Source organism: Polypterus senegalus, chromosome 10 (genome assembly GCF_016835505.1).
Source record: "Polypterus senegalus isolate Bchr_013 chromosome 10, ASM1683550v1, whole genome shotgun sequence".
Lineage (NCBI taxonomy): Eukaryota > Metazoa > Chordata > Cladistia > Polypteriformes > Polypteridae > Polypterus > Polypterus senegalus.
Genome location: NC_053163.1, coordinates 29,176,593 through 29,446,327, shown reverse-complemented (window position 1 = coordinate 29,446,327; position 269,735 = coordinate 29,176,593). Strand labels below are relative to the sequence as shown.

Below are 269,735 nucleotides of genomic sequence, written 5' to 3'. Positions count from 1 at the left end.
AGAGATGAAATGCTTCTGTTCTTCTGTGGTATGGTATGCTATTCAAATAAATGTCCTGCCTCCATTATGTGAAATGTTCTAAAACTCACTTTGTGTGATAATGTGGATATTGTGAGCTACAGTGGCAGGTTATCATACCTCACACAAGAGACTATGTCTGCTATACTTTGAAATGCAGTCTCTCTCAAATGTAGTGGGATTTTCCTTATTGCTCACACTTATTATTATTATTATTATTAAACCTTGCCTATAAGCTTGTCAACAAGTGATATGAAAATCCAATAAAATAAAGAAACTGTTTTTGGTTGAAAAAGATAAACCAAAGCAACAGTCATTACTCAGTGAGGATGAAGCTAGATTGCCATATTCACAGTTTGGTTCTTCTCCTGGAAACATTTTAGATTGTTTAATCGGGATATATGAGCTCAATAGAAAACTGTAAGTAGAAAAACTCATTGTGTTGCACATATGGAACATGAGTGTATTCTGTACATGGCTGTCTTCCACTCCTTTTCTGAAATGTTAAGTGAAAGTGATGTATCTATCAGTCAGGGATGTCTTAATGCATGGGCATGCTGGGCAGTTTCCTGCAGAACCCACAAGCAAGGAGGCCCCATGCTAATCCATGTATGTTGTGACTTGCTGAGTGGTTGTGTATGTAGGGGTCCTAGTGCACTGCGTTGCCCGGGGGCCTGTAATTCTGTTAAGACAGCCCTGTTATCAGTATATTGCTAAAATACATGAGTTGGGCATTGTGAGCATATCAGTGAACAAATTAAATGGATTTTGCAAGTCAAGTGACATGAGATTTTCTCATTAATATTTCTGATATTTATTGTCACTCTCAACCTTAACCAAAATCTAGCAAATCATCTTCTTACAGTATAAAATACAATACCGTGCATGTCCTTTTGTCTGTGAGGGATTTTAAATCACTTGTAGCTGAAAAACCGTTTGACCCAGTGACCTGAAATTTGGTACAAATATACTATGTGACCTCTACTGTCTGCTTTTGGGTGATGATTGACCTCCAAAGTTATTCCTCTTTTTCATTTTATTTTATTTTGTTGTAGAATCAGCTTTTGGCAGTTGCCATTAGGGCGGCCGTGCGGCCCATGCGTACAGAAGCTGTTCTCATCTATACCACCATTGACGTCACTTCCCCTATCTCTTCATATTTTAATAATTCTTGAGGCAGATTTAAGACATAAGTGCCACCTTAAGTGAAAATTTTAAGAAAACGTACTAAGTAATTGCCACAGAAACTCTGACTTAATCAACATTACCGCGAAAAGATGCTAACTAAAGAAGAGAAGAAGTGGGCGGCTAGGGTGGAGAAAAGAAGTGCTGCTCAGGAAGCAGAAAGCGCATCAACATCTGAGCAAACGAATGCTAAACGTATAGAGAAAGAAGATGAAAACTATGTCGAGTGTACTGTATTTACTGTACGTTATCGTGCATTACGCCATTACTGGTCTTTCAATAATGCATTACGTTTATTATCGCTAAAACATGTGGTATTTGTGTACAGATTCGCTTAGAAAAAAAGCCGTGTTCTCTGTATTGATTATTTAGTGCCGACTCTGATGTAAGCAATTCGTCTACACCACCTATCCAAATAAGAGGAAAGTTTAAGTGCCAGTTATTATCCAGAATGTCATGAGATTTCAGATTAATTGTTTTAATTGCACCACAAGATGGCAGCAGTGTTTCAAATTTCTTAATAAAACTTAGCGCCTTCAAACGATATAACACTATGTAATAATCCTTATCATTTAATAAACGCATATAATTGCAAAGTTATTTTAATTTAAGGCGACGTTTTGAAGTTGATCGAATGATATCCACATCATGGGTAACATTTAATTTGTGCCAGAGCTACGGAAGCTCAACTCCTGTACTTCCACTGATTTTGTGCCCTTTGCGCTCCGCTGGTCCAAAGGCCCAACATGACCCCAAAATCTACATACAATGTTTGTTTCTAAATTCTAATATTGTATGAATAAAAAAAGTAGACTATACAAACTTCATAAAAAAAATATCTGCCAAGTTAACATTACGCGTGTGTATTTTTGATTGGCTGATGTGAAAAGGATCCAATTAAATTGCCCGACACGATAGTTCACGTATTTTTTAATGTATTTATTTATATAAACATTTAGATAAATATGAAATAGTATTTTGTGTGTGTTTTTTTAACTGGAGCGTTCCTTTTGCAGTTATGATTTTTTCAAGCATGTACAGACTAACCTACTACACAGTTATTGTTTTATGATGTCTACGTTAAATGTGTAAATAGAGCTGAGCCCATTATTAAGAAAGAAAGTGCTGTTTTTTATTTTAATTCCTCGTTGCAATGCTTTTTCATAGGCATTACGATCCGTTACAGCCGTAAAAGACGGCAGCATGAAGTTGAAGTGGGACGTACCCTGTCTGTGACGTCACACAGGAGGCTGTAGAAGGGCGTAGAAATGACAGGAATACTCGAGAAACAGGAGACTGAGGGTATAAAAGTGCAAAAGCGCTCACCTAAACAGACTACCAGGACAAGACGGTGCTGTCCGTTTACAATCCAAGTGAAGATCTAAGCGCTGCTGATTCGACATGTGGTCGTCTTCTCTCTTCCAGCCTTCGTTTAGCACACCGATGGCATTGAGAGTTCCCGTCAGTGCGCTGTGGCCTCAGTCGCAGCTCATTTGTGTTCAAATGGAGAATGAAATGGCGAGGCAGATGGACAACATGAGGAGAAGCGCTGACCTCATGAATCAGCTCCAGCATGTCTTACGCAGAGAGACCCTTGATGCAGAGTCAGCTGCCAGCTCGGCTGCACGTAGAGCACCGACGTGCAAGGTGGAGAAGGACGGACAGCACTTTTCTGCTACTCTGGAGGTGGAAGACTTCACTCCCGAGGAGCTGACAGTTAAACAGGTGGGAAGGGAAGTCCTGTTGAGCGGAAAGAAGGAAGAGAAAGAGGAAAGCGAGGAGGGATCCTACAGCTACAGGTACCAGGAGTTTAGACGAGAGCTCGAGCTGCCAGAAGACGTGAACACCGAGGAGCTGAGCTGCTCGCTAAACAACGGACAGCTGCGCATCGAAGCACCAAGGATGGCACTGCCCAGTGTGCCCGAGAGAGTGGTGCCCATTAAAAGTGACAAAAAGGGGTTCATTAAGAGTGGAGAGGAGCAAAAGAAGGAGTGTGAAATGGAAAGGGAATGAGCAAATGTTTCAAGTGGACGTTTCGTAAAAAGATGTAGAAAATTGTCTACCATTGCATTTCAGTTGTATTTTTGTTTTTCTGAGGCTGTGTTTCCTATTAGAAGTTTTGCCTCTCACCTTTGTAAATGGTATGGGCTTTGTGAGGAGGGAGAAAATGAAAACTTAAGTGTACTTTAAAAATAAATTCGTTTTGTAGATAGTTTGTAAAGCACATTGCAATAGAGAAAAGTTGATTTGCTGTTTGTGATTACATTTTTCAGAATAATTGCATTCTCCATTCTCCTGTTAATCTTAAAAGATTGTTTTCAGTTATCCATTTTTCAAGTTTATCACATGGGATACATGTGCGGGATACATGTGCGGGATACATGTGCAGTAAACCTTGCATTTATTTTTTTTATTTTTTTTCCGAGGCTGTGTTTCCAATTAAAAGTTTTGCATCTTGACTTTTGTAAATGGTTTGGGATATATAAGGGGGAAAATGTTTATGTTAAAAAAATAAAATAAAGACGTTATGTACAGAAGATAGTTTGAAAAGCTCATTGCAATTAACAAAAAGTTGATTTACTTTTTTCATGGTTGCAATTTTCAGAATAATTGTGTCCTCTATTCTCCTCTTAATCTTCAAAAACTGATTCTGTTCTGCTGTATATTTCTGAATTTCATCAGTTCATTGTTTGTAAAGTTTCACATTACCTGATCAATAAAAGTCAGAGCCAAACTGAAATTTGTGAACCACATACATGAGATGTGCTTGATGTGTTTTTTTAGTTGAAAAACATAGGAATGAGAAGTGATAGAATCCAATGTTAATTTATATTGTCTAATGTGTGTTGAGGTTATAATTTAACATTTGAACACAATGTTAAAATGAACAGCAGAAAAGGGCTCTCATGTTTGAGGACTTCAGGAAGAAAACTAATATTCAACCACACAGGGGTTTCAATTGTCTTTCCATGTGGGTGAATATGTGAACACCTTGTGAGAGGCTACTGATGAATGGAGAGTCAAAGTTTGATTCTGTGGTCATCATCTGAACATCACTCATTGTTTCGTAGTAAAGTAACACCCAAGGTGAATGCACTAGTGTCTGACACCATATCTGGTTGGTTGTAAACAACTAGGCAAATGTTATGAGTTTCAAAAGCAGTAATTATGCATATATACAAAAGTCCATTAATTGGTTTAATTGGTATATGCCTTGCTGAATGATATTTTCTTCCGGGGGGAGGGGGGTTTGGGGGTGAACAGTGCATCCAGCTTATCATTATGGCTGAGGAGACACTGTCAGCAGTACGTTGCATTCAGCACCTGGTCATCACATCATTGGTAGCGACCCTCCGCAGGGCCTTATGACATCTGCTCAAGATGTGTTTTAGTGTCCCTTTCCACATTCGACAGGAAGGAGTATCAGTCTTGCCCCACAGCTGTAGGTTTGCAGGGCTTGGTAAGATGTCATTTATAGCTTGGATCAGGAATGTAATGCACTGGGGTTCTACATGCCAGATGGCCTTCCAAGTGATTCTTCCATCAGTTGCACTTTTCCATCTAATCCAAGCTCCCTGATGCATCATGCTTGCCATTCTGCTGGTTCTTTCCTCATCCATTGCTACTCTCACCTCTCCCTGGACAAGCATTCACCACTCATTGCCATAAACCTTGTTGTACTGAGGAATTGCAAAGTCGGCCAATTCTGACTTTCCCGTTGCAACTGACCCACCACATCCTTGTTCCTCAGTCTTGCTTCAGCCATCTACAACTCCATAGTGGCACTCCATTTCCTGCTGTTCCAGATCTCGATGCCTGTCCTACACACATTGGAGTCCTAGGAGTCTCTGTAGTGCACTGTTTCTCTAGAACGGGAGAGGTTATTAGGTGGCAGGACTTTGTCCTGTGCAACGATCACTCTTAAAAGTTCTGTAAAGGGTTGTGTTTCTTTCTTGTCAATCCATTTGTTAACAAAGAGCCATTTCATTCTGCAAAACTTTATTTGCCTATGTAGTTGGTTGTTTGGGCTAAGAGAAGCTCTCTAATCTGAGGAGAAATCTGAAATCTTTAGTGTACATTAGGATGCCTATACTGACAAATCAAGAAAAATTAAACTTGGCCTATGTGATTGCATGCAGTAAGAGTCCTGTTAATATCCAGAACCTGTAGTTATTTTACAAGTCTATAATCATGTATTTACAGTTGTTAATGCAGCATGTTATGTTCACATCTATATTCAAGTGATTTCTTAACTATACACATGGATGTCATTTTAGGGAATCAACCTTGTCTGGTCCTATTTAGCCAATTAATTTTGAAGATTGATATCAAAACTTCATTGTTTTATTAAATTGTTTTAAATTCAGTGTTGAAAGTAAACCATCATCTTTTTTCAAAGATTAATTCAGTTCCATTTAATTATATCAAACTCTCTCTTTATCAATTTTGTTAGTGTAACTAGCAAGCTGCATTTAGCTGCAATACATAAATGACATGATGGCTGAGGTAGGGAGAGTGTGTGAGTGAGATTGTGAATGGGTGACCTCCTGACTGAAAGGGAGATGAAAAGAGGATATGAATATCCATATGTTTTGAAAGGTTGTATGTCAGTAGTTTTAGAACGTGTTATCCACCTGAAGCTAAACACTTTTGGCTCAAACATTATTTGGATGTAAATGGGTTTCTTCTGGAAGAGGTGCTGGTAACACAGGCCATCAGGGGGTGCTTAGCCTGTTGTCTGGGTGTGGATACAATAGATCCAGTGCAGTGACAGTGATATTGTGCTGTGAAAAACCGTGCTGGTCTCATATGGGATAGTCAACAGATTGTAGGATCACGTGATTGGACAGACAGGTGTACGCCCCTCTTTCTGTCTTCACAGCTTGTGGCTCCATTGCGATGTACAAGGGAAGGAGTGTGTGGCTGCCGTGTACTGTTAGTCCTAAAGGCCAGTACAGTGCATTTATAGGTAAAATAAGATACGGTACCAACAGCAACTCATTAATCCAGTTACATTTTGCTCTTTTCTTTAATCAAACTTGGGACCCTATACAGTAAGTTGGAGATCCCATGCTGTAGCCAAGGTTAACCTATTCGTTAATCCGCTCCTTGCTAAGTATTACTGGGAATGAGTTCGAAGTGACCCTGTCTTTGGAGGAGGGACAACAAGATAAACCGGTGAGCATTTAAAAGTGGACCTATTTTCCTAAATGTGCACAATTTCCAGGGTTTTTATTTTGCCCGTTAAACGATTTTACTGAATTACAGTCTTTATACAAACATACGACAGGGAAAGAAAAAGATTTCACACAGTAGAAACGCAAGACAATATTATTTCATCGTTTAGCCCGCCATGCGCACTCGGTCTCAGTGTTGTTAAACCTACATGTCTTTCTGGTGGCTGCATTCTGAAACACACACACACAGAAACGCACACAAACACACGCACACACACACACGAAAGCTTTTGAAAGCAACGAACGACAATGAATTTGAGACTTACTGTATTTGCTCCTATACTTCTTCACACGGAATATTAACAGAGGCTCATTGGCGTCTTTCGCTTTAGCATGACATGTTCAGCCCAGTCATATGTTATCAACGTTTGTAGGCTGCTGGTTAAAAGATTTGACGTCTGGTGTTCTACAACTCCGATTTGTTAATTTCACAGTGTACACGTAGACAGACCGTTGATGAGATTTTTGCCAAAGTATTTCACCAATTTACTGAAAGAACAGCGCGCAAGTCCGTCCTTGGCTCTTGTCTTTGCAGCGCTCGGGAAGTGAAGGGCGGGTAGTTTGTAAGTGAAGTGGACCGCCCATTCTCTGACGTAACACAGACGCCGCCAGAAGCGCGTGGAAAGTACAAGAACAGTCAAGAAAGATGCCACTGCGACTATATATAAGTGTCCAGCAGCAAATCCTAGGTAGACTGACAACCCAAGACGCTGTGATTCTCCAACAACCGTAAAGAAGATATCAGTACAGCCGATTCGACATGTGGACCTCTTCTCTCTTTCAGCCTTCATTCAGCTCGCCCTTGACTATCAGAGTTCCCGTCAGTGCGCTGTGGCCTCAATCGCAGAGCATCTGTACTCAGATGGAGAACGAAATGGCGAGGCAGATGGACAACATGAGGAGAAGTGGCGACCTGATGAATCAGCTCCAGCATGTCTTACGGAGAGAGATCGTTGATACAGAGGCAGCTCCCAGATCGGCTGCACGTAGAGCACCTTCGTGCAAGGTGGAGAAGGACGGACAGCACTTCTCTGCAACTCTGGAGGTGGAAGACTTCACTCCCGAGGAGCTGACAGTTAAACAGGTGGGAAGGAAAGTCCTGTTGAGCGGAAAAAAGGAAAAAAAAGAGGAAAGAGAAGAGGGATTCTACAGCTACAGATACCAGGAGTTTAGACGAGAGCTTGCGCTTCCAGAAGACGTGAACCCTGAGGAGCTGAGCTGCTCGCTAAACAACGGACAGCTGCGCATCGAAGTCCCAAGGATGGCACTGCCCAGTGTGCCCGAGAGAGTGGTGCCCATTAAAAGTGACGTCTCGGGGCGCCTTAAGAATGGAGAGGAGGAGAAGGAGGAGTGAGAAGTGGGATAAGAGAAATTATTGAATCTTGGAATGGACGAGTTTTTCCAGTGGACATTTCATGAAATGATGCAGAAAGGTTTCTGTCATTGCGTTTGTTTAAAATGCTGGCTACTTATGCAGTAAACTTTACATTTCATTTATATGTTTTTCCTAAAGCTGTTTTCTATCAAAAAGGTCTTCCTCTGACCGTCGTAAATGGTATTGGATATGTGATGGGTTGAAAATGAAAGCAAAAGTGAACGTTAAATAGATAAATAGATGTTATGTACATAGTTTGAGAAGCGCATTGCAATAAAATGTTGATTTACTTTTTTTTTGTGGTTGCATGTTTCAGAATAAATGTGTCCTCCATTCTCTCAATCTTTAAAAATAGATTGTTTTCGGTTATCAATTTCTTAATTTCCTCACTTCATTGCCTGTAAAGTTTCAAACTAATTAATAAAAGTCAGTGTCAAGGTGAATCTTGTGTACGATATTCATCAGATGTGCTTAATTTGTTATTTTTTTAAGGGAAAAGACAGTGGAATGACAAGTGAAGAAATGTAATCTAATTTACAGTGTATTGTCTAATGTGAGTCTAATGTATAATTTAATATTAGAACCCAGTGTTAACATGAACAGCAGAAGAAAATTCTTACCTCTGAGGAATTCAGGAATAAGACCAATACTCAACCAGACAGGGCTTTGATTTGTCTCTCCATGTGGGTTTGAACACCATGTGAGAGGCTGCTAATGAATGGCGAGTCAACAGTCGTTTCTGTCATCAACGTTTGACCTTCACTCTGTGTTTCATAGGAAAGTAATGTTGATGTGTAATGCGCTAGTGTCTATCAACATATTTATTGTTTGTAAAGAATTTTACAAATTGTTTGAAGTTTAAAAGTAGTAATTATGCATACAGTATATACAAAGGCTATTGATTAGTTTCAGATGTCAATGTATTTTTAAACATAATGTAACACATAAATCAAAACCCTATAGACACGGCAGTAGTTTTTGGAAGACCCAGCTCATACACACATCAACATGGAGACCAATTGGGAATTTCAATTTAACATAACCTGCAAGTCTCTGATCTAGAGATGCGGAGAATATTCAAAGTCCTGAAGACCTGTAGATCACAAAATCAGATTACAAGCAGGTCTCTGCATCTTATTAGGTGGCAGTACTACATCCTTTGACATTATCACTCTAAATTGTTTTTTTTATTGGTCACGTTTTTACTTTTAAATCCATTGCTTGGTAAAAAAATATTTTATCATGCTATGCATTGTTGTCAGCCTAGTACAATAATATTAACTGTGTAGAGATGAATAGCTCCAAAAAATAAAATATCAAAAGGCTGAAAGAACTGATGACATCCAACAAGAATACAATACAATTCACAGTGGCAACATAATGTAGTATCACCTTCTTTTTATTGTCTTGCTCAAAATGAAAAATATTTAGTACATATGACTAATAAGTAATACAACTCTGTATATTAGTAAACCCTACTTTTTCATCATAATCAGAAATTCTGTTGCTTTCCAATCCTACAGCTGTATTTTTGTTTTGCAGTTTCTCCTTGGATGCGAACATTTCAAGAGGAACCTTATTCGGTAGGTCATTTATTGTTTCATATTGCAACCTAAATCTATGTGCAAAATATAAAAATCATATGTCACAAAATCACAATGACTTACTAATTTGTGATTATGTTTTTTGCACACTGCAATAGAGAAATCAATACTGTACTATACACTTCACAAAGTAATTTTTTGAATGGTTCATTAAAACATAGTAGAAAAGAAGCAAATTAGCATTTTTAAAATGACATGTAGACAAAGCAACAGATTTCAGTACCTCCTTGAGGATTTTAATTTTTATTAACAAAACGTCAGTATATGATTATGCAAATCAAATCCTTTGATGCTTGATTAAAAATCAACTTTATTGTGATTATCTCATTAGCTTCAGTTTAATGAAAAGTTGCAAGTATTGCTATGGCTATGCTTATTTTCGATGTGGATAACAATCATAGATTTCATGCAACAGAATTTAAGGTCACCAGACTAAAACATTATTTACATTTTTTAAAGTGATACATACTTCAGACACCATCAGAGGGTACTCCAGTATAAATACCGTCCTACAAATAGCTGTGTTGTGTGTTACGGGGTTCGTAGGGTGATGATGAATACTGGTGTGCTACGTGTGTTTGGTTCTCTCCATGAAAAATAGGTGGTATGACACACTTGAATAATTGGCAAAAAAGTTTATTGTGTTCAGCCATGACAAAGATAAGTGTAAGATCTTCCAGCGGTGGTGTACATCACAGTTAACTGTTAATCAATCACCAGAAGTACGGTCAAAAGACAATGCTCACAGAAAGGGACTGTTGCTGTGTGTCATGCATTGTGACGCCATACATTTCCTATGGGTGTCCCAACTTTGTCAATTACTTAAAGACCCCCTGCTTGTGTAAAAGCAGTATTGGAACAACTCAAAGTGAACACAGAACACTCTTCCAACTTGAAAATTGTTGTGTGCCCAGGGGTGGAACTGTGTGTGACTGGCACAAAGAACATTCTGAAGCATTTTCAGAAAACCCTCATTTTAATCCCATAGAAAATCAGTGGGACTATTTGGAGCAACAACTGAAATGCCAGATGAGCCAGTCTAACCAAATCACATTGCCTACATCTGCAAATTGGTGGCGTCCATGTTAGACAGGATTTCTGTCAGTAATTCTCTGTCCGTTGAGCTTATATTACTGCATTTCATTGTTTAAAATGATGTTTAGGAAAGTCAATTGTTTTTTGTTTTAGCATCTTCGTATGTATCTTTTATACATATATACATATAGTCTCTCACATGTGCCTTAGGGACAACTTAAACGTTCAGGTGGTGGTAATTCCTTGCTAGCACCTTTTCTCTTCCCCCCTAAACAGACTGGATGACTGACAACCCAACCACCTCTGATGTCACTTCCAGCATCTGTCCCACCTCTTCCTGTCTGGCCTGTGCATAACTAGAAGTGTTGCCATCTTCAATAGTCACTTTAACACTTGTGTTTATAAAGACTTTTTTTTGGCCTTTTTCAACATGTTTATAACTCGCATAATTTCAGTTATACGGGGTGTGTCTGCAGGGGCCCCAAACATTTATGCTTTTCTGTTTTTCATTATTGTACATGTCATGGTGGGCTCACCTAACATATTTGGTACCACCCCTGGAAGACAAGCTAACAGTGTCTTTTCCCTCACAGCCTTGAGAAACCACACTTTGTGGGAAATGGAGTCAAAGAAGGACCCTCCCCCCCCCCAACCCCGTCTGGCTGGTAATAAAGAGGGATGCTCCAAGGAAGTGCATATCTTATTAAAAGATTTAGTTTATTTTTTGTGGGAAAAAATGAAAAAGAATTTTGAGTGGTTGTCACCCTAACTATATATACTTAGCAAAAAAAGAAACGTTCCTTTTTCCAGGACTGTGTATTTCAACAATAATGTTTTAAAAATCCAAATAACTTTACAGATCTTCATTGTAAAGGGTTTAAACAATGTTTTCCATGCATGTTCAGTTAACCATAATCAATTAATTAACATGCACCTGTGGAATGGTCGTTAAGACCTTAACAGCTTACAGAAAGTAGGCATTTAAGGTCACAGTTCTACAAACGCAGGACACTAAAGAGACTTGTCTACCGACTGTGAAAAACACCCAAAGAAAGATGCCCAGGGTCCCTGCTCATCTGCGTGAACGTGCATTAGGCATGCTGCAGGGAGGCATGAGGACTGCTGATGTGGCTAGGGCAATAAATTGCCATGTCCGCACTGTGAGACGCCTAAGACAGCGCTACAGGGAGACAGGAAGGACAGCTGATCATCCTCGCAGTGGAAGAGCCCGGATCTCAATCCCATTGAGCACGTCTGGGACCTGTTGGATCGCAGGGTGAGGGCTAGGGCCATTCCCCCCAGAAATGTCCAGGAACTTGCAGGTGCCTTGGTGGACGAGTGGGGTAACATCTCACAGCAAGAACTGACAAATCTGGTCCAGTCCATGAGGAGGAGATGCACTGCAGTACTTCAAGCAGCTGGTGGCCACACCAGATACTGACTGGTACTTTTGATTTTGAGCCTCCCTTCATTCAGGGACACATTGTGAAACATTTTTAGATTATGTCTTATGGTGTTGACTCTTTTACTGTTCATACAAATATTTACACATTAAGTTTACTGAAAGTAAAAACAGTTGAAAGTCAGAGGACGTTTCTTTTTTTGCTGAGTATATATAGTTTCACACACATGCACATGGGTGGCAGCTGAAGGGCTCACAAAGGCATAATTCCGTGCCAGACCAGGGGATGGCAGAGTGCACTAATCCTTTCTCTTTTTCATCAGCAGACCAACCGTAGGAAATTTCCAACCACGGACCCAATGACATCACTTCTGGTTCCAGCCCCAGTGACATCACTTCCCCTGTCCGGCTTTGAAACCACCATGTTTGCCTGTCATTTCTGTTCTATAGTTGGACTGAAGTCTGTTGAGATCTATTGTTTATGGGACCAAACCTTCATCTTTGGCTGCCCCCAAACATCTTCCTGTATCTGTCCAATCCTTTCACAATATATATATATATGTATGTGTGAAATTCATATTCATATTACTAGTCTGAACACATACTGTAAAGCAAAATTCTGGTATTGTACCATTATAGTTTTCATGCAGTTTTTTGGGTGTGGGACTGACTCAAGGGCACTTCCTCAGGTTAACAGTATTGCACACCTACTAACTCTTTTGAAATTAACAAGAATGTGCAAACTCAACGTACTGTATTTAGTGTTTGGAGAAAGATTTAAACATAGTACTCTGGAGCAGCTCTCACTGCATTATGATGCAACCCATAGAAAAATGAGCAGATAACTTTCAGAAACGTAGCAGAGATCAATGAATACACATAGAGCATTCCATATAAAACAGCATATACTACATAAATAGGAATATACTTGAAAATATGCTATGCATTATTATATCTTAATCCTACAGCAGTAACAGCTAAAAATGCAGTATCATACTCAAGGAAATGAACACAGCTAAGACTTGAGACATTAGTCTAATTGACTGATTTTAACACTTGATTCAGAATAAAGGAGATAAAATGCAGGATAAAGTGTTGCAGTTATGCTGGTTTTGAACATATGCAGGAGTCTCATGCTTTCTGAGACACCATAAAATGAAATTGTGCCAGATGGATAGTCAACATATACTCCAATTCTGGAGCTATATGGGGCACTTATTTCTGTCTCCTTATTATTATGGCAGGCATAAAAACAGGAATCTGAATAGCTGAGGCTCCAGGACTTTTCATTATGTCCGAGGCAACAGTCATCATTCTTTCCTTTCCTGTTGATAGTAAGATACGTAACTCCGATGCGAGCCCCACTGCTCCATTCCACTTCCCAGTAACAATGCGGTCCAGTTAAACCTTCCTTGCAGAGAATTTGGGAGTAATAATCAAACCTTTCTGAGTGATCAGGCTGTAACTGAGTTTTTTGTCTGTATGTTCCCTTTGTGTTGTCTTCAGATAGCCATATATGATTGTTTGCTGTGTTGGGGTCCAGTGTGAGTTGATGGGTGTCTAAATCATAAAGTAAGTGAAAAAAAGAAGAAATAAAATGCTGTAAAAGCTGGAGTCATATAATGTATGTACCATTGTAAACAACTCAAGACTTTCAATGAAAGGGAAAGTAAGGAAAGTGCACCTTTGTTAATTTAGTAAATCTGAAAAGATCTAAGAATAATAATTAGATTTGAAATCACTGAGCAATCCTTTAAAATAGTGTATATTTTAAAATTAATTGAAATAGTAGATGTTGGTGCTTCTGAATCACAGTTTCAGGAAAATTATGTATACTTGATCTCCGAGTGGATGCTGTTTATGTGGATTTTGCACTTGCTCCATGTATCTGTATGAGTTTCCTCCTGGCAATTTGGCTTTATCAAACATGCCTCATGCTCCCAACCTCTCCTCCCTCTCTATACATATTTTGCTGTGTTAGTCACAGTAGGTGTGTGTCTATGAGTGAGCCTTGTGGTGAGCTGCCAAATCCAGGTTCCATTCTTTTATGGTGGGATAGGCTGCCTACTTTAATAGACCAAGTAGGTTCAGAAAATACATGAATAGATTGGTGCATTTATTCATATTTCGACATTTTGTCTAACACAGCAAATACGTTGATAACATATTCCTTAGTATGTATGTAGTGTACATTTGACATGGTGACAAGTCACCTAATTCACAAACTCATTCAAAATTCATTTGTAGTTTGGTATTTTTACTTTTTTTTTGGAGGTTTCATATTTTTCCTAGTTCTGTGAAATTATTTTTGTTTCTGCTCTGCTCAGGTTATTAGATAACTTCAAATGATCTATTGTTAGAGTGTTATGTGACAGACTAGCACCCCATCCATTGGTGATCCCCTACCCTTTCTTGATTATGTGATACTGCAAGTAAAATCCAAGATCCTTATGGGTATAAAAAAGGGTAATTGGAAGAATGAACATCTGCACGCTAGAAGAAATCTGGTGGACAAGGCAGAACAGCGTTTATTGGATCAACTTCCTCACTGCACTAGCTTAGTTTGGTTAAACATTGGTTGTCCATATTATTTTCTATTCCTCTTGCACAATTTCATGTAAGATGACTAATACCGGATCAATATGAATAAAGTATAAAAAATTTGTTCAAAGCATGTTTATAAAATCTCTCATGTCTCTAGATAGATAGATAGATAGATAGATAGATAGATAGATAGATAGATAGATCTTTATTCGTCCCCAGGGTGAAATTTTACGTTTTACAGAAGATCTTTAACAAAGATATATAGATAAATTGATACCTCTAATAACAACATGCTTCATAACATTTTAGGCCTCAACTTCTAAGAACATCAAGAAATTATTTTCTGTTGAAAATTACGTACATTTCAAAAAGTCTTCTCTGCTTTTCGGTTCTTCAAACATTGTCATTAAAGCTAAAGCTTCACCTGTTAAGAAAAAATAAGCAAAAACAAAACTTAGTATAAAATGTCTGGTGCAGTTTAAAAATGACCTTTCTCACAATATGACATCTTTTATTTTGCATCCCAAAAAGTGTGAAAATTAGATAAATTAGTGACCTCAAATTGGATTAGTAAGAAGAATTGTGTATCCGGGTCAGGGTTTTGGGGGCAGCTATCTTATCAAAATGACCAGACGTCCCTTTTCCCAACCACTTCCTCCAACTGTGTGGAATTTAGAAGAATGAAATTAAAGAGAACTCTGTGGTGGATACGTTACAAAGGCAAAAACAGCTCTATAATGTACACAAGAGTGATAACTCCATCATTCGCTACAGGGTGTATGACAGCAACAGTTAAAAAGTCATAAGAAAGGCTAAAAGGCAGTTGGGGAAAACTACTTACTAGAACAGCGTTTCTCAACCTTTAAGTATTTGCGACCCGAGTTTTCATAACAGTTTTAATCGCACTCCCCCTAACATTTTTTTGAAATGTAGATGCATATTTTGTTATACCTACTTAACTTTTATCGACATTTATCTAAATCTATGTTTATTGTTCTAGTATCAGAATGTAATTTAATTTAATTTGTTTTGGTTTCAACAGATGTTTTTTTATATATTTTTGATTCTTGTTTTCTTTTTTTCACATCTTCGCGCCCCTCTTTGTTACTTCGCGCCCCCCTAGGCGGGCCCGTCCCACAGGCTGAGAACCACTGTACTAGAAGTAAAAGAGGAGATGAAGACTGTTAGGAAAGTTAAAGGCAAGTTACAATATATAGACATTAGAATTGGAAATGATTTGAGCTTGCGCTTTATTGATGTTGATATGTATGAAGAAGTCAATTACCTCCTAAAAATAAAGGAGACTACTAAGGAGACATTTAGTGATTTGAAAATTGTACAAAGATAAGTACTATTTAGAATAAACAGGCTGAAGTATTGAAAATCACCAGGACCAGATGACATTCATCCTCAAGTCCTTTAAAAGGTTGCTAAGTACATACAGTATATAAAAACACGACACACACCTTTTCAAAAATCTCTGTACACTAGAGAAGTTCCTAGATTGGAGGCTAACAGATACTATCTTATTATTTATTAAGGCTGATGATTTAAGTAAGTGTATTCTAATAAGCTTAACAGGCACCTCAAGCAAACTAATGAAAGACATTACAAGTGAATTAGCAAATAATGAACAGAGATTCAGACAGAAAAGGTTGTGATTCACTAATATGCAACAACATATAATAAGAGAGATGCATATGATATTATTAATCTTGATTTTCAGGCTTCAAGGTACTACTTGAAAAGTTAGGCAAACTAAAATAAATGGCAATTCAGGGCATAGTTTGTAGGAAGGTACAAGACTGGCTGAAACACAAGAAGCAAAGGGTTATGACGAGGGGAACTTTTTCAGCTGGTTCATTTTGTAGATCATACCAAACTGGGTGGAAGGGCATATAATGTAGAATCAGCCAAATTGACACAGAAAGACTTGGGCAGCATACCTAGTGAGCTGAATGACTTCCGGCCTGTTTCTCTGACGTCACATCTGATGAAGACCATGGAGCGGCTGCTGCTTCACCACCTGAGGCCACAGGTCCGCCACGCCCTCGACCCTCTGCAGTTCGCATACCAGGAGAAGGTGGGAGCGGAGGATGCCATCATCTATATGCTACACCGATCCCTCTCCCACCTGGACAGAGGCAGTGGTGCTGTAAGAATTATGTTTTTGGACTTCTCTAGCGCCTTCAACACCATCCAACCTCTGCTCCTTAGGGATAAGCTGACTGAGATGGGAGTAGATTCACACCTTGTGGCATGGATTGTGGACGATCTTACAGACAGACCTCAATATGTGCGTCTTGGGAACAGCAGGTCTGACATTGTGTGCAGCAATACAGGGGCACCGCAGGGGACTGTACTTTCTCCGGTCCTGTTCAATCTATATACATCAGACTTCCAATATGACTCGGAGTCCTGCCACGTGCAAAAGTTCGCTGATGACACTGCTATTGTGGGCTGCATCAGGAGTGGGCAGGAGGAGGAGTACAGAAAGTTAATCAAGGACTTTGTTAAATGGTGTGACTCAAACCACTTACACCTTAACACCAGCAAGACCAAGGAGCTGGTGGTGGATTTTAGGAGGCCCAGGCCCTCATGGACCCTGTGATCATCAGAGGTGACTGTGTGCAGAGGGTGCAGACCTATAAATATCTGGGAGTGCAGCTGGATGACAAATTGGACTGGACTGCCAATACTGATGCTCTATGTAAGAAAGCTCAGAGCAGACTTTACTTTCTGAGAAGGTTGGCATCCTAAAACATCTGCAGTAAGATGCTGCAGATGTTCTACCAGACGGTTGTGGCGAGTGCCCTCTTCTACGCGGTGGTGTGCTGGGGTGGCAGCATAAAGATGAAAGATGCCTCACGCTTGGACAAACTTGTTAAGAAGGCAGGCTCCATTGTAGGATTAAAGTTGGACAGTTTAACATCTGTGGCAGAGCGACGGGCACTAAGCAAACTCCTGTCAATCATGAAGAATCCATTGCATCCACTTAACAGGATCATCTCCAGGCAGAGGAGTAGCTTCAGTGACAGACTTTTGTCACTGTCCTGTTCCACTGACAGACTGAGGAGATCGTTCCTACCCTACACTATGCGACTCTTCAATTCCACCCGGGGGAGTAAATGCGAACATTAATTTTATTTTAATTCTTTTCATTTTTATTACTATTTAATTTAATATTGTTTCTTTGTATCAGTATACTGCTGCTGGATTATGTGAATTTCCCCTTGGGATTAATAAAGTATCTATCTATCTATCTATCTATCTATCTATCTATCTATCTATCTATCTATCTATCTATCTATCTATCTATCTATCTATCTATCTATCTACAAGCTTGGATAGATTTCTCAGTCAGTCAGTCAGTCATTTTCCAACCCGCTATATCCTAACACAAGGTCACAGCGGTATGCTGGAGCCAATCCCAGCCAACACAGGTAGCAAGGTTAGGGACAAACCCAGGCAGGGTGGCAGCCCACCGCAGTGGATAGATTTGTAAAAAGTGAAATTAGTTGAAATTATATGTAAGGAAATGTAAAGTATTACACATAGGAAGTAGAATTGTTAGATTTAAATACACAATGAGAGGTCTGAAACTTGAAGGTATGTCTTGTGAAAAGGATGTAGAAGTCATAGTGGACTCATTGCTATCTATAGTACATCATGACAGTGTACAGATATCATCAAGAAGGCTAATAGGATTTTAGTTTCTATATCACAATATATAGGAGTTAAAGTCAAGGGAGGTTAGGGGTAAGTTATATAATGCACTGGGGTACTGTGTTCAGTTTTGGTTTCCATATTATTAAAAAGACATAGCAGTGCTAGAGAAAGTCCAGAGAAGAATGCCTAGGCTGATTACAGGACTGAAATGCTATGAGATGAGACTGAAGAAGTTGAACTTTTTCAATTTAAGTAAATAGAGATTAACAGGTGACATAATCCAAATGATCAGAATTATGAAACAAATTAGTATAGAGGGTCCTATTTTAAAATTAATTTTATAAGAAGAATATACGAACATACAATAGTTAGAAAGTTGTTACAGATTAGAGATTGTTTGGCAGAGTTAGAGATTTGTTAGAGATTTCACACAAGTGTTAGAAAGCCTTTCTTTGTGCAAACAACCATAGATACAGTGCATAGAATAAATTACTAAGTACTGTGGTAGAGAGTAGGACTTTAGAGTCCTTTTGAACTCATCTTGATATCATTTTGAACAATCTACAGTAGATGAAAAGGATGAACAAGCTTGATGGGCTGAATGGCCTGTTTTTGTCCCAATTGTTCTAATGTTCTAATGCGTGTGAATGTGTCCCTCAACAGAGCAGTTTTTTCCCAGTATTTGCTTCTACTTTGCACACAGTGTTGCTCAGATAACCTGTAATGGTGGAGAAATTATAGTAAAACAAACAAATGAAATATTTAATCTCTAATAGAAGATAAAGTTAAAAAACTATAAAAAGCTACCTTTCGATATTCCATTATTCAACTCAGCTTGATAAAGCTCTTCTAGATACTCTTTCACACAAGAAAGTTCTCTCTTGACTTCTTCAGAAGAGAAATCTGCAATTGTTATCTTGTTAGTCAAGGTGTCATCTTCAGCAGGGACAGTAAGTAATGGGAAAATCTGAATTATGATGGCCAAATGAAAAAGAAAGACATCAGAAAATATAATTTCAGAGACAAACAAACACACATACTCACACAAGATGAATGCAACCAAAGACTGTCTGGTCATAAGGGGCTAAACAAACCTACAGCAGTGTGGCTCTGGGCACAGAATTAATAAAGAGGTATTATAAGAATCCATTTCAAACCAAAAGTAGGTATAACCCCATTTCAAACATGCAGGCTATGCATTTAATTTTAAATTCACAGATAAAGGAAATGTACAAAGAAAGGCATGTCAAGAATCCCAGGAAAGCTAACCTAATAATCTAGGCTGAGAAAACATAATTACCAAGAATTTTCTGGGTTTGCATATTTGTAAACAAAAGCTGGTTAATTGTTGTGTTAAGCACATGAGGTTCCATAGTCTCTTTATCATATGTTGATGTTGTTTATATAAGCGATCCAATCAAAAGCCTGGGCAATGACACGTGACATACAGTGATCATGAGTTATGGACATTTTCAGAATTTCCATTTGTGATGTTGTACTTTCCCATTTTCTTCTGTTCATGTGAATATAATGTGGGAGATTTATGAGAAACAAGAGGTCACTGTTGAGTTACATTTTGAGCCACAAAAAAATAAATTACAAGTTAGCTCATTTCTATAATAAAAATTGAGGTATTAAGTAAACTCACTCCCAGTGCAACAAAGCCACAAAAGACTATTTCTGGATGATCTGATTATTTTATTATTAATTTCTTTTCATGACATGGATAGTCATTTATCTCTGAATTTTTCTACTGGGATAAATCACTAGGAAGGTAGTTTGTGAAATGAATTTTAGTGTCAGTTTCTCAAAACTGTATGCCTGTAGTACTAGGGGCTTGTACCGTTATTAGCCATTATGAATGTAGTGAGAAGTTAAGCAAAATGACACCTTTGATTGGCTAACTAATAGGCAATAAAAGGTGTTCTTTTGCTTGACTTCTCACTCAAAACTGTATGTGAATAGAAACTTGCCTGTTTCACTTGCCATTAGTCGCTACATTCATCCTAGAATAAATACTACTTAAGAACCAATAGAGACAGGAGACTCTCATGAATGTTGTTTGATAGTTCAGTTTCCGTGAATACTTATTACTCATCCTATCCTAAGTTTTTTAGACAGTACAATAGGAACAATCATACACTTTTAGTATCACAAAGAAACAAATCATTGACAGGATGTGCATTAGGTTACTGTGTTTGGTTCAAGCAATATATTGTAATAGGAAGAAGAAAATCCGTACTGTGCAGCCTACCTTTATCTCTATGGTAAGATGGGCCAAATGTTTGGGGACACTTTTTCTATATTTTGACTTAAAATGCATGTTTTGTTTAAAAATATAAAGACCAAGTTAAACTAGGCAATGAAGCCAAAATCTTTGCCTATGTTGTCTTGCTGCAAATTTAAATCTTCTATGACTAGCTGTTTTAGAGTAACACAGTGGTGCCATAACTGACATTGCTAACTTACTTGTGTACCATTTTAAGTTTCTCACTGCTTACATAGAATTTACACAGTTTCATTTCTCTATGTGGGAACCAAACCCGCATAGGACTTTAGGACACAACAGGTCATGGTTACTCACTCACATGCCCATAATCACTAATACTCTGCCAGTTCAGAGCCGGGAATTAACCTACATTGCACATCTTCAGAAAGCAAAATGTATAGTAAAAAGCTGCATCTGTGAATGTTAAACATTTTAAGAAATGGTTTTTATTGTTGTCCATGGATGGGTTTCAGGGGGTCTGTGAGGGTCAGATAAAAACTAACATTTAAATTTACTATACAGCCCAGTACTGTTGATTTAGAGTAGATGCAGTAGTAGTAGTAGTAGTAATGGTAGTAGAAAATGTAGAAGCAGTAGATCTGTTTTAATTTGCACAAGAGGATTGAATTTCATAATTATAATGAGTGGCCATTACTTTTTGCATAAAAAGGAGTGTTTTTTAGATTGTTTACTTTAAAGTGTAATACTTTGTGAATGTCATATATGTTTTAGAAAATCAAATCTTAATAAATAAAGTACATTATAGTCTTTGCATGCAAAGTTGTGTTTATGTGAATACTAGCAGAATACCCACGCTTCGCAGAGGAGAAGTAGTGTGTTAAAGAAGTTATGAAAAAGAAAAGGAAACATTTTAAAAATAACGTAAGATGATTATTAATGTAATTGTTTTGTCATTGCTATGAGTGTTGTTGTCATATCTATCTATCTATCTATCTATATATATATATAGCAAAATACCCGTGCTTGGCAGCGGAGAAGTAAAAAGAAAAGGAAACATTTTAATAATAACGTAACATGATTGACAATGTAATTGTCATTGTCATGAGTGTTGCTGGCATATATATATATATATATATATATATATATATATATATATATATATATATATATATATATATACACTGTACAAAAGGTGCTATATAGGCGCCTGACCCAACACTGAAAGACACGGAGGCATGTATAAAAAGTACAATTTCTTTTATTTTTTTCTTCAGCCGTGTGACACATCTTCCCCGTGCCACACAGCCCAAACACAGTCCGAAAGCACAAAATAAACCAATATTCTCCACCTCGCTCCACCACTCCTCCCAGACAAGCTTTGTCTCCTTCCTCCCAACTCTGGCTTCCCGAGTGGTGGTGGCTGGGCCCTTTTATAGCCCACCCGGAAGCGTTCCAGGTGATTAACCACCTGGTTCTAATTGCACTTCCGGGTGGGGCTGAAAGCTCGTCCAGCCGGGCTGTGGGAAGCAGGCAGCTCCCCCTAGCGGCCACGACGGGCCACAACCAAGCTGTGGAGGACTCCATCTCCCATGGAGCCCTGCAGGCGGCTGCGGAGTCACTGTCACCCAGGAAGGCTGCCACCAAGCGTCCCGGCGGCTCCCCCGGAACATAAGTAGCAGGGGCGTCCCTGCCGGGCATGGGACCCGGCTCTCCTTCACAACACACACACACACACATATATAAACATATATATACACATATACAAATATAGACATATATATATATATATATATATACACACATACATATATATATACATATACATATAAATATACTTATACATATATATTACACATATATATACACACATACACATATATATACATATATATGCACATACACATATTTACATATATACTGTATATACACATATTTATACAAATCTACATATATATGTACATATATATATATATATTAGGGGTGGGACTCGATTAAAAAAATTAATCCAATTAATTAGAGGCTGTGTAAGAATTAATCTTGATTAATCGTATGTAATCGCGCACGTAAATTTGCCCCAAATCGCAAATGTTTTTTTTTAATTTAAAAGGGTTTTAGTGGGTGACAGAATCAAATAATAGACATGGACATGAATATTGTAAACTCAAGCTGTTTTAATTTCTGAAAAAAAAAATGCTTTTAAACTGCATTTCAATTCAAAACAGAAACAAAAATATCATCCCTGGTTAAAATTGGGCAGACTTAAAAATAAAGTGGAAGTTTAAGTACTTTAAGTACATTTTCAGAATGGTATTGTCTTTAAATAATAATAACAAAAATTTCAACATAAAGGGCAGTTTTTCTTCTTAAAAAAATAAGTCAGAAACATAAAAGGTAATTTGACCAGCTTACTCTACTCTGAGTAACATTAGCCAAAATTATTTTGTACATTAGGCTAAAACAGTGTGATCATTGAACATTTTGTAATTAGAATTACTAACGGTCACGGACGTCCAATGATCCCCAGTAACAGCCACAAAGTCCGCTTTCTGTAATTGCATCTAATTTTGCTTGCTTTTCAGTGTGCACAAAACCATGCTTTTATCAAGGGTTTGCTCGGGTAGTCTTTTGAAATGAAATTTTCCTCCGATCAGTCGTAGGAACGCGCTTTATTCCTACTCTAACATTTTTGTAGCTGTGATGTGTGCATCAGTGTAATGGATGTACCAGGAAATCATGCATTGACAAAAGTTCCCCTTTGCTTGGATTTGAAAGTGTGATTAAATGCGTTATTTTTTTTAACGCGTTATGGAGTACATGTATCGAAGCTTCTCAGCTGTGCTTGTGCTAAGAAAATGAAACATTTTAAAAATAACGTAACATGATTCTGCGTTAACCGCATATTTTTTCATACATCCCAAACCAAGGAGATGTGAGGGTAAAATGAATCAGGAAGCGCACACACATACTCAGTGCATACGGCGAGTGGCTTGTCTATTTGAGAGTATGTAGATCGGGGTATATATATATATATATTGACAGCGGAGAAGTAGTGTGTTAAAGAAGTTATGAAAAAGAAAAGGGAACAGTTTAAAAATAACGTAACATGATTGTCAATATACAGTAATTGTTTTGTGAGTTTTACTGAGTGTTGCTGTCATCAAGGATTTGATTATCATTATTTCTTTCAATCAGGGTCATATTTGTACGATGTGTTGTGTTCAAGTTACATTCCGTGTTTGTCAATCGTTGTAAAGATAACAGGTTTCATATATCGATTCGTTTCTTACTGCATCGATAAACAGCTCATCTTCCTCTTTATCTGAGATGTGACAAACTGCATGCACTGGTTTTTTTTTTACACTGTCTTCCTTTAGCGGGACATTCACTTTTTCCACCGTGTGCTTTGTTTCCGCAATAGCTGCACTTATGAATATGCTTGTATGTATCACACGCTTCATATTTTTTTGCTGCCTTCTCAATTGTGTAATCCGGTTTTTGTTCAGCACTCTTTGGAACTGTTGCTTTTTGTCTGCACTGTGTCATTTCACGTGAGCCGCTCATTGTACATGCATCGAAGGTTCCCAGCTGTGCTGGTGCCATCTCATGTGATGTCCACGGCTGTATTTAATGTTAGCTAAGACCCGGCACTTAAAAGTTTCTCTCACAGTTTCGCTGAGTTTGTGCCAAACACCACCCTGACCATCTCATCTTCCTCTGTATAAGCACAGTCCTTCACCCGTGAATATTTAACGGCAGTGTTTCTATTGGATTGCCGCTGACGGACGGCCTTATATGGGCAGGCACTAAATTACAAACGCCAGCGGTAGCCTGTCTATGAACTTAATTTAAACTTTAGGTTTACACCGTGCTTTGTTTACAAAGTAGCAGCACTCCTGAATATGGTTGTATATGTCAGTCGCTCGCTTCTTATTGTTTCGCTGCCTTCTCAATTATATAATGCATGTTTTCTTCAGCGCTTTTTTGAGCTCTTCCTGGTTTTCTACGTACTGCGTTGATAGTCAGTTCACGTGATTATGTGGGAGGCGTGATGATGTCACATGAAACTCCGCCCCCCCACGGCCATCCAGCTCAACTCCATTACAGTATATGGAGAAAAATAGCTTCCAGTTATGAACATTACGCGTAGAATTTCTAAACGAAACCTGCTTAACTTATGTAAGTAAGCTGTAAGGAATGAGCCTGCCAAATCAGCCTTCTACCTACACGGGAAGTTGGAGAATTAGTGATGAGTCAGTGAGTGAGTGAGTGAGGGCTTTGCCTTTTATTAGTACAGATTTCTGGGGAAGGGGGCCCATAGCTTTCATCAGTTTCTTAAAGGGATCCGTGACTCAAAAAAGGTTAAGAATCACTGCGGTAGAGGATCTGGATCCCCATGTTGATAAAACTGTACTAATAGGTTAAATGAATGGGCAGATCTTTTAAGCTTAGTGGATGATTAGAGGATTTTATGATTTTTAAGGAACAGTACATCTTGTTTCGCTATTACAAAAAAAAATTTCGGAAGGAGACGAGACAAGATTGTCTCAGAGACACTTTCACGTCCCGCGAGACAAGTCTTTGTGCCAAGTGATGTAACCACGTCCGGGGACAGAAGCCCCGCGAGACAAGATCTTATTGAAAGACATTTGGAAAAGTCCTGCGTGGTTATGTCAGACACATTGCTTGGAGAGACAAAGAAACACCATTCACTCACGGGCAGATACACGTTGCGTTGTCACAATGTAATTCCAAACATGGAATCAAAATTCAGTGCGATATTGATAAAAAGGTAAAAGCGAAAAGAGATTGAATACAAGTATATGGACATAGGCAATATGACAGCTGTGCGCTGTGTGAAATGCAGATCACACAGCATAGTAGCAGCAGCAAGCCAGCAGCTGATTGAGCAAAGAGGAGGAAAATAATGTATGTGTTTCCCGTTGTATCAGCTTTTAAGAGGGGGTGTCGGAGGAGCGATCATGTCTCCTAGGGGTGCATTCAGCCCCTCTTTTCACAACGCAATCAGCAGAGACACGAAGTGGTTGACGCTTATTGCAGGTGCGGTCTTGGGTGAGCTAAGCCCTCTAGTTTTACTAAAGTATTTGCCCTCAATGGGGTATAAATAGTGACAGGATAAATATCTTTTTTCTGCTTGTTGTTAAGCAATAGAAAACAAACAGTTTATGGATGAAAGTAGCAGGCACTTGAATTGAGGGGTTATATGCTAGTGAAAATAACAATACTTCTCCAATTTTTTGAAGTTAACATTTGCCCTTTACTTAGATCCACTAGAATCATGGTGGTGTTTAACTTCATTACACATCTTCATTGTCGAAATTGTGTTCTAATATACTATATATGTGTTGAAGGAAACCCACTAGCTCTAAATGATGATAACAAAAATGTTTCATTTTGGGGTGGCATGGTAATGAAGTTGTTAACACAGTTACCTCACAGATCGACTTTTTGGTTCCTGGACAACCTGGGATTACCCATGTGACAATACAAAACAATTGTTACCTTCTGACATGGCACTCTAACCTGAAGGAAATGGATGTGGTCATCTGTCTGTGAGAGCTCAGTAAACTCAGCATGTTTCTTCTTCAGCACTGTAATCTCCTTTTGCAGCCGGTCCAAGATTTTTTTCGCCTTTCCCACTTCTCGCTTCTCTTGCTCTTGAATTGTCTCCTTTTTTTTCTTGTGGGCTTTCTCAATAAGGAGTACAAGTTCAGCAAAGCTCTTCTCATATTTATCCATTTCTGTTACTGCAGATATCTAAGTAAAAGCACAATAAATAAATTCGTGGAGACTTTTCTTAGGTTTATATTATGAAATACATTTTATATATATATATATATATATATATATATATATATATATATATATATATATATATACACATATACATACAGTGCATCCGGAAAGTATTCACAGCGCACTTTTTCCACATTTTGTTATGTTACAGCCTTATTCCAAAATGGATAAAATTAATTTTTTTCCTCAGAATTCTACAAACAACACTCCATAATGACAATGTGAAAAAGTTTACTTGAAGTTTTTGCAAATTTATTAAAAATAAAAAAACTGAGAAATCATATGTACATAAGTATTCACAGCCTTTGCTCAATACTTTGTCGATGCACCTTTGGCAGCAATTACAGCCTCGTCTTTTTGAATATGATGCCACAAGCTTGGCACATCTATCCTTGGCCAGTTTTGCCCATTCCTCTTTGCAGCACCTCTCAAGCTCCATCATGTTGGATGGGAAGCGTCGGTGCACAGCCATTTTAAGATCTCTCCAGAGATGTTCAATTGGATTCAAGTCTGGGCTCTGGCTGGGCCACTCAAGGACATTCACAGAGTTGTCCTGAAGCCACTCCTTTGATATCTTGGCTGTGTGCTTAGGGTCGTTGTCCTGCTGAAAGATGAACTGTCGCCCCAGTCTGAGGCCAAGAGCGCTCTGGAGCAGGTTTTCGTCCAGTATGTCTCTGTACATTGCTGGAGTCATCTTTCCCTTTATCCTGACTAGTCTCCCAGTTCCTGCCGCTGAAAAACATCTCCACAGCATGATGCTGCCACCACCATGCTTCACTGTAGGGATGGTATTGGCCTGGTGATGAGCGGTGCCTGGTTTCCTCCAAACGTGATGCCTGGCATTCACATCAAAGAGTTCAATCTTTGTCTCATCAGACTGTCTGAGAGTCCTTCAGGTGCCTTTTAGCAAACTCCAAGTGGGCTGCTATGTGCCTTTTACTAAGAAGTGGCTTCTGTCTGGCCGTTCTACCATACAGGCCTGATTGCTGCAGAGATGGTTGTCCTGCTGGAAGGTTCTCCTCTCTCCACAGAGGACCTCTGGAGCTCTGACATAGTGACCATCAGGTTCTTGGTCACCTCCTTGACTAAGGCCCTTCTCCCCCGAATGCTCAGTTTAGATGGCTGTCCAGCTCTAGGAAGAGTCCTGGTGGTTTCGAACTTCTTCCACTTACGGATGATGAAGGCCACTGTGCTTATTGGAACCTTCAAAGCAGCACAAATTTTTCTGTAACCTTCCCCAGATTTGTGCCTCGAGACAATCCTGTCTCGGAGGTCTACAGACAATTCCTTTGACTTCATGCTTGGTTTGTGCTCTCACATGAACTGTCAACTGTGGGACCTTCTATAGACAGGTGTGTGCCTTTCCAAATCATGTCCAATAAACTGAATTTACCACAGGTGGACTCCAATTAAGCTGCAGAAACATCTCAAGGATGATCAGGGCAAAGGCTGTGAATACTTATGTACATGTGCTTTCTCAATTTTTTTATTTGTAATAAATTTGCAAAAATCTCAAGTAAACTTTTTTCACGTTGTCATTATGGGGCGTTGTGTGTAGAATTCTGAGAAAAAAAAATGAATTTAATCCATTTCGGAATAAGGCTGTAACATAACAAAATGTGGAAAAAGTGATGCGCCGTGAATACTTTCCGGATGCACTGTATGTATATATATATATATACCTGTATATATATATATATATATATATATATATATATATATATATATATATATATATATATATATATATATATACCTGTATATATATATATATATATATATATATATATATATATACAGTATATATCTTGTTCTCTTGTTTCCGCTACCATTTGTAAGAAAAAAATCATGGATAAGAGTACACCTACAATTTCACAAGAACAAAATCTCAAAATCTTACACATCAAGTTTCAAAATGAAAAGTTCTTTTGCTTTTCACACAAAGATGTATTGAAAAAGCCCACCACATTGGCACTTTAACAAATAAGAAAAACATTTTTTTTGAGTGGAAATAAATGTGGGTCCAGTCCCTCTGAGCAATGTGATTGGTCAGTTTGGCGAGTGTTAAATGCACAAGGAGAAGAAGTGGCATGGAAAGCATGAAGAGCCTCAACTCCAAAGACAGCAAGTTTAAAAGTGTACAGGATGCAAGAATGCTGCCTTGACAATATTGACTGAGAATATCTGAGTTATGGGCGGCACGGTGGCGCAGTGGTATCGCTGCTGGCTCACAGTTAGGAGACCCGGGTTCACTTCCCAGGTCCTCCCTGCGTGGAGTTTGCATGTTCTCCCTGTGTCTGCATGGGTTTCCTCCCAAAGACATGCAGTTTAGGTGGATTGGTGATTCTAAATTGGCCCTAGTGTCTGCTTGGTTGGTTTGTGTGTGTCCTGTGGTGGGTTGGCACCCTGCCCGGGATTGGTTCGTGCCCTGTGTTGGCTGGGATTGGCTCCAGCAGACCCCTGTGTTTGGATTCAGCGGGTTGGAAAATGGTTGGAATATCTGAGTTCGAGAAGCAGGCTTTATGGGAATGCAATCAAGAGATGGATCGTCAATGAAGAAATGTTCACACGTAGACATGGATACTGAGGAAAGCAGCTGAAATTGCACATTGAGGAAGAGATAGCAAATATTTGAAATTTATTTTACTGCTTGTCTTCAACAGGTAACAGGGCTAGTATTCCTTAAAGGATAACTGAAAGTGCATGAAAAATATGACAACAAACAAACATCCAATTTAACTTGATTTTGTCAAACTACAAGTATCCCCTCTCAAAATAATAATAAAAAAAAACATACCTCTTGAAATAATGGAAAATTCTTCTCCACAACCTTTATAGGAAGTAATATGTCATTACCAGTGATCATTAAGTCCAATAAGACATCAAAACATCAACATAAAGTATACAGCTTAGAATAAATGCTGTATATGAAATTTTAAGCTGTCCAAATGGATTATCTAAAAGTGTATGATAAAGCTTTTTTTCATTTAAATTCGCAAAATATTTTTCCCACATTTTATATTTTATGCATCCTGCTGCTAAAGGCCATGTAGTTCATTAGATTTAACTAATCAACCCTCTGGTGTCCAAATTACAGTGGATTCAGAAAGTATTCAGACACCTCCACCTTTTCACCTTTTGTTATGTTGGACCCATGTACTAAAATCTTTAAATTGATTTTTTTCCCAGAATCAAACAACTCAATACCCAAAATGGCAAAGCAAAAACAGGATTGTAGAAAGTTCTGTAAATTTAATCAAAACAAACAACAGAGCTATCACATTGACACAAGTATTTAGACCCTTCACTCAGAACTTGAATCCTTTTTAGTAGAGATTACAGTCAGGAGTTTTCTTGGGTGTGACACTACAAGCTTCACACACTTGCATTTGACAATTTTCTGCCATACTTTTCTGTTGAGGTCAGGTTGGATGGAGACCATTGGTGGATAACTATAATCAGGTCTTTTTGTGTTCAAGTCCAGGCTCTGGCTGGACAACTCAAGGACATTCCAAGTTTGAACCTAAGCCACTAATGTGTTGTCTTTGCTTTGTGCTTAAGGTCATTCTCCTTTTGTAAGCTAAACCTTTGGTCTAGTTTGAAGTCCAGATCACTCCAGAGCACTCTTTCTTAAGGATATCTGTGAACTTTGCTCTGTTCAGCTTTTCCTCAACCTTGTCTGGTCTTCAGACCAACACCATGCTTCATCTTTGGAATCGTATTGCAGAGGTGAAAAATGGTGCCTGGTTTCCTCCAGCCATGACACTAATCTTGGTTTCACCAAACCAGAGAATCTTGTTTCTCTCAATGTGGGAGTCTTTTAGGTGCCTTTTTACAAAGTCCCAGTACATCTCTTTATTATAATAAACATATCTTGGGTCGAGACATGATTTTCTTGGAGACACTTTTAATGTCCCGCGGGACAAGGCAGTGAGACAATAGGACAGCTGCTGTACAGGCTTTTAAATGTTCGATGCGCTGCACGACATACAGATCACGTAGCATGGCACAAACAGCAGCAGCAGCAAGCCAGCTGATCGAACATACAGGAGGTAAAAATAGTATTTGTTTCCCATTGTATCACTGTTTAAGAGGGAGTTTCAGAGGAGCGACTGCATCTCCTTAGCATGCATTCAGCCCCCTCTTCACAACGCGAGAGGCATAGATGCGAAGCGGCTGACACGTCTGGGGAGGAGGGGGAATAACTCATTCACTACAGCTTTATTACTGGAAAATATCAAGAAATAAAAATGAATGAAATGAAAATAACAATCTCTTTAAAGTTTATATCCGATTAACCAAACCCAAGGGTGGGAGAGTGAAGCGAGCAGGGGGCGCATCCCTCTAGTTCTTAGAAATAAAGATGCCAGAGGGGATCTTCAGAGCAATGTCATAAAGGAAACAGTTTTGGCTTCTTAAAAACTCTTACAAATGAATGCTCCAGAAAGAACCTTTATTTATTTAGATCTGTAACAGGCTTCTTACAGTAAATAACTATGAATAGATGATAACAGACTTATGAAATACCAATTGGTTACAATTTCAAAAGGACTCTTGTTCCATAGGTACAGTAACACAGGTTAAGTGCAGGTTTTCTTAATCTGTTAAGTAGCCCACCATAAAGATGTTTTTTTTTCTACATATTAGGAAGTCTTTCAAAGCACAAAGAACCAAATTCATATGCAAAGACCTCTTCTCAGAATGAAATAGTTCTTTAACAAGCAATAGTTCCATGGGGAACCACACACTACTTTAAAGAACCATATAGTGCTATTAAAGAAACTTTATTTTTAAGTGTGTAGGCTTTTACGTGTCTTTTATTAAGGAGAGGCTTCAGTCTGGCCACTCTGTTTTAAAGGCTAGATTGGCGGAGTGTTTCAGTGATAGTTGTCCTTCTGGAAATTCCTACTCTCTTCACACAGGTGCTCAGCCATATGGCGCTTTTCCACTGCATAGTACGGCACGACACGGTTCAGTTCAGCTCACTTTTGGGGGGTTTTCCACTGGGAACAGTACCTGGTACCTGGTCCTTTTTTTAGTACCACCTCAGCCGAGGTTCCAAGCGCCGAACCGTTACCAAAGCGTGGCGGTAAACTCTGCTGGTCACTGATTGGCCGGAGAAAATCGTCATTACTGCGTCACTGGCTATTCTTTTCTTTTAGGTACACACATGCGGAAGTTTGTGTCCCGTCTCTCCATCGCTGGACGCAGTTTGTTGCATAAGTGGATGAATGTTTCTTCAGACATTCGAAAGTTCTCCAGCCACTGAGTGTTTGTAAAACCGGGAACAATCACATCCCACCACTCTGAAGCACGGTTAAATGTCCAAACAGATGGTCTGTTGCGGCGACTTTTATGCAAAATGTGGAAGATCTGTAATATACAGAATCAGCATTTTAATGTTACACTGGCAGTTAAGTTCATTTTATGCTTTGCAACAGTGATAAAAGTTAGCTAGTGATGTGCTTTTTTTAGATACTTACCCTTGCGCGTCGAGCTAAAGTGTTGTCGTTGTCTGCGTGTTGTTGTAAAAGTTCCACGGTGTCACGGCAGTAGAGGCGGCGCAACTATAACGACACGTGAATAATCCGCCCACTCTAAAGCGGTACTAAACTGCAGTCGAAGCATAAACCGAGCCAAACTGAGCCGAACCAAGGTGAGCTGTACTGAACCGTGCTGTGCCGTACTATGCAGTGGAAAAGCACCTATAGTGACCATCAGTTTCTTAAGCACCTCTCTTACCATGGTCCTTCTCCCATGATGTTTAGTTTGGCAGGTTGGCCAGCTCTAGAAAGAGTTGAGTTTGCCCCAAACTTCTTCATATTTAGAATTATGAAGGTATTTGTGCTCCTTCAGTACTGCTGGAATTTTTATAGTCTTTCCTAGATCTTTGCCTTAACAAAATCCAATCTCTTAGCTCTGTAGGCAATTTCTTCAACCTTATGGTAGGGTTTTTGCTCTGACACACATTATAGAAATTAAGAAAATGATATGTACAGGTGTTTATCTATCCTACTCATCCACTCAATTGAATTGAGCACAGGTTGACCCTGAAAAAGGCGTAGAAATATTTCAATGACAATCAGTAAAATTTGATGCACCTCCAACAGGTTTCAAATATCATAGCAAAGAGTCTGAACACTTGATCTTTTATTTTTAAATGTGTCTTTATGAACATTTCAGAAAACCCAGGAAGTGTGCAATGGACTGTAGTGCCACAAAGGGTTAATTAACATTGTGTGGTGGTCTCAGAGGGTTCTATGGGAAAATCCTGCCTATTGCATACTGATCTTAGAATAAGGAGCTGGGCTGAAGCAAGAGCTCAATGAAAGAATAGAAAAGAGGCCAGTAATCTCTACTTCACAATTAGGTAGGTAGGTATTTTATTGTGTTAGTTTCTGATATGAATCTGGGTTTTGCTTCCTGATTTCTTGATCACCTTACCTTGGGACCTGTTTTTCTTGTTTACAATAAGGTTTACCATAATTCTGGTAATGCAACTTTATGCTTTATTTATGATTACTATGCTCGCTGTTGGTCACATATCAAAGAAGTCATTTGACATATTGTGTCATCATATTCCAGAAAAAGAAAATCGACGATAGAAGCTTTCTCTTACAATTATGCAGTGTTTTGAATTTTTCAACATTCATGTTATGTAACTAGGAATTTGGTAATATGTAAATTCTAATTTTGTGCTTATTTTCCATCCATCCATTATCCAACCCGTAATATCCTAACTACAGGGTCACAGGGGTTTGCTGCAGCTAATCCTTCCCAACACAGGGTGCAAGGCAGGAAACAAACCCCGGGTAGGGTGCCAGCCCACTGCAGGACACACACACACACACACACACACCAAGCACACACTAGGGACAATTTAGAATCACCACTCCACCTAACCTGCATGTCTTTGGACTGTGGGAGGAAACCGGAGTACCAGGAGGAAACCCATGCAGACACGGGGAGAACATGCAAACTCCACGCAGGGAGGACCCAGGAAGCAAACCCCAGGTCTCCTAACTGTGAGTCAGCAGCGCTACCCACTGAGCCACCGTGCCACCCTGTGCTTATTTTATACTTATAAATGGTTTAAAAATTATTCTTGTCTTATTTTTATTTCAATGCACTACCTTTTTTTTTCATGAGCGTCACCACTTTGTTTGTGGTTGCTAACTTATTTGTTACCCGTGACATCATCACTACAGCAGTACAAAAGTCAGCACCATTCAGTTCCAAGATGTTCAAGATTTAGATGCTGAAAGAACATTTCTGAGAGTAGGTGTTCGTAAGAGAATTTAGGGCTACTCTCTGGTGTTGATTTTTCACTGTATTTAACAACTAAAATATTTCTCTCTCCCATCTCCTGATCCTTTTCCATAAAAAAACTGCCTTGTGAACTTTTCCAGACCTTTTTGTTTTATAGACTAAATAAAATATTTAAATAACTTTCTAAAGTAAACATTAATGTGCTTAGAGAAAACAAAAAGCTGTTCAATCTCAACATAGACTGAAAAGCATATTTGAAAAAAAAAAAAAGCAAGGAAGATTAATGGATCAAAGCGCAAATGAGGGAAAACCCATAGAACAGAAAGCTCAAACTTAAATTGTCAAAGAATGTATATGTATCAAGTAAAAACAAAAAATAGAACCCCAGAATAAAAAGTACCCAAAACATCAAAACAGAATATTTTTCTTGATGAGAAAAAATATAATTATTACAAAATGTAACACAACAATTTATCTGAAAATAAGTAAAGAGGAGATGCAGACAACAAAGATCTGAAAACCCCTGCAATTACATTGGGGCTAAATGCATAAAATAGGAAAAGTTCAGATGAATGCCTTATTGTTAGGACATCTGCAGAATTAAGTGGTCCTGTCGTCTTGGATACAACTTCTAAAGGTGAAAGTGCCAACAATGAAGCAATACATGTTACAAAACAATTAATGAAATAAAAAAATAATGAAAAACTCTTAAAATTAAAAATAAAATAGTTAACATTAAAACTAAATATATAATGGCTAATTAGCAGAAGAAAAAAGATATTTAATTATATTAAAACAGAGAAAATACTACAGAAGCGTATTAGGGTTACAGTGAAGAAAAAAAAAATACGGACACAGTGAAGAAAAAAACTATATGTCGAGAATAAAGTCGACTTTATTCTCGACATTTCCACTTTATTCACGGAGGTAGCTCCATGGGGGACAAAAGATCTGTCTGAACCCCCCTCCCTCCAGAAGTGAGGGTGAATTCAAAGGGAAACTGTGAAGGGAGACGAGCGTTTATGCAATAAGGGAAGGAGAAGTTACCCATTATTTTGCTTCAGATTAAAAGCTGATACCGATATCTAAGTTAAAATTTTAGTACCAATGCAACACTAGCCATACACCTACCTTCTAATTTACACACTCACCTTAACCTGTTGTATAATCTGTGTAATCTCTTCTATTTGATTTTGCTTCTGTTCAACTTTGTGTCTGATTTCTGTAAGTGTTGCCCCCAACAGGATCTATATGGGAAAATACAAGGTTTTATTGTTTTTTAAGGTTTATTGTTAATTTAAAGTAGTATTTGTTAATCTTGAACCTGGAGATGAATGCTTAAAAATAAAAAAATGTAAAATATATTTATATTTAGTAAAAAAATAATACATCAATGATAAATGTGATACATTTTGCTGTATACTGCAGTGTATTGTAAAATATTTAAATTATTGCTGTTTTTATATATTGTAATATATTTTACAAAATCTAACAATATTTCTTAACCTATTTTAAAATACCGGGAATGATACACATTGTAAGATACAATAATACAGAATATTATTTCAATGTATTGTTAATATACTAAGTCTCATTGTTTGTTTTCTACTCCTGCTTATCCAGAGCAGAGTCAAAGGGGAGCTGGGACCAATCCAAGCAAGCAAAACAATTCCTAAACAGTATCTCAGCCCTTCGCAGGATTAACACACACACCAGAGACCAATTTAGCACCTCCAATCCACCTAACCTACATGTCTTTGGGCAGTGGGAGGAAACGGAAGCACCAGGAGGAAACCCATGTGTACACAAGGAGAACATGTGGACTTCCAAGCAAGGAGTACCCAGAATGCGAGCTCAGATCTCCTTGTTGTGAGGCAGCAACTCTACTATAATGCCATCTTTAAATTGAAAACTGTTGTTATAATATACTGTACAAACTATTTGTAGTTTATATTTTAAGATACCTGTCATTTTTGTACATCAAAATATATTTTTAAAATGCAGCATATTAATGTGGTGTTGAAAATATCCTCCAATAAAAATCTGATAGCTGTTTCTGATTCTGAGATATAATCTAGACCAGATCACACCATTACAAAGCACAAGTTATGAACTTATTATTAATAGAGTACAAGTAAGTAGTAAGGCTGTAAATTAAACCCTATACGTATACGAGCACCCTGCTTCCACTTCTACTTTTAGTGAGTCATGAGGAGTTCAGAATAAATTGAAGTCATTGAGAAGACTAAGTTTAGCCTTTTCTAGGTAAAAAGATAAGGCATGAGCAATCTTCCTTTGGTCTGGATACACAGTGTTTAGCATGTCCAATGTGCAATATATTTGAAAATGTTTTTGTTACAATATCCATCCATCCATTTTCTTCTGCTTATCTGGGTCCAGGTCGCTGGGGCAGCAGTTTAAGCAAATATTTCCAGATGTCCTTTTACCTCACTACCTCCTCCAACTTCTCCTGGGGGCTGCTGAGGCATTAACGGGCCAGCTGAGACATATAATCTTGTGGTCTTAGATGAGGGGAGGAACATAGATGAACTGGAAAATTCGAGAGATTTGAATTTTGGCTCAGCTCTCTTTTTACCATGACTGACTTGTACAATATCCACATAACTAACACCTGTTGATCTCAGGAAGAAGACCTGAGATACTTAATCTCCTCTGCATGAGGTAGCACTTCCTTCCCAACCTGGAGAGAGAGAGAGCACTATTCCCTTTCTGGACAAGGACTTGGAGGTGCTGATCCTCATCCCATCCACTTCACACTCAGCTGCAAACCACCCCAGTTCCACCTGAGGTCAACACCCAGTGGAATCAAGAGGAACACACCTCATGCTAAAAGCAAAGATGCAATCCTAAGGTCACCAAACTGGACCATCTTCACCCTGTAGCTCTGCCTAGAAATTCTGTCCATAAAAATGATAAACAGGAACAGTGAAAAATGGACAACCCTGGAGGAGTCCCACACATAAATGGGAACAAGTATGACTTATTACTGGCAATGTGAACCAAGCTCTCCTTCAGGTTGTACAAGGACCAAAGAGGATGTAACAGCAGGTCTAGTACCCCATATTCCTAAAGCACCCACCTCAGGACACTTCAAGAGATCAGGCTGCATGCCATTTCCAAGTGAATAAAACACATGTAGACTGGTTGGGCATACTCCCATGAACCCTCAAGAATTTTCATGAGGATAAAAAGCTGGTTCAGTGTTCCATGACAGAGATTAAATCTGCATTGGTCATCCTGAATGTGAGGCTCGACCACTGGATGGGCCCTTCTTTCTAGCACTTTGGCATAGACTTCCACAGGGAGGCTGACCATGTTATTCCCCCTAAAGTTGGAGAACATCCTCTGGTCCTCCTTATTAAAAATAGGGACCACAACCTCAATGCTGAGGCACTATCCCACACTTCCACATAACGTTAAAAAGGCATGTCAACCAAGACATTCCAATGACATTAAGAGCCTTCAGGAATTCCGGGCGAATATCATCCACCCCGAAGTCTTGCCATGACCTCAGAGATCTCACCTCCAGTGATGGGTCAATGCCCCTTTGAGTTCCGTGACTCAAAGGAAGACGTGTTAGTGGGATTCAGGAGCTCCTTAAAGTGCTCCTTCCACTGCCCGACTATACCACAAGCGAGGTCATTATCATCAAAGCCAATATATTAAAGGAAATATATATGTACTTATATTTCAGATACAGTCTTAAAAATAAATATTTGAACTACATAAATGTTAGATTATAGTGAAAGAGCTGTCCACATATTTTTGGGTATATTGCCATATATTTAATTTTCATAAGGGTAATTGATGTTCGTCTTCTTTTTGATAAACCAGTTTGACAATTTGTTTTACTTAAGCAATGTAGTTTTTTCCTGCTCTAATCCCTCTGTGTGAAACCTATGGTCAGTTTTCATTTATTTACTTTATGATAAACAAAATGTTACATAGACATATTATTCAGTTTTTTACATTGTTTACTTTGTTTTTTGGTTAACCGGTTAAAGAATAATGGCAATTAAGGGTTAATAATACTGACAAGCTAAAACATTGCAAATACAGTATATGTATAGTTTGTGACGGAACTGAATCGCTGCCTGTCTTCTGAGAGCTTTCAAGAAAAGTGCAAAAAAAGTACACCCTGAATTCTGGATAAGACAGAACATTTGAACAGTAAATTATTTCATAGTACATGGCTTCAGTTTAAGGCATGAGGTGAAAAAAAAACTAACAGCTACAATGGGTCCCCAGGATCATTGATAAGAACCACTAATTTAAATTCCACAAATTGTGACTATACCTAATTAGGATGACATCCACTTATTCTTACAATGAATAATCTTAGTAAAACCAGATTAGGTACAGCTTTAAGTTTTTAAGGATAATGTAGGACACCAAATTCTGTTTTAGATCTAAAAAAATCTAAGAAAACACCAAGGAGAAATGCCATAAAAGCAATAAATTACTGTATGAACAGTGAAACAATCAAGAGCTAGGGATTTTTCCAAAGTCAACATTAGCCATCTTACCTGTTTGGTGGCCCTCTCTGTCTCTGGTTGAGCTGTGTCATGATCCCTGTGCCCAGTAATAACACACAATGAGCAGATGCAGGTTTCATCAGATCGACAGTAGATTTCCAAAGCTTTCTGATGTTTTTTACAGAGTTCTCTTGTATATTTGCAGTTGGATTAACCAGTTTGTGATTTTTCCAGGCCACAATTTCATTGTGGTGCTTGATGTGTATCTCACAGAATGAGGTTAGGCATGTCATACACGACTTCACTGCTCTGAGCTTCTCTCCACTGCAGAAATCACACAGTATCATTGCTGATCCATCAAAGTGTTTTGCCACACGGGAATGTGGCTGTTTCATCTTTAGTTTTTCCATCAACTCATTCAGAAGGGTGCTTTTGCGCAGTTGAGGCCTTGGGTTGAATATCTCCCTGCACTGAGGGCAGTTGCACACTTCTGCCTGATCCCAATATTTGTTAATGCATGCTAAACAGAAACTGTGCCCGCATGGCGCAGAGACAGGCTCATTTAAGACTTCCAGGCATATTGAGCAAGTAAAATCATCCTCTAATGCAAACATGTTTGCTGTAGTGACTGGACTATAAAATGAGAGGCAGCAAGTAAAGAACCTCTTCATTAAAGAAAAACTGAAAGTGTATTATTGACACATTTATTGACACATTACTTCCTTGTAGTATTTAGGGATGGACTTGTGCTAGAGGCAAAAAAACCCAAAAAAAAAAACACTAGAGATATGATGATTATGTTTAAAAAGAAAGCTAAAAAAGTATGAAAATTCCTGTGACTCATTACAGGAAGCTAAAAAGTGTTAAAGAATCAAATGCAGGTGAAGTTCGTTGGTAAGAATTAATCTGTTGGGCAAAACATACTCTTCATTTTCAATTTCAATATGTGAAGATCATATTACAGTATGTATGATGTTTAACTGCCTGGTGATCCATTTGCTATAAATTAATTTGAAAAACATCCTTAAACAACAAAATAACAGAAACATATGATAAAGTATTTGTATATTGTGTTGCACATTTGACCAGGTGTATTGTTTTGTCATAAACCCAAGGAAATTTCTTCAACCAGAACAGATACCTAAACTGGATGTCAGATTACAAACCACAGTAGAAAACTGGGGCAGAATGAATGTCAGTACCTTCATTTTTGCAAATCTCATTTACTGTTGAAGGTTTTTAGAAATTTTTAACTTTGCTGCCACTTTCCATGATTAAAAGTAATACTTTTTAACTGTCACAATTACTGTATATACTATAATGCTCCTAAGAAAAGAAAAAAGAAGTCCAAGTCAAAATTTTCTTCTCTCTACCCATAAGCACCAACTACTTTTACATTCTTAGAAGTGCTTACAGCATTGTACTCAAAGCTCCACCTTGTATGTTTTAATCTTTTAAAGTTGAACCAGCCAAAGTTATTAATGGTATAGGCCACTCTGAAGGCATATGGTACCTAAAGTATATAATTGAATGTTCATTTGTAACTACTTTTAAAAATTAGCCCAATGCTTATGGTTAGACCTAATGACACACCAGAAAGTGAGGGGGATAGGTGGGATTTATTGGATGTTGTCAGAGCAAAAGGGTTAGATAAATACTATCAAAGCCCGAAGAAGGGGTCCCCTCTGGGATATTTCAAAGTGAAATGATGAGCATATGCCATCACTCAACTCAGGGGGTGGTCAGGGCCGTCTTAACAGCATTATAGGAAAAGCAGTTCACTGGGGCCCTTACCTACACAACCACTCAGGAAGTCACATCATACACAAATTAGTATGGAGCCCCAATGCTTGTGGGGCCCCTGGGCAATTGCCCAGCATGCCCATGTGTTAAGAAGGTCCTGGGGGTGGGCCCCCTCTCAGAGAATTCACAATGGTAAAGAACATATATAAGTGTGAATGGCAGAGAAACGGGTACCAGAAGGATGAAAAAGATGGTAAAAGATGTTGGTTGAAAAATAGCCCAAAATACCACATTATTAAAAAAAAAGTAGCCCAAAAATATAATCCACAGAAGGACATTTCTTCCCACTGATGATAATAAGAAATAGCCCATTTGAGCAAGAAAACCATGAACTTGGCAACACTAATAGGTAACACTTTAGTTTGGATGGATTGATGATTTTGAATTGGCCTTAGTATATGGTTTGCGTGTGTGTGTGTGTGTGTGTGTGTGTTTGCCCTGTGATGAACTGGTGCTCAGTCCAGGGCTGATTCCTGCCTTGTGCCCTATGCAAGCTTGAATAGGCTTCAGCATCCCTGTGACCCTGTACATGACTAAGTGTTTCAGAAATTGTTTATTGTTTGTATGTTTCTCCCGCAGTTCTCTGCATTATCATGTCTTTTTAAATCCCAGAATTCAATGCTGTGTTAAATTACATTTTGATCTCCTTCAATTTTTTTAGCTAATGGTTCTACAGAATAACAGATTTAATGGAACCCTTTTCTAAAGTTCTCTTATGCTTGGCACTGAAACCTTTATCTTTTTCACTATTATCTCAAATACTTGTTGTCATTCGCCCATATCTGCTCCTCCACTCCTGACAGTATGATGCCATCATTGAGCTAAATCGCCTGCTCGTCAGTACTTCTTGTTCTGTGCCTGTATTTAACATTTCTAAACTCTTGGTTAAAATGCATACAATTAAAAGCAATGCGAGTTTACAGTACATCCCATAGTAAAGTATTTCTATATTCTTGGTCATCCAGTTTATTCAATTAAAAGATACAGCTTATCTAATATAAAACATACAAATTAAATGTTATGAGTTTTATTTAATACACTAAAAAAACTCACATTTTTTCAAACACCATTACACTCTGAAACTTGCTGATCATGGTGCCAAAGAAAGGTAATGTGTGGCCTGTTGGTCAGGCTTGCAAGTCAGAATTTCACTGAACTCGGTATACTTGAACTCAGATTCTAAAAAGATTTCAATATTTCTCATTGGAAATTTTCAAATCCATTATTAACTAATAACACATTTGACTTTAAACAGAAAATACTATTAAGAACTTTATTCTAAGCTTACCAGATGATACAATTCTCATCAGGTAAGGCATCTAACTTGGAACTTGCATGTCTGACCAGTCCATACTGCTGTTCCTAGTGTGATGGAAACATGCGAGTAAACATTTCCTTGTAAGCTTGAAGATGAACTTGAACTTGTTCTTATGGAATGGATTATCTTATGGATGGTAGGTCACTTTCAAAAAGTCAATAATGTTGGAAGATCTCCAAAGACAATTATATAGTGGATAATTAAGCACTGAATCCTTCTATGATCTCCCTTAATTATAAAATGTAATTGCCATTTATTATTAAAGTGGTATTTTCATATTTTCCTTCCTTTTGATTTTCAGTGTGTGTCTTTTCAAGTTCCGTCTTGGGTATGACGTTAATCTGCATCCAACCCTGCAAGTAGGCCCTCCAACCTGCAGGGCAAAACCTTGGAGGTGGTGGCAGAATTGTCACTCCAGTCACCAGAAAAAACCTCACATTGGTTCCACTCCATCTGAACTAGTGGGGTGCTGAGGTGTCACCCATTGCATGGCTGCACTCGGGTCCTAATCTAGGATCCTGAGCTGGTTTGTCATGTGGTGGGTGCGACAATGCACTGGATCAGTGTGTGCTCCCAACCTCTCTCTCTCTCTCTCTCTTTTCAAGTTACTTTTGTATTATAAAACTGCTCTCTGTTTTATTTGACTTCATTTCATGCTGGCAAGTAATAATTACTGTATTTTTGCATGTTAACCTCTGTTTTTGTACAGTTTATTCTTGTAATGCTTGTGAAACATGTTCAAGCTTTACACAATTTTAAATCACAGAGGATTTAAATTTGGCTTTTACAGTGATCAACAGAAAAAGACTTTTTAAGGTCAAACATAAAACAAATTTCCTCAAAGTGGTGTACATTAATTACAAAAATAAAGCACAAACTAACTTCAATAATAAATTCAACCTCCCTCAAGCAGTATTGTTCCAATTATACGTGGCCACCATTGATTCCATTCTGACCTCATCTATATCTGTGTGGTTTGGTGCTGCCACTCTTCAGACTAAAGCCAATCGGAAATGCATCATCCAAGAATGTGAAAGGATTATAGGCTGTAACTTACCTCACATTCAAGTCTTATATGAGTCCTGGCTATAGAAGAGGGCAACAAAGATCACTGCTGATCCGACTCTCCCAGGGCATCACTTATTCCAAAGACTTCCCTCTGCAAATGTTTTTGTGCAATTAAAGCTAAAACAACATGTCACCTAAACAGTTTTTCTTCCTGTAACAGTTATTCTTACTAATCAGGTCTGAGCTTCTACTCAGTATCTACGTATACCTGCACACTAGACTGTCTGGACATTTTAATCCTACTATCTACATAATTTTTGTATTACCCTTGTGTGCTGCATCATCTTTTATCATTTTAAATTTTATCTTATACTGTATTTATCTTTTGTATTCTGCGTCGTCCTTGTATGTTGCACCAATACTATCAAGACAAATTCCTAGTACACATTAGTGTATCTGGCCGATAAAGTGAATTCTGATTCTGAATCTGATTCTATTTCCAAAAGAGCAAATTTCACTAAAAGACAAAACAACAAATATAAGCAGTAAGAAAGTAGCCTTTACTGCTCTCAGTAACCTTGTCCACCTTCAGAGCAAACCTTTTGCCTTTTATTTTGCATATGAGTTTCTCCTGCAGATTATGGAATAATTTTCTTAAATATACAGAACTGCAAGCTAGAGGAATAGTTTTTAGTTTAGTAATAGTTGTGTCATCAATTATAGTTGATATCATTTGGACTGCAGTAGAAAATATTAATTCTTCAGTATCATGTGTTTTGTACTTCATACCATATCTCAAGTGACTTGATATGAAGCCATTTGATCTTAGGTTTTCACATATATTTAGGTTATCCATGTGAGCATTACAAAGAAGTCTTTATCACTCACCTAATAAAGATAGAAAAAGGTGAAAAACAGTTTCTTGCTGTTGACACAATAGACAAAAAAAATCCCTGAAACCGCTAGCATAGAAGTCACTGCTAGAAATGAGTTTGAACTGCATGAAGAATACTCCATGATAGGTCCCTATACATTTCTTCTGCAAGGGAAGCTAGTAAAAAGTTCTTGATGCAGGAGTTCTATTTGTTCCAACATACCACTCTTGTCACCACCGTGTGCCTGGTAAGTATTTAAGGATATTGGTAGAAAGCCACTTTTACACATTAAATTGATTGTCTGCTAGGCTCCCAAATTTGAGAATACAGCCCAGCCAATTGGTTCAATCAGTAAAATTGGGCTTGACTTGCTTGATAAGAACTATGACATCTGAGGCAAACATTTTCTTTTCTGAAGAGATGTTCTTATATAGTGAACTTCTGCCTAAATTGATTAAGGCCTTTTTGAATTGGCAGAGAAACCGATGGATTAGCCATTCAGAGCTCACACCCAGAACTGTGGTAAGCTATGATGGAGTTTACCACGTGATAGTGGGGCTATTTATGGAGTGGTAAATCTTTGTGAGTCTTTGCTGCAACAAAATGATAAGCACATAAAAGAAGAAATCTCAGCAGAGACTCCTCCAAAAACCAAAAAAGATTATCAAAACTTGTTATGTAAGTTCTTATAAACATATTATGCCATGTAAACATTTTCAATGCCTGCAGAATCTGTCATTATAATGAAGTAAAATGGTGTAAGGGTATATTACTATGGAATATATATATATATATATATATATATATATATATATATATATATATATATATATATATATATATATATCATGTCATACACGTGCGCTTCCAGCAAGTCCTAAGGTGAGTGATATTTCACGAGATAGGGGGTTGATTATAGGTACTAATGTCTCTCTCTCTCTCCATTGACAGAAACAAAGAAGAAAAACAATAATTCACTGACCATACTTCCGGGTCCTCAAAATGGCCATGATCCCACAATCCATTGATGACATCACTTCCGGCTTCACCATAATGATGCCACTTCCAGCCATCCCCGATGACATCACTTCCGGCTCCAACGCAAAGACGTCACTTCCAACCATCCCTGATGATGTCACTTACAGCCATCTCTGATGATGTCACTTCTGTTTTGTCATTTCCTGTCATGACCATTTCCTGCCACCATTTTCTGCTATATAAACCACTGTACCCAACATGTGTTTGTGGAATGTCTCATATTTTGTTTCTTTGACCTCACTTTTTCATTTTGTCCATTGGACATTATACGGGGACATTCTCTTTTTGAGTATTCCAGCATTTTCTTTTCTTATTCCAATATTATATATATATATATAATTATATATATATATACTAGACATTAAGCCCGTTACAACAGGCGCTAGAACAGTAGTGCATAAACATTAGTAGGAACAGTGTATGTTAAATGGCAAGGGACCTTGACCTCATTCTGTTTCTTGTCTTAATTTTTTTTTTGTCAAAAATATTTTTGCAAGAAGCCTAAAGTATAATAATAATAAAAATAAAAAAGAAACGTATATGATAATACAGTAAGTATAATTAGTATTGTCTTAGTGTAAAACTTTGTAACAATCTGTAAGACACAATATCTGAAGAAGATATTTAGGTAAACTTTTCTATTTTTTTACCTCATGAAATTTTTCTACACAATTTAATTATAGACAACATTTCTTTTAAATATTCTGTCTGAGTTTGGCAACAGTTTGCCTTGTTCAGGAATCTGTACAACCTTGACAACAACATCTGGAAAACTTCTAACTCTTGATAATGCAACATATAACTGACCATGGCTGAATACCGGTTCTTGCAAGTAAATGCCAATTTTTTCTAAGGTTTGCTCTTCTGAGTCTTTCTCTTTTAGCGTTTTTCTTTTCTTCATCTTCTTTTTTACAATCAATCTATTTGCTCGTATTTTTCTTTGTCTTTCAGCCTTTCTTTTGTTGATGTTTAGTTGTTGAAGATGACCGTTCTTCCAGGAGATGTTGCATATATAGGATTTGATTGTCTGTGGCTTTTGTCCTACTTGATGTGTCCTTTTTTTTGGGTGGCATGTTGTTAGTAGATACGTCCATAATATTTTATCTTACAGAAATACTGGCTTGTATGTGGCTGTAATATGTCACTGTATTGTGTGTCTTTAATTTTCTCTCGTAGTAATACTGGTTTGTATTTCCGTAAAATGCTTGTAATTTTCTCTAGCAGTAATACTGGCTTTGATGTCCGCAATACAAGTTTAATTTTCTGTCACAACATTGGGCAATCAGCAGAGTGTCCCCAGCAACTGATTTGATGTATGGAGTGTAGCTGATAATTGTGCTCGTGGCGTCTCCCCAGCAAGTACTGTTTAGTTCACCAGCAAGTATTTTAATCTGTGCTGGCGTGCAGCTGATTATTGTATTTGTGGCGTCTCCCCAGCAACGGATTTTATGTGCGCGGCCGTGACTACCCAATCAACACTCTCTCCAGCAATAGTGTCCTTTATTTCTTATCATACTCGGCAGCGGCTCGGCTATTCACTGTGAGCCCAGCTTCCAGTGTGTGTGCGTCCAAGGTGGCGTGCGCATGGGCGGGGCACAGTGGCGATCTTGGCGCTGGCTGGCTGCGCGCCCATGCATGCGCACTTCACCAGCAGGCACACAAACACGGACACCTGGACGCACACAGGGGTTTTATTAAAGAGGACATATATATATATATATATATATATATATATATATATATATATATATATATATATATATATATATATATATATATATATATATATATATATATATATATACTTTTAACATATTTTTGTATGTTTATATTATTAGTAACATTGTTACCTTATCCTGTACCCTTTTGTTTAATCCAGTCATGTAGTTCACAGCTAAGACTGTAATATCCCTGTGTTCCATGGACCCCAGAATGATTCCACCCTTGGCATGTTGTACTTTATGACCAAAATAAATCAGGATGGTAAAGTGAGACAGAGACACAGAAGATGTAGAACTCTGTAAAAACTGTTTACTCCATTATATAAAAAAAAACTGTAGTCCCGTGTGAAGCAATTAATTATCTTTCAAAACAGTTCAAGTGCATTGTCACTGTCTAAACTAAAAATGTGCAAAAGAATTAAGAAAATATAACAGAGAAAAACCTAAAGCAATCAGATGCTTTTTTTATTTTCCTAGAAGACTGTGCACAGAAATAAAAATAATCCGCCAGTTTAGGTGACCACACAACCCTAGATCTTTTCCCCACTCTAAATATTTTTTGTCTGAGGACTTAACTATAGGTTTGGCATTATTTTATCTCCTCATGAATCAATCAGAATATTACTAGAGAGAAAGACAAAAAGATGACCTCTGGTAACTGTAGCATCATTTAATATGTCCATGGGATTTCTACAGCCAAATTCAGCCAACACCTGCCTCAAGCAGGAAGGGACTTCTTTATCATAGTGTTCGGTCTCCCATGCATGTGAGCACACATAATTACACGATTGACTCCACTGCTCAGGTAACTGTCCCGCGCAAGTAACTTTTCCTGCTCTCCACACAAGTAACTTTCGTACATTTGGCCAAGTCCTTCAACTCACTCATGGCTCTTCTCTTGCTTTGCCAGAAACTATCCTGAAGCTCTTTAGTCTCAGTACTAGAGCAACATTGAGATGTTGGCATTTCCAACTTCAAAAACATACAAAGTCCAATAGGTCTCATGAACAAGCACTACTGTCAATGTGCACTTCTTCTCAGGTGACAGTTGCTCAAACATTTCTTACTGGCGCCTCTCACTACACCATAATATATTATTGAGGTAAGTTCTTTAAAAACCATTTTTAAAAAGAAAGGTAAATCTATAAATACACTCTTAAACATACTGGTTCTTTAATGGCACTTTATGGTTCTTTCCTGGGTTGTGTGGTTATTTATTGGACCACTACTTGACAAAGCACAATTTAATTCTAGGAAGGATTCTTCACATATGAAGTTGGTCCTTGTACTTTAAAAAGCTTCCTAACATGAAGAAAAGGCTGAAATGTTTAATGTATGGTAGGCAACCTAGGAGCACACTAACAGATTAAGAAAACCTGAACTTAGCCTGTGTTATTATATGCAGCAGGAGTCCTTTTAAAATCAGGAACCAATTGGTATATCTTAAATCTGTTACTATCTATTCACGGTTATTTACTGTATGGAACCTGTTATGGATCTATATAAATAAAGGTTCTTTCTGGAACCTTCATATGTACGGGTCTTTTGGGAATGAAAATTGTTTCCCTGTGGCATCACTTTGAAGAACTGCTTTGACACCTTTATTACTAAGTATGTAGTTCTAACATCACTCTAAAAGATCTTCGACATGTCCTGTCATAAAGAGTCATTTTTTTACACCACAAGCACTAGATTTCTGCAATTCATATGTTTTAAAGGAAAGAGCAATGTGACATACTCCTTTTTTGCTATTCATGTTACTTATTAGTTATGTTTCCAAATTAACAATAATAATTTAACATAGATAAAAAAAGAAGTAATGTTATTCACTGCCTATATCATCTGCAGCCAATGTACTGTATATATTTATTTTCTCTCTTCCCTTGCTTGAGAGAAAGTCTGTATGGTGTTGTGTGTCCACTGGCATTGAGGATGTCTTCACATAACGCGCAAGCCAGAAGGCCTACAGACCCCAAGGAAATGCCCTTATCAGATCTACACAAAGTCAGCAACAAATATATATATATATATATTTCTGAAAACTGAACGAATATTTTGCCTATCATTTTTGGGCTAAACAAAAGCATGAGGAAAAGGTGTGTTATATTGCATGATATTATAAATTAGTCAGTGTCCATTGTTTGTGTGAAAATATTGTAATAAAGTGCTGGAAGCTCTTTATAAGCAGGGTTGAAAGATTACTTTATGTGAGTGCTTCACGGTCTGGATTGGGACAGATGTACGTCTGAGAGCAGGCTGGGCTGGGCTAGATATTTGAGTGGCTACAGGCCATATACTTCAAATTATGAGGGTTTGAGAAAGAAGGTGGAGAGTTTCTTAGGAAAATAAGGAGAAAAGCCAAGCGAAATTATACCTTTTATTGGCTTACTAAAAGGATTACAATATTCGAGGCAACTCAGACCCCTTCTTCAGGCAAGATGTAATTACAAGATGTGAGATATATATATATATTAAAATGTACTAAGCAGTTATGTTCTTTTTAACAATATTTTCATTCTATTTTTCCGGGTGTTCTAATTGTTTAATTAATCCATTATTTTCTAATTAGTGAGTCTAACGCTGAAGTAGTAGCAGCCTTTCATTATTCAGTGTTGTTTGCCTGGGTGTCTGTTCTGCTCGTTTTTAATTGTCATTACTAAGATACAATGAAGGGAGTTCAGGGCACAGAGAAAGGGCAAAACAGAATGAAAACAACAAAAGTGAGTTAAGCATTTAAATCTACAGGAAAATATTTCTAAATGTCTTATAAATGTAAAAATCATGCCTATGTGCTTTCTTAATGTAGAATAAGAAAAGAGAAAAAAAATACCAGCAAATTAATTGAGATCACGGTTTTAGTTGTCACTGATTATGAATCTGGTTGAAGCGAAAATCTGGAGGCACAGCGGGTCCCCAGGACCAACTTTGAGAACCGCTGCTCTAAGCCTCTCCCCTGCTGTAGTATCTGTTTAATTTTACTGAGGTTCATTGCTTTCAAGTCCTTCTGATGCTGTAAAGACATTTTCTTTTCCTGTTTGGGCTGTTGTACTGTGTCAGAGTTATGGGGGTGCACCTTTCTGCTCACATAATGATTTAAATACAATGATTCTGGCAGTTCCTGCTTCTGTCTAAAGTCATTCCATATATAATATAATGTTTCTTTAATTTCGAACAACAGCATTACAAAAATATGCATTATAATCACTAAAACAGACCAGCAGCTTTAACATTGAGTGCTTACTAATAAAGAACGTGCTCCCTATTTGCTTCTCAGCATCAATCCCTATTTTTCAAATGGATTAATCTACTTTCAGTTTCTATTCTTCCGAAATCTGTCATTTGACTTTTCTCAAAAACATAATGGCAGAAGGAGGTATTCGTGGCTCAAAAGATCTTTTTTCCTGTTCAGTATGTCTGGAAATCTTGAGCGACCCTGTCTCCATTCCATGTGGACACAATTTCTGTATGAAGTGTATTACCAGCTGCTGGGATTCTACCGATGTGTACAGCTGTCCTCAGTGCAGAGAGACCTTCACTTCAAAGCCGGACCTGCGCAGAAACACCCTGCTGGATGAAGTTGTGAAGTCAGTAAACTCAACTAAACTATTTTTACCTCAACGTTATGCTGGATCTGTTGATGTGGAATGTGATTTCTGTACTGAAAAGAAGCTCAGAGCTGTGAAGTCCTGCCTCACTTGTCTGGTTTCTTTCTGTGAGACACACATGCAGCCCCACTTCGAAATTGCTGCACTTAAAAAACATAAACTGATTAATGCAAGTAAAAACCTGCAGCAAAAGCTCTGTGCACAACATGAGAAAACAGTGGAAGTGTTTTGTAAATTGGATCAGACCTGCATTTGTTTGTTGTGCATGCTGGCTGAACATAAGGGTCATGAGAGTGTGGAGCTGGAAACCGAGCGAGCTGAGAAACAGGTGAGCTAATATTGATGTTTAAATACAGAAATGTCCTTCAAGAAAATACAGTATATACATTTTAATTTTGAGATAATAAGCACTTATAGGGAAATAGCATGGACTGGTGACTCGCCCAGTGATAGTCTTTGACTTGATGCTACTGGGTTTCTGCCTTAAGTTGCCTTGAACTGGAGTGATTGGCCTTTTATTTTTCAATTTTCTGCACCCATTTAATCTAATTTTATAATGGCCATGACTTAATTCCAGTCTCCTGGATGTGTCAGACATCAGTCACTATATATAGTAAGTGCAAGAGAGGAAGAACAGACATCCGGGCCTGAGATGGAGGATGATTTCTTGTCCAGATTGGATGCCATAGTGGAAGGAGAGCAGGAGTTGAGACTCGGCATGACTGAAATGCCTTAAATTCTTCATCCCAACACAGAGAAAAGGATGATAAATAGATTGGGAGAACGTGAGCACCAGGAGCAGTTCATTCCCCCACATGGCAGGTGGTAGTGTTTCTCCAGGCTAAACCCATATGAGACACCCACAGGATGGTATGGGATTTGGGGTCCAGAAGTACAACCATGTGGCGCTGCGAATGACCAATTCTGGGACAGTGGAAGCAATCACAGTCCAGTTTAAAAGAAACCTACAGCCTTACCTCGAAGACTCAGAGTTGGGAGGCAGTGGATGACACTCAACTGGAGACAGAAGGAGGAAGAGAACCTGTTTTGAGTAGTTTGGCTGGTGCTTATTTGAAAGTGTTGATAAGAAATAAAAACATTTTATTTAGACCCAGAATTTTGTTGAGTAGCATTGTGTCTGTGGTTTGGGGCTCGATGGTGCACCCTTGAGGTGGCAATAAATATATATATTTATCCATCCATCCATCCATTATCCAACCCGCTATAACCTAACTACAGGGTCATGGAGGTCTGCTGGAGCCAATCCCAGCCAATACAGGGTGCAAGGCAGGAAACAAACTCCGGGCTGGGCACCAGCCCACCGCAGTATATATTTATATATGTGTGTATATATACAAACAAACACAATATCTATCTACCTACCTACTTACCTTTGTTCCTACCTGATGTTGCTATGATTATCACCAGCTCCACATTTAATTTTGAGACCACCTTTGTGGAATTTACATGTACCCCTCTCCCCTCTGATTTTGTCTTTTTAAATATATGCAGGTTAAATAACAGTTAACTCTAAATTGGTTTTGTGTTTTTATGCGCTGCACTTAAGAAAATAGCAGAGTTACATTTTGCATACAATATTATGAAATTGCCCCCGAAATTTGTTTTGTGTGCAATTTGGCAATAACAAAATACTAAACTCAATAAATTTAGTTTTTTATGGGGTTTGATGATATCAGATACATAGTTACATGATGTTGTGATCTTGATTTTCCGTTTTGTTGTCACACAGACTCAGATGTCAACAACTCTGACAGAAATCCAGCAGAGAGTTGCAGAGAGAAATAAAAAGGTAGAGGAGATGCAGAAGGCTGTAAAACGAATTAAGGTAAGCATGATTGAATAAAAGTTTACTTTTAACCTGTAGTCTTTATCTTGTAAGCTCAGAATACGTTTGTTAAGGGACTGCTTAAGTGGCAACCTGATCATTGAGGGCACAGACCCCTATTAGGAATCCAATGTTGTTTTCAAAAATTACAGCTAGCAGCAAAAGCACCTCTACTTATGCCCAGTGAGATTCTACTAATTTACGTATTTTAACAACATTTGGAAAGATTTTTCTTAGCAGTGATTCAGCAGATCAGCATTATCTGTCCTGGCAGCACTGGGACTTTTATAATCCAACAGTATTTCCTGAAGTAGTCTCAATGTTACCAGAAGTTTAGGAGAAAATGTTCACATCACACCCAGTTTAACTGGTTTGAAGTTGAAAGGGTGCATTAAAGGAAGACTGAGAGAAAAGACCAAAAGGTGAGCAAGAGTTTGAAAAATATATAGTCATGGCCAAAAGTGGCACAAGTATTGGTTTTCACAAAGTTTGCTGCTTCAGTGTTTTCAAATCTTTTTGTCAGATGTTTCCATGGTATACTGAAGTATAATTATAAACATTTCATAAGTTTAAAAGGCGTTTAATGACAATTGCATTAAGTTTATGCAAAGAGTCAAGACCTCTGCAATTCGCCCTGGCATGCTGTTAATCAATTTCTGGGCCAAATTCTGACTGATGGCAGCCCATTCTTGCATAATCAATGCTTGGAATTTGTCAGAATTTGGGGTTTTTTGTTTGTCCACCTGCCTCTTGAGGATTGAGCACAAGTTCTCAATGGGTTTAAGGTCTGGGGAGTTTCCTGGCCATGGACCCAAAATTTCAATGTTAGTTATCACTTTTGCCTTATTACACGTTACTCCATCATGCTGGAAAAGGCATTGTTGGTGACCAAACTGTTCTTGGATGGTTAAGAGAAGTTGCTCTGAGGAGATGTTTTGGTATGTTTGGTATGTTTTGAATAAGCCACAGAGTAACGAAGGTCTTCAGAATTTTTATCTGTAGAAATTATTACAGTAACAAAAAAAAAAGGAAAAAGAGGCATATACACTCAAAGATAACATGAGGCAAAAAAAAACAAACAAATAAAAGCAAATGAAATGAAGCATAGTTCTGACCTTTAAAGCAATGCTATTACATATTAACACAGATGAAAGGCTAGTTTCACAATACAGAGATGGGATGAATGTTCAGAGATATTCAAATAGTCTAATTTTCCACAGTTAAATTTTATTTTAACTCCTAATATCATAAAAAAGTTGTAGCCCTATGGTGATGACGACCTCTCACTTGATTATAAGTGGGAAACCCTGTTTCTCTAGCAGTAACAAATACGGGGAAACACATTTAAGACTTTGTAATGTTCCTAACATTCAAATGGCGACACAGTGGCGATGTGGCTAATGTTTCACATCTCTGGGCCTGGTGTTGATTTCAGAACCAGTCACTGACCATGTGGAGTTTTCAAGCTCTCCCTGGGTCTATGTGGGCTTTCTATGGATGTTCAGTTTTTCCTTTGTGAGCGCTGAAGTCGAAAACAACGGAAGAACTTAAACCCAATTAAAGTAAAAATAATTTCTTTATTCTTAATTCTTGGTGAGTAGAAAAAATGTGAGACTGCCTCTTTCCAACTCAGTCGACTGATTTTGGTTTTAGCAGAATCCCTAATGTAAACCCGTTCTCTCTTTTATATCCTAGAAAAGAAAAGAAAAAACCCTAGCAGTTCATTCTGAGGTTATACATAGTTAAAAGTTAACTCTTAAGTTATGACATACTGAAATGTCCTAAACCATTAAACAAACAGCCATTTGCATTCCTAAGGAATACACCCTTCTATTTCTACACACTTAGAATCAATTTAAACATTCTTATAGTCTAAAAAGATCTTACAATCTTCACAGGGTCTTCTGATAGTATCAAAGGTCAGTCTTTCCTCATAAAGAAATGTAAGCTAATAATGTTGTAAGTCTTTTTTTCTTTCTCAGTTCCCCCCTTTTGCACAAAAAATGTGCACATGAGGATGAACAGACCCAATATCATCATATTCAGAAGAGGGAGAAAGTTCTGAAAGCAAAGGGTTGTAATCAGGGTTTTGGGAATTGTCAGCATGAAGAAAATAGGCTTTTGTGAGAGAGGTGTCAATAAGCCTCTGAAGAAGGCCACGAATACAAGGGATGAGGCAGCAACCAAAAATAACCATGATTGCAAGGGAAATGAGGACAGTGGTGAAAATAGTTTTACACCATCCAGCCAAAATTCCGAACCACAGTTCAAATAGTTCATCAAGGGGATTGGAGATACCAGAATTTTCTGCAAGTTCTACAGAAAGGGCAGTAAGACCAGCAAGTGCACAAGATACTGAGCCATCAGGAGCAGTGTTATTAGGGATGAAGGTACAGCAATTGTCCCCAAACATGGCACATACACCGCCTTTCTCAGCTAAAAGCATATCAAGTGCTATCCGATTTTGCCAGGTCATAAATACTGTACAGGGTGCGATGGAGAGTCATCAGGAAGGACAGTGGTAGGGAAGATTAAGGAGGTAGGGGTGACAGAATTGGGTGTTGGTGCTGTGACTCGAATAATGAATTTCCCAAGAGGATCTTTTCCAGAGACATCTACCCCTAATATGTAAATACCCCCATCATAGGGTGACGGATCTTTTAAAGTGATAATTAACGGTTTACAATTATTATGTGAACACGTTCTGCTAGTATGTCCTTTAATGATAGAGAACCTTGTCTTGAGATCATGTTGCTGAGCCTTCCAGGGCTGATAACCCCAGTCATAGGTACCTGTATTTGCAAATACCCACTGCCATTTTTGACAATTACTGCCATAATGAGTGGAGACAGTAATCACACACACATATTTTTCAGCCCTAGTTCATTGTTCATTGCTGCCGGTTCCACAAGGAGCAACAGTACAAAAGTCAATCTGGAGTGAGGTGGTCTTCCCTACTTGGAAAGTTAGTGTGGGAAGGTCCCCATAAGTTTGTTGTCCCATGTTCAAGGGGACAGAAAAGTTATTAATAATAGAACTAAGAATGCCATTCTTTGCAAGTTGAGACGATCCAGGCAGGAATTCCTTCGACTTTAACAGCTTGAGGTGTAGATAATAGCACCTGGAATGGTCCCCTCCAGCGAGGTTGATGCCAATGTTTCCTTCAGGTGTCTCTGACCAGTATCCGGGTTCCAAGGGGGATCTGGAACTTCATTGGTGGGGGACCGGTCCGCCAAGCCTTGTTAACTTGTTCGTGGACTTCCTTCAGGGAGGCTCGGAGACCTGCAAGACTAGAGAGAAGATCATTGTCCACAGTATGCAGAGTAACATTTCCGATAACCATGCCAACGGGCATGGGGCATCCAGTTGAAATTTCAAATGGGGATAGTCCCAACTGCCGATGTGTTCTTCCTCTCAACCCCATCAAGGCCAGGTTAAGTTTGTCTGCTCACAGATTTTTGCCAATTTTGATTTTAGGTTACCATTGCATCTTTCTACAATACCTCCACTTTGGGGATGGTATTTGCAGTAATGATGCACATTTATCTGGAGCCAAGTAGTCAGCTCATTTATTATAGAATTCACAAAAATGGGTTCCATTATCGGTATGCAGTTTCTGAGATATTCCCCATCTTGGAATGATTTCTTTTATTAAAGCTTTAGCCACAGTTTTTGCATCTGCATGTTTAGAGAGAAAACTTCCACCCATCGGGAGAACACATCGACAATTACCAAGTAATGACGGTAGCCTTTAGACGGTGTTAACTCAATGAAATCCATTTGGAGGTTTTCAAAGGGACCCATTGGGTTAGGAGTGACGGTGGGGCTTACCTGAGTACCTTTACCTACATTAAACCTTTGGCATATGTAGAGAACCCTGTGGTTTCCCAATGCCACTCGACATCCTGAGTCATAGTGTCTTTTCCTGCATGATCCAGGCCATCTGAGAATTTGCCATTCCTGGAAAAGAAGCTTTTTGGAGGAAAGGTTTGTTTAGTTAATGGATGGATCTAAATTCCTTTCAGAGCTTTATCTGATCCCTCTTTCTGCAACGTCTTTATCTCCTTTTCTGTTGCTACAGTTCGTAGAGATAATACTGCATCCTCGTGTGACTCTTGTTCCTCCTTCTGTTATAGAAATAAAGAAGTTAGTGGTGAAGTAGGATCCCAGGCGGCTTTCTTTGCCCACATGTCTGCTTGCATTTTCCCTCACTTACTGGATTCGTCTTCCCTGTGTGAGCTTGACACTTCACTACCGCAAGCGCACCTGTCAAATGAGATGTTTTTTCTGTACTAAGATGGAATGTACAGCATGTGGTACCTTAACAGTTAATAAACTCATGAGAACAACACCTGAGCATGCTAATATGGCCTCTGTTATTGCATCAGCTGCTTTCAAACAGGCCGGGATTGTAGCAGCCACTGGATCCAGTTTTATTTGTTAATTTTTTTTTTTTTAGAATAGTATGTGACCGGTCATTGTCTATTTCCTTGTTGTTGAGTTAATACTGCAGTCATACACCCCCCTTTCTCGTCCACAAACAGAGTGAAAGGACGAGACTACCGTAGTCCGGAACTCTTAACGCAGGCGCAGACATAAAAATTTAGTTTATATCAGTTAAAGCCTTCTCAGCCTGCTCCATTCATGAAATTTTATCAGTTAAAACTAAATTAGAAAAGGTCGCTAATTCTTGGAGTGGCTGTGCTTTCCAAAAAAAATCTTTTTTAACCCATTGCCGGCAATATCAATATCATAACTTCCAAGAACAGACATAACTTGCCGTCTTGCAGACTGTGCACATTCCCTGAAGTCAAATCATGACTCAGGTATTTCATTTTCTTTCAACCCGTTGCAACTTTTTCCGGAACACTTTGTGCCCGATTTCCGCTAGGAAGACCAACAAGCCTTTGTGTCTTCTTTGCATTATTCCTGAGCCTCAGAACATAAAAGCAACTCATCTACATATTACACCAGGACACCACCCCCCTTTGGCCAATAACCTTTCAACTTTTTATCTTTTCTAGTTCTTGTCCATACACACACGAACACGCGCACATACACACACGAACACGCGCACACAGACTCACGCACACAGAGCCTCAGTATATCCCTGCGGCATCACAGCTCAGGTCCAATGCTTCCCTTTAAAAGTGAATGCGAACCAGAACTGAGACTCAGGGTGTACAGTAACTGAAAAGAAAGCATTCACAAGATCAGTAACAGAAAACCACATAGCAGTGGCCGGGACAGTACAGAGAATAGTGGAAGGTTTGAGACTATAGGAGTCCTAGGGTGTATAGCAGCATTGACTCCACGGAGGTCCTGAATGAATCGTCATAAATCATATGCTTTCTAACTGGAAGAATAGGAGAATATTGGATCAGAATAATGGCACCCGCTTAACTAAATCAGCATAAACAATTGTAATACCGGTCTCAGCCTCAAACGAAATAAGATATTGTGCACAATGTAAACGGAAGGATGACTTTGGGAAAATGACCAAGGGTTCAGCATGAGCTATTCAGACAAAATATTATTTCCCTTGTACCCAGAGAGATGAGTGGAGCAAATCTAATTAAAAAAATTTAAGGGTAAACAGCATGGGTTTAGGTGGAGAAGTGAAAGATAAATGACAGAACGGATCGGGTTACAGGTACAACTAGTTCTACTGCTATTTTCTTAACAGATCTATCTAGGTGAACTAAATGTTAGGTCCCACATACTCCCAATCCTCCCCTTCTGGACATGCTATTACCAATTGTCTCACATTATGCCACTGAAAACGAGAGGATTTAGCAATGAGGATATGTGGTAAAACCACTTTAGAAGAAAAGCGATTGTTGTAAAAGGAGTAATACTGCTCCAGCCAGTTTTGCTGAGATATAACAGTTCGTTAGGCAGTCTCTTTTTCTGAAAACAGCAGCTGAAAAGTCCAAGAGTCAGACTTCATCATAATACAGTCCAAAAATCATGCAATACAGTAAAATGATTTTGAATACTGTAATCCAAGAGGAACCCAGGATAGCAGAGATTTTTTGCTGTTTTTGAGTCAAACATGAACAATCAAGGCAGCATACAAGCATGTAATGGTGGTGGTCAGTGCATGGCGGTGTGCTGTTCTGATGCAACCTTCACTCTCTTATTTGTGACTGAAATGCAAAGGCACAGGCGGACCATCAAGTCTTGTCAAAGTTCACTGGGCATTAGAGGGCTGATATATTTTGCTTTTATTTGTGCTCGAAACTGTCCACTGAACACTGAACTGGCCACTATCAACCCGCTGTCGTCCCAGAGTCTCTGTCCATTGCACTCTCACATCATTTCTGCCTGAAATGAGCTTTCCTTCTAAGGACCTGAATCCATTCTGCAGTATTTGGCTTATATATGTCATCTAATTGTTTCTTCATTGTCATGAACTGGTTCAGCAATTCCTGCACCACCTCTTTTAATTCTTGCAGGTCCCAGTTTCTTTGCACCATGAAGGTGGGACAGTTTTAATCTGAGTCAGGCTGTTGTACATTATATTGCGGAAAGGGCACTTGTATTAATGGTGCTTGAAATTCCATCCTTTCATATTCATGTTTTTTTATCCTGAGGAGTCAGAATCGGGTCATATTAGGCATCCCTTTTCACGATTCTTCATCCCTCTCTGGCTGAAACTGTTCATTTTAAAAAAATCATCGAGACCATCTTCTTCCTCTCCCTCATTAATTCCTCCAGCTGCCCCAAGGGGTGGTGATGGACTATTGTCCTCAAAGGGAGTTTAAACACATGCTGTCACTAAATCAAGGTATAATCTGTTCTTCTTCTTTTTCATATATTTTTATTTATTTATTCTTCCATTTTTTATCCGGACTTTTGGGACAGTTCTTGCATTATCAAGGACAACTTTTCTCTTTCTGCAATAAGTTTTTTTTGGCTTTGCAGTCCCTCATTGCACTTCTGCATCGCTTTCAGGGCTCTATCTTTAATTATCAATTCCCATCTATTAAAACATTTCCATTTTCTCGACTAGAGCACCCTCGTGCTTTTCTATATACAATCTTCCTAACTTCCTGTAGTTCACTCATACCACCAGAGCCTTCTACTGGCCACCTGCCCCTGCTCTGTTTATTCCACCGTTTACATTATTTTTTTAAATCTAAGCCTGTTTTCCGTTCTATGTAGCATCTCGGAAAGCCGTTTTTTTCCCTTGGTACGTTTTCCGAGAACAATCCTCCGAACAGAGGCTCCTCATTCACACCCTGTTTTTTCAATCTCTTTCTTTAGCGAATTCCCGACCGGGAGGTACTTTCCCTTTTTTTTAAATTTCCACCTCTCCCTTCTAATTATAAGTCTCCTTAAGACTCCGTCTCGTTCAAGAGGCGCTCTAATCGTTACGTCCCAGTACCTCTCCCGGACGGTAAAGCAATTGTACTCAGCGGTCACCGATCTTATTCCTGTCTGCAATTCGCACCTTCACTCGGGTTCTCCAACACGAGTGGAACTGTTCGGGTGCCAAATAAACAGTGGAAGTAACACCCGAGGAAGACAAGAATAGTTCAAGCAATTAGTCTTTATTCAGTCACAGATGAGTACGTTGATTCATGCTTTCTGTTTCCCAAAGGAGTTTTAACCGGTTTGCTATTAGTTTTCCCCATGGTCAGTGAGTTTTCCGCACTCTTTTTGCTAAACCAGCCTCAATTGTCACTTCACTCCCGGTCCCTCCTGTTCTCCGGTCCACCGGGATGATCAACCTGATTAGCGGACTGACAGTTTCACCCGAAGGCCGCTGGTTACTGCTGTTTAGGTGATCATTTCCCTGAGTGACCCGTTGAGTTCAGAATATAACCAGACCGTTAGAGCAAAGAGTCCCGCCCTCCCGCAACAGTGCTTTTTTCCCAATCACGAAATGTTCAGTTATTTATCTATTCTTCCCACTCCCTTCCTTTATTTTACTTTTAAGCCTCTAAGAGACTTCTTCTTCATTTCCTAGGGAGTGTACTAACTCATGTCCTTAACATTCATAATCTTTACACTGTTTTATTTCCGAGAGCTTATCTATACATTCCGGTCCACTCACTGCCTGGTTTCTTTTCCCCGGTCGGCCTCCTTCGGTCTACTCACCAAGAATTTTTCCTCCCGCCTGGAAGTTCCCAGTTTACTCGACTTTCAGGAAGAATCAGAGGAGGTCAAGGATTCCCCATGCAGGAGTCGCCCGAGGCAGGCCAGTCCTAACTTTTTCCGGATCTGGTCCTCCCGACCCGGCCGGTGTCGGTCCTTTACCGTCCTCTGGGCGATCCCGCTCAAGGAGTCGCTTGGCCGTCTCTGCCCCACGTTGGGCGCCAAAACTGTGAGCGCTGAAGTCGAAAACAACGGAAGAACTTAAACCCAATTAAAGTAAAAATAATTTCTTTATTCTTAATTCTTGGTGAGTAGAAAAAATGTGAGACTGCCTCTTTCCAACTCAGTCGACTGATTTTGGTTTTAGCAGAATCCCTAAAGTAAACCCGTTCTCTCTTTTATATCCTAGAAAAGAAAAGAAAAAACCCTAGCAGTTCATTCTGAGGTTATACATAGTTAAAAGTTAACTCTTAAGTTATGACATACTGAAATGTCCTAAACCATTAAACAAACAGCCATTTGCATTCCTAAGGAATACACCCTTCTATTTCTACACACTTAGAATCAATTTAAACATTCTTATAGTCTAAAAAGATCTTACAATCTTCACAGGGTCTTCTGATAGTATCAAAGGTCAGTCTTTCCTCATAAAGAAATGTAAGCTAATAATGTTGTAAGTCTTTTTTTCTTTCTCACCTTCTACATCTTAAAAACTTATAAATTAGGTGTATTAATGAATCTAAACTGGCCAATTGTGATTGGGCATAGATGCAAGGTTACTTCAGAACTAGCTGTCTGCCTTCTGTTTATTCAGATTATACTTTGACACACTTGAGAGAATCCAGCACTGGCCACCTTCTAATTGGATTATAGAGATTAGGAAGACAGACTTTCAAATATTATAATAAACAAAGAATAAAAAGTAAATAAAAAATGGAAGGGATGTAAAAAATTCATTGACTTATTTTTTCGCCATTCATTTTCCAGAACATTTATTTTTAATTGACATTTCTGACTATTGCTTTTTTTTCATCAAAGGGATTTTCTCAGTTTATCTTCATTTACAGAATGTGATTTTGATTCCAGTAAACATTTAAATTTAAGAAAAAGATGATAAAAGTGAATTTTTGGCATTTCAGGCAATTCAGCTTTTTAAATATTTCTTTAAATTTGCAAAATATGAATGATGTGGTTTCTAAAAATGAATTTAGCACATGAACTATGCATATTTGGGGAGGCACGGTGACACAGTGGGTAGCACTGCTGCTTCACAGTTAGGAGACCCGGGGTCACTTCCCGGTCCTCCCTGTGTGGAGTTTGCATGTTCTCCCCGTGTCTGCGTGGTTTTCCTCCGGGTGCTCCGGTTTCTTCCCACAGTGCAAAGACATGCAGGTTAGGTGCATTGGCGATTCTACATTGTCCCTAGTGTGTGATTGGTGTGGGTTTGTTTCCTGCTCTGTGCTGGCTGGGATTGTCTCCAGCAGACCCCCATGACCATGTAGTTAGAATATAGCAGATTGGATGATGGATGAATTATGCATCTTTTCTGTGAAAGCATTTTAAAAATAAAAAATATGAAAAAAAAATAGAAGTGAACAATTTGATCAAATGTTTCAGAACTGTGAAGAAACAGAAATAACTGAAACTGAGAAGAGCTTTGGTGATCTGATCTGCACCATTGAGGAAACCCAGAAGAAGGTGACTGAGAGTATTAGAAAGCAAGCAAAGAGAGAAGTTGAGCGGGCTGAAGGAATTATTGAACAATTGGAAGAAGAGATTGAGGAGCTGAGGAGAAGACATGCTGAGCTGACTGATCTTTCGGGGACAGATGATCACATCTACTTCCTTCAGGTGAGAGTACCCACTTCCAAGGATATAATATGTGCATAAAATAACTTAATTATTTTAAGCAACTTGTCTTTTCCAGTAGACATTCCCATCAGTGTGCATTCCGCTTCAAGATGACGTTCTCCCAGATATCACTGTAAGTACAGACTTTCGTTCTGAAGAATTGATGGAAGAATTATTCAGATTAAATGAAGGTATGGAGAAGATCAGCAAGTGGGAGGGAAAGCCAGGTGTGTGTTTAAAATTTGTTCATTCATCTTGGGCATGTCAAGGTTGAGGTACTACTTACCTAAAATGAAAAACCACCTGTCTTTAATAAACTATACTTTTTGTCTTGCTTTCTTCAGTAATTGCAAATCCATCATGCATTCAAGGTCTGTCAGAGTCATGGAACAAAGATGACTTTATGAAATGTAAGAATTTATTTGATTTTTTTCAAATATTTGAAGTGTTTTTATCCTTGTATAAGTCTACATTCTTTGATGTATCAGCCAGAATATCATATTTATAAAATGGGTATGTGTATTTAGTGTACAAAAGGAATGTATTGTTCTCTAAATGAGAGACAAAAAACACATTAATAATAGATAGAATGATTGTATAAATGTTATGATTGCTTATATACAGTAACACAGTGGTTCTCAACCTGTGGTACGGACCCCGCTAGGGGGGCGTGAAGTAACAAAAATGGGGGCGCGAAGATGTAAAAAAAAGAAAACAAGAATCAAAAATATAAAAAAAAATATATCTGTTGAAACCAAAACAAATTAACTTAAACTACATTCTGATACTAGAAAAATAAATAAATACTTAAAGGTTGAGAAACGCTGCAGTAACATAAAAACAAGAGGACAGACAGACAAACGTATAATATGGAATAAGCTGTCCTTATCTCTTTGTTTTGTCATGTTACGGTCCTAGGGTAACCTTATTCCCCCTTTATACTCTTTATTATGTAGACCTTAACAAAATGTCTCCAAATCCCTGCTATAGCCCTCATATGTTTCATTACCTTTCACATCTATGACCTCAGAGCACCGGAACAGGCACAAGAAAAGTTACAGTTTTACTCACTATAAACAATATACCCAAGATGTTAAGCAAAGTACAAATGTGAATGCTGGCAAACCATATAGCCTCACAGTGCTAGATGTGTAGGGTCAGGTGACACATAAACTAGTTATACTCGACTTTCTCAAGGTTGAACATTTCTTGTCCACTCTCTTCTAAAACTCTTTCTTCAGCTAGTTCCACAAAAAAATTTTGAATAAATGAGATGTGGTTATTTGGAGAAAGTATGAACTGTCTTAGGTTAAACCAACGAAAAACAATCAACTAGCCATTGCAATAGTTTGCTGGGCTGCATTAAACAAAAGCCTTACATTTAAATTGATTTATCCGTTTATGTTGAACTCTAGTAAAGTGCTTTGAAAATTTATTTGCTAGGTTGAAGAAAACATATACAGTAATCCCTCGCTATATCGCGCTTCGACTTTCGTGGCTTCACTCTATCGCGGATTTTAAATGTAAGCACATCTAAATATATATCACAGATTTTTCGCTGGTTCGCCGTTTTCTGCAGACAATGGGTCTTTTAATTTAGGTTACATGCTTCCTCAGTTTGATTGCCCAGTTGATTTCATACAAGGGATGCTATTGGCGGTTGGCTTAGAAGCTACCCAATCAGAGCATGTATTACATATTAACTAAAAACTCCTCATTGCTATAAGATATGCTTCCCACGCGGTGCTTGTTTGCTTCTCTCTATCTTTCTCACTCTCTCTGCCTGACGGAGGGGGTGTGAGCAGAGGGGCTGTTTGCACAGAGGACACGGACGCTCCTCTACAAAATGCCGCTTTATCGCGGTGCTTCTGTATACTTAAAAGCACGTATTGATTTTTTGATTGTTTGCTTTTCTTAGCGAGCGCTCTCCCTGACATTCTCTGCTTCTGACGGCGCTCCTTTATGACTGCGCTCCTTTGAAGATAAGATATGTTTGCTTTCTTTTAATTGTGAGAAAGAACTGTCATCTCTGTCTTCTAATGGAGCACAGTTTAAATGTTTGACTAAAGGGTGTTATTTCATGTCTAGAGGGCTCTAATAATGTTAACAGGGTGGGAGAGTTTATAAGGGCTTAAAATATATAAAAATAACCATACAAACATATGGTTTCTACTTCGCGGATTTTCATCTATCGCGGGGGGTTCTGGAACGCAACCCCCGCGATCGAGGAGGGATTACTGTACTGTATATCAGTTATAATTTCAGTTCAAACTATATCAGCACTGTTCTGTTTAATAAGTATTTAGTGGTTCACTTATTACTGCATAGGGTACATTTAGTTTATTTTGGATGATTGCATTTTTCATATAATCATGACACTAATTATATTGTTATATTGGAAACAGAGAAAGAGGTGTTTTTCTGATATAGGATAGGCAACATATGTCAAAAAATTTAAAATTTAAATGGCTTCCACAACCCGACAAAAACCATGGCCTTTGCAAAAAAAATAATTTGCTAACATTCTTTCCAGCTTTACAAAAGCAAACGTTACAAACGTAACTGTGCATAGCGGAAATGGGAATGCTATGTTTTGAGGATTATAGATGTATTAAATTTGAGTAAGATTAATATAAAATATGAGAGTAATGAAAACAGTCCCTGAGACAGATAATGCTTCTGTTGAAAGAAAAGAACCTAAAATAATTGTATTTTGTGACATCTAACACATTCAATGTGACTAGGAAAATGTAAGTAATGCCAGGGAACACTTATTTTAAGTTAAAGCAACTTAAATGAGGCACATTAAGTACACTGTAAACAAGTACCAGATCATCATTTTGGTCTGCTTATTTCATGACTGAAAAAAGAATCTTTTCTCTTGTGTGGTTTAGCAGCCACGGACACATCGCCTGGACACTGTCTGGGCCATCCCCCAGTTGCTTTGTTCAGTTGTGGCTTGTTCTCAACTGTATTTCCCTGGCTAGTTGGTCAGTTTCAGAGGTTTACTTGTCCATTCCTGAGAGAATGGCTCATGGAGTCTAAAGTGTCTATGCGAAATGGTCAACGCTGCCCCTATCCCTCCCCCGGTAAATCATAAATATCCCAGAGCAAGGATTGGCTTAGACATTGCAAGTTAATAAAAAAAAAATCTCTCTATTATAAAAAAAAAATCTTGCAACAATACAAGACTTTTTTCCTGCAACCAGACGTGATCTTTTGAAGAGAGACAGAGAGACACTTTCACTTCCCATGAGATGGACAATTTACATCATACTTACCAACTTTGGTAGCAAGTCCCAAGATACACATGCAGAGCAGGTTAGAAATAATGGAAGTAGGAAAATTCGAAAGTCTCAAAAAATGACAGCAAAGATCTCATTAGCACAAACAAACTAAACATATTACTCTGTGAAATAACAGAACAGCAAAAAGAGATTGAATATTCAGGTGCTGTACAGGCTTTTAAATGTTTGAAGCACCACACGAAATGCAGATCACGCAGCATGGCAGCAGCAGCAAGCCAGTAGCTGATCGAGCAAAGAGGAGTTAAAAAAATATATTTGTTTCCCATTGTATCACCATTTAAGAGAGGTTTCAGATGAGTGACCGCATCTCCTTGGGGTACATTCAGCCCCCCTCTTAACAATGGCATGTAGCGCAGGCGGGTGGGGTTGGCGAATGAAGCCCCCTAGTGTTAAAAATGTTAAAGATTGATTTCATGATTCACTACACAATGTGGCTGGGTGCAGGAATGACAGCTCCACAAAGTGGAAATATTTGGAGCGTCAACCATTTTGTCCCATTTATTGTCAAATATAAAGCAAAAATCCCACAAAGCAGGGATTAAACTCAAAACAGTGTAGTTAGGTTGATTAGCCATGCAGGGTCACTATGGTAGTGGAGATCTGCTTTGTCCCATAGATTGCTCTTGCCAGAAATGACACCTCCTTCCAGGAAGCTTTCATGAAGGCTGAACCAGAAGGGGCAGAGTCAGTTACCTTCACCAGGCAGCTTCCTTGATACTGTGGGGAGAGAAGGAGATGACACTGACAGCAATAGCGCCCCCTCTCATCCCTACGGACTATTACATACCTTGACAAAGCCTATATGGAGGGCCTCCGGACATGCATGCGTGACAACTCATTTAGATATTTTCTGGAGCTCCTTGATTTTACATCCATTTTTATTTAGTTTCCTCATTTTGAAAATTTTGTGTGATGTCACATTTGGCTTAGCCTTGATTTAATGTATAGTAATTGGGTGAAGCTGTCAAACTTTACTCAGGGCTTTTATTCTCCAAGTTAGCTTAAAGCATGCAAAAGATGAACATTTATTTGACACATTTAATCATGAACTTGTTATACGGTAGCAATGCAAGATGAGAAAGTAGTTAGCTGGCTGGTTACTGCCTATCTGTCTGCATCTCTGGTAAGTCTGTTCAACCTTATGTACAACTGAAAGCCTAGCTGAAGGGTGCAATGCCCACTTTGTCTTAACACAGGTACAAGAAATTATGTACTAGTGTCAAATGAATGCTAAAACTGGTCTGGATTTTATCTGCAGCACTTCTTGAATGATGTGCATTTCTTAATGAGACGATGCATTAGGATATAACTTTCTGAACAACTGGTTCTAGATGTAACAAGTCACAGGTTTTTTCTCTTTTTCTAAATAACATTTGATATTTAGATCACTGTCAGCTCACATTGGACCCTATATCAGCACACACAAATCTCTGTTTATCTGAGGAGAATACAGCGGTGACATGGGAAAAAGATAAGCAAATCTACTTACATAGCCCACACCAGTTTGACTCCTGCTATCAAATTCTGTCTAAAGAAGGACTGTCTGGAAATCGCTTTTACTGGGAAGTGGAGTGGAGTCACACTGTCGAAATTGGAGTCACATACAAAGGAATCGGCAGAAAAGGAGATAATGATGAGTGTTGTCTTGGCTGTAATGATAAGTCATGGAGTTTGTTTTGCTGTTCTACACATACCTCGGCATGGCACGATAACGAGGAGACTGAATTAAACGCAGAAGCCGGTAAAACAATTGGTGTGTATTTGGACTGGCCTGCTGGCATTCTGTCATTTTACGATATTTCTGATACCATGACTCTCCTTCACAGTTTTAAGGCTAATTTCACTGAACCACTGTATCCTGCATTTCGGCTTTGGGTTTATTCCCCAACCATAAAAATCTGTGCTCCAGAATAAAAAGTTTAATTCAGCATTTTTAAGATTGTTCTCTTAAATTTTAATTTAGGTTTCTGCTGTAATATTGGAGTGTTTCAGAAGCAGGAATGTTGTAAATGTTGATGAATTTAACAAGCATTATTGGGATTCTGAGAGTCATCATATTATTGGTTATAAAGAGATAGCACATTTAATAGAAAAAAATTGTAGACAATTTGTAGTGTTATGTATTTTATTATTTTTCTACCCTGAATGCCTGTCTACTGTATCCAGTCCTCTTTTTTGATTACTTTAATCTCCAGTCCACCACCTTCCATACTTTTTTCTTATTTTTTATTTACTAACAAGAAATTGTTATCATGAAAATAACAGTTATATATATTCTGCCTTTTATTGTTATCCTGCTTGGGTGGATTTATCTTGTTGTATGTTTAGCAATGTACAGCTTAGCTGATGGCTTTCAAATTATTTAACATTGTAAACTCTCCATAGTCCAGGTATAATTAAAGCTCTTGATGATCTGTTGTGTCAGTATCATTCTTGTCTAAAAAAAAGGTTCTATGAAAATTCAGACATACTTGTCTAGAATAGCAAAATGGTACAATTAACTTTAAAAGAATGCTAGTGCTGATTTTGAAAACTTCTAAAATTATTTTTGGTCAGTAAACAAACAGATGCTTTAAGTCCAATAGCGACTACTTTATCCTGTAATTCATATGTCGACTTTCCATACCCATTAAATCTATTATATATGCAATACTAAATGAAAGGTAGAAACACTGGAGAAGATGTTAATCTGTTGCAGGCTATGTGTATGCACAAGATCTCTGTCATGGAAGTCTATGGGATGGAAGTGGCAAAAAATACCATAAAGCAAACAGGCTCACTTTACATGTTGTCATGGAGTGCCAGATCTTCGATTTTTTAAAAGATAGATGCTTATATTTCCATCACCATCCATCTATAACCTTTAAAATCTGTTTCAATGGTTTGCCACAGGCTGTGTTGATTATCTTATCACTTGGAAGCAGAGCTTTGACAGCCAGATAATCAAAGGTGTGTAATATCCCATGTCATGAAACCCATATCACATGTCACAAAGATGTAGAATTATAATGTAAATATGGCTTGTCCGACGGACCAGGAGAAGGTTAGGAGCACCCACTGATACAGCGCATTGCCACACCTAACACATGACAAACCAACTCAGGATCCCAGATTGGGACCCGAGTGTAGCCATGCAATGGGTGACATCTCAGCACCACACTAATTCAGATGGAATGGAACAGTGTGAGGCAACCTTCTCCTGGTCCGTCGGACAAGCCATATTTATATTATAATTCCACATCTTTATAATTTTGCACATCTTTCCACATATGTGTTTATATATATATATGTGTATATATATATTGTGACGGACGGCCGGGACCCATGCTTGGCCGGGATGCCCCTTTGACACTGGATCTGGGGCAGAAGCCATGGAATGCAAACTACTTCCCCCCGAAGCACTTGATGGTAGCCCCCCTGGGTTGCATCGGGGTCACTATCCTGGAACCGTGGTCACCACCAGCAGGAGCTGCAAAGCTTCCAGAGACTGTGTCGGTGGTAACGCAGCCACACCCACAAGTACAGCCTAATTTAGGTTAATTGCCACCTGAAGCACTTCCGGAAGGGCTGTAAAGGGAGCCTGTGGCCACTACCGACGGCGCCAGAGTCGGGAGGAGGAGGACAATGCTGCCTGGGAGGAGTGGAGAAAGAAGAAGAGCATGTTGTGGGGTGTTTTCCTTTTGGTGTTTTTGGGACTGTGTTAGGGCTGAAGGACACGGGGAAGGCATGATGTTTTCACCTGTGCCTCCAGTGTCAGTCTGTGTTCGGGTTGGCACCAACCAAGCGTCTCTGCAATAATATATATATATATATATATATATATATATATATATATATATATATATATATATATATATATATACTAATAAAAGGCAAAGCCCTCACTGACTGACTGACTGACTCATTCACTCACTCACTGACTCATCACTAATTCTCCAAGTTCCCGTGTAGGTAGAAGGCTGAAATTTGGCAGGCTCATTCCTTACAGCTTCCTTACAAAAGTTGGACAGGTTTCATTTCGAAATTCTACGCGTAATGGTCATAACTGGAAGCTATTTTTCTCCATTCACTGTAATGGAGTTGAGCTCGAAAGCCGTGGGGGGGGGGAGTTTTGTGTGACATCATCACGCCTCCCACGTAATCACTTGAACTGACTGTCAACGCAGTGTGTAGAAAACCAGGAAGAGCTCCAAAAAGCGCTGAAGAAAAAATGCATTATATAATTGAGAAGGCAGCAAAACAATAAGAAGCGAGCGAGTGACATATACTACCATATTTATGAGTGCTGCTACTTCGGAAACAATGCACGGTGTAAACCTAAAGTTTAAATTAAGTTCATAGACAGGCTGCCGCTGGCGTTTGTCATGCCCACGGGTAATGCGGGATACAAGTTTAATGAGAGGACGCAGGATATAAACGAGAGTTTTGATCACTTAACTAAGTTAAAATTGCACGTGAAAGGCTGTGCTTATGCAAATTTTTGTTTGTGGGGGATTGACAGTTAAGGGAGTCACGTCATCATCTCCCCACCCATTCACCTCATTTCGCTCTGAGCTGAGCTCCGCAGCTAACGCATGCAGTGTTATGGAAGCGACTTTGTGACGTTGCCACCAAATACAGAAAAATCCACAAGTTAATACACACGCTGTCTCTACAGTTTCTCCACACTTAATCCTCCAGGCACTACTTACAAAAGGTTACATTGACAATCGTGTTACGTTATTTTTAAAATGTTTCCTTTTCTTAGCACAAGCACAGCTGAGAAGCTTCGATGCATGTGCTCCATAACGCGTTAAAAAATCACGCATTTAATCACACTTTGCAATACAAGCAAAGGGGAACTTCTGTCAATGCATGATTTCCTGGTACACTGATTACATTGATCAGCGCATCCCGATTCATTTTACCCTCGCACCCCCTTGGTTTGAGAAGAAGTCTGAAAAAATATAAGGTTAACACAGAAAAACAGATCACCAATTCAAGCTTTATGAGTAATCGATTCGCCATCAATAATTGTTTTGGTAAAGCCATACTCAGTGTAATCCTCCTTCCATTTTATCATTTTTCTGCCACTAGCTATGATTAAATTAACGTTAAAAAAGTAAGAGCGAAGCGAGGGTGACTTATTCAGGCAGACAGGCGACGGCTCAATAGCTCGAATTTGGATATAAGTAGGTTCTATTTAGTCGCCAGAAATATCTTTGTTAGGAATGGAAGTTGAATTTAGTCTTTAAATTTCTATGGTAAAGAAAAAGTTATGCAATGATGACTAAATTTAACTATATAAAGTCAAAAGTTTTATATATAAAGTAATTCCCGAATATATAAAGTCAAACCTTGATTATATAAAGTCACTGTCGGAATAAATAAAATCAAAACTTGAATATATAAAGTCATTCCCAAACATATAAAGTCACAACCTGAGTATATAAAGACGGCGTTGGAATATTTCTGAATATATAAAGTAAGTGCTGGAATATATAAAGTCAAAACTTAAATATATAAAGTCAGCGTCGGAATATATAAAATCAGCGCTTTATATATTCTGACGCTGACTTTATATATTCAAGTTTTGACTTTATATATTCCGACAGTGACTTTATATATTCAAGTTTTGACTTTATATATTCTGACGCCGACTTTATATATTCACAAAATCAATGTATTTGCCTGTTTAGCACCCCATAGTATATGTGTGTGTGTATATATGTACACATGTACAAAGTATATATCTATATATATATATACTCATATATATATATATATATATATATATATATATATATATATATATATATATATATATATATATATATATATATATATAGCCAGCAACACTCATGACAATGACAAAACATTGTCAATCATGTTACGTTATTATAAAAATTTTTCCTTTTCTTTTTATTTGTCCGCTGCCAAGCGTGGGTATTTTGCTATATATTATATATATAGATATATATATAATATATATATATATATATATAGATATATATATATATATATATATAGATATGAGAACAACACTCATATCAATGACAAACCAATTACATTAACAATCATGTTATGTTATTTTTAAAATTTTTCCTTTTCTGTTTCATAACTTATTTAAAACACTACTTCTCCGCTGCAAAGCACGGGTATTCTGCTAGTATATATATACGCCTCTGCTGCATATGTTCCGGGGGAGCCACCATGGGCAGCTCAATACCTCCCCCGGGACGCGTGGTGGCAACCTCCCTGGCCAATGTTCGTTCCCCAGTCTCCCGCATGGCTCCATGGGACATGGAGTCCTCCACAACCAAGATGGGAGCTGGGGTGGCCGCTAGGGGGTGCTGCAGAGACTCGAGAATCCGGCTGAACGAGTCATCAGCCCCACCCGGAGGTGCAATTGGGACCAGGTGGTCAAGCACCTGGATCACTTCCACCACTGAAAGGCCACAATCTGTAGGAAGAGGTTGCCTGAGATTGGCCGGGATAAATGACCGGCCATATGCCACACCATCCATCCATCCATCCATTTTCTTCTGCTTATCTGGATCTGGGTTGCAGGGGCAGCAGTTTAAGCAAAGATGCCCCTTTTCCCACCACTTCCTCCAACTTCTCCTGAGGCATTCAAAGACCAGCTGAGAGATATAATCTTGTGGTTTTAAGTGACGGGAGGAACATAGATGAACTGGTAAATTGAAATATTTGAATTTCAGCTCAGCTCTCTGTGAATTTCCCCTTGGGGTTAATAAAGTATCTATCTATCTATCTATCTATCTATCTATCTATCTATCTATCTATCTATCTATCTATCTATCTATCTATCTATCTATCATCATATCCTGCCTACTGTACTAAAATCTATCTATCTATCTATCTATCTATCTATCTATCTATCTATCTATCTATCTATCTATCTATCTATCTATCTATCTATCTATCTATCTATCTATCTAAACATGATTATATAAAGCAACCTTGAAGCTTGAAACTTGGTGGGCTTTTCTATCTCTGGTTAAGCTGTGACATGATCATTGTGCTCAGCCATAACACACAACAAGCAGATACAGGTTTCATCAGATCGACTGTAGATTTCCAGTTTTCTGATGTTTTTATCTACAAAGCTTCTCTTATATATTTTTAGTTGGATTAACCAATTTTTAATTTTCCGAGGCCACAATTTCATTGTGGTGATTGATGTGAATCTCACAGAATGAGGTTAGGCATGTCTTACCACACGTGAATGCGGCTGTTTCATCTTTAGTTTTTCTGGGAGTCAGAAGGGCACTTTTTCTGCAAATGAGGCCTTGGGTTGAATATTTCTCTGCACTGTGGGCAGATGAACACTTCTGCCTGACCCTGATATTTTTTAATGTACTGTACACACGGCACCAAGGCAGGCTCATTTCAGACATAAAGGCACACAGCTGGAAAAATCATCCTGTAATCCAAACATGTTTGCTGTAGTGACTGGGCTATAAAATGAGAGGCAGCAAGTAAAGAACCTCTTCATTAAAGAAAAACTGAAAATGTATTACAATTTATCGACACATTACTTCCTTGTAATATTTTGGATGAACTTGTACTGGAACAAAAAAAATCACTAGAGATGTGATGACTATGTTACAAAAGGCATTAAATTAGGAAAAATCCTGTAACTTATTACAGGAAGATAAATGTTAGAAGGGATAAAGCATTTGGGCAAAACATACTCTTCATTTCAAGGACCAGAATGTGGAGATCATATGATGTAAGATATTTAAGTGGCTGGTGATCTGTAATGCTGTTGGAAAATTGAACTTTTAGTGTATGCTAAATATGACTCGTAATATTTAATTTGTGTGTTTTATTTCAGTCTGCTTCTATTTTAGAATTATTTAGATGATGACTTTTAAGTTGTGAGCTCAGAGCTTGTGTGGCAAATGTTCTGTAACTGAAACTGACCTCATTAAATCATTAATATTCATGAGGTAGTTCTGCAAGACAGTCAAATTGTGGAAGTAGATAAAATTCTGTGCTGTCTGCAAAATAGATATAATCAGGAATTCTGGGAAAATAAGTATACATTGTTAAAGAGTGTCATTGTTTATTAGAATGTATATATTTAAGCATCGATAAAGTGACCAGTGTATGTATGCTTGTAAGAATACATAAAATGGAAGCCTGGACTTTAAGATGAATGTGTTTGGCCAAAAGTAACTTAATCAACAATAAACAAGACCATGGGAGCGTATCAGTTGTCCCAAACTTTGACTGATGCAATACCTTACATAAGGCAGGGTTTTATTGTGAAAAGGACCAGCCAGCAAGACCCTATAAATTCATAGGATTTTAAAAAGACACTGCCAGAGAGACATCACAACTTCCAAGAATAAGAGAAGAGAGAGAAACAACTGCCGAGGAGAAGACAACTCAGTGTGACTTTGCCACCTATAGACGGCCTCTTTCCTCCCAAACATCCCACCTGGTTTAGGAAACCAAAGACTGCTGTGTGACCCTGATTTCAATCATTCAGGTTGTATGCTTTCATATGTTACATTTACACCTTGTTTCTCATTTAAATAAATGTAATTAATAACTAAAACAGTTGGAATATTGCTTTGCTAAAGTTGTCCTGTTGTTTACTGACATTTTAGCAATAACCGATGATTGTCCATTTAGGTACTGCACTATTGTGGGTAATGATTAGCTTAGATTAGGCTTCTCTTAGTCTGTGTAGTCCTTTCAAAGATAGGCGTTGAAATACGAAAGCCAGACAGGAGTAGCCATTCTTGGCCTTTGCTGGGGTATCCTGAAGTGTAGCCCGTTCAGGGTAACCAATTTGAAGACGGATCGACACGTAAGGGAATGGGGACAGGAACACCTTGTGAGCGGAATGGCTTCTAGTCCTCAGTAAGATATCAAAAGTCGAGGTAGCTAGCCTTGGCCAGCGTTGAGATATTCTTGTTTTGTATTTGAGCTTTACCTTAGAGGTTAAAGTGCCTTTCTTAAGACACTTTTATAACACAAAACAAAAGCATATGGCTTTTTTCCTTGTAAGGGCCCAACATCCAGTATTAAAGAGGGCCCACCAATTTTGTGCTACTCTGTGTGTGTGTCATAAATTATAATTTCCGCAGATGATCCTAAATGCCAGATTTTTGCTTTTGCTAGCTGTTTTCACTCATTAACTTTTCAATGATCATTCCTGTGTGGTATGCAAACTCAGACTTGTGGTATTCAAGCTCTTTGAGTGGTTTTGAAAAAGGATGGATAATTATCCATTCCCCAAAAGTGTAATATTTCAATGAATTAAAAGGGGTGCACACTGATTTTCAAGTGTACCTTTAAAAAATGTTGTGCTCTGGGCCTTTCCTCTGCTGAAGTATCTATTTCATTTTACTGATGTTCTATTGCTTTCAAGCATCAATGCCCTTCTAATTCTGCAAACACATTTACTTTTCCTATTTGGAGTGCACTCTTCTGCACACATAATTCTTTAAAAACAGTCACTGCGTCTGCCTAAAGTCACTGAAACAGACCAACAGCATTAACACTGAGTGCTTACTAATGCAGGATGTGCTCCCTATTTGCTTCTCAGCAGTAATCCCAGTTTCTCAAGTGGCTCAATCTACTTTTGCTTTCTTCTCTTATTTGATTTCTTTCAGAAACATAATGGCAGAAAGGGGCATTTGTGGCTCAAAAGATTTGTTTTCCTGCTCAATTTGTCTGGAAATCTTGAGTGACCCTGTCTCCATACCATGTGGACACAATTTCTGTATGAAGTGTAGTCGCAGCTGCTGGGATTCTAAAGATGTGTACAGCTGTCCTCAGTGCAGAGGGACCTTCACTTCAAAGCCGGACCTGCGCAGAAACACCCTTCTGGATGAAGTTGTGAAGTCAGTAAAAGCAACAAAATTATTTTTACATTATGCTGGATCTGGAGATGTGGAATGTGATTTTTGTACTGGAAAGAAGCTCAGAGCTGTGAAGTCCTGCCTCACTTGTCTGGTTTCTTTCTGTGAGACGCATGGGCAACCCCACTCAGAAATTACTACACTTAAAAAACATAAGCTGATTAATGCAACTAAAAACCTGCAGCAAAAGCTCTGCACTCAACATGAGAAAACAGTGGAAGTGTTTTGTAAATCGGATCAGACCTGCATTTGTTTGTTGTGCATGCTGGCTGAGCATAAGGGTCATGAGAGTGTGGAGCTGGAAACCGAGTGAGCTGAGAAACAGGTGAGAACGGAGCTAATACTGTTGTTTAAATACAGAAATGTCCTCCAAAAATATATGGTATACTTGTTTCACTTACTGGGAAATAGCATGGACTGGTGACTCACCCAATAGTAGTTTTCGACTTAAGTGATGCTGCTGGAATAGGTTTCCGCCTGCAATCACTCCGAACTGGCATGGCTGGACTTAAGAATGTTGTGTAAATAGTTACAACAGTTAAAATTTCTTAGAAAACTGTTAATTATAAACTTTAAAGAATATGCCATATTTCAATAGGGGAAACGAGATTGAACACTATGAATGCTGCTTTTTTACTTCTCAATTTTCTACACCTGACTGCTGCTTTTTTACTTATCAATTTTCTACACACATTTAATCCAATTTTATGATGGCCAGGACTTATTTCCATCAGCCAAGTAGACAGACAGACCGACTGAAACAACTTTATTTGTCCCTAGGGAGAAATTTGTCTTTTTTACATAAGCCCTTTAAATAAATAAATAGATAAACAAGTAAATCAGCAAATACATACATACGTACATACTGTGATATGGACGCTATATAGTGCCCAACCCGACACAGACTCACACTGAGGCACTTGTAAAATACTAAGAACTTTTATTTTTCTTCACCTGTGGGGCACGTCTTCCCCGTGAACCCCACAGGCAATACACAGTCCCAAAAGCACTTTAAGGCAAAACAAAACACATTTCTGGCACCACCATCACCTCCACCACCACTATCACCACCACCACCACCACTCTTCCTACTCCTCCTCCTCCTCCCACCTAGCTTTGTCCTCCACCTCCCAACTCTGGCACCCTGAGTAGTGGCTGCAGGCTCCTTTTGTAGCCCTCGCGGAAGTGCTCCAGGTGGTAATTGGCCTAATTAGGCTGCACTTCCGGGTGCTGCTGCATTCCAGCCCATAGAGGCTCGTTAAGCCATGCAGCTCCTCCAGGTGGTGGCCACAGAGCCCAACAGGTCTGAGTCCTGAAGTCCCACACCTGTGGCCCTGATGTAACCCAGGAGGGCTGCCACCATGCGTTCCGGGGGACGTAGAGTGCATCCCATGGCTGCTCTCCTGGATCCAGTGTTGAAGGGGCATTCTGGCCAGGCATGGGACCCAGCCGCTCGTCACAATACATACATACATACATACATGCCTGAATGATTATAAAGCAAGAAAATGAAAAAAGAAAAGTTCTGAGTTGGCAGTCCCAGTGAGGGCAATATTGCTGTTGGTATAAAGAAGTGTTGGTGTGTCAGAGAGAGTATGTGCAGCATTGTTCATAATGGCACTCAGTTTTGTTTTAATTCTCTTTCTTTGCTCCTTTCTTCCAGGGGTATATTCTGTATGTGTATATATATATATATAATTTCCATGCTGAGGTGACTCCCCAAAACATGACTGTGAGCAATTTTTAAAACCTTCTGCCTATGCTCACTTGGTACTCCCAACTACTCGATACGTTCATCACCCACGTAATCAGAAATCACCCGATACAGAAAACCATCCTTAAGTAAAAAATAAAAATTTGAGTCCTCTCTCTCCAGATAATAAGAGTCATATGTGATGTGGGCTTGTCTGAATGCAAAATCCAAGTTGCTATCTGCTATCTGCCTGGATGGCAGTCTCTGTTTCTTTCATGTCTGATGCAGGCCTGGGGGTTGTAGAGCAAAGCGAGCAGTGGGCAAAGCCCCCTAGTGTGTATGTATATATATATATATAATGTTTATATATATATATATATATGTTATATATATATATATATATATATATATATATATATATATGTATATATGTATATATATATGTATAATATACAGTATAAGTGCCCAATTATATATATATATATATAAATACATTTTTTTTACACCTGGTGATGCATGATCATCAGCTCCAGAGTGTATTTTCAAGGTCTTGCAGTGTTTCTGTGTGATTTTTCTTTTTAACTATATATTAGTTATAGTTATATTATATATATATATATATATATATATATATATATATATATATATATATATATATATATATATATATTAGCTATATTATTAGATAACAGTCAGCTCTAAATTGTTTTTGTGTTAGTGTGCACTGCACTGAGCAAAACAGCACAGTTTCATTTTCCATAAAATATATTGCGGAATTTACCCCCAACATTTGTGTTGCATGCAATTTGGCAATAACTCTGACAGAAATTCAGCAGAGAGTTGCAAAGAGAAATAAAAAGGTAGAGGAGATGCAGAAGGCTGCAAAACAAATTAAGGTAAGCATGACTGAATAAAAATCAACTTATAACCTCTAGTCTTTATCTGGTAAACTCAGAACATGCTTGTTATGGGAATGCTTAAGGGGAAACCTGTTCATTGAGGACACAGACCCCTATTAGGAATCCAACATTGTTTTAAAAAATTACAGCTAGCAGCAAAGCACCTCTACTTGTGCCCAATGGGATTCTACAAATTTAAGTATTTTAACAAATACTGAGACTTTTATAATCCAACAGTAATTCCTGAAGTAGTCTCAATGTTACCAGAAGTTTAAGAGAAAATGTTCAAATCCAATCCTTGCTTAACTGGTTTATTTTTTATTTTATTTTATTGATATTATTGTAATCATTCCATACAAATAGATCACTTTTTACAAAAAAAATAGGATTGAAAACAAATAAGTCCCTGCCCCTGAGAAAGAGAGAGCATGGCCAACGGACTAAAACTTAAAAATAGTAAAAATGAATAAATTGAGTTTATTAGGTGGATACAGATAAATGGAGAAGAAAAAGAAATGGGGAGAGAATCTACTTCCTCAGGGCTTTAAGAGCTTATTCTAGAATGTTATTGATTAGATCCTGCCAGGTTTTGAAAAAGTTCTGCACAGATCCTCTAAGTGAGAATTTGATTTTTTCCAATTTCAAATAATATAAAACATCAGTTACCCACTGACTTAAAAGAGGAGAGTTAGGATTCTTCCAGTTCAGCAAAATGAGTCTGCGTGCCAATAGTGTAGTGAAGGCAATCACAGTTTGTTTGTCCTTCTCCACTTTAAGCCCATCTGGAAGAACACCAAACACAGCTGTTAATGGGTTAGGAGGGATTGTGACACTGAGGCTGTATGAAAGGCACTTAAAATTTTTTGTCCAGAATGATGTTAATTTGGTGCAGGCCCAAAACATGTGACCCAGTGAGGCTAGGACTTCATTGCAGCATTTGCCCTGGAAACATTGTGGACAATTTCAAGCAAGACAGATGCGCTCGATGTATAATTTTGAGTTGAATAATTGTATGCTTTGCGCATATGGAGCTTGAGTGAATTCTCTGCATTGCTACCTTCCACTCCTTTTCTGATATATTGAGTGATAGATCCTTTTCCCATTGTCCTCTTGGATCTTTGAAAGGGAGGGACTGTAAAATATTTGTATATGTTGCAGAAATGCTGTCTGAGTCCTCGGAACTGAGCAATATTTTTTACAGAGTAGATGAAGGTAGGAGATAAGGGAAATCAGGCAGGTTCTGTTTGACAAAGTTTCTGATTTGAAGATAGTGAAAGAAATGTGTTGCTGGAAAATTATATTTGGAATGTATTTGTTCATAGGATGCAAAGACATTGTCTATATAAAGATCTCTAAGCAATTTAATACCTAATGTTTTCCAGATATTAAAAACTGCATATGTTTGCGAGGGTTGAAAAAGGTAGTTCTTGTGCAGAGGTGCCACAGATAAAAGATTCTCCATCTTAAAATACTTTCTACATTGGTTCCATATTCTGAGTGAGTGAAGCACAATAGGGTTATTAGTATATTGGTGGTAACTTGCATTTATTGGGGCACAAAGCAGGGAATATAAAGAAGTACTGCAGGATTTTATTTCAGTTACGGACCAAGCCTGTGTATGTTCATCTATTTGTGTCCAGGTTTTTATAGCTTGTATGTTAGGTAGAGCCTTGCTTAACTGGTTTAAAGTTGGAAAGGAAGACAGAGAGAAAAGACCAGAATGTGAGCAAGAATTTTGAAAAATATACATGCATCGAAAATACCACAGAGTAATTAAGGTCTTGAATTTTTTAAATAATAAATTATTACAGTAACAAAAAAAGAGGCATATACACTAAAGGATAACATGAGGCAAAAAACCCAAACCAAAGCAAATGAAAGTGAGCATAGTTTTTGTCTGAAAAGCAAGGCTATTAGATATGAACACAGATGAAGGCTAGTTTGACCATTGAGGTGATTGTAATAAAGTGATGGGGCTGAATGGTTAGAGATATTCAAACAGTCTTATTTTCCTCAATGAAATTTTAGTTTAACTCCTGATATCATGGAATGTTGTAGCCCTATGGTGAAGATGACCTCTTACCTGAAATGTACACTTGATTCTAAGCGGGAAACTATTTTTTTTAATAGTAACAAATACAGGGAAGTACATGTAAGCTTTTGTAATGATCCTAATGTTCAAATGGTGAAACAATGGCAATGTAGCTTATGCTTCACATCTCTGGGCCTGGTGTTGATTTCTGTACATGTGGAATAGTTCTTCCTGGGTCTATGTGGGATTTCTCTGGATTTTCATTCCTTCCTTCTGCATCCCAGAGACCTGTAAATTAAGTTGATTAATGAATCTAAATTGGCCATATTTCAGTGGGCATAGATGCGAGTATATTTCGGAACTAGCTCTCTGACCTCCCGTTTATTCAAACTTTATGGAGGTTAAGAGGACAGGCTTTTAAATATTATAAGAAACAAAGAATACAAAGGAAACAAAAAATGTCAGAGAGGTAGAGATATTCATTTTTTCATTATTCGTTTTGAAGAAAATTTATTTTTAATTGACATTTCTGACATTGCTGTCCTTTCATCCAAGGCATTTTCTCATTTTACCTTCATTTAAAGGAGTGCGATTTTGATTCCTGTAAATGATGATCCTTAGGGTTAGGGTGACAATGGAATTGAATTTCTTTACTCAGTTTGCCTCCTGGGTTTATATTTAGGAAAAGAAGTGATTTTGAAGTGTATTTTTTTTGGCAATTCAGACAAGTCAAATCTTTCAATTTTCTTTAATTTTGCAAATTAAAGATATGCTCTCTCCAAATGAAAAAAAAATACTTTGAAAATGGTTCCTGAAATTAATTTTAGATGGCTGTGAAAGCATTTCAGAAATCAAAAATGTAAAAAATACATTTGAACAACATGATCAATTGTTTCAGAACTCTGAAGAAAAAGAGGTAATGGAAAATGAGAAGAGCTTTGCCAATCTTATCTGCACCATTGTGGAAACCCAGAAGAAGGTAACTGAACATATTAGAAAGCAAGCAAAGAGAGAAGTGGAACGGGCTGAAGGAATTATTGAGCAATTGGAGGAGGAGGTTGAGGAGCTGAGGATGATACAAGCTGAGCTGACTGATTTTTTGGGGACAGATGATCACATCTACTTCCTTCTGGGGAGAGTACCACTTCCAAGGAAATCTAATGTGTATCAGAGAACTTGTTTTAAGCAATTTGTCTTTTTCAGTAGACATTCCCATCAGTGTACATTCCACCTGAAGATGATATTCTTCCAGATATCGTTGTAAGTACTGAAGAATTGAGGGGAGCATTATTCAATGTAAAAGATTTGGAGAAGATCAGCAAGTGGGAAGTAAATCCAGGTGTGTATTTAAAATTTGTACAGTCATTTTAAATATGTTAATGTTGAGGTACTACTTAGGCTAAAAATCACCTGTTTTTAATAAACTATATTTTGTTTTTCTTTCTTATGTAATTGCATTGTCACTGAACAAAGATGATTTCATGAAATGTAAGAATTTATTTCATTTTGAAGTTTTAGTCCTTGAATAATTCTCCTCTTTGATCTTCTTCTTCAGTACTTAAACCAAAGTTTTTATACGCTCTTCCAGTGGTAAGCACAGGCTATAGCTCTGTCCATGGCTGTGGGGAGGGCCTCCATGATGCATTTTTCATCCGGTATGGGCAGATCAGGAGATGTTCCATGGTCTGATGTCTTTCTCTGGAGTTAACATAGATCACTGTCATTGAAGTTCCCCCTCCTGGTCATGTTAGCTTTGGACCTGCCAGTCCTAGCTGAGTAGGCAGTAAAGGTTAATCCATGTTATAATGCAGTCCAATGTGAAGATGTTCTCCCAATTCCAGGCTTGATGTTAATTGAGTTGATATCTCCAAGACCACACGTATCATGAGTCTAGCCTTGCTGCAGGGACAGTTGAACCAGGAAACGGGGGTCTCATGCATAAAGCTTTTCTGGGATTTCAGGAATTTAGCAACATTGGTATGGCCATACAGTGGGTGTCTAGGAATCTATAGTTTTCACTGCTTTTCCTGCCTACTCGCCACATTTCCTCTGTCTGGTGGAGCAAAACCAGCCAGTATGTAGAAGCTGTCAATGAGTGATAATTGCGACAGCTTTCACTTAGTATAGGGTCAAGTTTCCTGGCATGTGCTGATCACTTCCAAACTGGGCACACATATTCTGCTGTGGAAAACAATAGTGCAAGTGCAGTGGAGTGCAGGATTGCTGGGTTTGCGCCCTTCTCGGTGTTGGATAATTTTCTGAGGATTTCATTGCTGTTGTTGACTTTCCCAGTCATCTTTTCCACATGGGCCCTATAAGTCATAGTCTGCTCAAGTGTGACACTGAAATACATCTGGTTTGAGTGGTGTTCTATTGCCATACCATCCTAGATAATATTATTTTATGTATATAGCACCTTTCCCATGCATAGCTTCCTGTTTGCCTCCCAGAGGCACAGATGTTAGGTAGTAGACTGTGTCTTTGTTGGTTTTGTTCTCAGGTAGTTCTTGTTGTAATAGCTTGAAAGGTTTGATAGGGAAGACGTAAGGACTGTCTTGATAGTGGTGAAATTTTTCACTGTGATGCATAGATTGTCAGCATATAAGAAACTCCATCATTCGACGTGGAAAGGGTTGATCATTCGTGTAGATGATGAAAAGTTTTGGTGCTAACACACTTCCCTGAAGAAGGCTGTTTTGTTGATGACTCAAATGGCTCTTCTTTTTCCATAAAAAAACGTCTTATTTTCCAATAGGGATTGGATGTCTTGCACTAGGTGGTAGTTGCTGTATATGGTATGTTATATATCTTAGAGATGAGCAACTTGTGATTCACAGTTTGTTTTAGTCAAAGTTAAGCAGTTTAATGAAGTCAAACCTCTCCCTGGGCAGTTTATTGACTGACGTGTTAAGAGTTGTTGTTCAATTCCACTGTCAGGATTTCAATGTTGCTGACTTGAGATGTGTTGGTTGTCTTTACAATGGGATTGCTCCTCATGAAGGTGGCACTCCCATATTTTTTGTGTTGGCATTTGATAATTCACTTCACACCAGGGATTCTATTGGTTGTGGTTGTTTTGGCCCAAGTATGTCTTTTGCAGGCAGAGCACATGACAGTTGTCGACAATGCAGATTTTTACCAAGATGTTTTGTGTGACTCCTGTAAGCCTTTCAATGTTAGCAAAAACTATAGTCAGTGCCAGCCATGGAAATCTCCCTTTGGGGTGACACTGATGTGATTTATTAGTAGGCATAACAACATTTGGTTATAAGGTAAGTAGTAGGATTCACAGATTAGAATCTGACAGAGATCATGTTACATGATCATTCCTAATTTTTAGGTGTATCTGAGAGAAATTACACTATTGACAGTGAATTAAGAAAACCTGTATAGCTTTATCTAAGATATTCCAAAATTGTTTTTCCTTTATCTTGCGATGAAGTACAAGAAATTTGCAATTTAAATGCACCTTAAGAAAGAACAAAGAAAAATTAAACAGTTGATTTTCTAGTTCATCCTCACAATTCCTAGATGTACAATAAAAAGACCTAAGAGGTTTTGTGTGGAAGAATTATTGCTAATGATTACCTCACGATTTGTGCTTTAGAAGATGGTCACTTCCAGCAACTTCAACAAATAAGTAATGCTGGCTTGTCATTGCTTTTTTTATACTTTTGCTAGTTACATTCTGAAACGTAATAAGCAATGTAAGTTAATAGCATATTCTTTGAGTGAAGGAGAACAGGAATTGATTGATTAACACTCATTAATTATTTATCCAATTAACTACATAGCAGCTTCACTTTTGCCAATGCCAATATTTGATTAGATATTTAAGTAACACTCAAACTTATAAATTCCTTGCCTTTCTCTGCAGGCTGGTGGTCCTTGCCCATTATACTTGTAGCAAAGTAACTGAACCACATTTGTTTTAAGGTTCAGAATAATACGCTATTAAATAATAAATACAAGAATATATACATTTAATGATTGCTTATATACAGCAACATAAAAACAAAATGCAAATAGACAAATGTATCCTATAGAAGAAGCTGTACAAAGCTCATTATTTTGTTGTGTTAGTGTTCTTGGGTAACCCTAATCCTATTATTATGTAGACCTTAACAAAATGTCCCCAGATCCCTGCTATATCCCTCATGTGTTGCATTACCTTTCATATTTATGACCTCAGGCACAAAAGAAGTTGCACTTTTATTCATTATGCATTTTAGATAATTTACACAAAATATTGAGCAAAGTACAGATGAGAGTACTGGCAAACCATACAGCCTAATAATGCTGGGCATGTAGTTTCAGGTGGCACATTCACTAGTTACATTCGATTTTCTCAAATTTGATCATTTCTAGTCTGCTCTCTTCACGCTCAAAAAAATAATTTCTTCTTCTTGACTAGTTCCATAAAAATGTCTTGAATAAATGAGATATAGTAATTTGGATAAAATATAGAACTAAACTGCCTTAGGTTAAACCAATGAAAAGTAATCAACTTTCCATTACAAGAGTTTGTCAGGTTGCTTTTAAGCAAATATCTTAAATTGAAATTGATTATTCTTTTTTGCCCACATTTCAATATTCCTTTTCTAGGTTAAAAAAGAACATGCTTCAAGTATAATTAACATTGAAATTATACCAATACTGTTCTTTTTACATAAGATAACCAATATATATTTTGGATGATTGCTATTCTCATACAATCATAACACTCGCTTTATTGTCGTATTGGAAACAAAGAAAAAGTTGCTTTTCTGAAGTAGGGTAGGTTACACATACGTATATCAAAAACAGTATCATAAAACAGCTTCCACAACTCCACAAAACACATAGCATTTGGAAAAAAATCAATTCACTAAAAGTCATTACAATTCTTTCCAAGTATAAAAGGTGTGAAGATCCCTAAAAATGTGTTGTCAACAAAGAGGGTGCTTCTTTATGCAAATATGGGATAGTCACGTACATAAAACTTGTTTTCCACTAGGTAGCGCTAACTCCCTGGAAATATGTTCGTTTTGCAATTGTGGTGTCTTAAGTAACCTCAAACTATATAGATATAATATAAAAAGGCGATATCCCTCCCTTAGTGATACAGCGGTAAGAAATCACATAAGAGAAAATTACTTAGCTTTCTTTAACGATGATTTATGCGGCTTTACAGGCGAAGGAAGCCAATGACAAGACTTTTCACCGACATGGGAGCTCGATGTATACAGTCTACCATTTTTGTTGCTGCACTGGAAGAATTTTCAGGATCAGGTGACGTTATCTCCCATTTGTCTGTCGGCTTCAAAGGTGTGCCGGGCAATGTCCCAAGGTTTTAAACCCTTTCTTCATGTGCGGGGCCCCACTTAGATAAATCATGCCATTCCAAACAAGGAAAAGACAATACAATATTATGCTGGCTCTGTCACACAGAAATAGTACAATGCCCATTTTTGTAGTTGTCCCTTTGTTGTCTTCTAATGCACAGTTCTAAGTGATGAGCCCCTGTGTGCTAAATCTGGCCTTGTGTTAGCTGTACATATGTGTGGATGTATGAAATGTTTTTTGTACAGAGCACAGTGACATTTTAAACTTATGTATACCACCAGTTATTTTAAGTTAAAGCAAGTTAAATTAGACATATCAAGCAAAACCCTCAATAGCTTATTTTCTTGAGTGAGCAGATCATCATTTTGGTTTTCTCTCTTCAAGATAGAAAAGAGAACTTGCAGTCTGTAGCCTCTCTCTCATCTTTGTGTGTGTTTTTTTCGGCTCCTGAAATACCTCCTGGGCCAGTCACGACTGAAACAGCTCAGGCACAGCCCCTTTCCCAGTTACTTTGTTCAGTTCTGGCCTGTTCATCTTCTAGTCATCTGTATTTCTCCAGACTAGTTGGTCAGTTTCAAAAGTGTAGTTGTCCTTTCCTGAGACAATAGCTCATAAGAGTGTAAAGCGTCTGTATCCACTTGATCAAACCTCCAACTAACCCTCCCTCTGATAAATCTTAAAACATTTCATAGCATGGATTGGCTTAGACATTGTTGGGCAATAAAAAAAAATGAAAAACATTTAGACTTGTATGCCAAATACTACTCTTCACTAAACCCTGTGGCTGGGTGCAGGAATGACAACTCAATGAACTGGAATAATTTGAGATGCCAACAGGATCGTCCCGTTTATTGTACAACAAAAAACAAAAATCCCACAAAGCAGGAATTAGACTCAAAATAAAGTAGTTAGGCTAGTCAGCCAGTAGTTAGGTCACTATAGTAGCGGAGCTCCATCCAGCAGGTTGTTCTTGCCAGAAATGATAGATACCTCCTTCCAGGAAGCTTTCATGGAGGCTTAACCAAAAGGGGTGGTGTCAGTTGCCATCACTGGGCAGTTTCCTTGAAACTAGGGAGAGAAGGAGTGGACACTGTTGGCAATAGCAACCTCCTCATCCCTGTGGTTTATTACATACCTTGACTGAGCCTATACAGGAGGTCCTCGAAACATGCATGTGTGACAACTAATTTAGAGATGTCCTGGAGCTTCTTGATTTTACATGCATTTCCATTTATTTTTCTCCTTTTTGAAAATGTTGCATGATGTCAAATTTGGCTAAGCCTTCCTTTAATGTACAGTCATTGGACTAAGCTGTCAGGCTTTACTCTGAGCTTTCTCTCTCCAAATTAGTTTAAATTTTGAAAAAGATGGACATTTACTTGACACATTTAATCATGAACTTGTTAAACAGTAGCAATGCAAGATGAGAAAGTACAGTAGATCTTTAGCTGACTGGTTACTACTGCCTGGCTTTCTGCATCTCTGGTAAGTCTATTTAACCTTGTGTGCCACTAAAAGCCGAGCAGAAGTGGGCAATGCCCACCTTGTCTTAACACAGTCACAACACTTTATATACTAGTCAATAACTGCTAAAACGGGTCTGGATTTTATCTGCAACGTTTCTTGAATGAGAAGATGCATTAGGATGCAACTTTATGTAGAACTGATCCCAGACCTAAAAAGTCACAGGTTTTAAGAATAATGCTCTCATTTAACTTTTTCTGTTTAATTTTTGATATTTAGATTACTGTCACTTCACTTTGGACCCTAAATCAACACACACAAATCTCTGTTTATCTGAGAAGAACACAGTGGTGACATGGAAACAAGATAAGCAAATCTTTTCAGATAGTCCACATTGGTTTGACTCCTTCTTTCAAATTCTGTCTAAAGAAGGACTGTCTGGAAATCGCTTTTACTGGGAAGTGGAGTGGAGTGAAACTGCTGAAATTGGAGTCACATACAAAAGAATCAGCAGGAAAGGAGAAGGTAATGAATGTTGTCTTGGATGTAATGATAAGTCATGGAGTTTGTTTTGCTGTTGTTCCAGTACCTCAGCCTGGCACAATAATCAGGAGACTGAACTAAATGTAGAAGCCAGTAGCAAAATTGGTGTGTATTTGGATTGGCCTGCTGGCATTCTGTCATTTTACAATATTTCTGATACCATGACTCTCCTTCACAGTTTTGAAGCTGATTTCACTGAACCACTGTACCCTGCATTTTGGCTTTTGGTTTATACCCCAACCATAAAAATCTGTGCTCCAGAATAAAAAATGTTTATCTCTGTAATATTTTTCTTTTACATTTAACTTAGATTTTTTTGTAATATTGCAGGATGAGAGGTTGTTGTTGAAAATGTTGATGTAGGAGAAAATGAGTTTATTTAACTAGCTTTGTTGGGCTTTTGAGAGTCATACTAATTGGTTACATAGTCATTGTAGAAAAATTGTAGTTTTGAACTGTTTTGTGACTGCTCATCTTCTGATGTCCAGGCCTCATTTTTGATTACTTTTATCCCCTTTACTCCTGAATCTAACATGAAATGATGGTGTTCTAGTGGATTTATCTTGTTATCTTATTATATGTATAGCAATGAACAAATTGGTTTTAAGTTTTTGTTTTCTTTGTAAAGTCTCCATAGTACAGACAAAATTAAAAAAAGTTCTTTATGATCTGTTGTGTCAGTATCATTCTTATCTAAAAGAGATTCTATGCAAAACCACACATACTTACCAAGAATGGCAAAATTGTAAAATCAGCTCTAACAGAATGCTCTAATATCTTCTTATTCATATGTCAACTTTCCATACCCTTTAAATCCATTCGACTGTATATGTAGCACTAGATAAGAGGTAGAAACAATGGATGAGATGGTAATCTGTTGCAGGCCATGTAAATCTACAGTATATGTATATGCTCTCTGTCGTGGAATTCTGGGGCATGAATGTGGAATAAAATACCATAAAGCAAATAGTAAACAGAGTAAACAAGACTCACTATACATGTCAAAACTTATTTCTATGTCTTTGGATGACTGGCCATAATTTATTTGCAATAAGATTTTTCTTATTTGCCTCAACATGGTCTTCATATTTTCAGGGACTCTTTGCATCCAGAGCTGGTTGTCTCTAACTAGTTCCTTATTAATGCGTTCTGTTTTGCAAAATAAAGTGACTGTCTTGTCATATACTCATGACCAAATGGACTTGCTGTCTCATAGTGACCCAGTGATATATCTACACTGTGAAGGAACTGGCAGCTTTAATTAAAATTTATATTTGCTTGTTTGGCTGTTTTAGTTAAAATTTTCATTTACTAGGTGGCTTTTCCCCCTGCTTGCTTAACTCGCCAACACCCGGGCCTCCTCTTAGCAGTCCTGCCGCTCGCTTATAGGGATGCGGATGTACAATTTTAACAGATTTTAATTTTGATGTGAAGTGTTACATTTGCATCAATGTGATGTATAACTGCCCGTGATTGAAATTTGTTTCTTTCTCTCTATTAAATAAAATTACTTTTTCAAATGATTGGCTCTGAGATTAGTTAATTGTCTTTGCAAAAGCTATTCTAACTGGAAACTGTTAACGTTTTAATATGAATGGCATATCAAGATCTCCTTTGTTGTCTAATGTTATCTGCGGAGGATATACAGTACTACATTACCTTTATTGGATACAGCCTTCTTTCTACAGTAATTTGTGTGGTGGAAGACCAAACGGTGTTAACAGTTGTAGATATTCTTCGTGATATTGTAAGTTGTTTTCATCTTCCGCATGATCACCACCAACTGTTTCCACATAGTCTTGATATTTTTAACTATTTTGCTGTGTTACTGATCGTCATTTTTGGCGTAAATTCGTTTGACTTCCTCGTTTCTTGGTACTAGGATTGCCTGTGTACTCATTTTTTCTGTTGATAACCCTTCAATAGGATTTGGAAATAATACATCTTCTTTAATTGGTAACTTAAAGTGAGGAAAATGTTAAAATTTATAAGAGCTGAGAGCGCAGGAAGTGTGTCTGACAAAAGCATTCACAAGACTGAGAGGTGAGAGTACCGTGGTCTTGTTTGAAAATGGTTGATAGGAGGGCGCGACTTGAAAAAATCTCATGGCAAAATTCTCGTCTCACAGGACTTGAAAAAATCTTTTCCAAAAAGTCTTGTTCCCTAAAAAGTCTTGTTGCATCGAAAGATTTTTTTTTATATAAGAGAGACTTATTGGGCTAATGCCTTTATCCAAGGCAATCTATAATATTTATGACACACTTGGTTATTTTACTTTTCCAATTGGAGCACAGGCAGTTCAAATGACTTACTCAGGGTCACATTGTGTCAGTAGTGGGAGCTGAAACCACAACCTCAGTGACTGAAGTCTAAAGCCTTAACCACTACACTGCACATGCTACCTTTCTCATGTAGCACAGAATTCTCTCCTTTCCCTTTAAAATTCCTTCAACTACCTAGACGCCAAGAAATACAACTGGAAATAATATTGTTTTGAAAAGTTGCAATCATTTTTCCTCTTCTCACTGCTAAAATCTTGATACCTCTGCAGCATACAGGTACAGTATATTGGAAATTTTAGGGTTTTATTACTTTGCGTTTCATTATTACAAAACAAAAAGCTCATAGCCATCTAACTTAATGTGCCTGAATATGGACCCTCTGTATGAAAATACCTCTAAATGCCTCTGGCTCATGCTCCAATATTTTCATTACCATGATCTCTTCCCCATATTAACTGGTCTTCAACTCTCTTTTTGACTTCACATTCAAAGGTGTCTATGACTTGGGGCAACTTTACATGTCTCTTTTGCTACAGGAACACACAGACTTCAGTTCCCTATGGTGGCTTCTTGCTCCTCTGAATATCATAGATTATTTACTTTTGAATGGTTTTGTCTTTCAGACCATCTCTCTCTACTGCCAGTCTTTAAGAAGAAACACTGTCATAGTCCTTCCAGTTTTGGAAGATGTTGTTGGGTATGTGCTACTGGACATGCTTACACAAATGGCAGCATCAATTGTGCAGTCTTCGATAACCAGAGCTTCTGAAAGAAGAGTCCAACTCTCTTGCGATATTATGGCATATTATTCTATGAAGCTTGACCAGATGCACACAGTAAGAATAGAATACAGATCAAGGTGACCCAATAATGTAGACATCATGAAATGCAAAATAGATGGTCCATTATTCAAAACCAAATCAGTGATCAAAAGGTCAGAGTTTTCTAAATTGTTTTTTAGCAAGGACGCAGTAACTTTTCCTGGAAAAGTGAAAAATTGGCACTTTGGGCTCATTGGCAAGTGCGTGATGGTTGGGTCTTCACCCATGTTCTGATCGCAAAATGTTGAAAATGACTCTAGGGACGTGGTTTGTGACCTCCCTGGTGCGAAGTGAACCCCAGCTAGTGCAGGAGGTGGAGAGGTACTGTCTAGATATAGTCAGCCTCCACTCAATGCAGAAGAAGGGCTCCTGGAAAGGGGCTGCCCAACTCTCATTGTACTCTGGAGTTGACCCGGATATGAGGCGTTGGGAGCTGCCCAACTCTATGTATGTTGGAGTTTCCTGCGACTTTGAATCAAGGAAGGGTTTTAATCTATCTGTGCTAATGTGTTAACATTTGGAGCCAAGAGTATTTTCCCTTCTTGGGAACCTTCGGGGAAGTGCATGAGCATGTTCCTTTGGTGGATTCTGTTGTTTAATGCTCACGTGGGTGATGACAGTGCAAACTGCAAAGATGTGATTGAGAGGCTGCCTGCCTGATTTGAACCGAGTGGTGGTGTTGACCTTTGTGCTAGCCACAGGTGGTCCATAATGAACAGCATATTCAAGCATAAGGTTGTTTACAAGTGTATTTAGCATCAGAGTGCCTTGGGCCAGAGTGGTGTCTTCAGATCTACGACTGTATGTCTTGGACACTAGTGAATAGAGGGAGTGAGCTGTCAACTGATCACTACCTGGTTGTAAGCTAGACAAGATGGTGGGGGAAGATGCTAGATAGACCAGGTAGACCTAAAAGTGTAATAAAGATATGCTGGGAATGTTTTGTAGAGGCCACTGTCTTGCGAGATCCTCAGCTAGCACCCCCGGGGCAAATTTCTTTTGTATTCCGAGGGAAGATGGGGGCATTGAACTAGAATGAGTTTTGTTACATGCCTCCATTTCTGAGGTGGCTGTTTAGAGCTATGGCCATAAGGTCATTGGTGCCTGTTGTGGTGACAATTGCTAAATGTGATTGTGGACTCCCAATGGTAAAGAAATCCATCAGGCAGAAGAAGGAGGCCTTCTAAGCTTGGTTAATTTGTGGAACAGTGAAGACAGTTGAGAGGTATTGACAGGGCAAGTGAAATAGAATGATGGTCGTTGCGGAAGCAAAAACTCCAGTGTAGGCGAAGTTCGAAGAGGCCATGAAAAAATTGGGAGTGGTCTCCCCTAGGCTTTCTCGTATACTCGGAAATGGGGATGGATGTTTGAGGAGTAAACCACAAGACAATGATTATATTTTTAGATTATTTACATTAAAGAACCATCAACAACAAATCAAATTAATAATATATTGAACAATTATTACAAAAGTAAAGTTGAATAAAAGGTAAAGTACCACTTCCAGTTAATAGAAATAGCCCAAACATTGAAAAAAATCTACATACTAATACAGGTATATGCAAGATTTGGTCGACGTAAGTGAAAGCGTACTAAAGTTATCGTGTTGACATACACGCACACCCACACACGCATGCCCACACACACACACATAATTCCAAAAATGGTATTTTCAGACTCTAAAGAGGTCTAAAATGCTGAGATTCATCAAAATCTCAACATGAATCTTTGGATGATTATAATACTTTCTCTATACTTCATATACAAGAAAATGAAAATGACTTTCCTGTAGTTCCACTACTGTCACCTAAACCTACCATTGTACAACTGTTTCCCCACTCACCCACATTGCTACCCTCCTACCAACCTATTCCCAACCTTACCTATCCACTCACCTACCCATCCATTGAAAAAAACCCATCTACCCACCCACCTAAAGATGGTCTTGGGGATGCTTGTGTACAGTTGTCTCCATCATATTTGATATATCAGTGAGCGGTGAGTTAGGACAATGATTGTGTGGGTTTACTTGTGAGCTGCCTTTGCAAACCACATGCATATTTCCACCCAGCTTAAAGTTTGTCAGACTTAGAAGAGAGATTGTGCAAGTTGTGCATTACAAGTCTTTATTGCACACAGAAAAATCTCAAAATATAAATCTCATTGGGTTCAGTGTTGTTTTTTTTTTTTTTTGTTTTTTTTTTGCAGGCTAAATTATTAGACGACTTTGCAGGTCTGAATGTTGATGTTACAAAGGCAGGAGCCAATAAGATGACTCAAATGTGAAAGATTCCCATCTGCTGCACCCAAAGGTAACTTTCTCTGTGAAGATATGATTTAGCAGCTCAGCTAAAGCCCTTGCCAATTTGTCTGTTAGCACCCACAGGAGAGTAAGAACAGAAGGGAATCCCAAATTACTCATTACAGTATATCCTTCAAAGATGTTTTATATTTGTGGAAACAAATCACCACATTATGATCTAACTGGTCAGGGTGGGTAATGTAAAAGCAGGACAAGTCTCATGGGCAGTGTAGTAGTATTGATTTCTTTTTTTAGTCACAACTTTTATCTATTTGTGTCATTATCATATTGGCTTAGTCTCCTAAAGCTCCCATCACATTGTACAACTTTTACAATGATTTTCAGTCATAGTCTTAATTTACGTAACCTTAGTGAGTCAAGTTTGGTATCCCCAACAACTTAGTGAGACTGCTTTACGACTTGTTCAATGTTACCTCTAGTTATTTGTACTGATGAGCAGATGTAAATAACACCATTACAGACTTTTTATTTCAATCTCCTTTGAATTTTGCGTAGTGTATAGCAACACTAGATGAGTAGTTACCCCTTAAAGTATTGAGCGCTGTGAAGCAACAACACAAAAATGCAAGCAGTCCCCCCATGTAGTTTTGGGAGCTGTGGGTACAATAATGATGCTGCTTGGAAGTGGGGAGTTATCAACACAATAACAGCTACATGATAACCTTGAAAAAAGTTGCGTTGACATGCATCAATTTAATTCAGAAGCAACATAGGAGTTGTCCCAACAAATTTAAGGCATAAAGGCACACTTGTGGGTGCATGAGAGCTGGCAATCAATGAGTATTCACCTGGATGTTCAATGCATATAATGTGGATACAAGTGAAAAAGCAAGGCAGGTGTTTTGGACCATGGAAACAAATGAGAGGCTTACGTGTCTAATTTTTCGTACACGTACACCATGACAGAATGGTAAAAGAAAAAAAGAAACGCTAGGATTACAGACAAACTTGTTGTTTCTGAACAGCATTCGTACGGTCACTGTCACTGTCAGTCAACAGCAAGCTTGCAATATTTTGAAATTTGAAACTGTGCTGAAAAGTTATCATGGAGTTGTGTCATTAGTTATCCCCTGTGATTCCTCATCATGTAATCTGACATTTCTAAGGCAACAAAACCCAGCAATTACAGAAATTAACTTTTAAATGCCTAGAATAATAGTCTTTTATTCATTGTTTCTATCAGTAGTCTTTGTTATTACAACATAACACTAGGTCTATAAAAAATGACATTGGACTGACAGAACTTAATTATAGGCCAGGAGAAACAAATCAAACCTAACAGTTTTTAAATTTTATTAAAATCATTATAGAAGACTTTTATTTCTGAACTCTGGGCAACCACATAAGAGACTTTCTAAATTACATCCTATATTAAACTAATACTTTTTGATTCTAAGGTAATGTTCTGAGGGCATTATCAGGATATTTAGATCATATTATGACTCATATATTGAACTATAAACAATGGCTGGACCTAAGAGTAGTTAGATTTTATGAGGTAAGACATAATCAAGAGCTTGGGATTTTATTGAATGTACCTAAATGGAATGCTGTTACCTATAGCACAGGTGACATCGATGAGTCAATGGATATTTTTATTAAGTGTGCTTTTGATGCTTATATGCTGACAGATACGTCCTCAGAAGTAAAAGTGAACACAGCTCAATCCTATGACATCAGCTCTCCAGCCAGCAAAGGCAGAGTGAAGCAGCACTACACACCATGCTGATCTTTTTGTGTACCAAAGTAATTGTGCAGGTCAAGGCAAACCACCAAAAAACATTCTTCTTCCTTCTCTTCATCTTCTAGCACCTCTATGTGAAATTGTTGTGCTTGATCAATGTCCTCTAAACAGCTTTGTCCTGATCCAAAAAAACAGTCAAAAGGGTGATACATAGAAAGGAAGCAATAAGAAAATAGGCCAACATTTTTATGCGCCCTGCTTTGTGCCCCAGTAGTTACTAACTTTAACTAATATACCAATAATCCAGTCGTCCTCCAATCATTCAGAATATGGAATCAATGGAGGACTCACTTGAAGGCAGAGAGACTTTTACTTTTACACGATAATCACTTTTTTTCAATCTTCTCAAGCCTACACATTATCTAATCTTTGGAAAACTTTCAGGATTAACCCACTTAGAGAACTGTATACAGTAAAGGAAATGTATTTGCATCTTATGAACAACTATGCTTTAAATTTAATTTCCCAGCAACATAATTTTTCCACTATTATCAAATTAGAAATATAGTTTAAAGAAATCCATCTAATTTACCAACACTTCCCACCCATTTCTGTTCCAGAGGAAATACTGATCAGTCTTATATAATTATCAGACAATAGACAGTGCCCTTCAAAATGTTTGGGAAAAAGACATATTTTTCATGATCTCCCCTTCTGTTCCACAGTTTGAAATTACAAATCAAACAATTTAGATGTGATTAAACTACAGACTTTAAGGGGATTTACATACATTTTGGTCACACCAAGAAGAATTGACAACACTTTTTGTGTATGCTCCCCCCATTTCAGGACACCATAATGTTTGGGAAAACTGGCTTCACAGGTGTTTGTGATTTCTCAGGTGTGTTTCACTGTCTTCATGAGATACCTCGGCTTGATTCTTCCCTTAGGAGTCTCCAGTTGCTTCTGTTCAACATGAGGACAAGTCAAAAGAAGCCATTTTGACACTGAGAATAGGAATACAACCATTAGAAACATCAATAAAACCTTAGGATTGCCTAAAAAAGAACCGCCAAAGATTCAAAGTATGCCACCTCATCTGTTAAAACATGGTGATGGTTTTATGGCTCAGCCATGTATGGCTGCCACAGGCACTGGCACACTTCACTTCTCCTCTGATGGCAGCTGCACAATTAATTCTAAAGGCATATAGAAACATTTTATCTGCTCACGCTCCAATAAATGCCTCCAAACCCATTGGAGGGCACTTCATGCTAAAACACATACTGTTAACGCAACAGAAGTGTTTTTCAAAGCTAAAAAATGGAAAATTCACGAATGTGCAGAATAGTCATCCAATTTAAATGCAATTGAGCTGGCTTTCCATATGTTGCAGAGAAAACATAAGGGGTCAAGCCCCAAACCCCCTAACAAGCAGGAGCTGAAGATAGCTGCATTAGAGGCTTGGCAGAGCATCACCAAAGAAGATCCCGAGCACCTGGTGATGTTTTTGAATTGCAGACTTCAAGCAGTCATTGCATACAAAGGATATGTGACAAGGAACTATGACTGCATTAATACATCTATTATTGCTATGATTGCATATTATGATGCCCTGAAATGGTGGGGTGGGCATGTATGAAAAGTGTCATTTCTACATTGTGTAAATGAAATATATGCAGATACCGTGAAATTAAAGTCTTCAATGTACACTTAAGTTATTTCTGAATTTTGTGATTTGTAGATATGAAAGTGAAGGCAGATTTAATGGGTGATAACAAACGCATTACTGATTATATTTGTTAAACTGAATGTGCATAAAAAAGTAGTACTTCATAAACATACTTTTTAGACATAAAACTCACATTTTACAGGAGAATCATGTTATTCTTCTACTGATATATGATCCAGTCAGGGCCATCTTAACAGCATTATAGGCCCCTGGGCAAAGTAGAGCACTGGGGACCCTGTTTTGATAGCAAAACAGAAATATACATAGGCATCAGAAAAAACATGGGCCCCTATGCTCATCGGGCCCCCACACAACTGCCCAGCGTGCCCTTGTGTTAAGATGGCCCTGGATCCAGTCAGTCGTCATCTATAGCTGCATAGTGCAGGGCTTCATCTGAAGAACGATTCCCCATAGTCATGAAAGACAAAAGCCATCCATTTAACCATCTATCCATCTATACGTCTTCCAAAAAAAGGGTTTCTCAGAAATGATAGGTGCAACACAGCAAAACATTTTACTATACAATGTGAAAGGTTCAGCCTGGATCACAGTGAGACACAGGACACCCAAGTCCAAGAACTTACTTTTAATTTCTGCTCTGTTTTACAGCACACACACAGTACATAAATCACCATAAATACAGCTCACAGGTACTCAGTCCTTTTCTTTCTTTCTTTCTTTCTTTCTTTCTTTCTTTCTTTCTTCTTTTTCTCTCTTTATCTCTTTCTCTCTCTTTTCTGCTGCTCCCACTCTCACAAACTTTCTCCTCTGCCTCCCAACTCCGGCTCCCCGAATGGAATAAGGTGGCCCCTTTTATGATGCATCTGGATGTGCTCCAGGTACACTCTGATGAACTTCCTGCACTTCCTGGTGTGGCGGAATTGCGGCATGGACACCAGGAAGCACTCCAGATGCACTTGGTTCCTCTTCTGGCAGCACTTCCAGGTGTGGCAGTAGTGCTTCCACCCAGGGCTCCGAGATTGTTCAGGCACCCCCAAGCTCCAAATCCGTTGCCCTGATGTAATCCAGGGGGACTGCCCTCTTGCACCCTAGGGAAGATATTGCCTCTCTCCCGGTCGTTCCCTTCTCCAGGTGTCCCGATGGGCTAAGATCCCTGGTCGTCTTCCACAACAGTTAACCTAAAGTCTAATGTCAAAATAGGCATCATTAACTATATAGATAGTAATAGTTCCACATAAATTACAGGCTGTCAAACATTTTTACCTGAAACTAAATTATATGAAAATATAAAACTTGATTGACTGCATATAACCAATTTTATCCGGATCTATGACACACTGGCGTACTGTCCAAGCATTGTTCCCGTTGTATGTCCGTTGATTGCTTGGATAAGATGCTCCGCGATGCAGCCATGGATAATCGGGTTAAGAAATTAAGTGAATTGAATGATGGATGACTGTATAGCGCGCAAGTTCGCTCCGTCTCTATGCTTTTTGCCATTACATCGGAGTCAGGCAACGTCTGACTGATGCCATGTTCAGTGAAAGATCCTAAGAAATTCGCCCTGCAAATTCGGAAAGAATTTGTGCAATTTGAAGGCAAATGAAATAGCGAACCATCACTGCTATGATGTCATGGTTTGTGGAATACCACATTACAACTGCAAGAGCCTCTGTCCCGCCTCTCAAAGTAATCGACTGTGACGTAATTGCTTAGAATGCTCAGCTGTTCGTTTTCATCAGAGGATCTGAAGTTCTAAGTCAGTCTGGTCTGGGACTCCGACAAAGAAGTATGTTTCTTTCTTTCTTTTTTTTTTTTTTTTTTTTTTGCCCTCATAGCCGTAACACACGCATTGCGCTCAAAAGTGTTTTGAGGAGCATTTGTTTGCTATGAAATGGGCGGTTACATAAGCAAGAAGTTAGGGAAGGTGAAAATTTGGGACCCTGAGAGAATGAAGTTGCAAGCTGTCAGCGAAGACGACGTTCAGAGGGTAAAGAGACACCTTGATATGTTGACAGATACTTTCCCACACGGGATAATCAGACAAAGATGAGGGGAATGTGGAAGAAGAGCCCTCGGAGATACTGACGTTTGTTAAATGTCATGCCAACAATGAGGTCGATCAGCATTGTCTCACCGACGGGATGGCCTTATCGCTGTGCTTCTAACTGACAGCGCTTAAGGCACTAAGCAGTACAAGCACAAGTATTCAAACACTTTCCCTCAAAAAAATTACACTAGAGATTCCAAATAAATTATTATTGGATGTTATGGGTTAGCTGGGTTGGATTCCCACTGTATTGCATTCATGACAGTAATGAAGTACACCCTGTATTAATACCAGAAAACCGTTTCTTTTCTTTCGATGAAACTGTCCAACCCTAAAATAATAATAATAAAAAAAAATAATTTAAGCCATGAGAATGTATATTTCACCCTTAGGTGGGCTGGCGCCCTGCCCAGGATTTGTTTTCTGCCTTGCGCCTAGTGTTGGCTGGGATTGGCTCCAGCAGACCCCGTGACCCTGTAGTTACGATATAGTAGGTTGGATAATGGATGGATGGAATGTATATTTCCTCCAAAAAATGAAGGACATTCCTGTAATACTGATGAACAGCAAGGGATATTTTTTTTTTTTACCTTATTTTTAAAGTTATTCAGTTTCTTTCTTTTCGAAATAGCTGTAACTATTGTCTCATATATATCGCCCTAAGTAAAGTTCTGCATTCTGTGACCCAAATTAGATCCTGGCAGGTGGAACAACTGCATGAATAACCAACAGTTCTTAAATTCAGCCATTAGCCAGGTATGTGGCTGCAGATTGCTTTACATTTATACTAAACATGCAGATATATCAAAGTTCGTGACTTAATGATGCATTTTTTGAAATCTCCTAACTTGTTTGCTCAATTTCTGTAGGCTGAGTAAGAATATTTTTAACTGTTCTTAACTATACTGCCTGGATATTCTCTGGCCCTCTTCAACGCTGAACTGTGTTAAGTGGGTTTGCCAATGTGTGAGTGAATGCATACTACAGTTCTGGTACCTTATTTCTTCTGCAATGTTACTTATGGTGTTACTTGCTAAATAAGGCAGCATACTGGTGAAAGGCGACATCTCACAAATTGGGGAAGCCAGTTTTCAGTCCAAGCCCTGTCATGGTCTATGTGCAGTGTACACATTCTCTTTGCCTTTGTGTGTCTGTTAGGGTTTTCTTATTGGCCTATGTGACAAAGATGTGTATATATGACGGACAGATAAAGGGGCGGACGGACAGACAGACAGATAGATAGACTTTATTTGTTAGATTTAGAATGAGTGAGTATGGATGTGTTTACATGTATGCTGCAATTTGCTGGCGTTTCCTTTCAGATTTAACTCCTGCTTTACTCTTAACTTTACTTTACTGGGATTGACTCCAACAGACCCCCGTGACCCTGTAGTTAGGATATAGCAGGTTGGATGATGGATGGATGGATTTACTCTCAAGATAAGTTAGTTGGACCCTAGTTTGGATTAAGTCATGTAGAATATAGTTGAATGAGTAAATAATTTCTCAAATTTAAATTAAAGTGAAGTAGTTGATCCTCGGTCCTCCCTGCGTGGAGTTTGCATGTTCTCCCCGTGTCTGCGTGGGTTTCCTCCGGGCACTCCGGTTTCCTCCCACAATCCAAAGACATGCAGGTTAGGTGAATTGGCGATTCTAAATTGGCCATTGTGTGTGCTTGGTGTGTGGGTGTGTTTGTGTGTGTCCTGCGGTGGGTTGGCACCCTGCCCAGGATTGGTTCCTGCCTTGTGCCCTGTGTTGGCTGGGATTGGCTCCAGCAGACCCCCGTGACCCTATTCGGATTCAGCGGGTTAGGAAATGGATGGATGGATAGTTGATCCTCCTTTGGCCCCGATGAATACAGGTGTGTGTTCACCCTGCAATCGGCTATAGCGCCCTGTCCAGAGATTGTTTTAGCCTTGGCAACCATTCTGCATTGAGATGGACTCTCGCTTCCTGATTAGCTGAATAAGTGGGCTTGTAAAATTAATAGTAAGAGATATATGGATGAATGGATAGCTGATCCTGTTCTTTGCATGTGTATCTGCTCTTTATTTCTGTACAATAAAAACATAGAATATACAAAGAATTAAAAAGATAAAACATATTTAAATGTAACACTTGTGTATTGCATGGTAAAAACGAGAAGTACAATCAACTTTGTTAACAAATAAATAATTATGCAAATATTTCAAAGGAGTGAAGAAGAATATCAAAAAGATGTTTAAATAACCAATTATAAACAAAGAAGTGATTTTGAGAAGCATTGATTTTAAGTAGTAGGATTACCGGTATTATTTGCCAATATATGAATTGCCGACTCATCAACCAATTCCCTTATTACAGTGGGAAATTCTTCTTCAAGATCTTGAAATGTGGAAGATTTTTCCTTCCTATTAATATTCTGGTTTGGAAACACAAATCAGTTATTTAAAGAGCATGTAGCAAATGTGTGCCAAGTTTTTTATTCTTTTGTCATTCTTTTGTCTTACTTCAGTCATTTTTTATTATTATTAAACGATTTTATTTAACTTGACTCCTCTGTCTGTTTAAGGGTTAAATCTTACAAACTGATTTAAAATCCTCTTTTGGCGAAGCGAATTTCTTCAGATTTTGCATACTTGTTCAGAATCGATGACAATAAAATAATCCATCAAAACCGATGCGATTACGTAACAAATGTCGCCGTTATCAATGGTTATGCGATTCCCATTAACACACACACAACAATGACGGAGAGAGAACGGAGTGAGATACAGGAGCATACAATTGAGAGACGCATCGGGTTGCCCCACTTGCCTCTTCACTTGTTTGCTCTTGCGAAGGAGTAGCCTTGATGATCGCGGTGAAGAAGTATTGCCGTAAATCTTGCCGTTCTGTCGTCGATATATTTTTTTCGCAGCGACTGCTAATCCCATAAGAGCCTGAACAGAAAAATAGAGACCAAAATATAGTTCTCTTTAGTATTCAAATAATTCTGCAAAGAAGATATATTATGTAATACTTTTAAAGAAGCTTCCCGTTCATGGAAGATGATTAAAGAAAAATCATTTGCAAAATACTCGAAAAGTAAAAAATAAAATATATATAAAAAATTAAGTTAAAGGATTTTATTTACTTTAGTTATAAATGCACTAAAAAGCAAATGTTTTTTTTTCTTTAACTACAACCGTGGGGCGCACATAAATTAATTAATTCAATCAATTATTAGAATAGCTACTTTCATCCATAAAATATAAAAAAAACAACAATATTGTCATTTTCCAGCATGCTAAGTTCCAAAAAATCGGATTAATGAATCAATTAATTTATGTACTTATTTTATTTAGTCACATATAACCATGAAAACTGTGTTTAAAGAAAGAATTTATAACTAAAGTAAATACAATCGTTAAACTTAAAAAAAAAAATATATATATATATATATATATATATATATATATATATATATATATATATATATATATATATATATATATATATATATATTTAATGATAAAGCTTAGAGAGACAGCAGTTGGCACTTTATGATTAGACCACTTCTCTTCCACAGACATGGCCTAATAATTCATGTCTCTACTTTTAGAAAAGAGCAGAATTGTGCAGCAGTTATTGCAGAAAACAACAGTGCGTATGTTTGTAAAATTCATCCAACCACTTTCTAACCCGCTGAATCCGAATAGGGTCACGGGGGTCTGCTGGAGCCAATCCCAGCCAACACAGGGCACAAGGCAGGAACCAATCCTGGGCAGGGTGCCAACCCACCGCAGGACACACACAAACACACCAGGGCCAATTTAGAATCGCCAATCCACCTAACCTGCATGTCTTTGGATTGTGGGAGGAAACCGGAGCGCCCAGAGGAAGCCCACGCAGACACGGGGAGAACATGCAAACTCCACGCAGGGAGGACCCGGGAAGCGAACCCAGGTCTCCTAACTGCGAGGCAGCAGCGCTACCACTGCGCCACCGTGCCGCCCTGTTTGTGAAATTTTATTTTTTAAATCTTTCTCCAGAAACAAGAGGAACAAGAAAGAAACGAGACAGATGAGGGTAACAAGCCATGCAGTTCTCATTTTGCATCAGGTAATGTGTTAATATTATTATTTTATTTTTTATGTGTTTTCATAGTCTTGTCTTTACCTATCCAATATTTTTCCTATTTCCTATATTTTCCATACATATTCAAGCCGCAGAGTGCTAGAACCATCCTGACAGCACTGGATAAAATCAAAAAACAATTTCTGACAACACTAAGCAAGTCATTTTCTGGCACACACCCAATTCACTTCTGTAGAGCCAATTCAGACTTGACAATCAACGTCTTCTGTACAGTTTGAAAAATTGGAGAAAGAAGAAGCACAAAAAGAGAACAAATGCATAGAAAGGGCGACATTCTCTTGCATTACCAATGCACTCACACGTCTCATAATCTTACCCTGATCATTTTTGAACAGCCAATAACACTTACAAATGCATCTTTATGGAGGTGCAAGGAATGCTGGGATATCTAGAGGAATAGATACAGAAAGAATGTGCAAACTCCATAGAGACAAGGAGCAGGTGTGCGATTCAAACCCAGAACCCTTGAAGCATCAAGTAGGTTGGGTGTGTGGATTCATGGTGTTGGCACTAAAGTTTGACCCAACCATCCATAGTCTTCAACAGAAATCGAGATTCATTAGATCAGGTTACGTTTTTCCAGTCTTCATCTGTTCAGTTTTGATGAGCTTATGTCCAAAAGAGTCTCAGCTTTCTCTTCTTGGCTGACAGGAATGAAACCTGACATGGTCATCTACTGTTTGTAGACCATCCCCCTCAAGGTTAGACATTTTGTGGATTCTAAGATGCTTTTGTGCTCCCCACAGTTGTACAGAGGGGTCATCTGAGTGATTCTCATCCTAAATTTGTCATCAAATGGACATTTTAATCTGCAAAAAATAGGCCTCGATGGATTTTTTTTAGACATTCTGAGTAAACTCTTGGGTGTAAAAATCCCATGAGGTCAGCAGTTACAGAAAAACTCAGACCAGCCTGTCTCACACCAACAATCGTGCCACACTCAAAATCTGTGAAGTCACATTTTTTCCCCATTCTGGTGGTTTATGTGAAGCTCTTGACCAGCATCTCCATGACTTTATGCATTGTGCTGCTTTCACATAATTGATTTATTAGATAATTGTATGCATAAACTGATTTACAGGTGTTCTTAATAATTTGCTCAGTGACTGCATATATATATATATATATACACTAGCAAAATACCCGCGCTTTGCAGCGGCGAAGTACTGACTTAAAATGTTTATTAAGAAGAAAATTAAACCGTTTTAAACTGAGGGAAAATATACCAATAATTATTTGCTAAGGATCTCTTTGTATACCACATTGTGAGTTCGGCCCTCCGGTTGTAATACGACCAAGCTGTGCGCTGAGCTTACTCTTGAGCATGCAACGTACAGTTGGCCATGTGAACAGTAATCTTGTTTCAAATCTCACAGCTTGGATTGCTGCTGTCATAATCGGTTTGAGTTTCATGGTTTGTTTCAGTGACAACAGTATTTGCAGGACTTGTGTTGAAGTGACATTCTGCATCTGTCAAGCATTGTAAGCATAGAACCGGTTTCATCGATAACTTCACATCCAGCTTTTGAAAGTTTAAACATTCATAAACTTCAAAGTGTCCACTACTGAAATCGTCACCTGTCAATCTTAGATGTTTAAGAGGCACTGGCAGTTGTCGAAAGGTGTAAAATATTTGGCCATTTCGGTACACTTGAAAGCGACGACCGAACAATTCAGTGGCAGCCATCAACTCACATGCAGAACCATAGGTGAAGGGCTTAAGCATTTCACTCTTATAGTGCTCCTGTGTAGAATAATTATCTCCTGTACCGTCATCAGTCCACACCTTGAACCTGTCCCAGTCATTCAATACATAAGACACAATGTTCCTCCGGATATCAAGAGTGAGCCTGATATGGCCGTGCAATATATAACACAGAGAATGGAAAAGGTAGGTGCCATCTCCGGGCATGGAAACCACTCAGTAAGTGACAGTTCTTTGATCAATGGTGATCACCTCGAAAGACATGTTAATGGGGGTACGGTTGGAATGATAAAGGAAATGGGTACCTGAACAATGTAAAGTAAGTCTAAAATACCTACACAATAACTTTAATCGTAATAAACGAACAATAAAACAGCGGAGAAGCCATGGATTAAATAAAAAGGCTGCAGTTATCAGCAGGGAGACGTGAATACCGTGGCGAAGCAAGGAAGGGAATGTAGAGACCGGAGCGACGGACGGCCTTAGCCAACAACATGGGAGTCGTTGGGATGGGGGACCCAACGCCGCCTCACACGGTGACCGAGCTGCAGGCTATGGACGTATATATGTATGTAAGTAGGATTCTGTTAGTGTTGGGAACCCGCGTACCAAATTTCTTGAAGATGGGCCCATAAGTAACAAAGACCATTGAAAAGTTCAATATGGCGGCCGACAGTGGCATCATACCACTGAAATAAGTATGTACATCGGTTTTGGGTAGCACAGGGAAGCTGCCTACCAAATTTCATGAAGATGGGGCCATAAATAAGAAAGTTCAACATGGCGAACGTTGTCAACCATTATGACCGTTACGCGTAGAATTTTGAAATGAAACCTGCTTAACTTTTGTAAGTAAGCTGTAAGGAATGAACATGCCAAATTTCAGCCTTCTACCTACATAGAAAGTTGGAGAATTAGTGACGTTGAAAAGTTCAATATGGCGGCTGACAGTGGCGTCATACCACCGAAATAAGTACGTACATTGGTTTCGGTTAGCGCAGGGAAGCCACCTACCAAATTTCGTGAAGATGGGTCCATAAATAAGAAAGTTCAACATGGCGGACATTGTTGACCTTTATGACTGTTACGCGTAGAATTTTGAAATGAAACCTGCTTAACTTTTATAAGTAAGATGTAAGGAATGAGCATACCAAAATTCAGCCTTCTACCTACACAGAAAGTTGGAGAATTAGTGATGTTGGAAAGTTCAATATGGCGGCTGACAGTGGCGTCATACCACTGAAATAAGTATGTACATTGGTTTCGGTTAGCGCAGGGAAGCCACCTACCAAATTTCGTGAAGATGGGGCCATGAATAAGAAAGTTCAACATGGCGGACATTGTTGACCTTTATGACTGTTACGCGTAGAATTTCGAAATGAAACCTGCTTAACTTTAAGTAAGCTGTAAGGAATGAGCATGCCAAATTTCAGCCTTCTACCTATACAGGAAGTTGGAGAATTAGTGATTGAGTGAGTAAGTGAGTGAGTGAGTGAGTGAGTGAGTGTGTGAGGGCTTTGCCTTTTATTAGTATATATATATATATATATATATATATATATATATATATATATATATATATATATATATATATATATATATATATATATATATATATATATATATATATATATATACTGTATAAAGTATAAGTAAGTATAAGTCTAAGTATGTTATATTGCTTAGATTTCAACCCATTATGGACTTTGGTAAAAAAAGTTGTGTTTAACTCATATACATCTGGAGATACGACTGATTTACTTCTGTTATTTTTGCAATCCTCAGAGGGAGTCAATAGGAGTGGGCAGTGTGGTGTGGTCTCTGCTAAGTGTGGTGCTGGTGGTGAAAATGAACCATGCAGTGAATGGAGTACAGATTTACGTGGTGTTCGTGGTAAGAAATAGTACAGTAATAATCTGCTGCTCTTTACTGCATTACTCTGCTTTTCACTCTTTTGGAACTTTCCTTGTCAGGCAACATAAATCATATGTCATAAGAAAGATGTTCTTCTTTTAGAATGGAGAAGCTTACTGAATGACTATGATGTGGAGTCACTACTGGGTACAGGTGGATTTGGTGAAGTGTACGCGGCAAGACGAAAGAAGGATGCCTTACCAGTAAAATGGTTTTCTTTACTCACCTATTTGCAGGTTCTGGGTTAAAAAGGACAATGTTTTGCCTTCTGTCTTAAAGTGTAAATACTGTATGTTCAAAATATTAAGCATTTATGTGATGAAATATGTGTAAATCAGACCCAAGCATACCAAAGTGTTAGGAAAGGTGAATGTTCATTAAGTACCATATGTGTTCACAGAAACAATGGACAAATATAAAAATATTGCATACAATGATAGCTACTTATAATATTATTTACAGTATAGTATATATATATATATATATATATATATATATATATATATATATATATGCAGTCACTGAGCAAATTATTAGGAACACCTGTAAATCAGTTTATGCATACAATTATCTAATAAACCAATCATGTGAAAGCAGCACAATGCATAAAGTAATGGAGATGCTGGTCAAGAGCTTCAAATAAAATTAATACAAGGGTTTTCTCTTACAGAATCAGAGAATGTACAGTAATATATCATTCATTCATTTAAGATAGATTTTTATGTTTATTGAAGACTAGGGGGCTCTGCCCCCTGCTCACTTCACTCACCAACCCCAGGGTGGGCAATACACACTAGTCACTACTTGGCTCTGCTGCTTGCGTATGGGGAAGCGGATATACAATTTAAACAGATTGTTATTTTCATGGGAAGTGTTACTTATGCATAATAGATCTAACTATTTTACATTACGAGTAATTAACCATAGTAAAAAGTAGTGCAACATAGTTAATTGAAAGAAAATTATGTTTCATGTTGAGTTACAGTTATTTGATGGGTGTTACACGTTTTCATTCTGTTTGGCTTTGAAATTGACATGCAAATACTTTTTAAACTCACACTTCAGTAAAACTTCAGTAAAAACAATATTTGGAATTAACTTTTCATCAAAATCACATTGAATTTTGATTCTGTGTTTGGACTTACATAGTTACAACGCAACGTATAACTGCCCATGAATGAATATCATTTCTTTCTCTCTAATAAATAAACTGACATTAACATACATCCTTCTTTCAACAGTAATTTGGCCGATGGAAGACTGGATATTGTTAACGGTTGTAGATATTCTATGGGATATTGTAAGTTGATGTTTTCATCTTCTGAACAATCACCACCAACTGTTTCAGCATAGTCTATTGATACACATTTAACCGATTTGCTGTGTAACCAATCAACAATTTTCGCGTTAAGCCATTTGACGTCATCGTTTCTCGGTGCTAGGATTGCCCGTGTACTCATTTCTTCAGTTGATAACCCTTTGGGATGAAATTCTTAGATTTGGACATAATACTTCTTCTTTCATTGGGAACTCAAAGTGAGAAAAACTTAAAAATTTATAAGAGCTGAGAGCACAGGAGCTGTGTCTGAAAAAAGCATTCACACAATTGAGAGGTGAGAGTACCGTGGGAATGGGTCGTTAACTGAAGATGGTAGAGATGAGGGCGGGACTTGAAAAAATCTCTTGGCAATAGTCTTGTCTCAAGATTTTCTTTTTACTAGAGAGATGTGTGTAAACTTAAAAATATTTCTCTATTATAAAAAGAAATCATGGAAAGCAAAAGCAAGGCGACGATACGCGATCTTCTCGGAAGTTCTCAGTAGACATTTAAAAGACCCGCAAGACAAAAGAGACTTGCCACGGAGTGTCTTGCGAGGACCGTAAACATGAGACTTGGTGCCAAGAGATTGTCCCAGGGCCGTCTCGTGGGGACGTGGAACAAGAGATTCTTGAAAGACACGCCCTACTTACAAAAGATATCATATAAGAGCACACCCATCAAAAAACAGTCAGTTGCAGTAAAAGCACGTAGTGCACACAGATCCTGTGCTCTCAACACATATAAAGCGTATAAGGACAGTACAGAGAATAGAGACCCAAAGGCATTGGAGAGAAAAAAGGTAGATAAGAGATTATGAAAGCAGTATAATTCGAAAGGCTCAAACAAATGATGGTGTGATACACATGCAGAGAAAGGTACAGAATATGAAAGCAGTAAAATTCGAAAGTATTGTAGCGTCCCAGCCAGGTTGAGGCCTTTTTGGTTTTAAGTGGCTGTGTGGTCCGATTGAGGGAGGGCGGAGTACAGCACGGAATACTGATAGCAGGGTATTGCTTGATGCGGTAAGTGGGGTTTTGGCAAGACACGGGGGATTAGGGATTGGAGAGGGTGCTAGAAAGTTGTCCTTGGGGTTACGAAGTCAGCGATTGTTCAAGTAAAAATTTTGTGACACTTTATCATGTCAGTTGCAAAAGTACAGTATCAAAGAAATGATAGAAAAGATTGCATTACCGCAAAACAAAAGGTGATTAACCATCAGAACCAGGTGTAATTGAAAAAAGAGCAGGACAAATCAAGGTTATAAATAAAAAGCAAAGAGTAGACAACAAAGTCTTTTCGCATTTGCATCATTCAATGCAAAAAACGTGGATTTACACAATAATAGACCATACGCTACGAGAATCTGTTGTCCTGGAACAGTTAAAGCAACGACAAGTTGAATTTCAAAGAATACATCATCACGGAGACGCAATGCAAATTTTAACAGGCAAAAAGAAAGGTAATGTATATATTCCGCAAATAACATTAGACACTAAAGGAGATCGTGATATGCCATCCGTAATAAATTTTTACAGTTTACCGTGAGAAAAGCTTTTGCTATGACAATCAATAAATCACAGGGACAAACATTAGAAAAAGTTGGATTATTTATTACAGAAACAGAAACAATGTTCACTCACGGGCAGTTATACGTTGTGTTGTCACAATATGTCTCCAAAAAATATTGTTTTTAATGAAGCTTTTAAGTAAAAGTGCAAATAATGAAATTGAAACAATTCCAAAGAAAAAAAAAATTATTGTATATCCGATTAACCAAACACCGGGGTTGGAGAGCGAAGCAAGCAGGGGGCAAAGCCCCCTAGCATATATAAATTAAAAACTGCATTAGGTCCACTTTAAAGTGCAAAATGGCTATGTATATTGATTCATGAATGAAGATTTCAAAACATATCAGAAAAGCATCTAATCGTATAATTTTTAGTAACATGACAAATGGCAGAAAACATCAATAATTAGTAGCAACTGATCATAGATGAGAAAAGTCTGGAGAGACAGACAGAGGAGACTTTACAGTCTCTTACTGTCTCATAGCTGGCAATTGTTAGCACACATGTTGAAAATTTAAAATAACATTCATTGAGGACAAATTCCTTTGTTGTAACAAATGGCGTTACTGCCATTGTCGATGGAAAGCATAGACTTATCTGACAGTAAGCTGGCTTGGTCATGTGAAGCTGCAATTTATGTTACTAATGAGGCCAATTTTCCAGTCATCATCAATCATAGAGTTTTGGAGACATTTTTCCATTGTCTGAAGTAAACATATTCAACCCTGAAAGACCAAATATATAGGTTTCATTAGAGTAGATGTGTTAGTGATTTTGTCAACTGCAGCATTGCTTATCACTAATGTCTCACAGCTCCCATCTCCACTGGGCCTAAGAAGCAGAATATTAAAGTAAAGCCATATCTGAAACTGGCATCTAAAAAGAAAAGATAACAGTGGTCCAAAAGAAGACAAACATTGGACAGGAGATGAGTAGAAAAGAATATTTTGGTCAGCATCCCGGAGTTATCATTCCTCTGTTGCAGATGACACTGATATTTGCCAGTGGTATTTAATAAAGAACGCAACTAAGGAGTTTTAAAGTGTTTTGTTTTTCTCTCTTCTCAAACTGCACACTCTGATGTCCTTATCCTTTTCTGCAGTTGTGCATCTGGGCCTTCCGCCTCTTCTTCTATCCTGGTTATGGCCAGTTTACCCTTTCCTCAAGACATCTGTAGACATCTTTGTATGAAATCTTCAGTTTTGTTTCATGGAATAACCATCATTATGCACAAAAATAGGCTTGAGAAACCTGTCTCATTTTGGCAATTTTTGAACGCAGAACAGAACATTAGGAATGCCAGTACCTTGCAAATCAAGTAAACAGAATAACAATTTTCAGCAGTGCTAATGCAATTACATAGGTTTCTCTAATAACCAATGAGCATTTATATATGATGAATTAGGGATAAAGTGAGGGGGTTCACAAATAGGACACTGAAGGAATAACTGCTGAAAAGGGGGCTTTGCAGTCATACATGAATAATAAGTGAAAGTCAGTCATTTCAAGCAGTGATCATAAGCAACACTAACAATGTTCTTGGCTGTATTTGTAAATCAAAACTTTTGACTGGTACTGTATGCCCGTGCTGTGTATTCTCCAGTAGTCATTTCAGTTTATGACCAATTACAACTCCAGTGTTAAATGGCTATGATTATTGCCCTCACAGTTATGGTGTAGTGTCCATACTTCACTATAGACACTGTACATTTTGTGTCCGTTCCATCTATTTACTTCCACATTTGATCTCCATTGTTAGAAGGCCATATTTCCACATCCGAAAACATTGGGAACAAGTCAGACAAATCCACAAAATGAAACAAAGGGCACATGACTGAGCCCACTCAGACATGGCACACACTTGCCTAAATGTACACTGGGCAGTATAAAGGTGTCATTTGATCAGACCTGCATGTCTGAACTGTGGAAGGAAAATCTCACATACAGCTAGAAAGCTCTTAGGATCCAACCTTAATTAATCATCAAAAAATCAGAGTTGCAAGGAACCTTCATGTCATTCTACAATGTAGAAGACAATTGCAAATTGGATCATTAAAGCAAGTGAATAAAAACAATGAAACTCAGAGTAGACAAACTCAAAAGTTAAAGTTTCAAACTCTGCTGTTTTTCTGCTCCAGGTGGCCATTAAAGCCATGAGTATAAAGGCAGTTGCAGAGTGGATCCAGCTTGTAAGTAAAAATAACAGAAAAATCTAAATAACTTTTGAAGCAGTCATAATTTCTCTTGATAAACTTGTCAGCTTTACGTTGTCTCCCTATCCTTTCTGCTACAGCCCGGAGAGCAGCAGTTGATTCCAATTGAGATTGCGTTAATGAAAATGGTGTGCAAGGCCCCTTTATCCCCAGGCATCATCCAGCTCCTAGACTGGAGTATTAGCCACAGTGAAGTGGTGTTGATCCTTGAGCATCCAGAGCCCTGCCTTAATCTGCTAGATTTCCTCTCCAAGCGCAAGAAATTCCTTGGAGAGCGACTAGCACGGCGGATCTTTCTACAGGTTGTGGAAGCCCTCCAGCACTGCCAAGCCAGGGGTGTCTTCCACAGGGATGTGAAGGTAGATAATGTCCTTATCCAGAGTTTTACACACCAAATTAAACTCATTGACTTTGGCTGTGGAGCATTGCTGCAGGAGGATGAATACACCAGCTACAGAGGTAAGGCAAAGAGTCAGTTTGGAACCTCTTTGGATTTCATCCTACAAAAATTAGCTTGACGGTTATGAATTTCACCTGCTGTTTCATTTATAACACTGAGTGGATTTTTTAAAAATCTTTTCATTTTTTTTACATTGAGAAAACTTTGTTTTTGTGTGTTTTTCCAGGTCAGGTGAAATAAATTCAATCAATGCTTATCATGAAACCACTATATATGTTACACTACTCTATGTAAGCTAAATAAATTATGGTCAAACTATGCTACTAAAATAATAGTATATCTTTTCTATTTGTTGTTTAAATTATGAAAATCAGATTAGAAATTTTAAATTTATAAAGGTTGTGATAATGGATTGATATCTCTTAATTATTATTCTGGCACTCTGATTCCCTTCTTGTATGTGATCCTTCCAGAATGTGTGTCTACCCTCTAATAAGCATTTTTTTAAAGGAGGGGTCACGCCAACTAGGGAGCCCCAGTAGAGTCACAGGTAGGTCACAAAATTACCAAAAAAATTTACAAAATAGCAAGATATTGATGTTCCTTAGATCTGTGAACCATCTATTCATGTTTTTTTACTGTATGGGGCCCATTATGGATCTTTTTTTTTTTGGATGTTATTGATTTTATTAAAATCAAGTAACATTCCATACAAATAACTCAAGTTTTACAAAAAAAGGTTTAAAACAAATCAACCTCCACCACTGAGAAAGAGAGCCAGGCCAGCAGAGTAAAACTTAAAGCTAGTAAACAAATAAGTAAATAGACAAAGTAATAAATGAATAAAGATAAATGGAATAAACGAGGGGAGAGAACCTGCATCCTCAATTTACAGTGGTGTGAAAAACTATTTGCCCCTCTTATTCTTTTGCATGTTTGTCACACAAAATGTTTCTGATCATCAAACACATTTAACCATTAGTCAAATATAACACAAGTAAACACAAAAAGCAGTTTTTAAATGATGGTTTTTATTATTTAGGGAGAAAAAAAAATCCAAACCTACATGGCCCTGTGTGAAAAAGTAATTGACCCCTTGTTAAAAAATAACCTAACTGTGGTGTATCACACCTGAGTTCAATTTCCGTAGCCACCCCCAGGCCTGATTACTGCCACACCTGTTTCAATCAAGAAATCACTTAAATAGGAGCTGCCTGACACAGAGAAGTAGACCAAAAGCACCTCAAAAGCTAGACATCATGCCAAGATCCAAAGAAATTCAGGAACAAGTGAGAACAGAAGTAATTGAGATCTATCAGTCTGGTAAAGGTTATAAAGCCATTTCTAAAGCTTTGGGACTCCAGCGAACCACAGTGAGAGCCATTATCCACAAATGGCAAAAACATGGAACAGTGGTGAACCTTCCCAGGAGTGGCCGGCCGACCAAAATTACCCCAAGAGCGCAGAGACGACTCATCCGAGAGGTCACAAATGACCCCAGGACAACGTCTAAAGAACTGCAGGCCTCACTTGTCTCAATTAAGGTCAGAGTTCACGACTCCACCATAAGAAAGAGACTGGGCAAAAACGGCCTGCATGGCAGATTTCCAAGACGCAAACCACTGTTAAGCAAAAAGAACATTAGGGCTCATCTCAATTTTGCTAAGAAACATCTCAATGATTGCCAAGACCTTTGGGATAATACCTTGTGGACTGATGAGACAAAAGTTGAACTTTTTGGAAGGCAAATGTCCCGTTACATCTGGCGTAAAAGGAACACAGCATTTCAGAAAAGAACATCATACCAACAGTAAAATATGGTGGTGGTAGTGTGATGGTCTGGGGTTGTTTTGCTGCTTCAGGACCTGGAAGGCTTGCTGTGATAGATGGAACCATAAATTCTACTGTCTACCAAAAAATCCTGAAGGAGAATGTCCGGCCATCTGTTCGTCAACTGAAGCTAAAGCGATCTTGGGTGCTGCAACAGGACAATGACCCAAAACACACCAGCAAATCCACCTCTGAATGGCTGAAGAAAACAAAATGAAGACTTTGGAGTGGCCTAGTCAAAGTCCTGACCTGAATCCAATTGAGATGCTATGGCATGACTTTAAAAAGGCGGTTCATGCTAGAAAACCCTCAAATAAAGCTGAATTACAACAATTCTGCAAAGATGAGTGGGCCAAAATTCCTCCAGAGCGCTGTAAAAGACTCATTGCAAGTTATCGCAAGCGCTTCATTGCAGTTATTGCTGCTAAGGGTGGCCCAACCAGTTATTAGGTTCAGGGGGCAATTACTTTTCACACAGGGCCATGTAGGTTTGGATTTTTTTTTCTCCCTAAATAATAAAAACCATCATTTAAAAACTGCATTTTGTGTTTACTTGTGTTGTATTTGACTAATGGTTAAATGTGTTTGATGATCAGAAACATTTTGTGTGACAAACATGCAAAAGAATAAGAAATCAGGAAGGGGGCAAATAGTTTTTCACACCACTATAAATGCTTATTCTAAAATGTTATTGGTTAGATCCTGCCATGTTTTGTACAAATCCTTTAAGTGAGATAGTATATAACATCAGTTACCCACTGACTTAAGATAGGAGAGTTTGGATTCTTCCAGTTGAGCAAGATAAGTCTGCGTGCCAATAGTACAGTAAATGCAATCACAGTTTGTTTGTCCTTCTCCACTTTAAGCCCCTCTGTGAGCCCACCAAACACAGCTGTTAGTGGATTAGGAGAGATTGTGACACCAAGGCTGTCTGAAAGGCATTTAAAGGCTTTGGTCCAGAATGATGTTAATTTGGTGCAGGCCCAAAACATGTGGCCCAGTGAGGCTGGAACTTGTTTGCAGCATTCTCAGGTTGGATCTTGCCCTGGAAACATTTTGGACAATTTTAAAACAAGAGAGATATCCTCGATATATAATTTTGAGTTGAATAATTCTATTTTTGTGCATATGGAGCTCGAGTGAGTTTTGTGCATTGCTACATTCATTATGGCATGACATTGCTCTGAAGAATAATTTTGACACCTTCATTTTTAAGAGTGAAGTCCATCACATAGCACTCTTCTATAAAACACCCACACTCACTCAAAATGGACTTATTAATAGTTGAGCAACCTCATGATTTTTTTTTCTTCATTTAAATGTAGGAGAAAGTGCTACAGCAGGGGTCTTCAATCACAGGCCTGGAGGGCCGCAGTGGCTGCAGGTTTTTGTTCCAACCCAATTGCTTAATTAGAAAGCAATTCTTGGCAATAATTTTATTTCATGGTTTGTTAGTGCTTTAATTCTGCCATGTCAGGTCATTCTCATATCCTAGATTTTCTTCCCCTTTCTAAGGGTATTATCCAAATGATTTGAAGTCTAAAATGGATGAGTAATTCTCAGTCTTTCACTTTTTTCTCTTCACTTTCCTTCCAAGTGTTTAATTTAACCAAACAGTGCACGATAAATCCCCACAGGTGTAAATGGAAACAAGCTAAATGGGGAAATGCTGATCTCTTTTGTCATTCGCATGTTATTGCTAGGGCGGCACGGTAGCGCAGTGGTAGCGTTGCTGCCTCGCAGTTAGGAGACCCGGGTTCGCTTCCAGGGTCCTCCCTGCGTGGAGTTTGCATGTTCTCCCCGTGTCTGCGTGGGTTTCCTCCCACAGTCCAAAGACACGCAGGTTAGGTGGGTTGGCGATTCTAAATTGTCCTTGGTGTGTGTTTGTGTGTGTCTTGCGGTGGGTTGGCGCCCTGCCCGGGATTGGTTCCTGCCTTGCGCCCTGTGTTGGCTGGGATTGGCTCCTGTGACCCTGTGTTCAGATTCAACGGGATGGATGGATGTTATTGCTAATTAGGAGCAATTAAAAACTGAATGAATACACCTGTTTAAGACTAAAATAAGCAATAAGGGTTCAAAATCTTAACGAGCGAGACAACTAAAGTGAAGCAGAAGTGTTACTTGAGCAATAAGGGCTTCTTATTAAGCATTTGGGATGGAGCAAAAAGCTGCAGCCATTGTGGCCCTCCAGGACCATGATTGAGGACCCCTGTGCTACAGTGTTGTGATATATGTACAGTTTACACATTTTACACATCCTTGAACACAGTCTGATTATTTCCAGCATGATGACTGTCAGTCGTTCTATGTTCTTTTGCCACCGTGTCTGCTTTTCTGTTCTTTCATAGCATTTCTGACTTCTGAATGTGGTATGAAAAGATTACTGTCAATGTACTATCCTGAGACTCGAGAACTCCAAATCAGTTAAAGAGTTCTTTCAATTTTTAAAATGCCTTTATTATAGAATTTACCCTAAAAGTTAGTTTAAAAAACGTTTCATATAATAGTTACAGAAAAATTAAAAGGTCTACAAGTTATGGCAGAAAAACTTTTGTGATTTGCAACTCCAGGCACACGAAAATATGCTCCTCCAGAGTGGTTCACTAAAAGGCGTTACCTCGCTGAACCTGCCACAGTATGGTCTCTTGGTATTCTGCTGTACATGTTGCTGTATGGGTCCATACCTTTTGAAAAGAAAGAAGAGACCATTAAGGGGAAGGTGAAGTTTCACAGAAAAGTCTCCAGAGGTGATTTAGGAAGGAAACCTGTCATTCACATATGGGATAAAAATCTAAGTATTGTCTAACCTTTTGGCTCTTTATTTTGCAGAGTGTTGGAATCTGATTAGGAGGTGCCTCTCTCTGCATCCAGCTGATCGCCCTTCCCTGACAGACATCCTTGAACATTCTTGGCTTACATGAGAGTTAAATTGCAATCTTTTCTAGCTCAACATCTGTAGAGAAAAATTCCAGTGAAATAGTAGCATGCGATTTATCAGTCCATTTCTGCTTGATGGGGCAGCAAATGTGCAAGAGATGAACAGTGCAAAAAGATAGACTGGAAATGTCCAAATCATTCGACAAGTAAAAAACAAGGCGTCCTTCTGGGACTGATAATGTCTGCCAGTAAGTAATATACAGTAATTTCTTGTATGTGTTCAATACCTAGTGCTCTTTTAGGATCAAATCAATAAACATCTAGCTGTTTTTTTTTTTGGAAATCAAAATGTATGGTTGAGGGTCTTATATGGAAGAGGAAGACAACTCGTGTGCTTTTGCACACAGTAAAATGTCTCTCCCTTTTACTTCCATCTCATTTGACTCCATGCAGTCAAATAATATGACTGTGATCTGATTAGAAACACTTTTCTACATATAACTACAGAATGTTGCCGTAGTTGTAAAGCAACTTGAAAGGTAGTCACTAAAAAAAGATGTTATTTAAAATAATGATTCTCTGTTGCCAGTGTATATAAACATAATAACACCAGGGGGTGACCAAATTAGACTTGGCTCCTGGCTTGTGTCCAGTCTTGTTTATAGACTTAGACCCCTCCATAGCTGAGTTGGAATATGATTGTTTAGAACATAAATGAAATGTACAGTTCTTTTAAAATACCTATAGCTTATTGGATATTGCTATATAAGAAAAATGATAAAATGATTTTTTTGAGTCTCAGATTATAGGTCATGTGGCCAAAACACAATAATTACATAGATGTAATCCAACCAGAAAGGTCTGAATACATTTATTGCTGTCTATTACCATCTTTCTGGTGGTAGGATTGTTCTAGTTGTTTTGGGCATATTTTTCTTCTTTTCTTCTTCCTTTTCATCTTTTCCCACTGCTATGTGGGGTAGATGACCTTGATCACCAGTCAAACCCTCTTCCTTCAGATGTTCTTTGACTTTATCCATTCACCTCCGCTTTCCTCACTTTCTCTTCCATTCCCATCACTCTTTTGCCCATATATTCATTGCCTCTCCTCGTCACAACTCCATACCATTTCAACCTACTTTCCTATACTCTCTTAGATATTCTTTATCACTTTTGTTATGCCTCTGATTGTCTAATTTCTTATTCTGTCCTTTTTTGTAACTCTACACATCCATCTTAGCATTCTCATTTCTGCCACATCTAACTTCTTTTCCTGTGTGCCCTTCATTGCCCATGTCTCAGCTCCATTCATCATTTCTGGCCTTACTACTGTCTCACAATACTTACTTTTAACCTTCACCTTAATTCTGCAATCACACAGCAATCACACAGTTCTCCTGATACCTTCTTCCAATTGTTCCATCCACACTGCACTTTATGGATTATTCCTGCATCTAATTTTTCATCTTGGGCTACCACCAATCCTAAGTATTTTGTAAATGTATCCACCTTTTTCCAATAGCTCTCTCTGCAGGAAAACTTCAGAACCCTGATCTTTATTAAACCTCATACATTCTGTCTTCTTCCTATTTATCTTCAACCCTCTATCTTCCAAATTCCTTCTTTGATCTTCAAACTTTTTATCCATTTCATCTTTTCTGGTGCTAGGGCTATCTCTTTGACCCAGGTATCATACCCCTCCCACCTCTTTTTTCTATTTACAGCTGAGGTCTGTGTTCAGGACATGTGGAACCCCCCTCAATTCCCCTCTTCCAATGCATCCCCTGTAATCATTTGCTTTATCCCTTTCTCATAATTCCAAACCATTATCAGGTCTCTATTCCCTTCTCTGCAAAGCTTCCATCAAAACTCTCCCAATTGTGAGTAATTGGTTAACAGACCTTTCCCCATCCTCTGCGTTGTGCTGGATAAATATATTTCAAAATATAAAAAAATTGTTCTAAAAAACCTAATCACCAGCACACAATTTCAATTTATTCATAAACTGTACCCTACTTCTCGGAGACGCTATCTAATGGGACTAGGGTTAGATCTCCTATGTTGCCTCTGTCTTCTTGAAATCCCTGGCACTTTTCTTCACATGTTCTGGGAATGCCCCCCAGCTGCAGCTCTCTGGCTTTATATAGCAGAATTCCTCCCTACAATTTTCTCTTTCCCCATTCCTTTGTCCTAATAAGTTCTTCTCCTAGGCTTTTCTTCTCTTTCTTCACTCTTTCTTTCTCTTTCCCAGCGGGGGCTGCTAATGACTGCAACTATGGCAGCTAAATTACTTTTAGCCTCTCACTGGAAAGCTCCTGCCCTTGCCTCTCCTACTATCTGGAAGTCTTCCTTTTACAATCTTGTCCTCCTTCAACTTTCTGCATCTCGGATCAACAACTCTTCTGCCTCTACTACCCGCAACTGGCTTCACTTTATTCAATTAGTAAAGAGCTGGTTGGTGGTTGCTCCATGATGCAGCTTTTCCTGTGTACAGCTTTCCCTGTGTTTCATTTTTGTTACTGTTGTTTACTTAGTCCTGCACTCCTGCATGTTGTGTGTACCAGTTTACAGTCAAATCTTTTCTGGTTCTACACAACACAATGTCATCAGCAAAAGGCATGCACCAGAGGGATTGATCTTTTATCCCATGACTCAAAACGTCCATTATGAGATCAAAAAGGTAAAGACTTCAAGAAGATCCCTGGTGCAGATCTCCTCTAACTGTCTTGTCTGTTACCCAAACACTGCTTTTAACTGGAGTCCTCACTCTGCCATACATGCACTCTATCACAAGCCTTTTTGAAATCAATAAACACACACCATATGTAATCCTTTCTGTTTTTCTTGATGCTTCTCTATCAGCTGTCTCAATGCAAAGACTGTATCAGTAGTTTCTCTCTCTGGCATAAAACCAAACTTCTCATCCCCTCTGATGGTCTCTTCACTAAACTTTCTTTCTATAACCCTTTCCCTAATTTTCATTATATGTGACATCAGTTTTATCCCTTTATAGTTTTCACAACCCTGAATATCACCTTATGAATGGGTCGAATCACACTGTTCCTCCACTTCTCTGGTATTCTCTCCTGTTAATAGATCTTCTGTATTAGATCCCAAAACACATCTACTCCCGCTTCTCCTAAACTCTGGTCCTGTTGCCTTTTCATTTTCCATTACTTTCAGTGCCTCCTTTACTTCCTCTCTCCTTATTCTTGATGCTAGACCTTCTTTTGCTACTCCATTCCCAAATACTACCCTTGGGTTTTCTTCATTCAACAGCTTTTCAAAGCACCTCTTCCGTCTCTTCTTGATCCTATTATGCTCATTTTTTCTTCTGTTTTATCTGACTAAAATCCTTTCCAGCCTTGTTCTTAGTCTCCACAATTCTAAAAATCATGCTCTCTAACTCTTTTGTCTCCAGGTTTTCATACACCTCCTCCAAAGCTTGTGCCATGGCTCTTGTCTCTGCATTTCTGCATCTTCCTTCTTCCCTGATTGGTACCATTTCTTCTTTGCCTCCTTCTTAGCTTTTATCACATCCTGCATCCCTCTATTTCATCGCCATGTCTTTTTGGGCTTCTTCTTGTCATCCTACCCAACACTTCTTCACCTGTTTTTAATACAACTTTGCTATTTTTCTCCCGTCATTCCTCCACACACTTAAATGACTACATTGAATTTAAAACATTCTCCCTAAAACAGTCCCTAAACCCTTTCTCTTTAACATGTGGTGCTGCTTGCTCTGGTTTTATTTTCCTGCTGATTCTGATCTCCCATTTCAACACCACCACTTTATTTTCCACTGTCAAACGTTTCTGCATTTACAATTCAAATTTAAATGAGATCTTCTACACATTACAAAGTCTATTTGGCTTCCCCTTCCTCCACTACGGTAAGTCACAAGCTGATTTACTTTCTTTTCAAAAAAACATGTTAACTCTTACCAGATCAGATTCTATGGCAATATCTACTATCTTTTCCCCTCCCTCATTTTTCTACCCTAATCCCCACCCTACATGTACTCTCTCTATCATCTCTCTATTCTTTCCCACATGCCATTTAGATCACCACCAACAATCACATTTTTCTCCCTTTTGTACTGCTCTCAGCTCTTCATTCATTTGTGCCCATAAAATGTCCTTCTCCTCTTTCTCACAGGCTACTTTGGACCCCAGAATTTTGACCCTGGGGGTCCTAGTGAATTTCTTTCCTGTCTGCTACAGTTTGCATATCAGTGTCACCTGCCAGCTCAGAACAAGTGAAATATCCAAACAGACTGAAACAGGACTAGCAGATGAAAGATCTTAACCTTATATACTCAGGCGATGTTGCATGTTGCTTCTATGTAGTGTGATATAAAAAGGAGTGTTGTGCGGTTTGAAGGGGTCTGGCTGTTGGATGAGGCTTGATGGAGAGTGGAAATGCAGCACAATACAAAAGGAGAATCAAAGGGTAGTTGTTTAACACCTGCTTTTATGCATACAGTATTTTACGCATTATAAACTGTCCACCTTGAACTAAGACAATGAGCCAGACATGACATTATTCATGGTTACAACCCAACAAGGCGTTACTATAATTATGGAATCCATTCTGAGCCAAAAGAACAAATTGTCAGCTCATAAGAGAAGAGACGTTGATAGAGAGGCAGCATGAATGATGGATGGGACAGGATAACAACATCGGCACCATTTAAAAAACACAAACTTTTGTTCTCTTTCCTTAACCCAGTATCACAAATATTCCTGAGCAACACCAGAGTAGTTTAGCTAGTTTTCTATACTCTTGGATTTTAACATCATAGATGCATGCCAGCCTCTTTAGAGAACGTTACTAAGTAATACCATAATGTTCTATCTAGAGGTAGATATTTATAATTACCACAAAACACAAATTAAAAGAAGATGGCTGATAGAACATCAGAAACTCCAATTGCCTTGGGCATTTCTGTTCAGTCCTTCTACATAAAAATATCCATGCAAATTAAAAAAAAAACTATTATTGCAGAAAGTAACATATAAGTATCAATAGAACTCTCATATTTTTCATAGATTGCTTTTATGCAAGTAGTAAATTATGATTAACTGTGGCCACTAAACTGGACTTCATACATCCTAGTTATATCACAACCACTAGATTTTGTGGATTTTGGTAAGAATGCTTCTTCTGTATTGATATTTTCCCTGTTAAACAGCATAATTCTCTTATAGTTAATGTTTTTAATAAATTGTATTTATTTTTTGCATATTGAGCTTATTTTTGTGATTATGTTTCTTTATAATTACTATTTTTCTAGACCTCAAGCACAGCAAGTGAAAGGGTATCTTACAAGATAGTGGATGAGATACTATCTGTCCATCCATCCATCCATCCATCCATCTTCTAATCTGCATTATCCAGGGTAGAGTCACAGAGCAGCAGCTGGGGCCAATCCTAGCAAGAAAGTGATAGGTGCAAGTCAGGAACAATCCTTGAACAGGGTGCCACACCATTGCAGGGCAAACACACAAACGAATGCCAGTTTGGCATTGCCAATTCACTTAACCTGCATGTTTTTGGACTGCCGGAGGAAACCGGAGCACCAGGAGGAAATCCACACAGGAAAATTCCATACAAGGAACGCCCGACACAGACACAGATAGTGATAGTGTTGAGCATGGTAGAGAGTAGAAGAAGGATTAGAAAGTAACAGAAGTAGCAGCGGCGATGATGGAACTAATAATAATCTTACTGACAGTGCTATAGGGAAGGCTTAAAGTAAAAATGTTTGAAAAAAATTAAACACAAGCTTCAGATGGAATTGTCTCCTTTTTGGCTACAGATTTAAATAGATTGTTAGGTACCTTTGCCTTTAGACCAGACCTGTGTTAGCTTAAGACATTTTTGAGAAAATCTCTTATACAGCAATAGACACCAAAGAATTTAAATCAATTGATGAGTAAATAATTTAATTCAATGGCCACCTGCCCCCTCAAGCAACACACCTCCGCTCCCCAAAAAAATGGAGTGTGGGTAAGGGGAGGGACCCTTCCACAAAAAATGAAGAACCCACCCATTGTCTCTGAAGTAGCTTGAAACTGACAAAAGTAATGGTATCCATCATTTTATATTCCATTTTTAACAAAAATCAGAGTTTGCATTTGATTCAACAGAATATATTAAATAATAACAGATATGAAAATGGCATGGAAAAAAAATAGGACCTATAACCTTTAGAGGCCATCACTGCACACAAGCGATTCCTGCAGCTCTCCATGAGACTTCCGCACCTGTACACAGGTCATTTGGCCCACTCGTCCAGAGCAAACTGCTGCAGCTGTGTCAGGTTTGAAGGGGGATTTTTCCAGATGACATGTTTCAGTTCTTTCCAAGATGTTCAATAAGATTCAAATCAGGACTCCTAGAAGGCCACTTCAGAATAGTCCAGTGTTTTGTTCTTAGCCATTCTTGGGTGCTTTTAGCTGTGTGTTTTGGCTCATTATCCTGTTGCAGGCTCCATGATCTGCAACTGAGACAGATATTTCTTACATTGGGCAGTACATATCACTCCAGAATGCCTTGATAATCTTGAGATTTCATTGTTCCCTGGACAGACTCAAGACACCCAAGCTGTTAGACACAGCAAAGCAGCCCCAAAACATAACCAAGCCTCTTCCATGTTTCACACTAAGTATGGTGATCTTATCTTTGAAAGCTTCATTTTTTCATTTATGGACACAGAGCTGATGTTTTTTGTCAAAAAGTTCCAGTTCTGTCTCATCTGTCCAAAAGACTTTCTCCCAGAAGGATTGTGGCTTGTCAACGTGCAATTTGGCAAATTTACAGTCAATTAGCAAATTACAGTCAGCTTTTTTATTTTTTTCTTTCTACAGGTCTTTTTCCATTGATTCCACTGTTGCGCAAAAGGTGATGGAAGGTGCGATTGGACACTGATAGACCTTGACGTTGGAGTTCAGCTTCTCTTTCTTGGATTTTTATCTGCCAGTCTCGCTATCCTTCTGTCCATTCTGGAGTCAATTTTCCTCTTGCAGATGCATCCAGGGAGGATGCCTAGAGTCCCATGGACCTTAATCTCTTTAATAATATTTGCAACTGTTGTATGAGGAACATCAAGCTGCTTAGAGATGATCTTACAGCCTTTGCATTTAACATGCTTCTCTATGATTTTCTTTCTGATCGCCTCAGACAACTCTCTCCTTTGCTTTCTGTGGTCCATGTCCAGTGTGATACAGACAATGATACCAAACAGCAGTGTGATGACTTTTCTCCATTTACATGGGCCCAATGACAGATTGCATGATTGGTAACTTTTGATACTTATTCAAGAAAACAATTAGAGTGAAAAATCACTCTAATCCAATATTATATTATCTTTTATAGGAGTACCAACAAATGTGTCTACGCCATTTTAGAATATCTTTGTAAGAGGGAGAGCCAAGCTAAAATTAGAAAATGGGGTTTATTAGAAAATGGAATGAACCTCAACAAAACTGCTCATGTCATTTCTCAATGTCATCTCCACCCTTCTCAATGCACCTGCCTGGAAGTGCTAGGATTCCAGCAAAATCAAAGGTTTTGTCTTGTCCATGCGACCACTCATCCACCCAAGTTATTGTCGAACACTACATGCCTAGGGCTACTACAGTCACTAGAGCAAGTTACTGTGACTTGCTGGAGACCAATGTGAAGCCTACTATTTGATCCAAGCGATGGGAAATGCTGGCTCAAGGAGTCCTTTTGCTGCAAGACAATGCCCACCCACACGCCCACATAGTGCTAAGAACACCAAGGCTTGTCTGGAAAAACTGAAGTTTGAGATATTGCCACATCCTTCCTATTCACCAGATTTGGCACCGTGTCCACCTTGTTGGACCTCTAAAAGACATCTGGGTGGTCATCGACAGATGATGACATGAAGAAAGCAGTGAATGAGTGGTTGGTGAGGACATAACCTTTGATTCTGCTGGAATCCCAGTACTTCCAGGCAGGTGGCACAAGTGTATTGAGATCCCATTTTCTAACTTTAGATTGACTACCCTTCTTAGAATAAGCAACACTTGATCTATTTTCACACTTGGTTGGCTTTACTCAATGACATGTCAAAGGCATGCAGGTGTACAGGGGACAATTGCTTTTCATTTTGTCATTTCTCAGGAGGCATGCAGCGCTTTTTCAGTGAGCTGTAAGGGTACCAACAAATGTGTCCACATCTATCGGGTACCTGCAGGGTCTAGCTGGGCCAAGTCAGACCAGCACAGTGGGAATGAGTGTAGCTGTATTTGTTCGCCGATGTGACCACTGCCAGTGCCTGGCATGTATCCAGTAAACGTGTTGCTTTTGACATTTTAAAACATTATGTTCTCATAGCTTTACAGTATTAAAATTTCCATTTTTCTTTTTTAAATTTTCAAGCAATACACTATTCTCATTCATTAGTTTATTAACACATTTTACTTGTATTTGGACGCTCAAAAGCATACTGTCATCCGGAATGGACATTTGGAACTCTTTAAAAAATATACATGTCAAATGAAATTAAGTTTTTAAATATTTTCTGTCATGCTTAAAGAAGAACAAAACATTGTGGAAAAAGTGCCGATTCAGTACGTCATAATTCATGCATTAAAACGTTGAAATTAAAAACTGGCGTTTTAGTAAAAAAACAGGGAATTTTATTGAAGGGGCTTTTAAAGAAATGTTGAGTGTCATTCAGAGCGCCGCGACCAAAGATTTATTCGATTTGCTAAAAATGAGTTAATACAAAAAGCATGCCATTTGATTGTCCTTTTAGTTTAGACTGTGCTTCTGCCAGCAGACAAAGAAGTTGCCCCAGCAACGTCCTGAAATTACGGGTAAAGCAAATTGGGGAAAATCCGAAATTAATTGGTAACTGATAAAAATCCTTGATTTAAATGGAGAACAATCAATAGGACATCCGTGAGCCATCTGCAGTTATTATAAGGAATATATACTCTATACATCTCCGTTTTTGGTGAGTTTCCACTGGTCTGTTTAATGCGTGTGAGAATTCAGGAATGTTATGTTGTGTATGTCTTTATTTTCTATTTTGTTAAACTAACGTGTAAAGGGCTCGAATTTCCGAGGCTGAGAATCAAACACGGCGCATGAGCAAACGTGCAGTAGTCTGCTGTGTGACGTCACGGATTAGAACATCGATCAAAATCCTTTTACTTCACAACATTTGATAATCCCGTCAATCTTCTCCGGGACTAGGACCCAGCAACATATCTATTGGGTGACTCAGCTATTTAATTTCAAAGTTTTTCTGTCTTTAGTTTTTTTTTTTTTTTTTTTTTTTTTTACTCCTTCCAATTCTACAGCAACATTTTTGTAGCGAGATGAGTTACATACGCAAGACATTTAGGAAGTGGAAAAATAACAAGACCGCTAATCGAAACCTGGAGATGAAGCAGTTACATATAACTTTGGAAGAGGAGATGCAGAAGATCAAGAGACACCTTGATATTAAGATCGAACATCTCCGAGACGAAACAATAGAGAAACTGAACCTAATGAGGGAAGAACAACAAGCTGAGCTACAAGGCCTTCAAAAAGTCTTGACCAAAGATATAGAGGAGGTCCATCAGCTTTTTCAAGTACAAAGGAATACAGAGGTATTGTTCACAAAATAATTTAAATAATTTCACAATACAGTTAATTTAGTTGGGGTACTCTGTTTACTACCACAGTATGCAACTTATAAATTGCTAGACCACTGCTATTCTGAGCCGTCGATATTTTTTTATATACGTGTGTGTGTCAGCTTGGTTTATATTTTTAAAGCGGCCTGCAATTAGTGAGTGTGGTATTTCGATTAGATAAACTTTATTAATCCCTTGGGGAAATTCAGGAATTATGGTAAAGTGGGAGTATAGTCACTGTGTGTTAAACAAGGTTTTGTGTAGCACTAAAATCTAATAAATTACTGACCATGAATAAAGTAAGAACAAAAACCCATATGTATAATAGGGGTGGGCAAAAGTAGGTTTACAGTATGGAGAAAGTCATGCAGGGTTATGACAGCTACACTCAAACACGCATTCATAATAATAAAAATCTGACAAATAATAAAAATAATATAAAAATTAATAAATACATAATAATGTACGAATAAACTGTTTTGTATGTATGTATGTATGTATGTATGTATATTTTTTATTCCTGAACTTTCAAAAACTTGCCAGGTGTAATCATCAGAGGAAACATATGGAATCAAAGGCAATATGTATAGCTGGTGAAATAAAAATATACATATATATCTTTTTGTAAATTAAATCATGTCAGTAAGAGATCTGCCCCATCTACAACTGTAATAAGTTAATTATGTGCATCAGCTAGCCCTTAAATTGTGCCACTGACAGTAATGATCATTTTTTTTAAATGTATTAACTGAATTTTGAATGCTCTTGTTTAAATTGCCACAACCACGAGTATTCCCTCCCCCGGTGTAAATAATAGTTACTCTAGGGAATATCCGAACGGCAGGTAATAACTTATGAGAGTGTTTCACAATAATGGACAGTTTTGTTCTGAGCTTTGAGTAGAATTAATTCTGCGGAATTCAGCGGTAAACTTTATATTTGTGAGTCAGATGTTATTAGCAATAGACCGTGGGTGGTGCGAACTGTGCACCCGCACAAGGCGCCGATCATCGAAGGGCGCTGATTGACGGCGTGGATTTTTCGGGTTAAAAAGAAGAAAAATAAATAAATAAATAAATAAATAAAAAATAAATAAATAAATAAAGACATATTAATCCATCCATTATCCAACCGCTATGTTCCAACTATAATAAAACGTTAATATCACTGAAAATTAGTACAACGTTTATAGATACAGTATTTCCCTTTGTTTTGTATGATTTTGTAAAATACTTGTACATTGAAATTTTTTTTATGGTCTTTTACAATTAGAGCGGAATTGTTGGAATTAAAAGTGAAATTCTAAGTAAAATCTCAATGAGAATGGCGCACTGCACGCCACTAATATGTAAAGCACAACTGAGCGGTGCGCGCCTTTACTGTCGCGAAACACAAGCAGTCATTACGCTCTCTTAGTGATCTTCTATCTGCTCGATTCTCTACGCTAGCAGTGCACTGTATTTCTGCCGTTATTTAAGGTGAGTTTATTTTGTGTAGTATATTAGTATGTAGGGCGTATAAAGCGTTCGACCGTTACACACGGCTTAATTTTATACTGCCCTGAATCTTTTTTTTTTATATATTGTGTAAATTTTATCAAAAGTATTTTAAATTTGTTTATGTAAATAAATAAAATTCAAAAATGTTATTTTTTGTTTTCTTTGTAAATACAATTTGTTTTATCCATTTTAATTGAAGAAGGGCGTTTATTTTCCTTTCGGCAACAGGCTTCGTTTTGCCACGCTACGGCTCTGAACATCCAACATCAGCTAAATATCATATTAATTATGATAACTAAATTAAATGAACTTACCTCAGTGCTTTCATTTGCACCTGTGCATTATCGCGATTGACCGACGTGATTGCAAACCAGGATCTCTGATTCCAACCTTATTTATTTTTTTATTGTAGAGAAGATGCTTAAGGGAATAAAAGTATACTTTTTTTGCTTAGGGAATGTAGTGAAGGTAAAAGTGAAAGTTGTCAGAAATATAAACACTCAAATAAAGTACAGATACACCTAACACTATTTCCGTACTGTAACGAATTATTGTGCGAGCTGAACAGGCTGTAAGAACAGAAAGCGTATGCAAAAGAAAACAATTTGTCATGTTATAATATAGTTCTTAAGCAATGACATTCTAGTTATATTGATAGTGAATAATAAGAAGGTGATGATTTTGAATAAATTGTAAACTCGGGGCTCTCGAGAGACTGAGCGAAGAGTCTGAGTGTCTGGGCTTGCGAGTGTCCTGATAAAACAAAGACCGTTGGGCACATCCATCAGTCGTTAGTCTATTTGTGGAGAGGTTTGCTTACCTCGACATTCATGCCAATTTTCTTTTGGTGTTTGTGTTGTCTTTCTGAGGCAGCAACATCTGCGTCTTTGTTCTGACATTTTCTTAGGTACAATATTAACCCAGTATCTCCTTATGGGTTCACCAATTTTGTCCCAGCATGCAGTATCTGAGCTACAGCTAGCGGGACTTTCCGTTGTTGCAGAGTCGGCCCCTTATGCCATCTCAGCAGTAGGCCCGGTTCTAGAGGCGAAGCCGCCATCATGCCATTTAATTTCAGCTGCCTCCTCACCGTCACTCGTTTTCTAAACCAGTGTATTTAAATTAAAAATTTTCGCAATTTTCTTTAATGTCAAAAAAAAAAAAAAAAGAAAATATCTTCGAAGGTAGAAAAAAAATTCCATTAATTATCCAACCCGCTATATCCTAACTACAGGGTCAATGGGGTCTGCTGGAGCCAATCCCAGGGCGCAAGGCAGGAAACAAACCCCAGGGCACTAACCCACCCACAACAAGTACAATTTAGAATCGCCAATGCACCTAACCTGCATGTCTTTGGACTGTGGTATGAAACCCACGCAGACATGGGGAGAACATGCAAACTCCACGCAAGGAGGACCCGGGAAGCAAACCCAGGTCTCCTTACTCCATGGCAGCAGCGCTACCCACTGCGCCACCATGCTGCCCCCAGAGTGTTTTTTGTTAACAAATTAAGTTTAGAAAGGTAATTTGGCAATGAAATGATACAAACTGTAGCCAGCACAAGTACTGCGATTAACACTACAAAAACATTTGAGTGATGTGCTGCGTACTTGTGCTGCCACAATTCACGTGTTGTCACTTGTCCGTTTTTCTTTGAAGCTCACCTGTTGGAGAAAACCCCCACATGTGGTACACTGTTTGTCTCATCTTGATGTCTAATTATGCAAGATGTTGAGCTTTTTGATTTTTATTTTAGCCCTAAACCCAATTTTTAAGCCATTTTTTGGACTCCAGTATTGTACATCCCAGTTAAACATGATCGAGTTATGTCCAAAAGTGAAACATAAACAATACATGTAATATAAACTAAATACTTTTTTGTAAATTTAACAACCTGTCATTTCCCTTTTTTCAGCACATGTGGGATTTCCGTTTAGAATGTTTCAATGTCAGGGAATATGAAAACAATGTCATTTAGATGTTTTATTTTTTGGTAGGGATGTTGTCTTCTATGGACGTCTATAAGAGCATAAAAAATGACAATTTCTTAAGAACATCCAGAATTAGGGCAGCTTTCGCTAATTGAATATAATAATTTAAAGACAAGATGTTGAAATGAACTGATCAACAAACATTTCATGGACCATTCTGGATGTGAATCAAGAGTGAAAAAGCATACAGTACTTTTCAAGCATTTTCTTGACAACTTTAATGTGAGCTCTGCACAATAGGGAAGAATCCTTTCTGAAATGAAACCGCTCCTTACTCTTTACATAATTGAGCAGAGTGTTTTCCATCCATCCCGCTAAATCCTAACACAGGGGTCTGCTGGAGCCAATCCCAGGGCGCAAGGAAGGAAGCAAACCCCAGGCAGGGCGCCAACCCACTGCAGGGCACACACAAAGCACAATTTAGAATTACCAATGCACCTAACCTGCATGTCTTGGGGCTGTGGGAGGAAACCAGAATACCAGGAGGAACCCCACACAGACACCTGGAGAACATGCAAACTCCACACAGGGAGGACCCAGGAAGTTAACCTGGTTCTCCTAACTGTGAGGCAGCAGCACTACCCACTGCGCCACCGTGCTGCCCCCAGAGTGTTTTTGTTAACAAATTAAGTTTAGAAAGGTCATTTGGCAATGAAATGATACAAACTGTAGCCAGCACAAGTACTGTGCTGGCCATATCTCTACTTAACAAACAGGTAAGGTTTATGGGTAGCTAGGCAGAAATACCCGTATTCTGTTAACTGATGATAAACTAAATCTCCTAACGTGTTTCTGTTTTTTGTTTTATTTTTTACATTCATTTATTCACTGATTCATTTTCCAAACCTGCTTTATCTTGAGCAGGGTCATGGAGAAGCTGAGGCATATGACCCCCTTGAAGAAAGGGAGACAAAGAGTCTGTAAACTGGTGAAAAATTTAAACCAGCTGATGTATTTTCATTTTATTTATTTTTTTACATGTATATTTTGCCAATGTTTTGTCTTCATTATGTCTTAGTTTTACCCAAACAGCTGCAAATAACTGTTACTGCGAAAATATCAATAATGTTTTAAAATATCTATTCCTCCATCTTTTCTGTTCTCTTTTTCTCTCTTTCTTTATCTGAATGATCAGACTGCCTTTATTTGTAATATTTGACGTGGCACACTCTGCTGCAGTGGCTATCAAGTATAATTCTAAGCTTTACCATTGCATCCTCTGTCCCTTTCTTTCCAGTCACTCAAAATGGCAGATTCTGTTTGTGTTTTTATTTTATTTTTTACTGCTATCCATACACCTGCTGCATATCCTCAGACCAGTTGCTGTTCTTGAGCAGCGCCTATTCAAGTGTTGGTGATTCCTAAAGTTTTTCTCAGGCTCCTTTAGAACACCTAAGTAAGGCCTGACCAATGACTCAAGCCTGAGGGCCCTATTCGAAATCCACCCGGGTGACAGTAATAACTTTATTAAGCTATAAACTTATATCATGCACTTCTTTAAGATGTGCGAGGAAGGCTAATGTACCCAGATAAAAAAACAGTCAGGCAAAGGGAAAACATGCAAACTGCTCACAGGCACCACTTGGGCTGGGATTTAATTCTGGGTTGATGGATATGCGAGGCTGCCACTCTAATCACTGAATTAAAGTAAGGTAAAATGGTAGCTTCATTTTTGTTTTTTTCTGCATATTTTACTGTTCTGCTTTAAATACTATTTTTATGTCTTGTCTTAGAAATATAGAGATTTATTTGTGAATTTATTATTATGCTTATTACTTTATTCAGTCCTGAAATGTTAGGATTATAATGTAGGATCGTGTAGCAACCTGAAGTTGAGGATGGAAAGCACAATTATATAGTTTATATTTAATAATATTTACATTTTGACTAATGGGTACAGTAAGAAGAATTGCATAATTACTAGTTTTGTTATTTACTGTAGAGAAGATATTTTTTCTACACATTTAAATCATTTTTGCCAATGAGAAGTGCTATTACAAATGCAAAATAACATTTTATAGTCTATCTCAGTTTACTTCAGTTAATCAGACTGGAAAATGGATTTATGTACTCATTGGGTGGTTTGTGTATGTTTTGTTTCTGTTAAGAATGAGCAAAGGAGACCAGAAGAGGATCAAACACAAGAAAACAAAACAGGAGATGACACTGAGCCTTCCAGCCCATTTGTGACAGCAGGTACTGCTGTTAGCTTTACATGGAGTTATCAGCTCACATAGGGAAGTGAGAAATCATACAGAATTATATAAGAATTACAATTAGGTATTACCATATCCTTGCATCTCCATAAGTTTACAGAATACCAGATTAACATGAACTTTAATTCCATGTACTTGTAGTCAATTCATCTAAGCTATCAAACAGCTATTTATTAAAGAAGCTTAGTGCTATATTGCAATTGGTTTTTGCAAATTATTTCATAGGTGTTATATATAAGCAGTGATACAGTAATCCTGTCTACTACTACTACTTCTTCTTCCTCCTTATCTATTCCAACTTCTATGTCTACTGGAAATTCTAAAATGGAAACATCCCTGTGTGATGTGAATTGTCTTCTATATATAAAGGTACCTGCAGTAACGTAATTCACAAAACAAATAGCAGAGTCCTTACTTCCAACTACATTTGATATTCTCTACAGAGGAATTCAATAAGATCGAGGGGCTGCAAGAAGAACTTCCAGTTCCTGAGACCTGCCCTGCAAAATATAGTTCCTCCTCTCACTCAAACTCAGAGTCTGACAACATCCATGGTAGGAAATGACAAAATGATCTTAAACCCTAATGGCACATTTATATACTTTATAGTTTTATATTGTATAAGTTCAATTTAACATTAGAGTTCATGTCAAATTTTGCAATACATTGTGCTGTCCCTCAGTTTAAATGATTTTATTTCAGATTGGAGAACCTTCCTGGATGACTATGATGTTGTATCTCTACTTGGAATAGGAGGATTTGGAGAAGTATATGCAGCAAGAAGGAAAGCTGATGACGTACCAGTAAGATGAACACTTCAAATTAGCATTTCTAATAGACAGACAGACAGATAGATAGATAGATAGATAGATAGATAGATAGATAGATGGATAGATAGATAGATAGATAGATAGATAGATAGATAGATAGATAGATAGATAGATAGATAGATAGATAGATAGATAGATAGATAGATAGATAGATAGATAGATAGATAGAGCGTGAAAGGGAGCCCCAAACACGAACACACCAAGACATGGAACTTCACAAAACCTCACAAAAAAAGCACCAAGCACAACTTACTTCTCCAACAAGCACCTCTCCTCTCACCACCACACTGACTTCCTCCAGTTGAGTGTTCCACTTCTTCCTCCCAGCTTTAACCTGCATGTACAAGGGAGTGCTGTCCCCTTTATTGAGGACCCAGGACTACGACTGGTGCCAGTGTTGTTGCCCGTTGGAAGTACTTCTGGGTCACAGGGAAGTCTCACATAACAAGGAGTACATCTCCCTGCAGTGCTCTTTTGCAGCACCCATGGATCCTAGCAGGGTTGTACTGCTAGACTACAACTCCCAGCATTCCCTGCCAGTTCCCAAAATGTCACCAATATCAAGAGCCACTGCCATCTAGCCACTTGAGGGAATAAATACCACCAGAGACAGTCCTTCCCTGTCCTGTTTTATCCTGGTCTGGGAAGGTGCTACACACATGTCTGGTTGGAATGTCTGTCCATTTTTCTGGGCCTTCTTGTCCAGGTAAGGAACCATCTTCTTCTCTGCTGGGACGGTGCAGGTGCAGGTGAGACATCTTCTAATCTCCAGGATGCCGATAGATAGATGGATGGATGGATGGATGGATGGATGGATGGATAGATAGATTTTATTTTTAGTATAGTAGGCAGGATTAGATAGATAGATAGATAGATAGATAGATAGATAGATAGATAGATAGATAGATAGATAGATAGATAGATAGATAGATAGATAGATAGATAGATAGATAGATAGATAGATTTTCCCAGAGGGAAATATGACTTTTTACAGAAGCTCAAAAAATAAATAAATCTACACACACTATGGTTTGAGCCCACGCCAGAAAGAAACCTAAAAAAAAAAAGAAAACTTACCGTCACAGTCAGGTATTATACAGGTATACTGCTGTTGGTATAAGGGAGATCTAGTAGTTTCTGCTGAATAATTCTATGTTGTACTAGTTGCATAACCTACTGGTTATGTAGAACACTTGTATTAACCATTTATTCATTTTTATCTTACTTATTCACAATTGTATATGAGCTTCTTTTTGTCAATTACATTCTTTCAAACATTTTTTAAAATTACATTATGTGGTGGTGACCATCTTGCCTTCCTTTCCATCTTTTCCAAACGTCAACATTTTCAACATTAACGCTTTTTAGAAAATCCTTCTTTTCTTATTAAGTTACCGAAATATTTTAATTTCAACTAGAATGTACTTTTTCCAACGTGTCTGGCAGTATTCTGTAGACTTCTGAATATCCATCTATCCATGACTCATTTTTGTCTAATCCAGTCTAAAAATAGCTGGTTTGCTGCTGTTCTGGTGCACCAATCCTAAAGCCTCCATTTTCATTCATTATATGTTCTTGATAGTCCTTTTTACACCACCATTATTTCGGCTAAGAAGTCTTTACTATCAATTATTCTGGCATTAGTTGTCAATATTACATCCTAGATTACATTAACACATCCAGGTTTGTCACAGTAGTTGTTTTTGCTTAAAAGGCTCATTTCATTCCATCTTGCTTCATCAAAGTTAATATCATATCTGCGTAGAGACAAAAGAAACCTTTGACTGTCTTTACTTCTGTTTTATCTGTTATCACCTGGTTACAATATTATGTAACACAGTAATAATATGGTGTATGAAAAAATGACACACTCTTTGGCATTCATTTCAAAGTCCCAATGACTCCCAGTCTTGTGAATGCATACTGCTAATATCTATTTCTCTCAGTTCTCTCTCCTACAGGTCCAAAGCCTAGTGCCATACATAGGTGCTACCTCAACTTCTACTTTGCATTTCTACATATGCCTTCCAATTGTGTAAAATATACTCTATTTACAGTTGAGCACACATTGCAGAAACACAAAGAGTGTAAGACCTTCAGACAATGGAAAAAGTAGACAACACTGATGAGTATGTATCTAAGCTGTTTTGTATTTTCTGTCTGTAGGTTGCCATCAAAGCCATGAGCAGAGAAACAGTGGCAGAGTGGGTCCAGTTTGTAAGTAACCAAGTATAAAAAAAGAAAAATGCATCTTGATGTGTAGAACATACGTTTTCAATCGTGTGATTCCTGTAACATGCTGCTTTGTATTTAGCATTGGAGGTATAATGTGGTGTCAATTAAAGGAAAAAATAACGTAAAGTTATTTTAAACCTAATAAAGTGCTTATAAAAAACATTTCCCCCTTGATAACTGTTACATTTTATTGTTATACAACCTTCAATCACAGTGGATTTAATTTGGATTTTGTAACATTGATGAACAGAATGGTTATTTAACATCATAACGAAAACAGATCTCTATAAAGTGGTCTAATTTAATTGCAAATTGTGGTTAACAATCAATGGGTTCCCCATCCCACTTTCTGTGAAATCTTACTACTGTTCCCGGGTTATTTGGCCAGTGCTCAAAGGTTTGCAGGTACACTTGAGCAGCTCCCCCTAGCAGCACTAGGTTTCCCTGCAGACGTCTCCCACCACCGAGTATAATTTGGAAGGGCCAGCATATCTGCTTTGTTAACCCTTATTGTGTTATAGTGGCCTGGGGGACATTAACAAGGGTAAGAAATTAATTGTCCTCCCTCCCACTTTCACAAAATATAAAACACAAAATAATTGATCACATAAGTATTCCCCCCCTTCAAGTCAGTAATTACTAGATATGCCTTTTGGAGTCATGAAATGCCCTGAGTCTGTATTCACTGATCTCTATCAGCTTGGCACATATGGAGACTCTTAATGTTTACCCACTCCTCTATACAAAACAACTTAGGCTCTTTCAGATTGCATAATGATCAAAAGCGAAGAGATTTTTAAAAAATTCAACCTGAAATTCTCATTTAGATTGACATCTAGACTGTGATTCAACCACCCCAAGACATTAACATTGCTGATTTTAAATCATTCCTCTACACCTTTGGCTTTATGCTTGGAGTCGTTGTCTTACTGGAAAACACATCTTCTCCCAAGTCAAGGGTTTCTTGCAGACTGCATCAGGTTTCTTTCCAGGATTTCCCTGTATTTTGCTGCATTAATTTTTTACTCTGACCCTTACAAGCAATACTGCAGAGAAGCATCCATAGACAATGATGCTGCCACCTCCGTCCTTCACAGTGGGGATGCTGTGTTTTTGAAAATGTGCATGTTTGGTTTCAGCCAAACATAATGTTTAGTCTGCACGGTTTCTCCAATTCTTGTCACTGCACCTTGTAACTCCTTCAGAGTTCAGAGGTCTCTTGGTGGTCTTCCTAACTAGTCTTGTTCCTGCTCTATCTCTCCTGCTCTAGACAGATTGACAGCAGTACTATACTCTTTCGATTTCTTAATGATTGATTTAACTGGATATTCGGTGGCTCAGATATTTCCTTGTCTTCATCCCCTGACTTTTCAATCACCTAATCATGGAGCTGTTAGCAGTGTTCTTCTTTTGTCATCATTGTGTAGATTAGGCCACAATGCTGATTCACTACAAGCTGAACCTTCCACATACTGGTGCAGTTTTACAGCAATCAACACAAACCACTTGTCTACAGACAGGTGATCACCATTTAACTGATTATGTAACTTCTAAAACCACATGTCTACACCGCTGATGTAAGTGTATCACATTAAAAAAGTAAATAATGTTAATGTGATGTGATCAATTACTTCACAGAGATCTGTTTTCATGTTGATATAAGATGATCAGTGTCAAAAAGTCAAATCAATTATGATTCAACATTATCAATAAAATGTGAAATCTTTTAAGAAGGTGAATAGTTAAGACACTGCAAATGCACCTGTTCATCTATCTTCAAAGGGCAGTTGGCAATATAAATAGATCATATTGAAAATAAGAATGAATAATGAGCAAAAGGCAATTAATTTATTTATGATCCAACTTTATCTGCTAGAAAGTTTCAGAAGCCAGAGATTATTCTGATTGAATTGGGCATAAGGTAGAAGGAATTGCCCCTAAATGAGCACCAATTCAGAATTGGGTATACACATGTGCACTTGCTCTCCAGTTAAGAGTTACCAGTTAACAAGACACATCATTGTAATGTGGAAGATACAACAATTACACAGAATTAAAATATGCATAGTCAGTGAAAGAATATGGAAGCTCTTTAAAGACAATGGCCTAGTCAAGAAGCAATGTTTCCCACAGTATTAGCAATATTAACCTGGATTTACACAAATAACAAAATATCAAATTAGACACATATTTGTGCAAATATATCAGAATCATCATTTTAATCCTTTATTGCTACAAGATCTGTTTCTCTTGTGAAATTACATCATCTGCTCTTCACGTTCACACCCTAACGTGGAGGTTTTTGATACAGAAGATATACAGGTATATTGTATAATCACTAGAACTAGGAGTAAAATAGTAGGTGCAGCGATCACTCTACTTTTTAAAGGAGATGGCTTTGTCTGTTTTTCCCATTCCTTTGTATGGTCTTGCTCACCACCTTGCCCTCTGTCCCATTGTTATCTAGCCATGATGATCTATATTCCTCCTATTTACTGGGATAATCCAAGACTTGCTGCTGGTACCAAGTTATTTACCAATAAAGGGCTAAGGCCACTAGGTCACAACACTGAGCCATTTCTAAACCAAACACCTAGAACTGTACTGGGGGACCCCATTTCTTGATAGTAAATTTCAGGTCCATAGCAGTCATATCCTGAAGTTCCCTGCTGCCACCTAGCTGTCAGTGAAAATTACAACACACACAAACCTACAGTGCTGTGAAAAAGTATTTACCACCCTTCCTGTTATTTTCTGTTTGTTCTACAATGAATATTTTGGGACAAAATGTAATATTAGATAAATCTAACCACAGAAAACCTGTTAGATCCTTCCTAAATTTCTAGGTAATATGTTTATCTAATAAAGTTATCAAGCACCTGTACTTTCTATGTGAAAAGGTAATTGTCCTCTAAGCTACTAAGACAGCTGACCAAATTTAATTGCTAATTCAAATCAGTTGACTCAATTTAGCCAGACCACTTCAAACAACACTGCTCCATATATTTACCTTGATCATGAGACACAAGTAGTCACCCCAAGGTCTCTAGAAGAACAGCATGCCTTGATCACAGAAAATTTCAGAAGAGATGAGGAAAAAAAGGTTTGTTGAAACTTCTTAATCTGAGAAGTGTTACAAAGCCATTTCTCAGACTCTATTACTCCACCACAAAACTGAGAACCGTTATCTCTATAAGAGACAATTTGGAATAGTTGGGAATATCTATCTATCTCCCCAGAAAAAACTGGCTTGGCAAAACTGTCCCAAGGGTACAGTAATCATTCATTCAATAGGTCATTCAGGATCCAAGAGAAACATTTGAAGAACATACGACTTAAATAGCCTCAGCTAAAGTCAGTGTCCACGCTAACAAGGAGACTGGGAGAAAATGGGAGAGTAGTAAGGAGGTAATCTCTGCTATTCCAGAGTAACATCCATGTGCTTGCTTCACATTTATGAAGAAAACATGATTTCCGCAGTTTTTGGAATTATGTTCTATTGACAGACAAGTCAAAAGTAGAACTCTTTGGATGATACATGGTCTATGTCTGGCATACAGCTAATGCAGAGTTTGGCAGTAACAGCATAATACCTGTGTAAAACATAGTGATGATATAGTGAAGATGTGTGGATGCTTTGCTGCTTTAGAACCTGGAAGACTTGCCATCATTGAAGGAACAATGAATTCTTCATTATACTGTGACCTTAAGCAGAAGCATAATTATGCAGCAGGACAATCACCCAGAACACCAAAAGAATTCTACCACTGAATGAATCAGAAGTAATAAATTCAAGTTTTGGAGTGGCCTAGTCTAGTGAATGTCTTGACTGCTGTGGCAGGACCTAAAACGAGCAGTTTATGTGTGAAAACCTATCAATGTGTCTTGAATTGAAGAGGTTCTGCAAAAAAGAGCGATGTGAAAGAATGGGATGAAATTATTGTATAGTTTGGGTTAGGGTTAGGGTTGATTACTGCTGCCGAAGTGCTGCAACCAAGTATTAAAATTATATGGGCAATAACTGTTTCACATTGTTGATAGGTGTGTTGGATTATTTTGCTCTTTGAATAAAGAAACCAATGATTTAAAAAAACTGCACTGCATTGCATATTGTCTAAAGGTTTGAGGCCATTCTTTGTCTAAAAGGATACATGGAAGAGGGAAATATTTATCTCTGCACTGTATACAGTACTTCTTGAGCTAATAATAAATAAACTTCATTTTCACACAGTGACACTACTGCAGGTGAGCATATCTTGGCTCCAGTTACTGTTCATCTTCTTACCCTGAACTGATGGCAACCACCGTGTTGCACATCACTTGTATTTGTGGACTTTCCTCCCATTGTGATGGAAATCCACATTTTGCTCTAGGTATAATTATGCATGTTGCTCTTTTCCTTCCTCTTGTTGACCATGCACAATCAGTTCTCATTGGGAAGAACACACTTCTATTGTTCAGCATATCAATTCCCTGAATTTTAGAATTTAAATTAAAAAAGAATAGATTTACATTTAACCTTTGTCTGTCTTTTACCCTCTGTTTTTAACTAACAGCCCAAAGAGTCACAGCCAATCCCTATTGAAATTGCTCTAATGAAAATGGTGTGCAGGGTTCCAGCTTCGCCCAGGATCATCCAGCTCTTGGATTGGTGTATCAGCCCCTATGACATTGTGCTCATCCTAGAGCATCCCAAGCCCTGCATTAACCTGCTTGATTTTATTGTGGAACGACGAGAGTACCTAGAGGAGCAGTTTGCACGACGCATCTTTCTGCAGGTTGTGGAAGCTCTCCAACACTGCCAAGCCAGAGGAGTATTCCATAGAGATGCAAAAGTCGATAACTTCCTTATCCAAAGCCCTACATGCCAAATTAAGCTGATTGACTTTGGGTGTGGAGCTCTGCTGCATGATGGGGAATATACAAGCTACAGGGGTAAGTACGCTAGTCCAAGGTTTGATTGAATAACCTGTCATTCACTTGCCCATTTTAAAATTATCAAAGGTTCTTACTGTAAATTTCCAGGCTCCCGTAAATATGCCCCACCGGAGTGGTTCACTAAACTGCGTTACCAAGCCCAACCAGCCACCGTGTGGTCACTAGGTGTGTTACTTTATATGGTACTTTGTGGGATTATGCCATTTGAGAGGAAAGAGGAGACTATCAGAGGAAAAGTAAAATTGCCCAGGAAAGTGTCCAGAGGTAAAGAATCATTTCAAGAGACTCCTTTGAAGGGTTGATCATAGTTCACTCTCTAATGATACTTCTTCTCTCTCTCTCTTCTTTTACCAGAATGCCTGAATCTGATTAAGCGGTGTCTTTCCCTCAATCCTAAAGACCGTCCTTCTTTAGAGGAGATTCTTAAACATCCTTGGATGATGCGAGATGAAAACATGAGGCCTTTCGAAGTTCAACAATCTAGTCCATGAAGAGAGACTACATCTTCGACAGAGCAAGATGATAATTGGCTCTTTCTGTGTTGCTGTTATAAATGCTGAGAGTGTAAATATGGTCTGGTTGTATTTCTCATGACAAGTAAAGCCTGCAGAGGGATGTCTGTAATTAATATATATATATATATATATATATATATATATATATATATATATATATATATATATATACAATTAATGTATATATATATTGTTTTAAAGATTTGGGTTTCTGCTATATGTTTATTGAAATGTGTATCATTTTTGACAGCCCATAAACCCCTTCACCAGCACCCTTGATAACGATGGCATTCTGCCTTTGCTTATCATGATACTCTAGCAATACTGTTACTGGTAATATTAAGAAGCTGAAAAGGAAGCATATGGTAGTGAAGAATTAATGGGACAAAATGGCACATTTGTATTTGGGTCCATTTTGTGAAAAACTGATCTGCTAAGTTTTTGACTCTAACCAAATATGTGTGCAGTTAAAACTGTAACACAGAGAAATACAAAAGGTTGTTTAAAATATGCTTAAAAAAGAATGTTCCGATTGTCAGTTTACTACATCATCATTCTTCGAATATGTCAATATGGTAGTAAACAGGATTATTATTGCCTTTAAAAATAAGATTAAAGTCCCAAAGTAGTGTTCCATTTTGCATGTCAGGGCTAAAACTGAATGATTCCAGGTTGTTAATTTATTGTAAACAAGGGCTAAGAATTACTGATCCCACCAGTCAGATACTATGTATACTAAGTATCATTTCAAAACCCTTTAGAGCTATTTAATATCCTCTGAAAAAAAAATTTCTTGATGAGCTGGCCCCAAAATAATTTGAACAGAATACTAACTTGCTATTAATTTTGCCAAAATAGAATATCCTATGGGTTAACCATTCAGAACAAGGGAGCACATCCTCCTTACACATTCACATTCTGTTCAAGGTTTTTTTCAAGCACATTGAGCTACGTTATTTATATGAAAATGTGCTATATAAATAAATGTTGTGTTTGTGTTGTTTTTTTTTTTTATTAAAAATAACAGAGAACTTTCAGTCTGGCTGACCTTCAAATTAGACTTCCTTCAATGAAATGGTTCACAAAGCTTTAGGGGAAATAAATTTAGAAACAGTTAACAATGCTCATTGAATAATCATTCCATCTATTTTATAATCATCATCTGTTAAGAATGTGGTGTGGAACAAATTTCTGTAACAATGAATTCAAAGCAAGCCCAGGAATGGAGAGTATTTATTGCAAGACAAAATATCACAAACACTGTCACCCATAGAAATTTATACTGGGACAAATTTCTTATTTGGCATGTAAGAGAAAAACAAAACCAATTAATGAACTCGGAGAACATGAAACTTAACACAGACATTGACTAAGCCCAGATTTGAGTCTGAAGGCCATGGGGGTGTGAAATATCCAGCACTAATCACAGCATTCCATGCAATGCCTCCTCAGTGAATCATTTAAAAAGACCATCAACTACCCCTTTAGCAAGTATGCATTCAAATTTCAGCTTGGCCAACAAAACTGGCCATCCAGGCAGGGGAATCTTTGTAGGTTTAAATAGCAGGCAATCAAGAAATATTAACACAATTTTCAAATCCACCTATACATCCATCTACTGTATTTTCTCATCAATTTTACCTAAGTCAAGATCTTCAGAAGCTGGTCCATGTCAGTAGCAATATACACAAGGTAAGACAAGCCCTTGATGGGACAGTAGTCCATCACAGGGCACAATCACATGACAACACTCACTCCAGGTAATTAAGAATCACTCAATAACCCAACACACACAAATTTAAGATGTCTGTGGCTTTTTCCAACCACCAACTGAAGTATTTATGAACTCCTTCTAAAGACCGACTCAGCATGACAGAAACCATAATAGTTAGGACAGTAAATTTGAAAGTACTTGCATAGCAAAACATCATATGTGTTCAAAGACTCTAAACTGTATAGAGTGAGTGTGTGTGAGTGTGAACATTTTATAGAGAGAAACTGAACTGTTTTCACCATTATTTTAACTATTAATATTTACAAAATAGTTTTTATTCTTATAGCAACTGATAACCAACATCGTTGGTTTTTTATTTATGTCCGAATTTCATTTTAAAGATATAGGCAATGCTAGACATCTCATTTTACTTTTCAGATTGATAATTATTAATAGTTTGTCTATCTTGTCTTCCATTTATTAATAAACAAATTGTGCATAACTAACTTTCTTACAAAAGTACTTATTTTTCTGAACATATTTTTTTTATGATTACAATGTGTTTGAATTAAACATGAACTCAAAGCTCAAACCATTGTCATTTTCTGCTTTCAATCAACTTAAGTAATGATTTAAACATACTAAATCAAAGAACTGTTGGGTACCTTGTCCAGGTGTTGTTCCTGCCTTGCGCCTGGTGATTGCTGGGATAGGCTGCAGCCGCTCCATGCCCCTTCCCCGGAAAAGTGGATTAGGAAAATAGGTTTAGTTTTTATTATTTAGCAATTGAAGCACATATTAAGTGGCGCTCATTCGTACAGGAAGTAACAAATCACAACTGAACTGGCAATGTGAATGAGTCTTACTCATTGTATCAGTCTACATCTCTCTATTATATAAAAAAGGAGGACTGCAGTAACAACAGGAGAATAAAATTGATGAGCCACAGCATGAAGTTATGGGAAAGAGTAGTGGAAGCTAGGTTAAGAAGTGAGGTGATGATTAGTGAGCAGCAGTATGGTTTCATGCCAAGAAAGAGCACCACAGATGTGATGTTTGCTCTGAGAATGTTGATGGAGAAGTTTAGAGAAGGCCAGAAGGAGTTGCATTGCGTCTTTGTGGACCTGGAGAAAGCATTTGACAGGGTGCCTCGAGGGGAGCCTGTGGTATTGTATGAGGAAGTCGGGAGTGGCAGAGAAGTATGTAAGAGTTGTACAGGATATGTACGAGGGAAGTGTGACAGTGGTGAGGTCTGCGGCAGGAGTGACGGATGCATTCCAGTTGGAGGTGGGATTACATCAGGGATCGGCTCTGATCCCTTTCTTATTTGCAATGGTGATGGACAGGCTGACAGACGAGATTAGACAGGAGTCCCCGTGGACTATGATGTTTGCTGATGACATTGTGATCTGTAGCGATAGTAGGGAGCAGGTTGAGGAGACCCTGGAGAGGTGGAGATATACTCTAGAGAAGAGAGGAATGAAGGTCAGTAGGAACAAGACAGAATACATGTGTGTAAATGAGAGGGAGGTCAGTGGAATGGTGAGGATGCAGGGAGTAGAGTTGGCGAAGGTGGATGAGTTTAAATACTTGGGATCAACAGTACAGAGTATTGGGGATTGAGGAAGAGAGGTGAAAAAGAGAGTGCAGGCAGGGTGGAATGGGTGAAGAAGAGTATCAGGAGTAATTTGTGATAGACGGGTATCAGTAAGAGTGAAAGGGAAGGTCTACAGGACAGTAGTGAGACCAGCTATGTTATATGGGTCGGAGAGAGTGGCACTGACCAGAAAGCAGGAGACAGAGCTGGAAGTGGCAGAGTTAAAGATGTTAAGATTTGCATGGGTGTAACGAGGATGGATAGGATTTGAAATTAGTTCATTAGAGGGTTAGCTCAAGTTGGACGGTTGGGAGACAAAGTCAGAGAGGTGAGATTGCACTGGTTTGGACATGTGCAGAGGAGAGATGCTGGGTATATTGGGAGAAGGATGCTAAGGATAGAGCTGCCAGGAAAGAGGAAAAGAAGAAAGCCTAAGCGAAGGTTTATGGATGTGGTGAGGGGGGACATGCAGGTGATGAATGTAGCAGAACAAGATGCAGAGGACAAAGATATGGAAGATGATGATCCGTTGTGGCAAAAGCAGGCGAAAGAAGAAGAAGATGATTGTGGAAACTCATAATGTGACTCAGTAGTGTGTATGGCCCCCATGTGCCTGTATGTACTCCCAATAACGTCAAAACATGATCTTGATGAGATGGGGATCTCCTTCCAGGCTTGGATCAGGGCATCCGTGAGCTCCTGGACAGTCTGTGGTGCTATTTGACAGCATTGGAAGCTCTCATACATATTGTCCTAGAGGTTCTGAGTTGGATTCAGGTTTGGGGAACGTGTGAGCCAGTAAATGACATCAATGTCTTTATTATCCAAGAACTACCTACACACACTGGACACATGAGGCTGGTCATTGTCCTGCACCAGGGCCCACTGCACCAGCAAAGGTCTGACAATGGCTGAGGATCTCATCCCGGTACCTAATAGCAGTCAGGGTACCATTGCCTAGCATGTGGAGATCTGTGTGACCTTCCAAGATATGCCTAATCAGACAAATTGACCTACCACTAAGCCGGTCATGCTGGATGATAGTGAAGGCTTCCTAACATTCACCACAGCATCTCCAGGCTCTTTCACGTCTGTCACATGTGCTCAGTGTGAACCTGCATTCATCTGTGGAGAGAACAGGATGCCATTGGTGGAGCTGCCAATTGTGGTAATCTCTGGTGAATGTCACAGTGATAGACTGTAAGCACAGGTCTCACTAAAGGATGTTGGGCCCTCATGCCACCCTCATGGAGTCTGTTTCTGATGTTTGGTCTGAAATGTGTAGATCAGTAGCCACCTAGAGGTTATTTTGTTGGGCTCTGATGGTACTCCTGTTCCTTCTCACACAAAGGAGTACATACCAGTCCTGCTGCTGTGTTGATAACCTTCTACAGTCCTGTCTACCTCTTCTTGTATAATGGCCCATGTCCTGGTATCTCCTCAATGCTTTTGAGACTGTGCTTGGAGATACAGAAAACCTTCTTGAGATTGTGGCATCCGGCATCCGCCTTGGTTATGTTGGGGGCCTCGGGTAAAGGGCTTAGAAGCCCAGGCCTGTAGGGACCCATGGCCACCGCCAGGCGGCGCCCCAGTGCCTGAATATCCCTGGAGCCCAGAACTTCCGCCACACCAGGAAGTGCTGGGGGGCAAGACGACAGGGGACACCTGGACGGCTTCCAGGTGCGCAGCCGGCACTTCCGCCACAATGGGGCATGGCTACGGAGGAGTGCCGGGAAGCAGCTGGAGCCCATCCGGGTTCCTATTTAAGGGGCTGCCTCCCTTCAGTCGATGGCGGAAGTCGGGTGGAAGAGAGATGGAGCTGGAGAGAGGACTGGAGGCGGCCAGGAGAGAGAGGCATTGTGAGGCCTGGACATTGGGGGAACGGTGCAAGAGGCACTGGGGTTTGTGGTGCACATAAATTGACTTGTAAATAGTTGTAAATAAAGAGTGTGTGGTGAACTTAAGATGTCCGTCTGTCTGTGTCTGGGTTCAAGTCCACAAGATGGGACGTATGGATGTGCCATCCTGCAGGAGCTGGACTACCTGTGCAACCTAAATCTACTGTAGGTATGACCTCACACTACCAGTAGTGTCAAGGACACTAGCAAAATGTAATACTAGGGAAGAATCAGTCAAGAAGAAAAAGGAGAGAACAACTGTCTGTGGTCACCACGTTTAAAACCATTCCTTTTTTGGGGACTTGTCTTCCTGTGGCCTCTCCAAGGTGCCTGTTGTCACTTTCATTTGCACCAAAGCAGGTAAAGTTGATTCACAATCAGTTATGCTTCCTTACTGGACAGAGTGATATCCCCAAGGTTTAAATGACCTGGTTTTAGACTGTGGTGATTAAGTGTTCGCATCAGTTTTCTGAGCAGTATACAGATCTTATTTTTTGTAGGTTTTGCTTTCTTATTGAATATTTCTAATAAAAATGTAATGACAAAAAACATATATTTGCAATATTTTTTTAACCCTGATTACTAGACTAAATGGCACACATAATATGTTGTCTGATTAGGCAAACTAGTTTTACTTAATTTTCCATTTTATGTGCACTTATTGTGATTGGAGGTGAAGATAACAAAATAAGAGTTCAATTATATGATGTACAATGTCTCCAGGTTTGACTCTTGCAGGACATGGCATTTGAAGTGGGGAACTGGTGTTCTTCAGAGACAAGCTAACTGCCCTCCAGTATGTGCTTCTGAGGTGTGCTTGTGATGTATCAGAAACACTCCTGGGTTTAGCATTGAAAGAACCTCTCCTTCTCACTGATGTGAGTCAATGTCGGAAGTGGAGTATAAGCGACAAAGCTCACCTGTACTCTTAAAAATGAAGGTGTCAAAGTAGTTCTTCAGAGTGATGCCATAGGGAAAATGTTTTTGATTCCCAAAAGAACCACCTACATGAGGTTTCTCCAAAGAATCTTTTATTTCGATCTATAACAGACTCCAAAAATAGCCATGAACTGATGACAACAGATTATAAATCAATGTGCTCCTCATTCGAAAAGTACACTCTTGCTCCATACAATAACACAAGCTAAGTTCAGAGTTTCTTGATCTGTTGTACCCTGATCGGTATCCTACTAGACTTTAAAGATTTCTGTTTTGTCCACATAGGAACCTTTTCAAAGTCCATCATCCAACTTCATATATAAAGAACACTTCCCAGAGTGAAACACTGCACAACCAAGTGATGTGCCAATAAAGAATCAATAGTTTAAGAGTGTGGAGTGGAGAGAAATTACTTTATGATGAAGGAGAGGCTTAGCTTATGAAGTCAATTGTGGAAAATAAAGTATTTTCTGAACATGAGGCTTCTGGGACAGATGTATTCTGTGTTTGGGGTACAAAACATCTTCTATCAATCACATAACCCAAACAAAATGTTTATTTACAAAAACAAGGGCTAAAATCTGATGATCTAACTGTTAGGTTTGGACACCATCAAACAAGGAATTGGACTTAATTTATCTAATTATATATATATATATATATATATATATATATATATATATATATATATATATATATATATATATATATATATATATATATATATATATAAATTATGCAGATCCAGATCGTCTGGATGACTTTGAATTATGCGGGGACGATTCCAGTTCGGCGCAAAGACGATTCTTCATGTCTTTAGTTCGCACACTTCTCGATGGTCCGGGATTTTTCGGGTGATTTTCTATATAATAAACTTTAAAAGTTATAGCGATATGAAAATTGCCTAATTACATCTGGGCCACCCTATATTATGAGTCACTATAGGTATCCTGCATGTATCAACTGACTTCTTCGTCCCCTTCCCTATTTCAAACATGCTAGGAGGGCAGCAAACCTGGCAACACAATTATTAATTAGAGAGTAAGCAGAGGAGCGATATCCATTCCACGTTAACATCTTTGCGATAACCCGCAGATAGCTATTCTCACTCACAGCTTACTGACCCCGGTCTTTTACGCATCCGCAGTGAACAGCGGCGTGTGACAGCAAGTGACAGGGTAGAGTTTGAGTCAGAATGGCAAGTTGGAAACGCCGGGCTGTAAAATCGTAACGCGTGTGAAGGAAAAGGCAATTTGTCCCCTTATAATAGTGGCAGTTCTTCAGCAATGACTACTGACAGAATAACAGATTCTAGTTCAAGAGACAGTAAAGCATACGAAGGTGTTGATTTTGCATAAGCAGAAAACAGAAATGACTCCACCTATGAATATGTGTGATGCATACAAGTGTTGGGTAACTGTCAAAGCTTCCTTTCACTGATCTCCAGGGCGCATGGCGGATTTGCCAGACACAGATGATAATAGAATTTCTGTCTGTTCATAAAAGACGGCGTGTTAGATGTAATCGTGATGTGCATATAACGTCATCCAGCACTGCGCATTGAAACCAAATGACAGGTGCGCACGTCTTCTGAAACGTCAGTAATGCCGAGATGCGGGCTTTCACTTAACGTATACCGACTAAGATGTAAATTTTCTGCAAGTAGGTTGATTGCAGAACTGCAGGGCATGAATTCTGAGGAAAGATTAAAACAGCGGAGCCTTATCAGTTTACGCATAAGGAGATTTAGGGAGTGACATGACTTAAGTTTTTACAAGTAAGAAGGGAATTGGTCCAGTGGATTGAGACTGTTACTTTAAAATGAGTTCATCTGGAAAATGGTGACACGTGTAAGGGTAAATTTCGCAAAGACATTAAGTTTTTCTTTAGACAGAGCACCACAGACACTTGGAATAAGTTGCCAAGCAGAGTGGTAGACAGTAGCAATTTAAGGTCTTGCAAAACTAGAAACGCCGAGAACTGAATGACCTTTTCTCGTCTGATTTTTTCTCATGTGTTCTCGTATGATAATTCAAAAGCCTGACGTTGACATGTGCTGATCACCAAAAGTTTTACTTAAAGCGTCAAGGACCGCAGATCACGAGAGAAAAACGTTTCAGTTTATTTAATGTTTGCTTTTTATTGACTGTACCAGTTCGAACAAAAGTCCTTTTTGAAAATAAAATCCTTCTCAGCACTTTACATACCTTAGCAGAATGTTGTTATTGGCAATACAGTTGCAGCAGAAGTCTTTTAAAATCATCAACCTATTTGCGGACAGCAGAGATGATCCGCTGTGGCAACTCCTAACGGGAGCAGTCGAAAGAAGAAGAAGAAGCTATTTGTATTTCACAAATCTATTATCTATTCGTAGTTATTAATGGAGCCTGTTACGGATCTAAATAAAAGGTTCTTTTGCAAATTTCATGATTTGTTTTTCGTATGTCATCGTTCTGAAGAACTACTCTGTCACCTTTATTTCTTATAATCAACGAGACATCTATCAAAATGCATAAATTAAGAAGCACTTCGGCAGTACAGTATATGTTTAAGCCAATTTATACCACACATAATAAATCATATATACTGATTTTAATAGTAGTAATATAATACGACTGTCTATATTTCACTTAACGGGTAAATGTTAAAGCAAAATATTACTGATCTCCTGAAAAATGACCATTCGGCAGCAGAAACAAGATCGCTAATTACATTCCACAAAGTGGTAACTTTTTGCTCTTCAAACAGTTGACCGTTATCAATAATTATTTCCCTGAAAAACAAACCGTCAATAATAAGCTCATTGTTATTGTCATTGTCTGGTTGGATTACAGCGAGTAAACATTAGCATCATTTACATTTCGTAGCATTTCTTTGAAAGTTTAGTAATTTTAATTCTCTCTCGCGAGACTCAAAGATTGGCATTTTCAATGACCAATGACAGAATATCTGTAAAGTCCTAAATCTAAATATCCTGTCTTTTGATTGGTTTGTAGTGCATATTCTCCACCCACTTCATTACCCACCCCGACTCTCCGGTGTTTTCCTCGCCTTGCCCCACTGTACACATCAGTTTAGAGTGTTTTTTTCCAGTAGATAGGTTAGGCTAATGTTGATTTTCGTATACACGACGTTCTATGAATACGTCCTCTGTATGTCGGTGACAATTTAATTAAGGTAATAATCGGTTGAGAGTTAGCCGTCATTCATAGTGTTGATTTTGCAATACGACCGTTTGTTGTTTTTGTGGCAGGTGAAGTCTTTTAATTTGCCTCAGTTACAAGAAAAGTCTAATCGCGGAAACATCCACGCTCGCTCTGAAAATACATTCAGACTTTACTTGGTACCTTGCCGTTTAGTGTTTGGGACCCGCTGTATACACAGAACGTCATATTTAACGATCCACAGGAGTACGACGTAGACATTCGCGAGAGACTGCGGGGTGGATTGGGATTGAATGACAGAGTGTTCACATTTCAAGGGCCTGAAATGCTGTTACCAAGTTGGTGGACGGTCGAAGTGAAAATAGCAGAATGCTCAGTTAAAAGGGTTCATCGGTGTACTCTACATTTGGTAACCGAATTTAGAAACACTATACAAAATGGCAAATGTAAAACAATGTCACATACATAAGGCATCTTAAATCTTTCCTCCCACTAGCATTCACGTATCCAAGGTTAGTCCAATTGAGGTATATCTCTTTCTTCCATTTCAGCCTGTTTCTGTCCATCTCCCTATGTCTCCAGCATATATTTTTCTGTCTCTTTCCGTCCCCGCTTTTAATCCTGTCAACAACTCCTCTACTTTTCTTGGCACACTGCTTTCCTTTTATCTTCTACCAATTTCCTTACACCCGTAAGATTCCCCCTAATGTATTTATCATCTACTTGATTGGTTTCATTCACCCAGCAGATCCAGCACAGCATTTTCACCTCCCGAACTTCCATTCTTTCAGTCTCCCTTCTAGGTTTTTCTGTAAATTTCTGCACTCCACAACATTTTTGGTCTCAATGCCGTTTTGTATATTTTATCTGGGTAGCTATACATTTGTCACTGAGCATTCCCCTACACTTTTTTCTGCTGTTTCATTTCCACTCTTGATTCATTGCCTAATTTTCCCCCCTTTAGCTTCCCATCCCATAGACTAATTTTCACTCGTCAGGAACATATGCTCTGTTTTTGATCTGCTTATCTTGATCCAATGCCTATCTACAGCATATCTTTAATTCTATTTTCAGTTCCTCACTTTTATCTTTGAGTAAATCAAGGAAACAAATTATTGACAACAGAGGCTCTTCCTGCATTTCATTTGCTGATCTCGAGCATTAGAAATAAAATTAATAATGGGTTCAGTACCATACCCCAAATATAATTCCACTCTCACTTCAAATATTTCTTCTTTTCCTACTTCACACACAATTGTTTTACTTGAGTTAGAATATTACACATGTTTTTGATAAGTCTTAATGTATTGTTCAAGTTTCCATTGCCTCCTCAAGCCCCACCACACTCTTAAAAATACTGGCTTTTTATTTCCCTTTAAGGTTATTCACTGGGTTTTGTGGTTCCTTGTGGAACCTTTATTTGACAAAGCACCACTTCATTCAGGGAAGGGTTTTTTGCGTGTAAAATTGGTTCTTTGTACTTTCAAAAACTAAAATACAGAAATCTTTAATGTATGGTAGGCTACTTAGCGTGACATTAACAAATTGGTAAATTTGAAATTTGTCTGTATAATAATATGTCCTGCAGCAAGAGTCCCATACTATGGAGGAATATTGCGGACAAAATTAAATAAATAAATAAATGCGTAAATAAATAAAAGTACTGTGAAATGTGAGCATAAATAAATAAATGTGTCACGAAATATGTTTTTGTTGCTTATTTATTTATTTATTTCATTTTGTCCGTAACATTCCTGCAAACCGTCATGAATTACGACTTGAAATAAATAAATAAATAAATAAATAATGCTTACTACTGCCGATGAAATGGCGGCCCTTTTAGACTCCGATATACAGTAGATGAAACTATTTTTGAAATTATCGAAGAACAGGTGGAACGGACTTTTACTACACTCCAGTTCAAGTGACACAATTCCCTGCTCTGGACGTCCATCCTTTGACATTCCAGCAGAGTCAATAGAATACTCTACAGCTCTGATCAGTGGCAAAGTTGTTTGAAAAAGTAGCTGCGAATATGCACCTGACTTTATACTTGTAAAACAAGGGTCAAATACTCAGTTCAAAATATTAGTTGGAGTTGCTTTGGTCATTCCATGTCAAAGTAGCTAAACTAATACAGCCGTTGCATCTTACCGTATATCAAACTGGCTCATTCGCCTTGTGATCGTCTTCTCCGATACACGATATAGATCTGCAATCTGTCGTACTTTTAAACCGCATAACAGAAGGTGTTCTGTTGACTCAGCTGGAATGTCAAAGGATGGACGTCCAGAGCAGGGAACTGAGTCACCTGAACTGGAGTGCAGTCGAGTCCGTTCCACCAGTTCTTCGATAATTTCAAAAATAGTTTCATCTACATCGGAGTCTAAAAGGGCCGCCAACATTGTAATTTCTTCCGATAAATCTTCAATTCTCTCTCTGAAATACGTAATATCTTCGGCAGTAGTAAGCATTTTTCTAATTAATTCTTTTGCTATCGATTCACCAATCAGTAACTAGAGGGCGTGTTAGAGGCCACCCTCTCAACTTTGACGAGTGAAAGTGACAGTTTTATTTCAAGTCGTATTTCATGACGGTTTGCAGGAATGTTACGGACAAAATGAAATAAATAAATAAGCAACAAAAAACATATTTCGTGACACATTTATTTATTTATGATGACATTTCATGACATCTTTATTTATTTAGGCTCTAATTTCATGACACATTTATTTATTTATGCTCACATTCCACAGTACTTTTATTTATTTACGCATTTATTTTATTTATTTAATTTTGTCCGAAATATTCCTCCATACTTTACAAATCATTCCTGAGTCTGTTGCACATATAAATAAATAAAGCTTCTTTCTGGAACCTTCATTTGGATGATTCTTTTGGGAAGCAAAAATGGTTCCTCTATGGCATTGCTCAGAAGAACCATTGCCGTAACTTCTAGCCTCTTAGTGCTCGATTATTAGTTTTCTTAAGGTCTACATAAGCTATTGCTAGAGTTTCCTTTTCTCCTCTCCCTGTATTTTTCCATCAGGATGTATAATGTGTGAAGGTTTGGGGGAACTTTGAGTATCCAGAGCCCCAAGTATGACTAACAAGAGCATACTGCAACTCTGGTAATGCATTTACCTGAGAAGAATGCTCGTAATTATTAACCTTGGATAATGTTTAATGTAAATGGCAAATATTCCAATTATGTGGAAACATTAAAAAAAAACATGCAGTACAGCTTAAGATTAATCAACACAAACGTTTGAACAATATAACACGAGCCTTGAAAAACACAAAAATTTCAACATATAAATGATACTCAATTGGTAAACCATACAGACGGAAATGCCACCGTATGAAATCGCAGGTACTATGTATTATTTATTATTAATCAAGTGTTCAAAACAGACATTTGCAAGATTTCTTTGCAGAGAATTGAGTGGAAGTGATGTTATGTAGTGTGTGAAATCCGTACACATACCTGCACGTGAGGTTGCAGAGATGACCATGATACTAAATCAGGGGCCAATACCAATGTCCACTTGTAACACACTAACAAATATTTATAGTTTGTGTAATATAGTATGTATTTATTGATAGTAAGTCAGAACAGACAGAGATTAGTGTGGGGCCCCGGGGCAACTGTTCAGTGTGCCCATGTGGGTGTCAGTTTTTCTGAACGTACTTAATTTAGTTCAGTGTCAATAAAAAATATTACACAAAGGAAGGATACTTTTTACAATTCCTCATGTATACAGTGCCCTCTGTAATGTTTGGGACAAAGCCACGTCCACAAATGGGTCTTAAACATTATGGAGAGCACTTTAGGTTTGTAGGGTCATTATTGTCATACATACAGTGTACAGTGAAAGGCTTATTTGCATGTGCCAGTCAACATTACTGTAAATCACGAAAGGTTATTGTTGAATCAGCAAACTACTAACAACGAATGTTAAAATAGGAATATTTTTTAACTGTGTTATACATCTTTCCATTTTATTCATTTAATCTGATAGGATACAATCTTTTGAAAACAATTCTTAATAACAGACCCTCAGATTTGAGTGTTAATTAATGCTGTTTCTGAATTTTAACTAATTTTCAATAACCTTTTAAGTGTAAATCTCATTTTACTTATGCTATCCATGTGTCTGTTTCTGAATCTGAATACAGGGTAACAGGGATTCAGACCTTTAGGGTTGTAGGACAGGAAACAGTTGTGGAAGGGACACCAGTCGATCTCAACACCTTGGCTTCTGGTATTTTTTTTAATTTTTACATTTCCTATTATTCTTTTGTAAAAGTGTATAAAGCACAACACCTGAGGTTTGATGTACGTCTGTCATGAAAAGCTATTTTTAAGTATAAGGTCTTTTCGGAAACAAAAATGGTTCCAATATGGCATTGCTCAGAAGAACCATTGCGACACCTTCTGGCCTCTTAGTACTCGACTACTAGTTTTCTTAAGCTATTACTAGAGTTTCCTTTCCTCCTCTTCCTGTATTTTTCCATTAGGATATACAATGTATGAAGTTGTGGGAGAACATTGAGTCTCCAGAGCACCGAGTATGGCTAACAAGAGCATACTGCAACTCTGGTTATGCATTTACCTGAGAAGAAAAATATCTACCACTACTTATTTTGCTCATAATTATTAACCTTGAATAATGTTTAATGTAAACTGCAAATATTCCACTTATGAGGAAGTTTCCCTTATATGTCTGAAGTTAAGTAGCAAGTTGTCAACTTACAGTAGATGGACAGTACTAGCTTGATGGAGCACATGACCATTTTAAATGATAAATACTATGTGTACATGTTATACTCAGTGTCTAAAAATTTACAATAATTTATAAATGTGGTGTCTAAAGATTTACAATAATTTATAAATGGTAAGCCATGTATTTAAGTTAACTATAAAGACAAATGTAAATCAGCAAAGTGAAATGCAAAGTGCACATGGAGGGTATAAAAGATGAATTGAAAACGATATGCTTGATAGTCATGTAAGTTATTTAGACATTTCACACAAAAGTGTGCACAAGTCACAGCACAGTTGTCAACTTTGTTATTTATGTGGATAGAATTAGCTAAAGTCATTGATATCATAATGTCACAAATGGCTTCAGCATTGATGAAAAGTCAACCGGTAAATTCTTTTCATAATTATCCCTTCTTTACTGCAGCAAAACATGCAAGCCATAGATTTTACAACTTTTAATTTGGACTCTCCCTCATCAAAAACCCAAATATTTGCAATTAAGAACAACTGTCAGTGTTACCCTTTTTTAATACAAGTGCTTGATTTAGAAAGGATCCGTTCAGATCAGTATAGAAATCCACCGCTGATGCAGCAGAAAGAGATTTGACAAGATAAGGCAGAGCTTTGATGGTTCTAGACAGGATAAAGCAGGGTGGTGTGTATTTTGCAGGGAGGTAGAAAATGTTCTAACCCTTTTTCCATCTTAGAAGGAATGTAACACTACATTTTCAATTAAATTGGCTGTTTGACATATAGATGAGACATTTGCCATTGTCGCTGACCTGTAGCAAGGACATGAATTCAGATGAAATGTTAGGCCACCCTGTTTACTCAATTAGGGTTTTTCAACAAAATAAAAAGCCCTCAATGGCGCAAAGACAAATAAAATATGAATAGCTGTCGGCTAAGGTGGAGTCGCTATACTGTATGCAGTAGTCTGGTGTTTGGTTCTGGGCGCCTTCTCGCGGGTTGCTGGCCTCCTTCTGGGGGAGTTCTGTTTATTTTATACGGCTCTTAGATCAGAAGGGGTGGCGTCAGTCTGCCTCATTGGATGTCTTCTCAGAGCTGTAGGTGGATAAGGAGGACAAGGAGGATAACGATTACACTCCCTGGTGTCTCAGGGTAGTAGTGCATACCTTTGACGAGCCTGACTGTCTGACGTGCATGTGTGACACCATATAAGCAAAACATTTGCCATATAAGTTCGATATTTGGCATTTTAAATGAAAAATGATTTGTTTTTTTGTTTGTTTTTTTTACATTTGTCATTCTGTTAAATGCAGAAAAAATGGCAGTACTGTTTTTATAAATGGCACTGCACAGCCAAGTTGAAAGTGGATAGAGGGATCATTTAGCTATCAACAGAATTTCCATTACTCGTAGATTGGTTTATTTAAAAACAAAATATTTTACCATAATTTATTATTTTTTCCTGAAAAATAATGTGTTGTGTTCTGAATGTTGCTTAAAAATAAAAATGTGTTTAGTTATGAGAAGGATGCCATTTTCATCAGAAAACCATGTTGATAACAATACTGGTTCTCAGGTTGCAATACCGCATCCTGTATGGCGTACTGCAGTTACAGAGTAAATTAACAGAGTGGACCTGTTAGATTGAGCAGCGAAGCAACCTTACTATCCCTCCTTTCATGGTGTCCTTCCCAGTGACAGGTAAAATTCTTTATTTTCTACCCATCCATTATCCAACCCGCTATATCCTAACTACAGGGTCACAGTGGTCTGCTGGAGCCAATCTCAGCTAACATAGGGTGCAAGGCAGGAAACAAACACTGGGCATGGTGCCAGCCCACCACAGGGTACTCTCTCTCTCATACACACACACACACACCAAGCACACACTAGGGACAATTTAGGATCACCAATGCACCTAACCTGCATGTCTTTGGACTGTGGGAGGAAACCGGAGTACCAGGAGGAAACCCACGCAGACACATTGAGAACATGCAAATTCCATTCTTTATCTTATTCAGGCTAATCAAAATATTAACACTACCACTGGATTGATTTGCGGTGAGTGCAGGGCCATCTTAACAGCAATATAAGCCCCCAGGCAAAGCAGTGCTTTGGGACCCCTGCCTACACAACCACTCACAGGAATAAAATTGTAAACAGTCGATAAAATGAAACCTATATTTCTTGTATTGATACTTCCAACAAATCAGTGTTTAAACATTAAAAACATGCTGTACAGCATAAGATTAATCAACACAAACATTTGAACAATATAACACAAGCTTTGAAAAACACAAAAATTTCCACATATAAATGATACTCAAATGGTAAACCATACAGACGGAGATGCCGCAGTATGAAATTACTATGAATTATTTATTATTAATCAAGTGTTCAACACAAACATTGGTCAGATTTCTTTGCAGAGAATTGAGTGGAAGTGACGTTAAAACTGTATTTACGCCTTCACGTTATGTAGTGCGTGAAACCTGTATACATACATGCACATAAGGTTGCAGAGGTGACCGTGATACTAAATCAGACTTGTAACACAATAACAAATATTTATAGTTTAGTATAGTGTAATTTTTATTTACAGTATTGACAACAAGTCACAACATACATAGATTAGCATGGGGCCCCTATGTTGTGGGGCCTACAGGCAACTGCCCAGTATGCCCATGTGTTAAGACGGCCCTGGGTGGGTGTCAGTTTTTATGAACGTACTTAATTTTGCTCAGTGTCAATAAAAAATATTACACAAAGATAGGATATGTTTTTTACAATTCCTCTTATATACAGTGCCCTCTGTAATGTTTAGGACAAAGACACGTTCACAAATGTGTCTTTGTCTTAAACATTATGGAGAGCACTGTAGGTTTGTAGGGTCATTATTGTCATACACACAGTGTACAGTGAAATGCTTATTTGCATGTACTAGTCAAATCATGAAAGGTTATTATTGAATACGCAAACTTATAACAAGTAATGTTGAAATAGGAATATTTTTAACTGTTGTATACATCTTTCCATTTTATGAATGTGCTTAATTCATTTCATTTGATAGGAAAAAAATCTATTGAAAACAAGTCTTAATAAAATTACCCTCAAATCTGAGCGTTAATTAATGCTGTTTCTGAATTTTACCTAATTTTCAATAACCTTTTAAGTGGACATCTTATTTTACTTACGATATCCATCTGTCTGTTTCTGAATCTCAGTACAGGGTAACAGGGATTTGGAACTTTAGGGTTGTAGGACAGGAAACAGTTGTGGAAGGGACAACAGTCGATCTCAACACCTTGGCTTCTGGTATTTTTTTCATTTTTACGTTTCCTATTATTCTTTTGTAAAAGTTTATAAAGCACAACACCTGAGGTTTGATGTACATCTGTCATGAAAAGCTATTTTTAAGTGTAAGGTTTTTTGAGAGATGTAATATAAATGGAAATAAAGATTTCCATCTTTATCTCACAATGAAAATATAAATCAGGTACAACAGGCATCGTGCATTTTTACTGTTTGTTAAATTATTTTATACTAGCCAACCCGCGGCGTACCATACGCCACATAATCAGGCCGGATTTTTAATGATTTTTAAGCACAGGGAGAAAATTAACATTTGAAAAATCATTAATGTAATAAATCGGCAAGAAAAGCAACATTATAACAATGCACAGAATGAACCAACACAGTAAAACAGTTTGCTATGGTGCATGCGGTCGTGCGTCGTAACCGAAAACTCGTTTTTTAAAGACTGCTTACTTCATTGTGTTTTAACCTCAGTTGTAAAGGATTGTTTTGAGGATCCCATGGGATACCCCTCGCAAACCATTTAACACGCTGCATATGGCGATTCACCTCCGCGAGAAACATGCCTCTATGAACAGTCAACGTGGTTTGGAGGTGCCAGGAGTTGGTGGGCGTGGCTCCTTTTGCGTGCGCCATAGGTGTCTTACTTGTCGGTGGCTCAGTGAGTTCACGCCCCTTCCGGCGTGCTTTCCATGGTTGTCTTGACTCAGTGAATTCCTATTTTATATTTGAATTTGTATTTTACTTCTATTGTTAACACCTGATCACGGACTAAACTACTTACAAAGAACAGGGCAATGGTGTTAGACAGCTTTGACCATGGTACTCCTGAAATGATACATTTTTTCATGTGCATTCATGTATTGCCGCAGTAAAAATTGTGTGTCATGTCAATTTCTAACCTGCTTAATCCAGCCCAGGATTGTAGGGAAGGGCCAGAGCCTATCCCAGCTATCATAGGGCACAACGCAGGAACAAATTAGGGTTTCGGGATTTAAAAGTAGTTTCCAACTTGTGAAGTTAAGTGTCTGACTGTAACTATTGTAGCACTGACATAAAGTTGCAGTCATTTGTGACAGTTGGTCATGAATCTTTTGTTCCATTCCGAGACAGTTTGATGTTTAGCCTGATTGTCGTGATCTATAGCACCATGAGCACATTTATCTCTTGATGAAGGCTGAAACAGCCTGCAGCTTGTTTCAAAATGATTTCACTGTCAAGATGTGGTGCAGATTTGAAAAATGTAAGACATCCATTCAAGTCATTTTAGCATAAAATAGTAGAAAATTGACACAATTCTCATGTTTACTTGAGTCATTTTTCCCATTTTAAAATCAGTGGATTGATGTCTTGGAGACTTTATGGCATCCATCCATCCATTATCCATGGCATATTACATAAAAATGTGCATATTACATTGAGGTGTTGTATCCAACTCCTTGTGTTATTTTCTGCTGGTGGAAAAGACACTATGTTAACAAAAGCTGCCTAGACTAACTATGTTACACTGTTTTCCCTGTCAGACAAGTAATTTCCAAGTAATGCCATTTTGCTTCTGTGGTCTGTTTTCCTCCATGCACTATTTAAAATTATGAAATAAATCATTCAGTTTTTCTCTCCCCTCCCAGACTGACTAACTTCTCATTGACACGCAATGGCAGATGGCCGCATTTCAGTGTCACAGGATCAGTTTACCTGCTCGGTATGTTTGGAGATCCTGAAGGACCCTGTCTCTATCCCATGTGGACACAGTTTTTGCATTGAGTGCATTAGCAAATGCTGGGATCAGTCAGGTGTTTACAGCTGCCCACATTGCAGAGAGATCTTTTCTTCAAAGCCTGTTTTGAGAAAAAACATCATAGTGGCTGAAATTGTTGATGGTATTAAGAGAAGGCGACTTAATTCTCCAAAAGAGATGTGCACTAGACCTGGAGATGTGGAGTGTGACTTCTGTACTGAGGGGAAATTCAAAGCAGTAAAATCATGTTTGACCTGCGTGGCCTCTTTCTGTGAGATTCATATTCAGCCGCACAAGGAGGTAACATCATGGAAGACCCACAAACTGGTTGATCCTGCTGGAAATCTTCTAGAGAACCTTTGCATCAGACATAAGAAGTGTTTAGAAATTTTCTGCAGAACCGACCAGGCATGTATCTGTTGCCTATGTGCAGCCACTGGGCACCGGGGCCATGAGACAGTTGAGCCGGAGAAAGAAAGATTTGGGAAGCAGGTAATCTCTTCAGTTTTATGAATAAGTAATATGATGTGATTTTTACGCATTTGTATGATTACGAAATGAGCTTACATCCATGAGGCATTCTGTCTGGATGGAATTTCATAATGCCTTTAAAAATATGTAGCAACCAATAAGCCAATGTTTTTTATTGACATTTTAAATGCCTCAACTGTTCCCAAGTAATCTGAACTTCAGCGTCAATGTGATCCACTTAATACCAGCAAACTCTAACATATTTACCTTTTACTTCCCTACAGAAGCAATTAGAAGTTACCATGAAAGAACTTCAGCAGAGAATTCAAGAAAGACAGAAGAAAGTAGAGGATCTAAAATTGGCTATCAACTTTGTGAAGGTGTGTTTTATTAAGTCTGTTTCACACTCTGAACTTAGTGGAAAGTGATGATAGTGACTTACACTGTTTATTTCACTGTCTGCTTTGCCCAACTGCTTTGTTTCTTGCCATTCATCCATCCATCCATCCAGCTGTTTTCCAAATCCACTTATCATGGGCAGGATCATGGGAAAATTGGAGCCTAACTCAGCATACATTGGGCAGAAAGTAAGAAAACACCTGGAAAGGGTGAACTGAACATGAGAAAATATATAGATAGACTAAATACACATCCTCATACCGTCAACAGTAATTAAAATGATCATCTGCATGTATCCCATCTACTACGGCCAAAAAAAAAAAATGTTGCCTAGAGTTGTCCCATTAATTGTATCATGAGCCAAGATGAATCTTCTGAGGACATCATGGTGGCAACATGTCATCTTTAAGTGAAAATTGAAAATAACTGTTAGTAACATCCTGTTAGTTTACCTTTACAAAATGCATGGTTTGTTGAATGTAAAATTCACGTCTTTTATTTCATATTCATGAGAAGTCAGACCTACTCTAGCAGCATTTTGCAAGTCTAAAGCTAACTCTGGATTTCTTCTGCACCTTTGCAAAGAACAGTCATGCGCCCAACCATATTGGGCTGATTCTTTTTCTTATTCTACTTCTTCTTCGTTAGCTATTCCCATTTTTATATGGGGGTCACTATATTTTGAATAGATTTCTCCAATAGAGGTTTTTGCAAGATGTTTATGGCCGGTTTGTTTTCCTGGTTCGGTGTTAGCAACTGAAGTGGGGAAATAACTGGAGGAAAAAATAATGGAAGCTACACATAAACAGAGACGAAGCAAGTATTCATGAAGCCTTGAGGCAGCAGAATTAACCATTGTGTTAGTCAATATTCTACTTAACTCAAATACATAACATTTAGTTAAGTTTTGCTAAATAGCATGTGATCATTTTGTAACTTCATCAGTTCTTTAGGAAAACAAATGGATCCATTCTTTTGTTTACCACTGAGCGAAAGCCCCAAGTCAGCTAACTTTGAAGCAGGAGAACTAATTTCCTTTTTTTCTGAACTAACCCAAAGTTTTAAAACCAGGGTTATGTCAATATAATTAACCACAATTCTGTAATCTGGGTGTCAGTAATGAGTTTAAAAAAATAAATTGGTCATTACTGATCAATGTTTATAACTCTTTAATCCTAGTAGTAATAAAAAGCCAATTCTCATCATTATTATCATTCAGTGCACTCCATATGGAAAGTGGCAGTTATGGTTCTCCAGCGATTATAGTCTTGGATGGTTTTGAACTTTCCTCACATCCTGAGATGAGACTATTTCCAAGTGATTTTTTCAAGTCCCATGAGACAAGAATTTTTCCATGAGTTTTTTTCAAGTCCTGCCCTCCTCTCAACCATATTCATCCACGCCCACCGTCCTCTCACCTCTCATTCATGTGAATGCTTTTGACAGACACAGTTCCTGCTCTCTCAGCTCTTATACATTTTTATGTTTTCCTCACTTTAATTTCCCAATTAAAGCAGACGTATTATGTCCAAATCTTATTGAAGAATTTCATCCTGAATGGTTATCAACAGAAGAAATGAGTACACAGGAAATCCAGGCACTGAGAAATGCTGAAGTCAAACGAATTAATATAAAAATTGTCGATTGGTTATACAGCAAATTGGTTAAATGCCAATCAATAGACTAGGCTTAAACATTTGATGATGATCGTGTGGAAGATGAAAACATCAGCTTACAATATCCTGAGAAATATCTACAACCATTAACACCGTCCGGTCTTCCACCGCCCGAATTACTGTTGAAAGAAGGATGTATCCAAGAAAGGTAATGTAGCACATATTCCGTGGATTACATTAGACACCAAGGGAGATCTTGATACGCCATTCGTATTCAAACATTAACAGTTTCCCGTTAGAACAGCTTTTGCTTAACAAATCACAGAGACAAACATTTGAAAATGTCAGTTTATTTATTAAAGAAAAAGAAACGAAATTCACTCACGGGTAGTTAGTTATACGTTGCAATGTCACGATGTAAGTCCAAACACAGAATCAAAATTCAATGCAATATTGATGAAAATTTAATTAAAAAAATTTTTTTACTCAAGTTTTACAGTAAAAGTGTAAGTTTAAAAAGTATTTAAGTGTTAATTTCAAAGTCAAACAGAATGAAATCGTATAATGCAATGAATAACTCTAATGCAACATGAAACATAATTTACTTTCAAATGAGTATGTTTTACTATTTTTAAATATGGTTAATTACTCACTGTAATGTAAAATAGTTCTATTATGCATTTGTAACAATTCCCATGAAAATAGCAATCTGTTTAATTTATACATCTGCATCCTCATATGCGAGAGGCAGAATTGCAAAGTGGCTAATGCGTAGTGCCGGCGCAGGGGTTGGCGAGCAAAGCCATGCAGGTTAGGTGGATTGGCGATTCTAAATTGGCCCTAGTGTGTGTTTGTGTGTGTCCTGCGGTGGGTTGGCACCCTGCCCAGGATTGGTTCCTGCCTTGTGCCCTGTGTTGGCTGGGATTGGCTCCAGCAGACCCCCACGACCCTGTGTTCGGATTCAGCAGGTTGGAAAATGGATGGATAGATAGATAATAGCATAATAACATAGTAATAATAATAATAATAATAATAACATAATGATAAAACTTAATAACATAATAGCACCGTGCCGCCCTATGCTATTATGTTATTAACAATAGGGCAGCATGGTGGCGCAGTGGTAGTGCTGCTGCCTCACAGTTAGGAGACCTGGGTTTGCTTCCCAGGTCCTCCCTGTGTGGAGTTTGCATGTTCTCCCCGTGTCTGCGTGGGTTTCCTCCGGGTACTCCGGTTTCCTCCCACAGTCCAAAGACATGCAGTTTAGGTGCATTGGCGATTCTATATTGTCCTGGTGTGTGGATGTGTGTGTCCTGCGGTGGGCTGGTGCCCTGCCCGGGATTGGTTCCTGCCTTGCGCCCCTGTGTTGGCTGGGATTGGCTCCAGCAGACCCCCGTGACCCTGTGTTCGGATTCAACGGGTTGGAAAATGGATGGATGCTATTAACATTAGTTATTATGTTTTAAGTTATTATTTTTTAACATTATGTTATCTTTAATCCCTTGGTACTATCAAAATATAAATCAAAAGAGACATAGACATAGACTCTTTTTTCCCTTTAAGTGAGTTCCACAAACCTGACTGACTACACGGATTATGCACTTGTTTTTTTATTTACTGTAAGAGTCAAATTCAAACTCCACCCTGACAATAGTTTCCTATTTATAACCAACTGTTTGCTCTGTATTCAAAAAGATTTTCTTTCTAGCTAGTTTACAACTTTTAGGTTCAAAAGGCTATGAAGCCACTAAGTGAAAAGGAGTATTAGTTAGTGAAATAGTATTCTAAGACCAACAATTGGATTATTTATAAAACAGAAACTACACATTTTCACTTGTATCTATTATTTAAATTAGTTGTCATAATGGAGTTTTATTTTCACATTAGTTTATATCTTTTCATCAGCATTTACTTTTTTTTCCCTGATTAACCGGGTGTTTTTAGTTGTTTGAGTTACTTTAGTTTTTGTTAATTTCTGGAGACTTCAGCATAAAAAGAGCAATCATCTTTGATCAAGAGGTCTTGCTCTGGAGCTATCACAGTAAAGTTTCTTCTTCTACACGTAGCCATTATGTTTTAACCTCCCACACAATATTCTGATTCCTTCCTTACCTGAGTAATTAATCCAGATTCTTAAGGCTACCTATGTCTAGCACATCCAGATCTTTGTCTTGACCCCCACATGGCTACCTTGGGTAGAGCCCAACAAGGCTACATAGCTCACATGGCCACCAGAAATGTACCAGTGAATATCATCTCTGATTTCTAGCTCCAGAAAGAAATTCCTGTTCCAAACAAGCTTTGATATAATTCATTAAACACCAATGTCAGCTTTATTTTGCACTCTTCTTTGTTTTCCAGCAGCATAAGGCTCTTTGTCAATGTGTTATATCTCTTAGAAGGATTATGACTATGTCAAGGACACCAGCCTTGCTGGAGAGGAATGTTTTCTGAATTAACCATTTTCAGTTTAGACCTGATGGCAGGGTTCATCCGTTTCTTAAATGTATGAATTTATGACGAATTATGTGAAAATATGTAAAAGTGGGTTTTGCTGTGAAAATTATTTTATAGAACAAAAAATGTTCATTACATGTTGATATCTTAGATCTTAAAATCCCAGGCTACAAAAATATTATTTTTTTCAGACATGTGCAGGAAGAGAAATACAGGAAAGTCAAAAGAGCTTTATTGATCTCATTAATGTCATTGAAGAAACCCGCAAGAAGGTAACTGAGCTGATTAAAGATAAGGAAAACAGAGAAGTGGAAAAGGTAGAAGCCCTTGTGTTGAGATTGGAGAAGGAGATCGATGATCTGATGAGGACAGACAATGAAATGACAGAATTATCAAACACAGATGATCACATTCACTTTTTACAGGTATTGTTATTGTGATTTGCAAAACAAGTTGCAGTTCAGACATGCTTCATATGACTTTTTTTTATTATCTTGTCCTGCCTCCTATAAAATAGACCTTCCCGTCTCTTTGTGTTCCTGCTGGAGATGGAGACACACCCTGTATAAGTGCCCATACCGGCTTCTCTTTCGAGGATTTGAGGAGGGAGCTTTTCTGCCTGAAAGAACGTCTGGAAGATATCAGCAATTGGGTATATGAGAAAAATCACCATTGAAAAGGCCATTATACTTTTGTTTACATGATACAAAATTCAAAAATGTGAATGACATTTATTTTTTGTGTTTTGTAGATGATCCTGTCTGTAACTTGAAGCCACATGATATCTGCAGATGTAAGCATCTCTTTTATTTTATAAATAACAAAGCATATTACCCTTGGTTTTATTTAGGCCAGTGGTTCTCAAACTGTGGGGTGTGTGTGGACGAAATCTCAGACCCGACAGCAGGTGTGGTTATAAAGCAGCTTTATTTTTAGAGTCACGGTGAGAAGAGTTTCAGAAAAGCAGACAATCAAATATACATGACAGCGTCAGGGCTCTTCTGAACCCCGTCTGTTGGGTGGGGTCCAGTTTTATACCCCTAGAATGCGTAATTTAATATAATTATAAAATGTAACAGTCAACACATTTATTATACACAAACCTTTAGCCCCTTCAACGCCCCTTGTGCAACTTGATTTCTTGGCCCCTTTTGTTATGGCGTTCAGATGTAAGCTAAGGGAAAACGTGATAAGGCAGACTCATGTGTGGAATGCTCAGACCTTGAGTCCTTTGCACAAATATTTTTCTGTTTGCTAAAACAAAGCATGCTGTTACTTGGTTTCGTAAAGCTTACTTCTCAGACATGAATTAGTACAAGGGAACGAAGAGAACATTCGTCTTCCACATGGGCCCCCCTAGTGGGGGGCGCGAAGATGTGAAAAAAAGAAAACAAGAATCGAAAATATAAAAAATACATCTATTGAAACATAAACAAATTAACTTAAACTACATTCTGATACTAGAAAAATAAATATACACTGTGTGCACAATTATTAGGCAAGTTGTATTTTTGAGGATTCATTTTAATATGGAACAAACACAGTGCTATCAGTCAATCCAAAATGTTAATAAACCTGAAACCTGAATGTTTCACAACGGAAATGTGAGTGTGAACATCATCAGGGGAATACATATGTGCACAATTATTAGGCAACTATTAGTGTGCAGATTTATTATGCAACTAAAGGAAAATGAAAATTTTCCCATCTCACTTGTTTATTTTCATCTGTTATAGTGAGAATAATAAACAAACACCTCAAAATTTACAAATAAACATCTCTGACATTTCAAAAAAAATCAATCAATCAATCAATGACCAATATAGCCACCCTTCTTTCCAATAACAGTCATAAGCCTTTCCATTCATGGAGTCTGTCAGTTTCTTGATCTGTTGACGATCAGCTTTTGTGGAGCAGTGACTACAGCCTCCCAGACACTCTTCAGAGAGGTGTATTGTTTTTCTCCCCGTAAATCTAGCGTTTAAGAAGTGCCCACAAGTTCTCGATAGGGTTTAGGTCAGATGAGGAAGGGGGGCCATGTCATTATTCCTTCATCTTTAAGGCCTTTACTGGCTGGCCACGCAGTGGAGAACTTCGATGCAAGTGATGGAGCATTGGCCTGCATAAAAATCATGGTCTTTTCCTGTATCACTGTTTGAAGAAAGTGTCTTCGAAAAACTGGCAGTAGGTTTGGGAGTTGATTTTGAGTTCATCTTCAATGCAAAAGGTCCAACTAGCTCATCTTTAAAAATACCAGCTCATACCAGTACCCCACCTCCACGTTGGAGTGGAGCTCTGTGCCCATTACTGATCCACAGGTCCATCCATCTGGTCCATCAAGAGTCACTCTCATCTCATCGGTCCATAAAACCTTTGAAAAAAATCTGTCTTCAGATATTTCTTGGCCCAGTTTTGACGTTTCAACTTATGTTTCTTGTTCAGTGGTGGTTGGGTTTCAGCCCTCCTTACCTTGGCCATGTCTTTGAGCACTGAACACCTTGTACTTCTGGGCACTCCAGGTAGGTTGCAGCTCTGGAATATGAAAGTACTGGAGGATAATGGGTTCCTGGTAGCTTCACGTTTGATTCTTCTCAAATCTTTGGCAGCTAATTTGCATCTTTTGTTCTCAACACGTTTCTTGCGACCCTGTTGACTATTTGCAACAAAATGTTTGATGGTTCTGTGATCACACACCAATATCTTAGCAATTCCAAAAGTGCTGCATCCCTCTGAAAGACTTTTTACAATTTTTGACTTTTCCTTTGCCCGAGGAAAACTAGCTGCCTAATAATTCTGCACACCTTGATATAGGGTGTTGATCTCCTTAGGCCACACCCTCCCTCATTACACAAATACACATCACCTGACGTGCTTAAATCCAATAAGCATTCAAGTTAATACAGCTTGGAGTTGGAATATACGCATAAAAATGATGATATGGTCAAAATACTCACTTGCCTAATAATTGTGCACACAGTGTAGAGTTAGATAAATGTCGATAAAAGTTAAGTAGGTATAATAAAATATGCATTTATGATATATCATTAATTAAAAAAGGACAAATTGGTATTAGTGGGCTCCTTTCAAAAAAACCTTAGGTGGGCACGATTAAAACTGTTATGAAAACTCGGGTCGCAAATACTTAAAGGTTGAGAAACGCTGATTTAGGCTTCGGCTTAGTGAACACAAACGCTTATTAAATCTCATACCAGAGGTGGTGAGCTTAACAGATTATATTGATATTGATTTATATTTTTCCAATCGGCAGAAGGAAGGGCAGTTGCTGGTGATGCTGACTTATAGTTTCAGATACCCAGAATGATTCCATGTCACTGTCTGTGTAGAGTTTTTTGCCAGGTTTTGCAGTTTTACTTTCACATCCTAAAGATGTACAGGTCAGGTTGATTGAAAACTCCTAGGGGTATTGAAGTGTGGGCTGGTGTGCCATTGAGGAAAGGCTCTTGCATTGTCTCCTGAGCTGCTGACGTATGCTCTAGTTATGATGACAGCACTCCTGGGAAATCAGTGGATTATTATGGAGCAAAGACTGTGGGCATTGTGGTTTTACAATGCTGTATACAAACATGCTTATTCTGCTCATACATGCGGTAACTCTAAAGAATAAAATCAAACCAATACACCCTTCAAAGCCACTCATTTAATGAGGTACTTTAATACACGCATACTTTAAACAACACTTTATGCACCTGCTTTGGGTGTATTGCTATGTGACAAAGCTATGGACCACCACTTTGTCAGTTACTGCATGCCCATGCCATTGAATTTGAAAGCCCTACACAGCCACACAGATTGTATTTTATTTTTGCAGCTGGATGATATGTGACCAGCCCTACGCTTGCATAGATTGTGTCTGTTTCAAGTCCTCACATATTTGGCACATTTACTCTTTTCAGTGTCTTTATATTTTTTGGTCTTGATATGCAGAATAATATCTGTGTCCTCCATTGGAAATAGAAAATCTACCTCCATCTATTTGACATATCAGTCAGTTCTTCTTGAAACCAAGCACGTCTTTTGTCAAAAATTTAAAAACTCTGTCTGAAGTTCTTTGTCAAACAAGCACAGCCCAACAGTCATATTGATAGTTTAAGCTTGTGGCTCAGAACTGGGCTCCTTGATAGCGCACTTGCCCAGTTCTCAGTTTGTAAGCTTTATTAAAATAAAATATATAATTGGTCTGATATTGTCTGTTTTGAATAGAACTGATATTGAAATGAGTTCAAGTTTAAAATATAAGACAAATGAGAATTTTTAAAATAAATTTGGACACCAAAATTGGGCAAGAAATAGACTGCACTGGGAAATACAGAATATTTGGTTACCCTAGGTCTGGCCCTGCATGATAGTGTATTGGAATAAGCTGGTGAATGAATGAGCATGGGTGGCGCAGTGGGTAGCACTGCTGCCTCTCAGTAAGGAGACCTGGGTTTGCTTCCCGGGTCCTCCCTGTGTGGAGTTTGCACGTTCTCCCCGTGTCTGCGTGGGTTTCCTCCCACAGTCCAAAGACATGCAGGTTAGGTGCACTGGCGATTCTAAATTCTCCCGTGTGTGTGCCCTGCAGTGGGCTGGTGCCCTGCCCGGGGTTTGTTTCCAGCCTTCCGTCCTGTGTTGGCTGGGATTGGCTCTGGCAGACCCCCGTGACCCTATGTCAGGATATAGCGGCTTGGATAATGGATGGATGGCTGAATGAACATATCTTCCCTTCAGAATGTAAATTTTTCAAGAAACTTGACATACAGTAGCAGTGAACTAGAGATATATATTAAATATCATTAATACATTTAATACACCTCAAAATGCCAATGTTAAAAAGTCACATGCCCACTTTAGTTGAACCTGTTTTCTATTGTGGAAGGCAGGAACAGTAAATAAATGGAGTAAATTATAAAAAAAATCAGATAATTCTGCAGCAATGTGTTTTCTTCTACTTTGATTCTCACTGCTACATTGGACATAACACTAGTAAGTCATTACTTTCTAGATTATAAAATAAAAAAACAGAAAATATGGTGTTTTAAGTAACCGTTTCTATTCTTTTTGCTGCACATTCTAGCACAAGTTAGCACTATTGACTTATTCTTCCAAAGTTCTGGACAACACCCCTCCCCTCAGCCCCCCAGAAACATTACGTTCAAAATTATGACTGTTAAGTAAATGACCAAGACTCACCCTCAGCTCCCACCTTGGACCAGCACTATCAGCTATCTTAATAGCTCTCAAAACCCTTAAGTAGACAAGTTGGTTAGAAAATGGACAGATGAGTGGATATGGAAATGTCAGCTTTTTAAAGATGGTCTCTTTGGTATAAGCAATAAATATTAAAATGATTTAAGGTTTTGAGACAGGTTCTGGTAAGTATTAAAATGAACCTATACTGTATATCAAAAAGGCTTAATGTCTCCTTAATGGCATATTCCACCTAATGATATTTTTTATATGTTATTTACCTCAGTTTGTAGTTGAGGACGAGAAACATTTTTTATCTCATGTTTTTATGGCAAAAGGACATAACTACATTTTTGATAGAATGGGACCCAATAGAAACCAGCCCACAATATAAAACATCTATTAACAAAATCTCACATTACTTGTGTTGCCTAATCCACATGTCAGGCCATCTTGTCAAATGCTCTGCAAATGCCAAACAAACATATTTTTTGGTACAATACTGCTAAATAAATCACTGTGGATAATGAAACAGTATGCCTCTCCACAGGGCGTTGCACTTTTATGTTATTTTACAATGAGGTAAATAACAAATAACAACAAGATTATTTTCAGATTGAGTATTCCTTTAAAAAACATACAAAAAGCATCTGCTAATGGGTTATTGTTTTTCAAATGAATTATTACTTAAGATTCGAAAAAAGAAAAAACAAATAAAATTCACTTAATGAGAAACAGTTCAAAATTGCTTTGAATCTCATAAGTATCTGTTAATGTTATTCTCAGCAAATGAAGGATGCTAACTTTTTGGACACTTTTCAATATTTTTAATGGTAATTTCATTACAGTAATCCCTCCTCGATCGCGGGGGTTACGTTCCAGAACCCCCCGCGATAGGTGAAAATCCGCGAAGTAGAAACCATATGTTTGTATGATTATTTTTAGATATTTTAAGCCCTTAGAAACTCTCCCACACTGTTTATAAATATTCTCCGCACAGTTATACAGTGAACCCTTGTTTATCGCGGTTAATCCGCTCCAGACAGATAAATGAATTTCCACGAAGTAGGATTCTTTATTTATAAATCTAATATTTTCGCAGTTAGAGCATAGAAAACCTGTTTACGACCTTCTAAATACGTTTTTTAACATTATTAGAGCCCTCTAGACATGAAATAACACCCTTTAGTCAAACGTTTAAACTGTGCTCCATGACAAGACAGAGATGACAGTTCTTTCTCACAAAGAAAAGATTGCAAACATATCTTCCTCTTCAAAGTGCGCGTAAGGAGCGGAGAATGTCAGAGAGAGAGTAAACAATGAAAAATCAATAGGGCTGTTGCGCTTTTAAGTATGCAAGCACCGCGATAAAGCAGCAGCAATGAAGGGATCAATGCAAAGGTAGCCTTTCAGCATTTTTTACAGGAGCGTCCCTATCTTCTAAGCAAACAGCCTCTGTGCAAAAGCCCCTCTGCTCACATCTCCTCCGTCAAGCGCAGAGAACGTCAGAGAGAGAGATAGAGCGAGATTAAAGCAAACAATCAAAAAATCAATAAGTGTGCTTTTGGACGCACCTCGATAAAGCGGCATTTCTTAGAGGAGCGTCCGTATCCACTAGGCAAACAGCTTCTGTGCAAGCAGCACCTCTGCTCACACCCCCTCCGTCAGGCGCAGAGAATGTCAGAGAGGGTGAGATAGAGGCAGAGACAACCAAACAATCGAGCACCGCGCAGGAGGCATATCCTATAGCATTGAGGAGTTTTAGTTAATATGTAATACGTGCTCTGATTGGGTAGCTTCTAAGCCATCCGCCAATAGCGTCCCTTGTATGAAATCAACTGGGCAAACAAACTGAAGAAGCATGTAGCATAAATTAAAAGACCCATTGTCTGCAGAAATCCGAATCAGCGAAAAATCCGCAATATACATTTACATATGCTTACATATAAAATCCGCGATAGAGCAAAACCGCGAAAGTCAAAGCGCGATACAGCAAGGGATCACTGTATTAATTTGATCTATCTTGAATAAGAAGTTTTTTGCATACCTTTGCATACCTTTTGCAACGCAATCGTTAAATTCAACATTATATACATTACCTATATCTATATGTATATACAGTATATAAAATCCAACATCTGTATGTCTGTCCGCTTTTCACAAGAGATCTACTTAATGGATTTAGATTGTGTGTTTTTTTCTATAATTTGCTTGAACATTACAGTTGATTTTGCGACCTCTCTCTTCGTGCTAAGTATCATAGTTTGCTAGCGATACCAATTTATTTGCACAAATTTGACAGAGCAGCTGTGGGCCGAGGGGAGCGGTGGTGGAGTCCTGACTCACGCGTCAGCCTCCTTTCGATTTGGTCTACCTCTCGCCACGTGTTGGAGCATACCTTGCCTCTGCTTAGCTAGCGATACCTGTTTGTTCAACAGGCATTGTCATCTTGAGATTGTTAAGGAGTAACGTTTGACGTTTTTGAGAGAGAGATCAGAGCTACATGTGTTTTAGAAGGTAGCATGGCCACATGCTTTTCTCCCCACGCAGAAGACACTCTCCCGTAAGAGCTGAACACGATCTGATACAGTGCCAGCGTTTGACATTGGCATGTACCTACCTTCTGCTTGGCTAGAATTACATTTTCTTTTTTTTTTTTATTGATTTTTAAAGCTTGTCCTGTTTCACTTCTACGTGGGTAGAGCCATGAGGGATAGCTAGAATAAAATAAATAAAAAGAAATAAAGTTTCACTCCTGCAATATCAAAAGGTAAATAAGGACATGCAGTAAATGATCCATGCACATTTCACTTACATTCTTCTTCTCTTCCTAGCTTTTTTATGACGATTAGCCCAAGAAAAAGTTAAACATCAGTTCTAGAAAACCAATAGTGTTAGACCATTGATGGGAAAAGCTGAAAAAAGGTTTCATTTTGAGATCAGGAAATAGGAGAAACAAAACTTGTAAACTGAGGTTACGTCCACACTACTACATTTTTATTTTAAACAAAAACAATTTCTTTTCACTTTACGTTTCACCTCGTTTACAAAAGCATCTCTGCCCACACTAAAATGACCTAAAACACATATGACATATCTGTTCACTTACAGTGGAAAGAAGAAGACAAAGTGTCCTCATTGAAGGGATGGTTATGCCACTGACCACAGGATTTATTACAAAACTGTACTATCTGGTAAATAATTTGCCTCTTGCGCATGTATGTAGCATTCAAACTGTACAAAACAAAATTGAAATGCATACAAGTAAGCAACACAACGAGCACCATGGAAAGCAACTCCTCTATTTCCGTTATGTTGGAAAAACATTTTCTTCCTGGAAGGGTGACCAATCAGGGAATTAGTCACATGATCCAATCAGGGAAGGGCCATGTAATAAGCATGAACCAATCAGAGTGCAATTAGAGTCTATGTTTTCAAAATTCTGATTTTTCACTCATCAACGCTGCAATGCCAAGCCAATATTTTCATAAATATGCAGCTCTAAAGTGCATTTTCAATAGTCTTCATTGCTGGGGTTTAAAAGCACAGGGGTGATGCAGAAAAAAAGGTGGAAAAATGCAACTTTGCGTTATGGGTATAGTCTTAGACAAAGGGAAATTCAAAATACCAGAAAAACCCTAGTGAAACTCAAAATAGTTTTGTTTTTCTGCTAGAGGTAAATTCATATCTACAAATAAAGGAAAATGTCATAGCCAAAAGGACATTCAGTTGTGCATCAAAACCTTAAAGCAAACTAAAACTTGGGGTCCAAAATTCATACCAGTAAATCTTTACCTCAGTCTTTATATTCAAATCACACGCACTCAATTTTTTTTTTAATCCACAATCTTGGATAATCTGGAATTTCATGATACTGACCTTTATATTGGTAGTCTGATGATGTCACATGGAGACAATGGGAGTTGTTGTTAACAACAAAAAGACAATTCCATGTCCTACAAATTTTGCACCAATGAAAGACAAAATGGTGGAGTGAGAACAAAAAAAAAATGTAAAAGTAAAAATATTAACACAGAGAGGCAGAGCTTGCATCGTGTTACTTTTGGATCTCATGTATATACTTTGACTTTTTCAGCCATAAGGCAGGAAGATTACAAGGAGATAAAAAATACTTAAAACCAGAAACAAGTCGAAACCGTGAAGAAGAAACCTTCTACACCAAAACCTAAATCATAATGTGAATCTGAAGTCAGAGTGAAGCTTAAAGTTCAGAAACCAGAACCCTCAGAAATCATTTTGCACTATTTTTGATTATGGTTTTCTATCCAAATCATAGTTATGAGTGAATCGCGGCACCAATATTTAAGGGGTGTTTATGCATGCGCAACAGAAGGGCACCCTCTGAGTTTTTCCCAGGGATGTGCTACCATCTCGAGCCAAGAGGGGGCACTGCTGCTGTATTGACGTCTTCTTCCTGCACAGTGTGGAGAAACAGCCCAGTGAGGGCAACTGACTCAGGCCCTGGCAGTCCCTGGGTCATACCTGGAAAGAGGAATCACTTCTTGTCCAAGTGACCTAAGAAGAAGCCTACTTATAGACTACAAAGCCATTCAAATTAAGCTAGCCTGAGTGGTATGGTGGCAGCAGTTTTGTTTCTTTTGGAATGCCATTGTTCATTGCTGTTGTTGAATCTTCAAGTAAATGGGGACACCTCAAACATTTGTTGAAGGATCAACCTGTCATTCCCTCAGATGACCACAGGGGTCATGCTGATGATGTAAAACATTGTGCTTTTTGAAACCACGTTCATTAGCATCCTGGAATAGTGTACCAGTAATATGAATGATAACATGGCAGCTCACATATACAAAACAAAATAACATTGCGGCACATTGAATTAAATAATCACTATGATCAGGAACATCGTACTGCAGAAGTAACTTTATAGACATTTAACCAACATAAAGAAACCCACATACAGTATGTTTATATATAGAAAGATTTTTTCTAAGAGACGTGAACATCTCATAACAACCTTGAAACAAGCCCTCGATCTCCAAAACGTTCTATGAGCCATACAGATGAGTTACGTGTCATAGAAGTTGAGTGTTGGTTGAGTGGTAAATATTTAAAACTAATTATAGCTCATTTTGTTGATTTTAATTAAAAATATATGTCATCGAGGTACATTTAACGTTATCAGGAATATGTGAAAAAGGTTAAATGAGATGACCCTCTTAATGTTAACCATCTTTTCATTGCAGACAGATGTCAGCCTACCGCCTGTGCTCAGTATCTCTTAACGAAAACAGAAAGCTCTCGTCAAATGGAAATCCAAGTCCTCCCCTGATTGTGCTGACACACTGGAGTGTTCTTGGAATCAACTGTTTTTCTTTGGGTATTACTTGTACTAAGTGTTGACTTGCTTATTCTAATGATATAAATACGAAGAGAGCTGCTTCCATTGTAACACAATATAAAATATGACTGGGATAGTTTGGATATCCTGTTAATACTTAGCACTGCCATTTCTACTTGTTGGCAATTTCAATCAAGCGAAGCGTCACATGTAATGCATGGTCCAGCTGTATTATAATTTGGAAGGTGAGTTTTTGGTTGGTTGGTTGGTTGTTAACTTCAAAAGAGCATTTTTGAGTTTTCTTTTCAATTGTAAGGCCTTATCTTCTTTAGTAGCACAGAGCCTAGTACCAGAACATGATATCATATGGGGAACTACTACTAAAGTATTGTAACAGTCCAATATCTATTTTCTTTAAAGAGTAGGCATATTGTATTGTATCTGTCAATGCTACTTATCTTGATTTCCATCAATTGATGTAGAAGTGCGTGTATATGAAATCTTTGATGAAACAGTGTCCTAGTCAATTCCACTTATCGCTGAACTCTTACATTTTCAACATATCAAACCAATGGCATTGCTTTACAACTCCTGGGTTTGTTTCCCAAATTTTTCATTGCCTGTGTGGTACAAACTTTCACTTAATGGTCACATCAGTTTTTTCTAGGCACTCTAATTTCCTTCATGCTTCAAGGATGCTCACACCACAGTGGGTTTACACTAAATGGACCCACCATGAATATGTGCATGAGCGTGACCTGCATATAACAGAAGAATTCCTTGAAACACTCTTATACTGTAGGCATACAAGGTTCAGAAAATGAATGTATGCATGAAGGTTATCAAACTATTATCACATTAGAAAGCAATAATTAATTAATATCTTCATGTTTTAGTTGGTTTTTATGAAGAAACGTAACTGTAGTTAAATGCATACGTAATGAAGTGTTCTCAAAGCAAACTTTTTTAGATCGTTTAGGTTAACATTTATTTTTAACATTGTGCTCCCCTATTTCATGGCTTTCAGTTATACATTGTTTTTTACTTTTTCAATAAACTGTGTTAAGTGTATTGTTTACTCTGGTTTTTCTCCATTTTCTTGAAATATTTGTAAAGGTAATTTTCCATTAGAATCCTGTGATAAGAAGGAGCCTTGTGATAATCCCCCACATCCAAAGAACAACAATACAATACAGTTTATTTTTGTGTAGCCCAAAATCACACAGGAAGTGCAGCAATGGGCTTTAACAGGCCCTGTCTCTTGACAGACCCCCAGCCTTGACTCTCTAAGAAAACAAGGAAAAACTCCCAAAAACCCTTGCAAGGAAAATGGAAGAAACCTTGGGAAAGGCAGTTCAAAGAGAGACCCCAAGGACAACAACAAGGACTCTAACATGGCCTGGAAACACTTTCATAGCTAAGGATGGCCCTACAGTTTCCAAGATATCAAGCTAGATCTTCCTTTAGTAGGTCCTGGTGTCCCTGTACCTTTACACCTTTTTAGTGCCTAAAGAGTTGGGTCTCCAAGAGCCCAACTACCTGCCCTTTTAGATGTACACATATGACAGTATACACTGAGGAGGCAAAACATTATGGTCACTCCTGTATGAGGTGAATGACTTTGATCATCTCATAACAATGGCAAAGGTCAAGAACTGGGATACATTAATACTGTAAGCTGTAAGTGGGTACACCTATTCAGTGTTTTGAATGAGGCAGATAAAGAGCCTAGAGGTGTAAAGACCCAAGAACCATAGATACAAGAGGTCAACAAAAGCTATGCTGTCTGGTGTGAACCAACAAAAGGGCTACTATGGGACAAACATCAGAAAATGTCAATGATGATTAGGTGAATAATGTGTCACAACACAAAGTGCATTGAACCCTGCTGAGTATGGGACTTCATAGCCACTGGACAGTTGAAATGTTCATGCCAACCCTCTACAGAGGGCATACAACCTTTGTTTCAAGTCAATGTGGTGTGAAGATCATTATGCAGGTTATTGTTTCTGATAGATAGATAGATAGATAGATAGATAGATAGATAGATAGATAGATAGATAGACTAGCAAAATACCCATGCTTTGCAGTGGAGAAGTAGTGTGTTAAAGAAGTTATAAAAAATAAATGGAAACATTTTAAAAATATAGTAACATGATTGTCAATGTAGTTGTCGTAGGCTTATTTTAGTATTGAGAGTGAATTTGGTGATTGTAAAGAAGCAATCTTGTGTCAAGTCAATGCCAACCTTTTTTGTAGTCTGGCCCTGTGATTTATTTATTGTCATAGTGAAGCAAAGCCTTACTGGAAGGTTTGAAGTGGTGGAGTAAAGAAGTAGGAAGCAGTGAGCATGACGAACAGCTGAGGAAAGTAAGGAAGCGAGTGAGGAGGCACATGAGCGTGGGATGTCGTTAATATATATAGGCAGGGAGCCAACCACGTGTTAGGTGTGCTGACAGCGGCCATGCGGAAAGAGGAAGGGCGGCCCTTGTGTGTCTCTGACGTGAAATAAATCCTCTGTTAAAGGAAATAAGGAATGGAACCACCAAAAGGAGAGGCAGTTCTGAAAGTTCCTTATGGCATAATGGTGAGAACCACCAAAAAGAAGACGTAATTTTCTAATGTCCGTTACGGGGCATGGCGCGAAATGCAACAAACTTCATGTTTGTAAGTACAGTGTAAAGGATGAGCATGGGAAATTTGGGCTTCCTACGTATATTGGAAGTCGCAGAAATAGTGAAGAGGGGTTTCCCCTATCTATTTATACAGTTTAGGGGGTACACCCATTCCCCTTGGGTGATGCCATAGGATATGAAACATACAGTACCTAACTTTTGTAAGTACACTGCAAGGAATGAGCATGCGAAATTTCAGCTTCCCACCTATATGGAAAGTGGGAGAATTAATGATGAGTCAGTGAGGGCTTTAGATAGATAGATAGATAGATAGATAGATAGATAGATAGATAGATAGATAGATAGATAGATAGATAGATAGATAGTGTGAAAGGGAGCCCCAAACCCTAACACAAACACACCAAGACAATCCCAGGTTCAAATAAATGGGTGTTTATTTATAAACCTGACAAAAAAGCACCAAGCACAATTTACTTCTCCTCCAAGCACCTCTCCTCTCACCACCTCACTGTCGTTCTCCAGTTGAGTGTTCCACTTCTTCCTCCCAGCTCTAACTCGGCTGGACAAGGCAGTGCTGTCCCTTTTAATGAGGTCCTGGGAATACTTCTGGTGCCAGGGCTGTTGCCCATTGGAAGTACTTCAGGGTCACAGGGAAGTCTCACATAACAAGGAGTACATCTCCCTGCAGTGTTCTTTAGAGGCACCCATGGACCCCACCAGGGTTGTGCTGCTCCAATACAACTCCCAGCATTCCCTGCTGGTTCCCAAATGGCCACCGATATCACGGGCCACTGCCATCTAGCAACTGGGGGGGGAATAAATACCGCCAGAGACAGTCCTTCTCTGTCCTCTTTTATCCCGGCCTGGGAAGGTGCTACACACATGTCTGGTTGGGACGTCTGTCTGAACCATCTTCTTCTTTGGCTGGGATGTCCATTTCTCCATTAGGGAAGTCTCATCCAGTTGCTACATCCTCTCCACTCGAGAGAGAGAGAGAGAGAGAGAGAGAGAGAGAGAGAGAGAGAGAGAGAGAGAGAGAGAGAGAGAGAGAGAGAGAGATAGATAGATAGATAGATAGATAGATAGATAGATAGATAGATAGATAGATAGATAGATTTGATTAATCTTGAAGCAAATTGCAAAAAGTTACAGCAGAATTCATGACATGGAAAACTGCAAAGGAAAAAAGCTTAAAATAAATATAAAGCATGGGATGAGTGGAACACCAATTTTTTTTTCAGACAGTTCCATGAAATTGTCCACAAAATTCTTTTTTCGCAGTCAGTTTTGCATATTGCAAAACACAAAACTCACTAAAATAAGCAGAACATCTGGGCATCCTCCCACACTGCCCAGATGTTCCACCAGTCCTTCAGTGTGGCTTCAAACATTTTCATCTGTCAGGCACACTGCACTTACAAGAAACGGTATTATTTTGAATTCAAAGAGGTAGTGAGTTGCATAATTGGAATTTTAAGCAATTATGACCACCTACTTTGTTCCTTGTGCATGCTGGGATAGATTCCAGTTTCACTGCAACTCTACTCTGGATAAAGCTGGTGTAGAAAATGTTTTGCTGGATGCATGGATGATTATTATCGTAGGTTAACGACTTTTATTTGTATACGTCAGTCACTTTTTTGCCATAGCTAGACAAAACATTTGTCACACTGCATCATATTTTACTATATTACAAAAAAGCAATGATGTTTACAGGCTGCAGATTTAAGCATGAATGTTTGAAATCTATCTATCCATACAAGCAAGAATTAAACAGAGTAGGAGCAGAACATACCTGTGACAGACCCCTGAATCAACTGGGAAAACACAAAGGTTCTGCCTCCACTCTGCAAAGCACGCACAGTGTGAGTGTACAGGCTGGCAATGATATCCAACAACTTTGGGGGGATCCAGTGAAGTCTCAGGATGTCCCACGGGGTAACTCAATCAACTGAGTCGAACATTTTATGAAGGTCGACAAAGGCTGCAAAGAACTGATGTTGATATTCATGTTTGTGCTCAATGAGAATCCTCAGTGCCAGGATGCAGTCCATGGCAGACTTCTTAGGCATAAAACCAGACTGAGCTTGGTGAGCAAATGATCACGGATCCTATTGAGGATGACCCTAGTAAGGATCTTACCCGGCACCAAGACAGTGTTATCATCCTGTAGTTGCTGCAATCCAGGTGATCACCCTTTGCTTTTCAGATAGGGATGACAAGTCCCGTTTACCAGTCAGTTGGGATGCTGTGCTAAATATATATTTAGACCATGGGTATTGTTTTTTCTTTAATTTTTTTTAAATATTTAACTTTATTATTTATTATTTTTAATACTTATACTTTTTAAATGCATTATAACTGAAAAGATTAAAGGGCTTATGACTCATGCATGGTAGCTCAAAAGACACGTGTCAACACTGCAGTGTTCAAATAAACTCAGCCCTTCACAAAAGCAGGACACTGTACAAGTGCCACATGGGGTAATTAAAAAGGTGTAATGGGCCACCGTTTTCATTGCCACTTTGCACCTGTAATGCATCAAGGTAAAATGATTGTGATTGCTGAAATATATTAATCAATTTATCTTCGTATTTAATAATACTTATTAAAAAAAAAAAGCAACTGATGGGCAATAAATTGAGTATTGTTTTAAGGACTGTCTGTCAAGTAAACTGCCACTTCTAGTTCACTGTAATGGATAGATTTAAAATGTGTTGCATTATGGATAATTAAACTTTAGTAAATTATATGAATTGGCTAATGTGAATGAAAAACTATTGAAACAAAACTGTTGTTTTCACATTGACCTGTGTTAGCGTTAGACTAAGCTGATGAGGTAACTACAAGGAGCGTTTTTAACATTCTTGTCCTAATCTTCAGGAGGCTGACCGTACTCTCATTTGCATCAGTGAGGATTAGCAGCTTAAAATTTAGGGCCACCATCACTGACAACCTGAAGTGGGCACAACACACTTGAACTATCATCAAGAAAATTCAACATCTTTACTTCCTCGGACATCTGTGGAAAACTCAGATTTCACCATTTGTACTCACCGACTTCTACAGCTAAACACACAGGATTCTGTCTTCACTTCCTTGATTACAGTGTTCTCCATAATGTTTGGGACAAAGACACATTTTTCATTGATTTCTCCCTCTGTTCCACAATTTAAAACTACTACTCAAACAATTCAAATGTGATTAAAGTGCACATTGCAGACTTTCATTTAAGGGGATTTGCATACATTTTTGGTCTCTTCAAGCTGAAATTAAAACACTTTTTCTACATGCACCAACCCCTCATTTCAGGGCACCATAAACCGACTGGTCACAGGTGTTTGTGACCACTCAGGTGGGTTTTATTGCTTCATAAGATACCTTGGCTTGCTTCTACCCTTTGGAGTCTGGAGTTGCCATTGTTCAACATGAGGACAAGAGCTGTGCCAATGAAAGTGAAAGAAGCCATTATGAGGCTGAAAAACAAGAATAAAACCATTAGAGACATCAGTAACATATTAGGATGACCAAAATCAACTGTCTGGAATATCATGAAGAAGAAAGACCGCACTGGTGGGCTAGTAATCACAAAGGGATTGTTAGGCCAAGGAAGACCTCCAATGCTGACCTCACGATGGCAAAGAAAAAGCCCCAAATGCCTGTGCGACAGATCACAGTCTTTAGGATGCAGATGTGTGTGTGTCAGAGACGACTATCAGCATAAGACTTCATGAGCAGAAATACGGAGGCCACACTGCAAGATGCAAACCACTGGGTTGCCACCAAAAGAGGATGGTCAGATCACAGTTTGCAAAAAAGAACTTAAAAGAGCCTACAGAATTCTGGAAAAACATCTTGGAGACAGACAAGACAAAGAGGAACCTTCATGAAATTAATGGCAAGAAGTAAGTGTTGAGACCAAAAGGAACTGCCCAAGATCAAAAGCAGACCACCTCATCTGTTAATCATGGTTGGGATGGTTATGGCTTGGGCATGTATGGCTGTCACAAGTACTGTCACACTTCCCTTTATTGATGAGGGCAGTCGCACAATGAATTCTGAGGTGTGTAGAAGCATCTGATCTGCTCGAGTTCCAGTAAATGCCTCCAAACTCAATGGATGGTGCTTCGTCCTACAACAAGATAATGACCTCAAACAGACTGCTAAGGAAACAAAGGAATTTTTCAAAGCTAAAAATTGGAAAATTGTTGGACAGCCAAGTTAGTCACCCAATCTGAGAGACCCAACGGGGACCACTCTTTGAATGAATGCATTTGCATTGCGCCATGTCAGCACTTGCAGTTTCACACGGGGACCGCCTCCCATCTGTTGCACAAAATGCAAAGTTTCTCTGTGTCTAGTAGTAAACAGACATTGTTTACATTAAAAGTACAGGTTTGAATGAGTACATAATTATACATGCACTATATATATATATATATATATATATATATATATATATATATATATATATATATATATATACTGTATATTATAATATAAAATTCCTGGGATTAGATGAGACTGTTTAGCCTGGGACAAGACGTGACTTTTTTAGAGAGACACTTTCACGTCCCGCGAGAAGAGACTTTGTGCCAAGAGATTTAACTGCACCCGGGCCGGAAATAAAAGACAAAGAGAAGATGACAATGTAGAACATTGTAAAGAATTCCAAAACATTGGCGTGAAACACATGCACAGCAGGTCAGAGATAAAGAAAGTACTAAAATTCAAAAGTCTCAAAAAATGATAGTGAAGATTGCATTAGCGCAAACAAACGGAAATTATTACTCGGTGAAATAAAAGAACAGCAAAAAGAGATTAAATATATTGTTTGGCTATAAACTTTAAGTCGGAGACTTGTAGATAGTCTAATTCATGATGCCATCAGGGAGAAGTTGTGTTTCTTCCCAATGAAGAGGCGTATCCGTCAGAATTAAAAGATTTGTTATTTGGTGAAGTTTGCATGTTCTCCTCGTGTCTGCGTGGGTTTCCTCCGGGTACTCCAGTTTCCTTCCACAGTCCAAAGACATGCACGTTAGGTGCATTGGCGATTCTAAAATTGTCCCTAGTGTGTGCTTCGTGTGGGTGGTTGTGTGTGTGTGCGCCCTGCAGTGGGCTGGCACCCTGCCCAGGGTTTGTTTCTTGCCTTGCGCCCTGTGTTGGCTGGGATTGGCTCCAGCAGACCCCCGTGACCCTGTAGTTAGGATTTGGCGGGTTGGATAATGGATGGATGAATGAATGAACATAGGATGGATGGATGTTGTTTGGTGAAAGTGAAATCCACATATGCGAGTGGGAGAGATGCAAAGTGGCTGGCGTGTAGCACAGGCAAGGTGGGGTTGGCAAGTGAAGTGAGCACATCTGCACATCTAGCAATGGCTTAGCTGTTGATGATATATATATATATATATATATATATATATATATATATATATATATATATATATATATATATATATATATATATAAATCAAGAAGTCCACAAAGGGAGAAAATGATTTATGCATCTTAAAATTGGCGTTTATCCCTGAATTTTCAACACCTACCAGGTGTCATCATCAGAAGATTAGACATACAGGAATCAAACACAATATATAACAAAATTTGTAGATGGGTGGATTAGAAAGGTGGGGTTTATAAGGTGTTTGTCTTTTATTATTAAGATGTTCTTTTTTTTTTAAAGCCTGGATAAGCTGGGTTAAAGTCCAAGTGTCTGTTAATTAGGGAATCCATTCCCTAGGTAATCAGGAGCCCGGGATTCCCGGATATTTTTCATTCCCATATTCCCGGGAATGAAACTGCTGTAATTCCCGGGAAAACGGGAACAGCCAAGCTCGCATATTTAGCGTGTAAAAATCAATCAAGAAATAACAGAGTTATAGTTGAAATAATTAAGGTGGCGCCATTGCTGCAGCTTGCACTTCATCAGACAACAGCTTTGAACAGCAACTTGAAATTGCAATGCGTCGGTCTGTTGCATCCGCATTATCTGTGCCAAGAAACTTGCCATCAGAGAATGATGACAAGAAACTGGATGCATCAGTAAAATCTGAAATGGCGGTGTTTCAGAGCAACGGCAATCGAGAGTGTTGTTTAGAACAAGTGTGTCAGTATCTGATGATTGTGCCGCCTACTTCAGTGGAAGGCAGAGCGTGCTTTCTCAGCGGCTAGCGTACTTCTGCACGAAGGTACGCTCTCGCTTGGACGACCCCACGCTGGACACGTTAATAATAATAATAATAATAATAATAATAATAATAATAATAATAATATAGCGCTTTTCTCAGTACTCAAAGCACTATCCACACAGGAAAGAAAACCCACTATCTTCTGCAGTCTCCTTACTGCAAAGCAGTAGCCCTACCACTGCGCCACCTGTGAGGACGTTGTGCTTTCTATGCTCTTATTACCACAACTAAAGATACATGTACTTATATGACAGCATGAACTGCTTGTAGATAAGGTTAATCTTTTATTTGTGTCAACATGTTGCAGTAATTTTATTAAAAATAAATGTCTGTCCTTCTAAAACTGTTCACATGTGAGATGCCTGTGCACTGTGTCATCCCCAGGAGCCCGAGATTCCCGACTTTCCAGGAATGGATAAACCCGTCCAGGAATGGGTTCCCTACTGTTAATGTCATTTTCATTTGACAGCCACAATTCAGCTAGCTCTCTGGAACTTATAGTATTTTCCCTGAACCTTACTTGCACCGTGTCCCAGTTAAATGCGTGTATGGTGGAATTAGTATGCGTACCTATGAGAGACCATTGGACCCTACTTCTGACAGGACTGCCATACTTTTGTATATCTGTTGCGAGTGTTTTAGATGTTTGTCATGCGTATACTGCTGGGCATAAATCACATGGTATTCTGTAATCCCTGTTCTGTGTCTCTGCTGCCGATTTATTGCTCTTAGCATTAAAAATGAATGTCCATTGAGTGTTTCCCAATTTATGTGCTGCTTTAATGTCTGATCTGGAAAAGACGTTTGCTGTGGTTTCGGACACGCCACGGTGATAAAGAAGACTAACGTATCTGGTGGTCATAAATTGGACTTGATTTGCACATCTGGCTTACAGTATCTGTTCGGGAACACACATCACTGTGATTTGGGACTCTCTGACCATAACACAATACTTTTCACAGTATCATCTTCTCTCTCACCTGTAAACATTACATTTCTTTCAAAAACCTTAAAAATATCCATCTATCCATCCTTGCAGGATCCATTTCTGATCTTTTTCTGTCTTCCCCTATTCCATCCATGCTGTATAGTCTTGTTGACTAATAGAACTCAGTCCTTCTTTCAGCACTAGATAAAACAGCACCTTTAACACATAAGAAGGATTCCTTTAAGCGTTTGACTCCATGGTGTAACTCAGAATTACGGTCTATGAAAGCAGCTGACCGATGCCTTGAGAGAATGTCATGCATTACTAGCCTCACTGTGCACATCCATGCTTTCTCGAACCATCACAGGGTTTACAGGGATGTCCTAACTACAGCCAAGAACACACAATATGGCATAATAATAGAAAGTGACCACAATTACCTCTGTAGTTAATAAACTACTTCAACATGTATCAAGCCCGATTACCTCCTCTACTGAAGTCTGAAAAAAATCCCCCACTTTTTCTGTAATAAAATGAAAGATCTAAATAAGTCAACTAACATAAATCCATTTACATCTTTCCCTGTCTTCCCAGTTCCTTTACTAAACTTTCAGCAGTCACATCTGCATTTGTTAACAACCTGCATTCTAAGATGAGGCAGACTACTTGTGTACTGGACCCCATCCCCACTACACTTCTTAAATCCTGCCTTCATGCCATAATCTGGACCATTACAATAATAATAAACACATCCCTTGACACCAACTTTGTGTCAGCCACTTTTAAAACTGCTTCTGTGACACCGATGTTAAAAATGTCTGGTCTTGGCACTGACAATCTTAATTTTCAGCCTCCCACTCACTTACCTTTTCTGTCAAAAGTTCTTGAGCATGTTGTACCCTCCCAACTCACTAATTACTTAACTTCTAATAACTTTGTGGAACCCTTTCAAGTATGGTTTCAGAGGTCAGGGTAACTAATGATATGCTGGTTTGTCCAGATTCTGCTGCCATAACCAAATTAATTCCGTGAGACTCCAGTGCAGCATGTTGACAGTCAGACATGACATCCTATTGTCCAGAATGGAGAACATGCTGGGTATCTCTGGCACTGCCCTCCACTGGTTCAGGTCCTATCTGACTGAAAGACAAGAGTTTGTTAGTTTTGACAACAGGACTTCCTCAGGGCTCTGTCCTTGGCCCTCAGCTCTTCTGTATCTATATCCTTCGCCTTGGCCATATTATTCATAGTTATTGACGGAGTTATCATTTTTATGAAGATGATACTCAACTCTATTTCAATGTTATAAAGTGAACTTCAGAAGTTTCCTGAGCTCACAGATTGCGTTAGTGATATTAAAATTTGGATGCAGCAGATCTCTTTAAAATTAAAATTGCAACAAAACAGAACTCCCATAAAAAGGCACTGAAGCACAATTTAAGAAATTGAGCTCCTTTTCAGTCACTGTTGACGATGATATTATTAGACCTTCTAATGCAAGGAATCTTGGTGTCATTTTTGATTCCCCCATTTCTTACTCTACTCACATAAACCACATTAAGAAACTTTCTTACTTCCACCTCTGTATAATATCCCATGTTGGCTCATTCCTCTCCTTTTCTAATGCTGAGTAACTCATCCCTGCTTTTATCACATTGATTACTGTAACTCCCTACTGGCAGGTGCCCCTTCTTATCTTATATCACAACTCCAGTTGATTCAAAACTCTGCTGCAAGAGGCCATGAACCAGCAAAGGCGAGCATGTCACACCCATCCTACTTTGCCTTCACTGGCACCCCGCGTCTTTCAAGATCGAGTATAAAATTCACTGGACTACATCAGTGACCTTCTCCATCACTGTGTTTCTGTTCACCCACTAAGGTCCTCCGATTCTGGCCTTCTAGCTGTGCCTCACACGAACCTGCACTCTATGGGTAACGGGGCTTTCAGCCATATAGCGCCCAGACTTTGGAATGACCTCATAAAATAATGAGATCAGCCGAGTGCACAACATTCTTTTTTTAAAAAAGAAACAACTTAAAACTCATCTGCTCAGGAAGGCTTTTACCTTAACCAGTCATTCTGTCCCTTCTTTCAGTTTATCTCTCTGTTCAGCTGCTCAGTATAATTTGTGTGCATGTGTACGTTATATCATCAATTATGTGATTTTGTCAAGGCTTTTCTTGTTGAACTTAGTATTCTACTCTGGTTTATTTTGTTCTTTATTCTATTTAATGCTTTGTATACATAAAACATATCAATCCAACGTTATATATACTGTACACTGCTGTTTAAATAGGTGTCTTGAGCATTCAAAAGGGTCTAAATACAGTACAGGCCAAAAGTTTGGACACACCTCCGCATTCAATGTGTTTTCTTTATTTTCATGACTGAAGGCATCAAAACTATGAATGAACACATGTGGAGTTATGTACTTAACAAAAAAAGGTGAAATAACTGAAAACATGTTTTATATTCTAGTTTCTTCAAAATAGCCTCCCTTTGCTCCGATTACTGCTTTGCACACTCTTGGCATTAAAATAAAACCATTTCAGGTGACTACTTGTTGAAGCTCATCGAGAGAATGCCAAGAGTGTAGCTAACAGATTGGGGCACAAAGGAAAACTGATGCCAGGATTGTGCAACATAAAATGTCTTGGCTATATACTATACATTCCAGTTATTTGGAGAGAAATTCTTAAAACACTTCAGTTGATATTGGCATAAAACAAGTGTTTTTATTCATATACAGACTTTTTCAGAAAAAAATTGAAGTGCTATACTCGCCACTCTTCCTTTACTACAAAGGCAGAATTTATTTTTGTGTGTGTAACTTATAAAGCCAAAAACTCCTTAGGGCATAAAGGGGTACGGTTAAATTTAACACCTGACAATTCAAATCCGTGCTAAAATTCTGCTGCTCCTAACATTATCTGTCACAGTAAGAAACTCCCAGGTGCAGGAGATTTGTTAAAGAAAAAAAAAATCTATAGATCAATTATTATACAAACATGTAATAAGCAGATCAAACAATAGGGCACAGTACGTTTGTTCCCTTGCGATTCTGAAGAGGTGGCCTGTCTAATTTACAATGAGATGCCAACTGTTCCCTCATTAGAGAGACTGGATTAGGACTCTGAATGAACAACTAGTTTGCACGTTATGACTTTCTTTGAACACTGATTTTTTTTCTTAACCTTACATTGCAGAGTAACAAGCCATAAGATTAAATAAGGTCCGAGATTGGCAAGGATTGGTTTCTAATTAAGCAACTGGGTCGGAATAAAAACAAGCGGCCCCTGTGGATCTCCAAGACCGACATTGCACTAACATATGAGAAAAATTCTCACCTCACATAGAGAACAGAATGTCAAAAAAAAAAAAATGGGATTGACAGAACCATAAGACTTGCACAAGTATAAGCAAAACCTTTCAAAACTTTACAGAAAAATATTTACTTTCACAAACTGAAGCTTCAAGATAAATAGTGCATTTACTTGCATGTTGTACCACATAGTAAGTGGTAGCATCAAAGGACTCAATGAATGTAACATTTCAAATGAAAATTACAATCATCATACTTTTTTGATTTGGTATATAATTATCTTGTGCATTTGTCATTTTTAGCAAGAGATTGCTAAACCTGATTAGAAAAACAAGCTTGTCCTTTGCTGTAAGCTTTCAAGGGGAATGAATATATTCAAGGAAAAACACAGCAAACAAGTCTTATTTCTGGACAGCAATGAAACTTTCTCCATAAGCAAATGACAGGAGTAACACATATTGCCTTATGTTACTTTTTAAATTTATTGTCTTTATTGTACAATGTCAGAACAAATAAAAATGCTTTAACACTAAGAAATGGAGCTTGTGATCACAATCTGAGGTAGGCATCATTAGTCAGGCAACATAAAGAAAAAATGTATATTTCAACCAGATTACCACCATTCTACTTTGCAATAGTCACTGCAAATGTGTTTTTGTTTGTTTGTTTGTTTCAAATATTACAAAGTGGAAACAAAGCATTAAATATGTAAATACTGCCTTCTGATCCTGCTTAATGTGCTGCCACCTGGGGGACTGATAGCTATTTTAGAAGAGGAACCTAAAAATTAGAATTAGACTTGTCTTTAAAATATTGCAGAAGATTTCAAAAATGCTTTAAAATACTTTAGTTCTGAAATGCACTCTTCAAAGAAACACTAAAGCTTTCAAGTGAATATAACCACCACAACAATTCACTGAAACCAATCATCATTGCAATGGTGTACAGACATCATATAAAAAATGGCTGTTCCACAACCTAACTGCAGCATTTTATTATACGAATACAGCATCATTTAGCAGCTCCCTAATAGTTTAGACAGGTTTGTCAGTTATTTTCCCCACAACAAACAAAGGTACAAGTCACAATCATGTAAGGCTTACAGTCACTCAGTATATGTCTTCCAGGCTTAAATATCTAGCTGGTGATCGTTTCATGTAAAATAATGTAACATTACGAACAAATGTAAAATAGTGCCCTCAAATTCTAAATTGTGATGCACTGACAACAAATCCATTTAACATTTTTAATGAACTTTTTATACATAACTTGCAATTAAAAATCACACCCTGTGGCCTGAATATGGCATGAAAAAGTCTATGGCAATTTCACTTCACTGAAGGTGATCTCTAAAAACAAAACGTTTCTCCAGACTGTTAAAAAATAACATTATCTTCACCTAAAAATAAAACATTTGAAAGTCTAGGTCACCGTTAGTAAACAAAACAATAGTTAATTAGGTGCAACCACGGTGATTTTAAAGGCTAAAATGTCCGAAAGGAAATGTGTCTCATTTTTTCAATAGCCATTTTATGCTCTAAATTAAATATTTTTAATCCACTGCCTTCCATGAATGTAATCAAATGGAACATATGAAACCATCTCTAGAAACAGACGTAACTGCATGTGACAGACCTGTTGTCACATTTTTTGGCAATGAAAAGCATACTCAGCAATGAATTAGGGGCAACTAGAAATGTATATTACTAGGACAGACATAAATGGATACCTCCAGTAAAAACAAAAGTGGTCACACATTCCAATGAAAAGGAGAAAGAAATGTCTAGGTGTTTTTTTTTTTTAGTTCAAAGTTCACCAACATACAGTACAACAAGCTTGATCCACTTTGCTTCAGCAACCTAAGGAATGTTTGTTTAGGCACCTTCTTAGCTTTGCAGAATAAATGGCAAATTTAAGCACATAATAAAGAACACAATACAAATATACACAAAACTATGTTTTAATAAGAAGCTATACCAGGTCCAGAGGGGAAATTTTATGCTAAGGAAATTAATATTCTAAGAAATGCAAAACCTTTACTGTAGTGTAGCTGATGCCATGAACTTTTTGCAGTAAGTTTTTTCGTAGAGCGACACACCTCACTTTCTATGAAAATGATGCACCTTTTAAATGGGGAATGGTGTTACAGATAAATACCATTCCTCTAAGAGATAACAGGTTAACTTTATTAATTTTACTATTGCCAATGAACAAAAATCAGTAGTGGAACTGAACAATGGGGGGTGGATTCTGAAAAAAAACACACAGATAACAGGGAGTCCTTTCATATTCAGTCAAACATCCCATTCTACAGTTCCCACTCAACTCCGCCATTCAGATTATTGTTCCAACTCCTGGATTTGCCAATGAATTAACGCTTTCCTCTTGCTTCTGCCTCTTCTTTCACTAAAGATAAAACAACAAATAAATATGAAAATTAGCAAAGACTGCAGCATCACTTGAGTTCACAAACTGCTTGCAAAGGTCCCAACGATCTAGAATTACCACCACTCACCTTTTCTTAATTCATCCCGCTTACGTGCCGCTTCCTCTCTCTGTTTTTTCACAAGTGCCAGACGGGCCAAGTCTGCTCGTGCCTGCTCAGTCTTTCCCTCTAGATGCAATTTCATATAGCGCTCTTTGGCTTGTTGCTTTTCTATCTCCTCTCTAATGTGATAACAGAAAATGTAAAGGGTTAATAAATAAAAAAAATAAAAAAAATTTTTTTTTGAAAAAATAAAAACTAAAAAACAGTCTATACAAAAGTAATTTAAAGGTAGCAATTACAGTGGTACCTTGAGATAAGAGTGCCCCAACGTGCGAGTTTTTTGAGATACAAGCAGTCACTATGTCGATTTTTTGACTTGCGTTATGAGCCAAAATTCGAAATACGAGCCATCTATTTAATGACACTTGCCCAATGCTTGACTTTATTGAAAAGAAACTGATCATGCAGCGGCGCTATTTAATGATGCCGAACGCTTGACTTTATTGAAAAGAAACTGATCATGCAGCAGCGCTATTTAATGACATTTGCCTAACTCATTTCAGAAACATTCTAAAGGGGAGGACTAAACAAAGCTCCATGGACAGGTTTCTATTGAAACGCCCTGCGAATGAAAGTGATGAAAGTGTGGCAAAAAAGAAAAAAAAAAAACCCTACTGAAGAAGATAATTAAGTTAAGCAAAAGTGAAGTGAAAGAAAAAAAAACATTACAATACACTAATCGGTTTCACCAATATCTGTATTTCTTTAGATTCTCTTTTATATATTAAGTTGTATTTTGTTTGTATACAATATTTGGTCATTATAAATTCATTTTTCTTATGTTGAAAACATTTAACAAAAAATTGGGGTGGTTTTTTGGAGGCTGGCACGAATTAATCTCATTTCAATGGGGAAAATTTGAGATATGAGCATTCTGACTTATGAGCTTGGTCACGGAACAAATTAAACTCTTATCTCAAGGTATCACTGTACAGGAAATTTGTACAAGCAAATTTTTTAGTATTAGACTTGAAATATATGTTGTAGTATCTTTGATCTAATCAAAAAATTAAGGGAACACTTAAACTCACACATCAGAACTCGAATGAAATATTCAAACAGAAAACTTTTACTGAGCAATACCATGTAATTCGTTGAGAATAACGTAACAGTAATCAATGGAAACCAAAATCACCAACCCACTGAGGGCTGGAAAGTCAAAACCTTAACACAGGCAGATCCAACTTGTGGGAATTTCAACACGACAACATAATGTGACTCAGTAGTATGCATAAAGGCCCCAGCAGTCACCCCTACCCCACGTGCATGTATGTAGTCTCGATAACATCTGTGCATGCTCCTGAGGAGACGGCAGATGGTGTCTTGGGTGATCTCCTCCCAGACCTGGATCAGGGCATCAGTGAACTCCTGGACAATCTGAGGCCCTACTAGTAATACTAGTAGTACTAATACTAATGGTATTGGAAGCACCGATACAGAACATACCAGATGATCTCAATCAGATTCAGGTCTGGGAACATGCAGTCCACTCATCCAGGAATGGCCTACACACCCTGGCCAGATGGATATTGTCTTGCACCAGGAGGACCCAGGGCCCACTGCACCAGCATAAGGTTCGACAATTGCTTGGAGGATTTCATCTTGGTACCTAACAGCAGTCAGGGTACCGGTGCCTAGCATGTGGACATCTGTGCGACTCTCCAAGTATATGCTTTCCCAGACCATCTCTGACCCACTACCAAAATGGATGAAGTTGCAGGCCGCATAATGTTCACCATGACAGCTCCAGACTCACGTCTGTCACACGTACTCAGTGTAAACCTGTACTCATCTGTGAAAAGAACAGGGCACCAATCGAAGAACTACTAATTGTGGTATTCTCTGGTGGATGCCAATTGAGCTGCATGGTCATAGGCTGTGAGCACAGGTCCCAGTACAGGAAATTGGTCCCTCATCCACCCTCACCCTGTTTCTGATAGTTTAGTCAGAAACGTGCATATCAGTAGCCAACTAGAGGTCATTATGTAGGGCTTTTCCCGCTAATCCTTGCACAAAGGAGCGGATACCAACCTGCTGCTGAGGTGATGCCCTTCTACGGCCCTGTCCAACTCTCCTTGTGTAAAGGCCTGACTCTTGGTATATTCTGCAAGCACTTGAGTCTGTGCTGGTAGACACAGCAAACCTTACAACAGCATGTATGAATGAGCCATCCTGGAGGAGCTAGACTACTCGTGCAACATGAATCGGCTTCAGGTACCGCCTCATGCCATCATCTGTGGCGAGAAGGACATTAGCAAAATGCAAAACTTAATCAGTCAGGAAAGATAAGGAGAGAGCGATTGTCTGTGGCCACCACCTGAAAAACCATTCCCTTTTGGGGGTTGTCTTGTTGACGACTCCCCAGTGCACCTCATCACTTTCATTTGCACCAAAGCAGCTGAAGTTGATTCACAATTGATTATGCTTCCTAACAGGACAGACTGATACCACTGAAGTTAACCGACTAGGTGTTAGACTGTGATGATTAAATGGTCACTTAATTTTTTTGAGCAGTATATTATATTGTAAACACCTTTGCAAAAGTGAATTAATTGGTGGACTGAAAAGTGAATACACAAATTTGAAGGAAAAAAAAAAAAGTTCAATGTATGGATAATTACCTATAACAAACTTATGCAAAAATTACTACCTTTTTTTTTTTTTTTTTGCAAAAACCCTAACAAGAGGCACAGTGGTCCTAAGCCCACAGATGATTACCAAATGGCACTAAAAACTTCAATATACAAGATTATTAGAAAACATTACAGATTAGGGATACATGACTACCACAAATTTGTAAATGATGACTATTGACACTCATATTGTAATTGCAATTTTGATAAATAGCACCACAATGAAATACAAATTGTGTTTCCAACTGCAAATATTGCATTCTGTATACACACAGTACAGCAGAAGGTCCATTTAGCAGGAAACCACTTACAAATTTGTCAGTGAAATTGTTAAAATGTTAAATCAGTTGGAAAAAAAAAGTTTTTTTTAATTGTTTACTAAGGAACATGTGTTAAAAACTGGGCGACTATATAATACATTAAAGGAGGTCTGAATACTTTGTCAGTGTGAGATTTCAGTTTTGTTTAAATAAATTTGCCAAACTTTCTAAAATCCTGTTCTTGCTGTGTCATTCTGGGTTATTTAGTGTTGCATGTTGTGGGGGAAAATGAATTAAAACTAATTTAGCAAAAGGCTGCAACTTTACAAAATAAGAACAGATTGAAGGGGTCTGACTATTTTCAGAATCTACTATAAGTACAATTATAAATATAACAAATCTTTCTTATAAAAAAAAAAAACAGACCTTTTAACTAAGAGTGAGATATTTTAACCAATACTGTCTGACAAGTGTAGTCTACTCTCAGCTGGACTTTTGCTTTGCTCTCTTAAATAGTTAAAATTACTGTTGTAATCCCATTTAAAACTTTTTTCTTTTTGGTTTCTCCATTTGTTCTTCCAAGAACACTATTCTAGTTCAACCTGTCCGGTAACTTAATATACTTATTCTAAATTTTAGCTCACATTCTATGTAATAAGCTTTCCATGACCAACCAAGTTACATCATCTACTGATGCTATTTAAACATGCAGCTTTTCACAAAGTGGTTTGGGATCATGCAGGCTTTAAGTCCTCCAGCCATTCTATCAATCAACAGTAGTTTTACAAGACTGCTAACATAGCTCAGGCATAAACATCTTTTAAGCATCTTTGAAATATGGTGTCTATTCCTTGCTAACTGAACACTTTCATTTTAAACAAAAGTATTTAATGTGTATTTTTGTTTTGAAATCAATTTAGATAAAAGGAGTTTTTAAATAAGAGAGTAATAAACAGAGTGCTATTTTGCAGTTTGGGTACATGTGATACAGTAAAGACTGATATTGTGCAGTTTTCGTTGGCACAAGTCTTCAACACATGCTGCAGATACAAGGTCCCCATTTCAACCAACACTTAGCTTCAGCTAATACTTATGTTCTCTCACCTAATTTCAGGATTTCATTTAATAGACTGATCAATCACAGGCAAATGAAACAGATGTTTCAGTGTGACACTGTTTGCTACAATGGGTGAATGAACAACAGAATCATTGGCACACTTGATGGTAGACACTTTACACCAAATTATCGACTAAAAGCACAGCAGAAGCAACAAAAATGTTGCAACACTGAAAACAGGCTACAACATCCCTGCATAACAAAAGGTGAATAAGTTCAAATACCCATGAGACATCTCAGGAGAATGTATGCAGGCACTGTGGATTTTTTTACTTTCTAATAAATACAACACAATTTATTTTTGTTTACAACAACAACCACCACCAACATTTATTTATATAGCACATTTTCATACAAACAGTTTAGCCCAAAATTACACAAGAAGTTCCACAATGGGCTATAACAGGCTCTGCCCTTTGACAGCCCCCAGCCTTGACTCTCTAAGACAAGGAAAAATGACCCAGAAAAACAAAAGTGAATAACCACACAAAACAAAGTAGCAAAATGAACTGTGTGATTTTTTTTTTTTAAATTGTGAACATTTCACTGCAGATAGTAAGCCTGGGTAAAAATACAGAATACATTTTCTGATTAATTATTTTTCATTCAAACAATTCAATATCAATTCTTAAAGTATCAATATCAATCCTGTTAATCTCTACCCTGCTCAATTACTATGGGTCAAATTTTTCTTATCTTAATTTTTGGTGTCCGATCAAGTAGATGGCTTGAATAAGCAGACTTAACATTAACTACTGCCTCACACATGAATCTTCCCTCAAAAAAATCATTCATCCATCCAAGTTTCATATTTGGTGTCAGAGTTATAAGGCCTTGTATATACTCATTTACCATGTGGTTATGCTTTTGGCTATCTTTGATGTGGGAATATGAGGACCACCTGTCAATACTGCGATAGCAAAATCTATGTCCTACTGAGTGGGTTAAAAATAAGCCTGTTTAGGTAGCAAACTAAAGTACAGTAGAACACAGACCGTCCAAATTACCAACGTTTATTGAGTTTATCAAATAGTCTGGATAATCAAACATACAGGAGAATACTTATATTAAAACTAAGTAATTAGGCCAAAAATGAACCTGAAAACAAAGTTATCACTGTATTTTGAAACATGAAGTTTAAAAAAATAACAGATTTAGGAAAAAAACCTGTAAATAATAACCAACACATACTTAAACAATGCATCCTTATTCTGAACATTCTTTAAATTAAACTTTTAATTTGCTGGGTTACAGAAAAAAACAGCACAAATCTGCACACATTTCAGGGACACTACATCTCTGCTAAAATCCACTGGAGCCATCTTCCTGAAAGATTTTGGCGTCTATCAGGTTATGGAGTTGGAGAAACTGAATGCAGATGGTGTTTTTGTCTATCTGGAAATGTGGTTTGAGGTGAAACCAGTGGCACGAATATGAAGGCAGGAAGTATAGGAGGCAGATGAGAACATGTGAAGTGGCATAAAATGTGCTGTCGAAGGGACAGGCTTTAGAATAACTCAAGGGTTATTTCTTTCCTCCTCTCATAAATCATTTTAGTGAGCTTCATGTTTTGCATTTGCAAATTCACATGCAAAACAAATCGTTTGGGCAATCTTGTAAAATTGTGAGGAAAAAAACACTTTACTGTTTTACTCATCACTAGCTGTACTGTATATTTAAATGAATAAATAATTGGAAACAAATGCATGAAATGGTAGGTGTAATATTCTTGCACAACAACCACTGCACTAAAATAAACACTATTTTTACGGCTCAGATAATTGATGCTTGGGTGATGTAAATACAGTGGTGTGAAAAACTATTTGCCCCCTTCCTGATTTCTTATTCTTTTGCATGTTTGTCACACAAAATGTTTCTGATCATCAAACACATTTAACCATTAGTCAAATATAAGTAAACACAAAATGCAGTTTTTAAAATGATGGTTTTTATTATTTAGGGAGAAAAAAAAAATCCAAACCTACATGGCCCTGTGTGAAAAAGTAATTGCCCCCTAAACCTAATAACTGGTTGGGCCACCCTTAGCAGCAATAACTCCAATCAAGCGTTTGCGATAACTTGCAATGAGTCTTTTACAGCGCTCTGGAGGAATTTTGGCCCACTCATCTTTGCAGAATTGTTGTAATTCAGCTTTGAGGGTTTTCTAGCATGAACCGCCTTTTTAAGGTCATGCTATAGCATCTCAATTGGATTCAGGTCAGGACTTTGACTAGGCCACTCCAAAGTCTTCATTTTGTTTTTCTTCAGCCATTCAGAGGTGGATTTGCTGGTGTGTTTTGGGTCATTGTCCTGTTGCAGCACCCAAGATCGCTTCAGCTTGAGTTGACGAACAGATGGCCGGACATTCTACTTCAGGATTTTTTGGTAGACAGTAGAATTCATGGTTCCATCTATCACAGCAAGCCTTCCAGGTCGTGAAGCAGCAAAACAACCCCAGACCATCACACTACCACCACCATATTTTACTGTTGGTATGATGTTCTTTTTCTGAAATGCTGTATTCCTTTTACGCCAGATGTAACGGACATTTGCCTTCCAAAAGTTCAACTTTTGTCTCATCAGTCCACAAGGTATTTTCCCCAAAAGTCTTGGCAATCATTGAGATGTTTCTTAGCAAAATTAAGACGAGCCCTAATGTTCTTTTTGTTTAACAGTGGTTTTGCGTCTTGGAAATCTGCCATGCAGGCCGTTTTTGCCCAGTCTCTTTCTTATGGTGGAGTCGTGAACACTGACCTTAATTGAGGCAAGTGAGGTCTGCAGTTCTTTAGACGTTGTCCTGAGGTCTTTTGTGACCTCTCGGATGAGTTGTCTCTGCGCTCTTGGGGTAATTTTGGTCGGCCGGCCACTCCTGGGAAGGTTCACCACTGTTCCATGTTTTTGCCATTTGTGGATAATGGCTCTCACTGTGGTTCGCTGGAGTCCTAAAGCTTTAGAAATGGCTTTATAACCTTTACCAGACTGATAGATCTCAATTACTTCTGTTCTCATTTGTTCCTGAATTTCTTTGGATCTTGGCATGATGTCTAGCTTTTGAGGTGCCTTTGGTCTACTTCTCTGTGTCAGGGAGCTCCTATTTAAGTGATTTCTTGACTGAAACAGGTGTGGCAGTAATCAGGCCTGGGGGTGGCTACGGAAATTGAACTCAGGTGTGATACACCACAGTTAGGTTATTTTTTAACAAGGGGGCAATTACTTTTTCACACAGGGCCCATGTAGGTTTGGATTTTTTTCTCCCTAAATAATAAAAACCATCATTTAAAAACTGCATTTTGTGTTTACTTGTGTTATATTTGACTAATGGTTAAATGTGTTTGATGACTAGAAACATTTTGTGTGACAAACATGCAAAAGAATAAGAAATTAGGAAGGGGGCAAATAGTTTTTCACACCACTGTATACTGTAGAATGTCCAACAACTGCCAACAAAACATTTTAGTTGAATTTGCTACAAACCTGAAAATGTATAACACTATTTCTGTGCTCTTTTCATGTAAATGTTAAAAAAAAAATAAAACAAGTAACACAATATCACAATAGGTATGGCTGAAATTAAGTGAATTAAATGAACATGAACTTGCTCATGGGGATTCATATTTTGTTGTGTTAATATCCTAGTGCAGTATACATACAGTCCATAACAATACTGCCTGAAAATGGTCCCACCCTAATTTTATTAATGTACATGTACCAATATGTTTATTGGCTTACCTTTTAATTGCAAAGAAGCAGATTTGAAATACATTTTGTATAAAGTTTTATGGAACAGCTACACATTGTTTGAATTGTGCACAAACTAAATTTTGAAAGTAATTCAAATTCAGTAGGACTATGTACTGATATTTATATATATATAAAAAAAAAATCAGATAAAATAAAAATTAATTCTACGTATGAAACCTAATGGACAACCATGAACATAACCTATAAGCAGTTAGCTCAAAATGCTTTGAGTGGAATCATCACCCACAGATCTACATGTGGGCATGAGAGAGGAGTCTTGTGACAAGACCCTCTCAAAAAGCATATGCGGATTTTGGAAAACACGTAAAAAGTGGGATGTATTGGAAATGTTCCATTCATTTTAGCATTCCATATTTCTCTAAAAAGATTGAATCTTTGTCTCATGCATGAAAAAGAAATGAGTAATTAACCTCAATATAAACAAATGTAGCTTTCCATTTAACCAGTTAGCCTAATGGGTAGATTACAGTGATGGTAACAATCTTACCATGCAGCCTCAAACATAAAAATGAAATACAAGTCCATGAACTAAAATGATCAGTGGCACTAGCCTAATATCACTAAATTTAAGGAAAAAGTATAAATGCCTTTTCTAACATTTGGCCACAATTAACCGTTTACTGTATTCAGGTCTTCATTTGCAAAGAATGTAATATCTCCATAAGTGACAGGCAGAATTTAGAGAACTTTTTTAGCATGTTGTGAACAGTGCAATCCGTCAAGTCACAGATGGAGGTTGGCAATACAATAGCAGATCTTTAAGCACAAGTCTTAATGTAAGCCTGTTTGAGGAGGAGTTGTAAGTTTGAATTAAATCAACATTTACCAATAAATTTGAAGTTTACAGTTGTAGTCCTGTTGCTGTGTGGACCATTTAATTACATTTTGCCACGTTTGTGACTCCTGTACTATGCCAAAATAAGGAACACTGCTGTTGTTGGATTATTATTTATGTTTAGACTATAATTTGTGCCCCTACCTCACCAATATTTATGGCAAATTGGCATTTATGTTTGTTTATTTGCTTTTAACTTGTTCATCCTTTACCTTCACTATCATCCTACCCATGCTTTCAGCAAATGAATGGATGGATACGAAGACAAGAATTTGCTTTTCACTGAAGCACTGTTCATGTTTAACAGGTAATGACATTTCCATACCAGTGCTGCCCAGTAAGTTTAAGCTACAGTAAACTTGTAGCTATTGTATATTCCACACAGACACAATAATCTGTTAAAGAATACTTATTAAATTTGAGCTTGTAATATAAACTTATGATATCAACAAGAAAGGCTTTGCATCTAACTATATTACTTAAAATTCTTTAGGATTCATTCTTTACATAATTATGATTACAGTTTGAATAGCCATCACCAGACTTGCATAATTTCACTAATGCATTTAGAATGGAGACAGTGAAGCACATTTTTTTTATATAATTATACTTGAACAATTCCTACATGATAGGAATTTGAAATTACCTTCTAAGCAAATTTATTACAATGATGAGCTGGTTCTTTCAGGATTGCTTCCTGACTTTTGCCATATGATGGCATAATAGGCTCCAGAAACTGGATTAAGCAGATTTGATTAATGCTGTACTATTATGACCAAAGGTTCAGACGCAAGAGGACTTCAAAATTTAACTTAGGACTAAACTCTGTAGAGAATGTCGCAAATAAAAATGGTCAATCACTTCTCTTAAAAAAGGGGGGTGTTACTAAGAATTAATTTCAACAAAGACCTACACAGAACATTGGGAGACATGGAAAATTAATATTGTCAGTTTTATTACCTTTCTCGACGTGAAAGTTCACGGGGTGCATTCAAATCCACTTCAGCTACTTTCTTGCTCTTCTGAGATGCTCTGTTTGGATTCTCAATCTCAATTAAACCTTCCACTCCCTTCTTCTTTCTCTAAAGAGAAGGACATTTAAAAAATACAATAATAATTGAAAGAATTCTTTAATATATGAATTTAAGAAATTAAAACTGCTGAGGCATTGTTGATAACACGGTAATTGCTGAAAGACAAGTGTTCAATGGCATGGTTTTATTTAATATAAATTTAAAAATCACCAGCTATTACAAGTTTCTTGTTAAATTTATTGATAACTAAAGAAAAAAAACAAACACTTGATAAGAATTCTTTATCATTACAGTGCACATATGTTGGCTAGAATTGGTTGAATTTCACTAATACTTCCAACTACTATAATGTACATTACAAATTGCCCTTCTCCAAGATGAGTTTTCTTGGTACTCTAAATTTCCTCATGTTTTCCCAGTGGATCCTATTTTCCAAATATTACTTTACCCTACATGGACTTGTGTTTGATTTCTGATGCAGTTACAAACTTAGGTATTTGCTTGTTCAAACATGCAGAGTGATACAGCAATTTCCTAGGCTAAGAACACTTATGTTAACCTCTTATCCCAGGAAGTGGGCTGATGATCCTTAAACATGTGCTACATGTCTGTGAAAACCAACTGCAGGTCCAAAAACCTCTGAAAAGAAACTAAAACGCTGAGCAGAAATAGTCAAGTGTAATGTTTACTATTTTTTATATAATGCACTTAATTGATAGAGATATAAATCAAGATATAACTATCAGTGTTCAATGGAAATTGAACAAAACAGAATGAATGCATAGCAGTAAGAATGGAAAGACAGGTTATTCTATGTCCATTTAAAGAAATCTGCAGTAGAATGATTTTTAATGATATCAGCAATGAACACCATACACCAAGCTCTAACCAGACCCTCAGCTGGTGCACTGTATCATTCCTTTCACTTTTGGAATACTGCATGTGAAGGAGGCATTGAAGAGCAGGTGGGAAGTGAAGCTAACTTTTTTTCCTTGGCTTACTCCACTTTTCAAGAGCTAATCTAAGAAAGCAAGAATTGCTAAATGAACAAGACAGACTATATAATTTGGAACATCACAAATGAGCATGCCATCACTCTTTACTTTTTTACTTCCACCCTGCAGATCCCTCGCATACCCCCATACTGGATGTAACCCCAGACCATGATTTTGCCTCCACCAAACTTCACTGTTTTCTGGGTAAATCTCAGCTCCATGCAGTTTCCAGTAGGTCTCCTGCAATATTTGCGGTGACTGTGGTGTAATTCAACAGAACATTCATCTGAAAAATCCACCTTCTGCCACTTTTCCAGCATCCATCCTTTTAGCAGGCTGTGGGCCTTGGCAAATGCCACACGGTTTTTTCAAGTGTCTTTTGTTTAGTGCTGGCTTATGGGCACTGATTCGACCATGGAGGCCATTTCGAGACAGAATCCGACAAACTGTTCTGGTTGACACAGGGACTTCAGGTGACCAGGTCTAGTGGAGCTCTGCTGCAGTGGAAAATGGGCTGGCCTTGGATTTTCGAGCAGTTGTCTTGCGGGGGTCTTCCTGACCTGGGCTTGTCAAAAACGTCTCCAGTCTCTTCAAATGTTTTTTTTTATCCTCTGAACTTGACGTTGAGACACATTGAAGGTGTTTGCCACATCAGCAGTGGGTTTGGTCTTCAGCCTCTTGATGATCAACACTTTAGTCTCAGGGTGAATCTCAGGCATGTTTGCAGAGGTCTAGTGTACTGGGGTTTTTTTTTTTTTATACACACCTGAGACCTATTTGATCCATTATTAGTCACAGGTGAAGCTCATATGACAAGGCGACAACACTTATGTCTTGCCAAAAATTGACTCAATGGGCTTTACCAAGCTGTTAATATATTAGAATGCTTTTTGTCAGTTTCGTTTTGCACTGAAACATTATTACAAAAGCTGATGGGATTGAAATGACCCATTTCTTGTAACAAAATCTTGATTAGAAATATATTTTAGTGGCACTTCAGGTCACTTTGTACACAAGCGACAAGACTTTTGTCAGGGACTGTCGACAAGACTTTTGTCAGGGACTGTAGATAGATAAATTGGAAGTAAATAGTAATTTGAAAAACATACATAATAACTAATAATAAAAAAACGAACAGTAGTAACAACTGTAACAAATGTACTACATAAATAAATAAATAAATAAATAAATAAATAAATAAATAAATAAATAAATAAATAAAGCTACTACAAGCAGATATGAGAGCATGGAGGCAGCACAAAGTTTGACTGCCAAAGGGGTTGAATCTGTTCTAGAACAAATTTGGATACTGCAGTACTTTCTGCAAGATGAAAGGTGGACAAAGAGAGTGGGAGAGGCGAGTGTGGTCCTTCATAATGCATTGCTTTATAAACATGTTTTAATTAATGGAGGGCAGAGAGGTCCCAATGATCATTTCTGTTGTGTGCACTATCCATTGCAAGACCTTATGGACAGACAGTGCAGTTTCTTAACCAGACAATGATCCAGCTGGTCAGAACTCTCAATGATGTCACTGTAGAATGTGGTGAGAAATGGGGGAAGTAGGCCTGCCTTCTTCAGCCACTGACAAAAGTGGCGAAGCTACTGCACCTTCTTGACTCGGACAACTAACATTACCTCCATAGTAAGTTCAGCTGCCACAAACACAGCAAGGAATCTGAATAATTTCGAAAAGGTATGCAATTCAAACATTGGCATAAAACCTACTCCAAATTATTACCATTTCTTATTTGGCCAACATCGTTATCCAAGGCGACTTACAGCATTTGAGATAGAAATGTATCCCTATTGTTTTTGTTTTTCCAAGTGGAGCACAGGCAAGGGAATTGACTTGCTCATGGTCACGCAGTATAGATAGAGGGATTTGAACCCACACCCTCAAGAGTCCAAATATTTTTCATAGGTGTTGCTAGTCCAAGAGAACAGCAGAAGGTATAAAATGCAGAATATCTGTCAGCTGGGAGCTAAACATTACCTTTTGTTGGGAATTTAACCTATAAGCCTACTCATTGAAAGGCATGGTTTTATAGCTGTGACAATAAAGTAAAAGGTCCTTCTCAACACTGATCAATCTTTCTTGTAAGTAAATAATGGAAGATGTAGCTCTGTCCAGGAATGGCTCTCACGACATCATCACACCAAAATTCCACCTACAGTAAACCTTTGCTGTGTTAGAATTAGATAATTTATTGAAGTTTTTAACTATTATTCCCCCCTCCCCCCCCATCTGTCTTTTTCCATATGTACATCCATGGTGGTTCAAGATTGTGTATTGTTATTTTACCGTCTCCTTCATACCCTTGCATCCAGTTTTTGGTATCCCTCTCTGCCTTTCTCCTGGCATCTCCATCACTAATACACTTCCTTAATACACTGTTTTCTTTATTGAATACTCACATCACACTCTTCCTCACTGCTTTCATCTTCAGAGTCAGATTCACTCTCTGGAGCGGCTCCACCATTTTCCTCCTGAAAAACAAAATGCACAAAATGACTACAAAAGCACTGTGACTATTAATGACTTTCATAAAAACATGATGTGCAATTTTTATTGCTGGTAGACATAAGCAAATGGTGTGCTTTTTAATTACCTTTAGAAACATACTTACCTTCTCTCGTTCTGCTTTCATTTGTCGGTCAATCTCTTCTGGATTAGTAAACTGCTTCCCCCGGCCTTTATATCCTTTCTTACCTAAAGCAGGATGAATACATATTAATGTCCATAACTTAGGCAGTTCTGAAAGCATACGTCTTAGCCAGCTGATCCAAACTACTTGCAGAACTCTTCTGGTTTAAATGAGCAATTACTTTGCTTTTTCAGACTAGACTGGTGTCTTCATCCAAACAGCACATTTGTTCCACTTGATTCCTGCTATACCAGCCAATCATAGAACCTAGAAATCTACTCAGAGATACTTCTCGTGCCACTTCTCTTTAGTGAATGATAGTATCAGTGTAACAATCTTGCATGTGCGGCACTCTCATCACAAAATGTCTCCATAGCAATTTGTTAATACAAACTCGGGTCATCAGCCTGCAAGTGTACAGAAATCAACAATCTTAGCCAGCTGGCCCAAAAGAGGACTCCGTCAGCTCAAGTAACTGCTCTGGCTTTTGACAGTGAGGAAAACTTTTGCTCAACAGAAAGCTCACTGTACTTGAGCTCTACACTAATGGGTCTAATTACAGTAAAGAAACTACATTACTCACTTTAGGCAATTCACACAACGGTACCCCAAATGGAGGGGTTTAAGTATTTCAAGGTGCCATTCACAAGTAAATACTGGTACACTCCAAGACTAATCATAAATTGATGAAGCAGCTGCAGTTATGTAAGCTTTATAAAGCTCTCAGTATTAGGTCATCCCTGGCTAATAATTACCGGAATTGACAGAAATAAAATTGCAATTAAAAACATCAAAAGGGTAATCTACATTTGTAAAGCTCACTCCTAAAAACAGGTTGAGAGGCAAAGTACAGTGAGAGATTTTGGGCATCTAGTGGGGATGAGCCTGGAGAATGGCCTACACAGGGGAAATACAAGTACCGTAATCATAATTCAGACTAGGAATTTCAGAAAATGAGAGCTGGTAATAAGTCAAGCCTGGTAAGCAATGCTTCCTTTATGTCACAAAACTCAGATGGGGATTTAGAACAGGGGTGGGCAAGGTCAGCCCTGGAGGGCAGCAGGTTTTTGTTCCAACCTTATTTTTTAATGAGAAGTCAATCATTGCTGAGTAAGCACTTATTGCTTAGGTGACATTTTGATGCTTCATTTTAGTGGTCTTGCTGGTTAAGATTCCCCAACCTTAATTGCTTATTTCAGTCTTATTCAGCTGCATACACGGTTTTAATGGCCCCTTATTAGCAATAAGAGGCAAACAACAAAGGAGCCAGCAGTTTTCCATCTAACTTATTTCCACTTACACTTATGTGGATTCATCATGCACTACTTGGTTTAATAAAACACTTAATAGAAAAATGGGACAGACTGAAAAATTATCCATTTTATATTTTAAATCATTTGGATGATATTCTTGGAAAGGAAAAAAAATCTACAATATAAGAACATTTTATTGCAGAGTACACTTATCTCTCTATTATAAAAAAAAAAAAAAAATACAATGGAAGTAGGGAATCCATTCCCGGGCTCCCAGGATTCCCAGACATTTTTCATTCCCATGTTCCCGGGAATGAAACTGCTGTAATTCCTGGGAAAGCGGGAACAACCAAGCTCGCATATATAGCGTGTAAAAGTTTAAAAATCAATCAAGAAATAACAGAATTATAGTTAAAAATGATTAAGGTGGCGCCATTGCTGCAGTTTGCACTTCAGACAACAGCTTTGAACAGCAAATTGAAATTGCAATGCTTCAGTCTGTTGCATCTGCATTATCTGTGCCAAAAAACTTGCCATCAAAGAATGACGACAAGAAACTGGATGCATCAGTAAAAGCTGAAATGGCAGTGTTTCAGAGCAACAGCAAGCACGAGCGCGGTTTAGAACAAGTGTATCAGTATCTGATGATTGTGCTGCCTACTTCATTGGAGGCAGAGCGTGCTTTCTCAGCGGCTGGCGTACTTTTGCACAAAGGTACACTCTCACATGGACGACCGCATGCTGGACACGTTAATAATAATAAATTACATTTATATAGCGCTTTTCTCAGTACTCAAAGCGCTATCAACACAGGGAAGAAAACCCACTATCTTCTACAGTCTCCTTACTGCAAAGCAGCAGCACTACCACTGCGCCACCTGTGAGGACGTTGTGCTTTCTACGCTCTTATTACCACAACTAAAGATACATGTACTTATATGACAGTATGAACTGCTTCTAAAAAAGGATAGTCTTATTTGTGTCAACATGTTGCAGTAGTTTTATTAAAAATGTGTTGTCATTTTAAAACCGTTCACATGCGAGATGCCCGTGCACTGTGTGAACCCTGGGAGCCCGGGATTCCTGGGAATGAAATGTGGGATTCTCGAATTCCCGGGAATGGATAAACCCATCCAGGAATGGATTCCCTAAATGGAAGGAGACGAGACACGATTTTCTCGGAGATTCACTTGTACATCCCGCGAGAAAGATTTAACCATGCTCGGGGCCAGAAATAAAGGACAAAGAGTAGATGACAAAGTAGAATGTCGTAAAGAATTCAAAAATGTTGGCATAGTACACATGCAGAGAAGGTTAGAGTTAATGAAAGTACTAAAATTCTTAAATCTCAAAAAAAAAAAAAAAAAAAAAAAGATAGTAAACATCACATTAGCTCAAAGAAATGGAAATTATTAATCTGTGAAATAACGGAACAGTGAAAAGAGATTGAATATATTGTTCGGATTTAAACTTTAAGACTTGTAGATCGTCCAATTTGTGTTGCCAGCGAGAATTAAAGGATTCCTAAAATGTTGGCATGGTATGAAGTACCATGAGACGGAGACTTTTAACAGGAGATTCTTTCAAGTCACGTCCTACTTACAATTATTTTCAAACACGACCACGGTCATCTAACCTTGGTCGTAGAAATAATTTTGTCAGACACAGTTCCTGTGCTCTCAGCTCTTAGTTCTAGATGACACGTCAATGACAAAGCGAAGAAGAAAGAGCATGGACAAACATTTGAAAAAGCCGTTTTACTTATTAGAGAGAAAGAAACGATATTCCCTCACAGGCAGTTATAGGTTGCATTGTCACGATGCAAGTCCAAACACGGAATCAACATTCAATGCGATCTTGAAGAAAAAAAAAAATAATCTCTTTAAATTGTATATCCGGAAAACCAAACCGGGGGTGGAGCCCTCTAGTTCTACAGAAAGACCTAACTTTTTATCAGAGCAGCTTATGTAAACGGATATCTAAAAACAATTTTGAACTCATCCCTAACTTAACAATGCCTTTTCTGATGGTGAACTCAAGACCATTAGTTTTTGCCAAAATAACTACAGGCTTGCTGATCACTAGACTTCTAACTGTGGCTTAATGGGGTTTAAGATTTTAAAACTGCCACATGTACACAATTCCAGAGTGATAAAATTACTCCAAAATCTTTGAGAATACATCTTAATTAGAGCACGGCATGCCTCTGCGGTCTATATGCCAAGCCCTATGCTGTAATGATGAAGAAAGATTCAAAAGGAGGATAGCATACTCAGATTAACAATAAAGTACTAAGACATATCACTTCAGTCACATAGATTGGACTAGAAACTGTGGAAGAGGTACAGATGATTACAGTTAAGAGGAAAATGCTACATGTGGACTAAGGTCATCAGTGGAGTTGCTTTGAGGTTCTGTCCCAAGTCAGTTATTTTTTCTCATTTATATTACTGTATACACATTTTGGTATTGTTAGTAAACTTGTGAAATTTGCAGCTGATACTAAAATTGGAGGAATGGTAGAAACTTTCAAGGCAGCAAAAGCTATTCAAAGACTTGGACAAGCTTCAAAACTGGGGGAACAATTTTAAAGGCAGTTTAATGCTACACATGGGGAAAAGGAATGCATAACATCCTTTATGACAAATCTGGATGGGATATTGGGACAGCTTAGCCATTAATTAAATAAACAAGCCTGAGGGACGGAATGGTCTCCTTTATCAAGATTCTTTTGTTTAATGCTATGTTGCACATTAAATAAAAAACCAATACATTTTAACAAATGGACTCAAGATCCCATTGACTTATTATCATAAAGATCTGATCAAACTCAAAGTCTTTAATATGCAAGTAATCACACAATGCAGAAGAGGACAAAATTTCTCAAGACAGTTATGCTAAAATTTTGTTTTAATACTCTTCTATCTTTTTAATTATACATGCCATGTGGTCTCCAAGGAACAACCATAGTAGTACAGCTAAAGAATGGAAGTCTACTCAGTACATCACCTAAGCAAATCAAGAAACAATTTCAAAAGCCTGGTTTCACATACACTTTTTTATTTACTATGCAGACAGCAAGAAGAATCACAACAGCAAAGACAAAACAAAAACAAACTTTAAAAGTTATTATGCAAAGAGGATGAAACTCTCAGTATAAGTCTGCATATTGTATAGAAATGCTGAATCAAGGCAAATTGTTCCTATTTAATTTTGTTTTTGTTTCAGAATTTACTTTATCGGATTTCCTTTCTGCAATACTGAAGATAAGATGTTTACGTAGTATTGCATAACTTCCTATAACATTGTTTTCAGATTCAGTCAAAAACTGCCAGAACACAAATACTGACATTTTGCTTTACAAGACCATAACACAAGCTTTAGCAAGTAAGAAACACAAGACCAAATTACATATACTGTAGTGATAGCTTATCACGCGATGAGCTTTATAGGGGGGGTGGGGGGAGAATGATAGACCAGCTGGCTGTTCCATATTTGTCCACTAATACTTGTAAAAAAAAAAAAAAAATTAAAACTTTACACTAACAAAAAGAAAACAATTCAAAATGGAAATAAAAAAAAAACACTTTGAAACAATTTAATGTTGCGATAAACATTTCATATGCACAAGTAAAAAAAAAAAAAAATGATAAAGAATAGAAAAGAGTTCCGTATTAAAAGTGAAGAACACTACTCGTAAGAAAGATATGCCAATAAAAATTTTCATATAAGACGGGACTCCTAAAACGCAAAATTTACAACACAGTATTTTAGAAATAGTTTAGTTTTTCATTCATCCAATTGTTTAATGATGAGAAACGACCTACACTTAAAAGTTCATTTTCGCAAGCATTAAAAGGTAAAGACAAAACAAAAAAAGAAAGAAACGCTTTAAGCGAGTTACGCTAGGAAGTTTACATTCACTGTAATCTGAAAACAACTACGCTCACTCATAAATAGGGTTAGTCAAAACCAATTACAGTAACGAACTCTGGAACCGGAGGTACACTTGCCCTCACACGCTTGAATTTAAGCCTCAAATGTGTCTAACAGATCAAGTCGAGGAGTTCAAAATTACATTAACGTTATATATACATAAAGTATGTAACGGCTGTACATACACAATTAGTAAACATATTGATTCAACTAAGTTAGGCAAGCAGCCGCAGACCGTAGCAATTACATTTATGCTTCAGACATACATAGCGGGAAAATATAGTTTTCTAGTCAAAATTCGAATATCCCGTTGAAAAATGTGAAGTTATTCTTTAATTACATTAATCTGTACGTATCATCTACCACAGTATTGCAAAGGCATATTGAAGAAATTTCCATAATATCACTGACTTCAGAGTAAACAGTAAATCCTCATAAGCCCTCACATACACAAAACCCACAGCACCGCCAGTGTTCCAAAATGCCGCAAGTTTCTTGCATAAGAACAGGTCTAAAATGTGCATAAAATCACGCGGCTACTCAGCAACGTTTCGGATATTTTTTTTACCACATTATGGATTCATAGGCTCGAACTTAAATGCGACTTACCTCCTCTAGGCATGTCTTTTCTTTTAAATGGGGTACTATATAGTTATAATATTAAATCTAAACTAAATGATATATTTATAAAAATACAGGACACCCAGGCCTGGTTATCCGCTTGTCTACCGCCTTTCCGACACACATTCACATTCACACCACTACAATTCGCAATCAGCGACCGCGTCAGAAAACCCACTTCAATCATTCATAGCCAATAAAGAGAGTAGATTTTCAGAGGCTGTGCCATTCTTCCAATCATAAAATACAGTACTGGAAAAGGGCGGAACGAACTGGGAACGTTAGACTACCAGCCCAATGCTTCCGGGAAAGAAATTGAAAGTAGTACGAGCCAATGGGGTGAAGGTATTTCTTGGAAAGCACCACCCCCGGATCCGGAAGCTCAAGTGTACAAAAAAAAAAACAGCGTTTTGCATCGCGAGAAATACACGTTGCGATAGGTTTCATCAATTTATTCTAGAAAGGTTAAACAGTTATTCTTTTCCAGAACGTAGTACACAATAACAGTTAATCCAGATGAGTAACTAAATATCTATTGTTATGTGATGCATATGCTCATAAGCAAAAGGTAAAAAAAAATGTATAAATAAATAATATATTCCACGTAAAAAATACATTGATGCCTCGCGATCCTACACTGAATAAGCAGGTTTAAAATGATGAACGTTCGTGTGACACCTATTAGGCCTTTAATATTCAAGAGCGAAGGCGGGGTTTATAAACTGGGAGGTCTCTTTGTGACGTAATTTTGGCGCTTGTAGTAGTGCGAGTGTTAAAAATCACAGACGCTGAAGTTGAGTTTCCTCCACGTTGTTTCAGGGGTAAATGCCGTTCTGTTTTGTACCATTTGATTGAAGTTACTTAAGTAATTTTAAACGACAGTTCCAAATGTAGTTTTACATTAGTGTGATCGAAACACGTGTTTTTAAACAAAACGCATGAGGCGTTGTAAGTACGAATCGAAAACGATGTTCTGACTTAGATGTTTTGCGTGAACGACATTTCAGGATGATGAGGTATTTAAAATAAATGAGTTATTGTTATAACGGTACATATAAAACTTGAGATTTTAAATACAATTGCACGTTATTTTACTACGTGGTCATTCATTCAAATAACTCGAAAATTGTATTACAGAGTAATAAAAGATACAATGTTTTAAATAAAATAATAACACCGCAAAGCATTTTTTTACATTTCGCACCTCTAAAGCTATTGCTTCTATACATACTGCTAAAATGATTGGTTTGCTTTTAAATGGAAAAGGTTTGTTTTATGTATGTATTCCCTGACCTGATGGAGAAAGTTATTTAAAACACCTTCTCAACAGGTTAATTTTGGGTGATGACGTTGATACATTCATGCAATGCCGCTTGTAATTGAGCTAGAATGTTTAGACAACGCTGAGAAAGTCGGGTCATACATGCATTTATTAATTGTATACCAGTAGGGCAAGTATTCTGCAAAATAAGCAAGTTAAGTGTCCATGGTGTTTCGCATAATATGGATATTATTTATTTCTCTAAAATGGATTTTCAATGCAAAGTGATAAAAAAAAAAAATTACATGAAGAGTGTATCAAGCTTTTTGATTGGAAGCACGTTGGTTACAGTGTTTTATTTCAGTTTCTTATTCGGAATTCACCTTTATTTGATCTGCTGACATATTTTCTGCATATGTGTTGTGTGCTTTTTTTCATACTGCCATTTTCAGCAATGTGTTTAAGAATTAATATACTGTACACAGCAGCATCGTTATTTTAGTTTAACATTTATTTGCGAGTTATTTTGTAATGTGCATTTTCAGGTTTGCTGCTTAATAACACTTGAGCAGATTAGTTGACTCATCCTAGGAGTTCGCATTTAGATGATTTTCAGAGTAGTATATTTCCAACCCTTCATAAAACATTTTCACTTGAGCTTTTTAACTCGTCATTTCAGAAGCTAGTCTATACAGTGCTTACAGTAGAAACATACTTAAGTAAAGAATATTTTGTTCTTGGATTTGATAAAAGTACTTTGATGTACATTCATTAGTTAGACTAATTTTTCAGTTTATCCAACAACAACAAAAAAAAAGTGTCCAAACTGGTTATTTGTATAAGATCCAGTTAGGTTCGTTTAGGAATCTGTTTTTGGTATTGAATGATCTCTTCTAGGTAGGTTAAGATATACCTAATTAAACTTACTGCAAAGTGGCCATATGTGGCAAGATTGTAAAGTGGATAATATCTTGTTCTTTTTCATCTTGGGGGTCTTCTTGTAAGTCACCTTTTAGTTACTGCAAATATTGTGACATGAAAAGTTTGTGTTGTATTTGTAATTTTCATGGAACAAAGTCATCTTACCTTTTGTGTTTTTTTTTTTAGGCAGATTTCAGAATGTCTGATAGACAAGGAGCCAAACCCAAGCGAAGGAGAAGTAGTTCATTGTCTAGAAAGAGCAGGACTGTGCAGAAGAGTAAAAGACGTCGTTCATCTTCAGGTATTCCGAACGTTTACTAATGAATCTTCCCTTGAAATGCATGCTTGCTACTATACAAATCCAAATTATTAAAAATTGTCTTTGAAATACTGAAGCTTTAAAAACTCTGCAAAGGTAGCTTAAAATGTAGAACTCAGCAGAGCTGTAATGAAACTGTTATCTGGTTTCATGTCTACGTTACAGCCCCCCATCCCAATAAAAGCATTGTGTATAATTTTGAAAAACAGCAAAATCGTCACTCTTGAAAGTGTTTTTATTTCTTCTTTCCTGATCCAGTAATCAGGATTTCATGGAAAGTGCAAAATCCATGTTTGTTTTGTTTTTATTTGAATTTGTTTTAACTGTTCAATATGTATCGACCTTATCAACTTTGTATTACCTCAGAGTAATCAATTATCCATAGTAAAATATTACATTCCTACTATCCTATCCTACTGAGTAAGGAATTCCAAAACATGATACTGTGGTGCTCTCACATTGATGCTAATTTGTCTATTTGTTCCCAAAACGTGTTTCTCATCATTTGTGAGATATTGTGTCCGTGTTGCTTCTGGAATATTCTCTGTATTGCCAGTAGCAAAATCTCATGCAAGAATGTAGTCTGAAATGCTATTTTAATAGTTTAAACTTAAAACAGTATTAATTGTCTCGTGTGAGCAACATAAAGGGGATGTGTTACGGACCAATGGATATATTTTTATTTACATGCATTTTGATTATGCTTAAGTGTCTGAAGTGATTCAGACAAACACTGCACATGTGTGTTTGATTGCATGCGATATGCACATAAAACATGTGCTGATCATTTATCTTTGTGTATTATCTTTGCTTTTGGTATCGCACAGAATTGACCAACTAAAGTAAATGTGCGGCACACACAGGTTATCCTCAGAACTCGCCGATTTTCAAATCTCTTTAAAGGGTATAGCAAATTTCAACATTTCCTCTCATATTACGTAATAACTAAACCATCAAAAGAAGACATAGTTACAGCAGTGTCAATTTAGTTTGTCAAAGATCACAATTCAGGTATGTGGAGCAAAACAAATCTAAAAGTCTTTTTAAGAGACCACGCCTACAACTGCTGGTAGTGTTTTGCTTTTTTGCTGTTTTTAATTAATTTTCAAGACCTGGTTAATCAAATTTGAGTCAGTGGAATTGGCAGAATTATGTACACAGCTGGAAATCAAAATAGATGACCTGCCAGCCTGTCATAGGGCACTATCATTCATAAACCAAGGCTTGGCTCATGTGAGGTTAATATAAACTTGCTAAATATTTGAAATTTGCACTACTTTGGGATATTTTTTCTTGTAGTATAATCCATATGGACAAAATGAGACTGGACGAATAACACAAATAAAGTGACCAGCTCAGAATTGAAACTTCAGCTGTGAAACCCCTTTACATTTTTTTTTCTTGAAATTCTTTTCCTCTTTATAACTGTAATCTCAGCTGCAACATTTACTTTCAGAATTCACAGTTAAAGCAATAGCGGTTGACCACCACACCCCTAAAGTTCTGTATATGACAATAGGCAGTTTGCAATTTGATGGGTCTGTAGATATGTAGGGGTTTATATAGAAGTGTTCCTGAATTCATGCAAGTATTGACTATTTTATATTTAGTTTTATATTCAATAGCATGGCTCAGTCATTGTCTTACTCATTCTTTTAGGATTCTTTTAGGGTGACATCAAACATTGGCTGCGGAGTATTTACAAATAAAGTCTAAGTGGCTTAAAAGCTCTGGTAACAATACGGGACAGTGATTTTATGTAGATGTCTGTTAGAAAATGGCCTACATCATAGAAACTGCCAGTACTTGTTTAACTAATAAATGTTGAGCACTAGAGTGGCACATAAATTTGTTAGGAGAGGGGAAGGGATCTGAGAGTGCTTCACTGCAGCGGGATTCTTGTGGTTTCTTGCAGAATGTATTGTTCGTCTATTAAATTAGTGTAGCTTTGTCAGAACTTTGGCTTCTGCATCTTCAGGTTTATCTGTGTAACTTAACCATTAATATTTTTTAGGTTTGGGGACATGAATTGTTGAATATACCCCTGCTTGCTCAAGGGCCAGTTATCCTAACCTCCACGTCTGTGGGAATGTGAGAGGAAAACCCATACAGGGAGGATGTCTGTGTAGAGTTTGCACCAAGTCCAGGAATGTAATTTGAAACCAGGATGCTAGATTCATGAACTGGAAACACTAATCACTATGCCATCCTGTGATGTAATAAATTAAATATATTCATTTCTTTTGGTAATAGTTTTCTTAAATATTTCCTCTACATCCAGTCAGATTTGCTTGTTCTTGTGTTTATTTTAATCATGGCCAAACCAGAAGCGACAACATTTTGAAATTTTGTTTAGTCTAATATGTTGGATTGTAAAAATATTTAATTACTTTGGCTAAATAAATTATTAAAAATTGGTGTGTAAACTGACCAAGATAATTGTCTTAATATGTAATGCTGCAAGTATGAATGATCTCATTTACTGGCCATAATGTAGTAAAGCCCATTGCAATTGCTTTTTAGTAGAGAAATGCCTGGAAAAAGTATCAAAATGGGTTTGTCAATTAAATCATAATTTCATTATTAAAGTTCAGTAACTTGCAGAAAAAACAAAATTTTGTGAAAGCTGCTTCCCGTCATATTTATTTTTCTTAGTTTATTAATGTCACCAATGAAATACACCTTAAGAACCATGTCTGACTTATGTCTTATGCTTTAAACTAAACCCTTTCTTTCATAATCTTAAGAACAGAGACGAAGGAAGTTAAGGAGAAACAAAGCAGGCAGAAAGAGTGTCAAGAAGCGAAAACGCAGGGTAGTGAAAAACAAATTGAAACGCAAGATGCCAGTGAAGAAGAAATTCAAGAAGAAAAGAGGTAGATGCAGTTTAGGAAGTGTTCTCCATTTATTGGATGTCCCTGCCTTTTGTAGCAAAGGTGTCTTTGTAAGTTCTATGGTTTACTTTTCCAAACATATGAACTCTTCTGGTTCCCGTATGAACCAAAATACTCTTCGACTATTATTCTGGCCCAGGTCAATTATATCCATAGTTTATAGGTAGTTGGGTTTCATAATTCATTATTTGAAAAATGATAAAATAGAATGTCTATATGTAAATATCAGGAAGAGTGCTTTCATATGTTTGTGTGTCATATATTGAGAAACCAAAAGTTAAAACGTAACTTTGTGACTTATTAACCACTATACCTCCTATTTACAGAATGTCATTACCAGACAAAAATATCATTCTTTGCATTTCCTAGCTATCTGTTCCAATTACCTAGTGACATTTTATGTATTTGAGTCTGTAAATTGAGTCTGGCTACATTTAAATGTTGTGGATACTGTCATCTGCTAGATACAAGTGTTTGAATCCCAGTTCATGTGTCTCTCTTTTTATAACTAATTTGGTATTCAGTTGAGAAGCAAATTATTAAGTGACTAAGTTACTGGCTGTGTGCAAAAACACATTTTGTTAGCTTTATCTGAAAACCAAGATTGTGTATAAAAAAAAATAATAATAATACTGTATATCTTCTATTGTCATGATATGCACTGCAATGGGGAGAAAAAAAAACCTGTGTAAAATTAGAGAATTCTGTATGTCAGTGTTTGTGTGAATGGAGCATTCACTGATAAACAAGATAAGATTTACAGTAATACAGTACATAATTTTTCTGAGTGCTTGAGGGCCTTGATATGGCCATCAGTTTCTTGCATGTAATACATGAGAAGTGTACGGCAAGTCATATAAACAATAACAGTCTTACTCAAGAACATAGTTAAGTTTAAACGGAAATTATTTTTAGCGGTTTCTTCCATAAGTTAAAGAATAGTTTGCATTTGTTTATTGCTAATTTATTGAGCTGTTTAAGTGGTGTGAAATAAGTTAATGTAATTTGAGGGCAGGTGACCTAAATGCAAGTACTGCAAATGATGCATCCTCCCCGATCTGCATGTTACTTATACAAATGTATAATTGTATTAATCATTTGTCCAGCCCGCTATATCCCAACACAGGGTCACGGGGATCTGCTGGAGCCAATCCCAGCCAGCACAGGGCGCAAGGCAGGAGCAAATCCTGGGCAGGGTGCCAGCCCACCACAGGACACACAGATTAGGGACAATTTAGGATCGCCAATGCACCTAACCTTTGGACCGTGGGAGGAAACCGGAGCACCCGGTGTAAACCCACACAGACATGGGGAGAACATGCAAACTTCACGCAAGGAGGACCCAGGAAGCGAACCCAGGTCTCCGTACTGCGAGGCAACAGCGCTACCACTGCACCACTGTGCCGCCCCTTTAGGACTGTATTTTTCCCCCTTTTTTTTTTTTTTTTCCTTTTAAAAAGTTTGATTACTGTAAATAGACAGTTGTAGCCTACATTAGTACATCATGTTTGGATCAGATTAGATACCTTGTCTTATTCAAATAGAAAGTAGAGGATTCTAAAGCTTTACTGTTAAGTAATCACTTGAATATATTAAAATGTACAAACATTGTGTAGTGGTTTTATATTCTTAATATGAGAATAACCATGATAAATGCCTGCTAGATTCTAAAAATCATTTCATTGTTCAAAATGAAGTGAATTGTTTTCTAATGTTAAATGAAATTTAACCTTTAACATTTTAAAATTTGGTTGGTTGGTATGTTGGTTACAATCTTTCAGCTGAATTAGTCAGAACCCACTTATATGTAGTACAGATAATAAAAACGACATATAATGGAATATGGTCAGCCAGTAAAGTCCACAAAGCATATATTATACAGGTTTTATAGGGAATAGAATGCCAACAGTCTGAATGTTGACAAGTACCTGTGTTATATGGAACCTAATATTTACTAGCTGGTCAGATAATGCAGGGAGACAGAACTCATTGATGTAAACGTCGAGTGGTGCAGAGTCCATAGATAATGAACAATCAGAATTTTGAAAGCAATGGGTTTTAATCATCTACTATCAAGCTGTTAACAAAATCCTTTTTGTACAGCAAAGAAAGGTTAAATGTTTAATACTTACAACTTTGTATGTCACATAATATTCTCTTTGTTTGCCCATGCTGCTAGTTGACCTACCTATATGGTTGTACCTACATTACAAAATGAGCATTTAATTTTTTTTCAAAGCAGAAAGATGCTTTTATGCAGTGATGGTACATCACTGGTTAGATTAGAGTTTTAATGTGCGTGTACTATTGGTCGATATAGTCTCAGAGTCACAAATTCTAATGCCTGATGCTGATGTATTAAATGCAAAAGAAGGCTAGCATTAAAAGGTAAAGCTAATGCAAGCAGTGTGAAAATCTGTGTTATGTGTCAAGTGAAATTAGAATATACATCCTAAATGAGTGCTCAGCTGAACTTAAGTTTTATTGAGGGAGAGGAAGACTAATGCCGTTGAAGGTTTAGATATGCCAGTGATGCACTATGAGTTAAGAGTGAGAGGAAATGCATTCAAAATGATTACATGGAGTGAAAGATGAGGAATGACTAAATAGTGAGGTGTAGTATGCTGGAAATATAATAGATGGGAGCTAGCCTACATTGCCTGGGAGGTTGTAATGGAGCATCTGAAATGATATGTTCATATTAGCTTAATCATTTTACTTGAACCAGGAGAAACTTACTAACTGCTGAATTTCACTTTGTGATTACTCGTTCAGGAAGTGCTCTTCATTTGTTTGAGTTTTGATGGAGCATATTCCTTGTACATTTAACTCCACTGTGTAATAATACTCTTGTTGAAGTTTTTGTAGATCAGTCTTACTGATAAGACTTGATACTGACAAACTCTGTTATGACCATATTGACAGCACTAGGCATATTCACTGATTGGTTGGTGTATTGTTATTTTATTATATAGGCATTCTCAGATTAGCTTGATGGATATGTGCTCAAGTGTTGTATGGCAAAAATAAGGAAGATAGACTCAAATTGCTGTAGTAGGATTAGAATTTGTAAACTATTTCGTAAGGAGTTCCAAGTAAGAGTACAGCATAATGTAATTTTTTATTAGGATTAATACGTCTGAAAAATGACTTGTTTACTATCACAGTCCATTTAAAATTTTTCTTTTGCTAAATAGGTGAAGAAGGACCTGTGAAGAAAAAGCCCGCAAAAGGGAAAGGAAGTAAAAGGCTTGTAGGTGGTCATATGTCTATAGCAGGTATCCAAGAATATCTAATTTTATTTTTCCCCCTGCAGAATTTATATTATATATTCAGAGGGTTTTACCTTTTTGAAAAATCTCTAATGCTCCCACTTATTTCTTTAATATGTTGAAAAAGTATGATTTGTCTTTTCCAAGTTGCACAATTTGTTCAGTAATGTGAGTTAAGTGCCAAGTAAGGTTAATGTGAAGAATTGCCTACTTGTAAATAATCTGTTCTTTTGTCCTTAATATATTTTAGTATAATGTATATACCCAGCCTGACTTTATACAATAAGAAATGTTTTATTCCTGTGATATAAGGTGTTTTAACTATTATATCTCATGCAAGTTACAAGTTCAGGTATTGTGATATTTTGTGTACTGCGGAGAACTGGCTTACCTCTTATTTCAGATGCTGTTTTAATGCTGGACAGTGTAATAGAACGGTGGTGCCAGAGAGCCCTTAAACACAAACATACAAGCACAGTCCCAGATGGGTGCTTATTACAAAAATATCTTGCCAGAAGTACCAAAGCACAAGTTTTCTCTCCTACAATCACCTCTCCTGTCTCCACCTCACTGCCCTTGTCCAGCTGAGTTTTGCTTGTCCTCCTCCCACCTCCAACTCGCCTGGACAAGGCAATGCAGTCCCTTTTATTGCATACCCGTGAGTACTTCCGGTGAAAGGGCTGTTGCCCCTTGGAAGCATTTCTGGGTCACCTGAAAGTCCCACATAAAAGGGAATACATCTTCCTGCAGGAGTTTCTTCTGAGCTCTGCTGGGGTTCAACTCTAGGCATTCCCTGGTGTTTCTTGAATGGGCACAGATATCCAGGGCTGCTGTCATCTAGCGCCAGAAAGGAATAAACACTCTCGGAGACAGAAGGTACTAGAAACATGATTAGTTGGGATGCCTATCCATTTCCCCCACAGCCTTCCATTGGGGAAAGGCATCTTCTCCTCTGTTTGGGATATCTGTCTATCCACCTGGAAAGTCTTGTTCGGGTATGGCACCTTTTTCTTCTTTGGGCTGTCTGTCCTCTTGGAGCCTCCTGTCTGAGTAAGGAACTATCCCCTTTCATGGCCAGGATGCCCGTACATACCAATTGACGTCCATTTTGCCATCCTGGAATATAACTTGCGTCATCCTGGCTTTGTCTGCAGCAGAAGTGATTCACTCTCTACCAGTATCTTTTTGATAAATCATTCTGAATACTGGTGATTTCAAACAAACAATCAAGTGTCTATTAGGCATGTTCCATCCATGTACACTTCAAGCTGGACCTGCTCTATCCAAATGTTAATTAATTTAAATAATAACCCATAGTGTAATCTGCACAGGTCTGACCTTCTCTTACTGCCACCTACAAACCTGTTACTGACAGGAACAGTCAATAAAGTATATCAAAGTATATCTACTGTATAATAATGTTTTTGTTTTTATCATATGGATGCATTTATTCATTTAAGCTAGTATAAAAGTTTTATGCTAGGCATCCATTAGTTTCTTTTTGAGTGATTTGTACATTCAATGAACATGCAATTTTTCATAAGATATGGAAACTTAATTTAATTCCTGATTCCATAGCAAATCTGTAATAACATGGTAAATGACAGTTTTTAATTTTGTAAAATGTAATAGAATATGAGAAAACAGTTTGTGTTATAATTTTATGTTGTTAATGTACCAGAAATAACTTAATGATTTTTTTGTTACAGAGCAGCTACAGGTTTAAAAACTCCAAAATAATAATTTTTTTTTTTTTGTTTTTAATATATAACCCTTATAGGTGGTATTTGGAAAGCAGTTCATGATTCTGTGACAGTGGGAGGCACTGCATTTGCCATGTTCCTTGGCTCTCAGCGAACATGGAAAAGCAAACCCATTGATGAAAGGGCAGCAGAAAGGTTCCGCCAAGCCTGTGTTGAATATGGATTTCATCCCAGTGTGATCCTGCCACATGGCTCCTATCTAATGAATTGTGGTTCTCCTAGGAGGGGTATGGATAAATGATTAATGAATTTTTATGGAGAAAGATACTTTTCCTTAACATTTTTTTAATCATTAATTGATGTGTAATTTAAACTTGCAGATTATAATAGTTAACTTTTTATTTCAATGAGAAATGTGATAAGAGCAGATTCATCCATGCATCTGTTATCAGTTTTGTTAATCTACTTCATGATTGAGGTAGGACTGGAACTTATCTCTGAAACTTCAGGAGAAAGGTAGGATTCAGCCCTGGATGGGACATCAATCCACTACCATGAGCACCTGTGCACACTTCAAAACTCATATTTGGCCAATTTATTTAAAATCTAAACATTTAGAAAAATTGAATGTGAAACAGAGTATGTGGAATGGGTGTTGGGGCTCCTTTAGTCAGAGAATTTTGAATTTTATTTTACTGCACACAAACCCCAGGCACTGAACCATCTCTAGAGACTCTTCTCATCAGATGTTAAAGTTACTTAGGCTGTTTAAATAATGGAAATACAAGTCAATATATTTGTAAATCTTCTAGGTTTTCAAAAAGGTTTGAGATTGTTCATTGTAAAATTTCCTACCCAATCTTAAGTAATAATAAAAGACTTTTAGGCTAAATGGATTTAAATATAAATAACTAATAAAAATAACATGGAGTGCTAACAGTGCTATATAATCCACCACAGTAAATTGTTCATTGGACCTTACTTTTGATAGTTCTTGGAGCATTAGGAATTATTGTTATTCAAAGACTGTTTGATAAATGAGCACCTATTTCAATTGGTGGTGAATATCAAATAGAGAGTATTTACCTTGGCTTGCCAAACAGGAGTAAGTTCACATCTGTTTGCTTCTTTCCAAAATTTCATAGTATGCATGTTTTCAACCCAGTAGGAGTTCTGACAGTTTGGTAGTGTCCTCTAGAAATCTAAATTAGACAAGGGCATGGCATTTATTTATTTATGGCCTCTTTATATTTCAAACTAGCAAAATACCCGCGCTTCGCAGCGGAGAAGTAGTGTGTTAAAGAAGCAATGAAAAAGAAAAGGAAACATTTTGAAAATAACGTAACCTGATTGTCAATGTAATTGTTTTGTCACTGTTGTGAGTGATGAGTGTTGTTGTCATATATATATATATATATATATATATATATATATATATATATATATATATATATATATATATATATAATATAACACACACACACATACATACATATACACACACAGCTATTTCGTATCAGTGCAATACGCTGTTTGTTAAAACAGTTGACTCCCGCTCTTACGTGCAATAACAAATCAAATCATTCAGTTGTCTTTGCTCATATGTCATTTTAGAGCTGGACGCCTGGCATCTTTTTGGCCACAAGTTCGTTTCTGTTTGGTGTGAGGTTCTGTGTTGTGGAGATTCTCAGGATGGATTGCAGGTGCTCATCAGTGAGGCGACTCCTGTGTGCTGTTTTGTTAGTCTTTATCACTGAGAAGAGCTTCTCACACAGATATGTGCTACCAAACATGCACAAGGTTCGAGCCGCATGTAGACGGACTTTTTTTGTTCTTCAAAGTCACCAAAGCGCCGTGCAAACTCAGTGCGCAATAACTATAGCTTCGCAATAACTTGTAAGTGTTCGGCAAGGCAGCTGAAGCGCTGCATTATGGGATCTTTAGTTTATTGTGTTACCAGCGCTTCATATACCCGGGCCATTAATAACAATAATACAGTATATAAAATGATCTCGGGCGGATATAATTACACGCCGGGCGGATGTGGCCCGTGGCCCTTGAGTTTGACACATATGGACTAAATAGAACTTGAAAAGATATATTTTTCAAATGTGATCGCAATTCAGATAGAGTTGATGCGACTACAGCCTGCATGCCTCAATGAGTCATCCTCCTCGCTCTTACTTTTTACCGTTCATCTAATGAATACACTGAGTATGGCTTTACCAAAACAATCATTGATGGCGAATAAAGTATCCATTATTCGAGTATGTAGAGCGGGATATATATATATATATATATATATATATATATATATATATATATATATATATATATATACCGTAGCGTAGCGAGAAGTAGTGTGTTAAAAAGGTAGAAAAGAAAAGGGAACATTTTAAAAATAACGTAACATGACTGTCAATATACAGTATTTGTTTTGTGAGTGTTACTGAGTGTTGCTGTCATCAATGATTTGATTATCATTATTTCTTTCAATCAGGTTCGTATTTGTAGGATGTGTTGTGTTCAAGTTACATTCCGTGTTTGTCAATCGTTGTAAAGATGACAGGTTTCATTCATCGATTCGTTTCTTCAATCAATAAACAGCTCATCTTCTTCTTTATCTGAGACCTGACACACTGCATGCACGGGTTTTTTTTACACTGTCTTCCTTTAGCGGGACATTGACTTTTTCCACCGTGTGCTTTGTTTCCACAGTAGCTGCATTTATGAATATGCTTATCAGACCGTTCATATTTTTTGCTGCCTTTTCAATTGTGTAATTCGGTTTTGTTCAGCTCTTTGGAACTGTTGCTTTTATCTGTGCACTCGTCAGTTCACGTGAGCCACTCGGTGTACTTGCATCGAAGGTTCCCAGCTGTGCTGGTGCCATCTCGTGCTATGTCCGTGGCTGTATTTAATGTTACCTTAGTCCTGGCAATTAAAACTTTCTCTCGCAGTTTCGCTGAGTTTGTGTCAAACACCACCCTGACCATCTCATCTTCCTCTCTATAAGCACAGTCCTTCACCCGTGAATATTTACCCGTGGCAGTTTGCTATTGGATTGCCGCTGACGGACGGCCTTATATGGGCAGGCACTAAATTACAAACGCCAGCGCAGCCTGTCTATGAACTTAATTTAAAGTGTAGGTTTACATCGTGCTTTGTTTCCGAAGTAGCAGAACTCATGAATATGGTTGTATATGTCACTCGCTCGCTTCTTATTGTTTTGCTGCCTTCTCAATTATATAATGCATGTTTTCTTCAGCGCTTTTTGAGGTCTTCCTGGTTTTCTATGTACTGCGTGATTACGTGGGAGGCGTGATGATGTCACACGAAACTCCGCCCCCACGGCGTTGAAGCTCATCTCCATTACAGTAAATGGAGAAAAACTGCTTCCAGTTATGACCATTACGCGTAGAATTTCGATATAAAACCTGCCCAACTTTTGTAAGGAAGCTGTAAGGAATGAACCTGCCAAATTTCAGCCTTCCACCCACACGGGAAGTTGGAGAATTAGTGATGAGTCAGTGAGTGAGTGAGTGAGTGAGGGCTTTGCCTTTTATTAGTATAGATTACTTTACCTATGTGAAGAGTTTTTTTTAATATTTTGTATTAATATGTAGTTTTATTAATAGTTCATTAATATGTATATTAATGTATATACAGGTAAAGTTGTTCTTATTTTAGAATATTTAATTATCCTTTCAGCTAATCTAAAATGAAGACACGTCCTTTTGTAGCATATTTTTACTTTCTCGTATATATAGTAGGAATCGTGAAAAAATTCAACCTCGAGATTTTGATGAATCTCAACGGTTTAGACCTTCCTGAGTTCGAAAGTACCATTTTTAAAATTATGTTTGTGTGTAAACACAATAGCTCAAACATTTAGGTCAATGAGATTCTGTACACCTGCTTTATAGCAAAAAATAAGGAATCTTATCAACGGAAGTGGTACTTTAACTGAATACTTTCACAAATTTTCAAGTAAACTATGTTTATAATTACAGAATGATGATTCAAATTTTATATAGATATTTATAGTGATAAAAAGCAAACATATAAAATTTGAGAAAAATTGCTCAACTGGAAGTAGTACTTTATTTAAACAACAATTCACATTTTTTGTATCCTGGAAATCTAAATGTGCACACAATATTAAAAACTTTATTCATTATAGCCCATATTCTTTTAATAACTGTTACTAATTTAATTTTAATTTATACATCATCAGTTTAACAATAACATGTAAACATTGAACATGCCATGTAAATATAAAGATATAATGGGAACAATAAGCTGCTACCATGTTCCTGGTAATACATTTCATTTTATGATATATATAATTTTTTTTTTTTTTTTTAATTTCCATCACCATTATCATAATTCAATGTAGCTAAATGCAGTTTTACCTATAGCAATTTATTGCAACAAATATTACATAATACTAACACTTTTTCAGTGTTTTTAGGTAACTAACTATACTGTAACTCTTTTTACTTTGCTTGATCTGCATTGTAATCCTGGTAATGCATATTTAGTCATGAAAAATTCCACCATCGTTTGACCTACGCAAGTGCGAAAATATCATTTTAATATAAAGTTTGATTATAAATAGAGATAAATGATTGTGTACCAATATTATCAATTAGTTATGATGAGAAACAGTCGTATGATATTTCAGAAATATTGCGCAACTGGAAGTGGTTCTGATGACCTTTTCCTCTGTATCAGTATATGAGAAAGTCGAGGGGAGTACACTCCTGATTGATTTATTTATTTATTTATTTATTTTTTTAAGAACTTGTGCAGACAAATATAATAGGACCCTAAACCTAACATTTTATTGCACTTCTTTTACTGCAAACAGTTGATCCCTAGAGCTCTCAGTGAGACATCTGCACTTGTCAACAGGGGGTTTTGCCCACTCTTCCTGAGTGAACCGCTTCAGATGCGTCCGATTTGAAGGGGACCTTCTCCAGACTTCATGTTTCGGTTCTTTCGGTAGATGTACGATGTGATTCAAATCAGGGCTCAAAGAAACACTTCAAAATAGTCCTACACTTTGTTCTTAGCCTTTCTTGCGTGTTTTTAGATGTGCGTTTCATCCATCCATCTATTATCCAACCCCGCTATATCCTAACTACAGGGTCACGGGGGTCTGCCTGAGCCAATCCCAGCCAACACAGGGTGCAAGGCCAGAAACAAACCCCAGGCAGAGTGCCAGCCCACCACAGTAGCTGTGTGTTTTTGAGTCATTATCCTATCGGAAGGATCCATGACTTGCAACTGACACAGCTCTTTCTGACACTGGGCAGTACGTTTTGATCCAGAATGTTTTGTAATCTTAATATGTCATTGTTCCATCCATAAACACAAGGCACTCTTCAGTGTTTCACAGTAGGGGAGGTTTTCTTTTCTTTGAAAGTTTCCTTTTTTTGTCTGTGGACATAGCGCTGATTTGACTTAACCTAAAAGTTCTAGTTTTGTATCCTCTGTCCAAAGAACATTCTCCCAGAAGCATTGTGGCTTGTCAATATGCATATTCTAAACTTGCAGTCTCTCTTCCCCCTGTAATAACAGTGAAGTTTGGGGGGAAAAAAAAATCAGTCTAATCAAATTATTTATGATCATTTCTATAGTACTGTACTAGGGTGTTGTACTGTGTTAGCCATTATGAATGTAGTGAAAAGTGAAGCAAAATGACACCTTTTATTGGCTAACTAAGAAGATTACAATATGCAAGCTTTAGAGGGAACTCAGACCCTCCTTCAGGCAATATGATCTTTTCTAGAAATGCCAACAAATGTGTCCAGGCCATTTTAGAATATCTTTGTAGAATAAGTAGTGCGTCATCTCTTTTCACACTTGCTTTGCTTTACTCGATGACATATAAGGCATGTAGGTCTACACGGGACAACTGCTTTTCATTTAATTACTCTTCAGGAGGTATGCAGCACATTTTTAATGAGCAACAAGGGTACCGACAAAATTGTCCACATTCAGTTCGGTGCTGCTCATTTTAACCATTTCAACTGTATCTGTATACTGTATAGGGATACTTTTACCTTAATTACTTAAATTCCATCAGACATATTAATATTTACTGAACTCTACAGCACAAACTAAGACTAAAGAATTTACTACATAAAAAAAAGAGTTTAAAAAATTAGGATGTAGAGTGTTAGTAGTACTATGAGTCTTTTTTTTTTTTTTTTTTTTTTTGCTTTTTAACTATTTGTTCAATTATTCAATTTTACCTGTGCTTTAAAGACCTGACAGCATTAGCACTGTAACCTTCAGCTATGAAACACTGAGGAAAAAAAAAAACGTAATATCTAAATATTAATGGTGGTAACTGAAGTAGCGTGTTTGCTCATCATTGGGAATGATATATACCTGTATATATAAAATCCTGGTAACCTATTTCATATTGTACTTTTTTCTTATTTTCATGTAAATTCAGCTTCTTTTTATTTCTTTTTATGGATTTTTTGCATATGTCATTTTATTAAAGAATTTGTGTAGCATTACATTCAAAGGCATGTTTGCTGTCTATTGAGGATCTAACTCCTTATGACCTTGAGCAGGATTAACCTACCAGCTCATTCATTGCTGTAGCTGATAACCAAGGATAGTTTTCATATTCTCACATGGACATGACTTTTGTGGTTTAGTTTTAGAAATGGAGTTTATAGTATGGGTCTGCTTAGAACAAGCATTTGAAATATGTAAATATGGGAGGAAACTACAAAAAATGTAAAATATTAGGCATTCATTTTTGTTGAATGTTTATATGGCTTTAAACCTTATATAATAAAGCAATATTAGAAACTGAGAAACACCTGAGAAATCATGTTTTAAATTTGATTTTATACATCATGGCATGATTTTAGTTAACCTTGCTTAATATACAGTGTGGCAATAATGAAAGACTGGGTCTGTTGGTAATGGAGGTTAGGTAATTGTTTAACTAAAGCACTTTTTCCTTCTTGTAGTCTACTTGTGCTTTACTGAGCATTTCTGTATTGACTGTGCTTTTCTATTTTTGTGTATTCTTGCTGAGTTTTTGCAATTTTTTTTTTTTTTTTGGGCCAGATATTTTTGAAAAAAGCAGATCAATGCTGATTGATGAGCTGCGACGCTGTGAACAACTTGGCCTGACTATGTTTAACTTTCACCCTGGATCAACTCTGAATGAAATCAGTGTGGAGGAGTGTCTTGAAAGAATAGCAGACTCAATTAACTATGCCCACCAGCACACCAATAAGGTCATGACTGGTAAGCCCAAATAATATGCAAGTCTTCAATCGCTATATGAGACATATAGTTTAAAAACTACCCAGTTGCTATTCAGATGTTTTCATACCCACATATTCTTTAAAGCTTTATTGCATTTAATCAAAGTTTGATGTCCCATAATTCATTATTCTTTTTTCAGTGGCTTTGTTGGAATACTGTAAACCTATTGCATTAACTGTATTATATTATATGACCTGTCATAGAAAGGATTGCCCTCTCTTTTAAAGTACTTAGTTAAAAATCAGTAATTGATTATTTCAATGAATAATAAATCTTGTTTATAAATTTGTGGACAACTGTATTTAAAGTCAAAGCACATGTATAATACATTTGACAAATAACAGCAGTTATTTGTAGCGTACAGTTGTAAGTAAATTGCTGATATGTTTTCAAAAGCTAGTGATGCATTTTTTTTTTTTTGCTATGTGTTTTAACAGTAATTGAAAATATGTGCTGTCAAGGAAACACAGTTGGGGGAAGATTTTCAGAAATAAAAGGAATTATTAAATTGGTGAGAAACAAAAAGAGGATTGGGGTCTGTTTAGATACATGCCATGCATTTGCAGCAGGTTGGTACATTAATTTAGCTTTAACTTGTACAAGATAGTCAAGAATATATGAAATAGTACAACTATCATATTTTTTAGGGTATGACCTATCGGCAAGGGGTGGAGTGAAGAAAATGCTAGATGAGTTTGATGCACAAGTTGGCATGAAGTACCTCGTGGCCATTCATCTAAATGACTCTAAAGGTAGTTTTTTCTAATGTAGCTTCAGTTAATTCTTGCAGCATTCTTCACCAGAGACTGACTTTGAGCACCTTGCATAGATTTAAACTTTCAAAATGATTGCTGAAAATTATAAAAACTTGCAACATTTATAATACGGAAGCACCTGGATCTGTTTTAGAAACTATAATACATTTCTAGAGACAGCAATTGATGGAAATGTATTAACTTTACTATTAAAGAATAGTATAGAATACATTTTTTCTAATGTATACTGAAGTGAAATTGAAATAACATCTATTTTAGGCATGGGTTTGATTCTAAGGGTTTTTAGGATTTTTCCATGACTTTGTGTGTGCATATGCAAGCCAGTGTAGAAATTAGTTATGTAATTTGGTGCAGTGGCTAAGGAACCTGACTATAAACAACAAGATTGATTTGACTCGCTGTGCGACTTTCAGCATGTGGCTTGACCTGCCTTCACTTGAATTGAAGAAAAAACAAATGTAAGCCATTCTCCTGTTGTATGATCTTTTAATTCACTTCACCATAGATAAAGGCATCTGTAAAATGTTCAGTAATAACAGCTTTCGCATAATGATTTTTTCCCCCATAAATGTTAAGATGTTTGAATATTTTCAGAAAGTTTGTACAAATTGACTAGTTCTCTGCTCTAGAGATATGATCTCTCCCCACCCCCAATTTATTTGTTCCTTTGGAAGAGTAAATACTATTCAGGCCTGTAACACATAATGCGTGCTGATTCTAGAGTCCTGTGTTGCAGAGGTGTCTGCTAATTCCAAAGAATTACACAGGGGAAGGTTGTGCACCTCCCACTGTGTGCTGCTCCACAGGCCTTCTGTTATGAAGGCACTGGAGGTACATTTTTTTTTTAAGCCAGCACAGACCTTTAGTTTTTGGATTAACTAAATAGTTTAATTAGGTGTAATTTCTGACTAAACTGTTTTCTGTTTTCTCTTACAGTGGTATTGCAATACTTTTAAATCACATGCTCTTCCTAATTTTGGGTCCGCTGGGGTTATGTAGTCTTAACATAAAGTCTATGAACAAAAACTGGCTAATCAAAATAAACACCATTTTTTCCCCAGCATTGGCCTGTGACTTATTGTCATTGCAAAGGTAGGCTTAAACAGAAACTTTCTACACTTCATCTAAAAGAAAGGTTTGTATACAATAAGTTTATTCTTGGAATCAATATGGTTTTCCCTTCTACTAAAGTGTAAAAAAAAAAAAAAGGTTCAGCCTTTCACTGCATGCTGCTATAACGAGTCATTCATGCACTGCTGCCTTGATACTAAGCTATTTAAAGTAAAATTGCACCAGCGTTAATACGTTATTACTTAGCATTAAAGTAGTTGTTAAACCACTGATCTTGCTGTTTGAAGAAATTAACTTGATGAGTCCATAAACTGAACTTCATTCAGCTGAAGTCAAATCTTGAATGGCGTGTTGCACAAACAAAGGTGTGTGAAGTTAACCCACTTAATCTTTACACATTTAAAGTAAGGTACCCACCGTGTAATAATTTCTCCATTTTATTTGCATCACACATATAATTTAGTTCAACTATGGTGCATACTACTCTTGTGAGCAGTGCTTATACCACTCAATGATATACTCGAAAGATGTTTTAAGACAAAAAAAAAAGCACTATAGTATGTGTGTAGCACTACCTTATGTTTCCTACCTTTTAAGTCTGTTGTAGGTGATTAGACTATATGCATCTTGGTTTAGATGTACAGTAGTGGAAACATTACAAGGCCAAAAGATGCAAATAACATTTTAACGTGCAGATGAACCTGTCATTAATTAAGTGTCCACTAAATTGCATTCATACACTTTCCCCAAAGTGACTGTCCATGATTAGAAAAAGCAAACCACAAGCTGCATCGTTAGGAAAATAGTTTTCTGCAAATATGAATTGTGAACACCTTGCAGAATAGGCGAGGCGGCGATACCTTGAATGTGAATGCATTTGTTGTCGTACACATTTTTCAGCACAGTGTTGTTCCCCATTCCTAATTTATGAATTGCTCTCCAGGAATAATTCCGCGTTTTACATTTTTCTCCAAGCAGTATTTGTAAAGTCTTTGTTTTGTAAAACCAACACTTTAATGCATATGCATTATATAAACTATTTTTAAGAATTTGTTTTGAGGAATGAAAATGTGTCTGGTTGAAGAGGGGAGGTTTGGAGGTGATTTGGTCCTCTCCAGGACCCAGGTGGCACTAAACGTGGTTCAGTAATGTATTACAATGAATATGAAACAAATTTATGAGAGCAACATCACGTCTATGGGAAATCAGCTTCATTATGGTAGTGCAGTTAATAAACTTCCATTAACCTTCTTCGCTTTAGGCTCAAGCATCATTTGAGCAGTGAAAGAATGTTAAAAGCATTAGTCCCAAGTGTCACTCGGACAGCTGTATAGATGCATTTTGTGTAAGCATTGGACTCGGGCTGTAAAATTGCTAACGGCGTTAGTCCAGAGCGGTGTAGACTCATCATCTGCTGTCTTCATAATCATGCCTCGTAAAAAACATTTTTCAGCAGTACAGGTGTTGCACGCTCTTGACCGTGATAAGAGCAGTGGTGTTGAGGAGCTTCTCATCTGCAGTGAAAGATTAAGTGACTGTGTCTTCCAGCAGTGAAATTGAAATGGACTGTGAAACTGAAAGCAATTTCTTGTGAATCCAAAAGTGATGCTCATGTTTGGGTTTCTGTTTACCCTGCTTCAAATAAACCAGCACCACTTCGTTTTGATTTTATGGGGCAGTCAGGAATAAAAGTGAAGGTTGACAGCCAAGATCCACTTACTTACTTGAAGTTATTTCTTGATGATGATGTGATCAAAAGAATTGTTGTTGAGATGAACTGTTATGCTGACCAGTGTCGGGTAAATGACCATACACCTAAGCAGTTTTCCCATTCAAAGATATACCACACAAGACATATTTTGACAGTATACAGTATGTGGTATTAGCATCATCTATTATTATTCATTTCATATTATCATTCATCATTATTATACTTTTTACACTTCTGACTTTGTACTTTTAGTGTTTTGCATGTCTTACAGTAGAAAGAGGAGATTTAATAAAAATATAATTTTTGAAGCCAAAAAATGTAAAGCATTTTAAGTAGTTTTCTGAGAAAAAATGTAACGCTTACGAGTTTAAACACTTTATGGTGAAAAGGTAATATTTACACTGTAACTGAAGGTTTGAGGTTGGTGTATTTGCACCAAGTAAAATTGAAAGACCTTATAAGAATTTCCTGATTCATGTTTTGCATTGCTGGGCGCATCTTATCTTATGTGGAGGCCTCATTGTCTACTAAAGCTGCTGGGAGTTGTGATATCGGCCTTTTCCTGGTCACTCTCATAATTCTCCACAGCAGTATTTACAGCTTGCTTGAGTCATCATTTAGGTTTTATTTTATTTTTTTTTAACTTCAAGATGAAAATGTCAGGTATAGTTTTTGGCAAGAAAGGGTCATTTGCTTCCCTCTTTGCACTGCTGGGCTCTTGTTTTAATTAATCATCCTCTTTTTCTTGTTTTGCAGCACAGCAACACATTAAATGTTCAATCTTATAAAAGTCCTATTAGGCATTGGATGTGCTTGTGTGTACCCATTCATATTTGTATGTAATTTGTATGTAGGTTTATAATTGTGAGGATCGAAGTGGGTTAGGGATGGGTGCTGGAAAATAGGTTGCTGTGAGTGTTGGTCAATGAAAACATTGACTTTTTCTTGTATTAGATATTTTCTCGTCTATGCATAGGCCCATTTGCAAGCAGGACCTCAGGATGTGCACACCCAAGTCACCCTGATGGTAGATCCAACCATGCCATAAGAAAAAGAAGGTCAAAAGTCGCTGTTAACCTGATTATTGCTTCAAAGTCTTCATCATTGTGCTGGTTCAGATTTACCCAAATGTAGTAGATCACTTTAAACATTTTTGTGGTGTTTTACCTTATAACCTGGAAACAAATGATTTTAGTTGTGGAAGACAGAGGAATTATATGTTTATACTGAATTTTCACTTCAGTCGTTAATGTGCACTTGAATTTCTACTCCCTATGTTCTAAATTATTATGTCAGTTCATTGCTGCAGTTTACAAATATCAGCATTTTATTGTAGCATTTTTTATGGCTGTAAGAACTAATGGTATGTGCTGTATTTAAAATTCATCTCATTGGATTTTACTCAGGAATGTTGGAGTGTCACAAAGACCGCCACGAGAACATTGGTTATGGACATATTGGCTTAGATGGGTTCCGTCAGATTATGAATGAGCCCCGTTTACGCAAAATTCCAATGATTCTCGAGACACCCCACAGGTGAGCCTAGTGAACCTCCCTCCTTGATGTGAACATTTATTATTGCTTTTAAGATTTATTTTTTTTTAAATAGTAAATGCCAAGACCTGTAGCACAGCGATGAAGTGGTAAGGACCAGTACTTTATAGTCGTAGAAATGAGGCTTGAATCTTTGGCACATCAATGTTTGTGTGTTTTGTATTAGTATTTCTTTGGGTATTCCAGTGTTTTCCCATTATGAAAAGTTAATTGGTGACTTTAAATTTGCCCTGAGCAAATATGTGAACGTGTGTATGAAGTTGTGTTAGGCTGGCATCATTGTCTAAGCTCAGTGTTGTCAGCATAGGATCTAGTCCCCCTTGACACTGGTATGTTCTAAAAAGAAGTGGATGGAAGTTCATGTAACTAACTTCAGTCATTAATCAAGTCCTACAAAAATTGTTTACCTAACATCTCTAAAACAAATAGTGGACAGCTTCAATCTGGTAAATGAAAAAAAAAAATCAATATTTGTTTCATCAGGCCCAACTTTGATTATGAAAAGGAGATTCAACTACTGCGTTCTCTTTGTAACTGAAGCACACAGCTTGGACTGTTTCTTGGACAGAAGTTGAAACGTGAACTGGCTAGTTTCAGTTCTGCCCCTAAAACCGTGGTGGCATCAGTTTTCTTTCACTACACCACACAAGGTACCAAAGAAGTAGTATTTTTCAACTTTTTGCTCAGTAAGTATTATTTTGGTGCCACTCCTAAGTAGTGGTGGGGTACCTGGACAATTTTATTGTGAACACACCTGTATGGTAAGATATTTTACTTTCTGCCTTTTTGGAAACACTGATTCTCTAGAGGAAAGAAAACTACTAACTGAATGAAAATAAAGCAGAAAACATATTGCTAACAAGAGAATCATTCCTGTCTTTAGAATATTTAACGAAAAAATTTGAACATTGTAATATGGAATTCATGCAAGTTCAAAAAGGTAACATGGCTGCACCTTGCAAATATTTGGCTTTGCTAAAGTCTGGTGGTTTTTTTTTTTTATTATTGTTGTTGTACATGTTTGTATATGTTTGTATAATTGGTTATTTTGTTTATAATAAATTAGTATTTAAAATTTTACATATTTTGTCTTCAGTTAAATTGTAAATGTTTTTTCAGTAATTGTAATCGTGGGATGCTGAGAAGGTGATCCATAATCAACTAGCTATTAATACTAACAGAAATCCACTAAAGTCAGACAGACAGGAGGCAGATCCATAAACCTCAACCAGTTGTTGAAAATAATTAGAAACTACTTTGGTAAAGTGATAGAAATGACTTGAATGGGGCCTCATAGTAAAACAGGAAGTGGTCTATTCAGTGTGCATTATCCTGTGAACAGGTGTATTAATATCACAACCATAATATCAGAAATAGTATATGGGTATTTAAAAGCTTATGTGTATCGTTTTCTGTTAAGGTCAAAGCAAATCAAGTAGTCTAGCAATATCCTGAACAACAGCCATTTGGAAAATTCATATGTCACATATCCAATGTGTAAAATGCATGCATTGTTTTGCTAAAGTACTGTTAAATAATTATTTTGCATGTTGAAACTGAATCAAGCTTTTTGAACTGAAAATCCACCCTCCCATTCACTGGTCAAGAGTCCTGTCTTCATTTCAAAAGCTTATATAAAACCACTGACTTAATAATAATCAGCAGAATAAATACAATAATAAAAAAAGTTTGCTCTATGTAAAGGACTTTGAGCCACACTTCTGCATGGAAAATATGCTAAATAACTGTTATTTGAAAAAATTAAACCTAATATTAAGCGAAGATTAATCTCCGTCCTTGCATCTCCGTTTTACTTGCATATTTTTGTATTGTCATCCTGTATTGCAAAGTCATGAGGACCAGAACCAGCATTTAGGTGCATTGCTGGCCCAAACTCTGCACATTTTTACCCACAACTATATATCTTGTTTTAGGATATTGCTGGATTAAAATATTGTTCCATCTGTCTTTTGCTGTCTTACATACTCAAAACATTTTTTAAAGGAAAGTATTTATTGAACAGTATAGTAAAAATATGAAAATATACATCCATGCATTTACTTGATTTTGCTACATTTTGCCTCAGTAGTAGCTCTGTGCATGAATGTTTTCTAAAATCCCCAATTTCAATACAAATTTGTAGGGAGATAGAGATTATCCCAGTGGAATTGAACACCGGTCAGGATCAGAGCTGGACATGAAGGTACTCTTGTACAAGTGAGACAAAGAAGCACACAGCCTCATTAATATTAGTCCAAATTAAAAGCAAATAGTAAACTCAAATGTAAGCACGGAAAAGTGTAACTCTTAAACCATGATGGCTGAGGTAGAATTAAAGCTGTCTACTTGAACCAGTGAAGCAGCAACGCTAAGCACTGAATTGACACCCTACCACCACTCAAAGTGAGGTTAACTCGAATTGCCTTTTAACCTAAAATCCACATTTTTCAAAACTGGTAGGAAATTGGAATACCTGCAGAAAATAAACGTGTAGGACATTTAAAAAGAATTCATCATGTGGTACATTTTAGCTTGTAGCTTTAATTGGCCAGTTGTCATGAATCTAAATAGCACATATTTATATTCTTCATACATAAACAATTGCCAATGTAAATGGAGCCTTCCTTAAGCAGTGTATTAAGTTGGAGAACCTTTTGGAATACTTTTACATGCTCTTAGCTGGCTGCATTAAAAGTGGTGTATTTAAATGTGGTTATTCTTTTTTTCCCGCAATGCCATTTTGTTTTACTTTGGGCACCACTGTTTTGTGGCTACTTCACTAGCCCCAATGTGAGGTTGCTGGGAGCATGGAGACTGTGTAATAGATTGCCATTTTGAATAATTCACTGGTCAACTTCCTTCATCTTTTCCTACATCTGTGTGGGGTCAATGTGCTTGATCAAATATCCCCATACAAATCCATCCTGCACCTCCTCATCAGTCAAGCCTTTTTTCTTCAGATCATCATTTACTTCATTCATCCATCTCCACTTTGGCCTTCCTCACATTCTCTTCCCCTGTACTTCCATTCCCATCCGGTACTTGACCACATATTCATTGTCTGTCCTCATCACACGTCAATACCACTTCAGTGTACTTTCCGGAACTTTCTTAGTTTTCTCTTCCACATTTGTTGTACCTCTGATTGTCCTTTCTTATTCTGCACTTTTTTTTTTTTTTTTTTTTTGTAGCTTCACACATCCATCTCAACATTCCCAACATTTTAACTTCTCCTTTGCTCTATTTACTGCCCATGTCTCAGCTCCATACATAATTGCTGGTCTCACCGCCATCTTAAAAATCTATCCTTTAACATTTGCCTTACTACTTTGATCACACAACAGTCCTGATACCTTCTTCCAATTGTTCCATTCACAGTGCACTCTGGGTTATCTCTACTTCTGATTTTCCATGTCTTATTTTCTGTCTGCTTCCAATTTATCTTCAGTCCTTTATTTTCTAAAGTGCTTCTCCAGTCTTCCAACTTAATGTTTTCTGATGCTTCACAACACTAAGTGGGTACTTAAAAGAAATATTTTTGATCCTTGCTAGTTTTTTGCTACATGGTTTTTGTCTCTTCCTTGTGTTTCTGTTGCAGTTGATTTTTGGAATTGATGTGTATCTGTATAGAGGAAACATTAGTTTGTGAAAAAGTAAATGCACCCTTTTTGATAGCTGGTGTATGGTATTTAGAGGGGTTTCAACTATTCACCCACTGACCACAGATTTCATCCTTCATCATTCAGCACTGATTCTAGTATGACCCTAAACTCTTTCAGTATAATAGTTGTTTCAGATAACACCCCTAGTGCCTTGGATGTTGCCAGACCAAGTTGAGGAAACCAAATAAGTCACTTATTAAACAATTTTAAGTGGCAAAAACCAACGCTACTTCTATAGAACCAGTAGAATTGGAACATCCAGGGTGTCCAGTTGCCATCCACACGTCACTAAAGTTGCTCTAATTTCATCTTGATAGAGCAAGGTTCTGCAGAGCTGCTCAAACATGTTGCAAAAGTGTAGCAGCCACAAAAACTTCCTTTTTATGATTGAGTAGTTGATGACACTTTCATGGCAGAATCAATAGCCTATTAAGTTGTTAGAGGCCAAAACGGAAAGAGAATAGAGGTGGGTAGCACACAATGCACCTCTGTTACCGTGAAACCAAGTTACACCACAACTGGCAACTCTAAAAGAAAAAGTTCTCTTGTATCATGGAGGGGGAAAAAATATTACTGTGAAACAAACTAATAGCTGCTTTTTACAATTCAGGAATTTGGAAACTTACGCAGGCAGGTTATAAAAGAGCTTGAGGCCTGAAGACGTCAGCTAGTCTTCAGAATAATAGCAAATCAGTGTTCTTCATAAGAGAACAGTGTTCAGCTGTTTCCTGCAATTTAAAGGCTACTCTTGTGAACAAACAAATGGTTATCCAGAATGATTATGAATTTTGGGCTAAGACTTGGAAAAATAAAAAGCGTAAAAGAAAGGGATTGTCAAAAAATAGGCAGAGATCCGAACCCGGAAATCAAATAGCAAAATTGTCCAACAAAACCTTTTCTGATTATCTACTGTGAGCCAGTACTTTCATTTTATCTCTATTTGGATGCTAGTAAACCCGTACCATCCCTTTATATAGTCAGTTATTATTATACAAAGCCATCATGGATCCCGTTCTCGTTAGTGAAGACCACAAGAATAATGTGAGCACAAAATGGAGGTGCAATGAGTGATGAAAAGAAAGATATTAATTAATAAATGATAAGTGCAAAATAATAACAAATCTGAATTATGGGTGCTAAAGCTAAGATTTCTAACAGCTATAGTCTGAAAAAATGTCTTGTGTCTGGACGACTTGGTGTCTTGCTGCATTTCAGAGAATATAGTGTTGAAGCTACCTGTGACATCAAGGCCAGTTACAAAGACCACTTTTATAATCCATTAGGAGGATGCAAAGAGATGGCCCAGTTAAAGTTTGAGTGGCAGGTCCTTCCGTTCACAACACGCAGCACTTACTGTGAACATTGACATTACAGAAGCACATTTTTGACTACACAAGATGTCCTGATTTCCATAGAGAGACACTTTTATATAGACCGTTGTTTACAGGGCCTTCCTGATGTTGAGAAGTCCAGACAAGTTGCAAGCCCTGTAGGAAATTGAGGAATGTCTGTTTCACCGCCCCCTCGGGGACACCAAATAAATGTAGGAAATTATGTGAGAAGAATGATTGATTGATGTCAATCGGCTAATTAACTCATCAGGTTTTCCATTGGTAATGGCAGTAATTAATTTGGTGAGGCTTCCACTTCATTTCCCTTACCTTCCTCCGTTCAAGGTGTTTTTGGCCAGGTGACTTATATCAAGGTAAGTGAATCACACTCAAGTTTAAGAAACAGAATAATAAAATGTATTGATAGACACATTGTTCCTTAAAGACTTGGTATCTTAAAACTATTTGTGTGTGTCAAGACAAATTAAAACTCTTAAATAGCCACAAAAACAGCCAGCCTCTTGACCATCTCATCTGTCTTGCAATGTATATGCAATTGTCATAGTTCTGTATTCCTTGTGTTTATCAATAAATTTTACTATTTTGTTTCTTCCTTTCCATGGCCACCTGAGAACTCAGAGTAGAGACAATGTAATGTCGCATATGATGTTGTGCTCTCGGTTGCGGACACGGCTTGATACTCTTGAATGCAGGTGGCGGGGACTCTATGCATCAGATGGACCAATAAAGTTTTGCAGCGTTGTGATTGCATATGTATGAGGCTGATTAGCATGCTCCATATATGGATGTTTCAGGGCGGCGTTTAAGGCACATTTACGTGGTGATTGTGATGTAAATGGTAAATTGCATAGAAATGTATGCACACCTGGTTTTATAAATCTATTTTATTTTATGTATGCATTTTTTTTTTTTTACTTTTTTGGTATACATGTTTTTATGCTTAAATGTATGCAAAGTTTTATAAATGAGGACCTAGCCCTTCATGGGAACATTGCAACTGAGACTTCCTATCCTGAGCCTGTTTTTGCTTTGTCACATCCTTTCTATCATTTATTTAAATGCTGTTGATTATATTTTTAATATTCGGGGACATTAATGTTGTAGCTGGCTGTATATGGCCCTATAATGTAAGAAGCAAAATAGTTATAGGATGAATTGGTTCAGAAAATGGATGGATTGATTGAAATTATTTGTTTTGCACATTACAGTACTTTCTATTCAGCTGTGATAACTGAAGTTAAATTTCATTATAAAATATCTTTTTTTGTGTGTTCTTAAATATTCACACTTCTTTTTTAACCCATTTACATTGCCCAACGTAAAGTTGCGTATCCGACAGGGGAGGGTTTTTTGGTTGTGGTCTTGATGCAAGGCTTCTGGAAAATGCTTGGAGAGGTACAGTGTATTTCTGAAATGTTTGTAGAAATCTATTGTGCATACAAATAAGTGTCTACAAATGTAGACAATTTTAAATAACTAAAGGTCATTTTGAGAAATTCATACTTGTGCTACTTCCTTGTGGACAAATGAAGAATTGAAACAATCAGAATTTTGGGGCTCTTCTGCTTCAGTCCCGGGGGCCCACCGTAGCTGCAGGTTTTTGTTCAAACCCAGTTTCTTAATTCAAGGCCAATCATTGCTAATAACAGATATTGTCATTTATATTAATGGCTTTCATTGTGCATTATCAGGTCATTCTTAGATTTTTTTCCTTCTGTGTAAATCATCCAAGTGAGTTATGCCCCAAAGTAGATTAATAAATCTCAGTAGCTCACTCTTTCACTTCCATTCCTATCTAAATATTTTACTCAGCAGATGCATCATATCAGTCACACACACAGGTGTAAATACAGTCATATGAAGAAGTTTGGGAACCCCTCTCAGCCTGCATAATAATCGACTCTTCTTTCAACAAAAAAGACAACTGTGGTATGTCTTTCATTTCCTAGGAACATCTGAGTACTGGGGTGTTTTCCGAACAAAGATTTTTAGTGAAGCAGTATTTAGTTGTATGAAATTAAATCAAATGTGAAAAACTAGCTGTGCAAAAATGTAGGTCCCCTTGTAATTTTGCTGATTTGAATGCCTGTTACTGCTCAATGCTGATTACCTGCATCACCAAATTGGTTGGATTAGCTTGTTAAACCTTGAACTTCATAGACAGGGGTGTCCAATCATGAGAAAAGGTAGTTAAGGTGGTCCATTGCAAGTTGTGCTTCCCTTTGACTCTCCTCTGAAGAGTGACAGCATGGATCCTCAAATCAACTTTCAAAACATCTGAAAACAAAGATTGTTCAGTATGATGGTTTAAATGGAAGGCTACAAAAAGCTATCTCAGAAGTTTAAACTGTCAATTTCAACTGTAAGGAATGTAATCAGGAAATGGAAGGCCACAGGCACAGTTGCTGTTAAACCCAGCAGGTCTGGCAAGCCAAGAAAAATACAGGAGCAGCATACGCGCAGGATTGTGTGAATGGTTACAGATAACCCACAGATCACCTCCAAAGACCTGCAAGAACATCTCGCTGCAGATGGTGTATCTGTACATCGTTCTACAATTCAGCACAATTTGCACAAAGAACATCTGTCTGGCAGGTTGATGAGAAAGAAGCCCTTTCTGCACTCACGCCACAAACAGAGTCGCTTGTTGTATGCAAATGCTCATTTAGACAAGCCAGATTCATTTTGGAACAAAGTGCTTTGGATTGATGAGACAAAAATGGAGTTATTTGGTCAGAACAAAAAGTGCTTTGCATGGTAGAAGAAGAACACCGCATTCCAAGAAAAACACCTGCTACCTACTGTCAAATTTGGTGGAGGTTCCATCATGCTGTGGGGCTGTGTGGCTAGTTCAGGGACTGGGGCACTTGTCAAAGTTGAGGGTCAGATGAATTCAACCCAATATCAACAAATTCTTCAGGATAATGTTCAAGCATCAGTCACAAAGTTGAAGTTACGCAGGGGTTGGATATTCCAACAAGACAATGACCCAAAACACAGTTCGAATTCTACAAAGGCATTCATGCAGAGGGAGAAGTACAATGTTCTGGAATGGCCATCACAGTCCCCTGACTTGAATATCATCGAAAATCTATGGGATGATTTGAAGCAGGCTGTCCATGCTCGGCAGCCATCAAGTTTAACTGAACTGGAGAGATTTTGTATGGAAGAATGATCAAAAATACCTCCATCCAGAATCCAGACACTCGTCAAAGGCTATAGGAGGCGTCTAGAGGCTGTTATATTTGCAAAAGGAGGCTCAACTAAGTATTGATGGAATATCTCTGTTGGGGTGCCCAAATGTATGCACTTGTCTAATTATTTTATGCATATTGCATATTTTCTGTTAATGTATTAAACTTAATGTCACTGCTGAAATATTGTTTCCATATGCATGTCATATATTAAAAGGAAGTTGCTATTTGAAAGCTTAGCCAATGATAAACAAAAATCGTAAGAATTAAGTGGGGTTCCCAGACTTTCATATAGTATAACAACCCCCAAAAACAGTTGGACTACAACCAATAAATGTAAAGGCCTGTTGTATTTTGTAATAATAAATACTTTAAAGCCACATTAGAATTGTTTTTTTTTTTTATTCCTTTACTTATCAAGTCATAAATTGTAAATCTTCATAATTAGATATAACTTAATTGATTAAAAAAACTAAGACTAAACACCTAAACATACATTTAAAGGAAAGGACCAGTAAGGGTGGTGTAGTGGTAGTGCTGCTGTCAGACAGTTCAGGTCCTCCCAGATGTGTGGAGTTTGCATGTTTTCCTCATGTCCATGTTGGTTATTTCCCACCATCCAAAATCATGCAGGTTAGGTGCACTGGTGGTGCTAGATTGGCCCAGTGCCGTGTGAGAGTGCATTCATCCTGTGATGGGCTGATGTCCTGCCCAGGGGTTGTTCCTGCTTGCGCCTTTTGCTTGCTGAAATAGGCCCCCCAGCCTGTACCCTGGGTAAGCAGGTATAGAAAATGGAATGGAAGGATTGACTAGCAAGGTATGAACTTTTTTCAGGTTTATGACCAAATTTAGGATTTGTGGCTGTGCGCCCACACGGGGCCAATGATGCCCGAATGCACAAATGCTAATTTGGGCCATTGTTGGCTGCCCACATTGGGCCTAAACTGGGTCACCGTCACATTGTTTGCTGGGCAGGTTCTATGACTTACTCAGGCCACAAAGTATTAAAGGTGAGTGATGCCATAGGGGAAGTGCTTTTGGTTGTCAAAGGAACCATCCTTATAAATGTTTCAAAAAGAACCTTTATTTAGATCCATACCAGGTTCCATAAATAAATGTGAGTAAATAATAAAAGATTTGTCAAGTACCAACTGTTTATGATTTTCAAACAACAAAAACGATGCAGGCTGGGTTTAGATCTTCTTGATCTGTCAGCGTTCTGCTAGGTACCCTAACATTAAATATTGCCTTTTATTTCCATATTAGGAACCTTTGCAAAGCCTAAATTATTAATTTCATATGCAAAGAACCAAACCCAGACCCCCGCTCGATGAAAAGATTGCGTGCCATTAACAGCGAGAATTACTGCTCTGCATTAAATGGTAAGGTGTCTGCGTACTGCATTGTTTAAAGTATGAGTGATCAACCCACGTCCCTCAAGATATCCCGGGGGTTTGGGCTCTTAATCTGGCCTTAGTTACAGCACTGGGTGACACCAACCCTAGTGATGCCAGCTGCTACCAAGTGACCAATTTTTGGAAGTAAGCATTAAACAATCAAATATGGAATCTATAATCTTTTCAAGTCTAAATAATTAAGTTTAAAAACAATTTTTTTTTCTCCTTATAACATCGCTTAATTATTTTGAACCTTCCAAAAAAAAACAAACTGGCTGTGGTAGAGCAGTTCCGTTGCCAGATTTGGATTCAGCACCAACACATCTACAAAGAAAATCTAAAATATATATTTTAGACCAATGTTATTTTTTAGTGCAGTGACGCTTATATTGTTTTAAGGGGACTTGAAATTGTGGACTACGCCGCAGTAAAAAAAAAATAAGTTTCCATCATGTTGTATAGTCTTTTTAAATTACGTCCTTTTCAAATCTGTTTTAACCGGAGCAAGATTTCTTTTTCTTTTACATTCTTTTACCGGTCCAGTGAAACATTAAATACATCAATCCCCTTTTTTTTTTTTTTTACCTGAAATTATTTCTTTATAAACCCTTACAAGGGGTTCTTATTAAGCAGGAGAATCTGCACGCACCTGTATTGGTCTAGTCCCGTCTTCCTGAAGACTTTAATTCATGCACATCTTTTGATATCTTATTATTAGAGTGCCTCTGTTTAAGATTTATAACTTGAAGTTGGAATCACAAGTGAGGCGATTAATTGTACGGGTAAAGAAACTGCATCAACGTTTATTTGTAAGTTATGTGTGTCGGGGTTGAATCAACTGCTCTCTGACTCTCTTTCTAACTCACGATCTTTAGCGGAGTATTTTATATCGCTGGCCGTTCAAAATTGCCCGTATGTGTTGGTGCGGATTTTTCACCTGTGATGGACAGGCAGTATTGTTGGGGTTATGCTGCCACCTAGTGGCAGACACTATATAACAGTCAAGCCCTGTCGGCAGCCACTTGTAACTTGCGATTCAAATAAAGCAGCGCCGGGCTGGCATATGTAAACCGACTCTTTTTTTTTGTTCACATTCACAATCTTGCTCGATTTGGTAACAACTACAAACTACCCAACGAATAACAATAGAAGTGAGTTAGAAGACCAGTGATTGTTTTAAAATGTTCGGCCACCAAAAACTTTATATATACAGTACTGCTAAATAATTGCTGCTTTCACATACATACCGTTCTCATTATATCCTTTTCCCTTAAAGAATCTTTGCGTTTTATTTATTGTTTTTTTGGACGAGGACGGTTCACAAAAGAGCTGGCTGTCTGGAGCTCTTTGTAACATAACGTGTTGGAAGCGCGTTGAAAATGCACAAAACGTAAAGATGGCGTAGTCTCTCCGTCTTAGTTACTAGACTAATAGAGTACAACTTCTCAGCACTAATGATACGATATGGGGTCTCCTGCTATATCCCAGCCACCCTTGACTACACTGCTAGATGTGACAATCCCAGTCCGTGCTCTGTGGCCGCGGTAATTTTATAATTCAGTAGAAGGGATAACCATGGCTTTTCTTTTTGAATCCGGATGGTGAGACTGTGGTCCAAACGGTGAGGTGTGCCGTTGTTGATGCGGTCTCTTTCAGCCTCTCGGGTCGTCCGGTTCCTACATTTGAGGGCGCAATTTGTGGACCGATGACGCCAAAAAACAATCAAACATTTAACTGGGTACGTAATGCCTAATTTAATTTTAATACCTAATTTAATTATATTTTAATATTTTCAATTTTAATAAACCAAAAAGTAAGTAAGTGAACTGAAAAGAAGAAGAATAAAAAACTTTGCTATGATATTTTATCGTTAAATTTAATCGCGGTATTGATTGTAATCTGTGATTGTAAATTATTACTTATTACATCTCTTCCATTTGTCGCAACCATTTTTTCTTACCTGACCTATTACACTTGCTGAACAAACAGGCCCTGACCTAATGTTACTCGATTATGCTTACCATTTTTTGTAAATTTTGGATAAAGGCGTCTTCCCAGAAAGTAAATGTAAATACAAGTCTGAATTAGCGAAAGCTGCCTTAAATCGAGATGTTAATAAGAAATGTAATGATTTACTATACGAGGTAGAAATACACAATAAATAAGAACAGTTGTGCCCGTCATTTAATTGGAAGAAGTAAGTGGATAGGACTGGCGAGCTTTGTTGGGTTGAATGGCCTGTTCTCGTCTAGAGTGTTCTAATGTTCAAAATATTTGAAATATTAAAATGTGTGCATCAATTTAAATGTTGAAATATTTTCGATTTATATGCAGAGGGTTCTAAAGGATCAAAAAAAATAGCATCAAATTAATAATCACTGACCTTGAAATATTCTAAAACGATACCCATGGTTATGATTGACGTTTGTCATTTTTAACCCTACCGCTTAGAGGGCTAAGACTGCCAGCACAAAGCGACACCCCCACATGATTATTTACCGACCTCCTTTTTTTTTCAATGTTTTGTCATTTCATCCCCCGTATGCCATTAGGGAGTGAACCCCTAGGTTCGGTTGATGTGACCTGCACAACGTAAAGTCCTTCTGATCATTTTTTCTGAAGACAACTAGTGGTTTTCTCCTTATTACATGGGTGTAGCTTCCTCCTCAAAACATGTTCTGAAAAATGACCTAAAATTAGGGTTTTTCGGGTCAAAAAAGACAGAAACGGAGGGAGCCCCCAAAAGGTAAACGTCTTGCATAACTAGACATCAAGACAAGTCAGTTGGTATACCATTTGTTGATAGGGGTTGAACGGTTAAGATGGATGAGGTGGTTCAAGTACCGGTGTGTCAGGGGGCACCAGACCACAAAAAAAAAAAACTGAAGGTATCAGTAATTAATATGAACACAATTTTCACAAAATACTGATAAAGAAAGAAGAAACCTTTATAGCAGCAATCATAATATTGACACAAGAAAAAATATCCGTGATAAATATCAATTTTAGGAGGTCATAAACCCGGGACCATCCTTGCATAGTGTTGCATGTTCTCCCCGTATTTATATGGGTTTTGTCCAGGTGCTCCAGTTTATTCCCACAGTCCAAAGACGTGAAGGTTACAGTATGTGAATTTGTAGACGCCATATTGACCCGTGTGTGTGTGGTTCTCGTATGTGTGTGTTTGCCCTGCGATGGACTGTCCCCCTGTCCAGGGGTTGTCCCTGCCTTGTGCCCTGTGCTAGCTGGGATAGGCTCCAGCACCCTTTGCAACCCTGGTTTGGATTAAGTGAGATAGAAAATTACATGACTAAAAATCAGGGACATTACTGAAATATATCGGCTAGCTATAGATAGGGTATTGTTCTAACATTGCAGTTTCAAGAAATAAGAAAAATCCCGACGGTTTTAAAAGTCAATGTAAAGGTGGGACTGGCGGTTCAAAAAAAGATAATAATAATCTACATGGCAATCGAGACACACGCTACGCTGCTGCAAATCTGCGCTGGTTTAAATAAATTACGTAAAGGAAAGTGAAGGAATAGGGGTGTAAAAGTTTCTCCTAAACTGCGTAAGTATATGTAACATCTACAAATGTATTGACATTTTTGTCTTTTAAAATAATCCATCGATGATATCAAACTCCACTTTCTTGCAGGTGCTACATCTAGGCCTACTAAAATACTTGAGCAGCCTGAAGGAGAGCGCTCGTGTCATAGTACAAATAAAAGTTTAGCTCGCGTCATGCCTTCTTGGAATGAACAGCCCAGTTTCGTATCTGCCGAATTTTTATTTTTATGAGAAATCAATGAAGTTAACTAGGAAGTTCTAGATTTAAGCAAGAAAATATGCGCTTCCTGCCGTCATCCACAGAGGTTTTGCAGAGATTAACGTGGGGAAAATCTACTGGATCACTAATGAAATGTAGGCACTACAAATGGTGCTTTTTGGATTGTATTTCATGTGGAATGGAATGTAAATTGTTTGCTAATTGTTATACCACTTTTTTATATAAATTTAATTTCTATCTACACCACTGACTGAGTTGAGGCATTGACGACCAATAGTCCCAGATGAGGGGCAGGTACGACGTGGAAATGAAAAACACGAAGGAGATGAGGGACGCGGGTACAGCTGTTTGGTACCAGGAATGCAAATGAAAGTTCGAGCTGCAAAAAGTCAATCCTGAGCTCAGTTCTCTCTCAGAAACGGGAAGCGGCACGTTGATGCGGAGGCATTCGCCTCCTGATTCGGACAGAGTTTACCGCATTGTCAGGGATCAGAATAGCGAGAAGTGGCAAAGTAGTTTTGTGTTAAACGAATATAATGCATTCAGAAGACAAGATAACAAATAATCGATGCTCTATACCGAAATAGTAGAATATTGGATATGTCGGATTTATGAATGTAAACACTCGTTTAAACAATTTGGTGTGGATTAGCATACAAGTCAAAGTAGTTTTAGGTATCCGAGCTAAAGTGCGATATTTTTAAATGAGTAGTGAGTTTTATATTAACTGTAAATGCAGAACATTGTTTGAATAGTCCCCATTAATTTGTATTGTGTTTTCCCATAATACAAAAGCATATTCTGGTATTTTCACGTGGCTATCCCGTTACCCACATCCGCCCATTTTATTCCGTGCTGGAGAAATATCTGCTTGGCTGCTGCATGGTGGCATTCGTTTTCTTGAGGAGAAAGTCTTTCTTTCTTTCTTTCCATACTAGACTTCTTCAATAGATTGAATGGAATAATCGCATCGTATAACAAGCTATTTCATATAATGAACAAATAATGTGTCACCAGCTACCTTTTTAGGTACACCTTGCTAGTACTGGGTTGGCACATTTTCAGCAAAGTGCAGGAAACATTCCTCAAGGATTTGGGCCTAGCTTGACGCCATAGCATCATGCAGTTTCTGTAGATTTGTCAGCTGCTTGTCAAAGATGCGAATCTCTCGTTCCACCCCATCCAAAAGGTGCTCAATTGGATTGATATCTGGTGAATGTGGAGGCCGTTTGAGTACAGTGAGCTCATTGTCATGTTCAAGAAACTAATTTGAGATGTTGTGAGGTTTGCGACATGACACGTTACCCTGCTGGAAGTTGCTATCAGAAGATGGGTACACTGTGGTCATAAAGGGATGGAAATGGTCAGCAACAATACACAGGTGGGTTGTGACATTTAAATCATGCTGAATTGGTACTAAGGGGCTCAAAGAGTACCAAGCAAATATCCCTCACACCATTACCACCACCACCAACAGCATGAAACATTGATACAAGGCAGGATGGATCCATGCTTTCATGCTGATGGCACCAAATTCTGACCCTATCATCTGAATGTTGCAGCAGACATCAACACTCATCAGACACCAAGCAATGTTTTTCTAATCTTTGGCTCTCAAATTTTGGTGAGCCTGTATGAATTGTAGCCTCAGTTGCCTGCGCTTTACTGACAGGAGTGGTACTCGGTGTGGTCTCCTGTAGCCCGTTTGCTTCAAGGATAAATGTTTGGTGTGTTCAGAGATGCTCTTCTGCATAGTTTGGTTGTAACGAGTGCTTATTTAACATACTGTTGCCTTTCTATCAGCTTGAACCAGTCTGGAGATTCTCCTCTGACCTCTGGCATCAACAAGGCATTTTCATCCAGAGAACTGCAAATCTTTGCTTTTTTGTACATTCTGTGTAAACCCTTGAGATGGTTGTGCATGAAAATCCCAGTAGATCAGCAGTTTCTGAAATACTCAGACAAGCCCGTTTGGCTTTAACATATAATAAATGAACATTTTGAGTCCCTAATGTTATTATTTACTTGTTTATATTCAAATACTGCACATTCTTATGTAGAAGTTGGTAAGGGGGACAGGAAAAAGTAGCTTATTCTGTCATGCTTACCACAATGCTCGAGTTACAAGATGTACAGTAATCTGCTCCATTTAGGACACGGGCAGCATTTTGTCAATTCCCTCTTCCACTGATGTTTTAAGCATTGATGGGTGACTTGGCAATAGCGTCTTGTGATAAACACTTGGTTTCGGCAATGCTTGGTTATTTTCTTTTTCATATCCGGATCTCTTTGTTGTCTACTAGCTAACATATGCAGAATTTTCTGAACCCCAGCCAAAAGAGGAGCCCTGGCTGAAACATAATTACTATGTCAGTAATTTTACACTCTCTTGTCCTGTCTAAGTTTGTGACTAATTCTAAACTTTATTATCATCATTTTTGAATATCACTCTGGCTTTGAATTGTTTTCTGCTCTGCAACTTTGACTTACGACTTGTGTTTTGGCTTAGTGAAAATTCTGGCTTTTAACACTCTCTAAATATGTTTCTCAGTTTATGATTTTTTCTCACATCATGGCCGTTGTTTATTTGATTTTTTATCCTCTCAGTATTGGCTTTGGATCACGATTACTGTTATGTTTCACCTCCTCATTCTATCCTACTTAAAACTGCTGCCATCCTTTGCAGTCGTTACACTGGCTAATGAATTTAAGCAGAGGAGTGGGTCTTGTAAGTGCTGCTCATTAAGTCCTTGATCACTTCCCTATCTCCCTTGTTCTTATACACAAACACACACACACACACACAGTTGTGCTTGAAAGTTTGTGAACCCTTTAGAATTTTCTATATTTCTGCATAAATATGACCTAAAACATCAACAGATTTTCACACAAGTCCTAAAAGTAGATAAAGAGAAACCAGTTAAACAAATGAGACAAAAATATTATACTTGGTCATTTATTTATTAATTAAAATGATCGAATATTACATATTTTTGGAAAAAGTATGTGAACCCTAACCCTAACCTTTCAGTGTCTGGTGTGACCCTCCTTTGCAGCAATAACTTCAACTAAATGTTTCGGGTAACTTTTGCTCATTCCTGCACACCGGCTTGGAGGAATTTTAGCCCATTCCTCCATGCAGAACAGCTTCAACTCTGGGATGTTGGTGGGTTTCCTCACAATAACTGCTCGCTTCAGGTCCTTCCACAACATTTCGATTGGATTAAGGTCAGGACTTTGACTTGGCCATTCAAAAACATTAACTTTATTCTTCTTTAACCATCCTTTGGTAGAACGACTTGTGTGCTTAGGGTCGTTGTCTTGCTGCATGACCCACCTTCTCTTGAGATTCAGTTCAAGGACAGATGTCCTGACATTTTCCTTTAGAATTTTCTGATATAATTCAGAATTCATTATTCCATCAATGAAGGCAAGCCGTCCTGGCCCAGATGTAGCAAAACAGGCCCAAACCATGATACTACCACCACCATGTTTCACAGATGGGATAAGGTTCTTATGCTGGAATGCAGTGTGTTGCTTTCTCCAAACATAACGCTTTTCATTTAAACCAAAAAGTTCTATTTTGGTCTCATCCGTCTACAAAACATTCTTCCAATAGAATTTCTGGTTTGTCCACGTGATCTTTAGCAAACTGCAGACGAGCAGCAATGTTTTTTTTTTTCGAGAGCAGTGGCTTTCTCCTTGCAGCCCTGCCGTGAACACCATTGTTGTTGAGTGTTCTCCTGATGGTGGACTCATGAACATGAACATTAGCCAATGTGAGAGAGGCCTTCACCTGCTTAGAAGTTACCCTGGGGTTCTTTGTGACCTCGCCGACTATTACACGTCTTGCGCTTGGAGTGATCTTTGTTGGTTGACCACACCTGGGGAGGGTAACAATGGTCTTGAATTTCCTCCATTTGTACACACTCTGTCTGACTGTGGATTGGTGGAGTCCAAACTCTTTAGAGATGGTTTTGTAACCTTTTCCAGCCTGATGAGCATCAACAACTCTTTTTCTGAGGTCTTCAGAAATCTCCTTTGTTCGTGCCATGATACACTTCCACAAAGGTGTTGTGAAGAGCAGACTTTGATCGATCCCTGTTCTGTAAATAATACAAGGTATCCACTCACACCTGATTGGCATCCCATTGATTGAAAACACCTGACTCTAATTTCACTTTCAAACTAACTGATCATCCTAGAGGTTCACATACTTTTGCCACTCACAAATATGTAATATTCTATCATTTTCCTTAATAAATAAACGACCAGGTATAATATTTTTGTCTGATTTGTTTAACTGGTTTCTCTTTATCTACTTTTAGGGCTTGAGTGAAAATCCGATGATGTTTTAGATCATATTTATGCAGAAATATAGAAAAATCTAAAGAGTTCACAAACTTTCAAGCACAACTATAACAACCCTCTATATGCAGCTTCTCTCAGGACAGCTCTGACCCTTCTGACAGCATCTCCTTCTCTCTGTCAAATACATGTGGTTCCCCCAGAAATTTCCTTTCAAAAACACCATTGATAAAAACAAAAAACTGACTGGCAATAGGAAAACATGAAAGGACCTGTCAAAAAACTCATTTCCAAAAACAATCTTTTTCTGTAATAGTTTTCTCAGTGTTCCCAGCCTGCATAACATGAGGAGGTGGAATGAACTCTGCCAATAGTAATAGTCATTAAATCTGTTAAGTTGAGATATGGTAGCTTTGTTTTCTATACATAACATGAACATCTGAATTCATGTTAGGACAGGCCGTTTGAATGTTATGAGCTAAGGTTGCTAGAGATCTGTAGTCCATAACACCCAAGCCAGGCTTAATCTCCTTTGATACTTACCATGGTACAATTCATTAAGTTATTAGTGAAAACATAACACAATTCTAACCAGGTTTCCATTCTAGAAATACAGCCGACCAGGTTTCTGCATGGCTTTGAGTAACACTGGATCTAGCTGCAGCTGACACAGTCCACACGAGAGGCAGGAATTGTTTCCTGTTGCAACTTAAGCACAAGGGAGGAGGAAAGGTTTAATAAGCAAGAACTGTAAAAATGTATACAATCAGAATTTTTCATAATAACTGTTCAATAAGTTTTGCATCATCATAACATATATACATCTTGCCAAGAGTTGACTGTGCACTTTGATGAGTGTAATAGCTGACTACTGGATTCTTTTGTAGGATTGGAACCAAAGTGGGTGACATTTCTGGAAATATCATATTAGATCTTAGGATATGGCAGCCAAATAAATTAGGTAAACAAGACAGTGCACTTGTTGTTCAGTTTCTTTATAGCCAAGTGGTCTGAAAAGGTGAAAAGTACCCACTTTCTGAAGCTATTCGAGTCGGTGTTCAGGTGTGACAGCATCCACATTTGAGAACAGAACTTTTATCAACACTTCCATAGAATGCTCAAATAAACACAAGGCCAGTTTATTTTACAACCTGTTTTCAGGATGGACTTGGCAAGAAAATGCAGAAATAAGTTGAAGGATACTATGCTGATGAAATTTAATTCTAGCAGAACCGTTCTTTCTCTAATTAATAAAGTAGTTAGGTAATAAAGATGCAATTTATTATTCTCCACAGTCAGTGAGGTTTAATAATTTGCTGAAAACAACCTGTGATTCCTTCTAAGAAATCACTGATTAAAATGATTATTAAATGAAAATGAATGTATTCATGATAGGATTCATTTAAGTTTTGCCCCTTTATTAGGCCGTTGCCTCCACGACCATATCATATTGCACATCTTTTATTCAGTGATTTTCAGTTGCAGACTTCATTTTCATAATCTTAGTAAGAACACGTCTGGGACATGTTTGGACAATTAATAGCATGCCAGAGATCACCAGTTGTTACCATGGATGACCTTTGGGCAGGTATAGAAGCTGCATGGCATGACATTCCACAAAAACCCATCCAATGTCTCTTGACATTTCTGCCAGATCGGTTATATCCACCAGTGCTGGATGGTGGATACTTAATGATGATTATGGTACGTTTCGCAGGCGTGACTGACCTGTACTTCTAATCATGTATGTCATGTATCATATGTAATTGGCCATATAAATATTTACTTTTCATCATCAAGTCCTTCTATGAGAACCCTAAATACAAAGAGGACTGTTTCATTTATGTTAGGTAGATTGCCCAGAGGGGACTGGGCGGTCTCTTGGTCTGGAATCCCTGCAGATTTTATTTTTTCTCCAGCCGTCTGGAGTTTTTTTCTTTTGTTTGTTTTTTCTGTCCATCCTGGCCATCGGACCTTACTTATTCTATGTTAATTAATGTTGACTTATTTTTATTTTTTATTGTGTCTTCTATTTTTCTATTCTTCATTTTGTAAAGCATTTTAAGCTACATTTTTTTCTTGTATGAAAATGTGCTATATAAATAAATGTTGTTGTTGTTTGACATCTCTTGTGTTTCTTGGCATTGCGATTCTAATGGCCAGCATTGTATAAAGGTCTTAAGTCCTGATACCTCTGGTGTTTCCTACTATTAAAACAGAGCAATGAAAGTTTAGAAGTGCATCTGTAATATGAAGCAATGTGATCTTATTGTTATTTCCTGAAGATGAACATTTAAGTAAGTGTTCAATATGGTGACCTTAATGGAGTCTTTATGGATTTTAAGGTTTGGTTGTTATTTCAGTCTCATGTGATTTCCACTTTAAAAGATGTAAAGACTTTAGTGCAGAAAGCACGGGGATACTGCTGTTCACCGGATAGTCCAGTAAACTATTGCACACCACTATTGAACATTAATGAATAAGATGAAGTCATTGAGTGGTTCAGATCATTGACGACTAAGTGATTGGGAGTATTAATAAGTGGAGTGATTCTGTGAAATATCATTGGTTATTTAGAGCCATGTTGTTCAGCTAGGCCTTTGAGTACATATTTAAATAAAAAAAATGTAAAATAAATTTAAAATATGAAGCAAACAGCCAAACACCATAAGGATGAATAAGATGAAGTGGTCTTTGTTCTGGATTTGCTATATGACCACACCATCATAAGCAGAAGAAGTACCTGCTGGATGACCAGTTTACGAATGAGTGACTGGGAGTATCGATAAGTGGAGTGATTTTGTGAAATACCTTTGGCTATTTAGAACTGTGTTTTTCAATGACAGCCTTGTCATAATGAATTGTCCCCTACTGTTCCATTGGAGATACCCACAAAATATTTTTTTTCAGATTTCTCTCAAACATACAAGTTATACAGCTATGTAACAACAGTAAAATGATGAATTCATGGTAGGATAGCTGTCACTAAGCCGATGGACTGAGATTGCAGATTGTTACGCTGAAACCAGGAGAATGAAAAAGACCAAACCCCATGTACAGTGGCTCATCAAAGGAGGCCTGGAACTTATATAATAGGGTCATTTTGTCCCTGATGCTATAAAATGACAAAGAGGAAGATGTACGGTCCAGAAACACCCCAATTCTGGAATCACATGGGGCAGAGACTAAAGTCTCCATATTATTATACCTCGCATAGAAACCTGAAGCAGAGCAGCACAAACTCCAGGACATGTTATTGCCTCCAAGTCGGCAATCAGCTCCCCAACCTTTCCTGCTGATTCTTTCCTTTGTGACTCCTAACACAGCGCTCCCTTTCCACTCCACTTCGTAGTAACAGCGAGGACCTCTTAGACTCTCTTTACAGAGAACTTGTTGATAACAATTGAACCTACTGGGGTGGTCAGGATAAGACAGAGGATCCTTCATCAGTGTCATTTTCCTGTTCCCATCAGACAGACAGATTTTTGGGTGTGCTGTGTCGAGGTCCAGTGTGAATTGACAGGCATCTGAATGAAGAGAAAGACAAATATTTTAAAAAATCTCATCTCATACAATGGAATATGATTTGTGTGAAGTTACAAAAAATATAAACTCACACTGTAGAAACTCTTCTCTTGTCTCAGGGCCAGAAGACTGTATGGTACAAGCCAGAGCTTCACCCACTAAATACATAGAAAATAAACTGAGTGAGATTTTCTGAAAAGTCCTATTATAGTTTGACTTGTTCTAGCAGCTGTAATGATAGGATTTTAGTGTATTGTAATTTCATACTCTTAATTTACTCTCAGTTCACTTTTACCGATGAAGGCTCTTCAAATCTATCATGTATTTGTTGATCTTACTTCATATCTTGTTATTTTAAAATGTTATTCATGTTCCCTTTGTAAAACAACTTGTGATGGTGTGATTAATGTAGGCTGCTACACAAAACAATGACAATTTGCCTAACTGATTTTAGATACTGCTTCCTAGGAAAGATGCTAGTTGAAATAAATATTCAGACATATAGCACATAATTGGCAATGTCACTTTTCTACTTCTATAACTAATGTTCTAATTATCTGCTAACGTCAGTGTTATCTGATGTCATAGGAACAAGGCGAGTCCCAGAGTTGGACCTGCACATTCATTTTATTCTTGAAGGACAGACACACTGTTGGTCATTAAAACTGCAACATAGAGAAATACATGTCATAATGGTCTGTAGCTGGTAGGATAGATTGGTCATGGTAGAGTGTGAAAATGATTACAAATGGAGTAAACGTAGCAAATGTTGCATGTGAGTTACACCCAGGACTGTGGGCATTAAAGGAGCCTACAAAGGTAATCTCAATGAGTGACTGCTGGCAGTTAGTGTACTCTTAGGAACCAAACATGCCCCAGTGAAAAGGATGGCAGTCAGATTTCCAGGTCTTGGACTTTGAACAAGAGAGAATCGTGGGAATGCATGAAAGCAGATTATCCTTCCAGGACATCGGCACTCATGTTGGATGGAATGCAAGCACAGTGACGATTGTATGCTGTCATAGGAGAGGTCAGATCTATCAAAGGGAGGGGACTTGAGAAGGAAATGGCAGGATAGACATCACATTCTGCATAGTGATGATGGATCAGACAGCCACATTACAGACGCGAGCCCAACAGCTGGAGTCTGTCATATGTCAGTGGGTGTTCACACACACACTTTTTTACACTGTTTGCAGAAGTGGGACCTTTGTGTTCTTTCCTTTAGGTACCCTTTATCACAAGTGTCTGTGAACGCAGTGGTACCAAGAATGTTACCAATGACAGGATGACTTGAATCATATTGTGTTTTTAGATGGTTCAGTTCAGTACTTTACCATGGTGAAAGGCTTCTGGAGGTATGCACCTTCCAGCACCATACAGGCCCAGCCTCAGGTATTATGGTGTGGTGTACCATTGGGTTCTACTCCCACTTCTGCCTTGTATCCATTGCCTGTACCTTGACTAGCCAGAGAATGTACATCTCTTAGCTGTTGAAAGCTGAGGTGGTACCCAAACAGCAGATGTTCCCTAATTCCACATTCCACCAGGACAATGGTCTACCAAATGTGACACAAAATGTCAGACATTTCCTGGACGACCACCATGTTCCACTTCTTCCCTAGTCCACACATTACATTTGTCTCCCACTGAGCACGTGTGGTACATGGTTGGACAATGAATAGCATGCCAGAGATCACCAGCGGTTACCATAGATGAACTTTGGGCAGATGGAGAAGTGGCATGGCATGACATTCCACAAACACACATCGGGTGTCTCTTGATATCTGTGCCAGACTGGTTATATCCAGAGGTGGATACACCAAAATACTGATTGTTGTATGTTTTGCGTAACCAATCTGTACTTCTAATCATGTATGCCATGTATCATAAGTAACTGGCCATTTATATATTACTTTGATATCTTATGTCTTTCTTGGTGTTGTAGTTGTAATGACCAGCAGTGTGTAAAGGTTTCACGCCCTGCTACCTCTAGTGTTTCTTACAAAGGAAACAGAGCAAAGAATGGTTATAATTGCATCTAAAATATGAACTAATGTAATTTTATTCTTATTTTCTGAAGATGAACATTTAAGTAAGTGTTCAATATGGTGATCTTAATGGGATCTTTATGAACTTTTAGGGTTTGGTGGTTGTTTCAGTCTCATGCAATTGCCCCTTTAAAAGATGTAGAGACTTTAAGGCAGAGAGCAAGGATACTACTGCTCATCAGATGGTCCAGTGCACTATTGCACACCACTACTGAACGTTAATGAATCAGATGAAGTCACTGAGTGGTTTGATGACTGTGTGATCGGATGTACCAATAAGTGGAGTGATTTTGAGAAATTTCATCCATCCATTATCCAACCTTCTATATCCTAACTACAGGGTCACGAGGGTCTGCTGGAGTCAAGCCCAGCCAACACAGGGCAGAAGGCAGGAAACAAACCCCGTGCAGGGCGCCAGCCCACCACAGATTTTGAGAAATTCCCTTGGCTATTTAGGGCCATGTTGTTCATCTAGGCCTTTGAATATATATTTAAATAAAATCCAGAAGTTTCTTCCCTTTATACTGTATGTGTTTATATTTCTAGGGTGTTGTACCATGTTAGCCATTATGAATGTAGGGAGAAGTCAAGCAAAATGACACCTTTTATTGGCTAACTAAAAAGATTAGCCAATAAAAGGTATCATTTTGCTTGACTTCTCACTATGTGTTTATATGAAACAGAGGACCAAAAACAATAAGGATAAATAAGATGTAGTGATTTCTGTTGTGGATTTGTCATATGACCACAACATAACCACAAGAGGTACCTGTTGGAGTTATTTGCTCCACTCCCCACTGGCTGACCTTATCCAGATACCCTTTCAGATTGTAGAGCTTTTTTCTCATGTTCTCAAATGAGAAATCTTTAGTCATTGTGATGTTGAGTGAATCTTCTTCTCCAAGAGGGACACATTGTGATGGGAAATTCTGCATCAGGATAAAACACAATTTAAAACAAAAAAGTAAAAGTATGTGTTTTTCATATTTTTGTATCATATCGGATGACAAGTGGTCTCAAAAGAATATGATTTGCTAAAAATCAACAGACAATAATAATCAATTATTTATTTAGAGTGTGCCTGATTAGACTAACATATTGTAAATGTTTTTAACAATCACATGTAGATAACTAAAGTAACCTATGGATTTGAAATAAATGTATGAGATTTAATATTATGTATTAAAACGCCTCTTTTGCATTGTAATGTGAACGGTCTTGATAAGGATGTCATTTCACCACTATGTAAAAGAGCAATGAAATAAGTAAAAATCCATTGGGACGGGGCTGGCCATGCAGTACTACAGTATGTTAAGCTGATTGGCTGGTGTAAATGACCCTGGGTGTGTGTGTTGTGTGTTTATGTATGTGAGTTTGCTCTTTGAATGTCTGGCAACCCATAGGGGACTGGCCCTTGCCTGATATTCTGACTTCTTATGCTTCTTTATTAGAGTAATCAGGCTCACAAAACTATTTCATGAGGTTTTCTTTCCTAATACCTTCTTAATTATACAGTAATTTGTTGATACATAAATACTATGTTTATAAGAATTACTCTTGAACGCTTTCAAGTCATTTCAGGTGTTTTTTGTTTAGGTCCTTCAGACTCACCTTTACGAGAAGACCCCCACATATCATTTACTGCTTGACTTGTCTTGATTATGCAACTTGTCAAGCTTTTTGGAGACCTCCTATTTTGGCCTTTTAGGCCATTTTTGGACCATATTTTGTGCAAGAAACTACACTCTTATGATAAAGGGGGCACCAATAGGTGTCTTCAGTAAAAATAATCAAAAGGGTTTGAAGCTGTATGTGCCACATCAGCCAATCCCAGGGGTTTATCTCCAAATGGAATCTGACGGGTGAAACTACTATATTTCTCAAAATGGAAAATGGGGATCGGTAATTTAGGCATGTGGCGTGTCGCTTTGTGCTACTTCAAGGTGGTTGATCATGAATATATGATAATATTTTTGATATTTGATTCTTTACAGGTGATTCCAGTCCTCTAAGAGCCACTCTAAGACAGTTAAAAATGACAAATATCAAACATAACTATGTGGGGTATCGTTTTAGACTATTTTTTGACCCTTTCTTATGGATCTAGCCCTCTATGGAATTCTATCAATTGAGAATATTTAGACTTTAAACATTTACTGTACATTGAAGAACACATTTTAATCTTTCAAATATTTGACTTTTTTGTTGTTTATTATGTATTTCTACCTTATGAAGTAAATCATCACATTTCCTATGATCATCCTTTCTTAGGGCTGTGAACGCTGGCCCGGACACACACAGACGGACAACATATTTTCAACCCACACACTGTTTATTTACACTATTTACAACTATGAATACGTGCACTCACAACCCCAGTGCCCTTGGCACTGAATCCCCCAAAGTCCAGGGCCCATAGTCTCTAGTGCCTTTCTTCCTGGCCGCCTCCTGTCCTCTCTCCAGCTCCGTCGTACTGCCTCCCGACTTCCACTTCTAACTGAAGGGAGGCGGCCCCTTATATAATGCTCCCGGATGAGCCCCAGGTGTTCCCGGCATTCCCTCCTTAGCCACGCCCCAGCGTGGCGGAAGTGTCGGCTGTCCTCCTGGCAGCTCTCCGGGTGCCACATAAAGTCTTCCCCCCAACACTTCCTGGTGTGGCGGAAGTGCTGGGCTCCAGGGACAATTAGGCACTGGGGCGCCGCCTGGCGGTGGCCACAGGTCCCTACAGGGCTGGGCTTAAAAGCCCCCTACCCGAGGCCTCCTGCATAACCAGGACGGACGCCCCCTCTCGGTCTGGAGGAGGCCCATGCCCTCCTCTGGTCCTCCAAGGCGTCCCGGCCGGGCTCCAGCCCCGGCCAAGGACCACACGGGATAAACCGGCATCGGGGCGCCGCCTGGCGGTGGCCACGGGCCCCTACAGGGCTGGGCTTCCAAGCCTTCCATCCGTGGTCCCCAACAGAACCAGGACGGATGCCCCCTCGCGGTCTGTAGGAGGCAGAAGCTTTCCTCACGTCCTCCTGGGCGTCCCGGCCGGGGTCCACTACTTCAGACTTTTTTCTTTATTATGATTGAAACTATTAAATTGATCAGGAATTACTCACCCAATCCAACAGCAACAGTGACAGACCTCACTGTCTGTACCACAGCACCACCATCCAGATTCAAAAAGAAAAGACACGGCTGGCCCTTCTCCTGAATTATAAAAATACTACTAAGATAACTAAAACATTAAGAATAAGACATCTGATTGTCACAGCCACTTAAAAAATGACGATGAGCTCACAAAAGATGAGAGAATGCTTATTTGCAAATATCTGATAAAGAATAAGCCAATAGGTGTCTTCAGCAAAAATGATCAGAAGGACTTGAATAGACTGCAGGGGTTCCTCCACTTCCACTAAAGCTGCTTCATTTCATAAAACTGGGAAAAGACCGAAATTTGTAATATGGGCATGTGGAGTGTTATTTTATAATATTTCAAGGTTGCTGATCAAGAATATAATGTTTTTAATATTTGATTCTTTATCGGTGGTCCTAGCTCCCAAATAGTCACCACAGAGGGTTAAAAATAACTAATTTCAAACATAAGAATGCGGAGTATCGTTTCAGACTATTTCAAGATTACGGATTACAAATATGATGTTATTTTAAAACATTTTTTCTATTACAGTCGAGAAGTTTTACACTGTAAACATTTCAATTGAGACATACATGTTAGTATTTCAAAAATCTGATTCAACTATTCTTGTTTATTACGTACTCCTACCTCATGAAGTAAATCATTATGTTTTTAATTGACTTTTTAATATTTAATATCAAGCTAGATGGCTCTGACATTAAACACCATATAAACTGAATTTTAAGCCAGTGCAGTATTTTGGATTTTCATTTAACATAACACTCTAAGGCCAGCTTGAACAAGTTCAGAATCAGGGCATCAGGTATTCTTGCAGCATTAGGCTCAAGGCAGGAACCTGGCGTAGATAGAATGCCAGTTCATCTCACAGGGCCAGTTTAAAATTAACCCATCACACATTTTAAGATTGTGGGAGGACAATCAGAATCCACTGTAGAAATACTAACAGACATGAGGACAGCATGCCGACCCTACACAGAAAATGACCACGTGTGGGACTGAAATCTCAGGTGGTGGTTCTCTGAGCCACTGTCTTGTAAATCTGAATTATTTAAACTACACTATTGCAATTTTAAATTAACATTCACTTAAGTGAATGTGCATAACTATATAATATTGATGAGTTTAAATGTAATTAAAGCTTTTTTCTGCCACACTGAATAAAAAGCAGGAAATATCCTTGCTCAGGGTGTCAGTTGATGATGAATAAACCCACAATTGGCCACTTTAGAAATGCCAGCTAATGTAACCTTCATGCTTTGAGGATATGGAAAGAAAATCCATGAAGACACTAGGAGAACATACTGTATTCCATACAGATAACAATCGGGCACAGTATTCAAACTAGGATGCCTGATATGCGACACAACATCTCTAAGCCCACCCCATGCTGTTCTTGCATTCAATATACAGTTTAATATTACATATATCACTTTTGATATGTATTGAAGAGTGTTTAGCTATTTTAGATAGAGGAATAGCAAAGGAAGTGGAGAAGATTAGCAAATACCAAGATCTGGAGATAGAAATTAAGCGAATGAGGAACACAAAGGTGAAAACAGTGCTAGTTCTCATTGGAGCACTCAGTAACATTAAAAAGGGTTTCAAAAATGACCTTGACCTGCCCCCAGGATGACTAAGTGCCAGAGAAGCTCAGAAGATTGCATTCCTGGACACAGCACACGTTCTGAGGAAGTTTATCATATGAGAAGAGTTATAAGTCTCTGAGACTTGCTCATCTAACTTAGCAATTATGATTATGTAAAGACCGTGAATTGTTAATAATAATAATAATAATGCAGTATATTTCTTCACTACAATCATCCTATATGATGAATAGCATATTTAAGTCCTATTAAATAGCTACAATATCTTTCCCTACTTTTCTCCTCACCAAACCTGTTGAGAAGCTACCACCCCGCCAATCCCATATGTCTTTGGGGTCTTTGTGAACTCCAGCTTACACATGGCATTTCTGTGGAGTTGAAAGCAGGCATTGTTGGCCCAGCAAACTGTTTAATTTATTTGTCTTTACAGCAGCAGGATCTACTAACACCAAAATTACAAAAGGATCATAAATTAGTTATCTTTTACCATGGTGCTTACCATAAAATAATTAATTAATTAATTAAATCTCATATGAAAAATTAAAAGTGCTCCTTTCATACCTTTGCATAGTGGGTGTTTATTTGAGAGGTGGAAGCAGCGAGTCACGATTCGCTAGAAAGACCACAGAGGTCTAGAGGCTCTTTTGACTGGCTTGAGGTTCCCCTTACCTAACTTTCCAAACTAAATGTGGTGTGTCCAAATGCGCCATCCCAGAATTGTGTTTTGCCCTGGCATGATTTGAGTAGTACTCATGTCATGTGTGTGTTTATTTTAATTTTTAAAATTTTTTTTTTAAATATGTTTGCTTTTTTTATTTTGTCCCAAGTCATAGACACACAACATGGTACAATCTGTGCAATGCCTAGATTAGAACAAAATCCTCTTTCATGAGCCTGAAATACATTATTAGAATCTTTGGGAGCCATAACTTTCATATCAGGAATTTCTCTTTTTCTGAAATATAATCATTTCTTATTTTTTTACTGTCACTTCCCAAACCCATTTAAAAGCTAATCAATTGAGATACATTAACTACCTGTCTAAGATGGGTTGAAGTCTAATAAGTCAATATAAACTGTCTTTTGGAATAACAGAGACATAGCAACTGGACAGACAGACACACAGACAATTCTTCTTCTTTTTTTTAAGTTGGATACTTGTGAGAATTGTGTATTCATTTAGAATTCACGATGGGTGGCCAAGGTATTCCTCATTGTGGTTGTAAATCGCACATCTTTTTAGCTCAACCTAACACTTTTCAATTTAGAAGAATATTACAATTACAGACTGGTATGACTATTGCAGAAACTGGATCAGGGTACCTAGAGAAAACCCCACACACAGACAAGAAGAAGTCCTGCAAGTTCAACAGACAGAGAGTGTGGTGGGATTCAATCCCTGTGTTCTGAAACTGAGAGACAACACTAACTACTGTAGCACAATGCTACCCGAAATAGAGATCTCCTTAATATCTTTTTGTTTTCTCCTAGACAACTAAGAGGTCAGAAAGAAAGAAAATGGAGATGTGTTTGTTTGTCTCATGCTTCTCAGCTTTTTTTCATGAGACAAAATACCCTGCTATTCTCATAAGGGGCTCCTTTTGAATTTCAGCAGAGATCTCAGCGAAGTCACACAATCTGCTCAGATTTTCCAAGTAGTGTCTTTTTTTACAATTTGTAAATATTTTAAATGTAGTATTATTATTATTTGCATTGTGTGCTCAATATACTGTGGTGAAATACACTCATCTAAAGGATTATTAGGAACACCTGTTCAATTTCTCATTAATGCAATTATCTAATCAACCAATCACATGGCAGTTGCTTCAATGCATTTACGGGTGTGGTCCTGGTCAAGACAATCTTCTGAACTCCAAACTGAATGTCAGAATGGGAAAGAAATGTGATTTAAGCAATTTTGAGTGTGGTATGGTTGTTGGTGCCAGACGGGCAGGTCTGAGTATTTCACAATCTGCTCAGTTACTGGGATTTTCACGCACAACCATTTCTAGGGTTTACAAAGAATGGTGTGAAAAGGGAAAAACATCCAGTATGCGGGAGTCCTGTGGGCGAAAATGCCTTGTTGATGCTAAAGGTCAGAGGAGAATGGGCTGACTGATTCAAGCTGATAGAAGAGCAACTTTGACTGAAATAACCACTCGTTACAACCGAGGTATGCAGCAAAGCATTTGTGAAGCCACAACACGCACAACCTTGAGGCGGATGGGCTACAACAGCAGAAGACCCCACCGGGTATCGCTCATCTCCACTACAAATAGGAAAAAGAGGCTACAATTTGCACGTGCTCACCAAAATTGGACAGTTGAAGACTGGAAAAATGTTGCCTGGTCTGATGAGTCTCGATTTCTGTTGAGACATTCAAATGGTAGAGTCAGAATTTGGCGTAAACAGAATGAGAACATGGATCCACCATGCCTCGTTACCACTGTGCAGGCTGGTGGTGGTGGTGTAATGGTGTGGGGGATGTTTTCTTGGCACACTTTAGGCCCCTTAGTGCCAATTGGGCATCGTTTAAATACCACGGGCTACTTGAGCATTGTTTCTGACCATGTCCATCCCTTCATGACCACCATGTACCCATCCTCTGATGGCTACTTCCAGCAGGATAATGCACCATGTCACAAAGCTCGAATCATTTCAAATTGGTTTCTTGAACATGACAATGAGTTCACTGTACTAAAATGGCCCCCACAGTCACCAGATCTCAACTCAATAGAGCATCTTTGGGATGTGGTGGAACGGGAGTTTCGTGCCCTGGATGTGCATCCCACAAATCTCCATCAACTGCAAGATGCTATCCTATCAATATGGGCCAACATTTCTAAAGAATGCTTTCAGCACCTTGTTGAATCAAAGCCACGTAGGCAGTTCTGAAGGCGAAAGGGGGTCAAACACCGTATTAGTATGGTGTTCCTAATAAATCTTTAGGTGAGTGTATATCGACAGTTGTTTGCAGTAAAAAAAGACTTTACTATGATTACAAAACTGTAGTTCTTGTTTCTGAATAATACTATTAATTGCTTTAATTTATATTGCTGTGCTCCAGTAACATTGCACTCATTCTGGAAGATAAAGGCAGGCATTATGGTGTAGAGCTAAGAGTTTTGACTTCAAACCCTGAGGATGTGCATTCAAATCCCACTGCGGACACAATGTGGCTATGAACAAGTCACTTCGTCTGCCTGTGCTCCGATGGGAGAAACAACAGAAATGTACCCAATCATATCTGAGATGTGGTATGTCACCTTGCCTAAAGGCATCGGTCCAATAGTAGGTAAGTAAAAAATATGAAATCTCTCTATTATATAAAAACAAGACACTTTCACATCACGCGAGATGGACAAGTCATGTTATACTTACAACCTTTGGAAGCAAGTCCTGTGATACACCACACGCAGGTTAGATATAGTGGAAGTAGGAAAATTTGAAAGTCTCAAAAAAATGAGAGCAAAGATCGCATTAGCGCAAACAAATGGCAAATATTACTTGGTGAAATAATGGAACAGTGAAAGGAGATCAAATAGTGTTTGAGGATGTCTGGGGGACAAGAGAGACAAGGCAGTGAGACAAAAGGACAGCTGCTGTACAGGCTTTTAAACGTTCAAAGTGCCGCACACAATGCAGATCACGCGGCACGGCAGCAGCAGCAAGCCAGCAGCTGATCGAGCAAAGAGGAGGTCAAAAAAAATTGTATTTGTTTCCCATTGTATCACCGTTTAAGAGGGGTTTTGGAGGAGTGGCCGCGTCTCCTTGGGGTGCCTTCAGACACCTTCTTCACAACAGCGCGTAGCACTGAAATGATTAAAACAAGACTAGAAAGAGATCTCACAAAGTATCACATGCTTTTCAAACTAAATTCTCAATTTTGACTCCTTTTACCTCAGTTGTATCTCATGTCTCCTTTCTGTCTAAAGCTATTTTTCCTAGTGAATTTTAGTAGAACCATCTGTGACAACTGATTCTTAAATGACACATAAATGAGAAAGTCTCATGAGCCATCTAAGATCAACCTTTGAGCAGAATATTTTTCCTATGGGTACCAAGTGTTACAGTTTCTTCATAATATATTCTTAGGTCTCTCAAAACCTAGTCTGATCAAATTACCTCTAAAGCAGCACTCTCACCTGGAGGAAGTGGATGTTGTCTTCTGTCTCTGAAAACTCAGTCAGCTCCCCTTTTCTTTTCTCCAGCTCCTTGACTTCTTTCTCCAGTAGCTTAATCAATTGTTTAGCCTTCTCGGTTTCCATCTTCTCTTGCTCTCCAATATGATCCACAACCTTCTGTTGGGTTTTCTCAATGTAGTGAATCAAATCAGAAAAACATTTCTTGGTTTTCTGCACCTCTTGGTCCGCTGAAATCTTTATGGAAAAAACAAAACATTGTTTTAAAACGCATTTGGTTGAAAAGTTATCACAGTAAAACCTTTGTTTTTATGTCTCTTGCAAGCTGGGAACTAGTCTTTAATGGGGTTCCAGTCCAACACAGGACAGGTGAAGGACACCAGTCAAGCTAGCTTAAATAGCTTTGTAATTTAATAAGAAATATAGGAGCAGCCAAAGGGACAAACATAAATGAATATAAAGTTAATACAATGTTTAAAATGTTAAAAATTATATTTTAAAACAAAAAACCTTCAATTCACTTATGAATAATCTGAATAAACAATTGAAAACTTAATATTTGCTAATACTTCTGGACTTAATATAAGTGCTTTGACTAGTTTTCTCTAAGAATGCTCCTGAATGGAGTTTTTATTTTCCACTCCTTAGTTGTCAGCTGGTTATATCTCATACATGGACATATGTTATTATTGTCTAAGTATGTTTTGTAGTTCAAAACTGTTTGATTTTGCTGTGTGTTTAACTTAATCTGTATTTTATGTTATGTAATTTGTATTTTTACCAGTAAAATTGTTACTGCAACTTATTAAGCCCTCTACTCGGTGAATGGTGATTTAGAAAAATCAACTGAATTGAATAAATTGGAATGAGTAGCAGAAGTTGCATGCTGGGAACATGTTTCGCACAGTTGCCCGAAAGTTATGAAGACCTGAGTTCAAATCCTAAATCAGTAAATGTCTCTATGTAGTTTGTTGATTCCCAGTGGTTTTCTCCAGGGAATCAGGTTTTCCTCACATCCCATATATTTTATTACTTGTGACTGAATACTGTTCCTAAATATGGCCTGTAATGGACTGTGGTCACGTACAGGTTAATTTATTGCTTTTCCCTTAATTTAGGTCAAATTAGTCTGTCTCCGTGTGACCATTTCATGGAAAACATTTGTTTAGAAAATAATTATACTGGAGTTTTCCTAATTCGCTTAAAAACTGGTCCCCATATCTTTGACCTGGATTTGGCAGATTCAAAAATGGATGGATGGATGACATGCTGAGTGTTGATATCAGAGAAATGTTATTTCTGTAGATGAATAAAAAAGCAATCTCTTCTTTATATTCTTTGTCTTTCTAACCTGCTTATTCAATGTAGAACTGAGAATCGCGAGCCTATCCTGGTAGCACTATGTGCAAAGCAGATATCCACCCTGAATGGCATGGAAGTCCATCACAAAGGCCACTCATGTACACACCCAGACTCATATTTTCACAGAGAAAATTTAAGTTCAGCAGCTACTCTTACATGAAAGTCTTTCCCTACAAATAGTAACCCGATTTATGTGCCATGAAGGAAACAAACACCTTAAAAGCTCAGTTTTTACCGGCCAAGTAATGCTGAAATTATGGCTGCCTATCCTATCTTCTATCATATATTGCCCCTGACATTTCATGCCATGATTAGGTCTTATATTTATTGTATCAATTACTAACAAATACATAACATAGTAACATAAAATACTCAAATGCACTTAAATCAGTTTAGGACGCAAGAGCTCAAATTGTAAAACATTAATTAATTGTCATTGACCTCATTATGAAATCCACCAGTAATAATTCTTACCTTTATCCTATCCACAGATTTTTTGGCCTCATCCAGTTTCTTCATCTTTTTATCAAGTCTCTTCTGGATTGTGCTCACTGTTTCTTTTAATATGGCCTGAGAGAAAAACAGAAGAGGGCAGGTGTGTGGTATGACAGCTGATTTAATTACAAATTGTCCTTTCATTTGGGTTTTGAATATAATGTTACAGAGAATCCATCACAGCAGCAGCACATACAAGACAGGAACCCGTTCTGGATAAAATACTGGAGCACATTCAAACAGGAACAAAACAGATTTGCCAATCATGAAACATTCACATCTTTGAGGTATCATAATATTCTGTGGAGACAGGATGAGAAAAGGCAAATTCCATACCGACATTAACTAAGAGAAAATTTGAATTTAGCACTTGGGGGACTTGAGGGCCAAACCTGGAACCACAATCCCACAATTCTTAATCCATAATCATCTGCATTCACAATTGAAGAGCACATTTTCAAAACTCATGCCTTTTTCTGAGAATTATTAGACAGTATGAGATAAAATGTCTGTTGTTGTCATGCTTATAATTTGTTGCATATTGCAGAGCCAAATTTTCTATTGTATGGTTTAAGGATGTATCTTTGAAATGTTAGTCTCTAATCACATCAAAAGCTCGATCTTCTAGAAGGGTACATACTTCCAGGTGTCCTATATTATGTATAAAAATGTATTCTGGTTATCCTCAATCAACAACAGCAATACTAAAGAGGACAAATAATTAAGAGCCTGTATTGTAACTTCAGTCTTGGAATCACTGCAATGTCTTTCAGGCAGTTCCTGTACATTCGTCACATTTCTTTGCTTCTGCCTACTTAAACAAGTGTTCTTCTTGCTATCTATATGTTGTTGTAACTCATCAGGAGCTTGAATAAAAATCCTGATGGATCAAATTATTTTTTCAAATGGCACAAATGGGAATTTGGGTGTAGACAATCCACCAACATCAAAAAAATCATTCAAATTAAGGAATTTGGCAACTCTAAATTGGTCAGAGTTGATGGTGTATGTGTGCAGGAGTGTAATTTACTTTGAATTATTGCATCATCCACAATTAGTTTCTAACCTGTGTGGAAGCCGACCCAGACACAGACAGGCAGACACCGCTGGTTTTCACCCAAACACATGTTTATTCATATGACAGAAGTGCTGAGGGCCAGGGCTCCTCAGGCATTTGGGTGCCCCCTGATGGTGACCACGAACCCCTATAGGGTTGAGCTTCCATGCTCCTTTCCCGTGGTCCCCATAACCACCAGGGCAGTCGCCCCCTCGTGGTCTGGAGGAGGCGTAACCCCACCTCCAGTCCTTCCAGGCATCCCAGCTGGGTACCACCCCCAGCCGCTTGCCACAGTGCCCCATCACCAGCTGAGACCCATAAGGGCCAGCGGCCAGTCCCGCAAGGGCAGGTCTCCCACAAAGCAGGCCCTACTGCAGGTCCAGGGTCCGGTCCTGCAACACACAAGGCAGAAACAGGGGTGGAAGCACGGCCTGGACACCACCACCTGTCATCCTTCCATGCCACGCACAGGCAGCGGTCTCCTCTCCGACTGGCACCCCAGGATTTTCCCCTTCGGCACCCCCTCTGCAGATTCTGTGCCCCCCTACGTGGGAAATCGCACAGGAACGCTTGCACCTCATCACCTCAGCTGACTTTGGGGTTTCCCTCTGCTTCCACAGAGGGCGGCCCTTCTCTGGATGTGAGCATCCTGCCTCACGTCCTCTCTTATTGGAGGAACCAGCTCTCTTCCTTTGATTCCTCCTCTTTCCCACGCAGAGTCACGAGCAAGCACAGTCCATCAGCCAGCGGTGAACTTACCCTTTGCTCAACCCCACCCGCCGACTGAGTCCTGTTGGGCATCTCCTTCGGCGCAATTGGGTCCTTCCCCGGCTCGGGATGGACATTAATTGGTCCCGCCTTCGACGAATCATCGGTGGGCATGCAACACACACCGTCCAATCCCTTGCCTATCTCAGGGAGGAACTTCCAGTCCGCGGCTATCTTGTTTCCCCTTTTCCTGGTGTGGCGTTGGGCCTCCAAGCAACCTGGCAGCTGCCACAGCCTTCCGAGCTGCAGCGACTCCTCCTCCGCAGCTCTCCTGCTGCCGCTACACTGACGAAGCCCCACGGATTGGCACACGTCTCCCCAGGGCCGACTGCCATTGGGCAGGGAACTTACCTCCCAGGTCCCGTCTGTTCAAGGCGCCTGCCTCAGCATGGCCTTTGTAGACGCGATACCGTCCCAGGTGCCCTCAGCGATGACGCGCTAGTGGGAGCCTGCTGCACTCTGGCTACGCCTGTTGTCATCCTTCTGCATCTAGGGGAAATGGCCCTTCTGCGGACCAGTGGTGGTCCGTGGGGTGAGTCGCTCCCGCGAGGTTGTGTGCTCACCACTCCGACAGTACTTGTGTAGGCTCACCTGCTGCGCCGGGCCGTCCACAAAATTATTTTGAATGACAGGTCCCCGCATTGTATCAGGCAGAGAGTCCCATCTGGGATGCCATTGTGGAAGCCTGCCCGGACACCACTGGTTTGCACCCAAACACATGTTTATTCATATTTACAAGTGAAACAGCACACAACCCACTTCCGTACTGTCACCCCCAAAGTCCAGGCCTCTCAATAATGCCTCTCTTCAGGTCCGCCTCCACTCTTCTCTTCCCGAGCTCTGTCTTTCTTCCTCCCAACTCCAGCCATCAAATGGAGGGAGGCAGCCCCTTTTAAACTCACCCGGATGTGTTCCAGGTGCCTCCCAATGAGCTACTGCCGGCACTCCCTCGCACCATTTAAAAAAGTCCTTGATTAGGTTCCTATACTCCTCCTCCTGCCCACTCCTGATGCAGCCCACGATAGCAGTGTCATCAGCGAACCTTTGCATGTGGCAGGACTCTGAGTTGTATTGGAAGTCCGATGTATATAGGCTGAACAGGACCGGAGAAAGTACAGTCCCCTGCGGTGCTCCTGTGCTGCTGACCACAATGTCAGACCTGCAGTTCCCAAGACGCACATACTGAGGTTTCTCTGTAGGATAGTCCACGATTTATACCACCAGGTATGAATCTACTCCCAACTCTCTCAGCTTGTCCCTAAGGAGCAGAGGTTGGATGGTGTTGAAGGCATTAGAGAAGTCCAGGAACATAATTCTTACTGCACCACTGCCTCTGTCCAAGTGGGAGAGGGATCGGTGTAGCATATAGATGATGGCATCCTCCGCTCCCACCTTCTCCTGGTATGCGAACAAATATTTTCACATAAAAGATATCCTAATCCCTATTATATTCGAGTACATTGGTCTCCCCAGTTTAATGAACAGGCTTTTTAAAAATAGCAGATCTGCTAAATCTCAGCACTGTCTCTCATAGATCCCAGTCCTGCACACACCCACACTCACACAGGGACAATTTAAAGTCACCAACTCCTCTTATAAGAAAGTCTTTTCTGCAAACAATAACCCAGTAACAGGGCAACGAAGGAAACAATCACCCTTATAGAACTGATAATATTGGAATTACACAGCTACTTTTCCTGTCTCCTATTTTGTGTGGCACCCTGACATTTCATGGTCTTTCATGTCTTGTATTTAGTGCAACTCATACTATGAGGGAGTCACTGGTTTTATAATAAAACCCCTCTTAAAACATGAACCTGGGGCTCAAAAAGTGCCTCTTCAAATTATACTGCAGATTTCTAAAAATAATAAATAAATTGTTATAATGTTTTCAAATAATAGCACAAATTCTATATTTAAAGTTTTTTTTCTTCTCGAAAAAAAAAAAAAAGTTTTTTACCTGTTTCCTCTGTCTTACTGTCTCCAGCTCAGCCATAGCATGCCATTTATGTCCTGTGACCACACACATCGTGCAGATGCATGTCTCATCCGATTCACAAAAAAATTTCAAACCTTTATGGTGCTTTGTGCAGATTTTCTGCGGTAGATTTGCAGTTGGGTTAAGCAGCCTGTGATTCTTCCAAGCAGCATTCATATAGTGAGGCTGGATGTGACTTTCACAGTAGGAGGCCAGGCATGTCAGACAAGACTTCACAGCTGTACATTTTTTCTCACTGCAGACATCACACTCCACATCGTCTGGTCCAGCTACATTCTGAGACACATCCAAATCAACATCAGAATGTGCTAATCTCTCCACAACTTCAGCCAGCAGGGTGTTTCTGCACAACACAAGCCTCGGAGCGTAGGTCTCTCTACACTGTGGGCATCTGCACACTCCCATTTGATCCCAGCATTCAGTAATGCACTTCATACAGAAATTGTGTCCACAAGGGATAGATACAGGGTCCCTCAGATTCTCAAGGCATATAGAGCATATGAATTCATCCTTTGTAACCAAAAGATTTATCCCTGCCATTGTCTGTCAGAACAGAAAGTCAGTCGGACATGGAGGAGACTAACTGTAAAAAGAAAAGTGAAAGTTCCTCTGTTCCTGGAAGGAAAGAGGAGGAGCAATAGAATGGAATGAGGGATTGAATTGCACAAGATTTTGCTACTTCTTACAGTCTGATCTAAATGTTGGGACTGTAGCTATTGTGTGTCTCGTCTTCATTAATTTGACAAAAGTCTCCTTTTTGATATTTTGTGCAAGTTACTGTACTAGACTTATTCTGATTAAGAAGCAAATTATGTAATACTGCAGGTTTTGTGAATAATGGAATGGTTTGACACCCTCGCCCCAGCTGCTTCCTGTCCTGTGCCCCGTGCTCTCTATTCCTGTGTAAACCAGAATTGGATTAAATAGGTTGAGGAATTGAATGCACATTT

General features: G+C 38.1%; 13 protein-coding genes across 16 annotated transcripts; 9 read left to right on the top strand and 4 right to left on the bottom strand.

Moving 5' to 3' along the window:
* The first annotated feature begins 2,449 nt into the window (after positions 1-2,449).
* Positions 2,450-3,942, top strand: LOC120536998 (heat shock protein beta-11-like). The gene has a single exon (XM_039765588.1). It carries the CDS (start codon positions 2,605-2,607, stop codon positions 3,214-3,216), a length of 612 nt encoding a protein of 203 aa, XP_039621522.1. The 5' UTR covers positions 2,450-2,604; the 3' UTR covers positions 3,217-3,942.
* Positions 3,943-7,074: 3,132 nt separating this feature from the next.
* LOC120536996 (heat shock protein beta-11-like) lies at positions 7,075-8,235 on the top strand. Its single transcript, XM_039765586.1, has one exon. The coding sequence runs from the start codon at positions 7,201-7,203 to the stop codon at positions 7,792-7,794; it is 594 nt and encodes a 197-aa protein (XP_039621520.1). The 5' UTR covers positions 7,075-7,200; the 3' UTR covers positions 7,795-8,235.
* Positions 8,236-12,106: 3,871 nt separating this feature from the next.
* LOC120538145 (tripartite motif-containing protein 16-like protein) lies at positions 12,107-26,056 on the bottom strand. The gene is made up of 4 exons (XM_039767583.1): positions 25,841-26,056; positions 18,877-19,036; positions 14,762-14,824; positions 12,107-13,416 (listed from the first exon to the last, which is right to left on the bottom strand). The coding sequence occupies exons 1-4, from the start codon at positions 26,054-26,056 to the stop codon at positions 12,887-12,889; spliced, it is 969 nt and encodes a 322-aa protein (XP_039623517.1). The 3' UTR covers positions 12,107-12,886.
* On the bottom strand, positions 25,835-38,500 carry LOC120536207 (E3 ubiquitin/ISG15 ligase TRIM25-like). Of its 2 annotated transcripts, XM_039764545.1 has the most exons (3): positions 37,930-38,500; positions 34,534-34,629; positions 31,460-31,486 (listed from the first exon to the last, which is right to left on the bottom strand). In XM_039764545.1, the coding sequence occupies exons 1-2, from the start codon at positions 38,490-38,492 to the stop codon at positions 34,566-34,568; spliced, it is 627 nt and encodes a 208-aa protein (XP_039620479.1). In that variant the 5' UTR covers positions 38,493-38,500; the 3' UTR covers positions 31,460-31,486; positions 34,534-34,565. The 2 variants fall into 2 exon arrangements, with proteins under 2 accessions (XP_039620480.1, XP_039620479.1); XM_039764546.1 differs by lacking the exons at positions 31,460-31,486; positions 34,534-34,629 and adding an exon at positions 25,835-26,074.
* A 10,457-nt stretch (positions 38,501-48,957) lies between these two features.
* LOC120536995 (tripartite motif-containing protein 16-like) lies at positions 48,958-66,771 on the top strand. Its single transcript, XM_039765585.1, has 6 exons — positions 48,958-49,574; positions 50,997-51,092; positions 60,813-61,046; positions 61,126-61,273; positions 61,391-61,456; positions 65,739-66,771. Exons 1-6 carry the CDS (start codon positions 49,002-49,004, stop codon positions 66,266-66,268), a joined length of 1,647 nt encoding a protein of 548 aa, XP_039621519.1. The 5' UTR covers positions 48,958-49,001; the 3' UTR covers positions 66,269-66,771.
* A 7,222-nt stretch (positions 66,772-73,993) lies between these two features.
* LOC120538144 (E3 ubiquitin/ISG15 ligase TRIM25-like) lies at positions 73,994-74,548 on the top strand. Its single transcript, XM_039767582.1, has one exon. The coding sequence runs from the start codon at positions 73,994-73,996 to the stop codon at positions 74,546-74,548; it is 555 nt and encodes a 184-aa protein (XP_039623516.1).
* Positions 74,549-79,778: 5,230 nt separating this feature from the next.
* On the top strand, positions 79,779-86,457 carry LOC120538143 (tripartite motif-containing protein 16-like protein). Its single transcript, XM_039767581.1, has 3 exons — positions 79,779-79,997; positions 80,066-80,198; positions 85,928-86,457. The coding sequence occupies exons 1-3, from the start codon at positions 79,779-79,781 to the stop codon at positions 86,455-86,457; spliced, it is 882 nt and encodes a 293-aa protein (XP_039623515.1).
* Positions 86,458-96,888: 10,431 nt separating this feature from the next.
* LOC120538142 (serine/threonine-protein kinase pim-1-like) lies at positions 96,889-115,035 on the top strand. The gene is made up of 8 exons (XM_039767579.1): positions 96,889-96,984; positions 101,058-101,127; positions 104,654-104,761; positions 104,885-104,985; positions 109,810-109,860; positions 109,965-110,343; positions 114,685-114,861; positions 114,944-115,035. Exons 1-8 carry the CDS (start codon positions 96,889-96,891, stop codon positions 115,033-115,035), a joined length of 1,074 nt encoding a protein of 357 aa, XP_039623513.1.
* A 9,315-nt stretch (positions 115,036-124,350) lies between these two features.
* On the top strand, positions 124,351-138,853 carry LOC120538141 (serine/threonine-protein kinase pim-2-like). Its single transcript, XM_039767578.1, has 8 exons — positions 124,351-124,626; positions 130,252-130,339; positions 130,803-130,913; positions 131,062-131,162; positions 133,356-133,406; positions 137,981-138,359; positions 138,450-138,626; positions 138,717-138,853. Exons 1-8 carry the CDS (start codon positions 124,351-124,353, stop codon positions 138,851-138,853), a joined length of 1,320 nt encoding a protein of 439 aa, XP_039623512.1.
* Positions 138,854-157,896: 19,043 nt separating this feature from the next.
* Positions 157,897-163,695, top strand: LOC120538140 (E3 ubiquitin/ISG15 ligase TRIM25-like). The gene is made up of 5 exons (XM_039767577.1): positions 157,897-158,472; positions 158,736-158,831; positions 163,115-163,348; positions 163,441-163,575; positions 163,675-163,695. The coding sequence occupies exons 1-5, from the start codon at positions 157,897-157,899 to the stop codon at positions 163,693-163,695; spliced, it is 1,062 nt and encodes a 353-aa protein (XP_039623511.1).
* A 23,284-nt stretch (positions 163,696-186,979) lies between these two features.
* On the bottom strand, positions 186,980-208,303 carry pdap1a (pdgfa associated protein 1a). Its single transcript, XM_039765584.1, has 6 exons — positions 208,142-208,303; positions 202,326-202,408; positions 202,114-202,185; positions 198,627-198,748; positions 189,027-189,178; positions 186,980-188,917 (listed from the first exon to the last, which is right to left on the bottom strand). Exons 1-6 carry the CDS (start codon positions 208,152-208,154, stop codon positions 188,883-188,885), a joined length of 477 nt encoding a protein of 158 aa, XP_039621518.1. The 5' UTR covers positions 208,155-208,303; the 3' UTR covers positions 186,980-188,882.
* A 284-nt stretch (positions 208,304-208,587) lies between these two features.
* Positions 208,588-231,949, top strand: si:ch211-141o9.10 (probable endonuclease 4). Of its 3 annotated transcripts, none has more exons than XM_039765583.1 (9): positions 208,588-208,721; positions 210,522-210,636; positions 216,746-216,826; positions 218,601-218,810; positions 225,625-225,807; positions 226,266-226,397; positions 226,476-226,580; positions 230,793-230,922; positions 231,424-231,949. In XM_039765583.1, the coding sequence occupies exons 2-9, from the start codon at positions 210,534-210,536 to the stop codon at positions 231,476-231,478; spliced, it is 999 nt and encodes a 332-aa protein (XP_039621517.1). In that variant the 5' UTR covers positions 208,588-208,721; positions 210,522-210,533; the 3' UTR covers positions 231,479-231,949. The 3 variants fall into 3 exon arrangements, with proteins under 3 accessions (XP_039621517.1, XP_039621514.1, XP_039621515.1); XM_039765580.1 differs by lacking the exon at positions 208,588-208,721 and adding an exon at positions 208,877-208,974 and having other exon boundaries at positions 231,424-231,948; XM_039765581.1 differs by lacking the exon at positions 208,588-208,721 and adding an exon at positions 209,063-209,169.
* Positions 231,950-250,692: 18,743 nt separating this feature from the next.
* On the bottom strand, positions 250,693-269,387 carry LOC120536991 (tripartite motif-containing protein 16-like). The gene is made up of 6 exons (XM_039765578.1): positions 268,747-269,387; positions 264,941-265,036; positions 263,108-263,341; positions 254,989-255,148; positions 252,261-252,326; positions 250,693-252,170 (listed from the first exon to the last, which is right to left on the bottom strand). Exons 1-6 carry the CDS (start codon positions 269,323-269,325, stop codon positions 251,629-251,631), a joined length of 1,677 nt encoding a protein of 558 aa, XP_039621512.1. The 5' UTR covers positions 269,326-269,387; the 3' UTR covers positions 250,693-251,628.
* Positions 269,388-269,735: the final 348 nt, after the last annotated feature.

Bases quoted from the DNA above. Each gene is read 5' to 3' on its own strand.
- LOC120536998 (XM_039765588.1), top strand. From the start codon at position 2,605: ATGTGGTCGTCTTCTCTCTTCCAGCCTTCGTTTAGCACACCGATGGCA.
- LOC120536996 (XM_039765586.1), top strand. From the start codon at position 7,201: ATGTGGACCTCTTCTCTCTTTCAGCCTTCATTCAGCTCGCCCTTGACT.
- LOC120538145 (XM_039767583.1), bottom strand. From the start codon at position 26,056: ATGGATAAATATGAGAAGAGCTTTGCTGAACTTGTACTCCTTATTGAG. The intron at 19,037-25,840 runs GTTAGAGTGCCA...ATCATAATTCAG, and splicing joins ACCACATCCATTTCCTTCAG to ATTTTCCCATTACTTACTGT. The intron at 13,417-14,761 runs GTACGTAATTTT...TTTATGATTTAG, and splicing joins CAGAGAAGACTTTTTGAAAT to ACACCCATCAACTCACACTG.
- LOC120536207 (XM_039764545.1), bottom strand. From the start codon at position 38,492: ATGTTTGCATTAGAGGATGATTTTACTTGCTCAATATGCCTGGAAGTC. The intron at 34,630-37,929 runs GTAAGATGGCTA...TTTCCCATATAG, and splicing joins CAGAGAGGGCCACCAAACAG to ATCCTGTTGGGGGCAACACT.
- LOC120536995 (XM_039765585.1), top strand. From the start codon at position 49,002: ATGGCAGAAGGAGGTATTCGTGGCTCAAAAGATCTTTTTTCCTGTTCA. The intron at 49,575-50,996 runs GTGAGCTAATAT...GTTGTCACACAG, and splicing joins CCGAGCGAGCTGAGAAACAG to ACTCAGATGTCAACAACTCT. The intron at 61,457-65,738 runs GTAAGAATTTAT...TTTGATATTTAG, and splicing joins CAAAGATGACTTTATGAAAT to ATCACTGTCAGCTCACATTG.
- LOC120538144 (XM_039767582.1), top strand. From the start codon at position 73,994: ATGGCAGAAAGGGGCATTTGTGGCTCAAAAGATTTGTTTTCCTGCTCA.
- LOC120538143 (XM_039767581.1), top strand. From the start codon at position 79,779: ATGGAAAATGAGAAGAGCTTTGCCAATCTTATCTGCACCATTGTGGAA. The intron at 79,998-80,065 runs GTACCACTTCCA...CTTTTTCAGTAG, and splicing joins TCTACTTCCTTCTGGGGAGA to ACATTCCCATCAGTGTACAT. The intron at 80,199-85,927 runs GTGTGTATTTAA...TTTGATATTTAG, and splicing joins CAAGTGGGAAGTAAATCCAG to ATTACTGTCACTTCACTTTG.
- LOC120538142 (XM_039767579.1), top strand. From the start codon at position 96,889: ATGGGCGGTTACATAAGCAAGAAGTTAGGGAAGGTGAAAATTTGGGAC. The intron at 109,861-109,964 runs GTAAGTAAAAAT...TTTCTGCTACAG, and splicing joins TTGCAGAGTGGATCCAGCTT to CCCGGAGAGCAGCAGTTGAT. The intron at 110,344-114,684 runs GTAAGGCAAAGA...TTGCAACTCCAG, and splicing joins TGAATACACCAGCTACAGAG to GCACACGAAAATATGCTCCT.
- LOC120538141 (XM_039767578.1), top strand. From the start codon at position 124,351: ATGAGTTACATACGCAAGACATTTAGGAAGTGGAAAAATAACAAGACC. The intron at 124,627-130,251 runs GTATTGTTCACA...GTTTCTGTTAAG, and splicing joins AAGTACAAAGGAATACAGAG to AATGAGCAAAGGAGACCAGA. The intron at 138,360-138,449 runs GTAAGTACGCTA...GTAAATTTCCAG, and splicing joins GGAATATACAAGCTACAGGG to GCTCCCGTAAATATGCCCCA.
- LOC120538140 (XM_039767577.1), top strand. From the start codon at position 157,897: ATGGCAGATGGCCGCATTTCAGTGTCACAGGATCAGTTTACCTGCTCG. The intron at 158,473-158,735 runs GTAATCTCTTCA...ACTTCCCTACAG, and splicing joins AAGAAAGATTTGGGAAGCAG to AAGCAATTAGAAGTTACCAT. The intron at 158,832-163,114 runs GTGTGTTTTATT...TATTTTTTTCAG, and splicing joins TGGCTATCAACTTTGTGAAG to ACATGTGCAGGAAGAGAAAT.
- pdap1a (XM_039765584.1), bottom strand. The intron at 198,749-202,113 runs GTGAGTATTCAA...CCTTCTCTTTAG, and splicing joins GCAGTGAGGAAGAGTGTGAT to AGAAAGAAGAAGGGAGTGGA. The intron at 188,918-189,026 runs GTGAGTGGTGGT...TTTTATCTTTAG, and splicing joins GCGGGATGAATTAAGAAAAG to TGAAAGAAGAGGCAGAAGCA.
- si:ch211-141o9.10 (XM_039765583.1), top strand. From the start codon at position 210,534: ATGTCTGATAGACAAGGAGCCAAACCCAAGCGAAGGAGAAGTAGTTCA. The intron at 218,811-225,624 runs GTATGGATAAAT...TTTTTGGGCCAG, and splicing joins TTGTGGTTCTCCTAGGAGGG to ATATTTTTGAAAAAAGCAGA. The intron at 226,581-230,792 runs GTAGTTTTTTCT...GATTTTACTCAG, and splicing joins TCATCTAAATGACTCTAAAG to GAATGTTGGAGTGTCACAAA.
- LOC120536991 (XM_039765578.1), bottom strand. From the start codon at position 269,325: ATGGCAGGGATAAATCTTTTGGTTACAAAGGATGAATTCATATGCTCT. The intron at 265,037-268,746 runs GTAAAAAACTTT...TTTTTCTCTCAG, and splicing joins CAGTAAGACAGAGGAAACAG to GCCATATTAAAAGAAACAGT. The intron at 252,171-252,260 runs GTGAGTTTATAT...CTCTTCATTCAG, and splicing joins AAGAGAAGAGTTTCTACAGT to ATGCCTGTCAATTCACACTG.